The sequence below is a fragment of the Microcaecilia unicolor genome, chromosome 6, assembly GCF_901765095.1.
Source record: "Microcaecilia unicolor chromosome 6, aMicUni1.1, whole genome shotgun sequence".
Lineage (NCBI taxonomy): Eukaryota > Metazoa > Chordata > Amphibia > Gymnophiona > Siphonopidae > Microcaecilia > Microcaecilia unicolor.
The window spans coordinates 295,087,724-295,309,868 of record NC_044036.1 but is presented as its reverse complement, the minus strand read 5'-3'; the positions used below and the strand labels follow the sequence as shown (position 1 = coordinate 295,309,868).

The following is a 222,145-nucleotide window of genomic DNA, read 5'->3' as shown; positions in this document are numbered from 1 at the left end:
GTGCAGTATATGGATGTACACAGAGGAAGCATAATCTATATATATAAAAGGCAAGACCAACGTTCTATGAGGCAAGACCAACGTTCTATGAAGCCTCCAGCCGGAAGTGTGAAGCGCCAGAGATATCCGGTTTCCCCATGAGTGAAGGAAAACAGCACAGCACGAAATCCCTCTCTCTGTAACAGTGAAGGACTCAGAGGGGGAGGGGAGAGAGATGCCCTCACTCTCTCTGTAACACAGAACAGCAGGAAACTTAACACTGAAGGACTGGACTCCAAAGGGGGAGGGAGAGAGGGCAGAGGGCAGGGACACACACTCCCACATGCACACTCTGAAGAAAACCTTGCTAGCCCCCATTTCATTTGCATCAGAAACGGGGCTTTTTTACTAGTAACTGAATAAAGTTGAATAGGTAGAGTAGCAATTTGTTATAAATCGTAATCAGTGTGTCACTTGGAGGGGCTTGTTATAGGGACACCCTAGCACAGGGGTGGGCAACCTCGCTCCTGAAGGGCCACAGCCCAGTCGGGTTTTCAGGATTTCCACAATTCATATTTATGAGATCTAGTTGCATACAATAGAGGCAGTGCATACAAATAGATCTCATGCATAGTCCAAGTTTCTAAGTTTATTTAGGTAATCAATAGAAATCAAACAAAATAAAACATGTAACATAAAATAAGATGATACCTTTTTTATTGGACATAACTTAATACATTTCTTAATTAGCTTTCGAAGGTTGCCCTTCTTCGTCAGATCGGAAATAAGCAAATGTGCTAGCTGACAGTATATATAAGTGAAGCATGCAAGCCTTTCATTGACAGTCTAACAGGGTGGGTGGGAGGTATGCATGGGGACATCAAAGCATTCAATTGATAGTCTAACAGGATGGGTGTGGATAGTTGAGGGGAGGGTGATAAACAGAGAAATACAACTTTATGGTTTATAATGGGCTAGAAAACCCAGATCCTTGTTAAGTCCTGTCTGTTGGGTGTCAAAATAGTCAATCATTCTGACTTCAAAGGTCTTACATTCCTGTATTGTTGTAAAGTTACCTTTCAGGATTCTCACTGTGAAATCACTGGTACAGTGTCCTGGTCCTGTAAAGTGCTGACCAACAGGGGTGGGAGCCCTACTGGCACCAGTATTGTTCATGTGATGTCTATGTAAATTGAATCTTGTCTTAAGCATCTGGCCTGTTTCTCCAATATAGCATTCTTCGTTACATTTTTTACACTGAATGATATATACCACATTGGAAGATGAGCAAGTGAAATATTCCTTTATGTTGAATATCTTTCCTTTGTGAATGACTGTGGGGTCCTGTGAAATGTTTTGGCATAGCTTGCAGCTGGATAAATTACAGGGAAGTGTGCCCTTCTGTTCCTTTTCAATCTGTGTTGGGAGTTTACTTCTGATTAGCTTGTGTTTTAAGTTGGGTGGCTGTCGGAAGGCCAGTACTGGTGGGGATGGGAATATCTCTTTCAGTAATTCATCCTCCTGGAGTATAGGTTGTAGATCTCTTATGATTTTCCTCAGTTTTTCCAGCTCTGGGTTGTATGTCACTACAAGGGGGATTCTGTCTGTGGCTTTTTTCTCCTTGTACTGTAGCAGATTTTCCCTGGGTGTTTTGAGGGAGGAGGCAATATTATTGGAGATTATTTTGGGGTTGTATCCTTTCTGTTTGAAGGATGCAGTCAGGCTTTTAAGGTGTCTGTCTCTGTCTCCTGGGTCAGAGCAGATATGGTGGTATCTTGTGGCTAGGCTGTAAATGATGGATATTTTTGTATATGAAGGATGGAAGCTGGAGTTGTGGAGGTAGCTGCATCTGTCTGTGGGTTTCTTGTATATAGATGTTTGTATACAGCCATCACTGACCGTGGTGTCTAAAAAATTGACTTTTTCTGGGAAGTAGTCAATTTTGAATCTGATTGTAGGATGGTATGTATTGAAGGACGAGTAAAATTGTTTCAGAGTTTCTTCACCCTCTGTCCAAATCATAAAAATGTCATCGATGTACCGGTAGTATTTTAGAGATTTGGTCTGGTGTGTATTCAGAAATGTCTCTTCCAGCTCAGCCATAAAAAGGTTAGCATATTGGGGTGCTGTCCTGGTGCCCATCGCAGTGCCCATTATTTGTAGATAGATATCATTGCTATTATTTAAAATTTGATATATAGCTCAATTGAAAATCTAGGTGGTTTACAACATTAAAATATTCACAGAAAGGAAAGGAATGCCAATTAAGATAAGATAGAAAAATAACAACAAAAAAGTCATTCAGGAAATCCTGAAAACATGTCTGGGTTGTGGCTCTTGAGGACCGAGGTTGCCCACCTCTGCCCTAGCACGTGTTATATTCATGCAGATATTTTTTTTTCTCCTGGTAAAGGGCCACTAAAACAGATATCATGTTATGAGAATCAGGTGCTCAACATTCAGAGTTTTTATCTATTTATCTAATTATGACATTTATAACCCACATTAAACATGGATTAGGTTGAAACCTGGGAACATTTTAAATCTTTTTTTTTTCTGTGCCTAGATCAAAAGAAAAAGATGGAATGTGCAAATGCTGACAGGAACTTGCTCCTTTTGTTTTGTGGATTGCAGAGGTGTATTATAAAAATGCACTTGATATTTTTATTACTATTATTTAAAAGACAAATATGTAATAATGAGGGCAGAGCTACCTTCATGCAGAAGTCCAGAGTCAGTCTAAATGTGCCAACATTGTCCAGTTCAGCACATTACTAGCCGCCAAGTTCATACAAAGTTAATTATGTTCAGTGGAAAATAAATCTGTTGGCTCTGACTGCCTGCTATGTGAATATTCCATCATTGTTTCATTATTGCTACCACGTAACATGTGGGCATTTGCTTTAAACTTTGATTGTTTTAATTTGTTTATCCAGACCTTACATACACATGGTTTGCTTTTTAAACACAAAGGTGAATCCTAAGGGTGGTTGAACAATTAGGTTATTATAAACTGTGTTGTTTCTGACTTTACTTGTTTTGGAGTGCTTTGGGTCCTGCTTATTTAGATGTCTGTTCTGGTGTTGTGTGCATGTGATAATCTTTGAATAACTGTGTATACTTATGACTGTGATTTCTGAACATGTGGTATCATTAAAGGACAAACTTTTAAGTGCCCAGTTGGGTATATATGCTAATCTCAACTTTGCTACATGTTTCAGACGTATCCATCTATTTGATCCCTTGATATAACTGAATTCTATTATTCTGTCTCACTGTATTTTCAAATGTAAGACACATTTAACCCAATTTTGCTTGAGATAATGTGTGATATAAATGTAAAACAATCAAAAAATATTTTAAAAATCCTTGATCCTCCAGCTTTTAAGACACTCCCTACCTGCTGGATAGTGATGGGACAAGAAAAGCAAGTTTGGTCCAATGAGACTAACTCAAAATAACCTGTTCCTTAACTGGGCCCTAGTATTACCATATTAAAAATGTGACCATACCATGCCTCTGTGGTTATATTCCACTAATAAGTGAAATTATTAACTGGATTTCTTTAAAGGATTATGTTTAAATCATTTTTATTGTTATGAAAGTGCACATTAAAATACATTCATACCATATCACTATTGTTAGCTGTCATGTACAATGTGCCAATGTTAATAGCTGTGGTATTTATTCAAACATTCTTGAAAGGATTATATAAACTTAAGATGCATGACTAGGTACTACTACTACTACTACTACAAATCATTTCTATAGTGCTACCAGTCGTACGCAGCGCTTAACAGTTGAACATGAACATACACTTATTTATTCAATATCACAATTCCTCACATACAGCCACAAATAACCTTTTAGGGTGGATAGTGTTCCTTTTATTATTGACCAGATACAGATAAGAGTTTTCAGTTTTGTCACAGTATAAATCATCAGAAGAACAACATATAAGAAAACCAATGGACTGCATTAGGGGCTTATAGCCCATTTATGTTTAAACAAAAGAGATCTGCGTGAAACAAAATATTTATTTGTATTTTGACCTATAAAACCACTTGCTCCTGAAACATGTTAAAACAGAATAATCCATCTGTGTATCTAAAAGGTAAGCATCTACAAAATAGATGATGATGCGATTCCATGTGCCCCAATTATGTTTCAACGCTTTTATTGATGACATTACAGAACAGTAATCACATTCTACCTTTTAAAGGTATAATAACTCAGCCATGAATAAGTAAACATCTAATATAATGTGTTATCTTCTGTCATCAAGCTTTTATCGTTCCCCCCCCCCTCCCCATACCCATCCTCTATTTATCTTTAATCAATTATTATTGCATTGTAAACTTGCATAACTCAAATTCCAAAACAACAGGTCATGCTATAACATTTTAGCTATTTAACTGTTCATTATCCGTTATAGTGTCTCTTTGAACTTTCCTCTCTTCTTCCCCTCCCCCATAATCCCCATCCCTCTCCCCCTCCCCCCCTTCTCTTTTCCAATACAGTTATTGAGAGGTGTACGTATTACTGATCTGCATCATATCCATCAGACCTCATGAAATTCCAAAACCTCACAATTGAGAACAATAGTTGTAATAACCTCAAAACTTATATTGATGTCTCTCCCCCTCCCCCCTACACCGTGAAACTCATCCACCCAGCAGTGACGTCTGACACATTGATTCTGTCTCATGTTTCTAATCATATTCATTCCATGCATACCAACTAACCCAAAATATTCAAAACATGACTCCGTGCTCGTGGGGATATTTTGTGTAGGTACGCCCCCCAAATTTTTATAAATCGCTGACGCCTCTTTGGTGCATTACGGGTGTCCTGCATTTCCCATAACATAAGCTCATGGAGCCTATTTCTCCAATACCAATATGAGGGTCCCCTATCTGCTGTCCAGTAATTAAGAATACATTTTTCCCCAAAATACAGAGTTTACTAAGAAACATCTTTTCTTCTAAAGTTCCTTTATTCCATGTCATCATGGAGCACAGTATCACCCTCTCAAAGGACAGGTCCACCCGGTATCCAAGAACCCAGCTCGACAACCGGAAGAGAGCCGACCAGAACCCCTGTATCTCTCTACATTGCCACAAACCGTGGCTGAATGATGCATTTGCTTCTGCACATTTGGGACACTTACTTGTTTCTACCACTCCTGCATACCATGCCTGCTTAACTGAAAAATATGCCCTGTGTATGGTACGAAAATGTCATTCCTGCAGCTCAGCACTATGTACCACCCTTACCCCTCCCTGGAGCGCTGCTAATATCTTCCCTTCTGTTATTCGACCTCTCACCTCCCGGCTCCATCTTTCAGCGACCATCTTAACATCTCTTTTGGGTTGGTTCCCCTCCAATACCTTGTGAAACCATGACACCGAAATTTGTCCTGCTGCATCCCCAGCCAAAACCTCCCTAATGTCCTTCTCAAAACCTGGCAATAGACTTACCTTGGGAAGCCCATGTATATCATGCTTTAAGTGTTTTAAAAAGAAATCCCCAATCCACCCGATCGAAAGCCTTTTCGGCATCGAAACTAATTAACATTGTTGACCTTCCTTCCCTCTGTGTTTTCTCCAGCGCTAAAAGTATTCTCCTCATGTTCTTTGCTATTTTTCTACCCCGAACAAATCCCACTTGTGGCTGTTCTACCAAAGAGGGGGAGGTATCTGGCCAGTCTATTGGCCAGCAGTTTGGCCAAAAATTTGGCCTCTGAATTTAAAAGTGAAATTGGTCGATAAGACTCTGGGTGTTGAGCTGATTTACCTGGTTTAAGCAGTACTGTTATATGGGCCTGGTTCATATGCAGTGGCAAAGATCCCCGCTGAACTGTTAAGTTAAACACCTCGGTCAGGACCGGGCTGATTTCAGTCTGCATTAACTTATAAAACTCATTCCTCATTCCATCAGGGCCTGGTGCCTTCCCCAAGGGACTCTGCTTGATCACCCACATGACTTAATCTACAGTAATTTCTGCATTCAACACCCTTAATTCCTTGGCCCCCAATTGAGGTCACTCAACACTAGCCAAGTATGTCTCACTAGGCGTGACCAGATCCTCCTGCGGTTTGTATAACTGCTCAAAAAAACGCTTTGAATACTCCTGAAATTTCGCTATCCTTATGTACTAGTGATCCGTGATGGTCCCTTAATGTGAGTATCTTTCGGTAACCTGCTTTTCTGCCCATGACCCTCGCTAAAAAAACCCTCCCTTATTTGCAAACTTATAAAGATGATATTTATAATAAGCCTGAGATTTCCTGACTGTGCTATGTAATAGCTCATTGAGGCTCTGTTGCGCCTCTAATAATTGCACTCAGAGTCTCTGGGAGTGTCCCGCACTATATTGGCGCCGCAACTTGGTCACTCTCCTTTCCAATCTAAGAATTTCCTGTCTCCTCACTTTCCATTTAAAGCTTATATAAGCTATAGTCTCCCCTCTAAGCACCACTTTAGCTGTCTCCCAATAAAGCACCGGGTCCGCCCTATGAATCTCATTATTGGTGCTGAAGTCTTTCCAACATTTAGTCAAGTGAGGTAGGAATTGACCATCCCGATAAAGCCAAGTTGGGAATCTCCATACATAGTCCTTTCTCATCCCCCCATCTAGTCCCAGCCTCACCATTACCCAGGCATGATCTGAGACCACTATTGGCCCGATTTTTGCTGTGTCCACCTGTGTAAATAAGTCTCCAGTTACAAATATATAGTCAATACAGGACAGAGTGGCGTGAGCCCTCGATAAATGGGTGTAATCCCTCTCAAGAGGGATCAAAGTTCTCCACACATCTACTACCGCAAAAGCTTCCTCCAGTGCTGCTATTCCCTTCCCAGGCCTGGCCTGGCCCACTCTCTCCCGGAAGAGCCGGACCTGTCCAATGCTGGGTCCGCTACCTCATTAAAATCTCCCCCCATTATAATCGGGATTCCTCCTAGCCCCTGCAGTGCACGAGTGAGCTGTGTATAAAATTGCTGTTCAAATGTATTTGGGGCGTAGATATTGCAAAGCAAGATTGGTTGTCTGTCCAATACTACAGATGCCAACACATATCTGCCCCCAGCGTCTCCCACTACCTTATTAACTTTCACATGTATTCCTTTTCACACTAGTGTAATCACTCCTCCTTCCCCCCACCACCACTACCGGGGACTCGAAAACTTCTCCAACCCACCAGCGCTTCAATTTAGCATGTTCTGTACATGTTAAATGTGTCTCCTGCAAAAATGCAATTGATGTCTTTTGGTCATTGAGGATTTTTAGAATTTTCTGTCTTTTAATGGGCGAGTGAATGCCCCCTACATTCCAAGTTACCACTTGTAATGGAGTCATGTGATCTCTACCTGTCTGTCAGTACTTCCATACATTCTTCCCACAATCTCTGCGGAGAGGTGTCACAGCCACCACCTCTCCGACTCCTCTTTCCAGTCTATCATTACTCTCTCACCACACCATGCGTCCTTCAAGACCTCACTGCATACATTAAAACACCTTGTACCCTTCCCAAACCTTATCCCTACCTCCCACCCCAACCCCCAGCTCCTCTCCCTCCCTTCCATCTCCCCCTCCCCCATCTTCCCCTCTTATCGCTCTTCCGGGTCCCCTTCATACCCTTGACTTCTCTCGCCTATTGAAGCCCCTAGTCTATCTATAGCCATCTTATTCCTTGATCCTTTGCCCCTCAAAGTAGTCATCTGACTTGTAAGCCAGGGACTCACATAGTCCCATTGTCCCCCCTCACCAGAGAGGAGGCTCCCCTTGTTGCCTTACTCAGCTCATACTCTGCTCAAGAGTCATGTGTCTGGCCCTTTCATTTCCACGTCTAGGAACTGCTGAGCCTCTTGAACATTTTGAAAGGAGCGCCACTGGTTTCCATGCTGAATCTTTAGGATGGCTGGATAAAGTAGCATAAATCTGGTATTCTTGGTAGCCAGTGTAGAGCATATGGGGTGAAAGCGACGTCTTTGTTCTTGCACTCCTGCCGAGTAGTCCTGAAAGATCTTTATCGGGGATCCGTCATATTGAAGAGAGTCGCGCTTCAACCTAAAGCCTCGTAATATTTCTTCCTTGTGCAGGTAGTTAAGCACTTTGATGATGACAATTCTTGGTCTCTGCATATTTTGTTGCCAACGCCCCAGCCTGTGGGCTCGCTCGATGCACAACTCTCCTCAGCTGTCTGAGAGGGCCAATTATTTTTTCAACCACTGTTCTAGTAATTGTCCAAGTAGTTTCTCTGGAATCTTTTCAGGGAGGCCCATAATTCTCAAGTTGCATCTCCGTGCACGGTTTTCCATGTCTTCTATTTTTTTCTTGTTGCAACTTAAGCTGAGTCCTAAGTCTGGCAATCTCCTGTGTGTTCTGGGAGCGGGAGTCCTCTGCTGCTGCAATCCGAGCCTCCGCCTCTCCAACTCTCTTCTCCGTTTCGGCCCCTGAAGATTCTAAATTCTTTAATTGTCCAGCCAATAAGTCAAATCATGGACTTAGAGCTGCACTCACCGCTGCTGTTATTTGTGCCAGTTGTTTATCAGTGAATTCTCCCGCAATTGTGCTTTTCAAGTCCGCCATTTTGTGACTGAGTTTAGGGGGTGAGAGTCTATCTTTATCAAATTTTGTACCTCTACGAGTAGTCCCAGATGGCATGGGTTTCAAACATTGCTCCATACACTAAGCAGCACCGCTCTCAGATGGCCTCCCGGCACTCCGGCGGCAAGCTCAACTGCTACTGGGCGGTTGGTCTCTGCCCGTTCCTCGTCTATGCGCGGGGGCCTCAGGTATCCTTGGTCAAGTATACTGGGCCCTTAACTTATTGTCCCGCGTTGTATTTAAGCAGATTCTGGGGTGTCTCTCCGGGTAAGGAGGGGGGGGGGGGGGTAGAAGAGGTACTATGATTCCGCTCCGCTAGAATGTCTTCCCCAAGACCCGGGAATGTATCTTCTAACTGCTCAGTTCCAGCCACTTTGAAATGCTCGTCTGCTAACTGAGGTGCCTCCATTCCTCTTGCTCCTCAGGTTCATGTTCTGCGCCCTTTGCTGATGCTGGACCTGCCGGCTCCTCGTCCTGGTCCCGATAGGGTGCACTCACTATCGCTATACCCGCGATTGGGTCAGGCCTTCCCCCTCCCGTTGGGACTCCCGTCTCTCTTGCTCACCGCCAGATATATCCTTCAACAGCTTCGAGCTTCCACTACCGCCGCCATCTTGGATGAGCTCGCTTGTGTTTCAATTGTTATTTTTTGCGCTGGGGGTAGTGCTGGCAGGGCCGTTCTCGAGTTCTTCCCGGTCCCTGTTACCCACCTTGCTCATAGGATCGTTCAGGAGCGGGTCCGGCGCCGTTAAGCTCGGGGCTTCATTCAGGCGGGACGGAGCTCACAACGCGACGTCCATCTCGCTGCTCGTCTCCACCAGAAGTCCCATGTGCCCCAATTAAAGGAGAGTTTAATTCTACTTCCATTTAATTTAAATATATTTATTTATTTATTACATTTGTACCCCGCTCTTTCCCACATACAGCAATGGAAGTAAAACCCGGCTGGCTCAATCAGTCCTCTTTTTTTCTGGAGCCATATGGTAACCCTAAGCAGGTCCAGTGCGGCTTACATAGTAAAAGAAAGCATCTTACATGGTAAAGAATAAAATTTTATACAATTTTATAACACCAGGCTTCCCAAGGCAGATTACAACAACAGTTAAGATTAACTCATCAGGAAACAGGATATCCTCACTGAAATCTGGCCATCTGTATTGTATAGAAGAATAGTGAATAAACAATTAGCACAAACTACAGAGTTTATAATTGCCGTTTCTACCAGCTACAATAATGTTTGAAGCTGTTTTAGTGATATTCAATTGTTATTTATGTTCTCCTCCACCTTATAAGGCACTGCCTATCCAACTGAAAAGCTTTAGACTTGTTACAGATGGATCAACAATAAAGAACGACAATGTGGATGCAGCAGCTCAAAGGTTTGCTTGCTTTGTTTTGAGTGTATGGCAATGACGGCTGCGCGGGGGAGATTGGAAACAGAGATTAATGAAGTTAGCTTTCTTGCTTACAGTTGACTAGCCAGGCTCACTTCCACTCCTGTCTATTATTAACCCTCCTTGGTCCTTCTTCAAGATAGATCATTCGCGTCATTTCCGCCAGGCTTTAGTCACACCTCTAGCTGTCCCAAGCAAACAAGTTTAAATGAGAACAGAAGACAGAACAGAAACGGCCTGATGTCAAACAGTTGAAGCCACTTAGGTTAGTCTATGTTTCCCCTTTCCCAGCCGTCGTTCTGCATACACTCGACACAAAGCAAACAAACATATGAGCTGCTGCATCCACGTTGTCGTTCTTTATTGTTGGTAGCATTTTTATTTAATCTCACTTATATTTTCAAACATGTCAGCTTGTGCAGTATACGGATGTACACAGAGGAAGTATAATAACGAAACAACTTTTCATAGGTAGACTAGTAATTTGTTATAAATTGTAATCAGTGTGTCATTTGGAGAGGCTGGTTATAGGGGACACCCTAGCAGTGTTATATTAATGCAGAGATTATGTTTCTCCTTGTAAAGGGCCACTAAAATAGACATCACGTTATGAGAATCAGGTGCGCCATTTCCGGGGAAAAAGAAAACCTAGCAGCGTACTGAGGGCAGGGTGGTCCGCCCCAGGTGCATACTGCAGGGGGTGCAGGGAGCAGGTGCGCATCTATCGGCTATGCCAGTTCCCTGATCCCTCTGATGTTACTTTCTGTTCAAGGGCAGTGAGAGCAGGGAACCGGTGGAGCCAACAGTCGTGTGGCTGCTCCCAGCACCCCAGGAGGTAAAAGCCATGCAGGAGGGGGGATTTGGAGGTGATGCACTGGGGGTGGGGCCAGCAACGACGCTGCACCCGGGGGGGGGGGGGGTGCGTAGCAGTGATCTGCCGTGGTTGGCAGCCAACCACATAACATCACTGAGAAAACCTCCGGAAATGGCTTGCGCAGCGATAACCCAGTGGTAATTGAGCATCTCTGTGTGCTGTCTGGTTACTGCCAGGTTAGCTTGGGAGCCCTTATTGCCACTTCAATGGGTAGGGGTAAGGGCTCCCTGACGCATGGCCATGCAGTAAGAGTTCTCTTACTGCATGGCCATGTGTGCTGGGGGCTTTGTTTACATGCTGTGATTAAAAGGGCCCTGGTGCGCAGGAAAAATGGCCTCTGCTGCTAGCACAGGGCCCTGTTTCCCACAGCTTGGTAAAAGGACCCCTCAATTTCTATCTATTTACTTATTTATGGCAGTTATACCCCACATTAAACATTAATTAGGTTGAAACGTGGGCGCATTTAAAAATCTTTTCTTTTTTCCCTGTGCCTAGATCAAAAGAGAAAGATGGTTTATAAGAGAATAATTTTTCATAGGTAGAATAGTAATTTGTTATAAATCGTAATCAGTGTGTAATTTGGAGGGTCTGGTTATAGGGACACACTAGCATATGTTATATTCGTGCAGAGATTTTTTTTTCTCCTTGTAAAGGGCCAATAAAACAGACATCATGTTATGAGAATCAGGTGCTCAACAATGAGAGTTTCTATCTATTTATGTATTTTATGGCAGTTATATCCCACATTAACATGAACTAGGTTGAAACCTCAGAGCATTTAAAATCTTTTTATTTTTCCTGTGTCTAGTTCAAAAGAGAAAAGTAGTTTGTGGGAACTTGATTCTTTTGTGTTGTAGAATGCAGTGACATATTAGAAAAATACACTTAATATTGTGTATTACTTCTACTTAAAAGAAAGGTATTAAATAATTAGGGCAGAGTTACCTTCATGCAGAAGCCAAGAATCAGTTCTGTGATATATATTTATTTCTTCTTCAAATCAGTTTTCAACAGCATTTTCTCAATTATTACCCAAATGTGAACACAATTATAATGTTAATTTAGTTGTTTCTGAAGTCTATTCTTCTGTCTCACTGTATTTCCAGTTTTGGCACAGTATAAGTCATCACAAGGAAAAAATATAAGAAAACCAATGGACTGCATTAGGGGCTTATAGCTCGTTTATTATGTTTAAACAAATGAGAGATTTGCATGAAAGAACATATTCATATTGATTATTTTGACTTATGAAAAACACATGTCCCTGAAACATGTTCAAAACAGAATAATCCATTTGTACAAAAGAAATGAGGTGAAGATGTGATTCCATGTGCCCCAATGAAAAGAGAGTTTAATTTTTGTTCCAATCTTTATAACACCACACTTCCCAAGACACATTACAACAGTTAAGATGAACCCATCAGTAAACTGGATATCCTCACTGAAGTTTGACCATGTATTATTAGTAATTTACTGTATTGTATAGAACAGTGTAGAAAAATGAGCACAAAATACAGCCTTTATCCACCAGCTACAATAATTGTTGAAGGTGTTTTAGTGATACTCAGTTTTGATTTAATGATATTTATATCTACAGATGGAACACTTTCAAATAAATTAAAAAGCTGTCAAGTAAAAAAAAAAAAAATATATATATATATATATATACATACATACCCAGTACAGTGCATTAAAAGGTGGAGGTCTCTCTCTCTATAGTCCTCCACCTTTGAATGTACTGTTCTGGGTGTATTTGTGACTCCGCCCACTGCCAGCAAGCTACGCCTACTGGCTTCAGCACATATAATGGGTTAGATAGCCTCGCACCGTGACGTCTCCTATTCTCAATCTAACCTCCTTGAATTTATCCAACTTCCTTGTACTTAATCGTGACTTCCTTCCAACTTCCAAGGACAGTCACTCGCTCCTTCCGGAAAGAGCCGGCCCTGTGTGGTCTGTGGTGGAATGGCTTCGAGTTGTGCTGGCCCGAGGCTGAGATGGCTTGTGTGGAGACTTTTTAGGGAGGGCAGTGGTAGTCGTACTGGGCTTCCTGGGGCAGGCCTTGGGGGAAGTTGTGCGTATGGTAGTGTGGGAAAAGGAAGTCGTGGGCTGTTGTCCGTCGCTTTTACTCTGGGGGGTACCTTTGGCCTTTACCAGACGCTCAGGTTTTACTTAAGGAGCCAGGGACACAGTGCAGAGTGCAAGGTAAAAGGTTCTTCAAAAGTGACTTTGATGTTGCTCTCTTTTTTTTTTTTTTTTTTTTCGTTTAAAACGCTTTTCTGTGTTGTGTTCAAACTGTGTTTTCTGTTTGTTTTCTACTTACGGTTTAAACGCAGTATGGTGGAGGAGTAGCTTAGTCATTGGAGCAGTAAGCTGATAACTAGGGAAACCTGTAAGTTCTTTCTTGGGTTTGTAAGCCTTCTGGGGACAGGGACATAACCATCAATCGTGTACACAAGTTATAATGCCTTTTCACTGGCAATGAAAAGATGTTCCCTAAATGTAAACCATGGTATTTGTGCTATTCGACTTATATAGCTCAGAGGACTAGCATTCGTTTTAAAGGAAAAGCTTGCATTTTTTTTATGTTTCCCTCATTTTAGTGAGATCCATCACTACGATGCCTTTATATAATGTTCAAGCCATATGTACGTTTGGTTACTTGGCAGTGGCACAACTCAATTTGATTCCGTGATCCAGCTTATGCCCTTATCATAAATGTGTGGGAGGATGAGAAATCTGCTCAACTACAGTGTAAAGGCTTCTGCTGTGCCTTCTGGAATTTGGCTGAAACCACCAACTCGGTGAAGTGAGAGAGAATGCACTACAAATCAATACTGTAGGATATTTTGCAGCTAAATATTCTTAAGGGAATTTCCACACACCTTTGTTCTGGGTAATTTGGGGCTTCCTTTCAATGAAAGTACTGAGGTAGCCTGATTTTATTAGGGATCTACTCGAAAAATACAGCATCCTTTGTTTCTGTTACAGATTCTTGTGTGTTACACATTTAAGTTCTTATCTTATACCTACCTGCTAGTATACATCTACTAAGAAAACCTAAATGCTGCGCCATCAGAGATTTGCTCTTGCATGTCATAATAGCAAAAATATAATGTCTGTAACTCAGATTTCTACTTTTGTATGGTCTTCTAGATGTAGTGCACTTTTCCTTGACGCATAAGTCCTTGAATATAGTAGTAGCTCCAGGATTAGGCAGGAAGAAATTACTACACGTGACTTGAATCATCCCAGTCCTCCAGACAGTAAGCAGTGCAAGGAACCTGGATATTAAGATTCCGGAGGAATTGAATGGGTTATTTAGAGTCCAAAGCATAGTTGTTGGTGCTTGAGCAGTCTTAGAGCATCGCTCCAATGAGTAATTGTTACAGAACCTAGTGAGGCACGCAAGCCCTGTTTGGGAGTGGGGTGGGGATAGGGAAGCAGAAAAACTTGGAATGCCAAATGGCAATAAATGTAGAAAAAAGCTATAGGCCTTGTCTTTTAAGTGATTTATCAGTTCTGTATAGATAAGGTAGGATGCAAGAAACAGGAAACACTCTCTGGCTGGGATTTGCTCAGTAGATGCAAGTTAGTTTAGGAGCTAATTGCATTCAGTCAGAATCAGCTGATAACAGAGGGACACTAGGAACAAACTTATTTACCACTTTCAGGCTTTCTTGGAGACAACACTGATGCTTTACGTACAACTGCTCCAGGGTCGTTAGGGGCACAAGCACACATATGTTCCACATATAACATTACCTGTTCACCCCCTTCCCGACTCTACTTGCAGAGTCCACATGCTCCTCAAGTGTTCCAAAAATACTCCTCTTGCTGCCAGCTGCATATGCACACACACACACACCTACACCCACTGTACATACACAGAACTACACCCCCCCATATGCTCATTCTCCATATACACCACCTATCCACATTGTGGGCCTACAAATAGAGAAAGAAGACATTTTCAAGTGGCTCATTTTGATTCTCTTTTTGTTTCACGTATTGTAGTGTCTAAGACCAGCCTAGCAGCAAGCACCAATTTTAGGTGCCTATGAAATTTTCATCGCCAGTATAGATCATTACAAAGCTTTGTGGTTAGGCATGTGAAACTAGGGGTCAGCAAACAAGTTGTAGGTGAAGTTAATGATGAGGTATTGATTTTTTTTTTTTTTTAATTGTACTAGTTGAAAAGAGGATAACTCTCAAGAACATCACAGATCTGTTATTTACCGCCTTTTTGAAGGAATTCACTCAAGGTGGTGTACACAAAATAAATTAAACATTAGCAATAGACAATTTCTGCAGTAAAAATATTAAAATAGTACAATATCAACAAAGTTAGTCCACTAAAAAGGTTACTCCCTACAACTTGTTTAGCTGTTATACATATTCAGGTGGACTAATGCAGCAATCGGAGTCCTCTGGTTAGATACAGAAAGGGAAGAGTTCTAGATGCACTTGTATGCTCATCTATGCAAGATACCAGAATACAAATGAAGAAGCCTACAAAAACGGGCTTGGATAAGGAGATAGATCTTATCAAGTTGTTAGATTGTGTAATTGGCAGCTGGGATGCATCCTAGGTAATGTAGTCAGCATAACCAATCTGATTCGTTGTTGTTTTTTTTTAACCATGAATCGTCCAAGGAGGTGTAATTATTGAATGTTATTTAATCAGTGTCAGAAGCAAGAACATTCCACCCATATAAAATGCAGTAAAGAGTCAAACTTAAATCCAAGCAGCGTGGTTTATTTGCTCCATCAAATAATGAAAAATATGTAAACTTTAAAATATTTATTGTATAATTACTCTCGTGTGTAAGGGGGTATCATATAAATTTAAGGGACATATCCTATGAATGAATAAATGAAATGGGTAGTGGTTCAGATTGACATCAGAACATGTTAATAATGTGCCTCAAAATGTCCTGAAAAATATTTAGTTACAGATGCCATGTAGCCAAAATTATCCACAGTCCAAATCTTTGCCATTTATTTTAAAGTAAAATGTGCTCCAAACTAAGGGCCTTTTACTAATGCACACTAAAAGAGCATGACCGTGGGATGTGCTGAGGAGTCCTGCGGTAGGTTCCTGCTCAGCATGTGCTAATCCCACAGTAGACATTTTTGTATTTTCCAGTATGGGAGATGTGCCCACGGGCAAAGAGTAGGTATGCCTATACTAATCAGGTAGTGCTGGCACATTTAACACATGCTACCCAATTACTGTGGGAGCCCTTATCACCACCTAAATAGGTGGTGGTAATGGACTCATGCTAATAGAGAAATTAGCATATGGTCATTACAAAAAAAGTAAGGTGAGGTGGCCATTTTTACCGTTGCACTAAAAGTAGCCACAGCGTGTGTGGAAAACCCACACGCTGATACCAGCGCCAGACACTTTTTAGCACAGCTTGGTAAAAGGACCCCAAAATTATTTAATTGCCGATTGGTCATTCGGTCAAAGTCAGCATGATGCCATACATATTGCCATTTAGTGTTTCAGTAAATCATTCCTATAGCAGTGCAGAGTGCCAATCCAGCAACTGCTAGCAAAACCGCAGTTGCAATGATGCAAGTGGACATGTAGTCTCTTATATGTGTAGTGCATACTGGCTCAACCATCTTTAGGTTTCCTGGGGTGAAAGCCAGAACAGAGTGAAGCCCATCTTTAGTGCTGACGACAGGCCAAACGGGTGTCAAAGATTTTGCTGTTTAAAGGAAATAGACTTGTTAAAGGGAAGGGAAATAGGACTTGATATACTGCCTTTCTGAGGTTTTTGCAACTACATTTAAAGCGGTCTACATATATTAAGGTACTTATTTTGTACCAGGTGCAATGGAGGGTTAAGTGACTTGCCCAGAGTCAGAAGGCGCTGCAGTGGGAATCAAACTCAGTTCCCCAAAGTCCACTGCACTAACCACTAGGCTACTAAAACTAAATCCACGCTGATATGGCCTCTTGGACTATTGTTTGAGGTTTTAAGGTATTAATTTAAAAATCCACTTATTATAAGTGAAGCAAATATGATCAAAATCAGTTGGTACGGAATACCATATCAACTGGTCATAAATGACTTCTGAGCTCAGATGAGTATTTATTAAAGAAATGTGTATACTGCTTTTAGAAATTAACATCTCCATTACAGTTTACAAACATCCACTAAATATATAACAACTCTAAAAATAAAATCCCATCAAACAAATCTTCTCTTTCGTAGCTAACTTACTATCCCACTCTATCCCTAATTGAAATCTAATATTCTGTTGGGAACAGCTGGCCTTTTAAATTATTCCTAAATATGTTAACTTACTGCTCTACTTGTAACTCTAATAGAAGCTCATTCTACTGTTGCACACATATGACAGTGAAAATTCTTGTAGCGAAAAATTCTTTCTGTGCCTCAGCACAAATGACCAACCTATAGCCATTGGTTGATTGTAGGAGACTGTTAAGGGTAGTATCATTTAACTCTAAGATATCAAATAGAATTGCTCTCTCTGAGTACCTTGTACAGTAGCACCAACATCTTAAATTAGTATGTATAGACATGGGAAGCCAATGACGTAGCTGAAATATAGTGCAACTCCAATCTTCCTACTGCTCTACATTCTTCAAAGGTTCTCAGGGCAGAGCAGGTTTGGTGTACTCTGTGAGTCTGCACATATACAGCCAAAGAGTGTCATTCTTAGTTGTGCACAGCACTTGCCTGATCTCTGCAGAACAGCAATTTTGAAGTAAAGAATCCATGATTGCTTTTCTGTGGTATCACATAGCCTGACCAACCTTTTCTGAACCTGCAGCTTATGAATATACTAGTTTAAAAAAAAGCCTGTTTCTCATTGAAACGAAACAGGCGCTAGCAAGGTTATCACCTTCTGCCATTAATGTTTTTAAGGGAAGTTCCAGGGCCGTCGTCCCTCCTTTCCAGTTCCAGGCCCCCTCCCTCCGAATTTTAAAAGTCATCCAGACTTACCTCGTCGGGGTTACAGCGGCCGGAAGCAGCGGTAAAAAGCGTGCTGGCTCAGCACTTCAGTTTTCCCTTCTCTGTCTCTCAGCTCTGGTCCCGCCCTCATTTCCTATTTCCACAAGGGCGGGACAAGAGCTGAGAGACAAAGAAGGGAAAACTGAAGTAAGGGCCGAGCCTGCATGCTTTTTACCATGTGAGGTAAATCAAGGTGACTTTTAAAATTCAGAGGGAGGGGGCCTGTAACTGGAAGGGAGAGAGGGACGATGACCCTAGAATTGGGAGGGGGGACGGACTACGACCCTGGAACTCGGAGGGAGGGAACGGACTTCTGGTGGGTGAATATTAAATGCAGCCTTCCCTTCCCTTCGAGGGCGGGGCACTGAGAGCGAGTGCGAGGCCTGTGGTTGGTCTCTTCCCCTTCTGACATGGTGTTTCTTTCTCTGGGTGATTACGAACCCTGCAAACACTACACGGCTTCACTGCCACGGAGTCAGCTTCAGAACAGAGGTGCAAATTATTATATTAGAATGTATGGGTGGACACACACCATATCAATTTTATACTTCTCATGATATGGGATAGGCAAAATGAACAGTGGTGATCATCAATGAGGAGGTGAAACAGTGAGGAGAAACATTAAGATATGATCTTTAATAATGACAAGGACCCGACATGGCTGTGTTTTGGCAAGTATTGCCTGTGTCAGAGGTCTGTAAAACATACAGAAAATGTATATATACAAAGCTAAAGAACCAATTTTTGAAATAAGTAGTATAAACACCACACAAAAAATATAACTTGACATATTAGAGGTCCTTTTACAACACCGTGGTAGAGCTACTGCTGTGTTGGCGCAAGCCAATCCGGCACTACCGCTGGCCTACCGTGGGAGCTGGCAGTAGTGTTGCCCATATCATATGTCATTTCTGGCATAACGGGAAATTGTTTTATAGTTTTAGTGCTAGGGGCTTACCTGGCGGTAATGGGCAGGGCTATGCACAGCCTGGTTACCGCCATGTTAGCACGGAAGCCCTTACTGCCTCCTAAATAGGAGAAGGTAAGGGCTCCCTCAGGAAACGGTTGTGCAGCAAGTATGTACTTATTGCATAGTCATTTCCATTTTTATGCCTTTTACCCTCTATGGTAAAGGGGGCCTCGGTACACAGCAAATCCACGCACCGACACCACCACAGCGCCCTTTTACTGCAGCTTTGTAAAAGGAGCCCTTAGACTTACAAAGTCCCATAGGTTACTATGAGACTAATTTTCAGAGCACTTAGACACACAAAGTTCCATAGATTACTATCGGGCTAATTTTCAAAGCTCTTAAACTTACAAAGTTCCGTAGGTTTCTATGGAACTTTGGAAGGCTAAGTGCTTTGAAAATATGCCTTATGTAACTTTGTAAATCTAAGTGCTTTGAAAATATGCCTCTTGGTCTATAAAAAAAAGCTAAAGGTGGCTGGTACCAAATCTATGCCTTTAAAAAATCCCTACTGAATATCAAATTTATGTTAACACATAAACATATAAAATTACTATTTTTAGAGAAAACCAGAGACAAAGGGGCTCATTTTCAAAGCACTTAGACTTACAAAGTTCCATAGGTTGCTATGTAACTTTATAAGTCTACATGCTTTGAAAATATGCTTCAGTCATCAAGCCAGCAGACAAGGGTGGAGGTATAGGCACCATGGACACAGTAGCATATGTTCAAGAGATTCAGAGACAGATTTGTGGTAGGGAATATTATCTTCCCTTGCAGGCAGAGCCTACAGATTAATTTTTGTTTTAAATAAAAGCAGCTGTCAAAACAGCTTTTGAGATGGGACAACTTTTGAAGAAGGAAAGGGACTTCCTTAATACTGAACATCCTGTAGTAACTATAGTATCCCCCAGATTCTATATAGCGTGCCTAGCGTTCTGTGCCAAAATCAAAGCAGATTCTACAACAGTGTGTGTAACTGAATTGGTTTAACAAGCCAATCAGCATTGTTAACAGCACTTAACAAGCAATAACGAGCACTAATGGACAATAATTAGAATTTACGCGCACAAATTGCTAAGCATTTTCTGTAATATAGAGCGCCTAAAATGTAATGCATGCAGACAAAAAGGGTTATTCTAAAATGTATGTGCGTAGTTATAGAATATGGCTCAATGCGCTTAAGACTACATGCTGGGATTTAGCCATGTTTTCATTGGTGTAAATGGACATGCATAGTTTTAGGCACTGGGATATCAACTAAGCGTATTCTGTATACTGTGCCTAAATCTAGACACCACTTATAGAATACACTTAGTTGGAAATGTTTTCTGCGCAGAATTTTTAGGTGCTATATATAGAATCTTCCCCTATATGTATTACTGAAGATTCACAAATCTATGACAGATCCTCCAGGGAGACCTATCATATCTGCTATTGGATCAGTACTAGAACCTCTAGCAATCTTTGTTGATTGATATTTTTTTCCTAAGACCATACGTTCCAAAGAATGGTTCCGATGTCAGAAACTCTTTTTATATGATCAACATACTTAAAACTTTGACAGAAGCTTGAGTAACATCATTCTGGTCACTCTAGATATAGATGCTCTCTCCACTAACATTCTTGAGGAGAAAGCATTGTCAATCATAAAAGATATATTGAGAATTAGATCAACACATCTTAGGATCCCTAATCAATTGATCATCAACCTAACAAGGATAGCTCTCACAAAAAAAAACAAAAAACAACAGATTTGAAAACAGTAACAGGCATACTTTTGTATTTATTTGGTGTGAGATACGCAATTTTAGACACTTTGTATGCAGAGAAGCCCCATTTTAGATACCAGGCACATTTATTTGTTTATATACCCAGCAGTGTGAGGTGAGGAGATGCGTTTAGACAAGATCATATGTGTATAATTCTTTAATTGGAAAAGGGGATTTTAACGGTATATAAGATTTAATTTGATGATTTAAAAATTTTCAGTGGTGAATTATCATGTGCATATATTTTTTTTTCTTAAATGAAGTTGTTGGTTTTTTTTTGCTAAAAATAATAATTTTATATTTGTCAAAATAAATTTGGTATTCACTAGGGATTTTTAAAGGCATAGCTTTGATTCCAGCCACCTTTAGCTTTTTTTATAGACATGATATACTGCATGAAGTTTATTCCTTTTAGGGTAACCAGCAATATTGACATCTTGGATATGATTCATATATGGTAGGCTTTTATATAGATTATATTTCAAATATTTTTATTCATATGTATGTTTGTGTTTTGTTTCAGCTGTAAATTGATATTGAGTGACTATTCATATATATAAAATAGATGACAACATTTCAGGTTTGAACTATAGTTACATTTTTTGTGTGGTGTTTGTACTGTTTATTTCAAAAATTGTTTCTTCAGCTTTGTATATATACATTTTGTTTTGTATGTTTTACAGACCCCCCTAACACAGGCAATACTTACTCCTAATTTTGTCAAACTGAACCATGACTCTTGGGAAAGTTCACAACCCAATCAATTTATTGCAAGAAGTAGAATACTCTGACCATGGCACCTGAGAATCCTGCTCAGATTAATTAATTGTCTAAGAGTGAACTTGACTCCCTTCCTTGGGCAAGAACACTGTAGCTGCCATCATCATCTTGAAGAATGTCATGGGAGCCATTGCCAAACTGAAGGACAGAACTCTAAACTGATAAATGTTCCCTTAACGTACATTTCAGGCTTTGTGAGCTTCCGTGATGGGAATGTGAAAAGATGGTTTGACTGAAGATACCACTGTACACAAGGTTTCTGTCCAAAGATGGGGAACCTGAAGAGCAGCAATTATTCCCTTCAAATCCAGAATGGGCAGAAGCGTTTTTCAGGACTACAAAATATATGGAATATCAGTCTTGACCCTTCCCTTGAAGGACAACAGATTTCAGAGCACCCAAACTGAAGAAACAACATAAAGTATCTTTGAGATTTAACCCATAAGGCATCACAATAAAGACATCTGAGACAGATTGAACTAACTTCAGAGCATAACCATTTTGAATTGCGTCCCAAGACCCACTGATCTGAGATAAGGATCCATCTCCAAAGATACAGATAAAGTGTGGCCCCTCCCCTTTCCAATTTCTGCAGAGAGGACCTGCAGTAGACAGAGGAGGTGCCACTTCCCAATATCTTAGCCCTTCAAAAGGAATTCTCTTTATGTGCGTCCACAGAGGAGTGAAAACCTTTCTTAGAGATCCGGGAATGTCCCCAATCCCTGGCATGAGATCTACCTGCCAATGCCTTACTAGAATGGAACCTGTCTTCCAGAAGGCACTGGAATCTAAACTTGCCCAAATTCTTAACTAACTTTTTGAGATCTGCTGGAGGCAGAGAAGTACTGACAGAATCCTGGCTGCACCACCTGTTATATTGGTGGTGATGCCAGAATCTTCCCTCTGCCTCCACCTGCTGGTAAGGGAACATAACCCACTAGTCTGGAGTGGTCTAGCAGGATAAGGGAATTCAGGTTAAGGTAGATTGACTGTTCTTATTGCATGGCTTCCTAGTCTCTTCTTATTGAGTGGTTACAAAGTTGTAGTAATATTGGTCTTGGCAAAGATTGAAATAATTCTAAATGATAATGATTTGGCTCAGTAGAATGAATTTTTGAGAGCCCACATCACTTTTCATGTGATGGCTCCTGCATCTGCTGTAGAAATTGATACTTAAGAGTTTTATAGATTATAAATACTTTCAGTCCTGTAGTCACATCTGAAGAAGAAATTTACATAATGTATTTGTGATAATATGTGCTAATTAAATATATGAAGGGCCTATAGAGATTGAATTGTTAGAGAGTCTCATATCCAGATAAGTGGCTGACTTGTCATCTTGTAAAGTAGTGAGCTGCAGTTCTCTGTTGTAGCCATAATAAACACTGCACACCTTTCTATGGGTCTGATGTCTAAAGCTACTGTGGGCAGCAGTACACGGGTAACGAGAGGTGCACATACAGATTAGCACACAAACAATGCAAAAATGAGTTTGGCATGGAAGTTAGTTTGCTCAGAAGATACCAGAGCACAGCACGTTAAATAATAAGTAGGACATTAACTATTCTGTCCCATTACAGAGAAGTTTTAAAGGGAGCGCAACATGAGAAAATTACCGCCAGGTCTAAGGCAGGCTAAAAGCGTTTTCTTGCCCTCCTGCATCAGTGTAGAAAAGCTAATAGGTGATCCCTGATTTCTCCCCACCCTCCCGACTGCTGATCTGACCCCCTGCCCTGACATTGAAAAAAAAATCCCTGATGTGTAGCATCCTCCTCCTTCCCCCCCCCCCACCCGGCATACATTTTATGCTGCCATCTTGGAAAATGCTGTCTCTTGACCCTGTGTGGTACATCCTGGAAAGCATTGAGTGGGGTCAGTCTGCCAAATGAGGGATTCTTCCTTTATTTGGTATAAGATGAAAATTCCCATATTTGGCAGACTGACCTTGCTTGGTGCGTCCCAGAATGCACCGTACAGGATCAGGTGCCACCATTCTCCAAGGTAGTGGCATGGAGACAGGGAGCAAGTAGGCATCACTCCTGCCTCTTCAAGGTATGCCGGGGTTGGGGGGGGGGGGGGAAGATGTTTTGATGGAATGTTGCTAGACACCAGGGAATTTTTTTTTCTCTTGGGGGAGAGAGAATACTGCTAGACACTTGGATTGTTTTTTTGTTGTTGTTGTTGAGGACAGGGTATTGGGTCAGGGGGGAGGGGGGTGGTAGACCACCAGGCTACCAGGGATGTTAGCACTGTTGCAGACTACGTCAACTTTTTAAATTCTCCATCAGTTTGTGAGCCAGTTACTGCTCACGTACTAAAAGGAAGGGGGACACTTTGCCAATAAGTTGCGGATTACTGCATGTTTTTAGCTTGACAGTAACTTGCATGCTCATTGCTAACTGCATTGCCACAATACATTTTGGAGATAGTTTCGCTGTAAAAGCTACATGCGAAGGCATTGGTGCATGGCTCTTTGTGGCTTTCTGCATCAGTCCTATGTGTCTGTGGACCTTATGTTCTGTACTCTGTTGATGCATTAGCAACAAAATTAAATTATGGCTGAAGACTGCTATTAGACCACTCTTTTGAGCTCTATTTATGCATTAGATAATCAAAGAGACTCTCTCTTTTAATAACGTTCTGTTGAAAATATGTCAAGATTACAGGGATCTACGTGTCTCTGAATATGGAAGACAATATATGGAAGGAGAGTATTAAGCAATGATGTCTGCACCAGTGAATTCAGATGTTACACAGTATTGCAAATACGTTAGCACTGTGTGTATTTCAGTTCCCAGATGATGTTCTACAACTGACCCTTTATCAATACAAAACGTGCCCATTCTGCAGCAAGGTCCGCGTCTTCCTTGATTACCATGACCTACCATATGAAATTGTGGAAGTGAACCCGGTGCTGCGGCATGAGATTAAATTCTCCACTTACAGGAAGGTACCCATCCTCATAGCACATGCAGAAGAAAACCTGGTGAGTGTCTGTGCTAGAATACTACAAGAGAATCCTGGTCTCTATACTTATCTAGGAAATGTACTCTGTTCTCACTGGCTATGTTGTCACTCACAGTGAATGGAACACAAAGTTGTGATTAGTCCATTGAGTTTAAATCTTGAAATTAAATTCATGATTGTTGCTGCCTCAATGAAAACTCATCCTTATTTGTTATTTAGCTTATTTAGTGTTTATGATCTATTTTAATTCTAGCTTCAAATATTTCCAGATTGTGCAGCAATATTTTTTATACAGAAGTTGTGAAGTTAAATATTTATTCCTACATAATCTATTTAAGTTTGTATCCTGGTGAAAGTTCAAATATGAATCACAATGTTTAATCACATTTATGTAGGAATAGATTTTTTTTACAGCTTTGTTTTATAGGCTTCATATCAGAAATGACAGAGCTGAAATCTGTCAGACTAGGTGTGCAACTTAGCAGAGGTAGTTATAAATCATGAGTGTGGCTGGGCAACTTTGGTGAGGTTTAACCTTGAGCTGAATTTGTTTCCTAATAATAATAATTAAAAAAAATATGCATCCGTGTTTGTTTTCATTATGTCTTACAGCAACTAAATGATTCATCTGTGATCATCAGTGTGATGAAGACTTACCTGTTATCCAGGTAAGGTGTTATGGTCCTCTCAGCGCATTGAAATCCACATACTGTAAATAAAGGATAGGTAAATTTTTTGGTCAAGCAGAAACCTCTTGCTCCCTTTAGGCTTCAAGCTCAATCAGAATTGGCTTCTATAGTGTGTTAGCACCACCAAGCTCCCTTTTGAATTGCCTAGAGATTTCCCCCTACTTTTAATATCCCTCTGTAAGTTTAGCTCAGCTGTTCTTGGTGAGTTCCTCAAGAATGGTGGTTTTGCCTTTTCCATATCAGAACTCAAGGTAACTTATGTACCTAAATATATAACTATTTCCTGGCCCAGGTGGCTCACAGTCTAGTTGTACCTGAGGCAGTGGAAGGTGACATGACTGGCTCAAAATCAATCTGAAAGTGGACAAAGCTATGGGGCCAGATGGGATACATCCCGGGATACTGAGGGAGCTCAGAAAAGTCCTGGTGAGAACTTTTAAGATGTATTCAATAGATCTTTGGAGACAGGAAAGGTTCCGAGGAATTGGAGATGAGCTGATGTCCCTCTTCACAGAAGTGGAGACAAGGAAGAAGTGGGAAATGACAGGCCGGTAAGCCTCAAGTCAGTGGTAGGAAAAATAATGGAGTTGCAACTGAAGGAAAATATAGTTAACTTTCTAAAAGCCAACAGGTTACAAGATTCGAGGCAACAAGGCTTTACCAAAGGAAAATCCTGCCAAACGTATCTGATTGACTTCTTTGATTCGGTGACAAAAGAACTGGATAAAGGACATGCACTAGATGTAATCTACTTGGATTTCAGCAATGCCTTTGATATGGTCCCTCACAGAAGGATTCATGAGTAAGCTGAGAGGGCTGAACATGGGACCCAAAGTGGTGGACTGGAAACTGGTTGACTGACAGGCGGCAGAGGGTGATGGTAAATGGAATCCGCTTGGAGGAAAGGAAGGTGAGCAGTGGAATGCCTCAGGGGTCAGTGCAGGGACCAATTCTGTTTATATTTGTGAGAGGTATTTTTGAAGGGTTAGAAGGAAATGTTTGCCTTTTTGCGGATGACACGAAGATAGTCAATAGAATGGATACCCTGGAGAGAGTAGAAACTGAGAAGAGACCTCCAAAAATTAGAAGAATGGTCAGAGGTTGAGTGAGATGCATTCTGGACTGAAGCTCCATCCGGGGTTAGCGGTCTCTGGGAAATGTTGAAAATTAAGATTTAGATCATCTAAGTTGGAATTGCAGCGTGCCTTTTGACAAAGCTAACAGCAAAACTTGGCCAGAGTCAGGCAATGGACCTTATGCAAGTGAAGTACTGAAGGACATGATTTTGTTTCACCTTGAAGAGCGAATATATTATACAATTAGTGGTGTGGACAACGTGTGATGTGGATAAGTTCTCTTTGTTTTACACCTAAGAGGAAGATTAACTGTTTAGAGACAACTTTATATTCTTGAAAAGACTGCATGAAAAGATCAGTTTTGCATTGAGGGGATACCCCTGAAACTATATAAGAACTATTGATATATAAACTTTCCTTTTTGCAGGTCGTCAAACAGTTGTAATTGGTGGTGAGTGAGGTTCTAACAGTAAAGCTGCATTATATTACTCATTGAATAAATATGTGTGCCATATCAGTATGAATTCGGTTTGTTATCCCTTCACTAAATTGTAGAAAGGTTTGCATAATTGAAAGTATGAGTAACAAATAATTAGTATTCTTGATACATTTATACAGGGCTTTTTTTTGAGGGGGTACTGAGTACCAGCACCTTTTCCACTGTCTGCTAAACTTGACCCATGATTCTCGTATTTTAATGAAAGAGCTCAGGTTCTACATACAAATTCTGCCTTGTCAGATTCTATGACTGATTTCAGGGGTCCTGGCTATTGTAGGGTGGGTCCTCAATGATCACTCCACCCCTGAAGGGTGGCCTGGCATTTGAGTACCGGCACCTTTTTTGCTAGATAAAATGCACTGCATTTATACCTGTGACCTGAAATAGTTAAAATTTAATGCCAAGAAGTGCAGTGATGCATTTAGATTGCAAAAATCCAAAAGAGATGTACCAGATACGCGGGGAGAGATTGATAAGCTCGGCTCAGGAGAGGGACCTTGGGATAATGGTGTCTGAGGATCTCAAGGTAAGGAAACAATGAGACATGGTGGTGGCCACAGCCACAAGGGTGCTAGGTTGCATAGAAAAGGGTATAACCAGCAGAAGAAAGGAAGTGTTGATGCCCCTATACAAGTTGTTGTGTTCTGTTTTGGAGGCTGTATCTTGTTAAGGATGTAAAAACACTTGAAGTGGTTCAAAGAAAAGTGATGGAAATGGTATGGGGTTTACGTAGCAATAAGTATGAGGACAGACTTGATGACCTGAACATGTATACCCTGGAGGAAAGGAGAAACAGGGGTGATATGATACAGATGTTCAAATATTTGAAAGGTATTAATCCACAAACAAACCTTTTCCAGAGATGAGAATGGGGTAGATTTTTTTAACTGAGAGGGTGGTAGATACTTGGAATGCTCTCCCGTGGGAGGTGGTGGAGATGAAAATGGTAATGGAATTAAAAAATGCGTGGGATAAACACAAAGGAATCTTATTTAGAAGGAATGGATCCAAAGAAGCTTAGTGGCGATTAGGTGGCAACACCGGTAATTGGGAAGCAAAGCCAGTGCTGGGCAGACACTCTGTGCCCTGATCATGGCTAAACAGATTCCGCTTCAGAAGTTGGAGAACAAAGGCCCCTGCTCGGCAGACTTCTGTGGTCTGGCCCTGATCCTGGCTGGACAGATTCAGCTTCAGAAGTTGGAGAACAAGGCCAGTGTTGGTCAGACTTCTAGTGTGAGCTGTAATTGTGGCTGAATAGATTTGGGTGGGTTGGAGTGGAGCTTTTCAGGAGCTTCGATCACAACTTCTGAAGATTTAGAACAAGGACCGTGCCGGGGAGACTTCTACGGTCCTTGCCCTGAAAATGGCAAGGACAACAAATCAGGATCAGGTATACGTATTAAGTCAGTAGGAGAGGTAGGTTAAATCAAGGTTTCCCAGATTCACAGTTCCTTTTTCTAACTGCTGAGCTACTCCTTATGAGGATCCTATGTCTGACCACTAGGTGTCAGCATTATATGGTGACATACGCACCTTTGTTTTCTAGGGGCAACAGAAGCCAAGCCTGGGAATTGAACCCAAGTCTTCTGAATGGCATTATGCAGGACTTGCACCTAGGTTAGCTGGCATAAAAATTTTGAGTCCCCATCAGAACAAGTCTAACTTAAAACCTGGTTGAAATGCCACCTCTCTTCCCTATTGGCTGCCTATCTGCTTGCACTCAGAAAATACTAAAACACTCTTGATTTTTCTTTAAGTAATCAAATTGAAGTATTAATGCTCATTGTTTTGGCCAAGATCAAGTGCGAGGTCTGAACTATTAGTTAAAGATATTACTTGACTGAGAAGTGAGAATCTGTACCCTGCGAGAGGTGTTTTATTGCCCCTCTTTAAACCCCCCCGTGGGATCTTTCCACACGGAGGTGTACAGAGGGTTTGTTCTTCTATGATCTTGTGGACCGCCTCCCTGAATTCCGGTGACACCCCTTCCCATGGGTAGCGCTGCTGGGGAGGCATCAGAAGGCTCAGTTCAAATCTAATTCCCATGACCACAGCTTTCTGTCTATTAGGATCTAAGTGGATCTTTGGCCATTTGTGTTCCCACATATATTCTATTAAAGGCCAACCCAAATTAGTTCAGGGACTGACTATAACTTGTGTGTGGATTACCTTGTAGAACATATGACAGGTAAAGAATGAATTAGAAATAAAGACAGAAATAGTTTCCAGAAATAAAGTGTTTATTCTTACCAAAATCAAGTCTTCAAATTGGTATAATCATCAGACATATTCTAGGTTCAACTGCACCGAGCTTTTTGCCCTTGGAGAAGAGTTGGGGAATGATCCAACTATCTGCCAAAATCTCATCTCTTTTATAGGCGCAGGTTTCTATACAAGTCAATGGCAAGACCCTTTTTTTCTTAATATTGCACAACCTCTGAATCATACTTTCCTTTCCGGCAGGTGCCCATTTGTACCCACCTCTCCTTTCCGTTTTAGCTATTGCAAGAGATTTTGCAATTTCCGTTATTGTCAACAACTTGTTTTTCTTGTTACAAAAATATCTGTTTTAGCTATTGCGCATGATTGTGACATTTCCGTTTTTGTCAACAACTTGTTTTTCTCTCTCTTGATACAAAAATATCTTAATATTAACATATCAGTTTCATATCATCTTTCATATCATCTTATGATCTGAGTGCCATCTTATAGAAACACAAACTTCATTTTAAAAACCAAACTTCATCCATTTTTGTCCATTATTTCTACATCTTAGGTGCTATGTTCAATTTGACAGTTGTACCAGATTTTGTTAAGACCCATCATGCAGGCCTGCTTTTGCAGGTTCCCATCTATAAGGCCATTGGTGGGCTTTCAGGCCTAGTCAGGGCTTCTCAGCTGGCCAAAGCCCGGTAACTTGGCCCACCACCATTCCAGTGGATAGGCCTCAAGCTACAACACATATTAACAGAGGTTAAATGATCTGCTGCCTGATGCTATTGGCAATACTGATATATAATATCCTTTACAAAAGTATAAGGATTAGGCTACTGAAGTAGAAAAAAATTGTAACTTTTCTTTATAGTAGAGATTGGCAGTAGTTTTAGAGACTGACTTCATTCTACACAAGAATCTAAAATTAGTGGACAATCTCTATTTTAGAAAGCTATCACAGGACCATTAGAATCCATGAGCTTTGATGGCTGGTGATTGCCCTGTTGAAGCTGTTCTTCCTGATGCTCTCTGAATATGCAGTAACATATTTAAAAAAAACCCAAACAAATTCTTGTGAAGGGCCACTGAATTTCTTTAACAAAATTAAGACAAATGAAACTTTTGCTATACAGCTCTAACCTGGTGAGGCATCATCAATATTGTCCTATTAGTGCTTCCTGTGGGCCAGGACTACCTAAGTAGTGCCTAAGTGCTATAGCATCTACCTGAAAAGGAGGTAAATATGTGGTTGGAGCACTACAGTGGTCAAAGAGTAGTGAGAAGAAAGCACTTCCAAACGTGGAGACAAGAAAATCTCAACACAGGGCCTTATTTTGGTGCAAACCGTTCCTGCCTCAGGATTCTAAAAAGTTTCACGAGGCCACTGCTTGAAGTCTTGGCAGCCATTTTAAACAAGTGGCGGCAGTGAATCAGCAGCAGCAGGTAGGAAAGAGTGGGGATCTTTCCTGCCCTGAAGCAAACCACCAGACACCAGGGTGCTTTGATGTATATGTGGGCAGGGAAAGCAAAGCTCAGTTCAATTGTACGGCAGGACCTGGAGGGGATTCCCCGCGGGATTTCCGCTATTCCCGTGCAGCTCTCTAGTACGTGCCAAGGCTGACCCCTTTCCCTTCTTCTCTTTGTACTTACCCTAGACTCTTTAATTAGAGAAATACAAACACATCTGGAAATACGAGGGGTTTCCATCAGGGACAGTTCTAAAATCTCAGCTTTTGCAGATGGTTTATTGGTACCAGGGGCGTAGCTAGGTGGGGGCATGGGCCCCCACAGATTTAGTCCTGGCCCCCTCTACTTTCGACCCCCCCCCCCTCCCGGTAAGGTACCTTTGCTGGTGGGGGTCCCCAACCCCCGCCAGCCTTAGTCTTCTTTAGCGCTGGTCTCTGGCGCGTTCGCTGATCTGTGCAGTGAGTCCTGATGTCCAGCACGTTCCAGCACAGATCAGTGAACGCGTTGGAGACCGGTGCTGAAGAAGACTAAGGCTGGCAGGGGTTGGGGACTCCCGTCAGCAAAGGTACCTTGCAGCGGTGGGGGGGGGGGGGGGGGGGGGTCAGCAGCTGGGGGAGGCTAAAATGTGCCCCCCCTTGGGCTCTGGACCCCCTCCCACCGAGGTCTGGCTACTCCCCTATTTGGTACACCTTATTCATCCACATCAGTCTTTATCAACTTTAATGGAAGGTTTTGAGGAATATGGGGATTATTCAGGTTTTAAATTGAACTTAACAAATCTCTAGCATTAGCCTCTCGGGCCCATCTTCGCACCCAGTGGCCTGGCCCTTTTCCTTCAAATGGGCTGATGGAGCTTTTAGATAGAAATAAATTATTGGAGGCTACCTCTCACACATTTGCAGGCTGGAAACATCTACTGCTTAGTTTACATGGTAGGGTTCAGTTATTCTGAATGGTAGAATTCCCATGCTGGTTATAGACTCTTCAAATGTTGTCTTTGCGGTTGCTGAAAAAAAAAATCTTGCAGCTTTGCAGAATTTAACTAAATTTTGTTGGAGAGGTCAAAAGCCAAACTTCCTTTTCATATGTTACTCAGGTCCTGGTGTTTGGTGGATTTGGATTACCTAACATAAAACACTATAATCAGGCCTGTTTGCCAAGATGCATGGGTTTACACCAACTCAGCGTCCATCTGGACATATGCAAAGCTGCAGTATAGTCTTCAGTCCAAACTTTACTTAGTAAACAGGCTCAGTATAATCATCACAGCTTGATAATGTATTAGATCATCAATCAGTGTTCTAGAACATGCTTGCAGAATTGACTAATTGTTGTCTACAGATCCCTGCCTCCCTAGAGCTTTGCACACAAGGGACTGTCCTGCTCAATCAAGACAGAGGAAAGGACCATTATTAGCGTAGGGGCACTACCACACACTAGAGATCTTTCAAAGGTTTCAAGAGCTATGAGAATGCCTGCATCTGGAGCCATCATGGTGATCTCACCAACTAGTGTGGCTGCATTTAACCTGCTATGTATGTATGGAAAACCCCTGTTACAGGTAAACAACTCGGCTTTCCTTGCAGATGAGGTGGCTAATTTCAACTCTTTATTGCTCGTAGGAGGAAAAAACTGGAAGACATTGTATCCTACTACCCCTCGATGAAGGCCAAAAATGAAAAGGGGAAAGAGGTCATTGAGTACAATAACAAATACTGGCTTATGCTGGATGAACAAGAGACTGAATGTGCATATCCTACCAAGGAATCCAGAGCGTAAGAATTGTCTGGGATGGGGATTAAGCATATGTGAGCTGCCTTGTGTATAAGGCAGAGGTTCTCAGCCCAGTCCTGAGGACACATCAAGCCAGTCAGGTTTTCAGGATATCCACAATGAATATGCATAAGGCAGATTTAGCAATGCATGCAAATGTCTCTCTTTCAATATTCATTGTGGATATCCTGCAAAACTGATATGTCCCGAGGACTGGGTTGAGAATCTCTGGTATAAGGTGATAGGTCACCAGGTCAATATACTATCTGTCCTGTACAGAGCCAAGTTGTAGACAATTTTTTCTTCAGGAATTATTTTCAAACTGGCCTGTGTGATTTTGAATTATGGATAAATAAAAAGAATTGTTTGTTATTAGCTTAGATTTGTAATTCCCTTTTCCCAAGGGTCAAAGTGATGTACATGAGGTTGAAGAAATTTGTAGCTATAACCTTGGATACTATATTTGACAAACCATAACTAATCTGGATATCACTGAATAAAAAGTTGGGTGAAACTGAGAGCATGCTTGAAAGTTTAAAAAGAATCAATTAACTTTTGACTGAAACCATTAAGGATCATGCAGGTAGGATTGAAGTCTGAAAATGTGCAAGGGGTACTGTACAGGACTGTGTAGCATGTCATCATAAGCTGGGACAGCAGGAGAACAGTTTCAGACTTAAGAGTATTTTCTTATGTTTCATCCATAGCCCCAAGAGAATTATTTAGGAAGTATTTGATGGTAATTTTAAAAGTTCCAGATGAGTCTCTGTCCCGCTGAGTAAAGTGTTTCGTCTTTTTTTTTTCCATTAAGATTTTGATATAAATTCATCATCAGAGCCTGTACAGCAGTCTGTGGATAGCATGGATGTTACAGCAATACTGGAGACTTAATTGGATAATGTGATGAAATATGCAATTCTTGCTTCCTTCTTGTTTGTGAATAAGCATTTAATCATGAAATAGTTTTTCCATAATAGGAATAATGCATTTATGGGGTAATGAATTTGGTGTTTTCCTGACCAGTGTAGGGAGACAGAAGAGAAGCGCTTCCTGGCTGATTTCCTTCCTCTGCTTTGTGTTATAGTGTCACTAGGCGCATATGGAGCCTGTCTTGTATAATCTGACAACAGCAGCAGCAGCAGCAGCATTGCACTAAAGAGACCTAACGTGTAGAGAATGATGGAGTTGCTGAACTGACATGACATATGCTTTTTCTAGGGAAGAGATGAAATGGCGACGGTGGGCAGATGACTGGCTGGTGCACATCATCTCTCCCAATGTTTACCGTACTCCAAGAGAAGCCCTAGCTTCTTTTGATTATATTGTGCATGAAGGGAAGTTTGGAGGTGTTGAGGGCTTCTTTGCAAAGTATGTTGGAGCAACTGCCATGTTTTTCATCAGCAAAATGCTGAAAAGGAGGTTTGTTCAATACATGTATCTTAGTATTTTATGTGTAGCCACTTTAGACTTATAGAACTGTTTCAGCCTATAGTATGCTGCATCCTACATGGCACTCTGGTGGGATGTGATCATTATTAATGTCATCCAAAAAGATACAGTCCAAGCTAGAATCTAGACATCACTTTTTCTCAATTCACCCTCCATCGTGAACTCCATTGTAGACTGCAGCTCACCATCAGCCTGCATTCCTTCTACAGTTGTTTCAAGTCATGATTCAAAATCTTTTAAATAAATGGTATGCTTTTGTGAGAAACCAGCCCTTTTATCCATACGTGCACCAAAGCTAATAAAATGTGCTTCTTCCAATACAGGCATAACCTACAGCAGGATGTCAGGCAGGACTTGTATAAAGCAGCCAATGACTGGGTGGCAGCTATTGGCAAGCAGAGGCAATTCCTAGGTGGGGAACAACCAAACCTTGCTGACCTGGTGAGGAAAAGCTTTAGGCTAAAGTCTATACATTTTTATTGCTGGCTGCTCAGACAGCATATTGACAATACCTATATGTGAGTGAGGGCTGGAGCCCTTTAGTTTTGTAGGAAGGTGTAAGACAAACTGTTTCCAGAGTTTTAAGGTTTCTGTCGTGGGGCCTATATCAGCTAATAAGTAAGATTGTTTGGGAAATTGGGGGTGGGGGGGGGGGGAAGAGGTTGCAGTGAAATACATGTTTTGCTTTGTTTTAACTTGTCTTCTGTCCAATTTGTACTTCTTTTGATTATTGTACTGCTTGTTTGACTGACTGTGCATAACGCTTTGTGTAGATAGCTAAGGAAGCAGAGAATTTATACTTACATATATAAATTATTATTTAACTAGTAAAAAAGGCCCGTTTCTGACACAAATGAAACGGGCGCTAGCAAGGTTTTCCTCAGAGTGTGTATGTTTGAGAGAATGTATGTGAGTGACTGTGTGTGAGAGAATGAATGTGCGACTGTGTGTGTGTGTGTCAGAGAGAGTGAGTCTGGGTGCGAGTGTGTCTGTGAGAATGAGAGTATGTGCAAGTGCGTATGTGAGACACAGTGAGAGAGAGTGTTTCACACAGATACAGTGTGTGCGAGAGAGTGTGTGTGAGAGACAGACTCTCTGTGAGACTGAGTGTATAAGACCAAGAGAGTGTGAGTGACTGTGTGACACATAGAGAGTGAATGTGATACAGTGTGAGAGAAAGACATTGAGTGTGTGTGTGAGAGATACCTCCCCCCCCCTCGCTGGAGTCAGGCCCCCCCCTCCCTCTGGTGTCAGCCCCCCCCCCCCCCCCCCCTCTCCTCTCTCTGGTGTCTGAGTGTTGCTGTGCTTCAAGGAACTCACCAATCCTATTTAATAGAATGCACCGCCATTCTATTAAATACACCTTGTGTAGTTGGTCACTTCTGCTTGTGACGAACCCGGAAGTACGTGATGTCAATTCAGGAGATGGATGCAGAGAGCAGGAATGCCTCAGCCATGCAGTCAGCTTCAGAATGTTGGAGGTGCGTTTTATTATATAGGATATTTACATGGGTAGTCTGAGGTCAGTGTAAAAATATATGCTCCAGTGACAGTAGGGAGTGTCTCCATACAAATGAGTGGCATCATCCTGTGATGGTGATTTTCCAGAAGATTCTGAGCATTATTTAAATTTGTGCTTCATCCCTACCCCCTTTGGTGCCAATCTCACACTGATACTGGCAACAGCAGCATTAATCATCTGTTTGGTGTTACTGGACATGAATCAGTTTCCTACTTAAAGAAAGAAAAAGTTTGAAAGTCTATTTCAAAAACAAGTCCTACCGTACAGGGTCCCCACAGGAAGGGCAAGATCTATCTGTGACTCTACTCCCAAAGAGCCTGTCTAAGGCACCCACAGGAAATGCCAAAACGTTAAACACACTGGAGGGGGCATGTCTGAAGGCTTTTGAAAAGATGGTCACTTAGACACATGGTTCTTTCTCCCTCCATGCCCTCAGTTGGAAAGAGCTAAAAAATGAAGAAAAAGCAGTAAGAAGGCATAATGATAAACTTTTAATGGTTACTCACATCCAGAGTCTTCAGTGGGTAAGCATATCGCCTCATTGACTATACTGTATATTAGATTTGGTTCCCATGGTGATGTCGCTAGCAGCAGACCAACCAATTCCTGGGAACACAACCACACCTCGACAAAGACTAACGTCACCCCAATCTCAAATCCCTCAGAGATATTGAGAAGCGAGTAGTTTCTCACCTTCCTGGTCCTCCAGATGGTCAAGAAATCCTTTTGGCTTCTAAAAAAACTGCTACAATTAAATCTTAGCAGTCTAACTGCAATAGATTTGCAAACGGGTGCACAAGAACAACCAGCAGTTAGCATTACATCCAGTTAACAAATTTGATTGTGCCTGTTGCTTTCTTTCAATTTAAAAAATAGACTCTGTACAAGTCCAATTGTTAGCCATTTCAACATATCATGAACAGAGTACTGGGAGACCCATATCTGTCTACCCATTGGTATCAAGAGGTGCAGGAGAACACAAATTAGAGACCATCCATTAAAAAGCTTATCCCTTCTTGGGTCCTTAATGTTGTACTTGCCTAACTTCTTCAGGTCCCCTCTGACCCATTAGGGGAAGCACCTCTAAAATAGTTAACTTGGAAAACATTATTTCTAGCTGCAGTAACTTCTCCATGTAGCATGAGTGAATTTCAAGTTCTCATACATTTTATGTATAATTTTTTTCCTAATAGTTCTGAATATGCATCCAAAATTTATACTGAAAATAATTTCTGATTTTCACCTTAATCAGAACATCATTCTCTTCCTCCCTCCCTCCCCTAAAAAAAACAAAACAAACTGTCTCACAAAGGTGAATCCTGAAGAAGTGCTGAGACAGGACCTGCACTGGTGTGTATTTACCTGCTGGGAAACTATGCTTATACTTGGGGAAAGGTGGAAGTGAGGCCAAATTGATAATGTCACCATCTTATTATATATATGTCTGCTTAGTAGTTTATAGTATTGTAGAAGTGGGCACCTCCATTTAGGCGCCCATGTGAGAGTAACAGCATCAGAGTGCCTAGATTCTGTCAATTGTGTCTTAACCTAAGCAATCCTGCTTTGCCTGTTGGTAAATGCATTTTTTTCAAACTGCACTAGTTTTGCTATAATGCAGCAACTATTCCTACACTGGGTGCTGGTATGGGGTGAAGGCTATTTTAAATACCTTTCATGCAGCTGTCACAGGATGATGTTGCCCATTTATGTGGATGCATTCCTCTGCTGTCTATGGAAGTCCCATGTTACTGGTAAGAAACTTTTGCTTTTTCATACTATTTAAAAGTGCCAGCAAATGTATTTTTATTAGGGAAGTATTTTGATTTGTCATACCTGTGCCTGAAGATGTGTACTTACTTTCTCTTATAGGCAGTTTTTGGTGTTCTTCAAGTGATGGAGGGGCTGGAAGCCTTTGATGACTTGATGTCTCACAGCAAGATCCAGCCCTGGTACATTAAGATGAAGAAAGTGATCCAGGAGACAGCTGAACACCGGGCCACTACACCAGCTGCACTAGCTGTGCATTAAAAATATTCATTTTAACAATGTTGCACCATGTTATGTTCTAGCAGCAAGTTACTGAATTTTGTTTTACTGGGCAACATGCTAATTCGAGCTTGCCTCACTAGGTCTTACATTTGGATACCACATCCTTGTCTATAGTACTGATCTTTTTTTTTTTTAATTATCATTCTAAAATAAATGTAAAATGTTTGCCTGGTGAAAGTTTCTCTTATTAAGATGCTGGCAGGCATGAGAGAAAAAATAAAGAGTACAAAACACAACTGCAGTTTTTTTCCCCTCAGATTATATATTAAGCAGTGTTTCATATTCAGAGCATTTCAGATACCAGAGGCTTCTATGATCGTCTGCTAATTAAAATGAATGCCTAATCTCTTTTTTTCTGAGTTCAGGTAAAACGAATACATATTCTTTTTGCCACATGTACATTATTCCTCCCTAACCATGTCCCGTCATTGACTAGGTGCACAGACTGCCTTTGCTAAGATGAAGAAAACTCAAGTTCTTATTTTCTTGCATTTCTTGATTTACCTTCTGCCTCCCCCCCCCCCCCCCCCCCCCCCAACCTCAATTCCATAAGGAATTGTTGGGCAGCTGAAACTTCAATGTCCATCAGTTGGTTTATTTACCTTGAAGTTAGCTCACACCTTTTAAGTAGTAGCTGAAGTTGAGTTACATCAGATACACTAGATCTTGCCCTGTTCTGTCCCTGCAGGGCTTACAATCCAAGTTTATACTTGAGGCAATGGAGGGTTAAATGACTTGACCAAGGTCACAAGGAACAGTACTGGTATTTGAACTAGGCTTGCCTGGTTGTCAGCCTAGTTCTCTAACTACTTGGCTGCTACTCCACTCGTTTACGTATCCTGTATGATGAGTTTGAGCACAGTGTTGAATCATACAACAGCTTACTAATAAAATTGGGATCTAAAACTTCTTTAGCCTTAGTTTCAAAGAGTTGAGATCATCTTAGTGAGGTGGCAGTTTTACAAAAAGCACATACACCCAAGGCAGTAATAAAATAAAACCTATGTTCACAATATCCTTTCACCTGAGGTTTCAGCTACTCAAGTATAGTGCTCGAGTCTACCTGTGCAATTTTTTTTGTTTACTTAATTCTGCAGCTTGAAATTGTGCTACTCCATATTGGCTATATAGGTGGAATAGTCTTATGCACTCTTGGCACACAGAGTCTGCCTTCACTGACTCAGACAAGATCAGGTGTGGTTGGGGTATTATAGGTGTTCATTCCCTCCATTGGATTCATGGGGATATGGACACAAATTCAGTTAGTCCTGTTGATGCTTATGACATATGTAAATAGAACATTTTTGTTGGTGTATAGCCCCCCCCCCCCTTGCCTCTAAAGGCGGAGGGGGGGGGGAGCTGAACAACTTCAGAAGAGACTAAAAGAAAGCCCTTCTGGCAAAGGAAAAACACTTCAGAGTTCAGTTTTTCTCTTTTATAATAATGCTAAAATTACAGTAAATGGTTACAATAAAAATTATTTTATCCCAGTATTACAGAAAATTGAATTCTTATATCAGTCTAAATTTCAGTATAAGGAAAAATAAAATCTCTCTCTGGTCTGTATATTTCCCTGGAAGCTTAACAATAATCTGACTGGCACAAGATGTGCTTGTCAGATTACTGAAGCTTAAATTTTGTCCATTCACTTAATGCCTTATATTTTCTCTCTTACTTATCTGGTATTCTTCAACTCTGACCTCTAAGGTCACCGTCACATAATTCTGCTTCTTTGATATTTTTCCCAATTATCCATCATTTGCCCTTTGTAACTTCCCTCCCTTGAATACTTATCACTCTTACTTGTCCTTCACTGAGAATGTCTCTGTGTTATGTTTAGAGCCTGTTTGAAACAGACACTTGTTAAAGTTTATGGCCCCATTAAAAGGGCTAAGCAAGCCTGTCTATGGTCTCTGAGAAGACAAGCTAGCTAATTGCCCTACTAGATTATAAATAAGGGAATAAGTTGTATATACAAAGCTGGCTGCTCTGTGAAACCCAGACAGCTCTATACTAAACATCAGTTTGCCATGTTGCAATTGAGGATGAGCAAGGCTATAACAAATGTATTCACCCTCCTAAAGGGATTATGCTCCCATGCTCCTGGTGGCCTATTGTGTAGAGTGTTTCACTAACCCCTCTGAAGACATTCTTCTTGAGGATGGCAATGGCAAGTCAGTGCTGGTTGAAGAATCCTGTACCGGTGTGGGTGCCAGAGCTGGGACAGGTTTGCAGTGAGAAGCATGAATCCCAGTAGGAAGACCATAGTACCTGATAGCCATCTTGATAGCGATACCAGTAGAGGTCTTTGCAGCATGGCTGCAGGCACTGCTTTCTCTAAAATAAAGTGACCAACACCTATTGCCGTATGTCCTTCAGTCTCCCTGAGCAGGCTTTCAGCATCTAATGGTCATTAATTACTTTTAATCCTGCATGATCAATGTCAAGTTATTACCTGGTGCAAAGAGTGGTAGCTGAAAATGTCTGGCCATCTGTATCCTATATGGGATGAATCCACTCTGTCCACTAGAAGCACATCTGATTGTATGAGACGTACATTAGGCAAATATAAGTTGGTTTCAGCACGGATCTTTTTGTGTACCCTTATCAGAGATAAAGATGGCTTCAAAATCCTGCAAAAGCTTCTTAGTAACATTAGCTACTAGTAAAAAAGCCCTGTTTCTGATGCAAATGAAACGGGGGCTAGCAAGGTTTTCTTCTGTGTGCATGTGGGAGTGTGTGTGTTCCTGCCCTCTCTCCCCTCCCCCTTCCGAGTCCTTCACTGTTACAGAGAAAGCGATTTGATTTCATGCTTTGCTGTGCTTTTTCTTTCACTGTTTGTGTTACAGAGAGAGCGAGGGCGGGGCAGACACTCATGGGGAAATCGGATATCTCTCCCCCTTCACACTTCCGGCTGGAGGCTTCATAGAACGTTGGTGGTGCCTTTTATATATAGAGATTTTTTAATACCTGGATAAGCATCAACATATATGTACTATAATCAGAACATATTTATATTATATAGCACTTTTTCATGTATACAATGTCAATTTAGGCATTTATTACATCAGCCCCAAAAAAAAGGATTTCTTTGCATAAGTAATTAGCAGAAGATACAGTTAAACATGCATGGAGAAAGTGATGTCATCTAATGGAAATGGCCACTTAGTTAAAAGAGCTCTAAGGGAGCCAGCATTAAAACTCCTTGCAGTCAATGTGGCTGGGTGTCAGCGAAGTGCGGGTAGTTAGAAGTGAGTCCCACACGAGTCAATGTTGGTGTAGCAGAAATTGGCAAGTTTTTGCTACCACAACAAAGCAGGAGCATAGGTCAAGTCTTGAGTGCCAAGTGGTAAAATGGCACAGTGGTGGGAAGAGCACAGCAAAGTGGATTACTAAAAGAAATAAGGTAGGCTGGTTGAAGGAAATCCAGGGAGATATCGCCTCTGCCAAGAAAGATATTAGAGCATCTGTAGCAGTTTTGAACTGATGTGGCAGACCTGGGAAACAGAGTGAAGGCTTAGAGAACCAAGTGGAGCAGAGGGAAGTGGACATGGAGGATCATCATCGGATGAACCGGTTGGAGCAGCTGATTGAGGCACTACTGGACAGAGCTAAGGATCTAGAGAATAGATTCAGAAGGTGTAGCATTTGAGTCTGGGGTATACCCAAAGGAGACAGCATTTAAGAAGTGTACTGAAACTGCAACAGCTAAGAGATAAGTAGTTGAGTAGAGTGGGGCCAAAAGGTATGCTTATACTGCCTGAGCGCAGCTTTGGTGTACAGTCACTTGTGAAGTTTAACCTCTTCATACCATCTCTGCAATGGGTGAAGCTTACCCAAATGATTCTCATGCAACCGATTGTCAGTTCAGCTACTTCTCTTTATTTTTTATTTACTTCAAATGACAGACAAGAACATAGCAGAAGTAGTGCACAAATGGCTTACTAAAACATTCGAAAGAGAAAAGATTAGAAGTGGGAAGAGCTAGCAGTCACCTGGCTTCCCAAGTGCCCACCAGACTCCCCCCCCCCCCAGGGGCTAAGGTGTTCTCTAATTTTATGTTTTTTTTCACACAGCTCTACATCCCTTCCCACTTATCTGCCTATCTATTCTTTCCACCTATCATCTTTCATCCAGTCTTCATCCCTCCCTTGTTCCAAAATAATCTTTCCCACTTTTTATCCTGTTTCTTTGTCCTGTCCAGATACCATTTGTTGCTCTAAATTCCTATATTTCACAGTCAGCTCCTAGTACCTTCTCTTAGCTCCTTAAAATACAAGCTAAGGATAAGTAACAATATGGAGCTGATGTTAAAGCACACATCTCCATGCAGGCTTCTTTTAAGGCAATTCGTATGTGTAAGTCCCTTGTCTGATGAGTTTATAATATCACTATTTTTGCCATGCTCAAAGTGCACTGAACTCCCATACATTCTCATCAACACTGCCACACAATTCATGTTTTAAAACTATGTGACAGGTCTGCGCAGTCCCTCTATTCAGTTTTTCTTTTTAGTTATTTGTCTAGGACTTTGGCCTGCTCTGGCCTACCTTCCTGACAGTAAGAGAGCTCTTGGAAGCTTAGGCCCCAGAAAGGATAATAAATTTTGTGATATTATAGCATGCCTACATTATTACAAGGACAAAGATGAAGTACTTCAGAAAGTGTGAGCAGAGAGAGTGAGCAAGTAGAATGGACAGTCCATGGAGATCTATAATGACCTGTCACAACTGAAATTGTAGAAACAAGGGGTTTTGAGATGGTTGTTTCCATTTAGTATAGCCTTCATAGTGGAAATGCACATCAAAAGAGCAACAAAAGCCATGGAGGGGCAGCAGGAATAGAGGATGTGCCCTGCACCATAGAGTCTGGGAAACAGCCACAGTAGCATTGGCAAAAAGGACCTGGAACTAAGTGGAATTGAGTACCAGAAAGTGGTCAGTGTTGGAAAAGACAGTCCAATGGTCGGTCTGAAAAGATGGTAAAGGAGAGCCAGGTTCTTATTGATATACTTGAAATAAAACCCTCTGAGGACATGTGACATCCAAGGGGAAAGGAAGACTAAATGATGGAGGACTTGGAGAGAGGTGGAAGTGGCAAGGTTAATGGAGAGGTTAGTAGAGGGGAAGAGGAGTGTTGATTTATTTATTTATTGGGATTTATTAACCACCTTTATGAAGAGATTCTTCATACAGCGGGTACAGTTTAACATAACTTACAATTTTTGTTAACAGCATAACAATAGTAAAATAAAGAATAAGCATACCATAAATACAATAAATGAGGTAAAGCTGCAAACAGTAAAATTAAACCTAATAACAGAACTACCTTGAAACAGTATAAAAAATATACACATTTAACAGCACTGCAATTCAAATACCAATACAATGTTAGCATAATACTAATGACACACCTACTAAGCATGAATTAGAACATTCAATTAATTGATATAATGCTGAGGGACCGAGAACTGATATATGATGGGGAACACAATGCGTGCTACAGAGTCAGTTGGGATAATTTGATGGTTAGCTAAATTCAAGGCAAGTTATTTGTATAGTTAAGCAAGACTGGTCTAAGTTATAGTGTGTGTAGCAAGCTAGTCCAGGTGCAGAATGAGTGTATAATCAATCATCCTATTAATTAAAGGCTTGGGAGAAGAGCCTGGCTTTCACCTGCTTCCTGAAGTAGAGGTGTCTCGAGTTATAAGTTGGGGGTCACCCTTATGGCATTTGTAACAGAAGGGGGATTATAGTAGTTTGGGTGGGCAGGGTCAAAATGAGGGGACAGGAGGTGAGTTGTGACTCTCTCCTAAGGGGCATACACTTTTGGTATGAGGCCAGTCAGCGAAGAAGCCCTGTAATGGGTTAAGAGGGGGTGAGAGGGAAGACGAAAGGGGGAAAGTTAGGGAGGGAGAAAACTGGTTAGGGGTAGGTTCATAGAATGTTAATGGGCTAAAAAAAAAAAAAGTACCACAAAAGAGGAGGTTGATGCTGAAGGAGTTTGTAGATAGAATGTATTTGGATACAGGCAGCAGATGATGTTTTGTATATTCCTGAGAATCTAGCATGTGATGTTTTTGTTCTTTCCTGAGAAAGTAGCAGAATAGCAGGTGATGTTTGTACATTCCTGAGCAGGTTCACGAGCTGTTCATGTAGGGTTGTTCTTGTAAGCAATGCATGATCATGGTTGTGTAAGCAAAATGTAACCAATAGTAATGATAATACATGTAATATCCATGAATATTCATAGAGTATATAAGAAGGGGATTGACTCCCAAATAAAGAGTTTTTTGCCCAGACACACGAGAGGAGAGTTATTTTGCAACATCTGGTGATCCCCGACGTGATCGGTGAAAACGTGACGTACTTACTACGACTGGAACAGTCAGCGCGCCATTCCTTCTACGGAACACTGTAAGTATGGGGGGAAATTTAACATCATCACATAAACAACATGCACAGGAGCTATATACTATAACGCAAAGATATGGTTCCTCCCGAAATCCAATAACTCTTAAAGATATAGAGCGTTTAATTGAGGAAATAGTTTGTCAATGTCCCTGGTATCCAGAGAAGGGATCATTCGATCCTCAAACATGGGAAAAGATAGGGCAGCAGTTTCGTTTAGAGCCTAGAGTTTCGACTCCTATATTATTGACTTGGAGAGAGATATATTCTACTATAGTAATTCTCTCTTCTGGATTGACAGGCATTACTAACGAAAATATATCCAACAAATTGCCAGGCAAGACCTGGTCTCTTTTACCTCCCGCGACTCTTGGACCTACACCTTCTCCTCCTTCTTGTCGGCTGGCCACCGATATGGGAAGGGAAGAGCAAAACAAAACTCCTGACTTTACTACTACTACCCCTAATAAACCAATTGAAAATATCCAAAACAACAACGCTAATGATAGCGTTATTATTACCAAAACACCAAAGAGCGTAGAACGACCTAGTTTAATTCAATTAGGTATACAGCAAGCACGAAAAAATGGTGAATTCATTTGGAACGATGATCTATGGGATAATTCGGAACCTAATCCTAATTTATACCCAGTTACTAGAACTACAACAATAGAGGCAGGGAACGAAACACATCATGCAGAATGGACTGCTCTACCTTATCAAGTTTTGAGAGAATTACGTAGAGCTATCGTAGAATCAGGTTTAAAAAGTTCATTTGTTCAAGGCATGATAGAAGGGATTAGTAACGGTTACTTAATGACTCCAAAAGATTGGAAAGACCTTTTCCGTATGCTGTTAACTCCTGCGCAATATGTAGTGTGGGATAATGAATATAAGCAAGCAGCACAACTTATCACTGGGACTAATTTGGTGCCTGATCAAATTTATGGATCGGGACCATTTTCAACCCTTGATATGCAAATTCAACAAAACGATACCTGTTTTCAAGCCATAGGCACTTGTATCTTGCGAGCATTTAAAAGAACACCAGAAGGGAATAAACCAACAAAATCTTTTGCATCAATTAAACAGGGTGCAACCGAATCTTACCTTCAATTTGTTAATCGATTGCAGGAAGCTGTAACTAGGCAAATTGATAATCTTGATGCGCAAACAGAGTTATTGATTAAATTAGCCCAAGAAAATGCAAATTCAGATTGCAAAAAGGCATTGCAGACTGTAGCTCATCGCCCAGGAATTACTTTAGCAGATTTATTGAGCGCATGTGCAGATGTGGGGACTCATGGTTATTCTATGAATTTGTTAGCAGGAGCTATACAAAAAGGTAATAAGCCACAGGGGACGTGTTTTAATTGTAAGAAACCAGGACATTTTCGAGCTCAGTGTAGAGCCCCAGGAGGGGGTGCCAACTTTGCAAAAGGACCTTCTCGACCTTCTCGAAAATGTCCTCGATGTCAAAAAGGATATCATTGGGCCAATCAATGTCGCTCTAATCCAATTAATTCCACACCGCCACCCCCAAAAAACTTTGCTCCGGGTTAACTCCTAACCTCGGTCCAAAGGGAGTGCAAGGGTCTTTTGCTCATAGTACTACTGCTACACAAGGTAGTGCAGGAATTGACCTTATTGCAGCGGAATGTAAAACTGCCATCTTACCTCATGAAGTTTTGGTATATAATACTACCTTTAAAGGACCCATTCCAGCGGCTACTGTAGGTTTAGTATTACCTCGCTCCTCTGCATCGAAGGCAGGTATTCATGTTATCCCTGGAGTTATTGATGCTGATTACACAGGCATTGTTAAAATTCAAGTATGGTCCTCATCACCTTTAACAATTTCTCCCGGGGACTCGTGGGCACAATTAATTATTTTACCATATTTTACAGCACCTATTCCTTCTACTGTCTCTCGTACAGGGGGCTTTGGATCTACGCGACAGGTAAGTGCAGTTTTAAAACCGGTTTCTAATGCACGACCCACTGCTCAATTTTTATTGCAACAAAAGCCCTTTGTTGGTATATTAGATACCGGGGCGGATGTTTCTGTCATAGCTTATAAACAATGGCCTGTGGAATGGCCCATTGAAGATACTTCACATGTGACAGGAATAGGGGGAACTCAGTCAGCCTCCCAAAGTTCTCAATGGTTATCTATTACATATCCTAACGATACCAAGGTTCTAGGACATATTAAGCCCTGTATTTTACAAGTACCCTTTAATTTATGGGGTCGTGACCTTTTGGAACAATTAGATGCATCATTGATCCTACCTGATTAACAGTTCATAAATATGTCTTTTTCTCTTCCTTTGGAATGGAAAACTGACAAACCTGTTTGGGTAGAGCAGTGGCCGATTACCAGAGAAAAACTGTTGATTTTACATCAATTGGTGGAAGAACAATTACAATTAAATCACATTGAGCCTACCAATTCTCCATATAATACTCCGGTATTTGTGATCAAGAAAAAATCCGGAAAATGGAGATTTTTACATGACCTACGAGCTATTAATGCGATTTTAGAACCAATGGGCCCGTTACAATGTGGTATTCCAAATCCTAATTTGATTCCTTATGATTATCAATTAGCTATTATAGATCTGAAGGATTGTTTTTTTTCAATTCCTCTCCAGGAAAAAGATTATAAATACTTTGCTTTTACTGTACCTGTTTACAATAATGCACACCCTACTACTAGGTATTGTTGGAAAGTTTTGCCCCAGGGAATGTTAAATTCACCCACTATTTGTCAATACTATGTTCATCAAGCCTTGCAACCATTTCGTGCCTATTTCCCTCAACTTTTGGTATATCATTATATGGATGATATACTAATTGCAGGGATAACTCTTCCCCCTTCTTGGAAATCTACTTTAATTTCTATCTTGGCCTCCTCAGGATTAACAATTGCCTCAGAGAAGGTTCAAGAATAGGAACCCTATTTATATCTAGGTTTCCGTATGACTAAAGCTGCAGCCCAACCTGTCGCTCCTCATCTCAATTTACAGTCTCCCACGACATTACATCAATTACAAGAGATTTTAGGAAATCTCAATTGGTTACGTCCCTACTTGAAACTTCCTACAGAATTTTTACAACCCCTGTTTCTCGCATTAAAAGGTCATAAAACACCTGCTGAATTAATTACACTCACTGCATCGCAACAAACAATTCTGTCACAATTGGATCAAATCTTACAAACAAAATGGACAGATAGACGAGATGCATTTGCCCTTTTTTGTTTTTGCGTTCTCAAAGACCCCACCCACCGACAACCGTTTGGTGTCTTATATCAAGATACAACTCCTCCGAAATTGATAGAATGGGTCTATTTACAGAATACTCTCCATTCTACTATTACACAATGGCCCCAGCAACTAGCCTTGCTGATTACTAAAGCTCGAGAGCGAGCAACATTCATGACTGGTTTCGACATTCTTAAACTCATCATTCCTCATTCTTTGTGGCAGTGGGAAAAAATGATTCAGTTCTCCGACGACTTGCAATTTATTTTAGCCACTTATGTTGGTATTATAGATTGCCACTATCCTAAAGACCCTCGCATACAGGGCACATCCATTTTGCCAATCACTCTTCATGATCCCATTTCTTTACGTCCACTCCCTACTGCTCTCACCGTCTTTACAGATGGTAGTCCCACTCGTGGGGTGGTTACTTGGTACAATCTGAACAAATGGCACGTCAAATTTACCTCTCCACAAACCTCTGCTCAACGTTCAGAGCTTGCTGCCATCATCCTGGCTCTTTCTTTATTTTCAGATCAACCACTGAATCTTATTGTTGACAGTCAATATTGTGCTAATCTTGTCCGTCGCATGCCCGACAGTTATGTATCATTCAAAATGGATGCCTCTTTTTATGCTTTACTGTTAACCCTCCAAGGTTACTTGGAGAATCGCCTTTCTTCTCTCTTTATAGGTCATATCCGCAGTCATCAACCTTTTCCTGGTGGTCTGTCTGAAGGGAATGCTCGAGCGGATCGCCATCTTCATTTTTTCTCCACAGCACACTACAGTCATGAACTTCATCATCAAAATGCACCTAGCCTAGCTCGCCAGTTTCAAATTTCTTTAGAAGAAGCTAGAGCTATTATCAAAAATTGTCCACAATGTTCCTTTTCAGCTCCTACTACCTTTTTTCCTGGAGTTAATCCTCGTGGTCTGGAAGTTAATAGCCTCTGGCAAATGGACGTTACTCACTTTCCCCCTTTTGGTCAATGGTCTAAGCTTCATGTGGTTGTTGATACTCATTCTGGATTTTTGTGGGTCACTGCACAAAAAGGGGAAACTACATCTCATGTCCGCTCTCATCTTCTCCAAGCTTTTGCGGTCATGGGTGTTCCTAAAACTCTCAAGACAGACAATGCCCCTGCTTATACTTCCACCTCCTTACAGGAGTTCCTGACCCTCTGGCATATTGAGCACCTTTTTGGTATCCCCTATAACTCCACTGGTCAAGCTATTGTTGAACGTGCTAATCGCACACTGAAAACTGCTTTAAGTAATCTGACTACAAAAAAAGACGGTATTCTCCGTCATAGAGTAAGCATTGATGAATGCTTAGCACAAATCCTTTACACACTGAATCATCTCAATCTCATCAATAATCCTGCTACAAAAACTTTTTCTTCCAGATTTGAACAACATTTTCGTACTCCTGCCCCACCTTTATCTCGTCCTTTGGTCATATACCGACAACTACCTTCTGATCAGTGGAGTTCCCCTGTGCCTCTCCTTACCTGGGGTCGTGGTTACGCTGCTGTTCAAACAGATTCTGGCCCGGTGTGGATTCCAGCAAAGTGGGTGAAACCTCATGTCGTGGCATCAAGGTCTTCACAACCCAATTCCCAATTTCACACTCACCCTTCAAGGACCGCAGATGCAAACACGCAAACGGTCAGTGACTCGTCAACCTAATGCTCCTGTTACTTGGGGACAAATTAAAGCCTTGAGTCAACAAGCTACAGAGACTTTAGAAAAAGCTCATATTGAAAAGACTGATGATAACTTCGTAGTGGCTATTATTGCAGCGCTTAATGCTAATTCCATTACATTGCTTCTACTGTGTTGTTGTTTGTACATACCTTGTGGACAGTCACAATTACTTCCCACAAAAAATATTTGGGAAGCGTTTGCAATTTCACTGAACCAAACTGATTTCTGTCTTTCTCATCAAAAGGCAGTTGGAGAAGTTTTGGCAACTTGCCTGATTCCAGTATGTCATGATCCTAAAGATATGCAAAATGATACTTGGTTTTATTCACAGCTTCCTGTTAATTCATCCTATCGAAATGCTTCTTATGAATACCATAATTGGGGAACACAAACCCTGTTGCCGCCTACTTTGGCAATGCATGTGAGAACCAATCAAATAGCTAGTATCAATATGACATGTGCTCGTATGGTTAATTGTACCCGATCAAATTGTGTTAATTTTGGACCAACTTTGTTAAATTGTAGCTCCTACGAAAATGTTTCATATATTTATAAATTTACTCATTTACCCCCTGGCTGGTTTTGGTCATGTGGAATGTATACCTTTAATTATATTCCAGCTAATATATCTGATGGTACTACATGCTGTCTAAGTCGACTCACTATGGTACTTCCCAGTAAACATATTTTATTTTCTAACTCCTCACATATGCGATCCAAGCGTATGACCCTTGCTGCCAATTGCAATGATAATGTTAAATTTCTGAGTCAAACTGAATATCTGGCACTTGCATTTTCATTAATAGGTGTCCCTGCATTGGCAGCGGCAAATGCAAAAAATATTCGTGAATTAGCCTGTTGGGCAATTAAATCAATCAATGCAACCTCCACTGCTATTAGTTTACTTAATGCTGAGCAACAGCAATTACGTCATGGAGTTTTACAAAATCGAGCAGCCATTGATTATCTTTTATTACTTAACCATCATGGTTGCGAAGAGTTTCAGGACATGTGCTGTTTTAATTTATCTGACAATTCAAAGGCCATTGACAAACAATTAGCTTTCCTACGGAATTTAACTACTCATATTACTATTCATAATAACCTACTCTCTGATGTATGGGATCAATTGTGGCAATGGATCCCTTGGACCTGGCTCCGCCCTATTATCCAGTATTTAGTCATTGGTATTTTTGTTTTCACTATTTTTTGCTGTTGTATACAATGCATTCCTAACCTTTTTTCTTTATGTTTTCCTCGTCCATTCGCTCCAACACGTCACTCTGCTCAATATGTTTATAAGCTATTACAAACATCTCCACCTCCATCTCCAGCTGGCACACCACGGAGATTTCATTAAAAAAAAAAAAAAAAAAAAAAAAGGTGGAGATGTAGATAGAATGTATTTGGATACAGGCAGCAGATGATGTTTTGTATATTCCTGAGAATCTAGCATGTGATGTTTTTGTTCTTTCCTGAGAAAGTAGCAGAATAGCAGGTGATGTTTGTACATTCCTGAGCAGGTTCACGAGCTGTTCATGTAGGGTTGTTCTTGTAAGCAATGCATGATCATGGTTGTGTAAGCAAAATGTAACCAATAGTAATGATAATACATGTAATATCCATGAATATTCATAGAGTATATAAGAAGGGGATTGACTCCCAAATAAAGAGTTTTTTGCCCAGACACACGAGAGGAGAGTTATTTTGCAACAGGAGTTGGAGAGTCACAGATGGGCAATTGTTCTATTGTAGGAAAAACACCTACAGATTCAGGATGAAGAGGTTGAGGGGAAGAGTATTCTCACAAATATTTTGTAGTACACATCAACAGGGAACATGGGTGGGGGGACTTGCAATTGTTATGTGAATGGGATGTTAAGGGACCTGAGAAGATGAGTTGCCAATAAGGGGAGGTGTCAAAAACCTACAGTTTTTAACATCTATGCTTCAAATGCAGGACAAGTGGAGTTTTGTAAACAGGTGAACAAAGGATACAGAAATTTGGAAAAAGGAGAGAGCATTATGGGTGGGGAATGGAATATCACTATAGAGTCCTTTTACTAAGGTGCACTAACAGTAAAAGGACCCCTATCGATGCTACACTGGACCACTCTAAAGGGGGGTGGCGGCAGGAGGAAGTGCATTACATAGAAAGCAGCTCCATGTGACAAACAGTTGAATTTAATATATCATTAAGCCAGAAGTATTTAACCTTCTTATTCAGCAGTCCACCAAACATACACAAGAAATGTCTATAGATTTGTTAGTAGAAGTTTGTAAGGATTGGTAAAAGAAGCATTGCCCTCACTGTACTTTCCAAACACAAAAAATAGGAGAGCAGAATTCTCCAATTCATAAAATCTAAAAAATATATATTATTTTCTACCTTTGTCTAGGCAGTTTATCTAATTGGGCTGGTTCCAGTCTCTCTCTTCCACTTGTGTCTGTCTTCCTAAGATTTCTTTTCCATTTCATCCCTCTGTCTTCTTCCATCTCTATGACTGACATTGATCCTTACATTTCACTTATTTCATTTCTCTCTCCCCCACCTATCCACTCATCTAGATTTTTACCCCTCACTCTCCTTTTGTCTCACCTTCCAGTCTTCAGTCTCCTCCCTTTCACCTCTCACTCCTCTACCAGCTTCAGAGATGCCAAGTTGCCAAGCTCTAGATTGGAGACTTTTTTTGCCAGTCCTGGTTTTGAACTTAACATTCCAAAGCAGTGTGGAGATCTGTAGTGCCTGAACTTGCCCACTGAAATCAGTATTTCAAGTCCCCTAAATGCAGCAGAATGGGGTGGTCAGAAATCCAGGACTGTCCAACATCTTCAGCTTAGAACTGGCAACTTGGCATCTCTTCCGCTTTCCATCTCCCATTCCTTTTTCTAGGGCTCTCATTGCCTCCCATGTCTCTCCTTCCTTGAAATCCTACACCTCCTATAGCTTTCATCCAGTCTCTAATTCTCATTTCTACCATCTATTATAGAGAGTTGCACGGGGACAGAAATCTTACCCATCCCCGCTGGAATCTTATCCGTCCCCACTGGAGTCTTACACGTCCTCACCCATCCCCGCAAGAATTTAACCCATCACAATCCGTCCCCACCCATCCCTGCAAGACCCATTCCGGTCAGCTCTCTCAGTCTCTCTCTGAATTTGAGCCACAGCACTGCAGGCAAGAAAGGAACGGAAGTTGGAATTTGGCACACTCTGGTGCACACATGTAAGATTTGTATCTGATTCACTGGCACTGTGTGCTGAGAGGTCGCCACATGCACGTGCCAGTAGGTCAGGTGACATCTGATGCTCGTGCCTGTCTCAGAGCTGAGGTATGCGCATCAGCCCGGGAGCAAAGATGATTAATAGAAACATAGTAAGTGATTATTATTTATTGCACTTGTATCCCACATTTTCCCACCTGTTTGCAGGCTCAATGTGGCTTACAAATACCTGTAATTTTTTTTTTTAACATTTGTACTCTGCGCTTTCCCACTCATGGCAGGCTCAATACAGCTTGCATGGGGCAATGGAGGATTAGGTGACTTGCCCAGAGTCACAAGGAGCTGCCTGTGCCTGAAGTGGGAATTGGACTCAGTTCCTCAGTTCCCCAGGACCAAAGTCCACCACCCTGACCACTAGGCCACTCAGGGTACAAAATACAATTGGTGTTACAAAGATAATAAGAATAACAAGGTTCACATGTCAATATAATCAAACAGTTATAGAAAGGAGACAGTCATAGTCAAGGAGTTGTGGTGGTATGTTGTGGTCAGTTATGGATTCTTGTGGTAAGCTTTAGTGAAGAGATAGGTTAACGATTTGCGAAAGATGGCAAATAAAGACCTGAACGGTCCATTGTCTACCCAATAGTCACACTCATTATCTATCCATGATTAAATCAATGTGTGATATTATATACTTGATTATGGTCTTTATTTATGGTCTGGGACACAGACCATAGAAGTCTATCCAGCCCTAACCTTATGTTCCAACTGCTGGAGCTGCCATCGAAGCCCACTCCAGTCTATTCATCTTACTTGTGGGACACAGACTGTAAAAGTCTATCCAGCACTGTCCTCATGGTCCAGCCACTGAACTTGCTGTCTAAGCCCTTTCCAGCCCATCCTAAACCAGATTACCATATATCAGACACAGACCATATAAGTCTGCACGGTATCGACCCTAGTTAATCACAGCCAGAGTCACCATCTAAGCGTCACTCAACACAGCCACAAACATGCAGCCATTTAAGTTTAGTTTTTTTTTTATAACTTCCATTTTCTAATTACAGATCCTCTAGTCTCCCACCTCTTCTCCCATACTTCTATCTCCCACATACTGTAAGACTGATTCACCCTGCCTGCCCTTCTCTTTATCTCTAGTACTATCCATTCCTCTAGCCCTCCATCTTCACCTTCCCTTGCATAAAGGCCAGTCAGTGAAAGGATAGTGGATGCCTTAGGTAAACTTTCAGCCTTACCCCTCCCCCCTAACTTTCAAGTCCCTAGGCCTGCTCACTCTCTCTCTCTCTCTCTTGATAATTAAACTGAACAATCTTGATCATCACACAAACATCCTATGAAAATGGTTTAAAGTATGTTCTTTGAGTTGTGTAGCTGTCAGGACCTATTTGTTTTGCTCTTTTGACTGCTGCAGCGCAGCAGCTCTTTGCTGCCCCCAAGAAGCTGCTACCTTATGCGGGGCCTGCCTAACCATTACCACCTAGCCTATGCCCTTACTTTTCTGGGCAAGTCACTTAACCCTCCATTGCCCCTGGTACAAATAAATAAGTACCTGAATATATGTAAACCGCTTTGAATGTAATTGCAAAAACCTCAAAAAGGCGGTATATCAAGTCACACTTCCCTTCCCCCACACGGGTCTTCGTTTGCTCACTCCTAGTACAGGCATCTGCCAAGTATCAGTCCTCTTCTCTCGCCCTCACATCATCTACGAGCATCAGCCCCCAGTGGTCCTGTAGGAGGAATTGCTAAAAATGTTCTGATTGATGTTTCTCGCGTCTGTGGCTCTGAACCTCAGAGCACTCCCCCTAGCCTACCAGCCTGAATTACCAAATCGACGAGCTGCTGCTGATGAGGACTTCCGGTCCTTCTTAAAGAGCCAGCTATTCAGCGTCCAATGAGTAAGTGAAAGATAATATATAATAATGCCTGGCTTGGCTACCCTAATCTGGCGACCGCTGTGATGACAAGTTGAGCCGGCAGCGGTTTACTGGGGGCCCGCAGCTGTGTTGCTAGGGGCTGACACGGTCTCTATGGAGATTCTCTATCACATGCTGACGCTTTCAGTTGCAACCTGCTTCCTCCTGTGCTGTGCTCAGGCCCCAGGATCGTCCAAGATGCGGTTCTTTACAGCTTAGGAGCAATTAAGTACTAGGAGTAAATGTGACATGGGTAGTGTTTTTGTAAGATTCAGCTCGCACTGCATTTGCAGGGAGACTCTGACTTCGTTCTGTGACCTGGATTGTTTGCTAATGTTTATCATGGGAAAGGGCTCTGTTCTTTAGGGAAGGCACTTTTCTGCATCGTTTAGAAGAAATGAAGAGGTAATAATGCAAGTGGCCGTCTCCGGTTCTGTTACCTTAATTAGTGACGATTACTGACTTGATTTCATTGTGATTACAAGCCTTGTTACTTAAAGGGAAAACTTTATTGAACAGTAGTCACCTGTTGCAGTGGATTGCTGTAGAGGAAACTATTGGATATTTTAATTATGAATAAGCAACTAATTTAATTGACTACCAATGGTTTAGAAAGCCTTTTTTTCTTGAGCGAAGCAGCTATTATGCTCTTGCAGAAGCCTGTCTTTGCCATACGTTTGAAAGTCGAGGGCGGCAGGGCGCCACTTCCTGCTCTGACTTGCCCATATACAGGAAATGGCCGCTCTACAGTTTCAAACAAGGAAGGAGGTTCTATTATACCGCCTTGGTTTCAAACTTACTCGCTGTGCTAGAGTGGCAGCAAGGAAGGAGACGCACAACCATGAGAAGACTATTATTAAAAAAATGTCTTTCCTTTGTAACGAATAGAAAGAGGAAATAGCAGCTCAGGTTGGGACGGAGGAAGGCATTGAAGTCTGTCAGATTAGTAATGCCGGGCCCGGGGACAATCGGTTTTTCCGTTTACTGCGCTGCGTGCGGTCTCAGATGAGTATTGTAAGATGTAGGACCCCTCTAGGAGGTGTTTAATATCTGCCTTTGCAGCGTCGGTCCATTGGGGGGGGGGGGGTTGGACAAAGGATAAGTGTTGTATTGGCAGTGGGGGGGGGGGGGGGGGGATCCATTCAGCATTAGCACCAGCAGTATGGGGGGGAGGGTTGGTGATAAGGGTGGCATGTTGGCAGTGGGGAGAGGGGAACTAATTCAGTTTTAGCACCCACAGTATTGGGGCAGGTGACAAAGATAAGGGGATCATATTAGCAGTGGGGGGGGGGGGGGGGATGGGAACTAATTCAGCATTAGCACCCACGGTACTGGGAGGGGGGACTGCAACACTGCATGCGCCAAACTATGCTTATGCTTTGAAGCATTTCCACAAGGAGCATAAGACTTAAACCATTAATTCAGGCCAGGAGATCCACATGGGGAAGGAGGACTATCCTAATGGTTAGAGAACCAGGGGAGCCCAGTTCCACTGTGGCTCCATGTGACCTTTAGGCAAATCACTTACACCTTCATTGCCACAGTACAAGCTTAGACTGTGAGCCCACCAGGGATAGGGAAAATAACTCCTGTATGCAACTTGCCTTGGAAAAGGCATGAGCTCAGCCCCCCCTTTTTTTTTCTTACTAAGAAAACATAGGCAACACAGACAGTGAAGGGGTTCTCTTAAGTGTCTGTGGCTGGTGTTGTGCCTCTTGCAGTTGTCCGAATAGTACTTCATGAGTTTATTTATAATTTCTTATGTACTGTCTGCAAGCCCGAAACCTGTCAAAACAGTGCATTGTAGGTAATTTGTTTCCACAAAAGTTACACCACATTGAAGAAAGTCGCAGCAAGATGGCTTAAATGGTCATGCAAACTCAGACATGGTACCATGTGGACAACTACAAGAACACTAAAGGGGTTCTGTTTTGTTTCTGTTTTCAAATTCAGGTGGGAATTTCTTGCAAAGAGAGCTTATAGGCTGATATCTTTATTTTGCATGTGAGAACTTGGTTTGAGAAAGCGCTGTTTTCCTTAACACTAGCAGAGCCCTGGCCTTAATTTGCCAATTCTTTACTCACCTACAAGTGGTGACTGGCAGCACCTTTGTCTTTGATTAGAGAAAGTAGCTGTGCAATAGGAAGGTCACTCTTGCCTGCAGAGTTTAGTTGGCATAACCTGATCCTGAGCCTTTGGGTTCAGCTTCTCAGGTGTGGGAAGACTTGAATGTTGAGGCTCTCCTTTTTCTCACCCTGATCAATAGAAAAGAAGCATGAAGAACCGCTCACCTTCTCCCCCCTTACACGTCCATGTAAATGAAAAAACCGCTGTGCACGTTCACATCAAAAAGAACCAGAAATCGCCACCAAAATGCCAGGTAAGGCTTGCAAGTGCTGGTAGTTACTGCCTGAGATGGGACATTACGAAAGCAGAAATGCTTGTAGCTATCCCTGTTTGTGTTTTTTTAAATTTTTTTGTAGCTTTAGGATACGGCTCACTTTAGTTTTTCTGTTTCAGCAGTTTAAGTCAATGAGAAATAGAATGAAGGGGGAGACAAAAGCTCTGCGGCGGAGTGTGAAAGTGAAAACTAAAGCACCCTGGATCCCTCCTGGAAAGACAAGTTCTCGGGATAAGGCTTATATATGGGAGGTATGTTCTCTGCATATCATTACCCTGCTCAGTACTTTCCTTTAGAAGGTTACGATAATGTACCAAAATGCAAATTTCTTCCCAGCAGTGGTCCAGTGCAAACACCCGAGGCTACGATTCTCTCTAATTCCAGCCCTGGCCTCTTATCTGCCTCAGTGCAGCTCAACATCTGGGAGAAACAATATTGTGACATAACGCAGAGCATTGTTACTCATATGAAACATTTTCTTACACCTGATTGGTTCAGAACACTCATGTGACAAGGTAGATATTTGTATTGTCTGCTTCATCTGGTCACTTCAATGGTGATCAGTATTTTAACCAATCATATTGCAGCATGAGAATTATATTGTTACATGAGGATGCTCCTTGATCCTGATTGGCTCATCCTGAGTGAATAATACCATAGAAATACAAATGAAAACTAGATTGGGCCATCGACAGGTCCCCCTTCCTACTTAGGCATAAGATCGAGTAGGTCTATGGGGGTGCCGGAGATCACTGCACTGGAGCCCAGACAGCCAGCCAGAAGTTGGGAGCGCAGAGGGGCTGCAACCGCTTCATGCGGTATGCATGCACTGAAGACCTGCAGCTTGTCGTTACATCTTGTTTCCTGTAGCAAACTAGGCTGGCCGGGCAGACATGGCAAGGTAGTTCATGTGCCTGTAGTCCACCAGGTAATCCTGAGCTTTTAACTGCTTTCTAGGCAGCAGAGTCCACAATTGGTGTCTCAGGGTTGCACAGTTGAGCGAACTCAGCTTTTTAAGCAGGTTGGAGAAGCTGGGTTCTGATCAGTTCTAATGCTGACCATTCAGAACAGGATGGTAATGAAGGGTGATCTTTCAAAAATCCTATGGATAGGAATATAAAAAATCATTTTTCTTCTATTAAGTTTCGGAAACAACTTTTCTTAAAAAGCTGAGAGACTCCTGGCTTTCCTGGCCATGTAAAAGGTTATGTTTATAACATGGCACCTAAGCTGTCAAGATACATATGCTGTGCTTGTTTTATAAAGGCAGTATTCTATTCTAGTCTATTTCTGTTCTACTCCACAATTATCCTAAAGGTTCAACGTGGATGACATAAAAATAGTCCTCTAGTTAGGAGAGTAACGAGTTCATACAATATATGTACCCATGTGCCATTATAAAGTAGCCTACCCAAAAGCTCCCACATAAAGTTATACTTGCTTCAAGGAGGAGTTATTTTGTGTGTGTGCTGGTAGTTGGTGCATATGCGTGTATTTTATGAAATATATGCATAATTGCCAATTCACCTCTGCTTTTCCTATTCACCTTTGGAACACCTGTGTAGGTGATGTTTTTTTGAGTTGCAACTTTGTAAACATATATTTGAATATATGCTTCATTCTCAATTTGCAGTGTAGAGAGTGGTAAGAGAGAAAATAAAACAAATGATAGTAACCAGCAATGATACTGATAAACATCCCGAGTAAGTCACTCTAGTGAGAAGCAAAACTAATAACTTGCACATACACAGTGAAGTATGAGATGAGCTTGATTTAGTAGAACAAATGTAGACATTAATTTACATACATAATCAGTTGGAGGGAGTCCCATGACCAGGAGTATTCCCTGGTCCCTGAAGTGGTGATCACTTTGTTTCTGTCACTGTCTTGAGTCCGAAGCTCTGCTCTCTTTGGTGTGGGGCTTTGATTTATTGATTAATGTTACACAAAAAGGTGTTTCTTTCTGTCTATGTTTCGCTCTCGCTCTCTCTGGTTTAAGTAAGGTGGTTTAATTCTCATCACGCTGGAAGGTAAGCAAGGTGCTTTCAGTAATGTAGCGCTGTGGAAGATCCTAATTAAAGGTAGCTCTGTGAATCATTGCCTGATCTTTTCTGCAAATGTCTCTCTCCCTACAAGGGTGAAGTACTTCTGTGCATGAAAGAGGAGCAGGACTTGGGAGTGATCATATCTGATAATAAAGTGACCAAATAAATAGAAAAGGCAACAGCAAAAGACAGAAAGATGCTTGGGTGCATAGGGAGGGGAATGGCCAGCAGGAAAAAGCAGGTGATGGTGTCTCTGTATCTGGTGAGACCTCATTTGGAGTATTGTTTACAATTTGAGAGACCACACCTTCAAAAGAATATAAAAAGAATGGAGTTGGTCTAGAGGGCAGCTACTAAAATGGTTAGTGATCTTCTTTATAAAGCATATGGGGATAGACTTAAAGATATAAATATATATACTTGGAGGAAAGGCAAAAGAGGAGAGATCAGGGTTAATACCAAGTGTTAGGTACCCTAGGTGAACCTATAGCCTTATCCCTTCCACCCATTAACTTTTAGACTTCTAATCTGCTCCCCTAAGATATCAATGTTTTTAAATATTGAACTTTGTTGTTTGTATATATCTCACACATACACAGAGAGCAATTTTAGCTATTTACCCTAGTAAGTGGGCTATTTGAAAACTTCCCACTCTTCCTGCAGGTAATGCATTGCAGGGTTTTTTACATTCGTGTAGTTGTCAGGATCTGTTGTTTTGCACTGACTACAATTGGTCTTTGATGCTACTGAGAAACTAGTGCCCTAGGTGACTGCCTAGTCTGTCTACTATTTGTTTGACCCTGGGGGAGATCTGATAGAAACATTTAAGTACCTCCATGGTATAAATGCATAGGAATGAGAGGCATAGGATGAGAGTGAAAGGGATAGAATCAGGAATAATCTAAGGAAATGTTTCTTTATGGAAAGGGTGTGGATGGGTAGCATGGCTTCCCAGTGGAGGTGGTGAAGATGCTTTCTTGAATTCTAATGTAATCCTCACAGGACAAGCACAGGAGAGGGAGAGTTTTGTAGAGCTATTTGGTATAGATGTTCAGACTGGATAGGTCAAATGGTCTTTATCTGCCATTGATTTTTTATTTTTTTTATTTATAAGATTACCCCCCCCCCCCCCCATTAGTATGCTGATGATGATTTTGATCTGGTTCTACCAGGTTATTGAAAATGAGGAAGTATAGTCTATCAAATAATAAAATTAAATATAACCAACAGTAACTGATTTTTTTTCTCTGCTTTCCTTCTTAGCGGAGATCACTTGCAATACTGAATCCATGAACCCACTTACACCACTACATATCTTACTACCTATACCATAACTATAACCCGTGGGTTGGATCTAGCCCAGGAAGCTAATTGTTCTGGCCTGTATAAGTCTCTTTCTTTTTTTTTTTTCACACCTGGTGTCTGTTTTAAACAGTAGGTTCCCCAAGACAAACTTCAGAGGCAGCAGTAGATGCTGTTGTCCATTGGAATATACAGTAGAAACCTCTACCCTTCCCTTCTAATGTCTGAATGATGAGTTGTGAGTGTACCTAACTCTTGCCCATGGGCACAAAATCAAGACAGAGGGTGTGAGAGAGCACGTAACACTATGCTAGTGTGGTGGCGGTGTGCTTTCTCCAGGTAGCCTATAGGTAGGTGGTCATATGGGTGTGCGAGCCTGCCTCTCATCTTTCTGGAGGGGCACAAGCCACAGACTGCACATGCTTAAATGGAACCATCAGCATGATGATAAAGCTAGATGCAAGGGTAAGGGGGAAATACTGGAAGGAGAGGTGGAACAGGACATTAAGAGTTGTTGGGGAGTGGATCGGTTGTAAGACATGGAGCAGATGCATGGAAAGGATGGAGGCAGTGTTGCCTTTTTTGTAAACTTTCTAGTTCTGTTATATCTTTTTTTTTTGAGACGAGACAACCAGAACTGCACATAGTACTGAAGATGCAGTTACACCAAAGAGAAATACAGAGGCATGATCATATTCTCCATTCCTTTCTAGATAATTCCTAAAATTCTATTTTCTTTTCTGATGTTGTCATACACTAACCTGAGTATTTCAATGTGTTTTCCTTAGTGCTGACTTCTCAGAATGGAACCCAGCATTATGTACTTAGTTAGGATTATTTTTCTCTGCCAGGTGCAATGGAATAGAGGGTGATCAAAATTTGCAATGAAATTGGCCACTAGGGCCAGATCCAGCCTTTAAATGAGAACAGTCCCCAATCCCTCCCTTCTTCTCTCTCCCCGCAAACAGAAGAAGCTCTCCTCCCTTCCCCCCTTGGCCTACCATACATTCCCTTCCCCCCTTGGCCTACCATACATTCCCTGGTAGTCAAGTGGCTAGTTGGGGCAGGAACGATTCCCGGTTGCACCTGCCTATACTGTATCTCTGCCAGATTGGCTGTCGTGGCAGCCATTTTGAGACTGCAACTGGCACAGACAAGAGTGGCTGCATTCTAGTTGCCAGACCATTGGGGGATGTATGGTAGGCCCAGGAGGGAACCTATGGGGTGGTTCCAGGAAAGGGGCTCATTCTATTCAAGGGAGGAGGGAGAGCAAGCTGGGAGACCCAGCATAACGGTTCAGTGCATTTTTGGCAGAAACTGAAAAGCCCAAATATGAATTTTGGGCAAACCAAACTTCAGTTGGTCTTTACAAAGGAACACCTTTTTCTTTTTTTTTTTTTTTTTGGGGGGGGGGGGGGGGGAGAGCAAGCTTTGCCCCAACCCCAACTCTTTTCCCAGGCCTAGAATTAACTCTTCTCCAATCCCTATCCCCACTTCTTGTGTTCTTTGAGCCCTGCACTCTTATATCTTGTCCCATTTTTCCATCTCCTGCCTTGCATCCGTCCCCAGCCATGCATTAGTCCCATCTTTTCCTCCCCCCCCCCCCCCCATGGCCTAGTATTTCCACCTCTCTCCCTGACATATTCTTTCATCTTCCCCTCTTCTGTGCTTTCTTGAAATCTCTGTCCCCATTGCAGCTCCTCCAGGGTAGTCATGTCAGTGTTGGTAATAAAAGGGCTGCTACAAGGGGCACAGAACCTCAGCATTCAGGCCTTTTGCAAAGGCTCTGCCAGCCCAGCCCCCACAACAGCAGGAAGTGTGTATCTCAGAGGATAGGGCTAGCAGAGTCTTGCAGAGCACCTGAATGCTGAGGCTGCATGGCTCCTGAAGGTGGCTCTTTTGCTGCTAACACTGTCGTAATTGTGCTGGAGGAACTGTGTTGGTGACTGAGGTTTGAGGGGATAAGAGAATGGGGACAGCCAGTAGGAAACATTTGGTGGTCCAGGGCCATGTGCTCCCTCTTCCCTGTTCTGACACCTATGCTGTCCTGTGTGCATCACTTTGCACCTGTATACATTTTAATTTTATCTGCTATTTAGATATGTAGTTCCCCAATCTTTTAAGGTGCTCTTTCAAATTCTCACAATCTTTTGTGATTTAATAACTTTTAACTCATTTTGTGTCATATTCAAATTTGATCACCTCACTCACTGTTCCTTTTACAGGTCATTTATAAAAAGAACCAGGCCTAGTCAGAGCTGGCTCAAGACATAGACCAGGTGAGGCACTGGCTCAGGGTACCAGGCCTCAAGGGTGCTGAAAGCCTACCTCACCAGCTCTCCTGTAGCAGCCAACTCCGTCTTTTGTCTAGAGGCAGGATCTCTTCCCCCTCCCACACCCCATGTGTCCAGCATATCTAATTCAGCCTTCTCCCGTCCACCTCCAGGTCCAATATCTCTCGTCTCTCAGCTCTCCCCCCCTCAAGGTTGCTGGCAGTAGTAGCATTTTACACAACCTCTGCCTGTACCAGTCCCAAAACCTCCCTCTGCTGTTTTTTTTTTGTGGGTGGGGGCTGGACACAGCAAAAGGAAGACTTTGGGGCCAGTGCAGGCAGCCTTGTATGAAATGCTACTGCTGTTTTCAGCCCCTGCAGTAACAAGAAGTTAAATTACGACGGTGGGGGGGGGGGGGGGGCAGGGTTGGACACAGCAAAAGGAAGGCTTTGGGGCCACTGCAGGCAACCTTGTAATAAATGCTACTGGTGCTGGCTATCTGTGGAGGAAAAAGATGTGTTTATAGGTAGATGAGAGGGGGGAGATTTTTTGTTTTCTCTCTCTCTCCTCCTTCTCCTCCTCCCCCTCCCCCCTGCCAGATTGGGTGACATGGCAGATAATGGGGGAAGGGAGAGATGTTGGACCTGGGGGTAGAAGGGTTCTCAACCCAGTCCCCAGGACACACCCAGCCAGCCAGGTTTCAAAATATCCACACTGAATATGCATGAGATAAATTTGCATGCCAAGACAACAGTACGTGCATGTTTTTCTCGTTCATATTTTATATGGGTGTCCTGAAAGCCTGACTGGCTGGGTGTGTCCTGAGTACTGGGTTGAGAACCCCTGTTCTAGAGCTGCCTTTAAAATGGTGCCACTGACCCCTAGTGACAGTCTTGCAGTACTACTTTTAGGGAGTTCAAGGTGCCTTATAAGGGTTTTTTCCTCATTATATAACAGCTTGAAACCACTAGGTCAGGAGCGAGTGGGACTTGATCCTGCCCCCAGGACTCCTGGGTGAGTTGAGGTTAGGAGGTGGGATGGCTGGCTAGAAGAGAGCTGATATGAGGGGGCACTGAGGTGGGAGGGTGTTTGGGAGGGTCCTTTGAATGAATGGAAATAAGCTTGCACAGCAGAAACATTGTAATTAATTTTTTTTTACTTGTTCCTTGAAATAAAATAATTACTCTGTTACATTTGACACATCTGGTCATGGCCTACCTCTACTAACTTGTTCTTTCTTATGGCCCATGAAAAGGCCTTGATTGCTCTCTAAAGCAGAGCTTCCCAAATTGTGGGTGGGGTTGTGACCTGAATTGGTGCTCCATAGAACACTTGTCCTGTACTGCCTGGGAGTTGCACACTTTTCTACAGCTGCATGAATTGCGGTTGTGAGTGCTTCTCACACCAATTCTGAAGACATACCTAGCCAGTCAGGTTTTCAAGATACATCCACAATGAATATGCATGAGATAAATTTGCATACAATGAAGGCGCAGTGTATGCAAACGTCTTATGCATATTCCCATTGTGAATATCTTGAAAACCAAACTAGATTGGTGTGTCTGTAGAGCAAGGGTTCTCAACTCAGTTATAAAGTCAAATGTTAGACTGGCTAACCTACCTAAAAGAGAGCTTTAAACTAGAATTGTTGGAGCAGGGTGATCAAAGCCCTCAGGTAAGTGAAGTATTAAATACCTCTACACAAATGGGGAAAAAGGGGTAATGTCTGGAGCATGGGAAATAAGGTTTTAGATCTCAAGGCTATGATGAGAAGAAGCTGATTTGGATTTAGTGGCGATCAGAGACACAGTTCACAGATATCCGTGACTGGGATATAGTTATACCAGGCTATAATCTGTTCAGGAAAGAAAGGGAGAGGAGTGGCATTATATGTTAAAGATCATATTAAAGCCACCCAATTGCTGGGCCTACAGCGTAAGGAAAAGGCACCGTGGGTCAATCTGGAAAGAAGGAATGGCAAATATATTTACATTAGTGTGCTATACAGGCCTCCTTCACAGACAGAAGAAATGGACAGAGATTTATGTTTCAACGGTTTTTTATTGAAAACAGTGTACACTTTTGTCAACATCAAATATTCAATATGTACAACCAGTCATGAAATTCCCTTCTAATCAAACATCAAACAGTTCGGGCCTACTGCTTTCACTTTTTTATTCCGTTTCTCCAACCCCCCCCCCCCTTTCCCTGTTCCCCCCACCCCCCAAAAAAATCCCCCCCCCTCTGTTAACCCTCCTATTCTCTCCCTCCCCACGGAAAACTCACAATCATCCTAAAGAGGAACTGACCCACCTACAACTTCAATATAGTGTCTACAGCACATTAAGCACAAAACTCTTACCCTTAGCTGATAGGGTATCTATATATTTTCCCCAGACCTTCAAAAACTGATTCTTTCGTTTTGGGGATCCCCTGGCTTCTCTTGCCTCCCACATCAGCAGCTGGTGCACCATATTCCGCCAGTGCCAAAATTCTGGTACAGCCTCTGAAGTCCAGTTTTGAAGTATACATTTCTTTGCCAGAAGACACCCCTTACGAAAAAATAATGTTTCCTCTGAGGTATTTCCTCTAAATGACCCATATATATCCAGTAACATCTGTGAGGGGGTTCCTATTATTTCACAAGACAGCAGGTTTGACAGATAGGTGGCCACTCTGGACCAGAAGCCCTGTATGGCTTCACAGCTTCAAAATGCGTGATAGAATGTGTTTTCTGCGATTTTACATCGCAAGCATATTGAATTTTGTGTTCCCCCCCAAATTTTGCTAGTTGTACTTGTGTGAAGTAGGCTCTATGAAGTACTCGAAATGCACATTCCCGATATTGGGCTCCACTAACTAAGTTTGCAATACCCTTCACTTGTCTGTTAATGTCCCAGTTGGGGAGGACTATTCCCAAATCTTTCTCCCACCGTTCTTTAACTGTTTTCAAGTCTCTATTCATCCCCACTGACCCTAATGCCTTATACACTTCAGAGACAGATGGTTCAGTATCTGAAATTTCCTCAAAGAATTCTTTCAACTTGGACCCTGACTTTTGTCTCAATTTCTCCCCATCTAAAGAATGTATAAAATGTTTCAGCTGGCAATAAGCAAAAGTGTCCCCCCATTGCATCGGCTCATTACCCAGTATTTGCTCTCGTGGTTTTATCTGTCCCTCAACTCCCATTATGTCTTCCAAATACATTATTCCTCTTTCCTCCCATTTTTTAAATACTGGATTCTCCAAGCCTGGCACAAACTTAGGGTTCCCCCAAATGGTCATTAATTCCGTGACGCCAGTATCCACTTTCAGACATTTTCCCAAGAACTGCCACGCCTCATGCAGCGGCGTCAACAACAAACTTCGACTTAGATATCTAGGGATCAAAGATCTCTCCACTTGCAACAATGACACCAAGCGATAGGGAGCATAGAATGCCTCTTCCATCTCTAGGGGGGTGTATTTGTTTGATTCAAAAAGCCAATCTCTAATATGTCTCAGTAAACATGCCATATTATATAGTTTCACATTAGGCAAGTCTAGTCCCCCCTGTGACCAGCCCCCCCATAGCAGCTGGAATTTCATTTTCGCCTTTTTGTTCGCCCAGCAAAATCTCATTACCAGTCTGTAGAACTTTGTCAGATCTTTGTTCAACAGCCTAAGGGGAAGGGTTTGCATGACGTATAGCCAGCGAGGAAGAATGACCATACGTATTAGCTTGACGGTTAGCTTGACGGAGTTTAAAAAGGGGTTAGATAGATTCCTAAAGGACAAGTCCATAGACCGCTATTAAATGGACTTGGAAAAATTCTGCATTTTTAGGTATAACTTGTCTGGAATGTTTTTATGTTTGGGGAGCGTGCCAGGTGCCCTTGACCTGGATTGGCCACTGTCGGTGACAGGATGCTGGGCTAGATGGACCTTTGGTCTTTCCCAGTATGGCACTACTTATGTACTTATGTACTTATAAGCCCCAAACGACCTATCAAAGAGAGTGGCAATGCTTCCCATTTTTCCAGCTGCTGTTTGGTTTGCGCCAGAAGTTGTTGTACATTAAGTTTATAAAGGTCCCTAGTCTTCGTTGATAGCAAGATTCCTAAATAGTGGACGTGTCCCCTTGCCCACCGCAACGGGAAGATCCCTGGCAAATTTCTATTCATCTCTTCATCAGCAGCCAGTGCCTCTGACTTTTCCAGATTTAACTTGAGACCAGAGAAATCCCCAAATTCCTGAAATGCTTCTAATAGAGCTGGCAACGATGTCTCTGGTCTCGTGATCACAACTAATAAGTCATCAGCAAAGGCTGCCAATTTGAATTTCCCAGTACCCAAGGTTACACCATGAATTTCTGCATTAGAATATACCTCTCTTATCAGTGGGTCCAAATACAATGCAAACAATAACGGTGACAAGGGGCAACCTTGACGAGTTCCTCTCTCTATCCCCACATTTTCTGAACAATTACCGTTCACCATCACTCTCGCTTTTGGTGAGGTGTAAAGAGATTTAACCGCTCCCAAAAACCATCCGTCGAATCCATATTTTCCCATTACTGTGAACAGAAACTCCCATTTCACACGGTCAAAGGCCTTTTCTGCGTCAAAGCTTACTATGAGTGCTGATCTATTTGCCCTACCAATCTGTTCCAAAGAGAGTAGAATCCGCCTGAGATTCTTAGATACAGCTCGGCCTTTAACAAAGCCCACCTGTGCTTCATGCACCAGTCTTGGCAACACCCGACTCATTCTGTTTGCCAGTATCTTTGCAAAAATTTTAACTTCACAGTTTAATAGTGATATGGGTCTATAAGACTCAGGTAAAGTCACATCTCTCTTGGGCTTCGGGATTAATATGATACAAGCTATATTCAGTTGGTCTGGCAGTGACCCTTTCTCCACCCATTCATTATAGGCTTCCACCATTGGTGGCAGAATGGTCTCTCCCATCAATTTATAAAACTCTATCTTCAAACCATCCGGTCCAGGTGTTTTCCCTGATTGACTACTTCCAATGGCCCATCCCACCTCATCAATAGATATAGGGGCATTGAGCTGGTCTCTCTCCCCATCAGTCAGTCTCGGAGAATCCAGATTGTCCAAATATAAAGTACTGTCAAGGCCTGAATCGTCCCTTTCTGCATATAATTGCTGGTAAAAGTTTTGAAAAATATCTCGGATTTCAGCGTCTGAATGGCATAGTTTACCTGTCTGATCTTTCAAGGCTGCTACTATGCGAGTAGCCTGTTTCCGAGCTTTCCTATGAAGAGAGGCTGAGAAGGCTAGGGCTTTTCAGCTTGGAGAAGAGACGGCTGAGGGGAGATATGATAGAAGTGTATAAAATAATGAGTGGAATGGATCGGGTGGATGTGAAGCGACTGTTCACGCTATCCAAAAATACTAGGACTAGAGGGCATGAGTTGAAGCTACAGTGTGGTAAATTTAAAACGAATCGGAGAAAATTTTTCTTCACCCAACGTGTAATTAGACTCTGGAATTCATTGCCGGAGAACGTGGTACGGGTGGTTAGCTTGACGGAGTTTAAAAAGGGGTTAGATAGATTCCTAAAGGACAAGTCCATAGACCGCTATTAAATGGACTGGAAAAATTCCTCATTTTTAGGTATAACTTGTCTGGAATGTTTTTACGTTTGGGGAGCGTGCCAGGTGCCCTTGACCTGGATTGGCCACTGTCGGTGACAGGATGCTGGGCTAGATGGACCTTTGGTCTTTCCCAGTATGGCACTACTTATGTACTTATGTACTTATGCACCCTTGCCCCCAAATTTGTATAATTGAAATTTATAGTAGGTTTGTGATTTCACCTCACGTTCATGGATCAACGTGTTTAGAGTCACCTGTGCCCCTAGGAGCTCCTTCCTAGTATGGAGTTTCACCAAGTCTTTTCCGTAAGGTACGGATCTGGGCCTCTAATCTCAAAATTTCTTTATCCCTAGCTTTTTTAAAGTGATTGACATAGCTGATCATTTCTCCTCTCATGACAGCCTTGGCTGCTTCCCAGTAAGAGGAGGCACTCTCAACGGAATATTCGTTGGTAGTTTTATATTCAGCCCACTTAGCCAACAATCCCTCTTTAAAGCCTATATCTTTGACTAAGTAGCTCGGAAAAGACCACCATCTCATTTTCTCTTCCATCCCCATAGACAGAGATTTAATTGAAGACATTCAAAATACATCTGTGAAAGGGGAATTAGTACTAATAGCTGATTTTAATGTGCCAGGTGTTGATTGGGGTATTGCTATTGCTGGGTCTTCTAGAAGCAGGGCGATCTTGGATTCTGTCCAGGGGGAACTATTCCAGCAGTTGGTAATAGAACCCACGTGGGATGGGGCCATATCTGACTTAATGCTTACTAATGGGGACAGTGTTTCTGATGTTATAGTAGGTGATCATCTGGCATCCATGAGCAGGATTGCAGAAGACAAACACAAGTAGGAGGTGGTAGTCCCTGACCAATTTTCATAGGACTGTGTTTGTGAGGAGCCTAGCTAAAGGTGGACAAAGCGATGGGTCCGGATGGCATATGTCCGAGGATACTGAAGGAACTTAGGGAAGTTCTAGCGGCTCCACTGGGATGACCTTTTCAGTGGTTCTCTAGAGTTGGGAGTGGTCCCACAGGACTGGAGAAGAGCATATGTGGTTCCTTCACAAAAGCAGAAGTAAAAATGAGGTTGTGAAATACAGGCCAGTAAGTCTCACTTTTGTGGTAAGTAAATTTAATAGAAATTCTTTTTAAAACGGATAATAGTAAAGTTTTTGGAATCCAGTGAATTATAGGACCCTAGGCAACATGGTTTCACTAAAGGCAGATCTTGTTAGATAAATCTGATTAATTTCTTTGACTGGGTGACCAGAGAGTTGGATTGAGAGAGAGCACTGGATATATTTTGATTTTAGCAAAGCCTTTAACACGGTTCTGCATGGGTGACTAATAAATTGAGTGCCCTTGGTATGGGCTCTAAAGTGACTGACTGGGTTAGGAGCTGGTTGAGTGGAAGGTGACAGTGTAATGGTAAATGGAACTCATTCTGAGGAAAAGGATGCTACCAGTAGTACATAAGTACATAAGTATTGCCATACTGGGAAAGACCAAAGGTCCATCGAGCCCAGCATCCTGTTTCCAACAGTGGCCAATCCAGGTCACAAATACCCGGCAAGATCCCCAAAATGTACAAAACATTTTATACTGCTTATCCCAGAAATAATGGATTTTCCCCAAGTTCATTTAATAACGGTCTATGGACTTTTCCTTTAGGAAGCCGTCCAAACCTTTTTTAAACGCTGCTAAGCTAACTGACTTTACCACATTCTCTGGCAATGAATTCCAGAGTTTAATTACACGTTGAGTGAAGAAACATTTTCTCCAATTCATTTTAAATTTACTACATTGTAGCTTCATCGCATGCCCCCCTAGTCCCAGTATTTTTGGAAAGCGTGAACAGATGCTTCACATCTACCTGTTCACCTCCACTCATTATTTTATAGACCTCTATCATATCTCCCCTCAGCCGCCTTTTCTCCAAGCTGAAGAGCCCTAGCCGCTTTAGCCTTTCCTCATAGGGAAGTCATCCCATCCTCTTTATCATTTTCGTCACCCTTCTCTGCACCTTTTCTAATTCCACTGTATCTTTTTTTGAGATGCGGTGACCAGAATTGAGCACAATATTCGAGGTACGGTCGCACCATGGAGCGATACAAAGGCATTATAACATCCTCATTTTTGTTTTCCATTCCTTTCCTAATAATACCTAACATTCTATTTGCTTTCTTAGCTGCAGCAGCACACTGAGCAGAAGGTTTCAACGTATCATCAACGACGACACCTAGATCCCTTTCTTGGTCCGTGACTCCTAACGTGGAACCTTACATGACGTAGCTATAATTCGGGTTCCTCTTTCTCACATCCATCACTTTGCACTTGCTCACATTAAACGTCATCTGCCATTTAGACATGCAGTCTCCCAGTCTCGTAAGATCCTCTTGTAATTTTTCACAATCCTCTTGCGATTTAACGACTTTGAATAACTTTGTGTCATCACCAAATTTAATTACCTCACTAGTTACTCCCATCTCTAGGTCATTTATAAATATGTTAAAAAGCAGTGGTCCCAGCACAGACCCCTGGGGAACCCCACTAACTACCCTTCTCCATTGAGAATACTGTCCATTTAACCCTACTCTCTGTTTTCTATCTTTTAACCAGTTTTTAATCCACAATAGAACACTACCTCCTATCCCATGACTCTCCAATTTCCTCTGGAGTCTTTCATGAAGTACTTTGTGAAACGCCTTCTGAAAATTCAGATACACTATCAACCGGCTCCCCTTTATCCACATGTTCACCCCTTCAAAGAAATGTAGTAGATTGGTGAGGCAAGATTTCCCTTCACTAAATCCATGTTGACTTTGTCTCAATCCATGCTTTTGAATATGCTCTGTAATTTTGTTCTTAATAGTCTCTACCATTTTGCCTGGCACCGACGTCAGACTCATCGGTCTATAATTTCCCGGATCTCCTCTGGAACCTTTTTTATGTTTATACCATTTTTATTCAGAACATTAAACAATGTACATTATTTCAGTGGCCTCATTTCTTTGTATCACATACTATGTACATTCATCCAATATAACCAACTGTTCTGTCTTTTCCCCTTACCCCCCCCTTTTTCCCCCTCCCTTCCTCTATTAGGGTCAGTCAAATGTTTAAGAGTCTGCTTCTTACACCTGGAGACATCGTATTCCAGAAAGGCCCCCAACAGTCTTGAAACTCTACCCCCCTGTCCGAAGTCGTCTCATATGTCCACACACTCTATTCGTATCAAGATTATCAGCTTTGCTCGCCATTGTTGAATTGTTGGACTGCTTCTTGCCGTCCACCCGGCATCACTGCCAAAGTCGTCTTGTTCGCAAAGTTCTTATAGCCTTTTGGAGCCAAAGGTTCTAGTTTAGGTTGACCAAATAGAAGAAGTACATCATAATACCACCTGGTTTCCCACCAAGCGGAAACCTGTGACAATACAGTCCTCCAGAGTCTCCTTATCTTTGCACATCTCCAAAACATATGGCCTAGCATCACACCTTCCTGTCCACACTTGGGGCATTCTCCCCATGATGATATTCCCATGTGAAACGCTCTGCGAGGAGAAATGTACATACGCAGCGCAAATTTATACCAAAGCTCTCAATGTCCCGCAAATTTTGATCTTTTACGTATGTTCAGAATAAATGTCTTCAAATAGTCTGCTGTAACTAGCATGTGAAGATCTATTGCCCAGCGTTCCGCTAATTTTTTGTAATCCAATTCTGAGGCTGCATCTCTTATATGTCGGTGATGGAAGGTTAGTGGTACTTCTGCTGTGCTTCAAAAGAGTATGCTGCTGAGAGTTCCTCCCTCACATCCTCTGTCAAGGACGTCCACGGGAGGCTCCTGACATAATGTGCCAACTGCCAATAATGCCAAAGGTCTCTCCTGGGGATATTGTAATCTGTTTGCAGTTCTGCAAATGGTTTTATTTTCCCTTCGTCGGATACCACATGCATGAGATATGTGAGGCCTTGTCTCCTCCACCGCTCAAAAGCTGGATATATATTACCTTCAGGAAACTCTGGGTTACCACATATTGTTAGAAAGGGAGTCACCCGTGATGAGAAATTATGCAGCCTGCATATCCAGTGCCATGTTGCTTTTGCCGCTGGTACAATTTGTCATTTGTAATTCCATAGGGATCAAGCTACTAGTAAGGTGCAGTAGGCATCCAAGATTCACATTTGGCGACATCTGCACTTCCAAACTTGTATTGGAGTAGTCTGAAGTTTGCCGGTGCCAGTCATTAATGTGCCTCATTCCACTTGCAACTGTTACACGACGTAAACTCAGCAAACCTAGTCCTCCATATTCAACCGGGGTGTTCATCATCAACATTGACAAGCGAGCTTTTCTCCCTTTCCATTGAAACGCGTTTAACAGTCTATTCTGTTGTCTTTCGTCCACTTTAGTTAGGTACAGAGGCATCGTTTGGAAGATATATAGCCATTTGGGTATGATAAACATGTTGTACAGTGCTATTCTCACCAACAATGAAATCGGTAATGTCCCCCAGGCCTCCAATTTTGGCTTCGTATCCGACATCAGGATCTTCACATTCCTTTCATATAGTTTCCCCAAGTCTGCTGTTATATGCACCCCCAGATACCTGAGAGAGTCTGTAGCCCATTTTGAGGGGAAAGGGTCCATGTCATGTCCCCTTCACAGAGAGCTGCACTGGCAACACCTGAGACTTGCTGTAGTTCAGTTTAAAGCCTGAAAATTGTCCATAAGTCCCTATGCAATTCAACATGTTTTGAAGAGAGCGGGCAGGGTCTTGTAACACCAAGAGTAAATGATCTGCATGTGCTAAAATTTTGACCCTTTCTGTTCCCATTGTCACTCCCTTCACCTCATTTCTCAACATTATGGTGCGTAGCAGGGGCTCCAAGGCTAGGGTGAATAGAATAGGTGACAACGGGCAACCCTGCCTTGTGCCTTTAGCTATCTGGAACACAGGACCTCTCGTTCCGTTTACTAACAGCGCTGCTAAGGGGTCTCTATAGAGTGTCCTTACTACTTCCAAGCTCCATCCTCGGTACCCCATGTATTCCAATACTTGGAAAAGGTATAGCCAGGCGGCCCTGTCAAATGCCTTCTTAGCGTCTAAGCTCACTACTAGGGCAGGTTCCTTCTTCACCTGACAGTGAGCCATCGCCAGCAGCAATCATCTGATGTTATTCGAGGATTGCCTTCCCCTCACAAATCCCACCTGCTCTGGGGTCACCAACCGAGTTAAAGTTAAGGCCATTCTCTCTGCCAACATTTTAGCCAATAGTTTAACCTCTACATTTATTAATGAGATAGGCCTGTATGACGTTACCTGTTCTCTGGGTTTCCCTGGCTTTGGGATCAGTGTTATCAGCGCCGTGTTCGTGTGCAATGGGAATGAACCGGTCTCTACCACCTCTTCATAGTAGGCCAGCAACGCTCCCATCGCTTCCACCGACAGGGTCTTATAATATTCTCCCATGTACCCGTCTGGTTCTGGGGCTGACTGTGGTTTTAATTTTTTAATCGCTATTTGTAGTTCTGTTAGCTGCATTGGGGTGTTCAGGGATTCCAGTTCTTGTTCGGTCAGCTTAGGGAGCCCAGCCCTCTCTAAATATGTGTTTATTTCTGCCTGTGTACTCCGCTTCTCTTCCTCATTTTTATATAGAGAGGTGAAATAGTCTGTGAATAAATCTGTGATTTGTTTTTCTGTTCGGTAACTATCTCTCCCTTAGCTGTCCTGAGTGATTCTATGGCTCTGGACCCTCCCCATCCTTTGATCAATCTTGCCATCATCTTTCCCGACCTATTCCCATATCTCTGCAATTTATATTTCTGATAGGTCATGGAATGCATTTCTTTTTCATGTATCAGGGTGTTAAGAGCCACCTGGGCGGCTTTTAATTTTTCTAGTGATTGTCCAGAGGGGTGCTGACTATACTCCGCTTTTGCTATTTTCACTTGGTCCTCTAGTTGTAAAATACTTCTCGCCAAGTGTTTCTTCCTTCTGCTCACATAAGCAATAATTTCTCCTCTCATTACAACTTGTGAGGTTGCCCAGAACAATTTTGGCTGGTCTATATGTTCTGAATTATTCTCTCTGTATTCCTTCCATTTAGTTTGCATATGCTGGAGGACGTGGGGTTCTCTAGCTAAGTACGTTTGGTATCGCCAGCCCGGGCCTCCTTTCTCTAAATCCCTTGCCATCTCCAGGTCAGCCCACACCGGGGCATGGTCTGAAACTTCTTCAGGGCCTATGTGCACTGCTGTTATAAGTGCGAACAAAGACCGATTCGTTAGCAAATAGTCTAGAGGTGCTTGCGTGCCATGGGCCCAGGAGCGATGTGTGTAGTGTCGTTCTCCCGGATGCAAGACCCTCCACACCAGGGGTGTAACTGCGTGGGGCCACAGGGGCCCCACAGATTTTGGCCTGGACCCCCTTACCGGGGACCCCAACCCCCGCCAGCCGAGGTCCTCTCTTCCGTTGCAGGCTTCAAGTTGCAAAGCTTCCATATCTTCTGAATTTTAAACTGAGTCTGACATCCTGCGCATTGTACGTGCAGGACGTCAGACTCAGAAGAACAGGAAGCTTTGCAACTTGCAGCCTGCAACGGAAGAGAGGACCTCGGCTGGTGGGGGGTTGGGGTCCCCCGCCAGCAAAGGTAAGTGACGGCAGCGGGGGAGGGTTGGTGGCGGGAGGGGGGTGGAGAGAGTTGTTGGTGGTGGGGGGATCGGTAATGGCGGGGGGGGATCGGGGGGGGGGGGCTAAAATGTGCCCCCTCCCTCTGGACCTGGCCCCCCCTCCTGCCCGAGTCCAGATACGCCTCTGCTCCACACATCTACCAAGCCCAGTGTTGAGGAGAACATCTGCCATGTGTCTGATCTATATCCCTGATAATGCAATGACGTTTGTTGTGAGCAATCCATACTACAGTCTGTGATCAAATTAAAATCTCCTGGGTCCATCAGCCCACTATCCTGTATTGCCATACATCTTTTCATCAAATATTTGGAAAACTTCACATCTGGTGCATTGGGCCCATAAAGGGCCAGCAAATGAAACTCCACCCCTTGTAGCCACACTTTAAGCAAAATATAGTTGCCCTTTTCCCCTCTCTCTATTAGTGTCATTTTGCATGGTACTCCTCTCCTCACCAACACCGCTACCACCCCCCTCCTCCCCGTGGGCAACGCTGCATATACCTCCTCTACCCATTGCCTTTTTAGCTTCTTATGTTCTTGTTCTGTCAGTCTTGTTTCTTGTAGACACGCAATGTCTATTTTATGCCTTCTGAGGGCTGTTAGAATTTTTGATCTCTTTATGGGGGATGTTATTCCTCCTACATTCCATGTTGCTACTCTATTGGGCATAACCAGTCTATAGATGGTATACTTGTGTGAGCCTTTCCTCTTATGTGTCTTGTCTTCCCTCCCTACCCTCTTCCTTCCCACTGGTGTCCTTCCCGCCTATTTCTTGTATCTTTTGCTATCTAGAAGCTTCGTACCTATTTGTTTTGACTGACCCTACCCTCCCCGCCACCCTCCCTCCCCCCTCTACCCTCCTCTTGAACCCCCTTTGGCCTTCCAGACTATCCGGAAGTTGAGATCTCTTATGATGCCAGGGACCCCCACTTCTTCCTCTCACCTCTAAGGTTTTTAACAGTTAACCACCAAAACGCTTGTGCCTCTCTCTGACTGCCCACTCTTCATTCGCCCGCCAATAATCCTTGGGCATTCAAAAATGTTCTGGCTGCTTGTACTTTATCAAAGTGGTGCCATTTATCCTGATGGAATATCCGCAGGCATGCTGGGTATGTTAGCATAAATTTTATCTTCTTGGTGATCATTTTTGTACATAAAGGATGAAACTGTCTCCTCCGTTCCTGCACAGACTGAGAGAAATCTTGAAATATTAATATTCTTTTTTTTCATGAGTCAGAGTCTCTCTTCAGTTTGAATCCCTGCATGATCTCTTGCTTGTGCTTGTAGTTAAATATCCGTGCGATCACCACGCATGGCCTGTTCTATCCTCCATTTTGCGGCCTACACGATGGGCCCTCTCTACTACCAATGGTCCTCTCGAATCAGACAGTGCGTTCTTTCATCAGCCATTGTTCAATCCACTCTGTTAGGTTAGTCTCAGGTATACTCTCCGCTAGCCCAACTATTCTTATGTTGTTTCGCCTAGAGCGATTCTCAAGGTCCTCGAGTTTATCAGACATTTCAGTGATTTGCTTCTCTAGTCGAGTTACCTCTGGGGCTTGCGAGCGCATGTCATCTTCTAGTGCTGTTACCCGGGTTTCTACATCTCCCATTCGCGTTTGCAGTCCGTCTGGCCCTGCTGCATAGTTGTCTAGTTTTTGTGAGAGAGTGTCCCATCGGGGGGCAAGCGCTTTTGAAATTGCCACTGTGATTTGCGCTAATTGCGCCTCTGTGAACCCCGCTTTGGTTTCCATCTCACTGTCCGCCATCTTGTTTTCGCTCCCGGTTTTGTTTTTCTCTTTTTTTTAACCGCGTTGTGCGCCATCGGTCCGGGTGAGCATCTTAAATATCTGTCCATATATTTTACGCTTACAAGCAAAAAGGTGATTTGCCCAGACTTGTTGCTCACTGGTATTGAGGCGATCAGGGGTGGGGGTTCCGGAGCTTCAGCCCATGGCTTCTTCTCAGCTCACAGCATCACGAGATCTCCCCTCTGGAACCTTTTTAAAAAATCGGCGTTACATTGGCCACCCTCCAATCTTCCGGTACCATGCTCGATTTTAAGGATAAATTACATATTACTAACAATAGACCCGCAAGCTCATTTTTCAGTTCTATCAGTACTCTGGGATGAATACCATCCGGTCCAGGAGATTTGCTGCTCTTCAGTTTGTAGAACTGCCCCATTATATCCTCCAGGTTTACAGAGAATTCATTGTTTCTCCGACTTGTCAGCTTCGAATACCATTTCCGGCACCGGTATCCCACCCAAATTTTCCTCTGTGAAGACCGAAGCAAAGAATTCATTTAATCTCCACTACAGCTTTGTCTTCCCTGATCGCCCCTTTTACTCCTCGGTCATCTAGCAGTCCAACTGATTCTTTTGCCAGCTTCCTGCGTTTAATATAACTTAAAAGTTTTTACTATGTGTTTTTGCCTCCAACACAATCTTTTTTTCAAAGTCCCTCTTAGCTTTCCTTATCAGCGCTTTGCATTTGACTTGACATTCCTTATGCCATTTCTTATTATTTTCAGTCGGTTCCGTCTTCCATTTTCTGAAGGATTTTCTTTTAGCTCTAATAGCTTCCATCACCACACTATTTAACCACGCTGGCTGTCGTTTGGTCTTCTGTCCTCCTTTTTTTAATACGCGGAATATATTTGGCCTGGGCTTCCAGGATGATGTTTTTGAATAGCATCCACGCCTGATGTAAATTTTTGACCCTCGCAGTCACTCCTCTAAGTTTTCTTTTCACCGTTCTTCTCATTTTATCATAGTCTCCTTTTTTAAAGTTAAACGCTAACGTATTTGATTTCCTATGTATACTTACTTCAAAGCTAATATCAAATGCAATCATATTATGGTCACTGTTATCAAGCGGCCCCAGCACCATTACCTCCCGCACCAGATCATGCACTCCACTAAGGACTAGGTCTAGAATTTTTCCTTCTCTCGTCGGTTCCTGTACCAGCTGCTCCATAAAGCTGTCTTTGATTTCATCAAGGAATTTTACCTCCCTAGCGTGTCCCGATGTTACATTTACCTAGTCAATATTGGGGTAATTAAAATCACCCATTATTATTGTGTTGCCCAGTTTGTTTGCTTGGGCCCGTTCTTTTTAACATTTTTGTAAGCAATATTGCTAAAGGGCTGATGGTAAGATTTGGCCTCTTTGCGGATGATACCAAAATCTGCAATAGGATAGACACTACTGATGGTGTGTGTAACATGAGGAAGGACAGTGAAGCTAGAGGAATGATCTGGCATTTGGCAGCTTAGAATTAATGATAAAAAATTCAGAGTCATGCATTTGGGCTTCAAAAACCTGAGAGAACAGTACAGTTTAGGGCAGTGGTTCCAAAGCCTGGTCCTGGAGGCACCCCATCCAGCCAGGTTGTTAGGATATCCTCAATGAATGTTCATGCAGTGGAGGTAGGGCATGCAGATCTTGCTCATGAATATTCATTGTGGATATCCTGAAAGCCTGACTGGCTGGGGTGCCTCCAGGACCAGGTGTCGCGTCCCTTACCTCAGCGGCATCTTTGAGTGTCGCGGTGCTGCCTTGATCAGCAAGACACACTACCAGTCTCCTTGGGCGGTGCTGTCTCTGCCTGCTCCGTAGCACGATTCGCCATGCGTCCGCGTGGCTCCACCACCTGTCATCCGCTTGGCCAATCAAGGTGCACCTTCCCCTGACCCATTCCCATTGGCTCCTGCATGTTCCCACTTCCTGTTTTCTCCTTATGGCTGCTCTCCTTTTCCCTGCTGGGCTCCTGCTGACGTCAGACGCCAGCACTTTATCTGCTGATCCTTTCCTGGGTTCCATATTTCAACTTCTACCTTGGTAGGTGTTTGCTGTGTATTTAGCTTTCTATTTGCTTGGTTCCTTGTTGCTGATCTCTGTCTGTAATCTGACTACTCTCTGTGCCTGCTACCTGCCCACAGACCTAGCGTGTAATCTGACTACTCTCTGTGCCTGCTACCTGCCCATAGACCTAGCGTGTATTCTGACTACTCTCCGTGCCTGCTACCTGCCCACAGACCCAGCGTGTATTCTGACTACTCTCTGTGCCTGCTACCTGCCCACAGACCTAGCGTGTATTCTGACTACTCTCCGTGCCTGCTACCTGCCCACTGACCCAGCATGTATTCTGACACTCGCTGCCTGCCCACTGACCCAGCGTGTATTCTGACACTCGCTACCTGCCCACTGACCCAGCATGTATTCTGACACTCGCTGCCTGCCCACTGACCCAGCGTGTATTCTGACACTCGCTGCCTGCCCACTGACCCAGCGTGCATTCTGACACTCTCCGTGCCTGCTGCCTGCCCACTGACCCAGCGTGTATTCTGACTACGCTCTGTGCCTTCCTGCCCACTGACCCAGCGTGTATTCTGACTACGCTCTGTGCCTGTTCTCATAAGTCCTGTCGGCCGCCTGCACCTGGGGGCCCAACCTCCGGGGAACAGCGGTCATTACAGTTGAAGCCTCAGGGTTGTCTGACCGCTGAGTCAGGACCTGGATCCTCATCTGCTCCAAGAAGCTTGTGTTCTACTCGGCACAAGGACTCACGAGGCAGGGGAAACGAGCCCGAATGACCCTCCAGAGGGCAATGCTACCACGGAACAAAGGTGGGTTGGGTCTTTTAGATCTAAGGCTGTTTTCTGTAGCCAACTGCATGGTTATCTTTCGGACTGGTGCCGTTCCACACAATATTTTTTATGCACCAGCACAGAGATTCACCTATTAGGTAGGGCCTTCACATTTTGCCTATTGGCTGCAAGCTCCTGTGGGCAAGGCACCACCTTTGGGGTTGGTCTCCTATATTTTCCGGCACTTGTGCCAAGCATGGTGCTGGCTCTGCAAATTGTTTTCCTTAAACAATGCCACTTTGCTCCCTATAAGAGGCAACCCAGCATTTCTGGTAGGTAGTTCCTCACCTACCTTTCAACGCTGGGCCTCCTGGGGGATCCATTATCTATATCACATCCTGTCAGAGCAGGGTACAATAAAAACCTTTAAAGCTCTCTACGAGGAGTTGAACAATAAGATGCATTGGCATACTTACAATTATGTCATTATATGCAGTCATTACCTATAGTCGCTTTGACTTCAGAGGTTTGGGAATGCTTCAACACAGTGCTGGGCATGGATTCTCAACTACCTATCCCATTGAAGTTCCTTCACGCCCACCTTAGGGACTCTATCCAACATTACGCTTATTCATCTGTGGCTCAGCAATGTAACTTAGACCTGAGGATGGGTCTCAAACCTGAATCAGTGCGCACCTGCTTGTTGACTACTTATCGACTGACAGAGAATGCCAGCTGGTGGGAACTACAATTAAAATTTGTATTTTGATTACATGTCTCTCCTCACAGAACCTTTCGAGCCACCTTACGAGACAATGACATATGGCCCTAAGTGCTCTAGTGGAGGTGCCCATTTAGGTCACATGTTTTGGACTTGCCCCTCCCCCCCCCCCCCCCCCCAGTCTGCTGCATCTTCTAGAGGGATCTGAACTCTCGTATCTCTCACCTCTGGAATATTACTTGGTGTCCCACTCCAGGCCAAGTTAAAAGGCACTGCATGAAGGCCTTTTTGAAACGCTCTATTCTCATGGCAAAAAAAGTAATTTTACAACTATGGTTATGCCCGGAGCACCCGACCTGGCGCTCAGCTATGATTCACCTTTGCCCTCTAGAAAGAAAATGAATACCGGACTTGGCTTCCAAGAAGGGAAGGTCATGTTTTGTATGATGTGGGCCGCCTTCTGGGACTCGCTCACTCCAACAGCTCGTAGTAGGATCTTGAATTCCTGAAGGGAGGGCGTGTGGGAGGGACGGTGGAGTCAACGGGGAGGGGATTACTTGTTAATTTAAGACACTGAGAAACCCTGTTACACTATCATGTAAATGGTTCAGATTGCTGTGTCTTTCACTTGTATAAGCAACACAAAAATAATCCACAGGAGAAAGTTATAAGCCCATAAAGAAGTGTATATGTGACAAGGAAGGAAAAAGCCTCAAAGTTGCTCTAACCTTTGAAAGTTGTAAAGAGCGAAGTGCATCAATATAATCTTGACTTTATCATAGGCAATAAACCTTCCAGTACACCCAATGAAGTGCGTAATACAGTAGTTTAGTATACAAAAAAACAGGGCTTTTTTGAGGGAGTACTTGGGGGTACTGAGTACCGGCACCTTTTCTACTGCTAAAATTGACCCATGGTCCCCAAATTTTAATGAAAGAGCTTAGGCCTTACACACCAATTCTGCCTTGTCATAGATTCTGTGACTGGTTGCAGGGGGCCTGGCTATTGTGGGGTGGGTCCCTCAGTGATCACCCCACCCCTTAAGGGTGGCCTGGCATTTGAGAACCAGCACCTTTTTTGCTAGAAAATACACACCGCAAAAAACACACTTAAACGCCACTTCAATGGGGTCAAACAGTGATGTAAACTTGCCCCTGTATTACGCACTTCATTGGGTGTACTGGAAGTTTTTTTGCCTATGATGAAGTCAGGATTATTTTGATCCACTTCGTTCTTTACAACTTTCAAAGGTAAGAGCGACTTTGAGGCTTTTTCCTTCCTTTTCACATATGCACTTCTTTATGGGCTTATAACTTTCTCCTGTGGATTATTTTTGTATTGCTGTAGTGTTGGATTTCCCCACAACCCCTTGATTTGTTGTAGTTGATTTTATATCACTTGTATAAGCACCCTCAGTGTGGAAATAGAAATACAAGCAAGAGTTAAAAAAAAATATGCGTAGGATATTGGCCTCTCTGGAATATCGGGGCACTGCCCTCTTTATTAGTAAACTTCGATGCTGAGACAGCATTTGATAGGGTAAACTGGGCTTTTATGTTTTCTGTTTTGCGGGCATTTGGTTTGGGGGATGGTTTTATCGGTTCTATAAAACTTTTATATACAGACCCCCGGACATTGGTAGTGGTTAACGGGCTTTCCGCAGAGGCTTTTTCTATTTACCTGGCACACGCCAGGGTTGACCACTTTCCCTACTATTATTTGTATTAACCTTGGACCCGTTGATCTGGGATGTGTGTTCTAATCCACAGGTTAGAGGGGTGACCATGGGCGCCCATTGTTTTAAACTTTCTGCTTTTGCAGATGATCTGCTAGTTCATCTTTTGGATCCGTATAATTCTTTGCTTTATTAGAATGTTTTTCTGAATATGGTGATTTTGCCGGTTTTAAACTTAATTATCAGAAGTCTGAGGCACCATCGGATGATGCAGTTCAGGTTTGGGGGGGGAGGGGAGAGTTTCCTCTTCGGTGGGCAACCAGTATGTTTCGCTATCTTGATATACAGCTGGGGATTAGTAAAGGTGGTCTCTATTCTGCTAATATCCCAAAACTTTTGGAGGAGACGCCAGTTGGAGGTTTGGCATCAACTACCTGTGTCCCTAATGGGCAGGATAAACTTGATCAAGATGGTTCATTTTCCTAAATGGCTGTATTTACTCCAAACCCTCCCTTTATAACTATTAAAAAGAATCTTACTTGCTTGACTAGGCCGTTTTCCAAAATTTTCTTGGGGGGGGAGGGGGGGTAAGAAAGCTAAGATCCAATATCCCTGGTTGGTGGGTGCCTGGGTCATGAGGGGTTTGGGTCTCCCCAATATTTGACAACAATCTGGCCTGCTTGCTGTGTCATCTCTTTGACTAGATTACTGATGATCGAGACTACACTCCTGTGTCTTACGAGAGAGTTCTATTCTTGCCATATCACTTTCTCTCCCTGTTGCAGGCCCCATACCAGGCACTTCAGTAGTGTTGGTGTCTGAGTGTTCCTCCCCATCCCTTATGGGAGGCTTGGAGGTTTTTGATCGGCCTGTTAGGGAATCCTCTGGTGACAGACCAACTGCCTCTTTGTGGTAAATGTTGCTTTTCTGCCCGGAAGAGAGAACTGAGCATTTGCTAGATCAGAGGCAAGGGGCTTGACACTTTTGGAACATGTCCTGACACCAACCAGACAATTAAAATTGCCGGATGATATTATCACTTCGGAATCCAGGGAATGGGGGGGATCACGTTGCATCCTGTCAGTTAAAACACTATTACTCTAGTTTGCCACGAGCGGCTTTGGAATTGCAACTTGGGGAAAGCCTTAGGGCTTTTTTTTGCCTCTATATCTGAGGAGAGGTCTGTTGCTGGCCTCCATAAAGCATTAACAGAACAAGTGCAGGGGAAGGAATTTGGGTGGCTGCAGGAAAGATGGTAACAGGACTTGGGGGGGGGGGGGGCCCTGCAAGATTGGGATCTACTGCTAGCATTAAAGAAAACACCGCAGGAGACAATTTTTGTTTTCTGCATAGGGCATATGTTTCTCATCTCAACTTTTTAGGGCAGGGCTTTTGCCTACTGCACAGTGCCTCAAGTGTTCTGCACAGAACAATTCCTTTTTTTAATTCTTCTTGGAGTTGTCAGAAGGTTCAATTTTTTTGGAAGGACCCAACTGATTTCTTTTGGTCCCTTTGGCTCTATGAGCTTGGTTGTTGGTGGCAGTGTCTCCTGGGACAATGGGAGGCAAGGGAAAGTATCTTTTATTTCAGAAGCTGAGATCAGTGGCTGTTAAGTATGTGCTACAGGTGTGGGTCTCTGAAGACACTCCCTCATTTTGGGGTCTGAGAAATCAGGTGCATGCTTTACCCCTTTGGCTCGAGATGCCTCCTCTTCCCGCAAGTGGACACAGAGATTTCTACTTATCTGGGACTCTTAGCTCCACATCTTGACATCTCTAGGGCATAGTTATTTCCTAAATAGGTTGCATTCTTTAGCGGTTGCATGAGGTTGCTCAATGTGAACGGGGTGGGTAGGGGTGTTCTTGGTGGGGGGGGAATAAGGACATTTCCAATAGGGGCTTCTTTGTGTTTTGATATGAGAAACTTGAAGGAACGTGGTCTCTTGGGTTTCACTTCTTGGAGTTGTGATAATATCATTCTTGATCTATTTCTGTTTTTCTCCTCCATTTGGTTGGGTGGGGGGACACTAATTGTTTCTAATTTGCTGACACCTAGTTGTTGGAATCTGTATAAGCTGTTTAACATTGATTCCTTTATACTACCTTTTATACTGTATCGTTGGTAAGGTATATTCGATTGATGTGACATTTAGCACAATGTTGCACTTTAAAGTAATAGGCTAAAGGGAGGGGGGTTGGATGGGAGGGGCAATGGTTAAAGCAAAGTCTGACGGCCTATACTATGCTGTTTGTTACATGACTACTTTGGCATTTACATTTTTGTACGCTTAGATTGTTACATATACATAAGTATTGCCAGACTGGGAAAGATCAAAGGTCCATCAAGCCCAGCATCCTGTTTCCAACAGTGGCCAATCCAGGTCACAATATACCTGGCAAGATCCCAAAAAAGTACAAAACATTTTATACTGCTTATCCCAGAAATAGTGGATTTTCCCCAAGTCCATTCAATAACGGTCTATGGACTTTTCCTTTAGGAAGCCATCCCAACCTTTTTTAAACTGTATTCCTTTTTTTTTTTTTCCCAAGTGTTATCAATAAAACTGTTAAAACATAAATCAACAATGAAGGAGATATTATTTACTTGATCATGGTCTTTCTGAGACATAGACCATAGAAGTCCACCCGGCTCTGTTCTTATGTTCCAACTACTGGAGTTGCCATCAAAGCCCATTCTAGACTATCAAAATCCGTCTTGTCGTTTTGGGACAAAGACCGTAAAAGTCTGCCTGGCACTGTCCTCGCTCTTGAAGCCAGTGGCGTTTCTGTTGAAGCTCTCCTCAGCCTACCTTAAAAGCTCACTGCAGCCTATCCAAATCCATCTTGTCATTTGTGAGACTGACCATAAAAGTCTGTCCGGCACTGTCCTCATGTTCCAAACCACTGGCGTTTCCATCTAAGCTCTCTCCAGCCCATCCTAAACCGGATTGCCACATGCGGGACTCAGACCATACAAGCCAGCCCTGCAGCCATAGTTGCCATCTAAGCACCACTTGACATGCAAACACATATAACCCTTTAAATTGTTTTTTTTCTTTTTTTGTATCATTTATTTTCTAATTAGAGATCCTTTGTGTTCATCCCATGCCTTTTTGAATTCTGCCACAGTTTTTTTTTTTTCCCACCACCTCCCTTGGGAGGTCATACCAGGCATCCACCACCCTCTCTGTGAAAAAGAATTTTTCCTCCTAAGTCCTAAATTACTCCTAAGTCTACCACCCTGCAACCTCAATTCATGTCCTCTAGTTTTACCACTTTGGTGAGACCTCATTTAGAATATTGTGTACACTTCTGGAGACCACACCTTCAAAAAGATATAAACAGGATGGAGTCGGTCCAGGGAGTGGCTACTAAAATGGTCAGTGGTCTTTGTCATAAAGCATATAGGGACAGACTTAAAGATCTTTATTAAAGAGGTGGCCTTAGGTGCCCAGGAGTTTAAGCTCGCAACCTTTTCGGATGATCTTGTTTATTTACTAGAACCACGGGACTCCATGCAAGCCCTTTTGGAATGTTTCACTGAATATGGCGACTTTACTGTCTTCAAGTTGAATCTTCAGAAGTCAGAGGCTCTTCCCTCGGAAGTCTCCATTAAACTCGTTGCCCCTGCATTGGGCAGACACCAATTTCCAGTATTTAGGAATTTGCTTGGGGATGCAGACTGGGGACCTTTTATGCAATTAATATACACAGGCTTTTGGAGGACACTCACCATCAATTGAAGGGTTGGAGGTATCTGCATCTCTCCCTAATGGGACAGATAAATCTCTTTTGTATGGTCCTGATGGCTAGAGGCATCTGCATCTCTCCCTAATGGGACAGGTAAATCTCTTTTGTATGGTCCTGTTTCCCAAATGTATGTACTACAGACCCTTCCCCTGTGGTTACTAAGGATTTACATAGTCCATTCCTGGTTGGTCTCTAGAATTTGTTGGGCTGGCAGGAAGCCTAAGATATGTTTTGACTGGCTCCTAGTAATTGGAGGACAGGGGGGGTCTTGGGCTCCCTGATGTTAAGTGGTATAATCAGGTATGTTTGATATGTCATCTGTACGATTGGTTATATCAAGGCCAAGATTACACGCCTTATCTTAACTCTCTGTTGCAGGTGGACAGAGTGTGCTCATTCAGCCACTGTGGGGAGGTATGGAGGTCACTGTTTCGGGGACTGGGAGGTGATTTGAAGGCTACTGATTAGCTCCCCCTATTTGTGGGAAGTTGGAGTTGTTTTTTTTTTACCGGGGTCGAGTTGGAGAATAGCTCCTTTGCGTGCTGGGAGGCCAGAGGTTTAGTTCTATCAGAACGGGGCCTTGAAGCCTTTCCATGAACTTATTGGTGTAAAGACTAGGGAATGGGGAGACTTGTTTGCTTTTTGTTAGTTGAAGCATTATGTTCATAGTCTTAATGGTGAGGCTTTGGGTCTTAGAGGTGGGAAGCATTTGAGGGATTTCTTTGACTCCATCCTGAAGAGAAACTTTATCTCAGGCATTCATAACAGCACTTAGTAACAGGCTGGCAGAGAAGGACCTTGGAGTAGTGTGTGATAAAGGATCTGGGTATTTCGTTACATGGTTGAGACCATTTATTTGTTTTGTGCAATACTCCCTGGGTGGTTGCCACCACTGCTTTGCAAGAAACTTGTTACAGAGTTTTATATTTGGTCTATATCTCTCAATTACAACTATTTCAAGCTGGGGAGAGTTCCTTTTTTTCATTCTATCTGGAGTTGTCCCAAGGTTCAGTTGTTTTGGACAGCTTTGGTGCTGTTTTGCACTCACTCTTTGTCTAGGCCCATCCCACAAACACCCTCATTATGGTTATTGGGTATGCTGGGGTCTGGGGTGTTGGAAGAGAAAGGGAAGTTGTTGTTATTTCAGAAATTGAGGCTTGTGGGTCTTAAATGTATTTTGCAGATCTGGATCTCTTCTGATTCCCCTTCTTTTTGGAGATGGAGAAACCAGATACATCTGTTGGCCATTTGTGAGGCTAGGGATGTTGTGATCTTTCCTAAGTGTACTTGGCGTTTTCCTGCAGCTTTGGGATTCCTATATAAAAGTTTTTGTCCTCCTTGGGCCGTAGCCTCATATTGAATAAACTGGAACCTTGGGTACTGCAGCAGGGTGGGGTTTGAGGTTTCGGGGGAGGTTTAGGCTACTTAGGCTGTGGGAATATTTTTTCAGTGTTCTTCAGGAGGCTATAAGACCACAGGCCACTTAGGTTTCTGTCTCTTTGCTTTGAGGTGTCTTTTTTTTTTTTTTTTTCTCAGTGTGGGGGTGGGTTATGAGTTGTGGGTGGGGGAGCAATTATTAAAAAGTTTTGTTGATGGCTTACTCATTTGGTTTTACTGTGTTTGTTTTCCTGTTGGTATTTATATATCATAACTGTTGTTCCATATCATCATGCTGATCAATCCATAGACTGGTGGGTTGTATCCATGTACCAGCAGGTGGAGATAGAGAGCAATCCTTTTGCCTCCCTATATGTGGTCATGTGCTGCCGGAAACTCCTCAGTATGTTCTCTGTCTCAGCAGGTGGTGGTCACACACAGCAGCAGCTCTGGCTAGGTCTCCAAGCCTAATTTTTAGGTTTTGTTGAGTACCTGGGGTTGAGGGCTCTTCTTGAGCAAGTGCAAACCTGGTGGTGCCAGGTCCCTCCTTTTCTCCCCTCTCCCGCTGGCTCCGTTTAAAAAAAAAAAAAATTTTGGACGTCCTTAAGGGCGTTTATTTCGACATTTATTTAAATGTTTATTGCAGCTACTCACTGGGACACCAGTTCGTTACAGCTCGGAGCGAGAAGCAGGTAATTTTTACCTTTTTATAGCGGGCAGGGGGTTCCCCGATCGATCTCCGCGTGGCCTATGGCGTCGGAGGGCGAGGGCATGAAGAATCGCTCCTCCGGACCGCGTGTGCGCTTCTAGCGGGGATGCGGGGATCTTAAAGTCTGATTCGCCCTTGTTGGGTGTCAGTTTGGAGGCCGGTCAGTGTCCCGGTTCTTCCTCCGGTGCGGCGGTTTTTCCCGCCATGAACGCCCATCCCCCGCTGCTCGCCTCCGCCATCTTGGCCGGCCACTCTGCTCGGACGGCTTCTTCTTGGGCCGCCCTTGAGCTGGGAGACGTTAATGCCATGGCCGCCCTTGATTTGGGCGACGGCAAAAAAGCGGCTAAAGTTAAGCGCCATTCTTCCCGCGTGGCTCCTTCGCTGAGTGTCGCGCCGGACGCCATCTTGGATGCGCAGCATGTTTCTCCCCCGCTCTTGCGAGCGCCGGTTGAGGGTGCGTCTAGGGCTGTGGCCCAGGCTGCTGAAGTGCACAGTCTGGGGGGTTTCTCCCCCGAGTTTATTTTGCTGCTGCATCAGGCCTTCCTTATGCAAAATGCTGCCCCTGCTCCCTTGTCCGATAAAGGGGTTGAGGCCACCGGAAGTAAACGCCCTAGGATGGATTCCCAGGCCTTAGAGGACTCTGTCTCCTCTGATGTAGATGAGGGCAGCGTATCTGAGTTCTCCCAACGGTCCTTTGGGGATTCCTTGGAGGAGACGGATTCCCTCTCGGATGGAGCGGATGACCCCTCTGCAGCGCGGATCTTTCGCTCAGAGGATTTGCCCACCTGTTAGTGCAGGCCATGAGCATTTTGAAGGTTTCCTCTCAAGAGGACGTCTCTCCCTCAGCCCCTGTTGGCTCCGCCATTGTGCTGGGGACGAAGCACCCGCCTAGAACCTTCCACGTGCATGATGCCATGCACACCTTAATTTCGGCTCAATGGGATGTCCCGGAAGCGAGCCTCAAAGTGCCTAGGGCTATGTCCCGCCTCTATCCTTTGCCTGAAAGTGAACGGGAGGCTTTTCTTTGGCCTACCGTGGATTCTTTAATCACTGCAGTGACTAAGAAAACGGCGTTGCCAGTGGAAGGTGGCACGGCCCTAAAGGACGCCCAAGACAGAAGATTGGAGGCGGCCTTAAGGTCGTCCTTCGAGGCGGCTGCCTTAAGTTTGCAGGCCTCAGTTTGCGGCTCCTATGTGGCCAGGGCGTGCCTGACGATTGTGCAGCGGGCTTCCCCCTCGGATCCTTCCTTGAGGGCTGATTGGCCGGCCCTGGAATCGGGCTTGGCTTATTTGGCAGACTTACTGTATGATGTCTTGAGAGCCTCGGCTAAAGGTATGGCTCAGACAGTCTCTGCGCGGCGGTGGCTTTGGCTGAAGCATTGGTCTGCTGACCACGACTCTAAGTCCCGCCTGGCTAAGTTGCCTTTTAAAGGCAAGCTGCTCTTTGGGGTCGAGCTGGACAAAATTGTGACCGATCTCGGCACGTCTAAGGGCAAGAGGTTACCAGAGGTCAGGGCTCGGGCCAGTGCTCGCCCCGGTAACTCCAGAAGACGGTTTCAGGAAGCCCTTCGGTACCGCCCGGGCAAGTCGGGCTCTCTGCCCCCTCTTCCTTCAAGAGGAACTTCTCCCCCAAGCAGCATTCCTTTCGCAGAGACCGCCGTCCCGGAGGTGCATCCTCCGGTCCTCCCCCAGGGTCTCGTACCCAATGACGGGGTCCTGGTCCATGGCCCAGTGCAGATTGGAGGACGCCTGTCCTCGTTTCTGGGCGAGTGGACCAGGGTAACTTCAGACGCTTGGGTGCTGGAAGTCATCAGAGACGGCTACAAGCTAGAGTTCTGCCGATCCTTAAGAGACGGGTTTGTACTCTCTCCCTGCAAGTCTCCGGTCAGAGCTGTGGCAGTGCAGCAGACCTTGGACAATCTGATCCGCCTGGGTGCGGTCGTTCCGGTGCCAGAAAATCAGCTTGGCAAGGGACGTTACTCCATTTACTTTGTGGTACCAAAGAAAGGAGGTTCTGTACGGCCTATCCTCGACCTCAAAGGGGTCAATCGGGCCTTGAAAGTTCGGCACTTTCGCATGGAGACTCTCCGCTCTGTTATAGCGGCAGTGAAGGCAGGGGAGTTCCTGGCATCCTTGGACATCAAGGAAGCGTACTTGCATATTCCCATCTGGCCTCCTCATCAACGCTTTCTGCGTTTTGCAGTCCTGGGCCGACACTTCCAGTTCAGAGCCCTCCCGTTCGGGTTGGCTACTGCTCCGCGGACCTTCTCCAAAGTAATGGTGGTCATCGCGGCCTTCCTGCGAAAGGAAGGAGTACAAGTCCATCCTTATCTGGACGACTGGTTGATCCGAGCCCCCTCTTATGCAGAGTGCGGCAAAGCTGTGGACCGGGTGATTGCTCTTTTGAGCTCCCTGGGGTGGATCATCAACTGGGAGAAAAGCCAGCTGCGCCCGACTCAGTCCCTGGTGTATCTGGGAGTTCGATTCGACACCCAAGTGGGCAGAGTGTTCCTGCCGGACAATCGGATTGTCAAACTTCAGGCTCAGGTGGACCAGTTCCTAGTAGCCTCTCCTCTTCGGGCTTGGGACTATGTGCAGCTGTTGGGCTCTATGACGGCCACGATGGAAGTAGTGCCCTGGGCCAGGGCTCATATGAGACCACTACAACACTCTCTGCTGCAGCGCTGGACTCCGGTGTCGGAGGATTATGCTGTGCGCCTTCCCTTGGACCCAGCAGTGCGCAAGGCGCTGAGCTGGTGGCTGAAGACAGACAAGTTGTCTGCAGGGATGCCTCTTGTGACCCCGGAGTGGATTGTCGTCACGACGGACGCCTCTTTGACGGGCTGGGGAGCCCACTGTTTGGGAAGGACAGCGCAGGGGCTCTGGTCTCCTGCAGAGGCAAAGTGGTCTATCAACCTCCTGGAACTCAGAGCCATTCTGTTGGCGCTATTGCAGTTCCTCCCGATACTGGCGTTGAAGCCAGTACGGGTCCTGTCGGACAGTGCCACGGCTGTGGCCTATGTCAACCGCCAGGGAGGTACCAAGAGCGCTCCTCTAGCCAAGGAGGCCATGAATCTATGCCAGTGGGCGGAAGCGAGCCTGGAGCAGCTGTCAGCGGCCCACATTGCCGGAATCATGAATGTCAAGGCGGACTTTCTCAGTCGCCATACCTTGGATCCCGGAGAGTGGCAGTTATCGGCTCAGGCGTTCTTGGACATCACGAAGCGCTGGGGCCAGCCGAGCCTAGATCTGATGGCGTCATCGGCCAATTGCCAAGTGCCGCGCTTTTTCAGCAGAGGACGGGACCCTCGATCCCTGGGAGTAGATGCTCTTCTCCAACAGTGGCCGACACAGGAGCTTCTTTGTGTGTTCCCGCCCTGGCCCATGTTGGGCAGGGTGCTAGACTGGGTGGCAAAGCATCCGGGCCGGATAATCCTGGTGGGTCCGGATTGGCCCAGACGTCCCTGGTATGCGGACTTGATCAGGCTCTCAGTGGACGACCCTCTGCGACTGCCAGTGGAGCAGGGCCTGTTGCATCAGGGTCCCGTGGTGATGGAGGATCCCTCTCCTTTTGGTCTTACGGCCTGGCTATTGAGCGGCAGCGTCTGAGGAAGAAGGGCTTCTCAGACAAGGTCATCGCCACTATGCTGAGAGCGAGGAAGCACTCTACTTCTACTGCTTACGCCAGGGTTTGGCGTACCTTTGCAGCGTGGTGTGAAGCAGGCTCACTTTCTCCCTTCACTGCTCCAATTTCTTCAGTGTTGGCGTTCCTGCAAGAAGGCCTGTCGCTCAGTTCCCTTAAAGTCCAGGTAGCGGCTCTGGCTTGCTTCAGGGGCCGCCTGAAGGGTGCTTCCATGGCTTCACAGCCAGATGTGGTGCGTTTTCTCAAGGGAGTTAATCACCTGCGCCCTCCTCTGCACTCAGTGGTGCCTGCGTGGAATCTCAACCTGGTGCTAAGAGCCTTGCAGAAGCCGCCTTTTGAACCCTTGTCGAGGGCATCGCTGAAAGACCTGACGTTGAAAGCAGTCTTTTTGGTGGCTATCACTTCAGCCAGAAGAGTTTCCGAGCTCCAGGCACTCTCATGTCGAGAGCCTTTTCTGCAGTTCACTGAGGCAGGAGTGACTATTCGCACAGTGCCTTCCTTCCTGCCCAAGATTGTTTCTCGCTTCCATGTGAATCAGCAGCTCTGTCTCCCTTCCTTTCGTAGGGAGGACTACCCAGAGGAATACTCTGCTCGCAAATATCTGGATGTGAGACGAGTCATCATCAGATACTTGGAAGAGACCAATGATTTCCGGAAGTCGGATCATCTGTTTGTCCTGTTTGCAGGTCCTCGTAAGGGTCTGCAGGCTGCTAAGCCTACAGTGGCAAGATGGGTCAAGGAAGCCATTGCAGCGGCTTATGTGGCCGCGGGGAAGGTGCCGCCTATCCAGCTGAAGGCTCACTCCACTAGAGCTCAGGCGGCCTCGATGGCAGAGGCCGGGTCCGTCTCCTTGGAAGAGATATGCAAGGCGGCAACTTGGGCATCGGCCCATACCTTCTCCAGGCATTACCGCTTGACTGTGGCTGCTCGGGTGGAGGCCCGGTTTGGAGCTTCAGTGTTGCGGTCAGGGATTTCAATGTCCCGCCCTGGGTGAGTACTGCTTCGGTACATCCCACCAGTCTATGGATTGATCAGCATGATGATATGGAAGGTAAAATTATGTATCATACCTGATAATTTTCTTTCCATTAATCATAGCTGATCAATCCATAGCCCCTCCCAGATATCTGTACTGTTTATATTCTGGTTGCATTTGAGGTTCAAGTTTAGTCTTCAGTTCCTGTTCAGGAGGACTTCGTGTTCAAGTTTTTTCAATTGGATTCTTCAAGAGTTGAGACGAGTTTGTGTTACAGTGAGCTGCTGCATTCCTCTCCCCTCCGTTTTACGGGGCTGGATTGAGACATAAATTCTGCCGGCGCTCCCTCCCGCTTAGTGCGGCTGTAGGGCAGCTTTGTACCCCTCCCGCTTCGGCGGTGTTAGGGTCAGTCAGCTCCTCCGGCGGTTGCGGTTGCAGGATAAGCCAGATCCCCCCGCATCGGCGGGGTGGTGTCCCTCCCCCGCTCCGTGGGGATGAGCTGGACGGATTCCCCTCCCCCACTTGTGTGGGGATGAGCTGGGTTAATTCCCCTCCCCCGTTTCGGCGGTGGTGAGCTGGGCAGAGTGTCCCTTTGTGGGTGTAATTCTCTAAGTGCTGAGTCCTGAGGATGGAGCTTGGATATCGACATACTGAGGAGTTTCCGGCAGCACATGACCACATATAGGGAGGCAAAAGGATTGCTCTCTATCTCCACCTGCTGGTAGATGGACACAACCCACCAGTCTATGGATTGATCAGCTATGATTAATGGAAAGAAAATTATCAGGTATGATACATAATTTTACCGTGTGTGTGACAAAACAGCCTGTAAAACTGCCCTAATTCTTGAAGTGTATTTCTCTAGTTTGGCCAGCAGGTGGTGCATGTTTATGTTTAAAGTTATTATAGAGAACTGACTGTTCCTTTTTAGTTAACTCACACAAGAGCTAACCTGCTGTGATGTGGCCAGCTACTTTTTTAAAAACTTGTTGTTCTGGGCTTTGATTGGCCCAGGAGCTCAATTCATCTAGAATGTACTGGCTTTTTTCTCCAGTCTTAGCCAGGGAGAAGAGAGAGAAAGATGTCTTTGCTGAGGCCCTGTGAACAGTTATATTTGATAATCTGTGAGCAGTTATATGTCCTGATTTCCCCAGGTACTGTTTAGATAGTAACTATTTCAGTTACCTGTTATTTGTTTGCTGATTGCTCCTTTTCTGTTCATTGTTCTAATTTTTAATAACAATAAACATTTTTAGTTTATTGCCTCTGTCTGGACAGACTAAAAATCATGGTGGTTTATGTGTTGGGTCTGTGAGTGCTTCCTAGGAACTGTGGGACCACAGTGTGTGGACCCAGTAACCTAGAAATCACTGGGGAACAGCTTAAGAGCGGGAGACTAGCCCAGAGGCAGTTGGGATCTAGTCAGTGGAGGAGGGTGCTAATGTAGAGCACAATCGGCAGGTGGAGGCAGACCTGAGCTGTGCTGGGATAGACCCTCTAAGTGGCCATGCGGTTGCCCCAGGCAGGTGGCTAGGTGTTTCCCGATAGACCTTGTCGTCCTTCTTTTGTTCCAGCATGGTGGGATTGTCAGGCTCAGTGCATGTACTGAGGGTCACCATCCACTGAGTGGTTCAGATTTTTTTTTTTTTATAAATTAATATCGACAACACGTGCAATACAATAAAATTTCCAAACCATCACAAGTGAGAATACAAATCAATCATCATATCTGCTCATTGTTGTCAATAGATTTTATCGTTTGATCCCCTCAACTCCCTCCCCCCCTCCCGCCACCAATCAAACAATTTCTATTCTGAGCCCCAGCTGTCAACCCAACATCTAAACAACAAGCAATCCCAGACTCAAGACAGAGGGACATATATATCTTGGTAAACCCCCCCCCCACCACCATGTCTACCCCCCCCCCCCCCCCGATAATAAATGTAGAATGTCTCTTTTATTGAAGCAAGTTGTGGTGTTCTGGGCCAGAGGACCAATGTACAAAGGGTTCCCATATTCGATGATATGACATAATATTTCCAGTTCGGTGAGCCGTCAGCTTAGACATTAAGTGAATATAGTCCAATTTTTGCACAACGTCTCAATCCCGGAACATTTGATTGATTCCAGGCACCAGCCAACACCAGTTTACTTGCCACAAAAACTGAAGCAGCCAACTGGTGTGTCGAAGCCTTCACCCCTCGGGGTTTAGCATGCAACAAGCAGTATTCCATTTTAAGCGGGTAACAAGTTCCAGATAAGTGAAAACACTAACTGTATAATGGATTTCCAAAAGGTTTGGCCAGGACCACCATATATGTCTCATATCTCCTTCTAGACTGCAACCCCGCAAACAGAGAGCGGACTGCCCCGAAAACATTTTAGACAATCTCTTAGGAGTGAGTGTAATACCATTGATACAGTATTTTGTGTCCATTTTCCATCATATTACTAGATATTGAGACCTTAAGTAAAGATTTAAACATAATCTTCCATTGCTCATAGGTAAAGGATATCTCCAAATCAGATTCCCATTTAGATAAATAATAGAGAATGGGCTTTCGGGAAGTTAATAGAGCTTGATATATTCTGGAGACATTTCCCTTACCTGCACCGCCCACTAATGCCCTTTCGTTCAGATTTTTTTTATCTGTAACCTCCAGACACAATACAGTGAACAAGTGCAGCAGTAACAGGGTCCCTTCCTCTTTTCAGGTTTTTTTTTTTTGGTAGTGTAGGGAGTTTAGCAGTGTGCTGATGGAGACTGGTAGTCATTGTTCAAGTATTCCTGGATTGGTGTACTAAGCCTGGTAGGAATAATGAAAAAACATGCTGGTACCAATGCTGTGTGGGACCGACATGGGTCCAATGAACATTACCCTTGATAGCAGTGTTAGCATTTCTGCTGTGGTGACCCATAGTCAGGCCCGGGTGACCCAACAAGCAGAAGCAGCAGAGATCATTTCTCCAGTTCCAGATCCTGAGCCACTCCAGGTGGAACCAGTTGACCAAGCAACAGGAGGAGGCACTCCAGGGCATCAGCAGCACCAGTTCCAGAGGTGACCAGGGGCATGAGTATGGAACAGCTTGACTTAACTGACACACCTATTGATCAGACTGTTGACTCTGATTTGTTAGTCACCAGCAGAGGCCCTTTGAGATATGGATAATGATATAGGACAGTGAATATCTTGTTTTCATGTAAATTACCAACATAGAAATATAGAAAAATGTAGGCAGATAAAAACCATATGGCCTGTCCAGTCTGCCCATCCATGCCATCTACCAACCCTTCCTTTCCCTTAGAGATCCTATGTACTTGTCCCAAGCGTTCTTGAATTCACATACTATTTTCGTCTCCACCACTTCCACCAGGAGGTCATTCCACGAATTCACCACTCTTTCTGAGAAGTATTTCCTCAGATAACTTCTGAATCTGCCCCCTTTCACCTTCATCCTAAGCCACCTTGTTCCAGAGCTTTCTTTCAATTGAAAAACTCTCCTATGCATTTATGCCACATGGGTATTTAAATTGTCTCTATCACATCTCCCCTCTCCTGCCTTTCTTCCAAAGTATACATGCTGAGATCTTTATGGTTCAACATTTTTTATTGATTACAATATAAGCGCACTGTCATGAAATGCCTAACCACTCTCCTGGGGCTACCCTGTGGCCAATTAAAGGGTCTATCCCCAGCACAGCTCAGGTCCGCCTCTACCTGCACTACACTAGCACCCTCCTCCCACTGACTGGGTCCCAACCGTTTCTGGGCAAGTTTCCCGCTCTCAAGGTGTTCCACAGTGATTTCTAGGTTACTGGGTCCACACTACCAGTGGTTCCACAGTTCCTAGGAAGCACTCACAGACACAACACGCAAACCACCAGGATTTAGTCAGTCATGAAAAATTAGAACAATGAACAGAAAAGGTGGAATCTGCAAACAAATAACGGGTAACTGAAATAGTTACTATCTAAACATTTGTTTACTATCTAAATAATACCTGGGGAGATCAGGACATTTAGCTGCTCACAAGTTATCAAATATAACTGTTCATAGGGCCACAGCAAAGAGATTTTTCTTTCTTCTCCCTGGCTAAGACTGTAGAAAAAAGCTAGTACGTTCTAGATGAATTGAGCTCCTAGGCCAATCGGAGACCAAAACAACAAGTTTTAAAAGTAGCTGGCTATATCACTGCAGGTTATCTCTTATCTGTGTTAACTAAAGAAGGAACAGTCAGTTCTCTGTAACAACTTTAAACAAACATGCACCACCTGCTGGCCAAAGTAGAGAAATACACTTCAGGAATTAAGGCAGTTTTACAGGCTTAAAAACCCACTGTTTTACTACACCTCCCTCCTTAAGAGAGAGACCTCAGACTGCAGCCTCTACAGGACCACTGGTTAGGTCTCAACAGTCCAATGTCAGGGTGGTTCTGGATATTGCTTTCTGGAGAGTCCATCAGCATTGCCATGTTCACTGACTTTCCGGTGCTGTATGGTGAATTTGTACATCTGCAGGGCAGGCTCCACCAGAGTAGATTCCCATTCTCTCCTTAGATTCTGTTAAGCCTGACCAACAGATTGTGATCTGTGATGACAGTAAAGTCTTGCCCATACAGATATGGTTGTAATTTCTTAAGGACCCACATTAAGGCCAGACACTTTTTTCAATAGTGGCATAAGCTATCTGTCTGTCAAGGAGCTTGCAACGCAGATACACAACAGGGTGCTCTTCCCCTCTACTATTCACTTGACTGAGTACAGCCCCAATGCCATAGACTGAGACATCAGTCTGTACCACAAATCTTTGCTGGTAATCAGGTGCAACTAGTACTGGATCGGTAGCTAATGCTGTCTTTAATTTTTGGAAGGCCGCTTCACATTCTGGCGACCAGACAATGATTTGGGGTAGTCTGTTTGTTTGTTTTTAGTCAAGTTGGTCATGGACTTGGCTATAGTGCTGTAGTGAGGCACAAACTTTCTATAATACCCTGCTGTTCCAAGGAAGGCCAACACTTGCATTTTAGTTTGGGGAGTGGGCCAGTTTTTTTTTTATATAGCTTCCGCCTTTTAGCTGGTTCAGGCTTCAGCTGTCCGCCTCCCACTCTGTGCACTAAACAGTCCCCATCTGACATTTGCTGGATTTTATAGTCAGGCGGGCCTCCCTGATCCGGTCCAATACTCCACTCAAATAGATCAGGTGGTCATCCCAAGTCTGACTATACACAAAAATGTCATCAAGATAAGCCCTAGCTGGGGTTCAGAGAGATAGGGATCCTGTAGCAGGTGAAAATGCTGAATGATTTTTGAATAAATTGATGTGACTCTCTGAACTGACATGGTTCTGAACTTTTGCAGGGTCAGACTCACCGACTGGAAATAACTCCTCCAGACCCAGAGAAGATGGTTTCCACTCTGCATCTCAGTGACCTTTCCACAGACGAGGAGGATGCAGTTCGCTACAAATTCAACACCTATGAGAAGATGGGCCTGCTGAAGAATGAGGTGAGGGCTACTCTGTATTGCTCTGTGAGTGTGGGCAGTTGGCTGTGCCCACTTCATCCTTTTGCTCTGCTCACTGCCGGATTTGTTGTTCTGGTCAGGTGGAGATACCAAAGAAGGATCCAAAGAAGGAACTGTCAGAGGTGTCTCTAGAGCTAACTGAAGTGGAAAATGAGAACACACGACTGCGGCGGAGTATTGAACGCATCAAAGGGAAGAAAGATTTTGGCCTGTAAGATACAGCAGATCAGGCTGTGTAGTACAGGAGGGCTCTTCCCTCACCTTCACTTGTACTAAGAAACCTAACACACAATACTCAAACTTATAGCCTCTTTGTACTGCAGCCTCTAAGTGATCTCTGGTTTTAGCCTCATGTTTCAGCCAGCCATTTGGGCTTCTGTCAGGCTTGAGCTTTGCTACCATTTGTGCCTCCATCCTTTCCCCTCCTGGGTGCCGTATATGAATGCCTCTTTTAGTCCAAGTGTTCTCCCCCCCCCCCCCCCCCAAAAAAAAAATATGGCTATACTGTCAGCAGCACCAAGAAAGGGGAGTGGAAATCGCAAAACAAATCTGCTTTATTGTGTTTATGTCAGTCACATTATCTGCATTTCTCTTAACACGTTCTTAATGTTAGATGTATAAAGTTTCTTTTGAAGTAAATTAAACCCAATTTCTTCATTCTTTTTGAATCTAACCTGGCTTCTCTTCTCTCCTCTCCTTCCCATCTTAACTGGGTCTTTTGCAGAAAAATTTTCAAAACTGATTCCATCTTGTGGCAGAACACAAAGGAGAAATCTAAATATTTATTTTCAAAAATAATCCTGCTGTATTTTCAAATGTAAAAAAAGAGGAGTTTTAGGATAGAATTCTCTGTTTCAAGAGGGAGAGCAGAAATAGAAAAAGAATTAATTTTTTAAATTTTAACTAGGATTACATTTTTTTAATCCTAACCAAAAATGTTAACTCCCTCCATTGTCTAGCATTGCTTTCTCTCCCTTGCCTCTTCTATTTCACCTTGGCATAACCCAGCAGAGGGAAGGCATTGGCGTCAGTTGCAGGTAGCTTGTGGGAATCACTGCCGGAGACCCTATGAAGAGTCAGATAAAGGTTTAAGATAAATGCAGAGGGAGGACCTGTATGCTGGGGGGGGGTGGTCAGCATGAGGAGAAGGGAGAAATAGTTGTGTGTCAGGGTTAACAGGTTTAGTAGCAGAGGGGGAGACACTTGGGTGTATGTACAGGGGAAGAGAAAGGTAGGTATCTGTATGGGGGGAGGGGGAGCAATGTGCTATGGGAAGGAAGTGTGTGTATGCAACTTTTTCATTATATTCAGCAGGTTTAAAACATTCCATACAGTCTGTGCAGTGGAAATTTTGCTAGTACAAAGCCATCCAGCCCAGAGGTGCAATTAATCGTGTGATTGAAATTTTTAATACGATTAATTTAGATGAAAAATTTTATCCACCCTTTCTAGAAATACTTGAACAATTAGGATATGTCCCACCCATAGATATGTTTTTCATTTGGAGGTATTCAGCAATACTGCAGCTATTTTATACCCATGGATATACAAGCTAATTAAATTTGGGGTTCGTGGGAGCTGCAGGATATTTTGCATCTACTTTAGAGCAGTATCAACTTAATGACACCAACTCTGTCCTATTCTGGCACAGGGATATTTTTACCCATATTATGGGGACAATCTAGCTGAGTTAATTTTGTTAAAGTGGCTTGACTGGGAAAATTGTCCCAGCAATCAGCAGGGTTATTCAAAAAGTGATGGTTGTGTTGAGTGGTTGGCTTGACTAACGGAGTCTTATAGCTATCTTGGTTTACCAGGATAGAGAAGCAGCAGTTCTTGATGGAGAAGGACAAATTATTAACCAAACTGGTGGAGGCAGAGATGGATGGGACGTCGGCAGCAAAAATGGTCACTGAGCTAAGAGAAACAATCTACAGGCTGAGAAATGTAAGTCTTCAGCATTCTGTAGTGTAGCTGACAGATGAGGGTGAATGTGTGTGGAGGAACAGGTGTATGGCTTCTCCATGTATGAGCTTTGAGCTATCCTGTTTTGCAGCAGTGCAGCTGACAGATGAAGGTGTGTGTGTGGCTTCCTCCCTGTGCAGGTTTTTAGTAGTCCTGTTTCTGCAATTGTGTGGGTCTGATTACGATTATCACACATTAGACAATTGCCTCATGCAACTTGCCTCAGCTGAAGTGCTCACCAGCCTAGTCCTTAGCCTTACACTTTGTACAAAATGCACACAACTCCTCACAAGTTACTTAGAAACAAGATAAGAAAGTTTATTGCAAAGGAAAAGAATAAATTTAGTTCAGCAATACAAGTGCCAAGCAAGTCTGAAATATAAAAGAAATGATTAGAGAGACCCCCTTGTCTCGAAGCCAGTTCACTGCCTTGGGAACAAAGAAGCACCCCCCCCCCCCACGAACACTAGTCTGTCACTCATATTTATACAGTACATATTATACAATAATCCGGAAACTAAATACCATCTTAGCACATCCCACTAATCAATCATCTACCTTCCTATTCCATCCACATCTGACTTCTATCCTATCAATTGTTAGTTCATACCCAAATTTTTAGAGTAGCAGTTACGCCTCCCCACCTAACCCTGAGTCACAGTCATGCTATCTTTACCCACCTACTAGAAACTTCTCTCCCACCATGCCTTCTGTCATAAATTTCATGCCCACCTCCTCATGCTACTTCAGCAGTTTCTTGTATCAGATATGCAAACTATAAGTTACTAGTAAAAGAGGCCCGTTTCTGACAGAAATGAAACGGGCGCTAGCAAGGTTCCACGCCCCCCTCCCTACCTCCTTCCCTCTCCTCTGAGTTCCAGCCCCCCTCTCCTTCAAGTTCCAGGACCGACCCCTTCCCTCCCTCTCTTCCCCTCCCTCTCCTCCCCTCCGAGTTCCGTGCCTCCCTCCCTCTCTCTCTCCCCTCCGAGTGCAAGCATGACCTGGCCCTCGCCTTCCTGCGTGCTGGCTGTAATTTAAAAATTCTTACCTCGGGGTCCGGCATCAGCAGTGAAGGCGAGCAGCGCTTCAGCCTGCCTTCCCATCTGTCCCAGCTCTGCCTCTGGTCCCGCCATTCCTGAAACAGGAAATGAGGGAGGGACCAGAGGCAGAGCTGAGACAGATGGGAAGGCAGGCTGAAGCGCTGCTTGCCTTCACTGCTGACGCCGGACCCCGAGGTAAGAATTTTTAAATTACAGCTGGCACGCAGGAAGGCGAGGGCCAGGCGGAGGACAGGTCGTGCTTGCACTCGGAGGGGAGAGAGAGGGAGGGAGGCGTGGGGATATGGAACTCTGAGGGGAGGAGAGGGGGGGCATGTAACGGGGAGGGGAGGAGAGAGAGGGAAGGAGGGGGCATCCTGCAACTCGAAGGGGAGGGGGGCCTGTAACTCGGAGGGAGGGAGGTAGGGGGACATGGAACTCGGAGGGGAGGGGGGGCAATTCTCTACTCACCTCCAACGTTCTATGGCTGGCTGGTGCTGGCTTCCCTTCCTTTTCACTGATCCGCCCTCTGATGTCATCGCCAGGGCGGACCAATGGGAAGTGTGTTACAAACCCAGGCATCCAGACGTAGAATGTTGGAGGTGCAAATTATTGTATAGGATTTTTGCTGTACCAGCTAACCTGTGGTTGACTAGCAGACTGTTCCCCTTTTCAGTATCTAAATATAATATAGTTTCAAACTGTATGAAACACAGGCAGTCTGACCCCCAAAAATAATATAAATCTAATGGATATTTTTTTGCATATAGAATGGTCCAATGTAATTAAGATAACTTTAATGGATATTTGAAGTTATCTTAATTACATTGGACCATTCTATATGCATGCACTTATCTTCTAAAAACTTGTAACAAAGTTCACAATCAATAAATTCTTAAGCTCTCTTGTACAGTATCTTACCCTAGACATGACCTTAACATTGGTCAGCAAAAATACAGAAAAAAACAGGGTTTTTTTTATTCTGTTCTCGTGATGCACCCTCCCTCCCCAAGATCTTCTATAACCATCTCCACTCCCACACACATCTGTCTCGATGAAGAACCCACTTCTCCTTCTCCCATTGCTTACGCAACAAATCACGCTAAATGCGTAAACATGGGTCTAGTCTAGTCAGCAGGAGTGTGGGTCACATAGCTGTCCTTGCACAATTTCACAAGGCCACCCTGCAGCCTGATCTACTTAGCAAGGATTGAAAACAGCACACGTGATAATTAGTGGGGGGGGGGGGGTGAAATAAATCTTACAGGTAATCCTTTTTTCATTATTCAGAGGGGTGCTCTGAACATACAAACATTAGGGGTCTGAGCCACCCCCCAAGTTCCCTATACAATGCAGCTGACAAGTCTGAGGGGGTTTGTAGCTTCCTCCATGTGTGATCTTTAGGCTGTCTTCTCTATGTAGTGCAGATGACCTGTTAGTGGTGTGTGGCTCCCCTCGCACGTGAGCTATGTGTAATTCTATCCTTTTCTCTGCCTCTTGGAAGGAGAAACGTATGACCTGTACGGATATTAATCTTCTCACGAGACAAAAGGAGATCCTGCTGCAGAAGCTGAACACCTTTGAAGACACCAACCGAGCTCTCCGACATCTTTTACGAGAGAGGCATGCACGAGAGGTGAGTAATGACATCTGCAACATCTGATGTTAGGGGAAAAAAAAGATCTCTCTGTGGAAATCTGGTGTCTGTAAACTGCTATTAAGGTAGATATGGGGACAATTCAGCATCGGACATCGGTAGATCATATTCCTCTTATCCCTGGGTGTAAGTAGCATGGAATTGTGCTAATTTTTGGGATCATACCAGGTACTTGTGACCTGAATTGGCCACCGCTGGAAACTGGAAACCTAGCTTGATGAAAACTATTGGTCTGATCCATTGTGGCAATTCTTGTGTATTTATGGTATCAAGGAGAAGGGTGGGATTACTGGGGGATTTTGGTGTGGGACAAGATAGTAAGTTCTAAATGGTGTGTTGATGATGGCAGCTTCTGACAAAAGAAATATATATAACACACTGCATAGGGAGTAGTTTCCAGAAAGCAGGTTCTAGGACTGTGGCAGAAATTTGACAGGTAGAGAGGCACCGACTACTAGCTGGCTTGTTACTAAGGTGGTGGAGATTTTGGAGAGATGATGGTTAAGTTCTGTTGGGTTTTTGATTTTACAGTCAGAATCTCAACGATTGATGGAACAAAAGGAACTTCTGTTAAAGAAGCTGTCTGACTCTGATGCTGAGAAATCAGTAAGATCACAGACTCCCCCCCCCCCCTTTTCTATTCATTCTCTCTCTCTCTCTCTCCCTCTCTCTCCCTCCCCCCTCCCAATTGAGCTTGTTTTTCTGTCTCTTCTTAACCCTATGCATGTTACCTGAAAATTTAGGTGTGGTATTGTAAGAGGAGTGTGGGTCTTCTCCATGTTATGGATGACAAGCTGTCTGTCTTTTTTTTTTTTTTTTTTTTTTTAATCTTACAGCATCTTCAAAAAAAACTCCATGAAAGGGAAAAGGAAGTGGAAGATCTCCTCCTTCAGCTCAAATCAGAAAAGGTAGAGTCTGACTTTTTCACCTTGTCCTCTGCTTGTCCCTTCTCTGATATACTTTCTTTTTTTTTTTGTAAATATTTTTATTAGGTTTTCTACATACAAATGGTTATCATCCAGCATATTCTTGTAACACAAGTTAAACATCTTCTTTAACATCATGTACCCTTCCCCCCTCCCCCCTACCTATCACATAATATTGCTAATGACCATCGTTCCTGTGTTTTTCGGCTTTGCTTTGCATCCATACTACGAAGCCACTATCATTTTGGGCGCATCCAAGTCCGCTCCATCTGTCATTCTCCATGCAACATATTTGTCCCATTGTTTATGGAATTGTATAATCCGTCCCGCCTTTATTGCGGTCATTTTAGACATCTGGTAAAGGTAGTCCATCTTGTGTACAACTTTAATCACTGGGGGTATAGAAGGTTGTTTCCATGCTGAAGCCAGTGTAATTTTCCCTGCTACCAGCCACACCAAGGCCAGGGGGTGTGTTATTGATTGGATTCCTGCCAGTTGAAAATGTAATAGACAAGTCTCTGCCTTCAAGTCATTCTGTTCCCCTATAATTTTACTAAGGGTTCGTAATAATTCCAACCAGTATGCTTGTGCTTTAGGGCACGACCACCAAATATGGGGCATATCACCTATCTCCATACATCCCCTCCAGCAATAACCCCTTCCTTTCCTATACATTTTTGCTATCTTATTAGGCATCGGGTATCATTGATATAACATTTTATAACCATTTTCCACCAAAGAACTGGAGATAGATACGTTTAGCTTATATCTCATTGCCCTTTCCCACCTCTTGGAATCATAGCTTATCTGCAAATCATTTTCCCATCTTTGGGTGTAACGTACTATTGGATTATGGTATGATACTAATACTCCATATATTCGGGAGACACATCTTCTCTGACATCCCCCTCCCCATGGCCTTTTCCATATCAGAATCCCCTATGGTTAGTTCCCCTTTAGCGCGCCTGTTTATATAGTCCCGGACTCTGTTGTAATGATATAGATGGGACATTGGTAGATCATATTCCTTTTGCAGGACTGTAAATGATACCAAGCTCCCATCAGTCCATATTTGGTTCAAAGATGCCAGCCCCTTATGTTTCCATATTCTAAAAACATTATCAGCTGCCCCTATGGGACAGCCCATAGCGGTCTGTATCTTTATATGGCTAAAGTATTTCCTGCCGGGTAAGAACTTCTGTCGTAAAATATTCCAAGTTTGTAAGGGGAAGCGTACAACCGGTGGTGCCTGTCCTATACATGTTAGGCGTTGTTTCTGTGGGGCCCACAAGATGGTGTCTAACCGCTCTAAGCTGAACCAGTATTTTTATATTTATAGCCAGGGCTTTACATTATCTGTGCCCCATTCTGCCAGCACTCGTAATTGTGCAGCCTGATGATATTGAACAAAATTTGGGACTCCCATTCCCCCCCTTCTTTTTGGGTTGGAACATCCAAGAGTCCCATACTCTTGGTGGCTTATGTTGCCATATATAAGCAAATACTTTGCGGTGTAGATGGCGAAAAAGTTGCTTGGGGATCGGTAGGGGCAATGCCATAAATAAGTACAAAATCTTTGGCAAAATTATCATTTTTATGGCGGATACTCTACCCAACCACGATAGCTTCAACCCTTCCCATCTCTCTAGCTCTTGAAATAGCTCCCGAATTTTGGGGGGGATAGTTAGCCTCATACATATTCGTCACTTCAGCTGTGAGATTAATCCCCAAGTATCTCAGTGAACGGTTGACCCAACGAAGGGATACTTCTGATGGAGCGATAGCTGTAGCTCTAGCTCTCCAGATAAACCCACCCCCATGATCTCGGATATGTCCATGTTCACCCGAAACCCTGAGAACCTCCCAAACTTCTGTAGACTCTGCATTATCCATGGCAATGATTCCTGAGGATTAGTCAGTGTGAGTAATATATCGTCTGCAAATAACATTATCTTATAAGTTTCCTCGCCTAGAGTCAGGCCGAGAATGCCTGAATGTTGTCTAATGGACTGGGCTAGTGGTTCCATTGTCAGTTCGAGCAGCAATGGAGACAGAGCACATCCCTGACGGGTTCCCCTACCCAGTTGTACCCAGTTGTATTAGCTTCGAGCCCGATCCATTGATTCGCAATGACGCAATTGAATGTGTGTATAACAATTTAAGCCACGAGGCAAACCGCCCCAAGATACCCATCTGGTTCAGCACTAAGAACATGAATGTCCATTGAACCCGGTCGAACGCCTTTTCGGCGTCCAGTGATAACAATAATGTGGGCTGTTTTGTATCCCCTGCCTCATGGATTAGATGTTGTCGAAGGTCTGCCTCCTTGTTATGAAGCCTGCTTGATCAGCATGGACGAGTTTCGGCATTACCCGTTGTAATCGACTAGCTAGAATTTTGGTAAATATTTTATAGTCAGACCCTAATAAGGATATCGGACGGTAGGACCCGCAATTTTGAGGGTCTTTTCCTGATTTCAATAGAATTATGTTTAACTTGTACCACTTCAGCATAGAACAGGGACAAAAAAACGAACGGAAAAGGGAGGGAAAAAAAATCACTTTCTGAGCCTTTAAAAGTGAACTGTAGAGCCTCCTCTGCCGAAGCAGTGCTGGACTGATAAGGCAGCTAAAGTGGGCAAGCTTCCCAGATTCTCATGTCCTTGAGATAGGGAACTACAGCACTTGTTAGGGAAAACCTTTAAAAGCTACAGAAAGAAATGGCAGTTTTCGGTAGCCTAGATAAGGATAAGGGGAAAGTCAAGTACTGTATGTTTGATGGTAAAATACCCTTTTAAACGTTGCAACCACACGGTGTAGCACAATAAGGTCTATCAAGCTGTCACTTGCAGCGCAAAAAAAACCTGTCTCGGGGCTAAAATCATGGCTCAGAGACAGAATGAGAAAGCATTAGAGTATCAGCCGGTCTATTGTTTAAGGGAGATGAAATAAAATAGAGGGCAACGCCCAAAAGTCAAAGCAGTATGAGCAGAAATTTTGGGGAGTGGGAGACAACGTCCTAATCAAATGACACAAAAGAGGAGGAAAAAAGTATGCCCTAATAAAAGGAGAATGCAGAGTAAGACTAAAATGCAGTGCCATAATCTTAAAAGTGAAAGCACATCCGTACATTCTTACATGCTCAGAAGTGCACGTATAATAGACTTGGCGGCATGAGGTATGAAGAGATAAGTAATTTTACAGCATTCATTCTGCAACTAGCAGGCAGAGAGTTAAAAAGTAAAACTCACGCCACATGGGGCTGGAAAGGAAAAAGAATAGCTTTGTAGGAAATGAAAATTGAAAAGTGATATCAATATTTTTCTAGCTTGCACAAGAAGCGAAGAAGGTGTATGTAATTGGTACCGTGCGGGCCACACCCTTATAAATTTTACACGGGCCACAGACATATAGTGTCGGCAGAGCATCAGAGAGGAGGGCAGGGAGGATTATTGTGGCAGAAAAAGGGGGATAAATAACAAAATGTTGTGAAGGAAGGGATTCAGATTGGACTTTAAGGGAAAAAGAATGGCTATGGGGGTGGGGGTGAGAGCACAGAACTGAGCAGCTGTGAAAAAGAGCAATTAGTTGAACTACGCAGCAAATAATAAAGAACAGGAAATGCGCTTCAAAGTGAAAAAGCCAAGCCAGATTTAGACAGGTGGAAACCGGTGCCTTGTATGACAGCGGCATACAGAGATAAGAACTAAGAAAAGCAGAGACGGAACAGTATAGTTCACACAAAAATCCAAATCAGACGGAGTACAAAGACATACACAAAGATGCAAAAAAGGGGAAATAAGAGATACAAGACCAGGAAATATGTGTAACAGCTGAAAAGATAGCACTAAATCATCAGATAAGTATACCCACTACAGTTTCCCACAGGCATAAGGAGAAACGGAAATCAGAGGTTGTAATACAGCGCTAAGAAAAAGAGCCGAGAGAAGTACAGGAAGAAGGGGGGATGTGGGCTGTTAGAGGGAAAGCATAGTTCAGAGGACTGAAGGAACTGATTATACTTAGAGAGATAAGGGGAAAACAGCAGTTGGACGACGGTAAGCAGCTACAAAGCTGAGCACCGTAATTACTGTTTTCAGCTGAAAAGGAAAGAAAGTTGTAGGAAGTCCAACAGAAAAAATAAGAAGGAATAGAGTAAAAGGGACAGTCCCGAGACATTAAAAAATCCCGTGGATAACTGTTTCAGCACAAGATCAAAAGTATGTGTCGCACCCACAGAGTGAAGGCAATAGCAGATGTGGAAAGGTGGGGGCTGTCAGTTTTAAAGAGTGATTATAAGAACAGAGAAACCAAAAGGATTTTAGAGGAGAGCAATCTGAAAGCGTGCTGTTCTCCTAGAGTAAAGGAAATTCCCCCGATATGGGAACATCAAAGAAACTGTACAGAAAAGAGAAGAGCAGGAATAGACCCAGGGGACTAATAGGAAAAGGTAGATAGAAGAAGTTAGGATGAAGGAGAACAGGAAAAGGGATTGGGGAGGAAAGTAAGGTCGACAGAAGAAGGAAGAACAGAATACACAGTGAGAACAAGGGGACAGGGATTTGAACACAGGGTGGAATGGGAAGTAGAAAATGCGCAACCTCTAAGGATTGTTAAGCGAGAATGCTAGCATAAAGACCAATCCAAAGATTTTGAACATTGAAATAAACTTACGGCAAACCCCAAATCGCAGTCGCCTGGATTCGGTGTTATGCACCAATCACACAACAAGCACAGTCTTGCGCACATCACGCAAATCAAAGAGATGGACAGGATAGGAGAAAGAAAAGGGGGTGAGAAAGAACAGAACAGAATATTGAAAGACAGAAACGAAGGTTTGAACGCAAATAGAGATCAGCATAGACAAGGGCAGAGAAGCAGGTGTGTTAGTTCAGCGCAGCAAGAAGGTAGAAGAGTATGTAAGATAGGGGTCAGAAAAAGTGTGCAAGTTTAGCGCTCAAGAAGGGAACCTGCAAAGAACAGATAGAGGAGTAGGTAAAAGACAGGGGTAAGAACAAGAAAATTGGACAGAACATAGAACCTTTGAACGCACAAAATTAAGTATCCCCTCTTGCGTTCAAAAGAAGATCAAGAAGGTCAGCGAGTATGGTCAGCGTTCGGAGTCACCATTTGCCAGCCGCCATGATTATGGTAGCTCCGAGTGAAGCTCCATCTCATTAAACATTCGGACCAAGATCAGAACCAGCAACTTGCTATATTTTTTATAAAATTTGTTCGTGTAGCCATCGGGGCCTAGGGCTTTCCCATTTGGTAGATCTTCTATGGCCCTCAACACCTCCTCTGCTGTGATTGGGCTTGATAATGCCTCTCCCTCCCCCTCCGTCAGCCTGGGAAGCGCAGTCTCTACTAGATATTCCTGAGGCTCTTGCAAGTGTGCTATTTCTTCTGCTTGATGCAATGTTTGATAAAATTTATAAAAAGCTGACTTAATGTCCTCAAGCTTTGTACATTTTTTCCCCTCATCGTCAATTATGGTGTGAATATAGGAATTTAAAGCACGTTTCTTCAACTTATGTGCTAATATTCTTGAGGTTCTATTTCCAAATTCAAAGTGTGTTTGTTTAACCCACTGCAAGTGCTCAGCTACTTCCGCTAATTGCAATTCCCTAAGCTCCATCTGAATAGTATGTATGAGGTTTTGGGATTGCGCCGAGAGATGTTGTTGTTTGGCCCGTGAGGTAAGACCAAGCAATTCCGCATGTAATGTCTTTGTGTGGGCTTTCGCCTGTCTCCTCATAAGTGCTTGTAGCGCTATTATCTTCCCTCTTATGACTGCTTTAAGGCCCTCCCATAGAATCTTCGAGGATACCTCCCCATTATCATTAATAGCTAGATATTCATGGATCTCAGCTTCCAGGCACGTTACCACCGAGGTGTTTGCTAACAGCTCGTCATTGAAACACCACGGGGGTATTATGGGGGTCCTCACCTCCCACTCTACCTCTAATTTAACTGGTGCATGATCTGACCACGTTCTAGGTTGGATTTGTATGTCTTCTACTTTAGAAAATATATTGGTAGATCTTGGATTCTTGTATTATGATGCATTATTGGAAGATGTTTGGCAGGTGGCTTTATGGAAAATAATAAAAATATGTTTAAAAAAAAAGAAAATATATTGGGAGGCCCTAGCCATAAATCTATATGCGAATGGGAATCATGTACCGCCGAATAGTAGGTATATCCTCGGGACTGTGGGTGCATCTGGCGCCATATATCTATTAATTGCCATGTTCCCATAAACTTGTACAGTTGAGCTGTGTCCGATTGAGCATATCTCACCCCTCTTGTCGAATTATCTAGTGTCGGCTGTAATGTCAGATTAAAGTCTCCTCCCACTGATAGAGTGCCTTCAATGTTCTTAGTAAGAACCCTAGACAATTCCGTTTAAAAGGCACCTTGATGCTCATTAGGGGCATATATATTTAAAAGAGATAGAGTTTCTGTCCCTAGCTTCACTATTAACATCAAATACCGTCCCTCTCTATCCCTTATCACCTGTTATATCTGCAATGGGTACTTGCTAGCTAATATAAAAAGGACTCCCTACTTCTTATTGTCTTTGTGATTAGATGCGAAATACATATGTTGGTTTTTGCCCCGTCGAAACAAATGCTCCTTGGTCGGGAGCAAGTGTGTTTCCTGTACAAAGGACACATACACTTTTATGTTTCAACTGTTTTATTGACATCACAAACTTTAATACAACTCGTTAGATGCAATATTACATATCATAAAACACCAACAGTATCTGAACATCAAAGCACTGGAGCGATGCCAAACTTTTATATAGTCACCTCACTCAATGGACACATCCACTTTTAGACGTTGTATCTCCCTGAACAGAAGTTGGCGTTTCGTGGGGGAATTTAGTCCCTTAAGGGTCATGCATGGTACTCTACTCATCCCATAATCTTAATAAAATTTCTATGTTCTGTGCCCTCTGGCTGAGGATGTCTGGCTAGCCCCTTTGTTTTTCTGCATTTGGTCATCAGCTCTTCTGGACTTCCCTTATTTCTACCCCTTCCCCCTCCTGACCAACTCCCCCCCTTTCCTACTAATTGGCACAACTTTGGTAATTGCGTTAGTGTGCCTTTGGGGGAAGGACCTCACCCCTCACCATACTTAGATATATAGCTAGCATACCACCACCACCACAAAACTTCACCAAATAAACTTTAGCATTAAATGAATTTGTAGCCTCTATACTTAAACATATTATATACCTTATACCTTACTGAGTTTTCTATTGATATCATGTCCGAGAGTCCCATTCTTTAATTGACATTCCTGATGCAATTGCTTTTTCCAAGCTGATCCTGCATTGACTCAGTTTTTAATTGTCTCCGCTGTGGTTTTTATTCGGGAATCCGAGTGTTGCCGCTGAAGGCGTCCCTTGCCTTTTGTTACTCTTTGTCATCTAGGTTTAGTTGGTTTGGCCGTTGCTAGTTGTTGAGCAGAGTTCCCTTTCTTGTTGATAGATCCTTCTGGAAATATCTCCCTCGCTTCTTCCAGCTTCCGTACTTGATGTAGCTTGCCATCCCTGTAGAATTGTAGCACAAAGAGGTATCCCCACCTATATCGGATCCCCTCAGTATGTAGAAATTGAGTGAATGGTTTCAATTCCGCTCTCCTCTTTAGTGTGCTTGCCGCTAAGTCTTGATAGCATTCTATGGCATAGGAGTCCCATTGAAAGTCTGGTGTTGCCCTAGACGCCTGCATGATTTTTTCTTTTAGTTTAAAGTCACCAAAACAGGCTATAAGGTCCCGCGGCTTGTTTGCTCTTGAGGCTCCCAGTGCTCGATGTGCCCGCAGAATCTGGACCGCCGAGGGCTCTTTATTGATTTTTATCGTTGCCAGCAGTGCACTCGCAATGTTTTGCACCACTATTTCACTGTCCGCATATGTTGGTACTTCCGGAAGCCCTCGGAACCTTATATTGTTTCTTCTGCTTCTGTTCTCGAGGTCTTCCAGTTTTTCCCATATCTGCTGCATCTCTTGCTTGAATTCTGTAGCTTGCAGGTTTAACCCCTGCAGTGCTTCATCCTGGTCTTCCAGTCTCTCCTCGGTCTCTGCCATGCGGATGCCCAGCGCTCCGATCTCCCCTCTCAGGTCCGCCCCCAGCGTTGCGAAGTCCGAGCGCATTGCCTTGAGATCAGATTGTATTTCTTTTATCCAGGAACCGATTTCCCGCAGTGATGTTTCCTCCTGCCTCGGACCCTCTCCTGACTCAAATAATGGTGGGGAGCATTGCGATTGACGTTCCGTTTATGGGTCTGGCTGCTGAACTGCCGGGGTGTTGCCATGTTTGTTTGCGGCTGAGCCAGCATTTGCGAACTCCGCCAAATCTATCATACTGATACTTCTCTCGGCTAGTTTGTATAGTTAGCCTCTCACTGTTCGCCCAAATTAAGCTATTCGAGTGCGGTGGCTACGCTTTTTTTTGCTCGGGGTTTGTCGGAGCTGCTGGCTTATGCTGTCATCTCCGTTGGTGAAGTCAATTCCTCCCTCTGTTACACTTTCTAAAACAGGTCCTATCCTCCTGGCATTCACACATCTTAGTGCTGTCTCCTTATAAATAAAGCTAGACACCATCCATAGGGCTAGTGCATGTTTCCCTTGTCCTATGAAATAGAACAGGTGTATTCCCCATTACTTCTGGTGTGAAGTGCTTCTCCACCCTCCCACATCTGAACATTCCTATAACACGTAAATTCTAAGTGAGCTCCATTACTCTGTTCTCAGGAAGTCTCAAGAACTGCATCAGAATTCTCCAAGTCTCTGGAAACCACCAGGGCCCATTTACATGGACAATTGCGGAATCGTGAGGCTGAAAATAACCGTCTGTCTGTCCAGTTAAGGGTGAGAGAGATTCCATGTTTGTGTCAAGAAGAAGCCCAGCAACTTCTCCATAGCTAGTAACCAGTTTTCCTCCCCTCTCCTTCCCAGAACCTGGAGCGCAGCCATACACAGCTGAGGGGAGAGATGGAACAACTGTTAGCCAATATGAATGACCAAAAGCAGAAGATTGAGAAGGAGAAAGAGGCTCTCAAAAAGGCCACACGAGCACAGAAACAACGTGCTGAACACAGTGAGGACACTATAGAGAAACTGAGCATACAACTGCAAGAAAAGGTAACATGAAGCTAGGGCAGAATGGAAACTGAGGTTACAACGTTGAGCTTAGAGGTAAATTTATGAAAAGTTGCTTTAAGTTAGCGCCAAACATTTGCGCGCTAATTATCAATTCTGTAACAGCAGTTCTGCTTGGAACTGCTGTTATAGAATACTAACTTAAGTCTGCATTTTCATACTTAACTTTAGGTGTGAGCACTTATACCAGCTCAAAGGCTGGTATAAGTGATTACGCATAACTGCATGTGTTCTATAATGTGTGCACAAGTTCTGGGCCTTCCCCTGACCCGGCTATGCCCCTTCCTGGTCCACACACCCCCTTGCAGTTGCATGATATAGATTTTGCGCATGTATGTTATAGAATACGGAATAAGGACATTTTGCGTGTGCAGATGCTGATTGGTGCCAATTAACAACACTTAATGCCAATGACTGCAAGTTAACACCAATTATCAGCTCATTATATTAAATTATGCCCACAACTGACCTTATTCTATAACTTCAGTGCACAACTTTGCGTGCTAAGTGTAATGTTGGGTTTCCAACTTCATAGAATTAGGGGGCTACTGGTTGGTGTTAAATCTTTGGGTTCTCCATAGCAGCTCATCTTTCTCTCTTCTTCTGTCCTCTTGCTGTCTTCTGTCCTTTGGTTTGTCTGCAGGACACACAGTTGGTTGACACATTGTCTGCTGTTGAGACATGGAAAACTCGTTTAAATAAAAGTTTAAGTGAGAAGAGCCAGCTGGAGACAGACAACTCAATATTGAGCAAGTAAGAATCCTCAGGATATGGGACAGAACAGGGTGAAGATCTTTCTGGGCAAGGAGCAGGAAACTCCTCACTAAGTGGTTGAGGATGCCTTGAGTCATAGGGCAGTGTGGCAACATGGCTTGCAGTTGGTTGCAGGACCTCACTAAAATGTGGTGCGCACACAATACTTTTTTATTTATACAAGGAGCATAATCAGCCCTGTTTCCTCACAGGATTGGTACTTCCAGTAGTCTCTCAAACACAGTTCCAATTCCAGTAGCCTGCCCTAGGCTTGGCTGCATTCTTCAATATGCCATAACTTTCTTTATCATAACCAAAGTTCCAATAGGCAAGGGATAATTAGCCTACCTAGGCAAACTTCAGTTACCTCACTTGTGATCACACAACCCTGGAATCCCTGGAGGCATAGATTTAAGTCTTCTTATCACACAGGAATGCAAAGTTCTGAGTTAGGGCCACTTCTGTTCTGGAACTCTCCTTAGGTACTGCAACCAAGCCAGAACTTGGGAGGTTCCTTGCTCAGGCTTCCCTTGGAGACCTCATCCCTTGGGGTCCTCTATGATGTATTCTGCTCGAAGGCATTTAACCACGTCCCAGCCTGAGCCCTATCCATCTGACTCATCCTCTGACATGGCAGGTTTGCACCACCTGCCGTATAGTGGCTAAACTGCAACCTCAGTGAGGGAGTGTTCATAGGGACACCTGTGGATATACCACACTCCCTCACAGGCAGGAACTTCAGCCTAAGGGGATGAGCATCCCTCATGGCAGGAACTTAACTTTAAAGGACAAAGAATGTGGGCAGGAATCCTGGCACAGAGGCGATGAAAAACTCTTGGGGCATAGGATGGACACCCTGGCATTAAGTGGATGATATTGTGAGGGAGGAATGGGTGGGAGGGTGCCATTTGTCTTTGGGTTGTTTTTAGAGAGTCAGTGGATAAATTGGAGTGATTAAATAAATCTCACCAAGAGTAAATGCCAGTACCAAGGGGGTGAGAATCTCACAAGATGTAGGACAAGAACCCAGGCACAGAGGAGCACAGGACAGGAACTTCAACACTAAAGTGGGGTAAATTAGATTTCCTTGTCATCAACAGCAGATGAATCCATTAACTGATGGGTTGTATCCGCCTACCAGTAGGTGGAGATAGAGAACACTGAAAGTACATGGTGTTCCTGGCCACCCAGCCCCCTCTGCCTTCAGTATATCTCTATCTCCCAGCAAGTGTGGACGTCGCTTTCTCAGCTCCTGTATTTCTGCCTGGGGTGGCTCCTGTGCTTTGCCAGTAGAGCGAGGGGTGTTGTGGCTGGTGGTGCCCACTTTAAAGGCATATTTGGTTTTCCCTGTCCCTGCCTTACCCCATTCCCCCTCCTCCCGGAGTTCCTCTGTGGCTTTCTCAGCATGGTGATTTCTGAGGCTTTCTTCAGAGCTCCTGGTTCGGTGCAGCTTGACCGAAGCTCGTTTGACTCGGTCTCCTGAGGTGGGAGTGGTGCCCAGCTCCGGGGAGGTTCCCGCTGACAGCGCTCTGTGTGGGGTAAGTTTTGGCGCGAGGGCGCCATTTTGTTTCTGTATTTGATGACTGCTGAAAGGGTTAAGCGCTGCTCCCATTGTGGGAAACGCAGATCAGCAGTGGGGCTTTGCAGCACATGCTGCCTAGATGCTAATGCTGGCATGAGCATGGCGAGCGGTGATTCTTCCCGCCTGATGGAGTTGGCAGCGGGCGCCATTTTGGGGGCACCGCGTGACTCGACCCTTGTGGTTGTGGAGGAGTCTGAGTGTAGGGGGACGCCTCTTTTCGAGGTTTCTAGAGGAGCTATTGCCTCCGCTTCCCCCAAGGTGGAGGCGGATGTACAGGGTGAGTTTTTCTCCCCTGAATTTGTGCTGCTGATGCATAAGGCTTTTATGTTAAAAAGAGCACTGCCTGAGGCTCCTGACAATTCCTTTCGGACTGGGTTGCCTCCAGTTCTTGATAGACCAGCGTCTGCTGGAGACTTTATTTCTTCCCCCGAGCTTTTGGCTGACGCTAAGCGTAGACAAGTTAATACCCCGTCTGAGGGGGACTCTTCTCCCCCGTGGTCTAGTTTTGGGGAGTCTGAGGGGTCTGGCAGGCCCTCACGGACTGATGATCCAGACGAGGGTGGCTGTTTGCCACAGGAGTTGGATGACCCTAAAGCGGTTCGGATTTTCCACCGCGACGAGCTGCCAGCTCTCATTTCTGATGCCTTACAGGCCCTTTGTATTAAAGATCCTAACAAGGGTGCTGCCTCTTCTATTAATCCTAGGATGGCTAGTACTAAGAAGCCTTCTGGGGCTTTTCCCGTGCATGCTGCCATCCAAGAGCTTATTTCAGCTCAATGGTCTGACCCTGATGGTCCCTTGCAGGTGGCCAGGGCTATGTGTCACCTTTACCCTCTGAGTGAAAGTCAGTTGGCCCTATTTGGGATGCCTAAAGTGGATGCGTTAGTCACGGCTGTGACTAAAAAGACCACTCTCCTGGTGGAGGGAGGGGTTGCTTTGAAAGATATGCAGGACCGGCGACTGGAATCTGTGCTGAAGTGGCCCTTTGAAATCTCGGGCCTTTCTTTACAGGCGGCTATTTGCAGTTCCTATGCAGCCCGGGCCTGCCTTTCCTGGTTGCAGCAGGCGGTTGAACAGCCCGCCGATGGAGCGGGTTCCCTCGCTGAGATCGGCCCGCATATGGAGTCTGCCCTGCCTTTTTTAGCTGATGCCCTTTATGATCTGGTCAGAGCTTCGGCTAAGCAGATAACTGTGGCGGTTGCTGCCCGCCACCTTCTTTGGCTGCAGCATGGCCTCTAAACAAAGGCTGGTGAGGTTACTTTTTCGGGGCCTTTTATTTGGGGAGGATTTGGAGAAGATTGTTAAGGACCTAGGGGACTCTAAGTCCCAACAGTTGCCTGAGGATAGGCCGAGGCCTTCTTCCAAAAGTCCTTCTTTTCCCTCCTCTTCCAGGCCACGTTTTCGCGAAGCTCGCAGGTATCGCCTGGGGCGCTCTGCGAGGTTTGGTCAACGTACCCGTTTCCAGCAGAGGAACTCCTTTCGTTCGGACAAACGCGCTGCGGCGTCCGGGCAACGTCCAGGAGTTCAGGGGCATCATCCACAATGATGGGGCACAGGTCCGCTCGTCGGTTCCCACAGTAGGGGGTCGTCTCTCCCTCTCTCGAGGAGTGGACCAACATTACTTCGGATCAGTGGGTCCAGGACCTGATCAGAGAAGGTTACCGACTAGGATTGGCTGCCCCGGTGGGAGACGCGTTTTTGGAGTCCCGATGCGGCACTGCCATCAAGCGGACGGTGGTAAACGAGACTTTGCAGGTGTTGCTGAAGCTCAGAGCGGTGGTTCTGGTTCCTGCCGCCGAACGCGGCTGCGGTCGCTACTCAGTCTATTTTGTGGTGCTTCGAAAAGGCGAGGGTCGTTCAGACCTATCCTCAACTTACGCAGAGTCAACGAGGCCTTAGGAGTGCAACACTTCTGCATGGAAACCCTGCGCTCCGTCATTGCGGTGGTACAGCCAGGAGAGTTTCTCGTGTCTCTGGACCTCAAGGAAGATAATTTGCATATTCCCATCTGGCCGCCGCATCAGCGGTTTCTCCGGTTTGCGGTATTGAGCCAACATTCCCAGTTTCGCGCCTTGCCTTTCGGCCTGGCAACTGCTCCTCGGACTTTTTCCATGGTAGTGGTGGCTGCCTTTCTCAGGCGAGAGGGCATCAGAGTTCACTCTTATCTTGACGACTGGCTCATCAGAGCGGATTCGGCAGACGAAAGCTGACTTGCCACAGCCAGAGTTGTTACAGTTCTTCAGACTCTGGGCTGGGTAGTCAATATGCCCAAAAGTCACCTGACCCCCTCTCAGTCTCTCAAGTATTTGGGGGTCTGGTTCGACACTGCTTCGGGGTTCATTTTTCTTCCTGACAACAGGCATCTCAAGCTTCAGAATCAGGTCCGCCTGCTCCTGCAGATGCCTCGCCCTCGAGCTTGAGACTTTGTTCAGCTCCTGGGATCGATGGCGGCCACCATAGAGGTGATTCCCTGGGCGAGAGCTCATATGAGGCCACTGCAGCTTGCTCTACTTCAGCATTGGTCTCCGATTTCCCAGGAATACCAGCGCAGACTAAGGTGGCTTCCTGCAGCCCAGCGCAGTATGGATTGGTGGCTTTCCGACAGCATGCTGCAGCAGGGGATGCCACTGGGTCTTCCTTTTTGGTGTCTGTTGATAACGGATGCCAGCCTTTTGGGCTGGGGAGCTCATTGCTGGGGACGCTATGCTTAGGGTCTGTGGTCCACCGCGGAAGCAGGATGGTCCATCAATCGCTTGGAACTGAGAGCGATATTCCAGGCTCTTCTGGCCTTCCACAGGACGGGAAGGGTCTTCCTGTCCGAGTTCTGTCGGACAACACGACAGCAGTGGCCTACATCAATTGTCAGGGTGGCACTCAGTGCAGGGCCCTGGCTGCGGAAGCGTCTCAGATCTGCGACTGGGCCGAGCGCCACCTAGAGCTGCTGTCCACGGCTCACATAGCCGGTCAGACCAACATACAAGCTGATTTCCTCAGCAGACATCAAATCGACCTGACAGAATGGGAACTGGCAGAAGAAGTTTTTCTTCAGATTTGTGCTAAATGGGTGACTCCAGGTTTGGACCTCATGGCGTCAAGCGTAAACACCAAAGTCCCTCGCTTTTTCAGCAGAAGGGAGAGATCCTTGCTCAGCGGGGTTGGATGCCCTGGCTCAACCTTGGCCCTCTGGCCTCCTGTATGTGTTCCCTCCTTGGTCCTTGATAGGATGAGTACTACTTCGGATTCGCCTGCACCGAGGGTTAGTGATTCTCATCGCCCCGGATTGACCAAGGCGTCCATGGTATGCGGATCTCCGGCAGATGCTGGTGGACGCACCGTTCCTTTACCTCGGGTTCCGAACTTGTTAGTTCAGGGTCTGGTGACTATGGAAAATCCTTGCCGCTTTGGTCTTACAGCCTGGCTCTTGAGAGGGCGCAATTGAGGGACAAGGGCTATTCTAATAAGGTTATTGCCACGCTCTTGCAGGCTCGCACGTGGTCTACCTCTGCGACTTATGCTCGGATCTGGCGCACTTTTGAGGCGTGGTGTACTCCAAAGTCTATCACGCTGACTCTGGCGACAGTCTCGCTTTTGCTGAACTTTTTGCAGGACAAGTTACAATTCCCTTCGAGTTCAAGTGGCAGCGTTGGCCTGCTTCCAGGGGAAAGTCGCCGGCTTGTCCCTTGCTACTCATCCGGATATTGTCCGATTTCTCAGAGGAGCGCTTCATCTTCATCCTCCTTTGTAGTCGTCCTGTCCGGCTTGGAACCTGGGGCTCGTGTTGAAGGCGCTCCAGCGATCTCCGTTTGAGCCTCTTAAATGGGCTTCTGAGAAGGATGTGACTCTCGAGACAGTTTTTTTTTTTTTTAGTGGCAATGACATCGGCAAGAAGAGTGTCTGAGCTTCAGGCTCTTTCCTGTCGGGATCCTTTTCTACAGTTCTCGGAATCCGGGGTAACTGTTCGTACGGTGCCTTCCTTTCTGCCTAAGGTGGTTTCAGCTTTTCACCTGAACCAGCCCATTTTTCTTCCTTCTTTTTGTAAGGAGAAGTTTCCGGACTGCTTTGAGCAGTTGCGCCTTTTGGATGTCCGCAGGGCTCTGTGGCAGTATTTGCAGATGTCAAATGAGTTTAGGAATTCTGATCATTTAGGAATTCTGATCATTTATTTGTTCTGTTGGCAGGTCCCCGACGGGGGTTTCCAGTGTCTAAGACCACTATAGCCCACTGGCTTAAGGAACTCATTTTTTCTGCTTATCTGCTTTCAGGGCGGTCGCCGCCTGAAGCGTTTAAAGCGCACTCTACGAGGGCAATGTCCTCTTCGTGGGCTGAAACAGGTGTCTTTTCTCTTCAAGAGATCTGTCATGTGACTACCTGGGCTTCTCAGCTCTCTTTTGTGCGGCATTACAGGCTGGATGTGGCACCGCGGCAGGATGCGCATTTTGGAGCGCAAGTGCTTGCTTGCGGAGTTGCCTGTTCCCACCCTACTTAGGGAGTGCTTTGGTACATCCTATCAGTTAATGGATTCATCTGCTGTTGATGACAAGGAAGGGAAAATTAGGTTCTTACCTTGATAATTTTCTTTCCTTTAGTCACATCACATGAATCCATGATCCCTCCCTGACTTTAGTTTTGTACAGATGTTGCATACAGACATTGTGCCTCATCAGGAGTACTTGAAGACAAGCTATCAGAGTTTCTACATGCTGTTTTTATTGCAGGAGGTTGATAACGTCCCTCCTTTGTTTGCTTATTGCTCCGGGTCAGGGGCGTTTGTTCTCTGTGAGGAAAGTTTGTTATTTTGCCTTTCTTATTCACTCTGCTTTGGAAATTTCATATACTGAAGGCAGAGGGGGCTGGGCGTCCAGGAACACCATGTGCTTTCAGTGTTCTCTATCTCCACCTGCTGGTAGGTGGATACAACCCATCAGTTAATGGATTCATCTGCTGTGGTTAAAGGAAAAAAAATCATCAAGGTAAGAACCTAATTTTCCCATTCTATAGCATCCATGCAGACTGATATATATATACTAGCCGTTAAGCCCGTTAAAACGGGCGCGTATTGGAATGTTTTTTTTCCCCAAGGCCCCCCTCCCGTTGCAGCTGCAAAGCCCCCTGCCATCCTCCTTCCCTGCCAGCTCCAAGGCCCCCTCTGTCCCTCCCTCCCAGCTCCAAGGCTCCAGTCCTCCCCCCCAGCTCCCAAGGCCCCCTTCCCTCCCTCCCAGTTCCAAGGCCCCCTGCTCTCCCTCACAACTGTAAGGGGCCCCATTCCCTCACAACTGTAAGGGCCCCCCTGCCCTCCCTCCCAGCTCCAAGGCTCCAGTCCTCCCCCCTTCCCAGCTGCAAGGCCCCCTGCCCGCCCTCCCTCCCTCCCAGTTCCAAGGCCCCAGGCCCTCCCCCCAGCTCCCAAGGCCCCCTGCCCTCCCTCCCTCCCAGTTAAGGCCCCAGGCCCTCCCCCCCAGCTCCCAAGGCCCCCTTCCCTCCCTCCCTCCCAGTTCCAAGGCCCCCTGCTCTCCCTCACAACTGTAACAGCCCCCTGCCCTCCCTCCCAGCTCCAAGGCTCCAGTCCTCCCCCCTTCCCAGCTGCAAGGCCCCCCGCCCTCCCTCCCTCCCAGTTCCAAGGCCCCAGGCCCCCCCCAGCTCCCAAGGCCCCCTTCCCTCCCTCCCTCCCTCCTAGTTCCAAGGCCCCCTGCTCTCCCTCACAACTGTAAGGGCCCCCCTGCCCTCCCTCCCAGCTCCAAGGCTCCAGTCCTCCCCCCTTCCCAGTTCCAAGGCCCCCTTCCCTCCCTCCCTCCCAGTTCCAAGGCCCCCTTCCCTCCCTCCCTCCTAGTTCCAAGGCCCCCTGCTCTCCCTCACAACTGTAAGGGCCCCCCTGCCCTCCCTCCCAGCTCCAAGGCTCCAGTCCTCCCCCCTTCCCAGCTGCAAGGCCCCCCGCCCCCCCTCCCTCCCAGTTCCAAGGCCCCCCCTGCCTTCTTCCCAGCCAGCTGGAAGGCCCCCTTCAGTCCAGCCCTCCCAGCTCCAAGGCCCCCCTCCTTCTGAGACCTCCCATGTCCCCCCCCCCCCCCCCCCCAAGGTAGCCGCTACCACCCCCCCCTTTACCCGGCCCGGGCCCTCTCTTCGTTATTCAACTTACAGCAGCGCCAAAACAGCAGCAAGCAGCAGCTCCCGTTGGCCTTCCTTCACTGCCTGTGCCTCGCCCTCACACACACACACACACACTAGCAGATGGAACCTGAGAACCACTGACTTCTAACTAAACATATAAGTGAGCTGTGCAGTTTCCCTAGAGTCAGTCTGTTCTCAGTCTCCAGCAGACGGTGGATGTGGTAAGCCTGTGCAGTCTCACCTTTCTTCAAGTCCATTATTAGAAAGCTTATATGGAATAATAGGAGGCTAGGATAGGGTACTGTCACAAAATGCCTAGCCACCCGCCTGGGGTTACCCCACGGCCACTTAAATGGTCTTTTCCCAGCACAGCTCAGGTCCACCTGCAACTTGTGCTGTACACTAGAACCCTCCTCCCACTGACTAGGTCCCATCCACCTCTGGGCAAGTCTCCCACTCTCAAATTTTATCCCCAGTGATTTCTAGGTTACTAGTTCCCATAAAGCACTCACAGACCCAACACACAAACCACCAGGATTCTTTATCAGTCCAGACAGGCAGAGGCAAGAAACGAAATTGCCTTAAAAATTGAATAATGAACAAAAAAATGTACAATCAGCAATCAATAACAGGTAACTGAAATATGGCTCAATTATAACACTAACTAAACATTTGTGTACTTTCTAAAAAGTACCTGGGGAGATCAGGATATATTGCTGCTCATCAATTACCAAATATAACTGTTTTACAGGACTTCAACAAAGAGCTTTCTTTCTTTCTGTCTCTCTCTTCTCCCGGGCTTAAACTGGAGCAAAAGCCAGTACAATCCAAATGAAAATGAGCTCTTGGGCTAATTGGAGTACATAAGTAATGCCACACTGGGAAAAGACCAAGGGTCCATCAAGCCCAGCATCCTGTCCACGACAGTGGCCAATCCAGGCCAAGGGCACCTGGCAAGCTTCCCAAATGTACAAAAGTTCTATACATGTTATTCCTGGAATTGTGGATTTTTCCCAAGTCTATTTAGTAGTGGTTTATGGACTTGTCCTTTAGGAAACCGTCTAACCCCTCTTTAAACTCTGCCATGCTAACCGCCTTCACCACGTTCTCCGGAAACGAATTCCAGAGTTTAATTATGCGTTGAATGAAGAAACATTTTCTCCGATTTGTTTTAAATTTACTACACTGTAGTTTCATCGCATGCCCACTAGTCCTAGTATTTTTGGAAAGCGTGAACAGACGCTTTACATCCACCTGTTCCACTCCACTCATTTTATACACCTCTATCATGTCTCCCCTCAGCCGTCTGTTCTCCAAGCTGAAAAGCCCTAGCCTCCTTAGTCTTTCTTCATAGGGAAGTCGTCCCATCCCCACTTTCATTTTAGTCGCCCTTTGCTGCACCTTTTCCAATTCTACTATATCTTTCTTGAGATGCGGCGACCAGAATTGAACACAATACTCAAGGTGCGTTCGCACCATGGAGCGATACAACGGCATTATAACATCCTCACACCTGTTTTCCATACCTTTCCTAATAATACCCAACATTCTATTCGCTTTCCTAGCCGCAGCAGCACACTGAGCAGAAGGTTTCAGTGTATTATCGACGACAACACCCAGATCCCTTTCTTGGTCCGTAACTCCTAATGTGGAACCTTGCATGACATAGCTATAATTCAGGTTCTTTTTTTCCCACATGCATCACCTTGCACTTGCTCACATTAAACGTCATCTGCCATTTAGCCGCCCAGTCTCCCAGTCTCGTAAGGTCCTTTTTGTAATTTTTCACAATCCTGTCGCGCGTTAACGACTTTGAATAACGTTGTGTCATCAGCAAATTTAATTACCTCGCTAGTTTCTCCCATCTCTAAATCATTTATAAATATATTAAAAAGCAGCAGTCCTAGCACTGACCCCTGAGGAACCCCACTAACTACCCTTCTCCATTGTGAATATTGCCCATTTAACCCCACTCTGTTTCCTATCCTTCAACCAGTTTTTAATCCACAATAGGACATTTCCTCCTATCCCATGACCCTCCAATTTCCTCTGTAGCCTTTCAAGAGGTACCTTGTCAAACGCCTTTTGAAAATCCAGATACACGATATCAACCGGCTCCCCTTTGTCCACATATTTGTTTACTCCTTCAAAGAATTGAAGTAAATTGGTCAGGCAAGGTTTCCTCACACAAAAACCGTGCTGACTTGGTCTCGGTAATCCATGTCCTTGGATGTGCTCTGTAATTTTGTTTTTAATAATAGCCCAGAATAAGTTTTAAAAGTATACTGGTTCTTCCTTTACTATCTATGTGCTAAAACTAAAGAAAGATCCAATTTATACGGTATCAAAATTCTATTAAATGGAGGGGGTTCCTCATATACAATTTTTTATTATTACCCAACTCTCAATATATCTTATCACTTTGTTTCTACAATTAACGGGATGTTCAGATATAGGATCTATCAGATAACCATGTCACCATCATTCAGGCTATAACATGAGCCAGGCACTTTTTATGGTGGGCATGTACTCCTCATTGATCCATAATTGTAATTTTCTTAAACCTTCATTCATTAGCTTGACTCAATATATTAGTCAAAATTGCACTTAGCTTAAATGAGATATCGCTCTGTTTTTTCTTCTTCCTTTTCTATTATTTTCTGTTTAAAACGATAATCATCTCGGAGACTTCTGATCCGACATGAAATCATGTTTCGCATTAAATGCTGTATCAAGGTTCATCTCCTAAAAAATGAAAACACCCGATCAAATTACATATTAGTATAGCTATATTTTTTCCATTTTCAATAAATCCCACATCCGTCATACCTCAACCAAAGCTGGAAACATATCCGCTGCTCTCTGTGTTTCAAAATGGCCGCGGTGTTTTCTCTATTTATATTGCGAATTACGTCAACTCAACAGCTGATCTCTTACCACGTACCAATCCCAAGAGCCCAGTCTGTAACTCCTCCCATTTACTTTTTCAAATTACCGACATTCACTCTATTTCTCAATTTAATCCATTTGGATATACTGAATTTAAAGAGAAAATCCACGAGCACAAACATGAAATTTCTGATATAAAATGGAGAGTGATCGATGATATACAAGTAGGGTGGGAGGATGGTAATATAGAAAGATTATTAAATTATAAAGAACAATCGTGGATTTTCTCTTTAAATTCAGTATATATACAAATGGATTAAATCGAGAAATAGAGTGGATGTCGGTAATTTGAAAAAATAAAGGGGAGGAGTTACAGTCCAGGCTCTTGGGATTGGTATGTGGTAAGAGATCAGCTGTTGAGGAGTTGACGTAATTCGCAATATAAATAGAGAAAACGCCGCGGCCATTTTGAAACACAGAGAGCAGCGGATATGTTTCCAGCTTTGGTTGAGGTATGACAGATGTGGGATTTATTGAAAATGGAAAAAATATAGCTATACTAATATGTAATTTGATCGGGAGTTTTCATTTTTTAGGAGACGAACCTTGATACAGCATTTAATGCGAAACATGATTTCATGTCGGATCAGAAGTCTCCGAGATGATTATCGTTTTAAACAGAAAATAATAGAAAAGGAAGAAGAAAAAATAGAGCGATATCTCATTTAAGCTAAGTGCAATTTTGACTAATATATTGAGTCAAGCTAATAAATGAAGGTTTAAGAAAATTAAAATTATGGATCAATGAGGAGTACATGCCCACTATAAAAAGTGCCTGGCTCATGTTATAGCATGAATGGTGGTGACATGGTTATCGGATAGATCATATATCTGAACATCCCGTTAAGATTGTAGAAACAATGTGATAAGATATATTGGGCGTTGGGTAATAATAAAAAATTGAAAACTAAAGAGAGCATTAATTTCTCTGGAACACTTTACAGCAAAGAAACACCACCTGCTGGCTAAATAGCAGAAATACACTTCACTTCAACATAATTAATGCAGGAGAATATCCAGTACATTGTACAGGCTTAACACACTGTTTCTTCACGGGTACCATAAATTAATCCAGGCAACACAGTGGGGAGAGTTGAAAGTCCCAGACCTTCGTCTGTACAATGTAGCCTCTTTAATGCGTTGGGTACCCGAAGTGCATATGGGACATTGGAAACTTTCACCAAAGGGTTAACAGAAAAATAAGCCTCTCCCTCTCCAACCCTCCTCCCTCCCCCAAGAGGCAGCACAAATCTTCTTTTTTTTTTTTTTTTTTTTTTAATTCTTTTTATTAACTTTTTCTTTACATAACTCCCACATAGCTGAACATATTTATCGCAAAGCTTTCTCATATATATATATCAACAACCTCCCTCCACCCCCCCTCCCCCCCTTCTAGGCATCTCAGGTATACATCAAACTCCCCCTACAACAGAGTGTCCTTATTATACATATGTCACCCTGTTAAACCTCGCCATTCCACATAGGAAGACCATGTTTTTGAAAATCTCACCATGCCCCCTCGCCTTAGGGCTGTAAGTTTGTCCATCAAACAACAATAGTCCACTTTAGTCCATACTTGATCCACAGTGGGAGTCGCCAATTGCTTCCAATGTCTTGCAATTAGAATCCTGGCTGCAGTTACAATGTATGATAAGGGCCCATGACGTAAGCCACGTCCCTCCCTTGATGGGATATTCAACAAGCATAGCCCAGGAGTTAGTGTAACCTCAGCTCCTAAGCCATTCTGCAGTCTCATCTGTAAGTCCTGCCAAAATTGCTGTATCATCGGACAGTCCCATCATACATGCCAAAATATTCCTTCCGCCCCACAATTACGCCAGCAACTTGCCCTTCCCGTTTTAAACATACGGGACAACCGACTGGGAGTCATATACCATTGATACAGCATTGTATACCCATTTTCTAATAAAGGGGTGGCCACAGAAAATGACAGTAGTCGTTTGAATATCCTTTTCCAAGTTTCTGGTTCATATGTAGAACCCAATAGGGACTCCCATTTATTAATACACATTTTTACTGGTTGGGACTTATAAAGTAAAGCTCTATAAATGCGGGAAATCCCTCCTTTACCTTCCCCAGATCTCATTGCCATTTCAAGCTCCGTGGCCACCAGAGACAGATCTTCTCTGGCTTTCTTCTGCACAAAATCTCTGATCTGCATATAATGAAACCTGTCTCTGTCCCCCAAGCCAAATTCCTCTTTTAAAGTTTCAAACGAATGGCATTTCCCATCCTCCCATATCTGACCCAACAGTCGCAGAGATGCCGCTGACCAATGCCCCATACACCCCTTCTCTCCTCCCAGGCGGCAGCACAAATATTCTATACTGGTGGAGTAATAGTTTCATATTTTAAGCTTAAGTAGTTATGGAGTTCTTCAAGTAGTGTAATGTCCCAAATCTTGTGAAAGGCTATTGTATGTCCATTCTTTTCTACTGTTAACTTTGACATTAGACAAAGGCCTATTTGTGTAAGATTACTTCTCATATTGGTGTGACGTTCTGTTTCCAATACTGTGCAAATACAATTTTAGCAGCTACAAACAAGTGGGTAGCAAATTTGTGAGCCCATGCCGTGGTCTCCGAAGCCTTAAAATGCAATAAACAGCATTCTGCCGTCAAACGATAAGTTCTTTGGGTAACCAGCTGTAGTACAATTAACACATCTCTCCAATATGATTTATGACATCTCTACATGATATTGGAGACTGTGGGGCGTTGGGCACACACACAAACGACACACTATTGTGGCCACTTCATTTATCCTGGAAGTGGTGGCAAACCCAGGGTAACAAACTACACACATCATCCCCTTTTTTGATGCTAGTGTTTAAAAAAACAAACAAAAAAAAACGCATTTTGAGCGAAGCATGGGGAGATTGATGTTCCAACTTTTGGAGTCCCAGGGCTGCTCTTCAGTAGGTGCTTTGCTTAATTTGGGAGGGGGAATTCTGTCTTCCTTTGGTAAAATACAACAAAATTCGAGGGGGGGGGGTGCAATAAGGTAAAAAGGGGGGGGGATTCGGGGGGGAACAGGTTATAGGGTGGGTGGAGGGAATGAATAGTATGTAATGGAGGCAGACACAGGGACGTTTATGCCGTATTTGGTGCATTTGACATCGCTCGGGTTGTGGATGTTTCTGTTCAATTTGTTTAAATAAAAAGGGGGGAATTCAATGAGGAGTTTGGGGGGAAGGGGGGGGGAAATAATGTTTAAAAAGAGAAAATGGTTGACAGCAATTTCGATGTATATTTGTGGTCATGGCTGTGTAAGGTCACCAATAAAAACTATTGAAACATAAAATACAACAAAATTTGAATTGCCCCAATTCCCATTTCCTGTCGTACCTACAAGCCTAAAGTTACTACCAGAAGAGTTGGACGTATACCCCCTGATTCTATATAGGTCGCCCAAATTTGGGTGTGAGGCCCTGATGCTCATATTAACTAGTCGATTGAGTGCTAACAGCCAATTAGTGATTAAGTGGCACTTGGCACTAATTTGGGTTTACGCATGCATCTGCCTATGCGCTATTCTATAATGTTGTGTGCCCAAAGTGTCCTGCACGTGACCCAGAAGGGGGCGTGACCATGGGAGAGGCATTGGTGGGTCAGGGGGATTGCCAGTATTGAGGTGCAGTGTAATAGATTACTGGAGTTGCGTGCCCAACTTCCATGCCAGAATTTACATTAGGTTTCAGCAGGCATAAGTCCTTGTGCCCAAAGCTGGGCACAGGAGTCAGCCCTAAGTGCTACTCTACAAAGGGCGCTCAGCCTGGAGTGTCAGTTATAGAATAGCGCTTGGCGCAGAGCCTAAATTTGGGTGCCACTTATAGAATTTACCCCTAGTGCTTTAGATTTTAAATGTTAAACGTTCCTTCTGTCTTTAACATACTGTCCATATGGTACAAATTGGGCAGGGATCATTAGAGAGAGAGCCACCTGAGGCAGTTGGCTAGGGATTAAACCAATGATTGATTTGATTTATAGACATTTTTATCCCACATTATCCCAGGATGTTCTCAGGTGGCTAACATAACAATTGGAACATTAGGTATTACAATGAAACATTTATTAACAGTTCTTGAGCTATAATCAACAAATATAAATTGATCTGTTGTATTAGGCTTTGTTGGAATACGTTTGTAAACATAGGATGAACTATAATGTGATATGATAAACGTATTCAATTAGGTATAATTCCGTTGAAATTTTGTTCTTTTTACAGTGGAAGATAATTACAAGTTATGAGTTTGGTCAAAAATACATTTGATAGTTGTGAGTTAATCCTTTTCCTCTTTAAAGGTGGAGTTGAAAAAATGAGTTTTCAGTTGACTTCAGAATGACTTGTAATCAACTGTGTATCTGAGCTGTTTGGGTAAGGAGTTCCAAATTTTAGAACTTTGGTAGGGAAAGTTGGCAGTATGAATGTTCTTATAGATTAATTTCTTACACCTAGGGAAATGTAAAGTTAGGTAATCTCTGGAAGTTTTAGAAGCATTTTGCGAGGGTAGGTCGATAAGGTTACTCATGTAGGATGGTGACATACCATATAAAATCTGGTATACGAATACACTTAGTTTGAATGATATTCTTTTATTGGGAGCCAGTGTAAGCTGAAAAGGGTGTAACTATTGTGTATCGTGGCGATCTGCAAATTAGCTGGGCAGCCATGTTTTGTGAAGCCTGTAATTTTTTAAGTAGGTCATTTCTAATTCCGGCATATTTGGAATTGCAGTGGTTACATTTAGTTAGGACTAATGATTGTCCTAAGGTGTGAAGACAGGCCTGGTAAAATAGTCTTTTTAATTTCCAAAGCATATTGAAGATGCTAGAAACCATTTTAGAGATTTGTAATTCGAAAGGTAAGAATTGGTCAAATGTTATACCCAGAATTTTCAAGATGGTTTCTAAGGGATAAGTTATTTAGTCAAGAAATTACTCCTTTGGATCTACAAACTTTCAGATTATCTGTGAGTCTACTAAAGATGCCACTCTGCAGGAAATGCAATATAAAATACTTTGATACAGCACCACTGGTTACCTGTCAAGCAACACATTATCTTTAGAATAGCTATTCTAGTATTTAATGCTTTCCGACTTGGACTTCCAGATTATTTTGCCTGCCTCACTATCCCTTACTCTTACTCTCGCTTTCTTCGTTCCTTAAATGACCATCGTTTGGTCCTTCCTAGTCCCAAAGCAGCACATTATGAATCTACTAGACACCAACAGTAGGCCGGGACCCTAGGCATCTCTCCAACTGCTGCCCACTATACTCCATTCTTCTCACAATGAGGTGGCCCCTAATACTCAGCTTCACTGTATGAGCTTCATAGGGGGCACCACACTAGAGGATGCTGCCACCAAACAAATTCCAGTAATCTACAACCCAAGCAGGAAACCCACCAACAGACATCTCAAGGGTAGCACCAATGCCTGCTCAGAGGTTGTGCCTGCACGAGACCAAATGCCGCTCTCTAAGCCCCTTGCACACCCCAAAATACAATCCCTTCAGTATTTAACTAAATACGCTTCACTCTCAAATCAACATGGCCCAACCAACCCCTGCACCAGCAACCTATATCAACGCAAGATCCGTAGTGAATAAGACCTTACTAGTAAGGGATTTGAGTCCTCTGACCAAGGCTTTCTGTTTATCTCTGAAACATGGCTCACTGAGATCAATAGCCCAACACTACCCCACCTCTATCCACCAGGATATGATATTCTCCATTTGCCAAGAACCAATACAAAAAGGAGGAGGCCTCACTCATCTACAAGAGCTTCCTACACATATCATTAGTTAGTACTGGAGTTCTCCCAGAACTGGAATATATGCTGTGTAAACTCCAGGACAACACCAGAGGAACTAGATTGCTCTACTCCTCATCTACTGACCACCAGGAGCCTGGACAAAAGCAGAATCCACCTTATTAGAAGTCATAATATCCGCAATGTCCCAATTTCCCAGAATAGTCATTCTGGGAGACCTAAACCTGCACCTGGAAAATGCTGCAGACACCAATGTGAACAACTTTAAATCATTCCTGAGAGCATCTGAACTCACTATTCACAGGGACAGTCTAATCCATGAGCAAGGCTACACCTTAGACCTCCTTGTGTCATACCCAACCAACCTTATCAGATCTTCTACATGGAAGGCTATACCATGGTCCGACCACTTCGAGCTAGATTTCACCATTAATATCTGCTTATTAAACCACCCTAACCACCACCCGGTGAAACAAGTACTCACTAGAGGGAAAAATCGACAAATCCAATTTCTGAAATGATATAATAAACACCCTCACCCCCGAAAACCCCATTCATGAATCTATCAAATTGCACTGGGACACTAAAATCAAAACAGTGCTAGACAAAATAGCTCCAATTACTACCAAAAAGATCAAAGCAAATTGGAAATTGCAATGGCTCTCAGAACACTTGTCACAACTGAAACAAAAATTCAGGTACCTCGAAAAGAAATGGAGGAAAAGCAAAGCTCCTAATGACATCCAAATGGAAATTCTCCTTTCGTCACTACAAACAAAAAGTAACCGATTCAAGCAAAAATACTACCGCAATCTAGTGGGCTTAGATACCTTCAACAATTAAAAAAAAAACCAAAACTATTCACCCTAGTTAACAGCCTAACCTCAATCTACAACTCTGATAAAGAGCATCAGTCTGGCCCCTCTGCTCAATAACCTGCAGACTACTTCGAAATCAAGGTCAATCAAATCAGAGCTGAATTAGCCAAGCATAACCCAATAGAAAATAACTTAAATGATCACACCTCAGAAACCAGCTCTAGTCAAGGAATCAAAACAAACTAACTTTGGGAAACCTTCCAACCACTATCAACTGAAGATGCAAAATCTCTACTACTAAAATGCTTACGTTCTCATTGCTTCCTAGACCACTGGCCAGAATTCTTGTTCCAAACCACTCCGTCACAAGTGATCACATGGCTAACAGCCTTAACAATTGTTTTCTTACATTTGTACCCCATGCTTTCCCACTCATAGCAGGTTCAATGTGGCTTACATATTATATACAGGTACTTATTTGTACCTGTGGCAATGGAGGGTTAAGTGACTTGCCCAGAGTCACAAGGAGCTGCCTGTGCCTGCAGTGAGAATCGAACCCAGTTCCCCAGGACCAAAGTCCACCACTCTAACCACTAGGCCACTCCTCCACACAATCTACTTGATCCTGGCTCTCTCCCCTTAGATATGGGTAAAATCATGCTCGCAGCACTACTAAAGGCTGCAGGGCTAGACACAACTTCTGCAGCAAACTATCTTCCAGTAGCAAGTATACCACTCTTCACAAAAATGCTATAATCATATGTCAGCAAACAATTTTTCAACTATATGGACACATACTCCACACTACACCAATCCCAGTTTGGATTCAGACCCGCATACCTCACAGAAACCCTACTCATAGTTTAACAATGTTTGTCAAACAATACCTGTGTAAGGGTGAGCAGGTTCCTTCAGTTCGACATCTCAGCAGCTTTCAACGCAGTGGATCACTTACTACTATTGGAGCAATTGAACCAGATTGGGATAACCGGATCAGTTCTCAAATGGTTCAACAAATTCCTCTTAAACCAAAGCTACTCCGTGAAACAAAAACCTTTCCAAATACTGGATTCTGCAATGTGGGGGCTGACAAGGTTCCCCACTCTCCCCTATCATGTTGAACTTCTTCATGTCCTCCCTGAGCTTAATACATCTGGGATCAGAAAAACTACTATTATATGCAGATATCATGCTCCTTCTACCACTCCTTATGACAAGATCCAATCTGAGCGGCAACGATTGGAATGAATGCCATTCAGACCTGGGCCCTAAAAATAAACTGAAATTTAACACCCAAAAAACTAAGATCCTCTGGTTCCAGAATCAAGGAACTGAGGTCCTAGCCTCACTAACACTACCCAACAACACCACCTTCCCAGTCGAATCAGAAACTAGAGTGCTTGAAGTCATCCTTGACTCCTCCCCATCATTCACATCCCATATTGACCAAATGTGGAAGAAAACTATTTAAAATGAGACAACTTCGCCTGATCAAGTCACTCTTTGATCAAAAAGCCTTTGCGCTAGTGGTACAAATGCTTATCTTACCACACCTGGACTACTGTAACGTCCTGTTCTTGGGCCTTAAGAGCAAATACAAAAAAAACAACCTACAAATCATACAGAACACGGCGACAAGACTAATCTACAAGCTGAATAGATATACTAGTGTCCTGCCTTACCTTACAAAACTACATTGGCTACCAACAACAGAAAGATCGAAGTTCAAAGCAGCCTGCATACTCTTTCAGATTCTTCATGGCACTACCTCTGCACTCCTAATCCGCATCTCAGCTATTTGCCTAGTGCGCTGCAATAAACTAAAACAACAAATGATCCTAGCAACTCTCAGAAGATTTTGAACTCACTCTTCTCAGCAGCAGAGATTGCTTTATGGAAATCACTCCTCCTATCAGAACAGAATACAACTACCTCAGCTTCTGGAAGAAGCTAAAAACCTACTTTTTCCCAAAGACTGCTACATAACACTCACTGATCACCAATTCCATAACGGACTATAGAAATACCAATTTTAGTTACTGTTTAATAAATATACTGTTTAATGTTCTCTAGCATTATGACTAACCAGTAAAAATATATTCACCCACAGTCAGTTTTTTTTAAATTGTAACTGTCAAACCACTAATGTTGTAAACCGCACTGAACCCTAAAAAAGGGATACTAGTGGTATATAATACCTAAATTAAATTGAATTGAATCCTATTTGCACCTACCATGTATACGAATGCTCATTTTGTTCTTAGTTATCATGCATTTTGGACTACTGCAATGCTTTATTTTCTAGGTTCCCTCTTTCTTCTTTAGGAAAATCTGTTTTGTTTTTTCCAGAAGAACACGAATCCAGAATTCAAGAGGAACAACAAATTGTAGCTGAATCATATATTCACAACTCATAAAGATGCATCTAATAGAATAATAGTGCAAAAACGTTTTGTCAAACAATTGTTCCTTCTCCACCCCCCCAAACGTTCCATACACCTTTTCCCTCTGTCTTGTATACCAAACCCCTATCTCCTTTAAAACACTTACACTCAGACTCCTTCATAGAGTGCATTGGTTTGAACTTTTCAGAACATTGGCTATCAATTTAAGCCCACGTACAATTTGTTACTCACTCTGGTATATAAAATCTTGGCACCAGATTATCTTTTCAGTTTACTTGTTCCCTGTAAACCCTTTCGTATACTTTGCTCCTCCCAAGGTGCACTTTTACATCATCCCTCACCCTATTGCCTGCGCTTGGACATAACCCATGAAACTGCGTTTGTTTATGCTAACCCTGATCACCCCACCAGTTGAAATAAAAACTGAATCTTCTTACACTACATTCAAAAAATTGCTTAAAACTTGACTATTTAGGCAAACCTTCATAAAACTTCAGTTGCTTAGGGGAATATCTTGCCATTATATTATTCCCTCCCTTTTTTTTTAATTAACTTCTTTGCTGCATTTTTAAAATGTGATCCATGGTATTTCAAATTTCTATAAATAAATAAATAAAATAAATGTTGCTTCTGTGCACAAAGTCTCTTTATCTCCTTGTAATCTCTCCCCTCCTCACTGTTCTGGTGCAGTGTACAGAAATATTTCAAGCTGTTTATTCTGTCACTTCACTTGAAGGCAGACCAGCACATCACTTGGCTGCTTGTCAGATTTGGGCCCCAGAGCCTACTCTTGTCTTCAGTGGCATTCCTAGGGGGGCTGACACCCGGTGCGGATCGCTGATGCGCCCCTCCCCCCGCGAAAGAACCCCACCTCGGGTGCACGCCGCTGGGGGGGATGCCGCGCGCCTGTCCATTCGTTCCATGCTTCTTCTCTGCCCCGGAACAGGAAGTAACCTGTTCCGGGGCAGAGGGAGCAAGGAACGAACGGAGGACAGGCACGCGCGGCACCCCCCCCAGTGGCGTGCATCCATCGCTCCCCTCCCCCCTAGGAACGCCACTGCTAGTCTTATTTCTGGCTGCCACTCTTCCTCACCAGCCACCTACGATATCTACCAAAATATTTACCTGATCAAGTCTTTGAAGAGATCTGTGCTCTCTACTTTCAACAGGCCTCTGTCCCTTAGGTTGTTATGTTGGGAGCAGTTCTCTAGGTCCTCCAACTTCAATAATAAAATCCTCATTCCTTGTCATCAAGCAGATGAAGCCATTATGTATGGGTTATGTCCATCAACCAGCAGGGGAGATAGAGAGCACTCAAACTTTCACAGTGCCCTCTTGGCCAGCTAGCTCCACTGCCTCTTCAGTATTCTCTATCTCCCCTAGCAGGGTGGCTGCAGCTTGTTCGAGCTCCAGAAAAATCTGCCGGGAGGTGGTTCCTGGCTTGCCAGTTGTTAACCGGGGTGTTGGAGGATATAGCAGCTTCACTTTAAAGGCACATAGGTTAGCCCTTTCCCTGCCTTACCCATACCTCTGTGGATGTGGACATATTGCCTTGCTTTCCCTGTCCTTTCCCACCAACAGTGGATGCAGGCATATAGGTTCACCCTTTCCCTGCCTTTCCCACTCATCTGAGCCTCCGGAGTCTTCAATACCTCTGCTTTCCTCACAGCTTTAAAAAAAAAAAAAAAAAAAAAGAACAGAGGTTTTTGACCTGATTTTCAGCAGGATCGTAGTTGTACACTAGATCCTTTGAGGTAAGAGTGTTTTCCAACTCCTCTGGGGTGGGCCCGCGATCGGGGCGATTTTGGCGCGAAACCGCCATTTTGGATTTTACAGCCGTTTTTCGGCGATGGCTGCGGACAATGTAAAGCGCTGTTCCACTTGTGGCAAGTGCAAATCAGCAGCAGGGCTCTGTAAATCGTGCTGTACTGGCGTAGGAGCTGGCCCGAGCATGGCGAGCGATGTTTCTTCCCACTCTAAGCTGGCAGCGGGGGCCATTTTGCTTACACCGCATGGCGCAGCCTCCGTGGACACGGAGAGACCTGAGCCGGGTGGGGCACCTCGAGATGAGGTTATTTCAGGAGTGGCTGGCACCGGACAGGATTTGGGTGCCCAGGGTGAGATTTTCTCCCCGGATTTTGTGCTTTTGCTGCATAAAGCATACATGATGAAAAGAGCCCTTCCTCAGGGGTCGCCTGAGGCTCCTCTGATTGCGCCCCCCCCCCCCCCCCCCCCCGATGGATTCTGGCCTGGGACTGCCCAGTGAGGCTTTTTTCCCCGGATGCTTGGCCTAAAGATAAGCGCAGAAGGGTTAATTCCCCTTCAGATTGTGGTGCACCTTTTTCCCCCCCGTGGTCGGGGTGTGAGGATTCGGAGAACTCTGACAGACGTTCTTGGTCTGAGGAACCAGAGTCAGGTGCGGATTTACCACAGGATCTGGATGATCCCTCCGCGGTGAGGATTTTCCACCGTGATGAGCTGCCAGCGCTTATTTCAGATACTCTGCAGGCCCTCTCGATTGAAGATCCTGACAGTGGCATGGCCTCCTAGGGTAATCCCAGGATAGCTAGTACCAAGAAAGCTGCTCGGGCCTTCCCTTTGCATGACTCCATCCTAGAGCTTGTTTCGGCTCAGTGGGCTGACCCCGAGGGACTTTTGAGAGTTTCCAGGGCTATGGGGCAGTTATACCCTCTGCGTGAGGGGCATTTGGCTCGTTTTCAAATGCCTTCAGTGGATGCCCTAGTCACTGCGGTGACAAAGAGAACTACCCTCCCTGTTGAAGGAGGTGTTGCCCTGAAGGATGTTCAAGACCGTAGGCTGGAAACAGCATTGAAACGGTCCTTTGAAATTGCAGGTCTCACTGTTCGGGCGTCTGCATGCAGCTGTTATGCTGTTAGAGCCTGCCTAGCTTGGCTGCAACAGGCAGTGGCTCAGCCCGGAGATGGAGCGGAGCCCTTCTTGGATGTGGCTCCGCGGATGGAGGTGGCCTTGTCCTTTCTGGCTGATGCCCTTTATGACCTTGTCAGAGCTTCGGCTAAACAAATGGCAGTAGCAGTGGCGGCTCGCCGTCGTCTGTGGCTACGACACTGGGCAGCGGACATGGCCTCTAAGCAAAGGTTGGTGAAGTTGCCTTTTCAAGGACTTCTCCTATTTGGTGAGGAGTTGGAGAAAATTGTGAAAGGCCTGGGTGATCCTAAACCCCAGCGCTTGCCCGAAGATAGGCAGAGGCCTTCCTCTAAGGGCCAGGCGGTCCACTCCTCGTACAGACCTCGCTTCCGTGAAGCTAGAAGGTACCGCCCGGGGCGTTCTGCTGGGTTCACTTCACGTGCCCGTGGTCAGCAGAGGAACTCCTTTCGCTCGGACAAGCGTTCCGCAGCCGGTGGCTCAAGACCAGGAGTTCAGGGGCGACCCTCTCAATGATGGTGCGCCGGCCCTCTCCTCGATGCCTGTCATCGGAGGACGGCTTTCCCTCTTTGCCGAGGAGTGGGCCAAGATTTCCTCAGATCAGTGGGTTCTGGACCTGATCAGAGATGGATACAGAATAGAATTCAACGCCCCAGTAAGAGACGTGTTTGTGGAGTCCCGATGCGGTTCTGCCGTCAAACGGGCGGCGGTGGAGGAGACTTTGCAAGGTCTGATTCTGTTAGGGGCTGTGACCCCGGTGCCTCCCGCCGAGCAAGGCTGCGGCCGATACTCCATCTACTTTGTGGTGCCGCGAAAAGGTGGGTCCTTTCGCCCTATTCTGGACTTAAAAGAAGTGAACAAGTCCCTGAGAGTGCGGCATTTCCACATGGAATCCCTGCGCTCCGTCATTGCGGCGGTACAGCCAGGAGAGTTTCTCACGTCTCTAGACCTGAAAGAAGCTTACTTGCACATACCGATTTGGCCCCCGCACCAGAAGTTTGAGGTTTGCGGTGTTGGGAAAGCATTTCCAGTTCAGGGCCTTGCCTTTTGGCCTCGCCACAGCTCCCCGAACCTTTTCGAAGGTAATGGTGGTAGTAGCTGCTTTTCTCAGGCGAGAGGGTATCAGGGTTCACCCGTACCTAGACGACTGGCTCATCAGAGCAGACTCTGCAACAGAGAGCTTACAAGCTACAGCCAGAGTGGTCTCAGTACTGCAATCTCTAGGCTGGGTCGTCAATATGGCCAAAAGTCACCTGACCCCTTCTCAATCTCTAGAATTTTTGGGGGCCAGGTTCGACACAGTCTCGGGCTATGTGTTCCTACCCAAGCTAAGGTGGTGCAAGCTTCAGAATCAGGTCCGTCTGCTCCTGAGGATGCCCCGCCCGCGAGCTTGGGACATTGTCCAGCTGCTGGGATCGATGACAGCCACGATGGAAGTGGTACCCTGGGCAAGAGCGCACCTGAGACCTCTACAGTATTCCCTACTCCGGAGATGGTCTCCTATTTCTCAGGATTACCAATGCAGACTTGCTTGGCTCCTTGCGGCCCGACTCAGCATGGAGTGGTGGCTCTCGGACAGCATGCTGCGGCGAGGAATGCCGCTGACGCTCCCCGTTTGGTGCCTAGTGGTAACAGATGCCAGCCTGAAGGGCTGGGGCGCACATTGCAAGGGGAAGCATGCCCAGGGTCTATGGACACCCGAGGAGTCGGAGTGGTCCATCAACCGCCTAGAGTTGAAAGCGGTGTTTCAGGCGCTTCTGGCCTTTCAAGTGACCCTGGAAGGATTGGCTGTCAGAGTGATGTCGGACAACACGACAACGGTGGCCTATATAATCGACAAGGCGGAACAAGGTGCAGAGCACTAGCCGCGCAGGCCGAACTGATTTGCCACTGGGCCGAGCTGCATCTTCAGTGTCTGTCGGCAGCTCATATTGCAGGTCAGAGCAAGGTGCAGGCCGATTATCTGAGCAGGCATCAGATCAATCCAGCAGAATGGAATCTGGCAGACGAAGTATTCCTGCAGATCTGTGCCAAATGGGGCAAGCCCATGATGGATCTAATGGCGACAAGTGCCAATACCAAAGTCTCGTGCTTCTTCAGCAGACGGAGAGATCCTTGCTCGGCGGGGTTGGATGCCTTGGCTCAACCCTGGCCTCCGGGTCTACTTTATGTGTTTCCCCCATGGCCCTTGATAGGGCGCCTGCTCTTGCGGATTCGGCTGCACCCAGGAGAAGTGGTCCTCATCGCCCCGGATTGGCCAAGGAGACCTTGGTATGCAGACCTCCGACAGATGCTCCTGGAGGCTCCTCTGCCGTTACCTCTGGTACCGAACCTGTTGACTCAGGGACCGGTAGCCATGGAGGACGCCGGCCGCTTTGGTCTTACGGCATGGCTATTGAGAGGGCGCAATTGAGGGATAAAGGTTATTCCAATAAAGTTATTTCCACTCTCCTGCAAGCCCGCAAGCGGTCCACTTCCGTGGCTTATGCCAGGATTTGGTGCCTGTTTGAGTCTTGGTGTGCTTCCAGAGCCATTGCTCCAATGTGGGCTCCTGTCTCGCCGATTCTGGACTTTTTGCAGGAAGGTGTACAAAAAGGCTTGGCCTATAATTCCCTGCGGGTGCAGGTGGCAGCATTGGCCTCCCTTCGTGGTAAGGTGGAAGGCGTGTCTTTGGCTGCTCACCCAGATGTAGCACGGTTTCTTAGAGGGGTGCTTCGGCTCCGACCTCCAGTGCGAGCACCCTGTCCAGCTTGGAACCTGGGGCTAGTTTTGAAAACCCTGCAGGCATCTCCTTTTGAGCCGCTTCGGCGAGCATCGGAGAAAGATTTGACACTGAAGGCCGTTTTTCTGGTGGCCATTACCTCGGCAAGACGGGTGTCAGAGCTCCAGGCGCTGTCCTGTAGAGACCCATTTCTGCAATTTTCAGAGTCCGGAGTCACGGTTCGGACCGTGCCTTCCTTTATGCCTAAGGTGGTTTCAGCCTTTCACCTAAACCAGCCCATTTTCTTGCCCTCTTTTTCAGAGGAAGAGTTTCCAGAATCTTTTGGGCAGCTGCACCTTTTGGATGTGCGCAGGACTCTGCTGCAGTATCTGCGAGTTACTAACTCTTTCAGGACTTCTGATCATCTGTTTGTTTTGCTATCCGGTTCTCGCAGAGGGTCTCCAGCGTCTAAAGCCACTATTGCCCGCTGGCTCAAAGAAACTATCTTTTCAGCTTATCTGCTGGCCGGCAGGGTTCCGCCTGTAGCCTTTAAGGCGCATTCTACTAGAGCGATTTCTTCCTCTTGGGCTGAAACTGGAGCACTCTCTCTTCAAGAGATATGCAGTGCAGCAACATGGGCTTCTAAGCTCTCCTTTGCCCGACATTACAGGCTGGATGTGGCTGCCAGGAGGGATGCGCGTTTTGGTGCACAAGTGCTATCGCGTGGTGTGGCTTGTTCCCACCCTATCTAGGGATTGCTTTGTTACATCCCATACATAATGGCTTCATCTGCTTGATGACAAGGAAGGGAAAATTAGGTTCTTACCTTGGTAATTTTCTTTCCTTTAGTCATAGCAGATGAAGCCATGAGCCCTCCCTGTATGATTGTCTGTATGCTGTGAATCTGTTTTTCAGGTTCTGTTCTAATTTCCTGAAGTTCCTTCCTTGGGAGAAAGTTGGAAAACAATCTTCAGGATTCATGTTCAGTTTAAATTTAGGAGGATGTGTTCATTCCCTCCAGTGTGTTGGGAGGATGTGTGATTCCCTCCAGGAGGCGCGTGTGTTCCCCTCCAGTTCTATAAATAGGAGGATGAGTTCATTCCCTCCAGTGTGTTGGGAGGATGTGTGATTCCCTCCAGGAGGCGCGTGTGTTCCCCTCCACTTATACAATAAGGAGGATGAGTTTATTCCCTCCAGGAGGATGTGCATTCCCTCCTTTATGAGTTCATGCCCTTGTGATGGGCCATCGTTCGCTGTGAGGAAAGCTCTTGTGATTCCCATTGCGGTTTGCCATACTGCTTTGCAAGCTTCAAATACTGAAGAGGCAGTGGAGCTAGCTGGCCAAGAGGGCACTGTGAAAGTTTGAGTGCTCTCTATCTCCCCTGCTGGTTGATGGACATAACCCATATGTAATGGCTTCATCTGCTATGACTAAAGGAAAGAAAATTACCAAGGTAAGAACCTAATTTTCCCTTATACTGGTGCAGCTCCCCCATTTTTGTAAGGTCATTCAGTTTGCTCTCCTTGCCATCCACCCAGCAGACAGGTCTGAGTTCTTAGAACAACACCAACAGCCATTTATGGGGTTTTTTCTTAACATAATATAGTTAAGGGTGTTTTTAAACTTGCCAAGCCATGACTTTAGTTCCAACTGGCCTGGGAGCACATTAGGGCTCTCTCCACATGTCAGTGCATGATGATCCAACTGGCCTGGGAGCACATCAGGGCTCTCTCCACATGTAAGTGCAAGATGTTCTTTATGATGAGCAGCGCCTTTGGCCCCTGCTTCTGCCTTTTACCTTAGCCATCTTGGGACTCTTGCTGTTTCAGCTGTGGGCTGGTATATGCAAATGTTTTCAGATCCACCATCTGCCATTTCCTGCCACATTATTTTATCTGAATGCTTCTGAGATTGGGTGGCAGAGCCGGTGGCGGGATGTGGGGATAGTGCTAGGCAGACTTATACGGTCTGTGCCAGAGCCGGTGGTGGGAGGCGGGACTGGTGGTTGGGAGGCGGGGATAGTGCTGGGCAGACTTACACGGTCTGTGCCCTGAAAAGGACAGGTACAAATCAAGGTAAGGTATACACAAAAAGTAGCACATACGAGTTTATCTTGTTGGGCAAACTGGATGGACCATGCAGGTCTTTTTCTGCCGTCATCTACTATGTTACTATGTCAGTAATGGACCCTTCAATTCATAGGCCAGGATTATCTTGATCGGTGTGCATTCACCACGGAGATATCACATAGTAACAAACTAGATGACGGCAGGTAAGGACCTGCATGGTCCTTGCAATCAGTCCTTGTCTCCAACCTCGTCCCTATTCCCCTCCTCCCCCCCTCTTCCCTCCCCTTCTCATGTGCCTTGTGGAATGCCCACTCGATCGGCAACAAACTGCCCTTCACCCACGATCTCTTCATCTCTCGTTCCCTCCAACTGGTTGCCCTAACTGAAACCTGGCTCTCCCCTGACGACTCTGCCTCAGTCGCGGCCCTCTGTCATGGAGGCTATCTCTTCTCCCACACTCCCCGCCCAGATGGCCGCGGTGGAGGCGTCGGGCTACTTCTCTCACCCTCCTGTAGTTTCCAACCCCTCCTCCTACCGCAGTCTCACTGCTTCTCGTCCTTCGAAGCTCACTCCATCCGGCTATTCCATCCATTACCACTCAGAGTTGCAGTCATCTACCGCCCCCCTGACAAGCCCCTCTCTTCATTCCTTACTGACTTCGACGCTTGGCTCACCGTCTTTCTTGATCCCGCATCTCCTTCCCTCATTCTTGGTGATTTTAACATTCACGTTGACAACCCATCCAATGCCTACGCTTCTAAATTCCTTACTCTGATATCCTCCTTTAACCTCCGACTATGCTGTACCACCCCTACTCACCGTGATGGCCATTGTCTCGACCTCGTTCTCGTCTCTTCCTGCTCACCTTCCAATTTCTGCACCTCAGTCCTTCCTATCTCAGATCATCACCTAATTACCCTCACACTTCATCACCCTCCCCCTCAACCTCGCCCAACTATAACCACGGCCTTCAGGAATCTCCAAGCTGTCGACCCCCCTACCCTATCCTCCCACATCTCCAATCTCTTCCCTTCCATCTCGTCTTCTGAATCTGTCGACACGGCTGTCTCTACCTACAATGAAACTCTCTCCACCGCTCTGGATACCCTAGCACCATCTGTCTCTCGCCCCACTAAGCGCACTAATCCGCAGCCCTGGTTAACCCCCTGCATCCGTTACCTTCGCTCCTGCACCCGATCTGCTGAACGACTCTGGAGGAAATCTTGCACCCTATCAGACTTCACCCATTACAAATTCATGCTATCCTCCTTCCAGTCCTCCCTATTCCTTGCCAAACAGGAATATTATTCTCAATTAACCAATTCTCTTGGCTCCAACCCTCGTCGCCTCTTTGCCACCCTCAACTCCCTACTTAAAGTACCCTCCGCTCCCACCCCTCCCTCACTCTCTCCTCAATCACTAGCTGACCACTTCCGCGATAAAGTGCAGAAGATCAACCTTGAATTCACTTCCAAGCCTTCTCCTCCCTATGACTTCTTAACCCACTCCCTCAACCAACCTAACCCGGCCTCCTTTTCCTCCTTCCCTGAGATCACCGAAGAGGAAACTGCTCGCCTTCTTTCTTCCTCCAAGTGCACCACCTGTTCCTCGGATCCCATTCCCACCAATCTGCTTACCAACATCTCTCCTACAGTTATCCCCTCAATCTGTCACATCCTCAACCTCTCTCTCTCCACTGCTACTGTCCCTGACACCTTTAAGCACGCAGTAGTCACACCACTTCTCAAAAAACCATCACTTGACCCCACCTGTCCCTCCAACTACCGCCCCATCTCTCTTCTACCCTTCCTCTACAAATTACTTGAACGTGCTGTCCACAGCCGTTGCTTTGACTTCCTCTCCTCTCAGGCTGTCCTCGACCCGCTTCAATCTGGCTTTCGCCCACTACACTCGACAGAAACAGCACTCTCTAAAGTCTGCAATGACCTGTTCCTCGCCAAATCCAAAGGCCATTACTCCATCCTCATCCTCCTCGACCTATCCGCCGCCTTTGACACCGTCAATCATAATTTACTTCTTGACACACTGTCCTCATTTGGGTTCCAGGGCTCCGTCCTCTCCTGGTTCTCCTCGTATCTTTCCCAACGCACCTTCAGAGTATCTTCTAATGGCTCCTCTTCCACCCCCATCCCGCTCTCTGTTGGGGTCCCCCAAGGATCTGTCCTTGGACCGCTTCTCTTCTCGATATACACCTCTTCCCTTGGCTCGTTGATCTCATGTCATGGTTTCCAGTACCATCTCTATGCCGATGACACCCAGCTTTACCTCTCCACTCCCGACATCACAGTTGAAACCCAGGCCAAAGTTTCAGCCTGCCTTTCCGACATCGCTGCCTGGATGTCCAACCGGCATCTGAAACTGAACATGGCAAAGACTGAGCTCCTTATCTTTCCACCCAAACCCTCTTCTCCTCTTCCCCCACTTTCCGTCTCTGTTGACAACACCCTCATCCTCCCCGTCTCTTCAGCACGCAATCTCGGAGTCATCTTCGATTCCTCCCTCTCCTTCTCTGCCCATATCCAACAGACAGCTAAGACCTGTCGCTTCTTCCTCTATAATATTAGCAAAATTCGCCCGCACCCTCGTCCACTCGCTCGTTACCTCTCGTCTTGACTATTGCAACCTTCTCCTCGCTGGCCTCCCGCTTAGCCACCTATCCCCCCTTCAATCTGTCCAAAATTCCGCCGCACGTCTTATCTACCGCGTGAACCGATACTCTCATATCACCCCCCTCCTCAAGTCGCTTCACTGGCTCCCTATCCACTACCGTATACAGTTCAAGCTTCTTCTATTGACCTTCAAGTGCACTCAATCTGCTGCCCCCCATTACCTCTCTACCCTCCTCTCCCCGTATGTTCCCACCCGTAACCTCCGCTCTCAGGACAAATCACTCCTATCTGTACCCTTCTCCACCACCGCTAACTCCAGACTCCGCCCCTTCTGCCTCGCAGCACCTTATGCCTGGAACAGACTTCCTGAGCCCATAAGCCATGCGCCCTCCATGCCCATCTTCAAGTCCTTACTCAAGGCCCATCTCTTCTCCCTTGCTTTTGGCGCCTAACCACCATTCCTGTTACCTACACTGACTACGTAGTCTGTTACCGTTAGATTGTAAGCTCTCTTGAGCAGGGACTGTCCCTCCCCGTGTTTAAACTTGTACAGCGCTGCGTAACCCTGGCAGCGCTATAGAAATGCTAAGTAGTAGTAGTAGTAGCCTAACATAGCATATGCTTTGATTCTGCTTTAAATTTACATTCCTCAGCAATCCTCCAGACGCTTGGGTTATGCACGTCTACCAGCAGAGGGAGACTGAGAACACTAAAACTTCTTATACAAGTAGCCTGTGCAGACCTTCTACTGACCAGTATTTTCTCAGTCTCAGCAGAGGGTAGATGTGTGCAGCGTACTCAGTCTGGTAGGCCTGTTTGGGGTTTCTAGGTTGAGTTGTAAATGTTAGAGAACCCACACTTGGATCTCTATTACAGGGTGTAAGTCCTAAGGGGCTTCTTATTCCCTGTGTGGTGTCACACGGGTGGCTGGGTTCCTCCCCCTGTGCTCTTCCTCTGGAGGACTGCTTGACCTCGGCTACAGACCTTGTTCTGTACCCTTGAGGCGTTTAGGCATCAGCAACGAGGTTTAAAAATAAATAAATAAAATAAAGGCGGCTATTTTGGCCATTCTTGTGGCAGTCCAGAGATAAAACGTCTTCAAGGGCGTTCTTGCCTTAGGCGGTTTTGCCTATTAGTCTGTCAGAGCACAAAGCAACTGTTTGTTTTTATTGCGTTCACGGCCATTATGTCTAAGCTGGTGATTTGTCGGTTTTGTGCGAAGCACGGCGTTGAAGTGAAAGGTGGCCAATGTAAATTTTGTGGGGAGCCTACATTGTAATAGATATACAAGTAACAGTATGAGCTGTTAATCTTGATTCCGTAATCTAATACAACACAGCTTGAAAAACAGCAAATTCCACTCCTAAAGGGTTGAAACAAGTAGACGTATAACACTAAAAAACTTGGGAATTACCCTCAGAAACCAAGGTATTAGCCAAGATCTGACTCACAGGACCCTGATATCTATATAAGATTTTGGTGTCCGTGGTCTGATCTCTTTCATAGGGTAAAAATATCCCACATGCTCTTAACTGGAACCTTTATTATTTCAAAAAAATCATCTAAGACTTCACTGAGTATATAAATACTTCCAAGAAACAGCTATGGCATTAATCAACTTAGCTCTTTAGACTGTCTTGGTAACCTCTCTCTGCAACTGTTTTTTTCATTCTGCAACTGTTTTTTTTTCATTCAACGGGGCCCAAATCGTTTCACCCACTTCTGGGCTTCATCAGTAACTACCCAGTTTAAATACAATTGTGGGGTTATTCATCTCGCTGACTGCACTTCACTAGAAACCAACAGTGGTGGTGTGGCCCTTGAGAGGGAACGGTTGAGAAGGAAAGGGTTTTCCCCTCAGGTGATTCAGATGATGCTGCAGTCTCGCAAATGTGCAATGTCTTTGGCCTATGTGCGTGTGTGGCGCATATTTGAAGATTGGTGTGGGGACCGGGCGTGTGTCCCTTCGACAGCTTCTGTATTGTGCATTTTAGATTTCTTGCAGGATGGTTTTGAGAAGGGCCTTTCAGTGTCATCTTTGAAGGTGCAGCTGGCTGCTTTGACGTGTTTTCAGGGTAAGGTGTAGGGCAGGTCGGTTGCGTCTTTCCCAGATGTGGTCCGTTTTTTTGAGGGGGTGAAGTTGCTTTGTCCTTCTCAGCGGCCGGTAGTGCCTCAGTGGGATCTTAATATCTTTCTTTACGCTTTGGCGGGTTCTCCTTTTGAACCCTTGGAGTCTTGTTCGATAAAAGACCTTACCATGAAGGTGGTCTTTTTGATAGCTATATCGTCGGCTTGCAGGATTTCGGAACTTCAGGCTCTTTCATGTAGGCCTCTGATTCTGTGGTTTTCTAAGGAAAAGGTTTCGCTGCGTCCAGTCCCTTCATTTTTGCCTAAGGTGGTATCCTCCTTTCATGTCAATCTGGTGACTTCTCAGCGTCGTTTGGCGAAATTAGATGTGCGCAGAGTGTTGAAGGTTTACTTGCGCAGGTCGGAGGAATTCAGGTCTTCGGACAGGTTATTTGTCCTTCATGGGGGCCCCAAGAAGGGAACGGCTGCTTCTAAAGCATCTATAGCTCAGTGGTTGAAGGATGCAAGCTCTTCGGCTTACATATTGCATGGCCGTACGGTGCCGGTGGGGCTCAAGGCACATTCCACTAGGGGGATGGCGGCTTCTTGGGCAGAGAGTAGTTTTGTTCCATCGGTGGACATTTATAGAGCGGCGGTGTGGTCCTCCCTGCATTCTTTTGTCAAACATTACAGAGTAGATGTACAGGCAAGGGAGGATGCCAGTTTTGGAGCTGCAGTCCTGTCCTCTGGGCTTCACAGGTCCCACCCTTAGATGTGTTTACTGCTTTGGTACGTCCCAAGCGCCTTGAACGGTCTGGAGGATTGCTGAGGAAGGTGAAATTAGGCCTTACCTGCTAATTTTCTTTCCCCTAGATCCTCCAAACCATTCAAGAGCCCACCCAGTGTATCGGACAGTTCAGTATGATATTTTCTTTAGACGTCAGTTGCTGATATTTCTAGTAGCTCCTGTGATTTGGGTCCTGGAGTTTTACTAAGGGTACTACTACTATTTAGCATTTTTATAGCATTTGTGGTACGTTTGTGCCCATCTGCAGTTGAATTCCCCCGTCTTAAGGGGAGGAGATCTGAGTGTGGATTCAGTGGTTTTGTTTAGGTGGAGGTGTTTTGTTCCTCTGCTTTGTTACTGTTTTACTGGTTAGGAGAAGGTCTGCACAGGCTACTTGTATAAGAAGTTTTAGTGTTCTCAGTCTCCCTCTGCTGGTAGGAGTGCATAACCCAAGCGTCTTGAACAGTGGAAAATCTAGAGGAAAGAAAATTAGCAGGTAAGGCCTAATTTCACCTTCTTGATTCTTTCTGTTTTTGCCATTTTTGGGACACAAACCATAGAAGTCTGCTTGGCACTGGCCTTCCCAACTACTGGAGTTGCCGTCAAAGCCCACTCCAGCCCAGTCACTGGAAGTTCTTTTCCTGTATTTTTATGTCACCAGCAGATGGTAAATGCAGCTGCTTAGGATTATTTGCTCCTGGGAAGGCTCTAGGCATTCCCAGGAGCAATACAGTCTTGGGGGGGAGAGAGAGGGTAGCAACAGTCCTGTTGGAGCTTGACTCCTTTGGGTTTTAAGTTCCTACATCAGTGTATCAAGCACTAGTGATCCCTGGTGACTTTCTTCCCTTGGTGGATCTGACAGCAAAGCTATTGACAACATTTTATTACTGGAGAGCAACAGGAAGACAGTAAAAGTTACCAAAGTAAAAGGCTTTCAGTGCAGCCTTTTTCATAGACTGCCTCTCATTCTCCTGTGGTGCTACACTGGATTTAGACTTGGTTTGGGTTCTAAAGTGATCACACACTTCTCACTTTCTAGAATGCCTAGGGAGGAAAAGGTGGTGCAGTAACACAGAAATATGTTAACCTGGTTGTTAAACCTTGTGCAAGAAGCTATACATAACAAATATTTATATGATATAACAGCCTTGCTGATTTGATTTCTGTGCACTAAATGTAGACGTGTCTGAGTGACAGATTAGCCCCTGTTCACTGACAGATGTAGATGGCTTGCTTTGGAAGATTTACTCTCTTTTTTTTTTTTCCCCTCCTTTGCCAGACGTGTTGCAGAGCTGTTGGATGAGCGTAAGGCTAGTGAGGAAAAAGCACGGGTAGATCAAGAATCACTGAAAGAGAAACTCCACATGCAGATTTCAGACAATACCCATATCCGACTGGAACAGGACAAGTTAAAGGTCGGTGAAGTGTAAGGCTAACCATATCCAGGTGAAGAAAAGCCATTAGCCTGTCATGGTATGCTGCTAGAGTTCTTATATCAAACACTATATGGACAGAAAAATATACAAAAACACTAGCCAAACTTGCAGAGCCCAAGAAAGAATCTCTGAAGATATCTGGATACTTGGCATACTCACAGATAACATCCTGAATCTCTAATGAGCTCATCAGATCCCTGGCAAGATCTCTTGAGCTCACCAGATCCCTGACATCCTCTTAAAGCACAAGTCTGAAGTGGCAGGATCTGGGGGCTTACATGTGAAGAGACTGTCTAAACTGCACCTTTTTATACTAGACAAATACATGTAATTACATAATAAAAATGCACCACAAGATTCTCACAGGTGATCTTCTAAGTGCATCTTTGATATGTTGTCTGTATAGATTATGCCTTATGAACTCTGAAAGGAGGTTCTCTTTGGCACAAAGCAAGTGCAGAGATGAGCATTAGCAGTAAATCTGAGCAATTTAGGTTATGTGTGAGTTTCATTCCTGTCATGGTACATGCAGAATTAACCCATTTGAAGACATTACTCCAGCTACAGCCAAAACAAAAGGAGAAATTAGATCTTACCTGCTAATTTGCTTTCCTTTAGTCCCTCCGGACCGGACCAGGATTGAACTGATGGGGTTGTGCTCGCCTTCCAGCAGGTGGAGACTAAGAAAAAACTGTGACTAGAGAGCCAATAAGAGCCCTGATCATGTGACCCTAGCCTCAGTATTTGACTAACAAAGCAGGAAAGAAAGAAAGACCTTCTGTGCCGTATGGAATCCTAGCAGCCACAAAGCACTTGGCAATGCCAAGTATCAGAGCTCACCAGCAACTCTCACCAAAGTGGTATGGCCCGTTTTGTATTAGAGCTCACCAGCAACTCTCACCAGAGAAGTGGTATGGCTCACTTGTATTAGAGCTCACCAGCAACTCTCACCAGAGAAGTGGTATGGCTCACTTGTATTAGAGCTCACCAGCAACTCCCACCAGAGAAGTGGTATGGCCCACTTAGTTTCACATATATATATCAGCAACTGAGCACCCCAGCAACTCTCAGCAGAGAAGTGGTATGTCTCTCTTGTAGTAAAGCTCACCAGCAACTCTCAGCAGAGAAGTGGTAAGGCCCTCTTAGAACTCGAAGGCCCTCTTAGAACTCACCAGCAACTCTCAGCAGAGAAGTGGTAAGGCCCTCTTAGAACTCACCAGCAACTCTCAGCAGAGAAGTGGTAAGGCCCTCTTAGAACTCACCAGCAACTCTCAGCAGAGAAGTGGTAAGGCCCTCTTAAAGTTCTACATATATTCCAGCAACTGAGCCCACCAGCAACTCTGACCAGAGACGTGGCATGGCCCACTTAAAGCTCTCTATATATACTAGCATCCTTTTTATTTTATTTTTTTTAATATTCCGTTGAAAAAGTGACGAAACATGGGAGGGGCCTGGTCCGGTCTGGAGGGACTAAAGGAAAGCAAATTTGCAGGTAAAATCTAATTTCTCCTTCCTTAGCGTCCCTCGGGACCAGACCAGGATTGAACTGATGGGAAGTACCAAAGCAGTAATCTTACGGGAGGGACCCTATCAAACCCGCTGCGAATACTGGAGTTGCAAAGACCACCTACTGGCGACAATGACCATCTAGTGTACAAAAGTACTCTGAGGGCCCAAAGAAAATCATTCTGCCAAGGAACAACCGATTATCAAGTTGTGGAACGCTTTTTAGCCCTTACTGTAACTGTACCCCCAGTGAGAAGACAATTAGAAGTTCTGATTTCCTTAATGTATTTTGATATAGTAAGGTAGAAATGACCAAACCCTTACGCCGACCGGCTAGAAGGACAAAAAGACAATCCCAGCGCCGAAAATGTTCAATAGCTGTGAAATACCATGTAACAGCTCCCTCAATTGGTGAAATCTCTGTCAATATCGAAATTATTGAATTTCCTGTGATCTTGTACTCACGAAGAAGACCCCAGAACAGAAAGAAAAAAACAATTGAGAAAGATGAAAAAAAAAACATGAAACTCCAGTAGACAGAAAAGAAGGGACCAGAAGAAAAACAGCTGCAACCTGCAGGTAACGAAAAGAGAGAAAACATCCATTATCCAACAGAGAGAGACATGGTCTGACGACTCAACCGCAGCATAGTAACAATTACTGAAGCATCAAATCCTGTCTTAGCTCATCAAGGCCGTAGAAGAGCCAAACCATAAGGCAAAAACAAACCTGGTCTGGATGAAAGATGGGACTTTGGAACAGCAGGGCCCTGCTAACAGGAAGAGGTAGAGAAGACGCCAAGAAAGGCGCTGAAGATCCGCATATCATGGACCGCAGGACCTATATGGAGCTGCCAGATCTACCAGATCCCCATGTGTCTCGATGTCTGTCTTGTAAAAGATGAGCCAAGAGAAAAAATGGAAGAAAGAGATAGAGAAGACTACTGCTGCAAGAGGGCATCTACCCCTGCCGCTGATGACTTTTCAGCGAGAGACCATGCGAGGAACCTGTGAGGACAGACCGAAAGCAAAAGGTTCTAGAACTGAAGCGTCCCATTAAGGTACTATCAGCTGACAACGCTCAGAAGGTGAGAATCCATTCCCCTGGAACTAGGTTGAAATAAAAGAGAAAAATGCACTTAATCTTTTTTTCTTTTTTTACTCAGACCACATGGAAAGGTGAAAATGGCAGTAAGGCGAAAACCTACCCATGCTAAAAGACTCGTCTTCTGCCATGTGAAGAGTAGATTCTACATTTTTCTTTGAGAAAAGACGTAGGCTACTGCCAAGGAATTGTCCGACAGACTCTCACCACCTCGCTATCCAGAAGGGAAAGAAACTCCTCTAGAGCTAAACAAATTATGCAAATTTCCAAGAAATTGAAGGATTGACAAGCTGCCAAAGGAGACCACTGAAAATGGGGTAGCCTGCCTAACCAACGGGCACCCCAGCCACGGAAACTGACAAGGAATGATAAAAAAAACTGTCCACTGTGTATATTCTACAGACATACCTGCAGTGAGGATGTTTAATCTCAACCACCAGAACAGAGTGCTGCACTATTGAGAATACAGAGACTACCTCAGCTGAAGGGATTCCATCCAAGAGGAATATCCGGATATGAGAGAATATCAGAGAAATGTCAAGAAAAGTATAGCCCAGGAAAGAACTCCAAAAGTCGCTGTCATGGACGGTAACCTGAATATAATGTTGAACATAAAGAACGCGACCTAGAAGCAATATTTGAATCTGGACCACCTTTAGTAGCCAGCCTAAGAACTGGAAAAAAATATTGTCCCGCTCGGTCTAAGACCTGCCAACTCTCTTGATAATAAGTTTCCTTGATTAGTTGGCTATCTAGATACTGGAAAGTAGAATTCCCTCTTCCATAAGAGCCACTGCCACCAGTACCAAAAGTTTGGTGACAGTGAGATGCAACGGCAGAGTCTCAAATCGAAAAATGGTGTCCCAGAATCTCAAACCGCACAAAACTTTTGGAAACAGGTCCTGAAAGGAATATGTAGATAAGCTGCCAGCAGATTTGAGAACATTAAAAACAGTGCCCTGCACGAACTACCAGTAGGACATATTCAAATGTCTCCATACGAAAAACATGTGACATTGAGAATGGGGTAAACTACCTTGAAAACAAACAAAATAGGATGCTTACAAAGCCAAAAGCTTGAAGATCCAAGAGCCGCCAACAAACAAAATAGGATGATTACAAAGCAAAAACCTTGAGGGTGCAAGAGCCGCTGTAGATTGTCCCCTACCGCACTAGCAGTGCAGTGAGAAGGACAGGGAGACTCTAGAAAGACTGAAAGAAGGTTGGCAAAGCTAGAGGCATAGCCGTCTCGAAAAATCTGCAATGATTCCGCCTCAGCTGTAGAAAGTGGAAACAGGAATCCTGAACTACAAACTCCTACAGTTATCGGAGACCATTGCCAACAGAGCAACAGTGAAGTATGTAAAAGCTAGCATCGAGAAAGTACCTGATCACCTGAAGCTAAAGAGGTGAAAACCAGAGTAAAGTCAAATAAACCGTCATAGAAGAAAAGGTCATGCACGAGAAGAAGGTATATAAATGTTTGTTGCAGACTTGAGTGAAGGTCCAGATAAACTGCTAGCCGCTGCAGTTACACAATATACCCCTGAGACACATATGATATCAGAAGAAACATATCCCAGAGCGCAATTCATATGAAACAGAAAAAAACGCCTGTAGCTGCTGCCTCTGCAAGCACAACACCTGAACTTCTTGCGCTTGACGCCAATTTGTGGGAAACTGAATTAAGCAAATGTAGGCACTTGTTAGTATAAATTTTGTTTTATATACCAGTCCATAAACCACTACTAAATGGACTTGGGAAAAAAATCCACAGTTCCAGGAATAACATGTATAGAACGTTTGTACGCTTGAGAAGCTTGCCAGGTGCCCTTGGCCTGGATTGACCGCTGTCGTAGACAGGAAGCTGGGCTCGATGGACCCTTGGCCTTTTCCCAGTGTGGCATTACTTATGAACTTATAACTATATATATACAGTGGTGGAAATAAGTATTTGATCCCTTGCTGATTTTGTAAGTTTGCCCACTGACAAAGACATGAGCAGCCCATAATTGAAGGGTAGGTTATTGGTAACAGTGAGAGATAGCACATCACAAATTAAATCCGGAAAATCACATTGTGGAAAGTATATGAATTTATTTGCATTCTGCAGAGGGAAATAAGTATTTAATCCCTCTGGCAAACAAGACCTAATACTTGGTGGCAAAACCCTTGTTGGCAAGCACAGCGGTCAGACGTCTTCTGTAGTTGATGATGAGGTTTGCACACATGTCAGGAGGAATTTTGGTCCACTCCTCTTTGCAGATCATCTCTAAATCATTAAGAGTTCTGGGCTGTCACTTGGCAACTCGCAGCTTCAGCTCCCTCCATAAGTTTTCAATGGGATTAAGGTCTGGTGACTGGCTAGGCCACTCCATGACCCTAATGTGCTTCTTCCTGAGCCACTCCTTTGTTGCCTTGGCTGTATGTTTTGGGAAGACCCAGCCATGACCCATTTTTAAGGCCCTGGCGGAGGGAAGGAGGTTGTCACTCAGAATTGTACGGTACATGGCCCCATCCATTCTCCCATTGATGCGGTGAAGTAGTCCTGTGCCCTTAGCAGAGAAACACCCCCAAAACATAACATTTCCACCTCCATGGTTGACAGTGGGGACGGTGTTCTTTGGGTCATAGGCAGCCTTTCTCTTCCTCCAAACACGGCGAGTTGAGTTCATGCCAAAGAGCTCAATTTTTGTCTCATCTGACCACAGCACCTTCTCCCAATCACTCTCGGCATCATCCAGGTGTTCACTGGCAAACTTCAGACGGGCCGTCACATGTGCCTTCCGGAGCAGGGGGACCTTGCGGGCACTGCAGGATTGCAATCCGTTATGTCGTAATGTGTTACCAATGGTTTTCGTGGTGACAGTGGTCCCAGCTGCCTTGAGATCATTGACAAGTTCCCCCCTTGTAGTTGTAGGCTGATTTCTAACCTTCCTCATGATCAAGGATACCCCACGAGGTGAGATTTTGCGTGGAGCCCCAGATCTTTGTCGATTGACAGTCATTTTGTACTTCTTCCATTTTCTTACTATGGCACCAACAGTTGTCTCCTTCTCGCCCAGCGTCTTACTGATGGTTTTGTAGCCCATTCCAGCCTTGTGCAGGTGTATGATCTTGTCCCTGACATCCTTAGACAGCTCCTTGCTCTTGGCCATTTTGTAGAGGTTAGAGTCTGACTGATTCACTGAGTCTGTAGACAGGTGTCTTTCATACAGGTGACCATTGCCGACAGCTGTCTGTCATGCAGGTAACGAGTTGATTTGGAGCATCTACCTGGTCTGTAGGGGCCAGATCTCTTACTGGTTGGTGGGGGATCAAATACTTATTTCCCTCTGCAGAATGCAAATAAATTCATATACTTTCCACAATGTGATTTTCCGGATTTAATTTGTGATGTGCTATCTCTCACTGTTACCAATAACCTACCCTTCAATTATGGGCTGCTCATGTCTTTGTCAGTGGGCAAACTTACAAAATCAGCAAGGGATCAAATACTTATTTCCACCACTGTATATATTTTACAGATACAGCCACGAAAAACAATGCCTGACTGAAATCATGCCCATGGGAAAAAATGCACATATGTAACCCAAATGGTGAACTCATGACATTTTGAAAGTTGCTAAAAACAGAAGGCATAACTGCGCACTACGGACTCACAGTGAAAATCATCGTAGATTAAAGAAAACAAGCATCAAAAGGCTGTCCAAATACTATAGAGAGTGGTTCAAAGACAAACAGAAATGGTATTAAAAATAACCCAGTGAAAACGAGTATAAATGCATAAGGCTCAAGTAAGCAAATCAGTCTATGTAAAATATACATAACAGAGAAGCCTAAAAGTGTAGTGGTCTGATTCTGGGCCAAAAGGAAGCCCCATTATAGATCTCAACCATTAGGAGATATGAAAATGACTTCTCTGGAAGGTATATTATATAAATACTAGTAAAAAAGCCCCGTTTCTGATGCAAATGAAACGGGGGCTAGCAATGTTTTCTTCTGTGTGCATGTGGGAGTGTGTGTGTCCCTGCCCTCTGGCCTCTCTCCCCTCCCCCCTCTGAGTCCTTCACTGTTACAGAGCCAGCGATTTGATTTCGTGCTCTGCTGTTTTCCTTCACTGGCTGTGTTACAGAGAGGGCGGGGCAGACACTGATAGGGAAACCGGATATCTCGCCCCCTTCACACTTCCGGCTGGAGGCTTCATAGAACGTTGGTGTTGCCTTTTATATAGATATATATATATATATAGATATATAAAATTAATACCTTCCAGAGAACTCATTTTCATCTGTCCTACTGGTTATATATATATATATATATATATATATATATATATATATATATATAGTGAAGACCTCTGGCTCCCGATCAAGACTCCAGCCGGTCTCTTCACAGTATCCTGAACACGCCAACCTCAAGATCCTGGGCCCCTTTTTCACTCAGGGTGAGCTCCAGGGAATATGCAGATTAGATGCAAATTACTCAAGTCCAATACTGCATATCCATCAATCAGCTCTTTATTCCAGCCCCCTGGGGCACACTTCTTCTAGCTTAAAACACTTTCCTTCTTCCAGCTTTAAAACATTATCACAAGCTTAAAACTCTTTCACAGATCTTCCCACTGAGCCTCACACCCATAGACACCTGGGCTCAGTGCTAACAGCCTTCTGTCCTCCAGCCCCTGGCTGCTAGTTCCTTGGTCTTCTTACACAGTTCTATATACAACAGATTAGCACAACAGTCTCTCTAGAGCCCAGCCAGTACCTTCAGGGAATCCTCTTTCCTCAGCTGCCAGCTCTCCAGTTCCTTTCTCTTCTCCTTTCCAAGCTCAGGCAGGTATAAAAATGGGTGACTAGCTTCTACACCCCTTTAGGCTCTTCCCCCTAATTCCAGGCAGGACCCAGCCCATAACAACCTTCACCCGTTTCCAACCCAGGACTCTCCCAGGTCCTAGCGACCTCCATCTGGAACTTCCCCTACTGGCTCCCTCTAGTGACTCATCCTAAGCATAAGCATTTCCCCCCATTCCTATGGGAACAGCACCACCTAGTGGCCTACCCCAGGATAGGACAGCCCCTTATTCTTCACTATATATATATATATAGCGCTACCAGACGAACACAGCGCTGAACACCTGACACAAAGAGACAGTCTCAAGTGGAGTCCCAAGAGTAGATATGAATGCATGATGAGGAACAAACTGAGAGGAAAATTCCCCCTCCTAAGTTCTCCTAGACTGCCCCCCAAACACGATCTCCGTCGTTCGTGTGCCGTCCAGCTAACTGAGAAGCAGATAGCTCCCTTGCTGAAAAAGGAGCAGCTGAAGGCAAGATGGTGGCCTTCCGCGAGAAAACTAAAAAAATCCGAAGGAGAGAAGTGAGGCAGACGCGACGGACCGGCAAAAAAGAAAACAGCTGACGCGAACTGCGGGAAAGAAACCGAAGAAAACATCTAACCCCGCCATGCAGGAGCCACGAGTAATCATACCCCAGCGCTGAGAAGGAACGCGTTGCCTGCCCATCCTCACTGAGCTCTTTGTGCAGCTGTGCCCCAGAAACAACACTTCGCGCTTTTTTTTTTTTTTTTTAAACAGCATGGCGCTGCCAAAACGCGAGGAAAACTGAGAATCAAACCTCCAAGTTAGAAATATCGCTTGTTAAGGCCATGGGGACCGTAAAAATTAAGTCTGTCCATTTTTTTTTTTTTTTAAGAACTGGCCATGAAGCAGAACGAAACTGCCTGCTCAAAAGCAGTCTGGGGAAAGGAAAGGCTTCACAATATAACTTCTTTTCTCTTCTCTTCTCTTTTTTTTTTTTTTTAAGTAACTACTAAAAGTGGCTGCCTCTCCCAAAGGCAATACACCTTTCTAACCAAAGGGTAGCCCTTCCCAGCTAAGTATGGGAGATGGGGGGGAAGGGACTCGGGGCACCCGAGTGTAACACCCCAGAGGCTGTAAAAGAAAGAAAAGAAATCCCTATCTGCCAAGCCTCTAACACAGATTTCCTAGGCACAGTAGAAGAAGTAGCAGCATTATTGTTCTTATTATTAACCTCTAAAAGAGAGAGAGAGAGATTAATGGGCTCACCTCCTGCCTGCTGGAGACTGAGAAAATACTGGGGCTAGGGTCACATGATCAGGGCTCCTATTGGCTCTCTAGAGTCACAGTTTTTTCTCAGTCTCCACCTGCTGGAAGGCGAGCACAACCCCATCAGTTCAGTCCTGGTCCTGTCCGGAGGGACGCTAAGGAAGAGATTTTTTTTTTGTTACATTTGTACCCCGCGCTTTCCCACTCATGGCAGGCTCAATGCGGCTTACATGGGGCAATGGAGGGTTAAGTGACTTGCCCAGAGTCTCAAGGAGCTGCCTGTGCCTGAAGTGGGAATCGAACTCAGTTCCTCAGTTCCCCAGGACCAAAGTCCACCACCCTAACCAATATATTTCACCCCTTTCAAAGAAAGTAATGTTTTACTCGGAGGGATCAAACAAAGTTAAGGCTATACCAAGAATCAACTCAAAATGTCTGTATTTTAATGCTTATGATGTTCTTTTACATACTGTGCGCACCCCCTGCACACTGTATATGTGAATTTGCTATACTGGTGTGGTTTTTTTCTAAGATGCATTAATAGCAAAGTTAGCACATTTGTTTTTAAGGATTTTTCTTTTTAAGTTATTTGCAGGTTTTCTGCACTAATAATGCCTGCAACTGTCATGAAACACCTAACCACCTGCCTGGGTTTACCCCGCAGCCACTTAGAGGGTCTATCCCCAGCACAGCTCAGGTCTGCCTGCACCTACCGCTTGTGCTCTACACTAGCACCCTTCTCTTACTGACTGGGTCACAACCACCTCCCCAGTGATTTCTAGGTTACTGGAGCCACACTCCCAGTGGTCCCACAGTTCCCAGAAAGCACTCGCAGACCCAACACACAAACCACATCAGTCCAGATGGTCAGAACGAACAAACATTTGCTTATTCTCAGAACTTGGAACAGTGGGCAAAAATGTGCAACTGGCGAACAATAACAGGTAACTGAAATATGGATCAATTATAACACTAACTAGACATTTGTGTACTGTCTAAGCAGTACCTGGGAAGGTCAGGACATATAACTCATTGAGCCTCAGCAAAGAGATCTCTCTCTTTCCTCCCTGGCTGAAACTGAACTCAGAATCAGTAAAGTCCAAATGAGATGAGCTCCTGGGCCAATCAGAGCCCAGTCAACAAGATTTCAAATATAAACTGGTTACATCACTACAGGAACTTCCTATTATCTGTGTGCCAACTAAAAGAAAGAGAAGTCAGTCCTCTGTAACAGCTTTAAGCATAAACATGCACCATCTGCTGGCCAAACTGGAGAAATACACTTCAGACATATCAATTCAGGATTTTACAGGTTTAAAACACTGTTTCTTCACAAGAACCTCAAAAGAAAAGCCCTTAAAACAAATGCATTAGTTTGCAGTTAGCACATCTTTGAAAATTAAGCTGATAGAGTGTGTGTATTATATGCATGGGCACATTATACCAATTTATTTTTACACAGTACAATACATAGCACAGTTTGCATGCTTTATATGTGTGGGTGCATTTATAGTGTAAAAATGTGGTCAATTGAACAAGTGTCTAAAGGAAAAGACTATTGGTGGGTATAAAGAATAACCTATAGGCCAAGGAAAAGTGCTAGTCCAGCAATATTGAGGCAACTACTATATCTGAGGCCAGGAAGCAATTTTTTGGCTACAGAGGTACGTTCCTCTGGATTATCCCAGGGAGAGCTGTCAGGCAGAGTAGGAAGGTTGGATTTGATGGATCTCGGATTTTATTTCAGTCTAAACCAATTGTAAAAAGATGTTTGTGGTTTCTCCTAGATTGTCTCTGCCTGTAAACTGTAATCTTATTTTTGTCTCTAGGCAAACATGACGGCAATGGACGAAAAGCTGACACTTGCCCAGGGTGAGGTGCAGCAGCTGAAAGGATCACTCAGACAGTATGAGGGGCTGGTGGATAGTTACAAATCTCAGGTATGTACTGTGTTCTGCTCTCTTCCATTCAATGACATGTCAGTGCCTTCCATTGACATTACAGGTCAGACTAGAAGTAGCTACTGAAATTCACACCTACATTTTGCTGTTACAGACAGAGAAAGTAAAAGTGCTTAAATTATAGTAACAATGAAAGTTGAGTATCTTTCCTGTCTTCTCTTCACAATAGTGCTAGGACGGCTCTGGAGTAATCTTGCCACCTTGGAGGTGACATTGCCATGTGTATCTCCTGTGGGATGGCTTGACACACACTCATGTTCTCTCTGGGATGCAGTGGTTGGCTGTGTGATGCCCAGAATATCCTCTCAGATCAAGTGGTGGAGACTAAAATATTAATTGATTTGAAGGCATGGGAAAAGCACAGAGGATCCTCAGTAGACATAGTGGAAGAATTAACAGCTAGGTTTCTCTGGCAAGTTGAAAATGCTGTAATTAAAAGTCCAAGTGGAAATGCAGGCACTGCTGCAGCTGAGCCTGGCAAGTTTATCTGTTTCATTTTGATCGGATTAGTGCAGCAAGTTGGTAATGGCAGGATGTTGTCCAGAAAAGCTGTGGGGACCTGGGACGCTAGATGTTTGTGCAGTAGCTATACTGGTATTCGAGGCTGTTTGGATTTTTGCAGGGCTTTGTGGTAGGACATGGAATAGGAGGTGCTGAGCTACCCAATTGGAGTACAGTGGAGAAAGATGACAAAAACTGGCCCGGTTAAGCAGTGATATCTTACAAGTCATCATGCTGTATGGTGACAGTTGCTATATATCCTTAGCAATGTGGATAGGAATAAATGGGCAGAATGTATGGATCAGTTGGTCTTTTTGTGCCATTTATAGCTCTATATGCCTCTTTCTCTGGGGTGGTGCCATGCTCATTCCATGCCTGTAGCTGACATTCTTTCTTTTCCATATATATGTTCAGATGCAGAAGACGAAGACAGAAGCTGATGATATATGTGCACAACTGGAGAAATGCAGCAAGGAGAACCGAACACTGAAAGACAGCATGAAACGAGAGGTAGACCAGGTAAAGGGCTTCCCAATGCAGCTGTGGCCTTAACCACAAAAGTGGAGACATGCAGGTTGTGGTCATTCGGAAACTTGGGAAGCTACATTTTGGCATCTGTTGATCAAACTAATATTAAGCACAGAAAAACTATCTCCCTGTGCTGGAGAATCTTGAGCATAAGGCAACACATAGATTAAAAATCAAAAGATGCAGCATGATCCTCGGACAGATTACACCATCACAAAACTTTATCCTAAATAGCCCTACATTCCTTCCTTTATTTAGCACATAAGAGAGATGTTTAATACATAGTCTTCTGATACACACCTTCACAAGACTGTTTTGCATTAAAATAAGCTAGTTTTCTAATAGTATATTGGGTCAGTGGCCTTTGCTTCTATAGAGACCAATCTCTGGGTACCGTGACACTGTTTTCTTAGAGACCTCATATTGGGTACTGTAATGTTGCCTTAGAGGCCCCACCCCTTGCTATTGTAATGCCATCTCAGTGGTCCTGCACAAGCCATGTACAGGTAGATTATCATATTCTATCCATCTCTCTCAGATACGAAAGAACTTCAGCAGTCGTTTGGCAGAGTTGGAGCAGCTCCCGGAGTTACTTAAGATAACAGAATCAAAGCTACAGGAGTGTCAGAACCGGCTGGTGGATTATGAAATGAAAAATAAAGAGCTGACCTCAATGATTGCTGACCTCCGGGTCCGGGTAAGGACCTGGCGCAACAGTGCATCGGCAGTCAAGACAGAGTCACTAGGAAGGCAGAGCCGCTGACCACAGGAAACCTTCTCCTCTTCTGCTTCTCTATTTGGGATATGCATTAAACGTTGCCTTTCAGAACTAACCATTGTGTGCTGTCCTCCCCTTATTTCCTCCTCTTTGGAACGTTGTACGTTATTTCCAGGTGTTTTTTGTTTGTTTGTTTTTTTTGTTCCTAGGTCCTCAGGTGACTGTCTGAAAATCATTGACCTTGCTTCCCTCCTGCCACTTTCTACCGTGAGACCGTTTGGTTGAAGACCTTTGAGTTGCTGTGTGCTGTTCCAGCTTTTACCATTTGACATAGCAGCTAAATGTGGGAAATTAGATGTCTAGGTTGGAACTTTTACATTTCCCCAGTATTTTACAAAAGGCTGTACTCGGTGTAAAACCTTTTGTAAAATATATATGAGGATAACAACAAATACAGGTGGAAAAAAGAGCTGCAACAGTCAGCAGTTGTCACTTATATGTGCTGGCACTTATATGTGGGAACAGCGATTTTTGTGACTTTCATATATAAGTGCCAGCACTTATACATATATGTGTGTGTGTGTGTGTGTGTATGTGTATATATATATATATATATATGTGTGTGTGTATGTATATATACACAGAAAGAGAAATGTGTATATAGAGAAACACACATCTATAAGTGGTACCCATTAACTAGGCAAGCCACTAAAGAGATTTTTCTCTTCATTTTTTGCCTTAAAAAAAAAAAGGAAAACAAAAGTGGCAGAGGAATTAAGGAAAAAAAAAAGACTCCTTTAATTCCTCATTTAAAGACCTGGCTCAAATGAGCACTTTTATAACATCTGTGTGCCTCAGATTTGGTGCAAATGTTATTCCCATTGTAAAATAGGAAATACACATACAAATTTTTCACTGCCATGTCCCCTTGAAATCTCTTGCTTCTTGACATCTACATGTGTAAACAGCAGCTCTCTAAAATTGCCACTTACACGTAGCCAGTTTATACCTGTAAATGTTAAAATGACATGTGTCAGTTTTCACTTAGTATAGTGACATTGAGGGATGAAATAAATCCCTGCAATTTGTGTTTTTTAGATTGAGCAGCAAGGGGACAAGATGGAAATAACAAGGGAAAGATACCAGTCTGCCACAGAAGAAAACAAGCAATTGCTTGTGAACTTGGAGGAGTTGGAGAGGTAAGGAGGATTTCTGCATTCCTACCCCATGTAATTCTGGGATATAACAGAGATAGTAAAATTCATTTTTAATCTATTTCAGGAAGCTGGAAGAAGCTGAGCTGCAGAACCGAGAGCTCATTCAGATTATAGCCAAGCGTGAGGAGTCCATCCATCAGAACCAGTTACGCCTGGAGGAGAAAACTCGTGAAAGCGCATCTCTGGCTCGCCAGCTGGACTCAGCTATTGAGGATGGTCGGAGGCAGGTGAGCACTTATTGCAGGATCACAGCAAGAGGGGAACTCCAGATTCATCCCTACGTTGTACGATTAATTCCCTTGGCACAGGGACAGAAGAGTGAATAGTGTAATCCAGTCTGTAGTTGGTGTGGGCAGCAGGGGCCAGTGCCCAAATATAAGGAAGGCTGATAGAAAGCAGGAGGAAACCACATCCAACATATTTCTGTGTTTCTGGATTTTAAGTATATTTATGATAGCATCTTACAAGTCTGTCCTTTTAGTAGAGGAAGGGAAAAGAGGTATCTTGCAAGGGACTGTGCTGAGACCAGGGCTGCTCAATATATTCAGAAGTTAGCATGAATAGAGAATAAAAGTGATCTGGCAAGGTCTGCAGGGGATACAGTGTTATTCCAGATAAGTAAAAGCACATTTTAACTGTAAATATATAAATATATAAAGGAGTTTCACAGAATAGAGTTGCAGATGGATTGCTCCAGAGGTTACGTAATGCATATGAGGGAAAAAGAGCCCAAACTTCTAACACACAGTATTGGGTTTTGGTATGACTAATATCACTCAGGATAGAGTTGCTATAAATGGGCCTGTACAGAATCTATCTACCCAGTGTATGGCGGAGATCAAAAACTTACTAATGTATTAGGGTTTACAGGGTCAGGCTGTGGCGAAGCAGCAATGCTCTGCATTGTGAAGAGGAATACCAGATTTGATTCCCACACCTGGTTTCTGTTGTCCAGACTAGAGCGCGCACACAACTGGAGTCCATGACTCTGAGCAGAGTATTTTTGGCTTTGATGACTAGGATAAGAAGGCAAAGAATATAACTTGTTTGAAAAAGAGATTTGAGTTTTGGGCTTCAGCAAGTTTGGAAAGGGCTACCAAAAAGGTCATTGAGAAGGTAAAGCCAATTCATAGAAGAGCCACCACTGTATGCCATACATGGAGAGAGTCAATACAGGAAAAAATCACATAGTAGGCCTCTGGTGTAGAGAGCAATCTTTATTAGGAAAGACCCGATATGGGCCATGTTTTGGCAAATGCCTGCCTCAGGGTTCAGCTGTGATTGTTATTCCAAGGGGTTCAATCCAATATAGGTATATCCAATAGACAGCAGATTAAGCATTCTAACCCCGAACTTGGTTGTATTAAGGACTTTAAAATCAGTGGTATGCATGGCTCAAAAGAGTGCAAGGAATGTGCATAGCTCGGATAGATGCATAGAAAGAGCAAGGGTAAAGGGGAAATTTGATTGAAAACTTTAAGCATCTCTGGCAAGGAACCTGAAGAAAAGTTCAAGGACTGTAGCGATAACTCAAAGGAATGGCCCAATTACTCGGCATAAGCCACGAGCACAGTAACATCTAAGGTGTGTTATCCCAGTCCATCTGGGTTTGGGATGAAATGACTGGAGTATGCAAGCTCTGACACAGATAGTAAATCTGTTTTATTGTAGATAACAGGAATCTGTACAAAAATAAGGCTAGTGTGCAGAAATATATTATTCTGGCAACAAGTCACTAAATAGATCTGATAAAAGGCACTAATAATTCCTGAGTTACAATGAGTGTTTTTCCTTAGAGAAAACTATACACTACATATTATCACAAGTGAAATAGTCTTCACACACATGCCAGTCCGCCCTCACTTTCCTTTTGCCTTCCAAAGAGATATTTCTAGATAACTGAAACCATAGAAATGTTCCCAGAACTCACCTTGTTGGTCCCAGAGTTCCAGGTAAGCTGAAATTCACTCTTCTGTCAGCTCAAGTGGTTTTCAACAGCAAGGCAAGTCTGCCTAAGCAAGATAGTCCGGAATGCAAGAAAACATTTTCCTCTCGGCCAGGAAAGTCAGAGTTCATTGGTATATGGGGAACCCAGGCACCATAAATCTCCTCTTGTGCTTGCAGAGTCTTCTTTTGCAGCTGTACAAACTATTTTTCAGAGAGGCTCAAAATGTAGTTATTTTGATGGGGCACTGGTGCAGATGTACTAATTCCTTCTTGCAACTCCTCAGGGTACCTGTGTGATGGCAAACAGGACAGGAACAGTATCTCTGATTATCTTTTACTCTAGATCTTCACTGCCCGATCAGAAGTCCAACCAGCCAGCCTGATTGGTAGTCCAGCTGTTCGTTGTTGTTTTTTTCAGTGCAGAACTGGTTCTAACTGGTACAGATACAATGTTGCCTCCCAAAGTTGGTCCACGACTGGGGACCTCACTTGCCTCAGGTCCACACAGTGTGAACAGTAGACAAAGATGGTATACAGCAAGCAGTGTCCTTCATGGCACAGCACAAAACTGCAGGACAGGGAATTTTGCAGAATCTATGACAGCTTGGTTCAGAGCATAGTGTTAAATAGTTTAGATCTTTTTACCGCCATCCCAATGTTCATACTTATCTCATCAAAAGATTGGAATGATAAAAGACCAAGGCCGCGCACATATGAGAAAAGCAATTCATTTATTGATTTACCAATAGAGTATACAGAATTAATATAAATTTTTCTCATAGGAGTACAGTTCTGCTTATACAAAAGTATTGGCTGAAAAATGTCTCAAACATTTATTAATAATCATGAAGCTACTTATACTACTTAACATTATACTGTTTCTATTTTACCTAGTATATACAAAGCCCTTTCATGAGAGATTACTTCATTTCTTTCACTCATCATCTATTTCTCTTGTGTTGTACAGCCAGAAATTCCCTGCTATTCTGTCTTACCTCATGTTCTGTTTCATAAACTCCTGAGCACATACCATTCTAACTACAGACTTGTCTGTCAGTTTGGTCAGCCTTCACCTTTAACAACATTCCTTGACCCATAACCGTGTTGCTATTTCTTCAATATGGAAGGTATCCGACTCACAAAGGTGACCCAGGAAGCACTCCTACAGGACAATCAGTTATCATATGAAACTCAAGGGAGGGAAGCTCAAAAGAAGTGTGAGAAAATACTCTGAGCAGTAGACATCTGGAATAGACTTCCACTAGAGCAGTGGTTTTCAGCCCTGGCTCATGGCCAATAAGTTCCTGTCTTCCCCTTTCTGGTGGACTCACCCTATCCCTTCACACAGTAGTAGCTCCTACACCCATCGTGAGAAAAGACTTGAGATGGCAATAGGTCCCAAAAAGAGATCACCTATTATGGATGTTTCCTAAAAAAGCAGCAGGCAGACTTTCATATTGAGTGACCTTCCCACCTGCAGCATTTCTTCCAGTCTCTTGAAAGCCAGATCGAGCTCTGCAGCCCTTGCATATCACAGTCTTTGATTGGCCATATCTCTGTTTTCAAATCTCTAGTGTGACACCTGCCTTTGTGCTAACACCATTCCTCTGTTCCTGCAATAGCCACACTGGCTTAAGTTCTCCCTGTTTGCTTATGTTATTGTGGCGCCTACAGGCAGCACTACTCTTGCCTTGCAGTAGATGCTGCACTTTCATTATCCCATCCTTAACATGGATCCCATGATGTCACGCACTGTGGAGAAAAGCCACAGATCTCATGCTGAGGTGGAGTGCCAAAGTGATTCTTGGTACAAAATAAGGTGCTGCTAAAGGTGCCTTTCAGTACACGCTGCACTAATTGCTTAAGCCATACTGATCATATGCAGTTCCTCAGCAAAGATGACTTGACACTCATTCTTCTGAAGGATAATAACCTTTCAGTATACTGATATCCTATATAATAATTCTCATCTCCAATGTTCTATGCGTCTTGCTGCCTGTGTCTGTGGCTTTCTTCAGAGTTGGTCTGCTAGGCTCCGTAGCCAAGCCTGATGTCACATCATAGCATGAGGCCCCACCCCTGCTGTCCTCGCTGCCACGCCCCTCCCCCCCCCCCCAAGGTCGCAACCGCTGCCCCCCCTCCGTCCACCACCTGGCCAGGCCCCTGCATTGAAATCCCCTCCAGCCACCCATGTCCAGCGACCCTCCTCTCCCCCTGCCCCCCCTCCAGCCACCCATGTCCAGCAACTCTCCTCTCTCCCCTTCCCCCCCAGCCACTCATGTCCAGCGACCCTTTTGGCGGCCATTTTGAAGAGCGATCCGGCAACGGGGGAGGGTCAGCGCCGGCAGCGGGCAGGCAAGACTGGGGATCTTTTCTGCCTGCCCCAAAGAATTTGCTGGGCAACCTGGGTGGCTGGAGGGGGACAGGGGAGAGAGGAGAGTCGCTGGACATGGGTGGCTAGAGAGGGGGGAGAGGAGGGTCACTGGACATGGGTGGCTGGAAGGGGGGCAGGGGGAGATAGTTTTTCACCAAAGGTGGCCTCTCATAACCTCCGATCAGTGGGTTCTCCAAATAGTGCGGTGCGGATACACCCTAAATTTGGTCTCCACCCCACCAAATTGTCCACCGGGAGCTCAATCCTTCAGCTCCCACCACAAGCAGGTACTTGCAGAGGAACTCTCCGCCCTTCTCAGCGCCAATGCGGTCGAGCCCATGCCACCCTGGCAGGAAGGGCAGGGATTCTATTCCAGGTACTTCCTTGTGGAAAAGAAAACGGGGGATGCGCCCCATCCTAGACCTGAGAGGCCTGAACAAGTTTCTGGTGCGAGAAAAGTTCAGGATGCTTTCCGTGGGCACCCTTCTCCCCATGATTCAGAAAGACGATTGGCTTTCTTCCCTGGATTTAAAGGATGCTTATACTCGCATCCCGATACTGCCAGCTCACAGACAGTATCTGCGATTCCGTCTGGGGACACGTCACTTCCAGTATTTTGTGCTGCCCTTTGGGCTCGCCTCTGCACCACGGGTGTTTACCAAGTGTCTTGTGGTGGTTGCGGCGTACCTGCGCAAGCTGGGGGTGCACGTGTTCCTGTATCTCGACGATTGGCTGGTCAAGAGCACCTCAGAGGCAGGAGCTCTTCGGTCCATGCAGTGCACTATTCAACTACTGGAGCTGCTGGGGTTTGTGATAAATTACCCGAAGTCCCATCTCCAACCAGTCCAATCTCTGGAATTCATAGGAGCTCTGCTGAATTCACAGACGACTCAGGCCTATCTTCCCAAGGCGAGGGCTCAGAACCTTCTGTCCCTCGCCTCCCATGCCAGAGCATCCCAGCAGCTCACAGCTCAGCAGATGTTGAGACTCCTGGGCCATATGGACTCTACAGTCCATGTGACTCCCATGGCTCGTCTTCACATGAGATCAGCTCAATAGACCCTAGCTTCCCAATGGTGCCAAGTCACAGGGAATCTGGAAGATGTCATCCGCCTGCCCACCAGTTGTTGCAATTCGCTGCGCTGGTGGACGATTCAGACCAATTTGACCCTGGGATGCCCGTTCCAAATTCCTCAGCTGCAAAAAGTGCTAACGATGGATGCATCTCTCCTGGGGTGGGGAGCTCATGTTGATGGGCTCCACACCCAAGGGGGTGTGGTCCCTCCAGGAACAAGGTCTTCAGATCAATCTCCTGGAGCTCCGAGCGGTCTGGAATGCGCTGAAGGCCTTCAGGGATCGGCTGTCCTTCCAAATTATCCAAATTCGGACAGACAATCAGGTTGCAATGTACTACATCAACAAGCAGGGGGGCACCGGATCTCGCCCCCTGTGTCAGGAAGCATGTGGCGATGGGCAGGCCAGCACGGCATGCTTCTCCAGGCCACGTACCTGGCAGGCGTAAACAACAGTCTGGCCGACAGGCTGAGCAGACTCATGCAACCGCACGACTGGTCGCTCCATTCCCGGGTGGTACGCAAGATCTTTCGAGAGTGGGGCACTCCCTCGGTGGACCTTTTCACCTCCCAGACCAATCACAAGCTGCCTCAGTTCTGTTCCAGACTTCAGGTACACGGCAGACTGGTGTCGGATGCCTTTCTCCTCCATTGGGGGAATGGCCTCCTGTATGTATATCCTCCCATACCTTTGGTGGGGAAGACCTTACTGAAGCTCAAGCAAGACCGCAGCACCATGATTCTGATTGCGCCCTTTTGGCCCCGTCAGATCTGGTTCCCTCTTCTTCTGGAGTTGTCCTCCGAAGAACCGTGGAGATTGGAGTGTTTTCTGACTCTCATTTCACAGAACGACGGAGCGCTTCTGCACCCCAACCTTCAGTCTCTGGCTCTCACGGCCTGGATGTTGAGGGTGTAGATTTTGCTTCATTGGGTCTGTCTGAGGGTGTCTCCCGTGTCTTGCTTGCCTCTAGGAAGGATTCCACTAAAAAGAGTTACTTTTTTAAGTGGAGGAGGTTTGTCGTTTGGTGTGAGAGCAAGGCCATAGAACCTCGTTCTTGCCCTGCAAAGAACCTGCTTGAATACCTTCTGCACTTATCAGAGTCTGGTCTCAAGACCAACTCAGTAAGGAATCACCTTAGTGCAATTAGTGCTTACCATCATCGTATGGAGGGTAAAGCCATCTCTGGAGAGCCTTTAGTCGTTCGATTCATGAGAGGCTTGCTTTTGTCAAAGCCCCCTGTCAAGCCTCCTGCAGTGTCATGGGATCTCAACGTCGTCCTCACCCAGCTGATGAAACCTCCTTTGAGCCACTGAATTCCTGCCATCTGAAGTACTTGACCTGGAAGGTCATTTTCTTGGTGGCAGTTACTTCAGCTCATAGAGTCAGTGAGCTTTCAAGCCCTGGTAGCTCATGCTCCTTATACAAAATTTCATCATAACAGAGTAGTCCTCCGCACTCACCCTAAGTTCCTGCCGAAGGTGGTGTCGGAGTTCCATCTTAACCAGTCAATCGTCTTGCCAACATTCTTTCCCAGACCGCATACCCGCCCTGCTGAACGTCAGTTGCACACATTGGACTGCAAGCGAGCGTTGGCCTTCTATCTGAAGCGGACGCAGCCCCACAGACAGTCCGCCCAATTGTTTGTTTCTTTCGACCCCAATAGGAAGGGGGTCGCTGTCGGGAAACGCACCATCTCCAATTGGCTAGCAGATTGCATTTCCTTCACTTACGCCCAGGCTAGGCTGGCTCTTGAGGGTCATGTCACAGCTCATAGTGTTAGAGCCATGGCAGTGTCAGTGGCCCACTTGAAGTCAGCCACTATTGAAGAGATTTGCAAGGCTGCGACGTGGTCATCTGTCCACACATTCACATCACATTACTGCCTCCAGCAGGATACCCGACACGACAGTCGGTTCGGGCAGTCGGTGCTGCAGAATCTGTTTGGGGTTTGAATCCAACTCCACCCTCCTGGACCCGGTTTTATTCTGTTCAGGCTGCACTCCCAGTTAGTTGTTCTTCGTAGGTCAATTTCTGTTATGCCCACACTGTTGCGAGGCCCAATTGACCATGTTTGTTGTTTTGAGTGAGCCTGGGAGCTAGGGATACCCCAGTCATGAGAACAAGCAGCCTGCTTGTCCTCAGAGAAAGCGAATGATACATACCTGTAGCAGGTGTTCTCCGAGGACAGCAGGCTGATTGTTCTCACCTACCCTCCCTCCTTCCCTTTGGAGTTGTGGTTTTTCCTCATTTCTTTGCTTGTCATTTAACTGAGCGGGAACGGTCGCGCACGGGCGGGAAGACGGCCGCTCATGCGTAAGATTTTTCTTCCGGTTTGAGGGGGCTGCCGTGGACGTCAACCCAGTCGTGAGAACAATCAGCCTGCTGTCCTCGAAGAACACCTGCTACAGGTATGTATCATTCGCTTTATTGCATGTAGTGTGTATTATTACATGTTCAAAGCATGTTGTATTTCCTCAGCGACCCTCCAGACTGGTCAAGACGCATGGGTTATGTACTCCTACCAGCAGAGGGAGACTGAGAAAACACTGAGCTTTTGATACTGTATATATAACCTGTGCAGCACCTCAACTAGCCAGTATTTTCTCAGTCTCAGCAGAGGTAGAAGTACAGCCTGTGCAGTCTTCCAAATAGACTGGTGAGGTAGTTAAAAAAAAAAAAAAAAAACGGGGACATTTTTAATTGAGCTTCTTTTGGTATTACAGAACCCTGTGCGTGGTTAAAAAAAAAAAAACGTGCTTTGGGGGTTTGGGTCCGGTGTGGCCCAGTGTTCCCCTTGGGGTGTCACACCTGCTGGTCGGGTCCCTCCCCCGGTGCTGCTCTCTCGTAGTGGCAGCTTTGTGCCTTCGGCTTCTCTCTCAGTACTGGAGCCTTGAGTGCCTTGCAATCAGCAGCTGCTAGGCGCCCTGTTTCTTTAAAATAAAATAATTAATTAATTGGAGCAAACGGAGAGTTCAGTTTCGCTTTGTCTAGGCGGGAGAGCAGTGCTAGTATATCTCTGGAAGGGAGGTCGACGTCTTTTTCAGGGCAGCGTTTTCTATCTCCCTTGGGCAGGTCGGGTATGTCCAGGAAGCTGCTCCGTTGCTGCGTGTGCTCGCGCCGGGGAGTAGAGACGCCAGGTGGTCAATGTCAGCTATGCGGGGAGCCAAAACAGCTGATCGCAGCTCCTCTGGTGTTGATTACGGAAGTTCTGGCGGTGTCTCCGGCTCCGGTAGCATCGGGCTCCCAGGCAGCTCCGTCGGTGGCGGGTTCAGTTTCGGTGGGAACGGCCGCCATTTTGAATCCGGTCCGGGCGCCTGAATCGGCGGTTTTGGGGCCTGTTTCACCCTTCTCGGCACAGAAGGGATCAAATGAAGGTACAGGGGGGGTCGGATTCCCTCCGGATTTTGTGTGGACCCTTTATCAGGCCTGGAAGTCAGGTCCTCCCCAGGCGGAACCCTTGGCAGAAGGGGGTAGTCCCATTTTTCCTAAAAGACCCCGTCGAGAGTGGTCAGAGGACGTGGATTCTTTTTCTGATGTGGGATTTTGGGGAGACCGATGTTTTTGAGGGCTCTCAGGAGCCGGATTGTCTAATTCCTGGTGAGGATCCTTCTGTGGTCCGCATTTTTCATAGGGACGAACTCGCGGAGTTTATAGACCAGGTGACGTCCACTCTTAAATTTGAGCAAGCAGAGATTCCCGCGGGAGAGATTAGACAGGTGGATCCTTTGGTTAAAGGAATTCAGCATAAAGTGCGGTCTTTTCCCATGAATAAAGATCTCCGGGATAATTTCTCAGGAGTGGATTTCGCCTGATTTGCCGTATAAGGTCTCTAGGGCAATGGCGAGGCTTTATCTTCTTCCGCAGGAGGATAGGGAGTCATTTAAGGCCCCCGCAGTGGATGCGGTAGTTATGGCGGTTACTAAAGCTACGGCTATCCCTGTAGACGGCGGTCCCGCACTCCATGATCCCCTGGATAGGAAAGTGGAATCCTTTCTCAAGCGTAGTTTTGATTTGTCAGCGCTAGCACTGCAGGCCTCTGTGTGGGGGTTTGGTAGCTCGAGCTTGTTTTCGCTGGGCCGAGAAGCTTCTTGATGATTCAGTGGACGTTGGAACTTCGGGGGTCCAGGAGTTAGCTAAATTAGAGATGGGTTCGTCCTTTTTGTCTGATGCCCTTTACGATTTGTTGCTGGCGTCAGCCAAGAATATGGCTATGATCGTTGGAGCACATAGGGCTCTCTGGTTGCGAGTTGGGTCGCAGATGCGGCTTTCCAAGTCTAAATTGTGTTTCTCTTCCCTTTAAGGGATCCATGCTCTTGGTGAGGATTTGGATAAGATGGTGCTTGGTCTTAGTGACGCTAAGGTTCCTCGTCTTCCGGAATTTCGTCCCAAACTGGGGTCCAGGGTGGCGTCTTTGCGTGGTCGGTTTAAGGCAGCCCGACGGTATAGACCGGGTAGGTCTAGTGGCGTTTCTAGAGGTCATTTTTACCAGCGCACACAGTCCTTTCAAGGAGGCCGTCGTGGAGGGCATGATTTCTCCTCGGGAGGTCCAAGTTCAGGATGCAATACCCAATGAAGGTGTGGGGGTCCAGCCTCTGGTATGTGTAGGGGCTCATCTGAGTCAGTTTTACCAGACTTGGGCCCAGATCACATCAGACCAGTGGGTTCTCGAGGTGGTTTGCGACAGCTATGCACTGGAGTTCGAAACCTCGCTTCCCGAGTTTTTTCTGGAGTCCCCTTGTCATTCTCAGGTCAAGAAGGTGGCAGTACGAGACACTTTGCTTTTATTGCTAAAGTTGGGAGCAGTGATTCCCGTTCCCCCCGGTCAGCAAGGCACAGGGTGTTATTCGATCTATTTTGTGGTGCCAAAAAAGGAGGGTTCCTTTCGACCTATTCTAGATCTCAAAAGAGTCAACTCAGCCCTAAAGGTTCCCTCTTTTCGCATGGAGACGTTGCGGTCGGTCATTGTAGCAGTCCGGAGTGGTGAGTTCCTCACTTCGCTGGACTTGACAGAGGCTTATCTTCACGTTCCCATTTGGGCGGCACATCAGCGTTTTCTTGGTTTTGCCGTTTTAGGGAACCATTTTCAGTTTTGTGCGCTGCCTTTTGGTCTTGCTACAGCTCCCTGCACCTTCTCCAAGGTCATGGTAGTGGTGGCAGCGGCGTTACGCAGGCAGGGCATTTTAGTGCACTCTTATCTCGAAGATTGGCTGATTCGGGCCAAGTCACAGGCGGAGAGCGCAGTGGCTACGGCTCATGTGGTACAGTTTTTGGAGTCCCCTGGTTGGGTAGTGAATCTCAGCAAGAGTCATCTCAACCCGTCGCTGTCGCTGGAGTATCTGGGAGTTTGGTTCGATACATTAAAGGGTCGAGTGTCTTTACGTCCCTTTGGATTCGCAAGTTGCAGCATCAGATTCGTCAGCTTCTGGCGGAGCGTATGCCGTTGGCTCGTGCTTATCTTCAGGTTCTGGGTATGATGGCGGCAGCCATAGAAGTGTGGTGCCTTGGGCCCGTGCGCACATGCGACAGTTACAGTTAGCTGTGCTCAGTCTGTGGGCGCCCCAGTCACAGGAGTTGGAGATGCGTTTACCGTTGACCACAATCTCTCGTCGCAGCCTTCGCTGGTGGCTACACACACACACAACCTGGAGAAGGGTATGCCTTTGGAGTCTCCAGAGTGGATAGCTCTCACTGCAGACGCCAGTCTGTCAAGCTGGGAAGCTCATTGTCTCGGTCAGGTAGCCCAAGGCCGGTGGTCTCGGGAGGAAGCACAGTGGACCATCAATCGGTTGGAGACTCGGGCCATTCATTTGGCCCTTCAGTTCTTCCATAATCTGGTCCTCGGCAAGGCTGTCAGAGTGCTCTGTGACAACGCCACGGCCGTAGCTTATGTCAATCGGCAAGGGGGCACATAGAGTCGGGCGGTCGCAGAGGAGGCGGCGCAGTTGGTTCGCTGGGCAGAATTTCATCTTCAGGCTCTTTCAGCAGCACATGTAGCCGGAGTGGACAACGTGGATGCAGATTATCTGAGCAGACATACTCTAGATCCCGGAGAATGGGCTCTACATTGGTCGGTTTTCGATCGCATTGTGTCAGAATGGGGCCTTCCGGTGATGGATCTCATGGCAACGGCAGACAATGCACAAATCCAATGGTTTTTCAGTCGCAGAAGAGACCCTCGGGCGGAGGGACTCAATGCTCTTCTTCTACCCTGGCCTCAGGGGTTGCTGTATGTTTTTCCTCCGTGGCCTCTGATCGGTCGAGTAGTCCAGCACATCGAACGTCACTCGGGTCTGGTGATTTTAATAGCTCTGAATTGGCCGCGTCGTCCGTGGTACGGAGATCTGGTACGTTTAGCGGCAGTGGAGCCGATTCCTTTGACAGAGGCGGTGTTGTTATGTCAAGGTCCGATAGTAATGCCAGATCCGTCTCCATTCTCACTTATGGCTTGGCTCTTGAGAGGCACAAGTTGAGGAAGAAAGGATTTTCTTCTAGAGTTATCGCTACGATGTTAAACTCCCGCAAGCAATCCACTTCTCTGGCGTATATTCGAGTCTGGAGGATTTTTGAGCACTGTTGTCAAGAGCATGATGTTAGCCCTTTTCGTACTTCTTTTGCGGAAGTGTTGGATTTTTTGCAGGATGGTTTGGACAGGGGTTTGGCCTTGTCTACTTTGAAGGTGCAGGTAGCAGCCTTGTCCTGTTTCTGCGGAAAGGTTCAGGAGAAGTTGTTAGCTTCGGCACCTGATGTGGTTCAGTTTTTGAAGGGCGTTAAATTGATTCAACCTCCGTGTCATCGGTTGGTCCCTCCGTGGGATTTGAATCTTGTTTTGGATACTTTAGTCTGTCCTCCGTTTGAGCCTTTGATTTCAGCTACTTGCAAGGATCTTTCTTTGAAGGCGGTGTTTTTGGTGGCCATTACATCAGCTCGGAGGGTTTCGGAGCTTCATGCTTTGTCTTGTAGGGCGCCCTTTTTGTCTTTCTCTAAAGAAAAGGTTTCTCTGCGTCCAGTGCCTTCCGTTTTGCCCAAGGTGGTTTCCGATTTTCATGTGAATCATGTCATTTCTTTACCAGTTTTAGGAGATTTAGCAGGAGATGCAGAGCAGCGTCGCCTTGCAAAGCTAGCTGTTTGGTGGTTTTTACGTTGTTATCTGTCAAGAACTAAGCAGTTCAGAGCCTCAGATCGTTTGTTTGTTCTTCATGGTGGTCCGAGGAAGGGGGCAGCCGCTTCCAAGGCAACTATAGCAAGGTGGTTGAAGGAGGCGATTGCGTCTGCTTATTTATTGAAGGGTCACGAGGTTCCTCAGGTTTTTTCAGCTCATTCCACTAGGGAAGTGGCAGCTTCGTGGGCGGAAAATGGTATGATTCCTCCGCTGGATATTTGTCGGGCAGCGGTTTGGTCTTTGCATTCGTTTGTGAAGCATTATAGGATTGATGTTCATGCAAAGGAAGAGGCAAGTTTTGGTGCAGCAGTTTTGACCTCTAGCCTTCGCAGGTCCCGCCCATAGATGTTTACTGCTTTGGTACGTCCCACGCATCTTGACCAGTCTGGAGGGTCGCTGAGGAAGGTGAAATTAGATTTTACCTGCTAATTTTCTTTCCTCTAGACCCTCCAGACCGGTCAAGAGCCCGCCCTGTTTATCGTTAAGGGCAGGAGGTAGTGTTTGAGTTTTCCTCGGCAGCTGATGATTGTTCAAATACTTTCAGACTTTTTTTGCCAGGTTCTGATGCTGGTTGAGTCTAATGCAGGTGTGGCTCGGTTTGTGGCCTGCCTGGAGAAGCACATATTTCTATAGTATGGATTTCCCATATTTCTATAGTATGGATTTTTCACGTATGGGGTTCTGTTAGGTTGTTTGTTTTGTTTTGTTTTGTTCTCTGCTTTATCGTTATACTGGCTAGTTGAGGTGCTGCACAGGTTATATATACAGTATCAAAAGCTCAGTGTTTTCTCAGTCTCCCTCTGCTGGTAGGAGTACATAACCCATGCGTCTTGACCGGTCTGGAGGGTCTAGAGGAAAGAAAATTAGCAGGTAAGATCTAATTTCACCTTTTTAAAAATCATTTTTATTGATTCCACAACAAGAACTTACGCATACAAAGTAATAGAAGACAAGTAAGTATAAAATCATCAATTTTCAATATACAAATCCCAAGCCCCCCAACTCCCCCCCCCCCACCTCCCAAAACATAGCTTGAAAGTTATTCTTGCCTTGATGGAAAGCCAGTTTCAGGCCCGGAGTAGTGGTGTGGCTGTTGTAACGAGATTTTCCATGTTTTGTGCCGTTTGCAATTTTCTTAAGATCTGATCTTTGCACTCGGCATAGATTTCACTGCAGTATTGGTGATATCTGTCACTTCCTTCAGCCTCTTCATCTATCACAGCAGACTCAACTTAGTGTTATAATTTCTGGATCTAGATAGGACATTTATTGCACAGCCAGCTGATGACATACGGCTAGTTCACCACTCAACTTCTAGTGCTGCAGTTTCTGGATATAGATAGGACGCTTATTACAATGCCAGACAGGTTCTTATTACAATGCCAGACAGGTTCATCTCATCAATACAGTTACAACTTTATACAGTAAGGCTGATTTAAGGATTCCCTTCATACTAGAGAGTTGCATGGGGACAGAAATCTAACCCATCCCCACCCGTCTCCGTGGGGAATGTAACCCTTCCCCGCGGGAATCTAACACGTCCCCACTGCAAGTAATCTCCTCCTTCCCAGTTCCTGCTGTGCCACAGTCACCTTGATACCCCCCCCCCCCCCCAAGAAAGCCAGATTCTACAAGCAGTAAAATTTCTAGTAAAAATAGCATAAATCATTTTCTTCAGTACTCTAAGACAGCAGATATACAGATTAGCAGGACCCAAAGCAGTCCAAAACAAGTAGAAACATAGTTTATACTTAACCCATTAGTGCCCAACATTCCCATGTGGGAGCTTATTATGGGAACATTAGGCACTAATTGGTTAACTGTTCAACCTTTGGGTTTAAAAAGCAAAACCATGTGCATGTAAGGACTGGATAAACGAATTAAAGCAAAGTTTAAAGCAAATGCCCTTGATATGTAATACTTGGTATAATAATAATGAAACAGTGATAGAATACTTACATAGCAAGCAGCCTGAGGCAACAGATTTATTTTCCACTGAACATAATTCACTTTGTATAAACTTGGCGGCTAATACTGTGCTGAACTGGACAATGTTGGCACATTTAGACTGAAGCTGGATAGAACTTCTACATGAAGGAAACCCTTCCTTCATTATTCAATACCTCTCTCTGAAATAGTAGTATAAAAAAGGCAAGTGCATTTTTATAATATACCACTGCAATCTACAAAACACATGGAGCAAATTCCCACATTTCTTTTAATGTAGGCACAGGAAATTAAAAAAAAAAAAAAAGATTTTAAATGCTCCTGGGTTTCAACCTAATTCATGTCTAATGTGGGATAGAAATCTAATATAATAAAACGCACCCTCAACGTTCTGAGGACAACGTTCTGTGAAGCCATGAAGCCATCTGACGTCACTCCCAGGCTGAAGGGTTCGTGGATTCGTGGTGTGAAGCCTTCAAGCCAGCCAGCCGTCTCTGCCCCGCCCTCGCGTCAAACGTCATGACGTCGAGGGCAGAAAAAAAACCCAAAACAAATCCGGAAGCGAAGCGTCAGGGAAGGAGGCGGAACACAGCGAAGGGAAAGCTAATCGTCGGGAGCACCGCCTCCTTCCCTGACGCTTCGTTGCACGAACCGCCACGGAGGTAAAGTTAAAAAGAAGAAAAAAAAAAAAAAGGGATGCATGGATGCGAAGGGGGGGGGAAGAAGAGGGCGGGCCAGGCTGGGACATGGGAGAGAGAGGAGCATGGATGCGAGGGGGGGTCATGGAAGGGAGAGAGGGGACTTGCTGGAAAAGGATGAATGGAGGCGGCAGGGGACAGAGGAGCATGGATTGGGAGGGCAGGGCTCAGGGAGAGAGGGGAATTACTGGAAATGGATGAATGGAGGGGGCAGGGGACAGAGGAGCATGGATGGGCATGGATTGGGAGGGCAGGACTCAGGGAGAGAGTGGAATTGCTGGATAGGAATGAATAGAGGGGACAGATGAGCATGGATGGATATGGATTGCAGGGCAGGCCTCAGGGAGAGAGGGCAATTGCTGGATAGGGAAAAATGGAGGGGCCAGGTGACAGAGGAGCATGGATGGGCATGGATTGGAAGGGCAGGACTCAGGGAGAGGGGAATTGCTGGATAGGGATGAATGGAGGGGACAGATGGGCATGGATGGATATGGATTGCAGGGCAGGCCTCAGGGAGAGAGGGCAATTGCTGGATAGGGAAAAATGGAGGGGCCAGGTGACAGAGGAGCATGGATGGGCATGGATTGGAAGGGCAGGACTCAGGGAGAGGGGAATTGCTGGATAGGGATGAATGGAGGGGACAGATGGGCATGGATGGATATGGATTGTAGGGCAGGCCTCAGGCAGAGAGGGGAAATGCTGGATAGGGATGAATGGAGGGGGCAGGTGACAGAAACATGGATGGCCATGGATTGGGAGGGCAGGGCTCAGGGAGAGAGTGGAATTGCTGGAAAAGGATGAATGGAGGGGGCAGGGGACAGATGGCCATGGATTGGGAGGGCACGGCTCACACTCTCTCTCTCATATACAATGTCTTTCTGACTCTCACTCTCACACACTCTGTCTCACACTGTATCACATTCACTCTCTATGTGCCACACAGTCACTCACACACTCGCTTGGTCTCATACACTCACTCTCACAGAGAATCTGTGTCTCACACACACTCTCTCTCTCTCGCCCACACACACACACACTCTCTCTCACACTGTGTCTCACATACACACTTGCACACACTCTCATTCTCACACACACACTCTCTCACAAACACACTCACACCCAGACTCACTCTCTCTCTCACACACTCACACTTTCACTCTGACTCTCAAACACTCTCCCAAACATACACACTCCGAGGAAAACCTTGCTAGCGCCCGTTTCATTTGTGTCATAAACGGGCCTTTTTTACTAGTGTAATAAATAAGTCAATAGAAAATCTGAATGTTGAGCACCTGATTCTCATAACATGATACAGTGCAATCCACTTAAGTGCAAGGGTCTGGGACCAAAGAAATACATGCAGTTAACCGGAGCGTGCACTTAACCGCTGTGACCCAAAGAAGCTTGATATCTGATAAACATATGTACAGTACTTTATTATACGTACAGTATACAGTCTCCGTTAACTGATGTTAGGCTTACTTGAAGTAATCAGTCATAGTCCTCTGTACACTATTGTGTCTGTGAGTTCCATAGACTATAATATGTCTGCCAGATGGTAAAAACTGTCATAGCACTGACATCCAGTGGCCTCCAGATAGGCCCGCATGGTGTTGAGACTCTCCAGCGCTCTTGCAAAAGTGACAGGAGGTTGTTGAATTTCGTCAGCATGTGCCTCGCTGCTCATTTCATCATCTGTTTCATCATCAGCCATTGCCTGCGTGTAGGTGCATATCTCAACATCAGTGCTGTCTTCAGCTGTTTGTAGATCGTAATCAACAGCTACGTAGTGATGAAACTCCTCTTCAGTAACACCGGCTGGGATGTCAATAGCCTGTTCATCTGACATGTTTGCAACAGCTGCATCTGTTTCGTCCCTCTCCACATCCTTAACAAAGCTTACCCGCTTGTAGCAGTTCACAATGGTTGCCTGTGTAACATGATTCCAGGCTTCTTTCTGCAAATGTAGGGAATCCAACAGTGAGCCAGTTCAACAGCATGTTTATCCTTGCCAGTCTGGTCATCCATAATGCTCATCAGACGACGTAGTACAAGAGCCCGATAATGTTTTTTGAAATTAGCTATTATGCCCTGATCCATAGGTTGGATCAGAGAGGTAGTGTTTGGTGGCAGGAACACCACCTTGACGTTAGACAGCCTGACATCATCACTGTGTGCAGCACAATTATCACAAAGCAACAAAATCTGATGCTTTTGTGCCCACATTCTAGTGTCTAACTTCTTTAGCCACTGCTTCCAAATTTCCCCAGTCATCCATGAATTTGCATTAGCCTCATATGACACAGGAAGTCGTTTAACATTCTTGAAGCAATGGGGCTGTTTGCTCTTTCCAATTACGACTGGTTCCAACTTCACTCCCATCCATAATGCAGCAAAGGAGGATCGTCAGTCGGTCCTTTCAACGTTTTACTTCCTGTAGTTTCGGCTTGTTTGAATGCAAGTGTTCCATCAGGAATCGCTCGCCCTGTAGAGACCGTTTTCGTCAGCAGTGAAAATGTCACGAGGTGCAAACTCATTCAAGATGGTAGGAAGAACTGAAATAACCCAACTTTCAGCACCAAAGTCATCAGCGTCTTGTTTCTCACCATGCTGTTTCTTGAATTTTATGTTGTTCTTCTCCTTCCATCTTTCCAACCATCCAACAGTGGCTTTGAATTCAATTAGTCCAAGACTTTCAGCTAGCTGATTAGCTTTCTACATAAGCAGTGGACCACTGACAGGAAACTGTCTGCTCCTGACTTGAGAAAACCACCGAAGAAGAGCATCTTCTACATCCTCAGCTTTTCCCGCCCGTTTACGTTTCCGGTGTGGATTTGTATTGTTTTGCCAGTCTTCCAGAAGCTGATCTTTCTGCTTCAAGATACGTGAAATTTGACTGGGATTGACACCATATTCTTTAGCAATAGATGCTTGACTTTGGTTGTTTTCTAATTTTTTAAGAACTTCTATTTGTTCAGCCAATATTAATCTTACAGTTGCGCAATGACAACGACGACGACTCCAGTGTACACTGTTAACAATTTTCTTTCGCTTATTCTGCCTGTGGCAGTTAACCAACAAGATTTCAAATTTATCACCCTTTTGTCACGTGCCATTCGGCTTCCATATTCCATGCGTGCGCTTATGCAGAGTTTTTCCTGTAGAGGAGTGGTCTTAAACCATGCATATAAGCAAATCTTGCACTTATCAGTGGTGCGCTAAACCGAAGTTTGTCCCCATAGAAATTGATGGCGCCAAAAACGGGATGCAGTACGGCATGCAGTTAAACAGAGCATGCGCTTATCCGACGTGCACTGTATATGTTTTAGTGTTTTAGTGGCCCATTACCAGGAGAAAAAAATCTCTGCACAAATGTAACAGGGTGTCCCTTAAAACAGCCCCTCCAAATAACACACTGATTACAATTTATAAACAAATTAGTACTCTACCTATGAAATGTTATTTCATCATTATACTTCCTCTGTGTACATCCATATGCTACGCAAGTCGGTATGTTTGAAAATATAGGTGAATTTAAATAAAAATGTTACCAACAATAAAGAACAACGTGGATGCAGCAGCTCATAGGTTTGTGTTTGCTTTGTTTTGAGTGTATGGCGATGACAGCTGCTCAAGGAAAGGGAAACAGAGACTACTCTGTCTTCAACTCCCTAACTCCCTCCCACCCAAACACACACCATCCATCCACCTCTCCTTCAGCCCAGGATGTCCTCCCCACACATAACCTTACATCATCCTGGTGGTCTAGTGGCTTGCTTCAGGGCAGGAAAGGTCCCCACGCTTTCCTGCCCGCTGCCGCTTGTTTAAAATGGCCACCGAGACTGCTGCTTGAAGTCTCGGCGGCCATTTTAAACAAGCGGCAGAGGCAAGAGGATCAGCGGCAGTGGGCAGAAAAGCGTGGGGGACATTCTTGCCCCGAAGCAAGCCACTAGACCACCAGAATGATGTAAGGTATTGGGAGGGAAAGCAAAGGTCAGTTTAGTTCCACGGGAACCCCATAGGACCTTGGTCCATCCCTGCAGGATCCCCATGGACTTTGGTCCACCCCATACTACTATACTACTTGACATTTCTAAAACGCTACTAGGGTTATGCAGCGCTGTACAATTTAACATAGGACAGTCCTGCTCAAAGAGCTTACAATCTAAAGGACAAATGTACAGTCAGTCATATAGGGGCAGTCTAGATTTCCTGAAAGGTATAAGGTTAGGTGCCGAAAGTAACATTGAAGAGGTTCCATAGGATCCCTCAGTCCTGGAGGGGATTCCTGTGGGAATCCCACTATCCCCGTTCCCGTGCAGCTCTCTATTTCATACAACATATGGTGTTCCACATATTTACAGGTATAATAACCAATCTTAGCCCCATACTCTGCTGTTTTTGCATTCAGCGATGAGGAATAATAAATGGCTAAGGGATGTGCAGTTTACCCTCATTGCACACCTCAAATATATATTTTATTGATGTTCACTGATGTTCTGACCCAGAGGGATGGGACAATGGGGACAACAAACCTACTTGCTGTAACAATTGAGAAACGTTATTGTTGTATAACAGTTCTGGCTTTGTTTGTTTGTTTTTTTGTTGCAAGAATGAAGCAAATAGTTGTACCTGTTTATCATGAATAAAAATAAATTAAAAAATATATATATATATTATTTTATTTATTTATTTATTTGTTGCATTTGTACCCCGCATTTTCTCACCTATGTGCAGGCTCAATGTGGCTTACATAGTCGTCAAAGGCGTTTGCCCAGTCGGGGATAACAAATACAAAGTTGTATTAATCGTATGAGGTATAAATGGAGGGTCGGAATGGATGAAGATTGCGTGATGTCCTGTTCGATCATAGTCATGCTGTGTTGGTAGGTGAAGAGGGTTAGGTGGGGTCGTTGGAGTAGGCCTTTTTGAAGAGGTAGGTTTTTAGTGATTTCCTGAAGTTCAGGTGGTCACAGCTTTTGGGAGCCCATTCCATAGTTGTGCGTTTATGTAGGAGAAGCCGGCTGCGTAACTTGTTTTGTATTTCAGTCCTTTGCAATTTGGGTAGTGTACGTTTAGGTAGGATCTTGACGATCTGACTTTGTTTCTTATTGATAAGTCTATAAGGTCTGTCATGTATCCTGGTACTACGCCGTACATGATTTTGTGGACTAAGGTGCAGATTTTGAAGATGATCCGTTCTTTGATTGGGAGCCAATTGCAACTTTTCTCGAGGGGTTTGGCACTTCGAAGCGTGTTTGCTGAATATCAGCCTGGCTGCTGTATTTTGGGTGGTCTGGAGTTTTTTAATGAGTTGTTCTTTGCAGCCCACGTAGATTCCGTTGCAATAATCTGCATGGCTTAGGACCATTGATTGTATTAGGTATTGAAAAGTTGCTCTTGGGAAGAAAGGTTTTAATCATTTGAGCTTCCACATTGAATAGAACATTTTCTTTGTTACAGAGTTTACTATAGACTTCATAAGCACACACAATGATTTCTCCTCTATATTTGCCGCTCATATTTTGGTCTATTATGTGCTTCAGTATCATTTTCCATCATCACGGATAATCTGTTTTGTTCTGGTGAGGAATTGCCAAGAGCGTTCACACCTTCTTACTGCTTACCGTTCTCAACAACTTTGAAGGTTGTTGAACCATATGCATTACTCAGCTCCTCCTAGATAGGTTATGGCAGTTTGAGAAGCTGCACTGGCATTATTTCATAGCTGTCTTGTCTGGCCCCGACAGGACGGATGCCTTATCAGGTAAGATATAATTCCTCCTTTCCATGGACAGCGGGATGAATCAGCCACAAAAATCTCTCCTAGCTCCTCTTCTGACTGAAGACCAAGCTATGGAATAAATTGAGGGGGTGAAACAATTATTACATAGGACCAGAGAGAGCTTTTCTAGATACTTCTGGGAGAGTGGATCCAATCTGTTGCTATCAAGGATGACATCTATGTGGCTGATTTTTATCCTGCTGTTCATGGAGAAACCCCTCTTACAGGTTAAGTAACCCCTACTTTGTGTAAGCAACCTGCTGCTTATCAAACAAAGGCAGTGACAGGATGTTGGCTAGATGGATTTTTGATATGATCCAATGTGACAATTCTTGTATTCTTAGGTGGATCAGGCAAGAGCAAGGGCCTCTTCAAAAGAACGAATAGCACAATCCAAAGTGCTGGATCTAGAAACCGAACTGAGCAGAACCAAAACGGAACTAAACCAGCTTCGCCGCAGTAAAGAGGATGTGAGTGGCCAATGGAGCTGATTAGAAGTTTTGTCTACTACCCCCATAGATGTTTTTAAACGTGCAAAGAGACAGCCCTCTGCTCACAGGCACAAAAGGAAACGATGGTATACTGCTTACACTTTCTTCTCCAATTTTATATACCACAAAGCAGTTTATTCACCATGATAAATAAATTTTTATCAAATTAATACATTTACAATACTGTATACCATATTCCTTTAGCATTAGTGGATGGGAAATATGAGTCCCCTTTGTTATTTCTAAACCACCTTTCTAATTTTAGTTCCAGGTAGCTTACAACATGTTTTCAAGTCCTCAAAGTTCTTGTCCAAAGAGGATGCACTCTAAATGGTATCTGAGGCAATAGGAGATAACACGATGATTTGCTTGAGATCACAAGGAATTGCGAATGGGAGAAATGGAATCTGAAACCTGGTTTCACTGGATTGCAGTTCATTGTTTTAACCACTAGGCCTAGTGGTTAGTGCAGTGAATCTAGAACAAGGGAAGCCAGGGTTCAAAGCTCACTACCGCTCCTTGTGACTGTGGGCAAGTCACTTAGCCCTCCATTGCCTCAGGTGCAAACTTAGGTTGAAAGACCTACTGTAACTAAATGTAACTCGTCTGCAGCTACTACTTTCACTCTCTTGTAGATTTCAACCTCTTCTTCCACCTCAGTCTCACTGTTTTTCTTCTTTCGAAGTCCACTCCATCCGTCTATTTGCTTCTCTGCCTCTCCGAGTAGAAGTCATTTATCGACCCCCTGATAAGTCCCTTTCTTCCTTTCTCACCAACTTTGATGCCTGGCTTTCCTTCGTTCTTGAACCTTCATCTCCTTCCCTCATTCATGGGGATTTTAACATTCATGCTAACGATCCCTCTGACTCTTATGCTTCTCAGTTTCTTGCTTTAACATCCTCTTTCAATCTTCAACTGTGCTCCGCTGCCCCCACTCATCAGAATAGCCACTGTCTTGATCTTATCCTCTTCTCAAACTGCTCACTCTCCGGTTTCTGTGACTCAACTCTTCCCCTCTGACCATCATCTGATAACTTTCACACTTAAACACCCCTCCTCCCCAGTCCCTTCCAATCTTTACCAATACATTTAGGAATCTTCAAGCTATTGACCCTTCTACTCTGTCCTCCAGTGTTTCAAATCTCTTCTCTACCACTATGTTATCCAAGTCTGTCAATGAGGCTGTCTCTTCTTATAATACTATTCTGTCCTCTGCTCTGGATACTCTCGCTCCTCCCATTCCCCGTTCTGTAAAACGTACCAAACCCCAGCCTTGGCTGACCTCTAGAATCCACTACCTACGTTCCTGTGCCCACTCTGCCGAACACCTTTGGCTGAAATCCCGTGCCCATGCTGACTTCATATATTTCAAATTCTTGCTGACCTCCTTCCAGTCTGCTCTTTTACTGGCCAAACAGGACTATTGCATCCAGTTGACAAATTCTCTTGGCTCAAACCCTCGACATCCCTTTGCCACACTGAACTCTCTTCTCAAAGTGCCTTCACCTCCAACCCCCCCTTCCCTTTCCCCCCAGACTCTGGCTGAGTTCTTTCATGATAAGGTTCACAAAATTAAACTTGAATTCTCAACCAGGTCACCTCCACCTCTCCTTCTCTTAGTCCCTTCTCTCAACCCTCCAACCCCTGCCTCCTTTTCTTCCTTTTCTGAAATCACTGAAGAGGAAACTACACATCTTATTTCCTCCTCGAAACTAACTACCTGTTCCTCTGATCCTATTCCCACCCATCTACTTAACACTATCTCTCCTACTGTCATCCCTTTTATCTGTCATATCCTCAATCTTTCACTGTCCACTGCGACTGTTCCTGATGCCTTCAAACATGCCGTAGTCACACCACTCCTTCAAAAAAAAAAACTTCATTGGACCCTACCTATCCTTCCAACTATCGCCCCATCTGCCTCCTCCCTTTCCTATCCAAGATACTTGAACGTGCTGTTCACCGCCGTTGCCTTGACTTTCTTTCATCTCAAACTATTCTTGATCTACTTCAATCTGGCTTTCGCCCCCTTCAGTCAACTGAAACAACGCTTGCTAAAGTCTCCAATGATCTGTTTCTGGCCAGATCCAAAGGTCTCTATTCTATCTTCATGCTTCTCGATCTATCTGCTGCTTTTGGCACTGTTGATCACAGCCTACTCCTTGATACGCTGTCCTCACTTGGATTTCAGGGCTCTGTTCTTTCCTGGTTTTCTTATAATCTCTCCCAGCGTACCTTTAGTGGTATACTCTAGTGGATCCTTCTCTACTTCTATCCCACAGTCAATTGGTGTACCTCAGGGATCTGTCCTGGGACTTCTTATTTTCTCCATCTATACTTCTTCCCGTGGTACTCTGATCTCATCCCATGGTTTTCAGTATCATCTTTATGCTCATGACTCCCAGATCTACCTCTCCACACCAGAAATCTCAGCCGAAATCCAGGCCAAAGTATCAGCCTGCCTGTCTGACATTGCTGCCTGGATGCCATCTGAAACTAAACATGACCAAGTCTGAGCTTCTTATCTTTCTCCGAAGACAAGCAGGCTGCTTGTTCTCACTGATGGGTGACGTCCACGGCAGCCCCAGGAACGGAAATCTTCCTAGCAAAAAAAGTTTGCTAGAGCCTTCGAGCGCGCGGGCACACGCACCGCGCATGCGTGGCTATCTTCCTGCCCATTGCGCGAGAGCCCCGATCAGTTCTTTTCTTTCCGCAGTGAGGGAGTGGCTGCTTGCGGTCTCTCTCTCTTCGTTTTGCCCCGAGAAGAGCCTTTGTTTTCGCGAATTTTCGCTTTCTTTATCGTTTTTTGCTCTTGTCTGAGCTGTTTCTCTTCTTTTAAAAAAAAAAAACTAACCTATATTTCTTAGTTTTTTCCCTGTTAAGTTTCCTTTCGTTTTCGTCGCGGTTTCTCATTTTTGTGCCCTCCTTTTTTGGCACAATCGAGAATTTTGACTTCGCTGCCGCTATTTTTCCATCCATGTCATTGAGGACTCCCAGCGGCTTCAAGAAGTGTTCTCAGTGCAGCCGGGCAATCTCAGGTACCAACCCCCATGCGTGGTATCTTCAGTGCCTTGGGCCCGACCATCGCCCAGACGCATGTAAGTTGTGTCTTAGCCTTAAAAAGTGGACACAGGCGTCGAGACAAGCTCAGCAGGATCGTCTGTTTGGAGCTTCACCCGGTTCTTCAACGTCGACATCGGTACTGAGGTTGGCGGCGTCGATTTCGGTACAGGAGATGGCATCGACAACGGGAGCACAGGTAATGGCTGTCCGGAGACTACCACATACTGGGAGCAGTGAGCCATCGAGTGGGTCTCCACCTGCCTCGATGACTCCTGCTGTTCAGGCCCACCGAGACCAGCCACTTCCGGACCCGACCCTGAGGAGGCGTGTGGATTCCACATCCTCCTTGTCGGTACCAAGGAGTGCTGATGACGTGCATCGAGCGAAGGCTAAGAAGCATGGTCATCGGTCTCCTTCCACGCACGGTACCGGGAGCTCCGGGGCGTCGAAGGATTCAGCACTCGTGAAGCGTCGACGCCGGGAGGACCGCTCACCCTCCATTCAAGAGGCGTCGGTCATCGGACAGCCCGGTACCGTCTCCTCACTCTTCGCATGTTCTGCCTCCGACTCCTGCACTGGCCCCACAGCCTTTCCCAGCAGAGACTCTGGATGAGCGTATTCGAGCCATTCTCCCAGGTCTTCTGGAAGGGCTGCTGCATCAGTCTGTTCCGGTACCGGGGGTGCTTATGCCCTCGGTACCGTTGATGGACGCGGCAGCTGGCTCTCCGCCTGTGGTGATGTCTTCGCCGCGGGTGCCACTTGCGGCATCGGCTTCCACTCAGGTCGACTCCCCATCGACATCGTTGGAGGGAGCTTCATCGCCGCCGGCACGGGAGTCGACCTCTCAACGTCGCCATCGAGGACGTGGTTCCTCGGAGTCGAGACGGGCCCGGTTTCGGACTGCAGTCAGAGAACTCTTGTCCGACACCAAGGAGGATGCCTCATGGGATGAAGAGGAGGATCCCAGGTATTTCTCATCTGAGGAGTCTTGTGGCTTTCCCTCTGATCCTTCTCCTTCACCAAAAGGAAAGCTTTCTCCCCCCCCCCCCCCCCCCCCCCCGGAGAGCCTTTCTTTCTCTTCATTTGTGCGGGAAATGTCTGTGGCTGTTTCCTTCCCTGTGGTATCTGAGGATGAGCCCAGGACTGAGATGCTCGAGGTCCTTGGCTATCCTTCGCCACCTAGGGAGTCATCCACTGTCCCTTTGCATAATGTCCTGAAGGAGACTTTGCTTAGGAACTGGATGAAACCACTAACTAATCCCACCATCCCCAAAAAAGCTGAGTCCCAATATCGGATTCACGGAGAACCTGAGTTGATGAAATCACAGTTATCTCACGACTCTGTGGTTGTGGATTCCACTCTCAAGAGAGCCAGGAGTTATAGAGATTTTGCCTTGGCGCCCCCAGGATGAGAATCTATAACCCTGGACTCTTTTGAGAGGAAGGCCTATCAGTCCTCTGTGCTCGTCTCCAAGATTCAATCATACCAGCTCTACTTGAGCATCCCCACATGCGGAACAATGTGAAGCAACTGGCGGACTTGGTGGATAAGCTCCCTCCGGAGCATGCCAGGCCTTTTCAGGAGGTGGTCAGGCAGCTGAAGGCGTGTCGTAAATTCCTGTCCAGGGGTGCTTACGACTCTTTTGATGTTGCATCCAGATCCGCTGCTCAAGGTATAGTGATGCGTAGACTCTCATGGCTGCATGCCTCTGACCTGGACAATTGAGTCCAGCAGTGGCTTGCGGATGTTCATTGCCGGGGGGATAATATTTTTGGCGAGAAAGTCGAGCAGGTGGTCAAGCAGCTCCACCAGCGGGAAACCGCCCTCGACAAACTCTCCCACCGGGCGCCTTCAGCATCTACCTCATCAGGTAGACGTTTTTTCAGGGGAAGGAGGAATGCTCCCTATGCTTACAATAAGCGTAGGTACAATCGACCTTCTCGACAGCCTTCTCAGGCTCAGCCCCAGCGTGCTCGTTCTCATCAACAGCGTGCACCTCGACAGGCCCCTGCAGCTCCCCAGCAAAAGCAAGGAATGGGCTTTTGACTGGCTCCAGTTGAGCATAGCCACTATAAAAGTGTCTGTGCCGGAAGATCTACCAGTCGGAGGGAGGCTAAAATTTTTTCACCAAAGGTGGCCTCTCATAACCTCTGATCGGTGGGTTCTTCAAATAGTCTGGCTTGGATACTCCCTCAATTTGATTTCCACACCTCCAAATTGCCCACCGGGAGCTCAGTCCTTCAGCTTCCAACACAGGCAGGTACTTGCAGAGGAACTGTCAGCCCTTCTCAGCGCCAATGCGGTTGAGCCCGTTCTACCAGGGCAAGAAGGGTTGGGATTCTATTCCAGGTTCTCTCTTGTGCAAAAGAAGACAGGGGGGATTCGTCCCATCCTAGACCTAAGGGCCCTGAACAAATACCTGGTCCGAGTAAAAGTCAGGATGGTTTCCCTTGCACCCTTCTTCCAATGATTCAGAAAAACGATTGGCTATGCTCCTTGGACTTAAGGATGCTTATACACACAGCCTGAGACTTGCAGCTCACAGGCAGTATATATCGATTCCGGCTGGGAGCATCACTTCCCAGTATTGTGTGCTGCCCTTTGGGCTCGCGTCTTCGCCCAGGTCTTACAAAAATGCCTGGCAGTAGTTGCAGCGTCGCTACACAGACTGGGAGTGCATGTGTTCCCTTATTCTCGATGATTGGCTGGGTGACGACACCTCGAAGGCAGGAGCTCTACAGTCCATGCAGATGACTATTCAACTGCTGGAGCTACTCGGGTTTGTTATAAATTACCCCGTCCCATCTTCTCCCTGTTCAAAGACTAGAATTTATAGGAGCTCTGCTGGATTCACAGATGGCTCGTGCCTATCTTCCCGAGGCAAGAGCAGACAATCTTCTGTCTCTAGTTTCCATGGCCAGAGCGTTTCAGCAGATCACAGCTCGGCAGATGTTGAGACTTCTAGGCCATATGGCCTCCACAGTTCATGTGATGCCCAAGGCCTGCCTTCACATGAGATCTGCTCAATGGACCCTAGCTTTCCAGTGGTATCAAGCTGCAGGGAATCTAGGGGATGCGATCCAGCTGTCCACCGACTTTCGGAATTCCCTTCAGTGGTGGACAATTTGATCCAATTTGACCTTGGGACGTCCATTCCAAATTCCTCAGCCTCTAAAAGTGCTGACAACGGATGCATCTTTCCTGGGGTGGGGAGTGCATGTAGATGGGCTCCACACTCAAGGAGCTTGGTCCCTCCAGGAATCACATCTTCAGATCAATCTCCTGGAGTTGTGAGCGGTCTGGAACGCTCTAAAGGCTTTCAGAGATCGGCTGTCCAATCAAATTATTCAAATTCAGACAGACAATCAGGTTGCCATGTATTACATCAACAAGCAGGGGGGCACCAGATCTCGCCCCCTGTGTCGGGAGGCTGTCCATATGTGGCTATGGGCTCAAGCTCATGGCATGCTTCTCCAAGCCACATATCTGGCAGGCGTAAACAGTCTGGCCGACAGATTGAGCAGGATAATGCAACCTCACGAGTGGTCGCTCAACTCGAGTGTAGTTCGCAAGATTTTCCAAGCGTGGGGCACCCCCTGGGTGGATCTTTTTGCCATTCAGATCAATCACAAGGTCTCTCAATTCTGTTCCAGACTTCAGGCCCACGAGAGACTAGTGTCAGATGCCTTTCTCCTTCATTGGGGGAAGGGCCTTCTGTATGTATATCCTCCTCTGGTGGGGAAGACTTTGCTGAAACTCAAGCAAGACTGCGGAACCATGATTCTGATTGCTCCTTTTTGGCCGCGTCAGATCTGGTTCCCTCTTCTTCTGGAGTTGTCCTCCGAAGAACCGTGGAGATTGGAGTGTTTTCCAGCCCTCATCACTCAGAACCAGGGGTCGCTTCTAAATTCCAACCTCCAGTCTGGCTCTCGCGGCCTGGATGTTGAGCGTGTAGAATTCGCTTCCTTGGGTCTCTTTGAGGGTGTCTCCCGAGTCTTGCTTGCTTCCAGGAAAGATTCCACAAAAAAAGAGTTAATTTTTCAAATGGAGGAGGTTTGCTGTCTGGTGTGACAGCAAGGCCTTAGATCCTCGCGCTTGTCCTACACAGACCCTGCTTGAATACCTTCTACACTTATCAGAGTCTGGTCTTAAAACCAACTCAGTAAGGGTTCATCTTAGTGCGATTAGTGCTTATCATCGCCACGTAGAAGGTAAGCCTATCTCTGGACAGCCTTTAGTTGTTCGCTTCATGAGAGGTTTGCTTTTGTCAAAGCCGCCTGTCAAACCTCCACCAGTGTCATGGGATCTCAATGTCGTTCTGACCCAGCTGATGAAACCTCCTTTTGAGCCACTGAACTCCTGCCATCTGAAGTATTTGACCTGGAAGATCATTTTCTTGGTGGCTGTTACTTCAGCTCGTAGAGTCAGTGAACTTCAAGCCTTGGTAGCCCATGCTCCCTATACTAAGTTTCATCATAAGCAAGTAGTCCTCCGCACGCACCCTAAGTTTTTGCCGAAGGTGGTGTTGGAGTTCCATCTGAACCAGTCAATTGTCTTGCCAACATTTTTTCCACGTCCTCATACCCGCCCTGCTGAATGTCAGTTGCATACATTGGACTGCAAAAGAGCATTGACCTTCTATGTGGAGTGGACAAGCCCCTTCAGACAGTCCGCCCAAATGTTTGTTTCTTTTGATCCCAACAGAAGGGGAGTTGCTGTCGGGAAACGCACCATTTCCAATTGGCTAGCAGATTGCATTTCCTTCACTTATTCCCAAGCTGGGCTGACTCTGGAGGGTCATGTCACGGCTCATAATGTTAGAGCCATGAGTCAGCCACTATAGAAGAGATTTGCAAGGCTGCGACGTGGTCATCAATCCACACATTCACATCTCATTACTGCCTTCAGCAGAATACCTGACGCGACAGTCGGTTTGGGCAGTTGGTGCACCCCCCTAGGCCCATTTTTGTTCTGTTCCAGGTTTAACTCTCGGATGTTTCTTCGTAGGTCAATCCTTGTTATGCCCTCGCCGTTGCGAGGCCCAGTTGACCTTTCTTTGTGGTTTTGAGTGAGCCTGGGGGCTAAGGATACCCCAGTCGTGAGAACAAGCAGCCTGCTTGTCCTCTGAGAAAATGAAGATACATACCTGTAGCAGGTATTCTCCGAGGACAACAGGCTGATTGTTCTCACATACCCCGCCCGCCTCCCCTTTGGAGTTGTCCTCGTTCTTGCTTGTTATCGAACTGATCAGGGCTCTCGCGCGACAGGCAAGAAGATGGCCACGCCTGCGCACTCGAAGGCTCCAGCAAACTTTTGTTACTAGGAAGATTTCCATTCCTGGGGCTGCCGTGGACGTCACCCGTCAGTGAGAACAGTCAGCCTGCTGTCCTCGGAGAATACCTGCTACAGGTATGTATCTTCATTTTCCCCCCTAAACCAACCTCTCCTCCTCCCCCATTCTCTATTTCTGTGGATAACACTCTCATTCTTCCTGTCTCATCAGCTCCTGACATTGGGGTCATCTTCGACTCCTCCCTCTCCTTCTGTGCACATATTCAGCAGACTGCTAAAACCCATTGTTTCTTTCTCTATAATATCAGCAAAATTCGCCCTTTCCTTAGAACCCTCATCCACACTTATCACCTCTCGCTTTAGACTATTGCAACTTGCTTCTTACAGGTCTCCCACTTAGCCATCTCTCTCCTATTCAATCTGTTCAAAATTCTGCTGCACGATTAATATTCCGCCAGTGTCATTATGCTCATATTAGCCCTCTCCTCAAGTCACTTCACTGGCTTCCTATCCATTTTCGCATACAGTTCAAACTCCTCTTATTGACCTATAAGTGCATTCACTCTGCAGCTCCTCAGTACCTCTCCACTCTCATCTCTCCCTACATTCCTCCCCGGGAACTCCGTTCACTGGGTAACTCTCTCTTATCTGCACCTTCTCCTCCACTGCTAACTCCAGACTACTCCGTTCCTTTTATCTTGCTGCACCATATGCCTGGAATAGACTTCCTGAGCCAGTACGTCAAGCTCCATCTCTGGCCGTCTTCAAATCTAAGCTAAAAACCTACCTTTTTGATGCTGCTTTTAACTCCTAACCCTTATTCACTTGTTCAGAACCCTTATTTTATCATCCTCACTTTAATATTCCCTTATCTCTTGTTTGTCCTGTTTGTTTGTCTGTCTGTCCTAATTAGATTGTAAGCTCTGTCGAGCAGGGACTGTCTCTTCATGTTCAAATGTACAGCGCTGCGTACGTCTAGTAGCGCTTTAGAAATTATAAGTAGTAGTACTACTACTGAAAAGGTGTGAGTTAAAAATCCTAAGCTATTCTTACTCCTACAGTTACTAAGTAGGTTACAATCATTTACCTAACATCAGGTGATCCTGACTAGCTGTCTTTGATTGTGTTGAACCTGGTGTGCTGAATTAGTCCTTACATTAATCATTTATCAGCCATTGGGATAATGTGGATATCTTCCAAGCTTCCTTATATTTCTTTGGAGCTCTGAAACTTGTGTATAGATAATGGTCTTATTACAGTCTCTTGATTTGGGATTGACAGTTGTCTTGTTTATCTTAGGCAGAACACCGGTTCCAGAGCCGCTTGCAGGACCTGAAGGATCGCCTGGAGCAGTCTGAGAGTACCAATCGCAGCATGCAGAACTATGTCCACTTCCTTAAGTCATCTTATGCAAATGTGTTTGGAGAAAGCATACTGTCCAGCTCTCCTGTCCGGCCTCGAACACCACTGTGAGGAGACCTCTACTTTACCAAAAGCCCTTGGTATAAAAGGGGCAAAAGGAGGTTTATTCTTGCAGGCCCTGCTGGTTTTCACCAGCCTCAGAAGATGTGTGTGTAGTATCGGACACATCTAATGAAATACTAAGGGAGATCTCCAACCAAGGTCTTTACTTTTAGCAGTGCTCTGAGTCTGGCTGCATTACCTTGAGATAATCTTTTGTTTTCTCCTCTCAATGTTTTTGATTCTCTTGTCTGGTGTGCATTTGCCTGCTATTAAGATGCAGGGGCTCTGAGGAGTCCTCATTTCTCCTGGGAAATCACTCCAGCTTTCTGTGACTTTCCTTCTGCTCTTGCCTATCCCTTTCGTAGTCACTTTTTTTTTCCTTTCATTTTTGAAACATATTTATATGATAACTGAATTGCTCAGATTTGTGTTTTTGATTATGAAACTTGTGATTTTTATAATGGTATAAAGTGGAAAGGTGCTACATTAACATTTTCAAATTTGAGTTCTGTTGTGGATGTTTTATATTGTGTAAAGTTTGGCATGGTAATGTGAAACATCTGAATAAAGGAAAACTGATGATCTTGATAAGCCCTGCTGTATGTCTCAGAACTCAAGTAGTGCAGCAACATTACATATTAAAGAGCGTGCACTGAACTGCTGTAAAGTGTCCATCTTCACCAATGTGTTGGGAGTCACTTCATTTTTTATTAGATACCTGTTTTTGATAGTTGTTATATTGAGGTTTTGGATTAAATTTAAAATGTGATTTTATATACCTGCCACTACCACTGCAGTGCAGACCATTCTAATTAAACGGACTATGATCTTTAGAAAAATATACCTCTTTCACCAAAGACCAGCTGAATTGCAGGTCCTTACAAGTGTGTAACACATCATCTGATGGTGCCTGGCAAAGAAAACAGCTTTTATAGCTTAGAAAAATGTTGAATCTATGTTTCACCCCTCTAGTGCACCATTTCCTGCTCTGTGTCACCACCTCTGTTCCTTCCCATTGTGGTTCATTTTTTCTATCTATATAAATTTTGTCACATGTGTAAGCCTCTTTCTAGAACAGGTCCATGATCTGACGAACATTGTATATCACAGAGGCCATGAAAAGGTGCAAACCATACATATTTCTAGTTTTTATTTTAATATAGCTATTTTGCTTTTCTTGAGCTGGGAGCAGACTTGAATTGCAAGACAGCTATAAATTAGTTTTTTTCTGAAAGCTACCATTCTAAGGTTGTGGTTTGACACTTGGCCTATGCTAACTTGTGATAAGTTGCTGGTCAGCAACCAAAAATCAGAAACTCCTATGACTAAGGACACCTGCAGTATCCAGATGAACAATCAGAAGGAGAAGTAAGTGGGTGTGGGTGAAATTGTAGGTTCAGCAAGAGGGTGGAGGGGGCTAGCATAGTGACTAGCATAACAAGGACATAGGTCAACCCATTATCTAACAAAGGCTTATGTGCATGCCAGGCCCTAACTGTCAAAGCAATGAGGGATTAAATTATAGAAGTTGGAAGTTGACAGAATGTGCTGGAACAGGAACTCACCATAACAGGAAATAAAATATTCTAGAAAGATGCATATTTATGAGGTAGGAAGGGTAATTAGAATTAAGGTCATGAAGAAGAAAACAGTATTTAAGAGGAAACAGAACTGAGGATGGCGAGCCTCAGTGTGTCCACTAGCAGGTGGACATATTGACAGCTCCCAGGGAAAACTTATTTGCTACATATTATACTCTATTGGGATTTTATTTGTTATTTCAATAATTACTGATTGACTTATTTGACTAGTTGAATACACTTTTATTATGTCTAATACTTATTTAGCAGCCAGAGTTTTTTTTCTTGCCTGGGGGGGCAAGGGTCTACCCTCCAGGAGACCTCCAGAAGGCTACTCCTGTCTCTGAGGCAAATACAGGGGTATACAACATCTAAGAAGAACCAGACAGAGGACTGTGCAGATTGTGGCTGTCACATAATGATGAGTACCAGAGCCATTTATGAAAAGACAAGAATCTTTGAAATAAGCTTAAGAAAACCATGTGGTTGTGCTGATGAAAACCTGTAAGAGTTAATGCACCCCTGAGCATTGCAAATACTAGTAAGCTCTTTGGAATAGGACCTGCACATATATTAGAGAAAGCCTTTGTGAAAAAAAATATGTACTTTAACATTTTTCTGTTCATCACTGCAATACCATTGTTTAAGCTTGTATTTTAAGCAGATAAAGAAGATACCAGGAGGAGCCAAAAGAAAAATGGGATGCACAGAAATGTTAGGCATTTAGAAAAAAAAAACTAGCTACAATTTGAATGTGACACAGGAAGAAGGCAGATGGTGGGAGGGATGGAGACTATCAATCTCATTTTCAAAGCACTTAGCCTCCCAAAGTGCTTTGAAAATATGCCTCCATGTGAGAGATGATAGACATGAGTAGGAGGGAAAGGATAGATAAATGGACAAAATACCTACCAGCTCACCCAGCTATTAAAGACCACCTCTATACTATCCTGCCTAATACCCTCCTTCTCACTACCCTTTCTTAATCTTTGTACATTACGAATTGTAACTGACATCTTGTAATGACTATGTCATAACAAAACTCTGTAAGCCACGTTGAGCCTGCAAATAGGTGGGAAAATGTGGGATACAAATGCAATAAATAAATACAATATCAATGTGAAAAACACAAATCCTTGATCCTCCACCTTTTAAGACACTGCCTACCTGCTGGATAGTGACGACACAAGGAAAGCAAGTTTGGTCCAGTGAAGACTAACTCAAAATAACCTGTTCCTTAGCTGGGCCCTAGTATTAGCATATTGAAAATGCGACCTTACCATGCCTCTGTGGTTATGTTCCACTAATAAGTTAAATTATTAACTGGATTATATATATATATATTTTTTTTTTGTTACATTTGTACCCTGCACTTTCCCACTCATGGCAGGCTCAATGCTGCGGGCAATGGAGGGTTAAGTGACTTGCCCAGAGTCACAAGGAGCTGCCTGTGCCGGGAATTGAACTCAGTATCCCAGGACCAAAGTCCACCACCCTAACCACTAGGCCACTCCTCCATTCCTCATATAAACTTAGACTGCATGACTAGGTACACAACCACACATTTATTTGATATCACAATTCCTCATGTACAGCCACAAAACAACTTTTTTAGGGTGGATAGTGTTCCTTTTATTATCGACCAGGTAGTGCTATGAGTTTTATTTATTTGTTACATTTGTAGCCCACATTTTCCCACCTATTTGCAGGCTCATTGTGGCTTACATATTACCGTTAACGGCAATAGCCAATTCCGGTATGTACAAGTACATGGTGTGAATAATAGAGGTTTCCATATCATCAAGCTGATCAATCCATAGACTGGTGGGTTGTGTCCATCTACCAGCAGGTGGAGATAGAGAGCAAACTTTTGCCTCCCTATATGTGGTCATGTGCTGCCGGAAACTCCTCAGTATGTTCTCTATCTCAGCAGGTGGTGGTCACACACAGCAGCAGCTCTGGCTAGGCCTCCAAGCCTAATTTTTAGGTTTTGTTGAGTGCCTGGGGTTGAGGGCTCTTTTGAGCAAGTGCAAACCTGGTGGTGCCAGGTCCCTCCTTTTCTCCCCCCTCCCGCTGGCTCCGTTTAAAAAAAAAAAAAAAAAAAAAAAAATTTGAACGTCCTTAAAGGCGTTTATTTCGACGTTTATTTAAGCGTCTATTGCAGCTACTCACTGGGACACCAGGTCGTTACAACTCGGAGCGGACAGCAGGTAATTTTTACCTTTTTATAGCGGGCAGGGGGTTCCCCGATTCTTCTCCTCGTGGCATATGGCGTCGGAGGGCGAGGGCGCAAAGGGTCGCTCCCCGGGTCGCTTGAGCGCTTCTAGAGGGGATGCGGGGGTCTTCAAGCCTGATTCGCCCTTGTTGGGTGACAGTTTCGTGACCGATGAATGTCCAGGTCCTTCCTCCGGCGTGGCGTTTTTTCCCGCCATAAACTCCCATCCCCCGCTCCTCGCCTCCGCCATCTTGGCCGGCCACGCGGCTCGGACGGCTTCTTCTTGGGCCGCCCTTGAGGTTGGAGACATTAATGCCATGAACGCCCTTAATTTGGGCGACGGCACAGAAGCGGCTAAAGTTAAGAGCCGTTCTTCCCGCGCAGCTCCTTCGCGGAGTTTCGCGCCGGACGCCATTTTGGATGCGCAGCATGTCTCTCCCCCGCTATTGCGAGCGCCGGTTGAGGGTGCGTCTAGGGCTGTTGCCCAGACTGCGGAAGTGCACAGTCTGGGGGGTTTCTCCCCCGAGTTTGTTTTGCTGCTGCATCAGGCCTTCCTCATGCACAACGCTGCCCCTGCTCCCTCGTCTGGTAAAGAGGTTGAGGTTCCCAGAGGTAAACGCCCTCGGGTTGATTCCCAGGCCTTGGAGGAATTTGTCTCCTCCGATGTAGATGAGGGCAGCGTGTCTGAGGTCTCCCAACGGTCCTTTGCGAATTCCTTGGAGGAGACGGGTCCCTGCTCGGATGGAGCGGATGACCCCTCTGCAGCGCGGCTTTTTAGCCCAGAGGATTTGCCCAACCTGTTGTTACAGGCCTTGGACACTTTGAAGATTTCCTCTCCGGAGGACGTCTCTCCCTCAGCCCCTGTTGGCTCTGCCATTATGCTGGGGACGAAGCGCCCGCCTAGAACCTTCCACGTGCATGATGCCATGCACACCTTAATATCGGCTCAATGGGATGTCCCAGAAGCGAGCCTTAAAGTGGCTAGGGCTATGTCCCGCCTCTATCCTTTGGCTGTGAGTGAACGTGAGGCCTATCTGTGGCCTACCGTGGATTCTTTAATCACTGCGGTGACTAAGAAACGGCGTTGCCGGTGGAAGGTGGCACAGCCCTAAAGGACGCCCAAGACAGAAGATTGGAGGCGGCCTTAAGGTCGTCCTTTGAGGCGGCTGCTTTAAGTTTGCAGGCCTCAGTTTGCGGCTCCTATGTGGCCAGGGCGTGCCTGACTATGGTGCAGCGGTCTTCCCCCTCGGATCATTCCTTGAGGGCTGATTGGCCGGCCCTGGAATCGGGCTTAGCCTATTTGGCAGACTTGCTGTATGATGTCTTGAGGGCCTCAGCGAAAGGCATGGCTCAGACAATCTCTGCGCGGCGGTGGCTTTGGCTGAAACATTGGTCTGCTGACCACGCCTCTAAATCCCGCCTGGCTAGGTTGCCTTTTAAAGGCAAGCTGCTCTTTGGGGTCGAGCTGGACAAAATCGTGACCGATCTCGGCACGTCTAAGGGCAAGAAATTACCAGAGGTCAGGGCTCGGGCTAGTACTCGTCCCGGTACCTTCAGAGGACGGTTGCAGGAAGCCCGTCGGTACCGCCCGGGCAAGTCGGGCTCTGCCCCCTCTTCCTTCAAGAGGAATTTCTCCCCCAAGCAGCATTCCTTTCGCAGAGACCGCCGTCCCGGAGGTGCTCCCTCCGGTCCTCCCCCAGGGTCTCGTACCCAATGACGGGGTCTTGGTCCACGCCCCAGTGCAGATTGGAGGACGGCTGTCCTCGTTTCTGGGCGAGTGGACCACAATAACTTCAGACGCGTGGGTGCTGGAAGTCATCAGAGACGGCTACAAACTAGAGTTCTGCCGACCCTTAAAAGACGGGTTTGTACTCTCTCCCTGCAAGTCTCCGGTCAAAGCTGTGGCAGTGCAGCAGACCTTGGACAATCTGATCCGCCTGGGCGCGGTCGTTCCGGTGCCAGAAAGTCAGCTTGGCAAGGGACGTTACTCCATTTACTTTGTGGTACCAAAGAAAGGAGGTTCTGTCCGGCCTATCCTCGACCTCAAAGGGGTCAATCGGGCCTTGAAAGTGCGGCACTTTCGCATGGAGACTCTCCGCTCTGTTATAGCGGCAGTGAAGGCAGGAGAGTTCCTGGCATCCTTGGACATCAAGGAAGCGTACCTGCATATTCCCATCTGGCCTCCTCATCAACGCTTTCTGCGTTTTGCAGTCCTGGGACGACACTTCCAGTTCAGAGCCCTCCCGTTCGGGTTGGCTACTGCTCCGCGGACCTTTTCCAAAGTAATGGTGGTCATCGCGGCCTTCCTACGAAAGGAAGGGGTACAAGTCCATCCTTATCTGGACGACTGGTTGATCCGAGCCCCCTCTTATGCAGAGTGCGGCAAAGCTGTGGACCTGGTAGTTGCTCTTTTGAGCTCCCTGGGATGGATCATCAACTGGGAGAAGAGCCAGCTGCGCCCGACTCAGTCCCTGGAGTACCTGGGAGTTCGATTCGACACCCAAGTGGGCAGAGTGTTCCTGCCAGACAATCGGATTGTCAAACTTCAGGCTCAGGTGGACCAGTTCCTAGTAGCCTCTCCCCTTCGGGCTTGGGACTATGTGCAGCTGTTGGGCTCTATGACGGCCACGATGGAAGTTGTGCCCTGGGCCAGGGCTCATATGAGACCGCTTCAACACTCTTTGCTGCAGCGCTGGACTCCGATGTCGGAGGATTATGCTGTGCGCCTTCCCTTGGACCCAGCAGTGCGCAAGGCGCTGAGCTGGTGGATGCAGACAGACAAGTTGTCTGCGGGAATGCCTCTGGTGACCCCAGAGTGGATTGTCGTCACGACGGACGCCTCGTTGTCGGGCTGGGGAGCCCACTGCTTGGGAAGGACAGCGCAGGGGCTCTGGTCTCCTGCAGAGGCAAAGTGGTCTATCAACCTCCTGGAACTCAGAGCCATTCGGTTGGCGCTTTTGGAGTTCATCCCGGTACTGGTGTTGAAGCCTGTACGGGTCCTGTCGGACAATGCCACGGCTGTGGCCTATGTCAACCGCCAGGGAGGTACCAAGAGCGCCCCTCTAGCCAAGGAGGCTATGAATCTTTGCCAGTGGGCGGAAGTGAACCTGGAGCAGCTTTCAGCGGCCCACATTGCCGGAGTCATGAATGTCAAGGCGGACTTTCTCAGTCGCCATACCTTGGAGCCCGGAGAGTGGCAGCTATCTGCTCAGGCGTTCTTGGACATCACGAAGCGCTGGGGCCAGCCGAGCCTAGATCTGATGGCGTCATCGGCCAATTGCCAAGTGCCGCGCTTTTTCAGCAGAGGACGGGACCCTCGATCCCTGGGAGTAGATGCTCTTCTCCAACAGTGGCCGACACAAGAGCTTCTCTATGTGTTCCCGCCCTGGCCCATGTTGGGCAGGGTGCTAGACCGGGTGGCAAAGCATCCCGGCAGGGTAATCCTGGTGGGTCCGGATTGGCCCAGGCGTCCCTGGTATGCGGACTTGATCAGGCTCTCAGTCGACGATCCTCTGTGGCTGTCAGTGGAGCAGGGCCTGTTACATCAGGGTCCCGTGGTGATGGAGGATCCCTCCCCCTTTGGTCTTATGGCCTGGCTATTGAGCGGCAGCGTCTGAGGAAGAAGGGCTTCTCAGACAGGGTCATCGCCACTATGCTGAGAGCGAGGAAGCGCTCTACTTCTACTGCTTACGCCAGGGTTTGGCGTATCTTTGCAGCGTGGTGTGAAGCAGGCTCACTTTCTCCCTTCACTGCTCCAATTTCTTCAGTGTTGGCGTTCCTGCAAGAAGGTCTGGAGAAAGGCCTGTCGCTCAGTTCCCTTAAAGTCCAGGTAGCGGCTCTGGCTTGCTTCAGGGGCCGCCTGAAGGGTGCTTCCCTGGCTTCGCAGCCAGATGTGGTGCGCTTTCTCAAGGGAGTTAATCACCTGCGCCCTCCTCTGCACTCAGTGGTGCCTGCGTGGAATCTCAACCTGGTACTAAGAGCATTGCAGAAGCCGCCTTTTGAACCCTTGTCGAGGGCATCTCTGAAAGACCTGACGTTGAAAGCAGTCTTTTTGGTGGCTATCACTTCAGCCAGAAGAGTTTCCGAGCTCCAGGCGCTCTCATGTCGAGAGCCTTTTCTGCAGTTCACTGAGGCAGGAGTGACTATTCGCACAGTGCCTTCCTTCCTGCCCAAGATTGTTTCTCGCTTCCATGTGAATCAGCAGCTCTGTCTCCCTTCCTTTCGTAGGGAGGACTACCCAGAGGAGTACTCTGCTCTTAAATATCTGGATGTGAGACGAGTCATCATCAGATACTTGGAAGTGACCAATGATTTCCGGAAATCGGATCATCTGTTTGTCCTGTTTGCAGGTCCTCGTAAGGGTCTGCAGGCCGCTAAGCCTACAGTGGCAAGATGGGTCAAGGAAGCCATTGCAGCGGCTTATGTGGCCGCGGGGAAGGTGCCGCCTATCCAGCTGAAGGCTCACTCCACGAGAGCTCAGGCGGCCTCGATGGCAGAGGCCGGATCCGTCTCCTTGGAAGAGATATGCAAGGCGGCAACTTGGGCTTCGGCTCATACATTCTCCAAGCATTACCGTTTGACTGTGGCTGCACGGGCGGAGGCCCGGTTTGGAGCTTCAGTGTTGAGGTCAGGGATTTCAATGTCCCGCCCTGGGTGAGTACTGCTTCGGTACATCCCACCAGTCTATGGATTGATCAGCTTGATGATATGGAAGGTAAAATTATGTATAATCATACCTGATAATTTTCTTTCCATTAATCATAGCTGATCAATCCATAGCCCCTCCCAGATATCTGTACTGTTTTTATTCTGGTTGCATTTCAGGTTCAAGTTTAGTCTTCAGTTACTTCAGAAAGACTTCGTGTTCAAGTTTTTTCACTTGGATTCTTCAAGAGTTAAGACGAGTTTGTGTTACAGTGAGCTGCTGCATTCCTCTCCCCTCCGTTTTACGGGGCTGGATTGAGACTTAAAATTCTGCCGGCACTCCCTCCCGCTTCGTGCGGCTGTAGGGCAGCTTTGTACCCCTCCCGCTTCGGCGGTGTTAGGGTCAGTCAGCTCCTCCCGCGGTTGCGGTTGCAGGATAAGCCAGATCCCCCCGCATCGGCGGGTGTGGTGTCCCTCCCCCGCTCCGCGGGGATGAGCTGGACGGATTCCCCTCCCCCACTTGTGTGGGGATGAGCTGGGTTAATTCCCCTCCCCCGTTTCGGCGGTGGTGAGCTGGGCAGAGTGTCCCTTCGTGGGTGTAATTCTCTAAGTGCTGAGTCCTGCGGATGGAGCTTTGATATCGACATACTGAGGAGTTTCCGGCAGCACATGACCACATATAGGGAGGCAAAAGTTTGCTCTCTATCTCCACCTGCTGGTAGATGGACACAACCCACCAGTCTATGGATTGATCAGCTATGATTAATGGAAAGAAAATTATCAGGTATGATTATACATAATTTTACCTTATATGGAACTTTGGAAGGCTAAGTGCTTTGAAAATATGCCTCAAAGTGATATTGTGGTGGAATTAAGTACATGTATGGTAGGTTGGCTTGGGGGTCGTGGAGAGGGGAGGAAGAGTCAGGTAATGTTCATTAAGGTCTTTGGTTTCATTGTGACGTAGGTGTCCAGGTATTTTATGTTGAGACTGTGGGGTATGCTCTTCTGAACAGGTCTGTCTTTAGTGCTTTCCGGAAGTCTAGATGGTCGAGCGTAGTTTTTACTGCTTTTGGCAGTGCGTTCTATAGTTGTGCGCTTAAATAGGAAAAGCTGGTTGCATAGATGGATTTGTATTTGAGTCCTTTGTTGCTTGGGTAGTGGAAGTTTAGGTATGATCGTGTAGATTTTGTGGTGTTTCTGGCTGGCAGGTCAATGAGGTCTGTCATGTATCCCGGTGCCTCGCCGTAAATTATTTTGTGAACAGTCGTGCAGATTTTGAAAGTCACTCCAGAGTAGAGACTTGCTTCTCAGGCAGGGCTGTTCTGCCTTGCTTAGTACATCAGCCAATTACACAAAGACTTTGCCTCCTTCCCTGAGGCAAATGCATTAGTCCTTTGGAAATCCCTGCTTTTGTGGTCTCAGTCAGTAGCAAATAAATAGTACTTGTCCCATAAGCAGGATTCCCCCTCAAGACAGTATTAATCACCAAGCAGCCTTTACTTTCAGGAGGTTCAATACTTTTGGGACTTCCTTCCACCCAAGGTATTTCAGCCTGCTTCAGTTCTTTAGGGACCTGTCTTGCCCAAGGATTTTCAGCCTGCACTACTCCTCTCCTCCTGAACTGAACCCCTCTTCCCACCAGGCAGCCCTCCTTCATAAACAAGCCTTCCAACTGCCGAGGTTCTCACAATAATCAGGTTTCAAAACAGGTTAGTAATTCCCCCACCACTCAGGGTTTCCCCAAAAGAAAACCAGGCTTCTCTACTTAAGCAGGGTTTAAACCAAAATAAATTCCCAAAACCATGTAGGTTTCCAAACGTTCAGGGGCTGCCTGCCTCAGCTCTCTAGCTCCTATTCCGTTCTGCTTTCTTCCCCTGCTCAGGCTGATTAATTCCCTCTTCCATCCAATCCTCCTCCTGCTTCTCAGCCCACCCCTCCCTATTACAGGTGGGCAGCATGATATACAGATTGCTGGTCCCGGGAACTGGCTCCTTCTTTCACCCTCCCTCTTGTGGTCAGAGACGGTATATGGCCAGCTTGCCTATCCCCTGGGATCTCACTGCTAGGACTGGAAATGCATTCTGGGATATGTAGTTCATGGTTCTGCTGCTTCACTCTATACATCGGGGATGTAGCCTTGTCACAACATATACAACAAATTGTAAAGCTATCGTTCTTATGTACATTAATCTTAAGTTGCTATCATCAGTTTTTGTTTTATAACAGTACCCTCTCTTATCCCCCTCCCCCCTTACTACCTTCACTTTTGCCATGTGCACTTAAAGAAATAATAGTCAGCATGTTACATAAACTCAAACCGTAATTCCAATAGTACCACCTTACATTATTATGTGATTGAACCCCTTGTTACTATTATTCCCCCCTCCCCTCCCACTCATCCCCTCCCGCCCCCCCCCCCTGTCTTTTTAAATACTCCATGCTCATTCGTAATCCTTTCATGGTCTAGTCATAGCCATCCTCTTCATTTTCCTATATTTAATGTGTTGGTAAAGGTTCACTGCCTTACTGGTGCTTCTTAAAGCTCTATGTACCATTATCCTCTCTGTCTATTGTATTCCTTGTCCAGACTCCCCCCCCCCCCCCCCCCCCAAAGATACCCTGAGACCCCCTCTCCCTCATGACTCTTTCTTCTCCTTCTTATTGTGTAGAAAATTTATTTAACACTGCAGTTCTCGCTTTATGGGAAATACTTTGCAAATATTTATTCCAAATAGAAACAAACCGCTTTCTTTTCTTTGGAGAATCCTGAGCTTCCCTGGCCTTCCATAACACCAGCTCATTAAATTTATTCCTTCAATACCAAAAGGAGGGCGATTCCTCCTGCATCCAGTGCCTGAGTATACATTTCTTTCCCACAGCATGTGCTTTGCATAATAATAGTTCCAAATTCCTATCTGAGATCCCATAAGCTGCCCTTCTATTTAAAAGTACTCCTCTCCACGATGGGATTATTCTTTGATCAGTAATGTTTTCAAAATATTTATGCACTGCCTTCAATCATGGGGAGGTTTAATAGGCTTGAGTGGAAGTGTGTCTGTCTAGTCCAATATTTGCAGGGAAGCTGTTTGATTAATCTCTGTTTCCATTGCCCCTCATGCTCCTCGTGGAGAGGGCTCTCCTAACCTCTTCTCACTCCGAGGTCAGGATCGGTCGGCCGCCGGGCCTATCGGCAGCCCTGTGCACCCGAGGTTCTGCCTGTAGCCTCGACACCGATACTGCTCCGTTCTCTCGGCTCAGTGCCGACCACTGGGGTTGGAGCTCCGCCACTTTCCTCTCAGTGACTGGGCGGTGCGTTAAGGTTGGGGTGCGAGCTGCCTACGTTCTGATCAGGTGTCGCTAATCCGACTCTGTGTTTCCGGGTGGCGGCCGGGGCATACGGGCGTAAGACCGTTTCTGCTCCGGTTGCCACTCGCTATCCTTTGTCTCTCTTCTCCGCTGCTGCAGAGGGTTGGAGTGAGGATGGGATGGCTGGATCCGATCCTGGGTTGACCGTGGCCTGATAGGCCAGGGTGAGTCTTATTGTGTTTAACCCTCCGTGGGGAGAGGTTCCCTTGCCTCTCCCTTCTATAGGGTGGTAGCAGCTCTCCCCTAAGTCGACTCGTGGCGGATCGTGGTCCCTATACCTTGTCGGCCGTGCACGGCCTTCACACAGTCACAGAGCTCTTCAGGGTCCATCTTGTTCATCAAAGAAATAACAATTAAATATCACTAAAACAGCTTTAAAACTGATTGTAGTAAGTAGAAATAGCAATTATTAAATCTGTAGTTTGTGCTAATTTTTCTTCTCTGTTCTTCTATACAATACAGATGGACAGCTTTCAATGAGGATATCCTGTTTTCTGATGGGTTTTCAGTGCTGGCACAAGAATAAAATATAAGAAAACCAATGGACTGACTGTATTAGGGACTTATAGCCCATTTATGTTTAAATAAAAGAGATCTGCATGAAACACAATATTTTTACTTATAGAAACCTGTTCAAAACAGAATAATCCATTTGTGTATCTAAAAGGCAGTGTTTTTTTTCTAGCAAAAAAGGTGCCGGTACTCAAATTCCAGGCCACCCTTCAGGAGTGGGGTGATCACTGAGGGACCCACCCCACAATAGCCAGGCCCCCTACAACCAGTCACAGAATCTATGACAAGGCAGAATTGGTGTGTAAGGCCTGAGCTCTTTCATTAAACTTTGGGGACCATGGGTCAATTTTAGCAGACTGTGGAAAAGGTGCCGGTACTCAGTACCCCCTCAAAAAAAAAAAAAAGCCCTGCTAAAAGGTAACCTACCAAACAGATTAAGATATGATTCCATGTGTCCCAATGAAAGGAGAGTTTAATTCTACTTCCATTTAACTTCAATATATGCCATCGTCTTTATAACACCAGGCTTCCCAGGGCAGATTACAACAACTGTTAAGATTAACCCATCAGGAAAAAGGATATCCTCATTGAAAATCATAGTTTCTTACCTGTAACGGTAGTTTTCCATAGACAAAGGATCTTCTAGCCACACCTCTGAATATACGCCACGGTGACGTGCGTGACCCGGCTATCCAATAGGAATGCTTAAAAAGTAAACATATTAGCATTAGCGCATTCCCGCCCAGACATACAGTATAAATACCATTGACAGCTCAGAACAGTCAGTTAAATAAAATAGCTACGACAACTAGGGAGGGTAGGGAGGGATTGTGTGGCTAGAAGATCCTTTGTCCACGGAAAACTACCATTACAGGAAAGAAACTATGATTTTTCCATGGACAGGATCTTCTAGCCACACCTCTGAAGACTCCCAAGCATACACAGGTAACCACATGTGATAAAACATGAAGCACCAGCAAACATGATTTCATAAAGTGTTACCTGTGGTAGGCGGAGGAGGAAAGTTGTCGTTTACATCGCCTCTTGTGGGATCGACAGCCCAAACAGTGAATCTGCTCGAGATGCTGCATCAAGACAGTAGTGCTTCGAAAAAGTGTGGAGAGATGACCATGTAGCTGCCCTACAAATATCTAAGAGAGGTGCACTATGCAAAAAATGCAGTTGAGGAAGCCATAGCTCTCAACTTATGGGCTGTAACATGAGGATGTGAATCTTGCTGATGATAGCAAAAATTTATACATTGAGTAACATATGAAGAAAGTGTTCTCTTAGAGACTGGTTGTTGATTTTTCATAGTATAAGAAAGGAACAGCTGTAACGGTCTATGAATATCTGACGTGCGCTGTAAATAGATTGATAGTGCTCTGGTACAATCCAATGTATGCAACCTACTGTGTATAGTAGATTGATGTGGAGGTGGAAAAAACACTGGTAAAATAATGGATTGATTGATATGAAAAGAAGACACAACCTTTGGAAGAAACTTTGGATGAGGTCTTAATATCGCTTTATCGTGTAAAATTTGAGTATAAGGAAAGTAATAAACCAGTGCTTGTAGTTCTCCAATTCGTCTAGCTGAAGTAATTGCAATAAGAAACAAAGTCTTCCAAGTAAGAAATTGGAAGGAAACCGAATGAAGCGGTTCAAATGGAGGATCCATGAGCTTTTCTAAAATCAAATTCAAATCCCACGCTACTGGAGGTATCTGACAAGGAGTGTGAAGATTCATTCAACCTTTCAAAATTATTTTTGTGATAGGATGTGCCATTACTGTACATTCATCCACCGGATCATGAAAAACGGTAATAGCTGCCATATGAACTTTCACTGAAGAGGCAGCCATCCCTGAATCAGATAAATAAAGAAAATAATCCAATAGAACAGAAATTGGACAAGACATTGGATTTACTTGATGTATATTGCACCAACATTTAAATATTTTCCATTTGATTGCATAAACTAATCTAGTTGACTGTTTCCTGGAGGCCAATAATACATTCAAAACTGGTTGAGAGAACACTGAAGAATCTAATGGTTTTCTTGAATAAACCAAGCGGTGAGATGAAGTTTGTTGAGATTTGGATGTAGCAGCTGACCATTGTTCTGGGATATGAGATCTGGAATGAGAGGAAGAAACTGTGGCTGGAACACTGCTAACTGTGTTAGCACTGGAAACCAGGTTTGTTTCGGCCAATATGGTGTTATTAGTATCACAGACGCTCTGTCCTGAATGATTTTCTGCAAAACTCTTGGAATGAGAGTGTTATGTTCCTCACCTGGTTCCAGGCCTGCGCGGCCGATTCGCCGGCGAGGTGCGGTCCGACAGAGATAGCCGGCTATTTTGGTTGTCGTTTCTCCAGGCTGGGTCTGTTTCTGTTTCCCATTTCTGGCAGCTGTCATCTTGGTTGAATCAATGTCCGCAGCCATCTTGGATAGCTCAAGAGTCAGCCATCTTGGATAGATCTTATCCTAGGAAGCCATCTTGGTGTTGATTAGCTTCAGGAAGGAAGCCCATATTTGGATGTAGGCATCTCTGCTGATGGGGGCAGCCATCTTGAATCAGCTGCACATGTTTGAGATTGATTCCAACACTATTTAAAGTCCTGCCTTCAGTCCTTCATTGCTTCGGCCTCAATTGCTCTGAGGAGTTACTGTCGAGTGCTGTTCACCGAATATCTTCTGTTCCTGTTTTCCTGTGTACCGGACCTTGGCTAATTTTCTTGGATTTCGTTTGTTTGCTGCCTGCCTTGACCCTGGACTGCTTTTGACTATTTTTACCTATCGGAATACTGGTTCTGGACTGTGTCTGTTCTCTGCCATCCTGGTCAGCGGCTGTGCAACCCCACCGGTTCCAGAAGTCCTGGCAGCCACCTGCAGCTGGGAGCTCAACTCTCGGTGAACGGTGGTCGCTTTCCAGGTGAAGCTAGGGGTTGTCTGGCTGCCTGACCGAGTGCGGCATCACTCCATCTCAGCCGTGCTCAGTTGGGGCACAGGGGCTCACTACTACCGGGTCATAACAGAGAGGAATTAGAGGAAAGGCATAAAACAGATAATTTTTCCAAGGGAGAGCAAAGGCGTCTGCCGCTATCCTTTGAGTTGAAGGCCACCTTGAGCAATATTTGTGACATTTGTTGTTCTGTGGGGACGCATATAGATCTACCTGAGGCCAACCCCAACTCCAAAAAAGAGCGTGAGTAACTGTGATCTTGAGGTTGAAGTTGTCTGCTCAAGACATCTGCGATGTGATTTTGTCATCCTGGTAGATACACTGCTTGAATCACCGAATGGAGGGATAGAACTAACAACCAAAGCTTGACTGCCTCTCAACACAGATGTAGGGAGCCCATACCTCCTTGTTTGTTTATGTAAAACATTGCTACCTGGTTGTCTACACAAACTTGAATCACCTGAGAATGAAGGAGATGTTGAAAGGTATGAACCGCCAATCTGACTGCTCTCAATTCCAGAAAATTTATGGAATAGCAGCTCTCTTGAATCGTCCAATGATCTTTCGTTGGCAAGTGTTATGATCGTGGTCAGAACCCCTCTCAAACTTACCTTTTTCCTGGGGGTCAGCTTCTTAGCTGGCTTCTGTTTCTTTTGTCTGTCCTTTCTGAGCTAGCTCTCTCTCTCTATGCTGGCAGCTTCCAGCAGCATGACTCTAATTGTTTCACTTTACTACAGCTGTGTGTGTGGACTGACTTAGCTCTACCTCCCTCTGGGTGTACTGGCTTCAAGAGCTTCACAGTGCTGCATTGGTGTGGGTTGGGCCTCTCGGGGTTTCAGTGTGCTGTCTGCCTGGCTCTAGGGAGTGTGACATCATCTGGGAGGGCCTTGATAAGGAAGTGGTGTTATTCCCTTCAGGGCCTTTGCAACGTTTGCTTTTGCTACAATTGCTATAGGGCCAGGTCAGTGTTAGTGCAGTGTGCACTTGTGACTTGTATGTGTTTAGCTCCCCTGCTTTTTCCCTTGTGGCTCCCCTGCTTCCCCTTCTGTGGCTTTAGAAGCTCTTCTGTGCTTGGGGGTTAGTAGCCTTCTGTGTTTGGGGCTTTAGAAGCCCTTCGGTGTTCGGTGCTTTGGAAGCACTTCTGGTTCTGCTGTGTTTAAAGCACTTCTGCTTTGCTTGTGTTAGTTTCCCTGCTTTTCCCTCTTGGCTCCCCTGCTTTCCCTCTTGTTGCTGATAGAAGTACTTCAGGTTTTGGTGCTGTTAAGAGCCCCTTTGGTGTTTAGTGCTGTAGGAGCTCTGTGATAGCTTGGTGCTTAGGAGCACCTGTGGTAGCTTTGTATTGTACCTTCCTTGCTTTTCCCTTGTGGCTTCCCTGCACGTCTGTTAGTGTAGGGCGTAGGGGCACCCCTGTTAGTTTACTGTGAGGAACACTTCTGTTGGTTTAGGGCTTGGGAGCACTTAGGTCAGTTTAGGATTTTGGAGTACTTCTGTTTCCATTCCTGGTCCCTGTGTCATCAGGTGTCATCCAGTAAGTCCTGCCGGCCACTTGACCCCAGGGGCTCAACCCTTGGGGGGCAGTGGCTAAGTGCAGGTGAAGCTGTACGGACCAGTCCAGGGTGCTCCAGTCTAGTGTGTTCCAGTCCGGTGTGTTCCAGTCCTGTGTCCTCCAGTCCGGGAGATTCCAGTCCAGTGTTCCAGTCCTGTGTCCTCCAGTCCGTATGTTCCAGCTCGCTGGGCGGTGCCTGCAGTCCCTGCCGGTGCCGGTGTGCTTGCCCAGCGTTGGTTGGTGGGTTTTGCCTGCTGCTGTCGCTCCTCGTTAGCAGCCCAAGGGCTCACGTTTGCTCCAGAGCCCGGCTCCGTGGGCTCTGAACCTGAGAACCTGACAACAAGTGATCTATTTGTGCCCCCCAACCAATCTTGGATGCATCTGTGGTAAGTATTTTGGTTGGGAGAGGTAATTGGAATGGAGCTCCCACCAAAATATTTTGTTGATGTGTCCACCACAACATTTGTAGTTTTATACGATTTGAAAGAAGTATCCGTGAATGAAGAGGTTGTTGATCTGGAAGCCATCTTCTCTTTAAATACCACTGTAGAGGATGCATATGTAGGCGTGCGAGGGGGAGAACAGCAACTGTTGAGGCCACATGCCCTAACAGGACTAGAAGATTGCGAGCAGTGGTGATTTTTACTGATAGAAAATATTGGACTAACTTTATCAGAACATGAGCCCGATTGAGTGGTAGCTTCGCTAAAGCCTTGCACGAGACCAGATCTGCTCCTATGAACGTCAGTCTCTGAGTGGGGATCAAATGTGATTTCTTGTAATTGATCACTAAACCTAACTCTTCTAGAATAAGAATGGTCCTCTGCAAATGCTGAAGATTCTTCTGTGGAGACTGAGCTACGATCAACCAATCATTGAGATATGGAAAAAGGATTATACCTTGACGATGTAAATGTGCCACAGGAGCTATGACACACTTGGATAACACTCTGGGAGCTGATGTTAATCCAAAAGGCAGAACCTTGAACTGATAATGGTGACCTTGGCATACAAACTGAAGAAATCGTCTTGATGACTGATGAATAGGAATATGAAGGTAAGCATCCTGCAGATCTATAGCTGAAAACCATACTCCTTGTGTTAACAAAGGAAGTATTGTTTGTAAAGATGACATTCGAAATTGTTGTCTTGGAAGATATTTGTTGAGTTGCCTTAGATCCAGGATTGCCCTGAGACCCCCATCCTTCTTGGGTATAAGAAAAAATCGGGAATAAAACCCTTTGTTCATGTTGTGAGCAGGTACAATCTCTATGGCATTGAGATGGAGGAGCCTGCAAACTTCCTGTTGTAATTGTGGAATCTGCGAATTTGTAAGTGAAGACATGTAGGTGATCGAGTCGGTGGGGGCTGTGAAAATATGAGAAAATATCCATGTTGAATGATATCCAGAATCCACTTGTTCGTTGTTATAGACATCCAGGTGCTGAAAAATTGTTGGACCCTGCCCCCCACCGAGATTTGACCCAGTGAACGGTCAAAAAGAAGGAGTACGTTTTTGTTGCTGGTTTGTCTGAGCAGGTTTTTGCGAATCCCGCTCTCTACCTGGTCTAGCCTGAAAATTGTAACGATGAAGCTGGGATTTAAATTGATAAGCAGACCTCTGATGACCAAAAGACTTCCACTGTTGGAATCTATTCCTCGCATTAAAATAAGGCAATCTTTTATAATTTAATTTAGAAGGTTGCTGCTTATCTTGTTCTAGAGTGTCCAGTGTTGTACAGTCTTCCTTAAGACCTTCAATCAATTGTTTCACTCTATCACCAAACAAAGAGTCATCCGAACAAGGAGCATCAGCTACCTTTTCGTGAACATCTTCACCTAATGCAGACGTCCTTAACCACAAGAAGCGCCTAGACGCAATTGCAGTAGCTGCATTTCTGAGTGAAGTATCAAATTGATCATGTGTAGTATGGATCATTTGTTTAGAATTCTCCTCCAGAGAGAGGAAGTGACATCACGGTGCTTGATGACCGCTTGAATTCTTAGCTCCTCACTCTTCCCCCAGAATTTCGCTAACTTTGGCCGCTTTCCAGCGAGATAAAGCAAGTGCCCGACAGGGGAACAGCAGTGGGAGCCATGAGCAAATCGGGGGCCGCTTCCAGAAGGGACGGCGAGTGCCATTCCGCTCGACAACAGGGAAAGGGCTCGCAGCGCCACGTGTCGCCGGCAGGGCCTTCGGGGTCCAATTCGGAATCGGCACTTTCTCTTGCAGAACAGCGGGAGCAGAGTCCCAAACATCGAGCTTCCCATAGCTTGGCGAAAAGCTTGGAAGCGATCCGGGCAGAAATACAATCGTCTAAGGAGGAGATCCTGGAAAGGATCGATGTCATGAATGCGGATATTCGCGAGCTTGGAGGCAGAGTAGAAGAATTGGAGGCTCGCCTCAACGACCAAGGGGAGCAGCTTAGTACTGTGGAAACAAGGCTTACCCAGGTGTTTGCAGTTTGCGACGATCTTCAGTACAAGATTGATGATCTGGAGAATCGTGGTCGCCGCAAGAATCTCCGTTTTAGAGGAGTTCCGGAGGCGCGAGATGGCGAAGACGTTCCCGCCATTGTGAGTCTTTTGTGTGGTAAGCTGATGGGAGCCGAGCTGGATCCTCGTGAAATTGCTATAGAACGTGCACATAGGGCCTTGAAAAAACAACCGGATAATCGCCCTCGCAATATAATTGCCAGATTTGCTTCATATACTTTTAAAGAAAAAGTTTTGCAAAGTGCTCGTCAGTTGGGCACAGTGGAATACAACGAGGCTCGTGTGGGGGTGTTCCAGGACCTCTCGCTATTCACGCTGGCGCAAAGAAGAGCTATGAAGCCAGCACTCGACATTCTAATTAAAGAAAAGATTTCTTATCGTTGGGCTTTCCCCTTCGCACTCTGTTTTACTGTTAAAGGTGTAGCATGTCGGGTGAGACATTTGGCGGAGGCTTGGAAGAAGCTACATGAAGCAGGTTTGACGCAGCATGCCTCACCTCCTGTGGAACTCGCGTCTGATACTAGGGAGAAATTGCAACGATGGAAACGTGTTTCTCGTAGGGGGAAGTGAACAGTACTATCAATCTGAAGTTCCTTATTCTGTGACTTTTCTGTTAGCAAGGCTTGTGGGTGCTCCAACATTTGGACTTATCCTATGTTGTTTCCCTCCTTCCCCCTTTTTTTTTTTTTTTTTTTGCTTGATGCTTTCATAATATGTTTTAGATAATGTGTTTGGGGTAGGGGTAAGAAGGGGTATGGGAGACTGTTTAGATAGCTTTATAGGAGGGAGGGGGCTTGTGTGGAGTGAGTGGGGGGTTTTAATACTTTGCATGATTTCTGTGATAGAGTGGGCTTGAAGTACACGTAATGGGGAAGATGTTGAGTGAGATTTTAAGGATGGGTTAGCTTAAATGTTAGGATTGGTGTGTGTGAGGTGGTTTAAGTGTTAAGATATGCGGGGGTGAGTGGGGGGGGGTGGTTTGAGTGTGCCTTGGGGTACTGTGGCTCCTTGCTCCATTTTCCTAGGCAGGAGGACAAGTTGGGTTCTCTGCCTAGTGGTAGTGGTCAGGGGGGGGGGACTTGGGGGGGAGGGGAAGGGGAAGGGGGTATGGCAGAAGGCGGGGGGGGGGGATTCCTCCTTGTCGGAGGCTTTTGTTTTGGCTGGGTCCGGGGGGCTCCCACTGTTCCTGTTGCTCTCACTTTGCTAGTTCCACATGTTCTGTACAGTTGCTTTGCTTGGTAGCGAGTAGACCATACTCATGAGTAAAGCCTTAAAGTTTTTGTCTTATAACGTCAAAGGCCTTAACTCGCCTCAAAAACGCCAAAACGTTTTCAGGGAATTGGTGCATCTGGGATCTCATGTGGTGTTCCTCCAGGAGACCCACCTGCGAAGGGATCATGAGCGGTACCTGACCTCGCCTCATTACCCGACTGTTTTTTGTGCTTCTGCCTCTGATGGCTCTAAAAAAAGGGGAGTTGCGATATTGTTACATTCGTCTCTGCAGGTCCAAGTGGGCAAGGTGCAGAGGGATACAGAGGGGCGATTTTTGTCTGTACATCTTACAATTGATAATGAGGCTCTTAATCTGGTTTCCTTATATGCTCCGAATGAGGGACAAGTAGGATTTTTCAAGAGGATAGTGGGTCGTATCATTTCTTGTCCTTCGGGTAAGTTGATTGTCGGGGGGGACTTTAATGCTACTTTACATCCGGACCTTGATAGGTCGGGTCAGCCATCTGCAGTGGATAGTCAATTATCTAAAGCCTTTAATCAGTTTGTGCGAGATATAGGAGTAGTTGATGCATGGCGGGTCGTACATCCACGAGTTCGGGATTACTCGTTTTTTTCTCATTCCCACGATACTTATTCGCGAATTGACTATGTGTTGCTGGACATTTCATTAACTCATGCTGGATGGGAGGCGGACATTGGTACTTGCACTCTTTCGGACCATGCTCCAGTTTGGACCTGCTTATCCTCTCTTGGGGAGGAGGATAGGGATAGGAGGTGGACCTTAAATACCACCCTATTGAGGGACGAAGAGATACTTGGGGGCTACAGACAGCTCTTCAAGGAGTATATAGAGTTTAATATTAATTCGGGCCCAGCCTTGGGAGTGGTCTGGGATGCCCTGAAGGCTGTTTCACGGGGGTATTTTTTACAGAAGGCTGGCTCTAGGGCTAGGCAACAGCGGGCTGAGGTGGCGGGGTGCTTGTCCCGTTTATCAGCTCTTTCAGATCAGCACAAGACTTCACATTCGGTGGACACATTAAGAGAGATTCAGGGTCTTCGTTTAAAATTAGATCACATTTATTCCACTCAATTGCAATTTGTTAATGCCAGGTATCAGTGCTCCCAATACGTTCAGGCCAACAAACCCAGTAGGGCTTTAGCAATCAAGTTGGCACAGCGAAAAATCGATCGCACTATTTTGAAAGTTGGGGATGGCAGGGGTGGATATGTGTCTTCTTCGGGAAAGATACGTCAGCGCTTCCAGGAGTTCTACCAAGAACTTAATCCGTCAATGGAGGAGATGAGTAACTTTCTCTTGGTCCACTCCCTTCCGCAACTATCTGTGGCTCAGCAAGAAGGTTTGGATGGTCAGGTTACTGTGGAGGAAGTATCGCGGGTTATTAAAGCTTTGCCATCTGGGAAATCACCGGGTCTCGATGGCCTGCCTAACGAATTTTACAAGATCTTCCGGGGGGAGATGGCCCCTCTGCTGACCAAGCTTATCAATGCAGTTTTATCGGGAGAGGACTTCCTTCGTCCATGCGGGAAGCTTGGATTGCGGTGCTCCCAAAGCCTGGTAAGGACAAGACGGAATGTGCATCCTACCGTCCAATTTCTATATTAAACTCTGATGTAAAGATCATAGCGAAGGTGTTAGCCAACCGACTAGCAAAGGTCTTGCCCTATTTAATACATCCAGATCAGGCCGGTTTTGTCCCTGGCAGACAAGCTATGGATAATGTTCGTCGTATGGTCCATCTGATCCATATATCAAAGAAGAATAAACTCCCGGTCTGCTTGTTGGGCCTGGATGCAGAGAAGGCCTTTGACCGTGTTCATTGGCCTTTCATGCTCCAGGTTTTAGATAGGTTTGGGGTGGGGCCGGGGTTTCGTAGGTGGGTGGAGGCTCTTTATCATCTCCCGAGCGCGTGTGTCCGTATAAACGGTGGCAATTCGCAGGGGTTTTCACTTTACCGCGGTACTCGACAGGGGTGCCCACTATCCCCGATGTTGTTTGCCTTGGTGATGGAGCCTCTGGCGGTTTCTATCCGTTTGGATCCCAACATAACAGGAATTGTGGTGGGGCACCAGGAGTATAAACTAGCCCTTTTCGCGGATGACGTCATGCTCTCTTTGACTAGGCCCTTGCTTTCCCTACCGAACCTTATGCAGAAGTTGTGCGCTTACTCCAAGGTTTCGGGGTTTAAATTAAATTTGAGTAAAACTGAGGCCTTGGCTATGGGGATTGCGTCTCCGGTTTTGGACTCTTTAAAAGCTAATTTTTCTTTTCGTTGGGTTACAAAAGGTCTCAAATACTTGGGGGTTACCATTACGCCTGGGCTCGAGGACTTGTTCTCGGCCAATTACCCTCCTTTGTTAACATCAATCTATAAGGACCTGGATAGGTGGGAGAATATTGACTTATCCTGGTTAGGCAGGATTGCTTCGCTAAAGATGAATGTTTTGCCTAGATTATTATATATCTTTCAGGTATTACCGTTGCGGATTTCCAGGAGCTACTTAACCAAGTTGCAGGATCGGTTGATTCGGTTTGTCTGGTCTAACAAGCGTCCACGCCTGCCTCAGGCGTTGCTGTATGGGGCACGGAAGAAGGGAGGGTTGGGCGTTCCTAACATTTTGTGGTATTATAAGGCTGCTCAGGCGCGATCGGCCCTTGAGTGGTTTCAGGCTCACCCTCAAAAGTTGTGGGTACATATGGAGCAGGCCGAGATAGGGCCTCGCTCTCTTCGCTCCTTGCTATGGCTTCCTAATAGGTTTAGAGGTTTGGGCGGCGATCTGAGTCCCTCCATCGTGTCCACCTTTCATTACTGGGATGGCCTTTTCACTAAGTCTGAGGGGAGGCTTTCTCGGTTCTCGCCTATAGCTAATAACCCTCTTTTTTCTCCTGGGCTTCAGCCCGGGCCTTTTACTCGCTGGGCCTCCCTGGGATTGGTGTCTTGGGGCCAGCTTTTTGAAGAAGATTGCTTGATTTCATTTGACTCACTCAGGGAACAGTTTTCGCTTCTGCCCCAAGACCAGTTTGAGTATACACAGTTACGACATTTTCTGTCTTCTCGAGAGATTCGCTCGATAGTATTGCGAGACGATTCTTTTCTTGAAGATCTTTGCGAAGATTCCTGGACTACCAGAGGTCTCATTACTTGCCTTTATTCCCACCTGAGTCAGCAACTTCGTCCCAGCTTACTTCATAGGGAGCGCTGGCATCAAGAGCTAGGGGTTACCTTTGACGAGGCTGATTGGGCGGTATGGGAGAAAGGCTGGGCGAGGGTATCGATAGCTGTTCCCTTTCAGGAAAATGTGCCAAAAGTGCTTTATAGATGGTACTTGACACCTGCGAGGCTGCGCCGCATGTTCCCGGATGCATCTCCCTTGTGTTGGCGATGATGTGGCCAGAGAGGAACTATGGGTCATATTTGGTGGTCTTGCCCAAAAGCTAGGGCATATTGGAAATCTATCCAATATAGATTACAACGCTGGTTCCGGAGGCCAGTTAAGTGGTCTCCGGAATATTTTCTTTTTTCTAAAAAACCACCAGGCCTTACCAAATCTCAGGGGCTATTGACCAGGCAGGCCATGTTGGCGGCGAGAGTGGTGTTGGCAACATATTGGAAGTCTCCCGAGGTCCCTTCAAAAGTGCGCTGGCTGAACAAGCTGTGGTATATTTGTGAGCGGGAGAGACTTCGCTCTGAGCAAAGTCGTACTGTGGCGAAGTGGGAGATCTTGTGGGAGCCCTTCTTAAAGAACTGTTCTTGTTAACGGGTCCGGCGGGGTGGAGTTGGGGAGGTGGGGGAATGAGGAGAAGACTAGGTCAGTGGGGTTCTGATGCTCTGGGGGGAGTGGGGGGTCGAGGGGGGGGGGTGGATTTTGTGGGTAAGGGTTGTGGGGATATTCCTAAAACTGTTGAAAAAGTTGAAGATACTGTTTGTTTAGTGTATCTTGTTGACACTTGTTGCCAAATATTTTCTTCTGGCTGAGGAGATAAGTCGTTGGATCGCATGCACTGATTTTGTTCGATGGTTTTTGCTGATGTTTGTACATTTGTCAATGTTCAATAAAATCTTCCAGAAATTAAAAAAAAGAATTCTCCTCCAGATTAGTAATAATTTGTTGAAAAACCAGTAAGTCTTGCTGAGGAAGCAATGACTGCAATTTAGACATGTCATCCATTATTGTATATAAGTATTCTATCTGATGAAACATATGAATCGCCATACGAACTGAAAGCATTGAAGACTGAAAATTCTTTCTTGCTAATAAGTCCATGAATTTCAAATCTTTAGTAGGTGGATGATTAGTGATATCCTTTTGTAATTTATGTTGTCGCATGGCAGATTTTACCACTAAAGATGCATGAGAAAGTTGGGTCATACCATGACCTAAAAGTTCCTGAACTTTGTACTTATTTTCTAATGACATCTGAGTAGGTCTAATGGAATAAGGCGTATTCCAGATTAATTTGTGGTGCTCTTGAAGCACTTGCGGTATTGGCAAGGCTATTGACTGCTTAGATAAATTCAAATATTTTGTGACTGATCTTTTATCCACAGAACTATCAGTCTGAGTAGACCTAGGTATGCTCAAAACAGTCACTAATTTTTGCAAAAATGTATTGTAAGACTCATCTTGCACAGGTACATTTTCCTCCTGATGCATAGATGGTATAGTTGAAGTGGAAGGTATTTCCTGGTCTAACTGAGGCTGATGATCAGTATGAATTGAATGAATCAATGAAGGAGCTGGTGAATTTATTTGAGATTGTACAGATGCACACTCCTGTACCGAATTGGAGGGAGATACAGACCATACTTGTTGTCTGTGAGATGTATGGTTCAGAGAGGTTGGTTGAACTGGTGCTGTCTGAAGTGAATTCACCTGATTACTGTCTTGCATTTTTTGCTGATTCTGTAACAATTTTGTGAGCAAATCCATTATCTTTAATTGTGTAATGGAAGAGGAAGATGAATGAGCCCTAGAAGAAGCATGAGAAACTGAATGTCGAGAAGCTCTATGCGTTAAAGGGCTATGATGTGAATGAGAATCTGTTTTACTACGTTTTCTCAAAGGAACATCAGATGAGGAAGTTGAAGACGACCTCATATTAATTTCTGTACGGGTAGTACGATAAGGACAGCTCTGTCGAGAAGAACAGCTATGTCTAGAATTATGTCGATATCGGGACGAGTGGTGATAACCAGATGGCTGCCCATGCCGAAAGAACCCTCAATGCCGTTCCTCGACTTCACTGCTCGAAGTCGAGCCTGAAGAAAAAGAACAAGATCGACTTTTCCGACCTCGACTTCGATGATCAGCTGATCTCGATGAACGTCGATATCAACGTCGAGCTCCGGACCTGACATCGTCCGGGCAAGCATCATGATCTACTCGCTGCCCATTACACACAGCCTTATCCTGATCCCCGGGCACTGAGGCAAGGGGGACAGCAGGGATAACCTGATCTTCCACAACAGCTGGGGCATCTGACGCTGTCACTGACATGACCGCTGAATTTTTGTGAGAACTTACAGATGATGACTCCGATTGAGCTGCTGCCAAATATTGTTGTAACTTAAATGCCCTAATATCCAGTGATTTTTGGGACATACTCCTGCAGGCAAAACAATTTTTCGTATTGTGGTGCTCTCCCAAATAGCGCAGACATCTAAAGTGAGAATCTGTGAGGGATAATTTCCGAGGGCATGTAGCACACGCTTTAAAGCCCATTTTTTTCGGAGACATTACGAATTATGAAGTTTGAGACAACTAAGCTGACTGAGAAATTTAAACTCCGGGTCGTTCCGTCAACGCGGAAAAAATAAAACTGACTGTTCTGAGCTGTCAATGGTATTTATACTGTATGTCTGGGCTGGAATTTGCTAATGCTAATATGTTTACTTTTTAAGCATTCCTATTGGATAGCCGGGTCACGCACATCACTGTGGCATATATTCAGAGGTGTGGCTAGAAGATTTTGTCCATGGAAAATCTGTCCATCTGTATTGTATAGAAGAACAGAGAAGAAAAATTAGCACAAACTAGAGTTTACAATCGCTGTTTCTACCTACTACAATAATTTTTAAAGCTGTTTTAGTGATATTTAATTGTTATTTATTTTCTCCTCCACCTAAGGCACTGCCTATCCAATTGAAACAGTTTTAGATTTGTTACAGATGGACCAACAATAAAGAACGAAAACAGGATGCAGCAGCGCCTAAGTTTGCTTGCTTTGTTTGAGTGTATGGCAATGACGGCTGTGTGGGGATTGGAAACAGAGATTTACCGACTAGGCTTCCTTGCATATAGTACACTAGATAGGCTCACTTCCAGCCGTCAGCCTAAGCACTCGGAATGCGGCGCTGAAACGGAAGTGACGTTATATCTTCAAACCAGGCCATCCCTGATTGGATTATAGTAGATTTCCTGTTATGTATATAAATGTATGCGCGCGCGGAGGCCTGGCCTAGGCTAGTTCTGGCAAGAAGGTTGAAGAAAACAGGAGACGTGGTGTTCGTCCTATGTAGCTCATTATATGGGCTGAAGCCAGTAGGCGGAGCTTGCCGCCGCTTTAGTTCACCCAAAGCAATAGCAAAAGATTGTTAGAAATAACGATCTGCTTTTGCGTGGCCCATCTGTAAAAAGTGTAAACCTAAACCTGTTTGATAGGCAGTGTCTTAAAAGGTGGAGGACATAAGATTTTTTTTTTTTTACTTATTTGACTGCTTTTTAATTTATTTGAAAGCTTCTCATATGTAAATATAAATATCGTAAAATAAAAAGGTGGGAAAATAAGCCAGGCTATCCAAAGAATGGAACCAAATAATCTTTACTTAAAAAACAAAATTTTAATAATCTTCAAACAAATAATAATATAAATAATCTTCAAACAAATAATAATATAAATATCGTGAAATAAAAATTGAATATAACTAAAACAGCTTTCAAAAATTATTGTAACTAGTAGTTTTAACTCGACAGATTATTTATTTATTTATTTATTGCATTTCAGCATTTGTATCCCACATTTTCCCACCTATTTGCAGGCTCAATGTGGGCGTGGCTTACATAGTTTTGTTTTGTTAACATTGTCATTCCAGGATATCAGATACAGTTAGTATTGTGCAGAGATTAAATAAGGGAAGAAAGAAGAAGGAAGGGAGTGATTAGGGTAATTATAGAAGGTGGGTTTTCATAACTGAGTGGGTTGGTGAGCTGGATTAGTGAGGCTATTGGTTCTCATTGTAGGCTTTGTTGAAGAAATATGTCTTCAGAGATTTGCGAAAGATAGTTGTTTCGTCAATTGTTTTCAGGTCTGTAGGTAGTGCATTCCATATCTGCGTGCTCATGTAAGAGAAGGTAGTGGCATGCATCAGCTTGTATTTTAGTCCTTTACAGCTGGGGAAGTGCAGGTTCAGAAATTTGCGGGATGATCTTGTGGCGTTTCTGGGAGGTAGGTCGATGAGGTTTAGCATGTAGATTAGGGCGTCTGCGTGAATGATTCTGTGTACAATCATGCAGATCTTGAACGCAATGCGTTCCTTAAGTGGGAGCCAGTGCATTACCAAATTTCACTGAGGATATTCTGTTTCCTGATTGGTTCATCTTAAATGATGTTGTAATCTGCATTGGGAAGCCATGTGTTATAAAGATGGAATAGATTGCAATTAAGGTTGTTTTGTCACTGTACATGAGGAATTGTTATAGTGAATATGTTTGTGTCTCTAGTCATGCATTCAAAGGTTATATAATCCTTTCAAGATAGCCAGTTAATCGTTTAACTTATTAGTGGAACACAGCAACAGAGGCATGGCATGGTTGCATTTTCGATACAGTAATACTATGGCCCAGCTAAGGAACAGGTTATTTTAAGTTCGTCTTCACTGGACCAAACTTGCTTTCCTTGTGCCATCACCATCCAGCTGGATAGGCAGTGTCTTAAAAACTGGAGGATAAAGGATTTTTTTTATTTTTGTTGTACATTTTGTCTCGCATTCCAAGCATACTGGGGTTCAATGTGGCTTACATTTGAAAATACAGTGAGACAGAATAATAGAATTCAGTTATAGCATGAGAACAAGTACATGGACATGTCAGAAACATTTAACAAAGATGAGATTACAATACATACCCAGCTGAGCATTTAGAAGTCTTGTCCTTTAATGATGCAAATTGAGAAATCATAGCTATAATTATAGACAGTTATTCAAATACTAGTAAAAGAGGGCCGTTTCCGAAAGAAATGAAATGGGCGCTAGCAAGGTTCCACGCCCCCTCCCTACCTCCCTCCCTCCCTCCCCTCTGAGTTCCAGGCACCCCTCCCCTTCAGACTGCCTTCCCATGTGTCTCAGCTCTGCCTCTGGTCCCACCCTTCCAGAAACAGGAAATGAGGGCGGGACCAGAGGCAGAGCTGAGACACATGGGAACGCAGTCTGAAGCGCTGCTCACCTTCACTGCAGACGCTGGACCCCGAGGTAAGAATTTTTAAATTACAGCCGGCACACAGGAAGGCAAGGGGCTGCCAGAGGACAGGTTGTGCTTGTACTTGGAGGGGAGAGAGAGAGAGGGAGGGAGGCGCCGGGTCGTGGAACTCGGAGGAGAGGGGGGAGGGGCATCCTGCAACTCGAAGGGGAGGGGGGATCCTGCAACTTGAAGGGGAGGGGGGCCTGTAACTTGGAGGGGAGGAGAGGGAGGGAGGTAGGGGGGCATGGAACTCAGAGGGGAGGGGGCTGGAACTTAGAGGAGAGGGGGAGGAGGAGAGGGGGCGATTCTCTACTCACCTCCGCTGGCTGGTGCTGGGTTCCCTTCCCTCTCACTGATCTGCCCTCTGATGTCATCGCCAGGGCGGACCAATCGGAAGTGTGTTACGAACCCAGGCATCCAGACAGAAGTGCAAATTATTGTATAGGATTATTATATAGGATTATCACACTCATACACCAGAACAGGTATCCATACTGTTAATATGTGAGGGGAGCTTTAAACAATACACACATTGCAAAAGTGTAAACAACAACTTATACAGAGTACATCCAAAAGTTACATTTTATTTTCTAATTTCCATCTTACAAAATTCCACAGCAGATGTACAGATCAGCAGGACCCAAAGCAGTCCAAAACAAGTAAAGTCAGAAACAACACAGTTTAGACCTAACTGTTTAACCACCCTTAGGATTCACTTTTGGGTTTTAAAAGCAAAACTATGTGCATGTAAAGGACTGCATAAACTAATTAAAGTTTACAGCAAATGCCCTTAATATGTAACACTTGGTATAAAAAATGAAACAGGGATGGAATACTCACATAGCAAGCAGCCTGAGCCAACAGATTTAATTTACATTTAACATAATGAACTTTGTATGAACTTGGCTGGTAATAGTGTGCTGAAATGGAAAATGTTGGCACATTTAGACTGCCTCTGGACCGAACTTATGCATGAAGGAAGCCCCTACCTCATTATTCAGTACATATATTTGAAATAATAGTAATTTTAAAAAGTGCATTTTTATAATATACCACTGCATTACGCGAAACAAAAGGTGCACGTTCTTACCTGCCATCGTTTTCTTTTGATATAGGCACAGGAAAAAAAAAAAAGATGTTAACTGCACCCACTTTTAACCTACCTATATGGAGTGGAGGAGTAGCCTAGTGGTTATAGACTTTGAGCCTGGGGAACTAAATTCAATTCCACTACAGTTCCCTGTGACTCTAGGTAAGTCACCTAACCCCCTCCCCCCCCCCCAGTTGCCCCTGGTACAAAATAAGTACAAGAATATACATGTAAACTGCTTTGAATGTACTACTATTTAGCATTTTAAACCTCAGAAAGGCAGTATATCATTTCCCTGATTAATGTTTTGTTTTAAATTGTACTTATAAATAGTTTGTCTGATTGTTAAGTATTTGATTCTGATAACATGATATCTGTTTTGGTGCTCTTTTACTAGGTGAAAACATCTCTGCACGAATACAGGGAG

At 45.1% G+C, this 222,145-nt stretch overlaps 2 protein-coding genes across 4 annotated transcripts; both read left to right on the top strand.

Moving 5' to 3' along the window:
- Window positions 1-12,725: 12,725 nt before the first annotated feature.
- Window positions 12,726-37,316, top strand: PTGES2 (prostaglandin E synthase 2). 2 transcript variants are annotated; one of them, XM_030207925.1, is made up of 7 exons: window positions 12,726-13,063; window positions 24,167-24,361; window positions 24,955-25,010; window positions 31,910-32,062; window positions 33,279-33,479; window positions 33,833-33,950; window positions 36,901-37,316. In XM_030207925.1, the coding sequence occupies exons 1-7, from the start codon at window positions 12,824-12,826 to the stop codon at window positions 37,057-37,059; spliced, it is 1,122 nt and encodes a 373-aa protein (XP_030063785.1). In that variant the 5' UTR covers window positions 12,726-12,823; the 3' UTR covers window positions 37,060-37,316. The 2 variants fall into 2 exon arrangements, with proteins under 2 accessions (XP_030063785.1, XP_030063786.1); XM_030207926.1 differs by having other exon boundaries at window positions 13,000-13,063; window positions 24,035-24,361.
- Window positions 37,317-54,602: 17,286 nt separating this feature from the next.
- Window positions 54,603-192,175, top strand: ODF2 (outer dense fiber of sperm tails 2). Of its 2 annotated transcripts, none has more exons than XM_030207923.1 (20): window positions 54,603-54,645; window positions 55,898-56,011; window positions 56,155-56,283; window positions 96,753-96,899; window positions 96,998-97,128; window positions 98,735-98,864; window positions 101,424-101,555; window positions 102,108-102,182; window positions 102,413-102,484; window positions 111,268-111,384; window positions 111,472-111,657; window positions 112,319-112,428; window positions 146,515-146,650; window positions 157,199-157,309; window positions 158,246-158,350; window positions 158,898-159,056; window positions 160,176-160,276; window positions 160,359-160,521; window positions 181,623-181,748; window positions 191,425-192,175. In XM_030207923.1, exons 1-20 carry the CDS (start codon window positions 54,637-54,639, stop codon window positions 191,596-191,598), a joined length of 2,427 nt encoding a protein of 808 aa, XP_030063783.1. In that variant the 5' UTR covers window positions 54,603-54,636; the 3' UTR covers window positions 191,599-192,175. The 2 variants fall into 2 exon arrangements, with proteins under 2 accessions (XP_030063783.1, XP_030063782.1); XM_030207922.1 differs by having other exon boundaries at window positions 56,152-56,283.
- Window positions 192,176-222,145: the final 29,970 nt, after the last annotated feature.

What these genes read in the sequence shown, in the direction of transcription:
- PTGES2 (XM_030207925.1), top strand. Translation starts at nt 12,824, where the DNA reads ATGGCTTCGAGTTGTGCTGGCCCGAGGCTGAGATGGCTTGTGTGGAGA. An exon ending in CACATGCAGAAGAAAACCTG is followed by an intron (nt 24,362 to 24,954) that starts GTGAGTGTCTGT and finishes TATGTCTTACAG; the next exon opens with CAACTAAATGATTCATCTGT. An exon ending in AAGACTTACCTGTTATCCAG is followed by an intron (nt 25,011 to 31,909) that starts GTAAGGTGTTAT and finishes TATTGCTCGTAG; the next exon opens with GAGGAAAAAACTGGAAGACA.
- ODF2 (XM_030207922.1), top strand. An exon ending in GTCTGTCTGTCCAGTTAAGG is followed by an intron (nt 111,385 to 111,471) that starts GTGAGAGAGATT and finishes TCTCCTTCCCAG; the next exon opens with AACCTGGAGCGCAGCCATAC. An exon ending in TTGAGGATGGTCGGAGGCAG is followed by an intron (nt 160,522 to 181,622) that starts GTGAGCACTTAT and finishes TTGTATTCTTAG; the next exon opens with GTGGATCAGGCAAGAGCAAG.